Raw genomic sequence first — 261,410 nt, 5'->3', positions numbered from 1 at the left:
TTTGTATAGGTGTAGTACCAGAGTGATAAATTGGTTCTGGTGGGAAACCTAGAGGATACATAGGTTCTTGGTCGAAAGATACAGGATTTTCATGCATTTTTCCAATGATAGCCTGCTTTTTAAACATGTCTTCTATTTTCTTCATCATGCTGTCTTGTGAGTTTGCAATACTGGCTTTAATTTTCTCTAGCTTCATTCTCATCTCTTCTTGTTCTTTATTATGTGTTCCTCAATACGTTGTATTTTATCCTCCATAATTTTCTTAGTAGCTTGTCTAGTACCGTAGTGATGTTGCATTTCTCTTTTGGCCAGAATAACTGCGATTGAAAAATCTTTTGATATTATTTTTTCAAATTTTAATTAATGAATGTTATCTTAATAATAAAAATTAGACATAAAGAAAATAATGCAATGAATAATGAATGTATGCAAAATACATGTATGCAAAAGGTATTGATCCCAAAAAGTTAACTGTCATAGAACAACTTTCATCGGCATACAAAAGTTTCTTTATAATAGTTCATTACTACAGATAAGGCGTAGCTTTCCTATTAAGCTCTATAATTTCTTTCATTAGCCATGACACATTCTTTTCGAACTTAGAAACTGGATCAACGTGATGCTCAATTATTTTTGCTTCAACAGCTAGTTCCCCAACATATCTAGCAACTTCGCTCATTTGTACCATGGCCTCGAATACCATATTACTTGTTTCTTCACTTCTTTCTACATAGAAATCAGTTGATTTTTGCCATTGTTTATTAGTTCCTGCGAGAGTTTGCTCTAACTCAGTGATTCTGACTTGACAATTGTGCAGAGTTTTTTCAAGATCTCTAATGCGTCTTCGCAGTGAAGCACTTTCCTCATTACTTTCTTTAAGATCACTAGGTCCTAGACAAATCTTTTCTTGAAATAATGACTCTTCAAGTTGCAAAATATAATCATTAAACTCTGAGTTTTTGTTTCTAGACTGTTCCAGATCTTCTTCAAGTTTTGTTCGTGCTTCTTGCGTCCTTTGATTAAGCTTCTGGATTTGAACATTCTTGTTTCTGCATCTTTGCATCCAATTGCTAGCCACTTCTTGCTCTACCTCAAGTTTGGTGTTGAAATTCTTTCTTTCCAGCTCCCATTTTTCTTTTTCAACATTAAACTCTTCAATCCTTTGGCCACAGACTTCAAGTTTGACAATCAGATGGTTCATTTCAGATTCAAATCGCTTGAACATGATATTTTTCTCACCTTCAAATTTATCAAGGATGTCATTCTTCATCTCTTCTAAATCTTTAACTCGATCCCTTTCTCTTTGCATTTCATTCATGATCTCGCGGTGTTCAGCTTTGTGTTTTATAATTCGCTCTCTTCTATCAACCTCAAAATCTTCCATTTTCTGCTTTCCTTTCTCAAGGCTTTTGAGTAGACGGCTATTCTTTCCTTTCAGATCTTCAACTCGACTTTTCTCGATGTTCAATTCTCTGGTCATCTGTACTGTTGATCGGCTCGGTCCTGATGCTTTCCGGGATTTATATAACTCCTGGTAATTTTTCTTTAATGTTCTGAATTCACCATCAACTTTTTCTTTGTTTTCTCTCAACATTTCACATTGTGATGAATGAAAGTCAATGACAACACCCAACATAGCTTTATCTCGTCTCATTTGCTCTAATTCTCTCGACCAACCTTCTCTTTCTGCTTCAAACTCAGCTCTCAGGATTTCAATCTCTGATGGAACCACCTTAATGCGATATTCCATAGAGATATCCTCATTTTGGTCTAGTAGAGGGATATTTTTATTTTTCCTGACAGATCTCCATTCCTCATAATCAGGAGTTAATATTTCTTTTGCTGCTTTAGCTCGGATACAAAAAGTTGTTTTCCAAGCTGTAAAGGCCTCCATGATATTTCTTTTATAATTTTTGTTGTGAAATGCGAACTCAGACGAATGTAATCCAGCAGTGACAGGTACAAATTGACGACCTTCATACTGTCTTATGACTAGAAGTGGTGCATATCCAATTCCTCCCCACAATCCGAGCAGCATTACCCAGTTGTAATCACCACATTTATAAAAGAATTCCCTTTGGATTTGCCACGGGGCTCGCCAAACAATGTCATCGCTTTGCAGATTTCGAAAGGCATTAATCCACATATCTTTCGTAATTTCTTTCGGCCATTCTTGCTCCAGAAATTCTTTTAATGGTGAGTAGTCCGTATTAAAGCGCCGGTATGAAACCTTTTATGTCCTCCAGAAATGGCTACGGATCCAGACATATAACAATTGGGTACACCCTGAGAATCGTCCACCTCCAAGCTTTCTACAAGCGTTTAACGATCTGAAAGTCTCTGCTAGAATTGCAGATGCAGGATTAATCTTTTTTGGTAGCTGCTCAAACAAATCTACTACTGCAGCTTTAATATATCCCAATACTTTTGGGAAGATGAGCATGCCATACATACCCAGAGCAAAGAGATCGAATCGTACTTTAGTGTCTAGATGACTCTGAATAAGTTCTTTAATGTTGGTCCAAACAATGCCTTCGCTTTCACCCTTTTGTTTTGTACGGGATGCCACCCATTCCTCTCGTACTCCAGCAATCTTTGCTAATTTAACTCGAAAAGGTTGAGTTTTAATTGACCTTGAATAAATTCGATTCTCCAAAACCCCTTCTATATGTAGCAAAGTTATGTACTCTTCAATAGTAGGAACCAAGTCCTCCTTATTGAGAGTGAATCAATTATACCCTGGATTCCAGAATTGAATTAGGGCTCGAAGTAAGTCATCATCAACTTCGACATAGAGCAAATATGGGATGTTTCCGTAAGTCTGATAAAACTGCAACTTTTTGTTTGAGTCCCAACTCTCCCAAATGCCTCGCAAATCTTGCATATCATTTCTTTTTAGCGAAACTGGGGCATAACTGGCTAAGTCAGATACATAGTCATCCTGCAGACTGTCTCCTCCTTGTCTTTGTAAGTCCTCAGCCCACTGTCTTACTTATGAGTTTAGAACTATTTGATTTGAACACTTTTTATCCATGGATGAAGGTTTTCCAATGAGACAATTAAAACGAGGATCAATGCCTTTTATCCTGTATGATGCTATGCAAACAGAAGAAATAAAGAACACAAAAAAAAAAGAAATGAATTAGTTTACATAATAAAGGAAAAATAATTTGATAATAATGTCTACCTAAATATTTCTATTTAAACATGCTTTCTTCATACTTTAAATAATTTAAATTCACATGTAATTTATTCAGTAAGAAAATAAATAAATTAAAAGAAAAGTTAGAATTCATTTCTCCTGTGTGTACACCTATTTTGGACAAAATTTCGGCATGGCTTCAGATCGGAAGAGTTTCTAGGGTTTATTATATGCAGGGTTTCAGATCTAAGAATAAAGGTACCCTAATTGTCCTTGTTAGTACCCCCTTGGGCTGTTAACCCTCAATCCTAGTCCATCACAGACTAAAGTGGATCGAGTTCAATTCGAGGGGATATACTTCTCTATGCCTGACACGGAGAATAAATTCTCACGAAGACATAGAGCATATGAACCCCGAAAGTTACTTGCTAGGTCTGACACGGAGAATAAATTCTCACGAAGACGTCGCTTTCACTCTCACTTAAAAGGGACAATGTAACATCCTAAGTAACGGGTTAGTGACTAAATTGTGAAAATTCAGAATTTGGTGATTAAAGTATAATAATTATATAGTTTAAAAATAATTGCTAGTAAATATGAAATGAATTTAAGGACAAAATGGTCATTTGAAAGGAAAAATAATAATTAAATTTTTTATGGGGTTATATTATAACCCACGTGGGGCTTGAGTAGGAAACAAATGTTTCCCGATTTCTCTCTTCTCTTCTTCCAAACGTGAAGACCCAAGTTTAAGGTAAGAATCTGAACCTTGGTAGTTTCTTTGATTTTTAGCTTGGAAATTGAAGTTTGGATGTTATATAAGCTAAAGGAAAGCTTATATGGCATTAAGACAACAAGATAAGTGTTTTAGAGATAGATTTGGAAAAGGAGTTTTTAGATGAAATTTTGATATGGATGAGTTTTTGAAGTTTGAATAAGATTTTTGACTTGTCAATAAGTTAATTAAGAAGTATGAAGTGATAGAATTAAAATTAGAACAAGTTGGAATTTGAGTAAGATTCTTAAATTCTATATGGATGATTAGTTTTTTAGTTTTAGAGGTATTGAATGGATAATAATTAGTTTAAGTAAGTGTATGAAAGCTAAGAGTATTAAAGGGAGTGAAATATGAATGTTTGAGCTGAAATGAGATGATTTTCGAGCTCAAAATAGGATTTCTGGGCTAGGGGAATCGGTACCCATTCAAGGGGAATCGATACCCCCTCAACGTATATAAATTTCCAGAATGCTAGAGGGGAATCGATACCCCCAGGGGGGGAACCGATTCCCCCATATAAAAAAAAGAGAAAGACTAAACTATTAATTCCTTAAATTGGTAGGCTATTAAAGATTAATTTCAAGACATAGACATCTGATAATCATATTGAAAATTATGTTTATGTAGATACTGAGCCTACATGAGTTCGGGAACAATCTACAAGTAGGATCGATCGAGGAAAAGACAAAGAAATATAGGTGAGTGCATATGCATAGCATAATTATAGAAATATACTCAATTCTAGACTTGTGATAAGTCTAGATTTTATATCTTGGTACATGAGCATATTCTGTATTATGAGACATGACATGAGTTCATATAAAATGCACGCGGGAAAAGTTATGAGCTATGTGAAAAGGTAAGAATTTACATGTCTACACGATATAGACTACGTGAAATGTAAAAGCCCATGTTATGTAGATGAGAACTATAGGTATAGTTGGCATGCCAAGGGTAGAGGGTCTACGCGGTCCTTCGGGACAATATTCTACGCGGTCCTTCGGGATATATATATATTCTTTGGAACATGTGTGAAGTCTGGTGAGACACATATGTGATCCCTAGCATATGTATATGATTCTTAAGGAATTCTATGTGGTTCTCATGGACATTATTATATGGCACTACGGTGCAATTCTACGCGGCACTTCGGTGCATTTATACGAGCTGTGGTGACAGCATAGTGCACAACCTCACATTACTCAGATACCTTAGGTTCTCAATATGATATCATGGGCCAATAAACTTATTAATACGAATTCATGAATGTTAAAGTAATATGCTTACAGGTATGGATATTGATGATGTAGACTACATTGATTAAGTACATGCTTCCATCTCATTTCATATGATTATGACATTTTCATTACATTGCCTTGTTATTATTATTACATTGCCTCACTAAGTCGATGACTTAGCGTGTGAGTGTTTCACACGTAGGATCCGAGAAAGTAGACGAGACAGGTGAAGCAGCTTGACAGCATTACTCCTACAACCACCAGATCAAAGCAACTTAATCAGTAGGTCATTTTGTTATGTAAATGGCAGTTGGCATGTAATTAAAGGGTTAAGTTGTGTATGCTCTGAATATTTTGGTAAACTTATGTTACAATATGTATATTATCGTATTTTCTTAATATAAGTTCAAATATTTTGCTATTATTGGTTAAGAGTTGTGTTTTAAAAGTCAATGTAATATCTCTGACTCATATCCGGGTCGGGTACGGGTTGGGGGTGTTACAGACAAACTCAATTATAGAGCTTTATGTTATGCAATGCAAGTGTTGTGTGTGAGGAGAAATGTTCAAACCTCTGACAGAAAAATAAATAATGAAATAAAATACTTGCAAGTAAAATGAAATATTAATATAAATACTATAAAAATAATAAGTATATAAAAAATTTAAAAAGAAAGAATTATAAATTAAATATATGAATTTTTAATTTATAATTAATAGAGATAATTTATAATTGATTTTAAAAGTTTGACCGGTCCCCAGCAGAGTCGCCAAGCTGTCGTAACCGGTTTTTGTCCGGGCACGAAATATTTACTTGGCGGGAAAAGTGATGGGAATAAATGGTTTTTTAAAATAATTTGGGAGTCGCCATCGGCCTTTTGGGTCAGGTAGGTCGAATACCTAAAAATTATCCTTTAAAAGAGTTTTTAAGAAAACATCGATTAAAAGATAAACTGATATGCGTTTTAATCAAAAATTCTTTTCTTTTTAATAATAAAAAGGGATTCGTGGTCGGTTACGTTTAGGGAAGGATTAGCACCCCTACAACGCCCAAAATTGGCACTTTTTAATTATAAATTGTCTCTTATTATTAGAAATTTAAAAATTCAAAATATATTTAATTTATAATACTATTATTTCAAAATTATAATTATGAAAAAATATTAATTTATATATATTTATAAATAAAATATTTTTTATTTAGAAATATCAGAAAAAGACTTCTAGGTGCCTTAAGACAGCTCTTTTCTTCGATATTAAAAAATAAATAAATAATTAAAACAATTAATATATAATTTATAAAATAGGATATTTATTTATTTAAAAATATCAGAAAATGGACATCCAGTTATTTTAAGACTGCCCTTTCTTAATATTGAAAAATAAATAAATATTAAAACAGGATTAAAATAAGTTAAAAATAATTAAATAAGATTTTAATAAATAAAATAAATATTATTTATTATATATATATATATATATATTTATGGCTAAATAATAATAATAATAATAGTAATAATAATTAAAAGTAAACATATTAACATATAACTAAACAATAAATAAAATTAAAACTATATATAAAAATTGTAAAAAATAAATAAAAATTGAAATTAGTGACTAAATTATAACCTAATAGAATTAAATACCTAATTCATAATTAATTATTTAAAATTACAGGGATTAAACATGTTATTTTACTCATTTATTAATTAACGTACTAAAATAAAATTATATTAAATTCGAATGTCAAATTAAAAGAAATTAAAACATTTTATTTAGGGTTTAAAATATTAATTAATAAAGTTACGAGGACTAAATTGGTTATTTACTTAAAATATATATTATTATGCAAAGGACTAAAATAAATAAAATTAAAGCTATTAAACCGGATTAAAAGGATTATAAATTGATTTAGTGACTAAAATGTAAGGATTACAAACTAGGATGGCTGCGGAAAGGGTTTGGCCATGCACAAAATTACAGATATACCCCTCCCAAAACGGCGTCGTTTGGGAAGGGGTATTTATACCCGAAACGGCTGGCCCTTCGGGCAAGCTCTCTCATTTCTCTTCTCTCTCTAGAGAAGAGAAATATCATTTCTCTCGCTTCTCTCTAAAAATGAGAGAAGCGGTACCGGCCGGCAGCCGTTCGCCGGTGTTGACTCCGCCACCGGTGGCCGAAAATTTTTTTTATACCAAAATACAGATCGACCATCCTATTGATGGTTCCGATGACCGTTTCTCTTAAAACACTCCCGATCGGAGCAAATCTATGAAAATACCTTCGGGTTTTCGTAGGCCTTTGGTGATGTTTGGAGGCTCGATTGAACTCCGGTGACGGCGGGGCTTTGTTGGTAAGTATCCCTCGTATTTTCCTTGCTATTATGGTTGCTGAGTTGCTCTCTGTATCTTTTTTTTTTCTTTTTGCTTTCTGTTTTTCTCTTGGGTTACTGTCTTTTTGTTTGCTGGGAACCAGTGGCTTTTATAGGCCTCGTCGGAGCTTGTTTCGGACCGGTCACAAGAGCGGATTTTGGTGAGTCACCGAACTATGTGGTGACTCACCCCTAGAGCAGCAACATTGGTGGCCATCTGGGTCTTCTGGAGCCTTCGACGAGGGGCGGCTGGAATACTCTTGGAAACGGCGACGGCCGCGTGGCACAGGAGTGTCGGTAGCTGGACGTTGGACTACCTGGCAGAGGCGGCGGCTGGCCTTCTGGAATCATCAGAGGCGGCTGGAGTGCTAGGGTTTAGAAACCCTAGCTGAAACCCTAAATTAGTTTAGGGTTTCTTTTTGGGATCTGGGCCGGTTCTGGTTGGGCCTGGGATCTGGGCTTGTAATTATTTTTTAATAATAATAATATATATAATAATATATATATATATAATAATAATAATAATAATAATAATAATAATAATAATAATATAAATAATATTCAAATGAAAAAAATGAGTATCTTCAATAAGCATATCAAAACCTTATCTTATAGATAGAAATAAAAGATAGAGATAAACATCCACATAAATAAATATTCATAACAATTAAGCCTAAATATAAAAATAAAAAATTGTGTTAAATCAAGTTAAATTAAAATTGAAACTCTAATTACAATTTTTAAAAATAAATAAAACTATATTTAAATTTACACCAAGTTAGGGTTGAAGTCAAATTTTATTGAAATTTTTAATCTATGAACGGAGAATGTGATTTATGACGAATGTCGATTATTCATATCTTTTATTTGGACAGAAAATAGCTCTGGTTGTGGTGATGTGACACCCAATATGGGGTTAAATTTCTTTTAATTTAAATATGTGAAGTGATATGAAATTAGTTGTGAATTAATTATTTTATCATATCATTATTTTATTAAACAAATGAAGGATAATAGAGTAGGTAGACGTGGACAAATTATTGGGTAAGATGGGAAAGCCAAGACTGCTCGATCTCGAGAACCATTTTGCGTTTTATGGTGCATATCACAACAACCCAATTAACATTCTGATACACACTTTATTTGTGTGGCCGATATTCTTCACATCGCTTATACTTTTCTATTTCACTCCAGCGTTCTATGATCTCACTCAAGCTGGGATTATCTCTTCTGGGTTTAATCATGCTTTGGTTTTAAATTATGGGTCTGCTTTTTCCTTTCTTCCTTGGCGTGTTTTATGTAGTTTTGGATAAGAAAGTTGGGTCTTTGGCCGCTTTTGTTTGCTTAGTTTTCTGCCTTAGGGCTAGTTCTACTTCTGTAAAGCTTGGATATTCTCTAGCTTGGAAGTCACGACTTCACCAGAGGTTTCCAGGCCAAGGGAAAATGAGTGATATCCAAAAGCATTTTTAGTGGCATTTTTTTGAACAAACGCCGGTAAATACTCGTACTTTAGTGGCGTTTTTATATAAACGCCGCTAAATACTATAATTTAGTGGTGTTTTCATAGAAACGCTGCTAATTACTATAATTTAGCGCATTTTTGTACAAACGCCGCTAAAAACTCGTACTCTAGCGGCATTTTAAGCACAAATGCCGCTAAAGGCCCCTACATTAGTGGCGTTTTCATATAAACGCCGCTAATTACTATACTTTAGCAGCGTTTTTGTGCAAACGCCACTAAAAGCTCTTATTTTAGCGGCGTTTTAAGTACAAAACCTACCAATTTTCAATGAAATTATCGCATTCGCCATAAAAACTCCCCCCAAATCTCACACCTTGTCATTTTCAAAACCTACCCATTTCTCTTTAGTCTTTACTCTTACCTGTTGTGCCTTTTGCCTCTCTCTCTCTCTCGACAATGGCCGCTACCGCTACTTCTTCTCCTCGTGCCATTTTTATTTTGATTTTTTTTATTTTCTGATGTCAAACCGAAGACTCCATCGCAGGTGTAGTTCCCAGTTTTGTCTTTCCTAAAAGGTATGATCGATGTCTGTCTATTTGCAATACAAATGTCGCTCTGTTCGCTCCATTTCTTGTTTCTTTCTTAAATCTTGAATTTGATTACAAATAAGAAATAAGAAAAAATGGTTGTCATTTCGTCATTCTTCACCTTCATTCAATTTTTTTTTGATTTTTTTATTCTCAATTCGGCTTTTCTAATCTGACTTCGCTCGTTTGTTCTTAGTTCCTTTCTGGGTATTTCAGGTTTTTCTTTGTTCACTTCTGGTTTTATCCTTCAGTTTTGATTTACTTCGCAATCTAGTTTTGTGTGTTTCTTTTGGGTAAGTTTGCTTTCAACCTAATGTGCTAGTCATTTTTCCTATTTGTGTGTGTCTTATTTGTTTTGGTTTAGTTGCTTGGTATATTGACTTCACTTTTGATGTACATAATTTATGTTATGAACTATTTTAATTCGAATTCGGAACTGAACTTCTTTCCTGTTAGACGCTCAGAGATGGCATTCAACATTGGTTGAGGTCCAACTGTGGAAACCCAGGGTAAGTAATTTATGCTAATAAGTTTACTTTTTTTTAATTATTTATTTTACTTTTATAGTCAAGATCTCTTATTACATATTCATGTCTAGGGATAAATCCCCACTTGATCAACTTTATTCACTGTGCAGCAAGGTATGGCGATATAGAGAATTGAGACAGGAAACTAGTATGCCTTCGCTAATAGTTCTTCTGGTTCTTAAAGAAATAAATTTCACATTGTTGCAGTCTCATGAGCACAATTATTCTATGCCGTCTTTTACATGTTTTTTGATTTAATAGAATTTTACCCCTTGGATAGTAGTACAGACTAATCTTCCCTTAAAAGCCTTTGGTGATTATTTAGTACATAATGCATAAATATATCTATTTATGCAGAGTTGTATGTACATATGCACAACAGAAGGGATACACACACTACTATGCAGTACCTTATAAATAGAAAAGTAGTTTTTAGTTTATTTACTTTGAAGGATAATGTGATAGTTTCTATGGTGCAAGTTGATAACATTGATTTCATCTCTCTTTCCGATTTTATTGTCCACTCAAGATTATTAGAATAGGGAAAATATGTCTTCTTTCCGATTGTTGTTGCTCACTTTATTTGTTGACTTAACTTACAGGAACCTCAGTCAAACTTGGAAATAAAGTACCTAGTAATCCCAGTGTGTAATTTTGGACATTCTGAAGTTTCTTCTTCTCTGTTTTCGCTTGAGTTCTATTAACTTAAATGATTTGTTGAAAGCATTACATGTTATTTCTTCCTTCATTTTTCATTTTATGTACAATGCGTAAAAATCAAATTTTAGAGTGTGAATCTTATTCATTTGTGTCATTATAGAGCTTATATCCACACACTTTTGGTTGCCGTCTTGCAGCTACTACAAATGTAGCAGAAGAAGCTGAAGAGACTAAAACGGCTGGTTTGACTAGCCAGCTTATTCCAAATCCATCTGGGGTGAGTTCATATCTGTTCTTTTAAAACATTAATGGAAGCTATGTATGTTATGTCAAGTCATTATTGGTATCTTTTCCCACCTTTAAATTATAAAAATGTTTTGACCAGTAGATTTTGAAGTTACTGCACAGTAGCTGTTTGAAGCAACTGTGAGGAAATTATATATGGAAATTAGAAAAAGAATGTAATTGATTTTTCTTCTTTTTGATCTACTCGTAATTTACAAATATGGAATAAATATGTTAATATTTCATGTTTTGGTATTTCTTTAATAAATGAATGAAAGAACTTATACTTCGAGTTATATTTGAAAAGTTTGTTGTTTATAATCTCTAACTGCAGGTGGAATCTCTAATCAGAGATGTATGCGATACAACTTCCATTGCAGAGCTTGAACTGAAAGTAGGTAGATTTGATTATTGTGCCATAAATATCTTTAATAATGTGAATGAATTTTCTACTTGAATTGTTTTGTTTTGAATCGAAGCAATTGCAGATGTTGATATTTATTCTTACTCTTTCAGCTACCTCCGTTTTAGCTTGATGGATTTCGGCAATACATTGTGAGGGACTTAGCTGGAAAATTCTAAGGGAGGACGATGGTATGTCTTTGCCATATTTTCAATATACATTTCAACTTGCAGTATTTTACAGTGTTCCATGGTCAGTTATTCTAACTTTCTTTACTTAATACGACAGATTCCGTTGGATACGGTGATGCTCTCATCGCACTTCTACCTTCTTTTCCCGGGATAAAGAAGCTGTAGTAGATGATTCGATAATTTCGCTCGTTACCAACTGGTTTGTCGCAGATGTAAGCTTTGTGTCATTTAATACTTGAAATGTGGAACTTGTGAACATCACTGGGAATCTACCATTGAACTTGAAGCATTTTCATTCATTGCAACCATTGAACGTACATTTTATGTTATTTTGATAACTATTGAAACAATGTTGGTAACCATTAATTTATCGTTTGTAACTTTTACTACATTTTAGCTATTTTTAAATTATTTGATACATTTTAATACAATTATTTTAATATCTGCAATATATGCTTTGATTTGTAGATCTGATTATTACTGTGGGTGTAAAGAATATCTTTAATGGTGTTTTATGCAACTTATGCAACTACTCCTAATAGTGACATTTGCGGCGTTTTTAGATGAAAATGCCACTAATAATGGGCTTATTTGCGGCGTTTTTAATTACAAATGACATTACATACATAGTCAATAGCGGCGTTTGTAAAGAAAAACGCCGCTAAATACACAATCAATAGGACAAACGCCGCTAAATACACAGTCAATAGCGGCGTTTATAAAGACAAACGCCGCTAAATATACAATCAATAGCGGCGTTTGTAAAGAAAAACGCCGCTAAATGCACAATCAATAGCGGCGTTTGTAAAGACAAATACCGCTAATACATAGTCAATAGCGGCATTTATAAAGACAAACGCCGCTAAATACACAGTAAATAGCGGTGTTTATAAAGACAAACGCCGCTAAATACATAGTCAATAGCTAACAAACGCCGCTAAATACCAATACCTATTGCGGCGTTTGGGTGCCAAACGCCGCTAAATATCAATACCTATTGCGGCGTTTTTTAACAAAAAACGCCGCGAACTTTAGCGGCGCTATTTTCAACGGCGGTTTTCGCGGCGTTTGTCTTAACGCCGCATGTGTTTTTAGCGGCGCTTATAAACGCCGCTAAAGGTAAAAAAAAAGGCCGTAAAAAGCCTGTGTTTTGTTGTAGTGTCGTTACCCTCACCACTCAAAATTTCAGCCTGTACAACAACTTTATAAGCAACAACTTCATCGGGGTTAACTTGGATCCTTCTCTGCCACCTGAATCAAGATTCGAGTTTGGGTAGCGTTGATTTCATTGAAGATGAACATGTTCCACTGTCATAAGTCAAGGTTAGACAAGAATATGAGATTGTCCTCATTACCTTTACTGGGCTATACCGATATTAACTAGGGATGTGGTGGAAGTGAGCGGATTTCATAACGGGATACCAACGCTGAATTTCATATGCAGTTTTTCACCACATTATCCAAAAAAATTTACCTTATTATTGTTTTATGGGTAAAATCGACCAAATAAAGCAGTGAAAAAATTTCATATGTTGTACCCTTGTGATTGTTCTCTCAAATAATGTATCTTTAAGCAGTAACACGTGAAAGATACATGAAACAATGAGCGCCTTTTGTATGATCCAAGGAAGAAGTACATAACATAAAATCTTCTACATCATTTAAAAACGTATGAGTGCGCATTAATCATAAAATCATGGAAAAGATGATGATATTTCATGTATCTTTATGAAAACGTCGGTCGTCAAGTGATACGATGACATTTTTTTATGTTGTTCATTTTATTTTAATTATAAAAATAAATTTTCAAGTATTTATGTCGGGTCATTTTTACCATCACATTATTAACTATTTTGTCAATTTTATATTATGATTTTTAGATAAATTATTAACTTAATAGGAGAATGATAACTCTCCTTCCACTCTCTATGGCTCATAGTTTATGAGTTATGACGATTATATTTTTTTTTCATTTTAAAATAAAATATGAGTTCGATTGTACTTAAAAACTTATTTATATAAGAATTTATTAAATTAAATATATTAATACTTTATGTTTATTTTATTGTTTATATTTATTTTTTACATACTTCTTAAAACTGGAACTTAATTTTTTTTTATATTAAAAATATAGTATGCCTTGCAACTTGTCAATCATGTCTTTTGGAAGCAATGAGCATGTAAATGTGTTTAGATTAGGGACTACCTTGGGTTGGGTAGAGTTTTGGTTAATTTGAACTTATTTAATATCGGCGTGAAATTATATATGAATTTAAATTTATTTATTTATTTTAATTTTAATATAAAAATTAATTAAAAATATGAATTATTTAACACTCAAATTCGACCCGATCGAAGTCAGTGAGTTTAGATATTATACGGGGCCATCGAAGTGGCTAACCCCAAAATTTTCTCAAAACATTTCAATTCCGTAATATAAATCATCCCATAGAATACATTAAAAGTAAAATAATTAGGTTTACAAAATCGGGGAGCTCCCAAAATAAATCTCAAAGACAAGTAAAACGTCAAGAGTTATTACTTGATTTACACAAGGGACTATGAAATATATGCCCGTTAAGGAAAATCAAGACGTACTCTATAACTGTTGATATCTGAAATCCAACTGTCTGGCGACAAGCTTTCAATTCGACGCCTTTTAACCTACGAATGGAAACAATTATGAACCTACTTCAACAACTATATTTTTTACGTCAGGATACTTGGTATCGATACCCACTTCTTGATGTTGATACTAATGTTGAAGGTGAGCATTTAATGCTCAAAATTAATATTTTCAACAGCTCTAATCAACTACCAACGATTCCAAATGGCTAGGAGAGTATTATAAAATATAAAAGGGACCAAGAATCATATAAAGAACAACAACAAAAGTTATAGAAAAAAATACCAACATCAAAAGAGTTTTTAACTAAAATTGTCATATTCATTGTAGCATACTTGTGAGCTATATTATTTAATTTGTCAAGTGTAATTTAGGTGAGTGCTTATTGTTTGTAACACATTTGTCTATGTGAAGTTTTCTTTTGTTCGTTAAATTTGCAATTCTTCTTTGTGGAGAGAGGGTGTAAGCAAGATTTTAGGGTATAAACATTGCGTGTTGTTGTAAGGTTACACATTTTCTTTAAAAATTATATTTTTTGGTTGCTTCCATTATACTTTTTTAAAAGTTTTGTTCATCATCTCTTTACGTATTTCGATTGTTCGCAAGAACTAATAATTAGGGTTTAGGTGGATAAATTTTTTATTTATTTTAAATTTGATTTAATATCATCACAATAAAATTTGATAATGACCTTATTTGACTTTGATTTTTAATCTATTCTAATTTTAATTAATTTTTTATTTATTAATACAATATTTAAAAAATATTAATTTATTTTATTTAATAATATAAAACTAAAATAAAATTCAATTTACTGTCATAATTAATTAATTATAGTAATTTATATATTAATATGGCACATATATTTTTATTCAAACTTAATGAATAATACATAAATACATAAAAAATTATTTCATACGTATTTCGAGACAGATTTTTTTTACATCCGAACTTGATCAAACATTTAAATTTTATAAAAAAATTAACACTATCAAATCATGTTCAAATCACTCAAATACAAATTCTTTTACTATCCATAACTTAGAGGCAAGTTAGTCAAGAAAATCAAGTCTCGGATTGCTTTTTCCCTGCACATTGCATATTTAATCGAAAGAATGGGATTGATATCAAACAAAAACCAACTTACAAACTCCCGAATTCACTTCATTTTATTTTTTGGGTAAACTACACGGTGACCACTTAATTATTGTCCCTCTCATTTCGATCACTGATGTTAAGATTTAATCAATCAAATCACCTAATTATTTAAAATATTTCAATAAAGCTATTTACCGTAACTTTTAACGAAAGTACTTACGTGACAGTTAACAGAAATTAATACAATTACAGATTCAATCCTCGATACTTATATAATTTATCATTTTGATCCTAATTTTAATTAAATTCAATAAATTTAACTCTTCAATCAAATGATAACTCTTCAATAAATTCATTTTGATCCATTTGACTTAAGAATTTTTTTATAAGCTCAGTTTATTTAATTTAGTTATTTTTTATAATTATAATTTATTTGATTTAGTTATTGTTTAAAATATATATGAAATCTATCTAATTATTAATTAAATATAAGATTTGTTCAAATGATTTTGTGCTCCTAAATTCTTTAAATGGCCTAGGTTTGAATCTCATTCTCTCCATCTTCATTTTCCCCCTGTAATTAATTACATGTGTATATATATATATATATATATATATATATATATATACTAGGGTAAACTATGCCGATAGTCTCCTATGTTTTTGCTATGATCGACTTTGGTCACTAAAAAATTAAGGGAAAATAGTACCTAACATTATTGGTTCGTCCACATTAAATTTATAACATTATCGGTATGTCCAATTTAAGTCCACCAGTCGTTAATTTCCGTTAACTTATTAAAGAAATTATTACATGACAATTAAAAAAAAATCACGTGGTCCCAACTGTCCCTCCTCCTCCTTCTTCTCCTTGTACTTCCCCCATTAACCACCCACCATCATTTTGTTGAATATTCAACAATGGCTGGCATTGTTGAAATTGCAAATAGGGTGGTTAAATGTGGAAAACATGGGCTGTTAAATTGTTCAAAATTACGCAATCATTTTGGTTGAATTTTGTGCACGGGAGAATTGTAATTAGTCCCTACACTTTAGGGTATTTTCAAAGATTAGTTCTTAAGCTTCAACTATAAATACCCTAGCCCATTTAGCTTCAAAATTATCCCCAAATCATTCTATCTCTCTCTCAAGTGTTTCTGTAAACACCTGTAAATTTTCTCCATTTAGTAAAAGATCTGCAGCAGTCCGAAGACGTATGCATAATTGGCTGAACTTCGTTATCAATTTCGAGTTTTATTTTTCCGCTTTTATTTCGCATTCTTACTAATCTGGTTATAGGAAAATTACTCGTTTAATTCCCAACAACTGGTATCATGAGCTTTTGGTTGTGAATTTTGTCAATTTTTTGCGAGGCTACTATTCATGTGAATAGTGAAATTTGGTCTACGATACGAGCTTGTCAGAAACGATCCAAACGAAACCAGATTTGATTGGGAGCGATGGCTGCAGACGAAGAGAATGTGAAAATTAAGAAGTTGAATGGTGCGCTCAAGACCTTTTTGAAAGGACTTAGACCAGGGGCAATGCTTGGGGGAGAGCAAGGTGATGCCCAGAGACTTTCGGAGGCCATGGCTGTAATCGAAAAGCTGACTGAGCTTGTAGGTGTCAAGCCAAGTAGCAATGTGCGTCAGGCTCATGCTTAGAGATAGTGGCAATAATGGGGAAGACCGGGAAAATGTGCAGCGGGGAGATGGTAGAGGAAGCTCTTCGAATGGCCAATGTGAGCCATCGATTGTTTGTAGCCAAGGAAAGCCATCGGGAAAAAATGACAAGGCTAAGTCCGATGTGAAGAAGAAGAGGAACAAGGAAAAATTGAATTGATACTTCTGTGATGGTCCTCATTTGATTAGAGGATGTCCCGAGAAGCGTCACCTTACAACCATCATGAAGAGGATGTGAGAAGGAGAAATAGCAAAAATTGGCGTTGTTGCAAGTGTTAAAGCTGCCAAGCCAGGGAAAAGACTTGGTCTAATTGAGGGGATCAATGTGGCCAAGCAAAGAACAAGACATGGTGTAACAACAAGTTCTCAAGCAATCAATCCAAGATTGAGAAGTGATGAGACTGCGGGTATCAAAGCAGTCGAGCACAAGAAGGGACCCGATGCGATAGCGAGAGACAAAGTTGTCAAGCCGATGGTGCAAAGTAAATAGGTTCGTTCACAATATGCCAGGAATGAGGCGTGGTCCAAGTTGAGGCATATCAAGCATAAAGGGACAATTAAGGAGTATGTGAGCCGATTCAGAAAACTCATGCTCAAAGTCTCAAGTTTGACAGAAGAAGATGGGTTATTCACCTTCATGTTCGAATTGAAGCCATGGGCGATGAAAGTGTTTGAGCGAAGGGAAGTCAAGGAGCTGTCTAAAGCCTTGACAACCGCCGAGTCCATCAAAGAATTTTGAGTAAAAAAGAACAAGACTTCCAAAGCAAAGCCGAAAGCTGAGGGTAGCGGCAAGAGATTCTGTAATGAAGGCAAGTTAGAGGATGAAGAATGTTGTTCCTCGAGTGGCATAGAAAGTCCACTCAATGATGAACCAGATAGTGGATTTGGAGAAGATGTGTGCAATCTTGACACAAGTTCAAGTGTCAAAGATGCTAAGCCGAGGGTAAAAGTCGAGCAAACGAGAGGGCGCAGACTTAAGATGCCAGAAGTGTTGCAAGATTACCCGAGGGGAGCCGAGTCATCCAAGGTGATGGATGAGCCCAGGATCGAGTTGTCCAGAGAAGATGACGAACCCATGATCGAGGGGGAGTTGAGAGTTGGCTTAATACGGTTAATTTTTTCCAAGGCAAGTAGAAGCCAAGTGTAGGAGGAGTTAGCCATGTCCAAGGAGTTTGTCGAGCATGTTCGTGTAGAGAACATGGCTTCAGAGATCCTCATAAGAGAAGGGTCGAAGCAAGGGCTTGCCAAGTATGTCTAAGTGAGGAACAATCCTTCAAAGACTAGTAGACAAGAGTCGAAGGGAGCCAAAACATTAAGGGACAAGGCAACCATGGAGAAACTACCCATTTGCAAGATGGGAATTGAGCTCCAACATTCGTGTTAGAAGGAAGGAGGCAAGAAGGGGCATCAGACTTTGCTGTGAGAAAGTACCGATGCATGGTGGCGCAAAGAACTCCAATGATAAGGGTTTAATGCGAGGAGTGTCAGACTTCATGTAATAAGAAGGGCTGACGCAATTTTGAGTATGTCATGGTTTGTACTAAACCAGATGTTGCTCAAGCAGTGGAAGTTGTTAACAAAGACGATGACTACGGACAAACTGAAGTTGTGTTCAACTTTAGTTGGCATGCTAGAGTAATAAGACCAGAAATGTTGCAGCATTGATCGAGGTGTAAAGACATATTAAAATCAGTTTTCAAGTGGGAGATTGTTGAATATTCAACAATGGCCGATATTGTTGAAATTGCAAATGAGGTGGCTAAATATGGAAAACATGGGCTGCTAAATTGTTCAAAATTAGACAGCCATTTTGGTTGAATTTTGTGCATGAGAGAATTGCAATTAGTCCCTGCACTTTAGGGTATTTTCAAAGATTAGTCCTTAAGCTTCAACTATAAATACCCTAGCCCATTTAGCTTCAAAATTATCCCCAAATCATTCTATCTCTCTCTCAAGTGTTTCTGTAAACACCTGTAAATTTTCTCCCTTTAGTAAAAGATCTGCAGTAGTCCAGAGACGTATGCATAATTGGCTGAACTCTGTTATCAATTTCGGGTATTATTTTTCCGCTTTTATTTCGCATTCTCACTAATCTGGTTATAGGGAAATTACTCGTTTAATTCCCAACACATTTCAATAAAACCATGTAGGGAATTTAAATAATACACTTAACCTTCTTATTCTCCGACAAACATTGCTACACTTTTTCTAATTGAAACGTCTTTGATGGTGGTGTCGGCCAGTGAAGGATTGGGATGAATCGGGCAAGAGGTTTCCCGAAGAGAAAATAAGTTTCTCGAAGATACTTTACATTGGATTCCATTAAACTAGCAACACCTCTTCCTAGATTTCTTAATCTTACCTTCAACGGCAGTCATGAAGAACTCGAGTTTCTATCATCTACTCTTCTTGTTCTCCTTTTGTACTTGTTTATCTTATCTTTCTCGACGCCCATTGATCGGAGCAATATAATATTGTGTCTTAATAGTCATAATATCAATAATTACACTTCTTTCGATGTTCATAACCATGACTATAGTAATCTTTTCAACTTTTTGATTCAAAATATTCAATTTTTCAACGCGACAATTTCGAAGCCAGCGGTTATTATCTTGCTGGAGAATAGAGAGCAACTTATCGGCAACATAGTGGGTTTTTTTTACAAAGGTCGTGGAAGATTAGAGTGTGGTGAGGTGGCCATAGCTACGGGTTTAAGCTCAAGAAAAAGAAGAAGCACATGATTTTTTTTAAACTTTTAATTGCCATGTAATATTTCCATTAAAGGTTAATGGTAGCTAACGACCGAGAGACTAAAATCGAACGAATTGATAACATTAGATATCATTTCCCTTTAATTTTGTTTGGTGACCAAATTATGTCATAGTGAAAACATAGGGGACTATCAACATAGTTTACCCTATATACTATTGTTTAAAACATAACAAAATAGTTGAGGTTGGCAGTTGGCACAACAATTGCTGGGGCGCGTGCAAACTTCTCTTAGACCTTGGTTTTAGTCCTCCCAACCTTTTCATTTATAGCCTGCTTTTTTGATAAATTGTAACATGTGTCACCATTTAATTGGAGAATTAAATTTATTGAATTAAATTAAAATTAAGATCAAAATGATAAATTATGTAAGTATTGAGGAATGAATCTATAATTATACTAATTTTGTTAATTGTTACATCAACATCAACACTTCCGTTAGAAGATAACGATAAGTGATTTTATTAAAACACTTAAATAATTAGGTAATCTAATTGGTTAAATAAAAAATATCGGTGGTCAAAGTGAAAACTGGTAATAATTAGGTGGTCACCGTGTAGTTTACCTTTTATTTTTTTATTAGAGGACTTCACTTTATTAATTAGTCTTCTTTCTGTATTTTAATTTAATTAAAGGTCTGTTTAAAGGTCCTCAACCTTGCGTTAGTATAAGGGTTTTTTAATGAGGATTTCATTTAAAAAATAATAATAATATAATTAAAGGAAATTCATAACATACATTCATACATACATAATATGTTGAATCTTTGCATGGTATCCATCCAACCACAAACTCACAACTCTGAACCTAAATTAAAAAACCATTAAACAATGTACACAAAACTGAGGTTCCTGAGGAACATGGGAGAATCAGAAGCACCATACAACAACTTCATTCTCATTCTCATCTTGTGTGTTCATGGATACACCAACTTTGATACCGCAACTTGCATCATCCAACGAGCCACTCACGTTGTTGGCCGCATTTTCTTTAGGTTAGTTGAATATCAAGTCGATATTATCCTCGAATGCAATATCATCGAACAAGTTTGGTAGTTCCCCGGTTTCTTCAAGAGGGAAGTCCGGAGCAAAAAACGACGTCAAACCCGAATCCATACAGAAACTCCATGCTAGCTCGTTACCATCGGTCGTCTCCGTCATAACCATCGCCGCATTGTCAACACATAGAGGCAGCTGCATGTAATGGAAAAGTTGAGGTATATGAGCAGCTTCTTCCACTCTTAGTTTTTGTTCTTGTTGTGGCAGTTGTTCGACTTCTTCGGCTCCCATCGGTCGAGCTTCGGGACTTTGTTCTTGTGTTTGATCTAGAAACAAGATTCATTTCTACTTCAAACGTTCTATGTAACGGCTAACATCAAAGTTGGTGATGTCATTAGCCCCCATGTACTCCAATGTCGCCATATCATACGCCGCTTCTATTTCCTCTTGTGTGTCTTGAGCAGCTACGCTCCTCGACCGGTCCGACCAATCAGCCTGGATTACGTGTGATTCTCACGAACGGCCAAATTTGGTTTATGTAATAGCGGATTCAAAAATGTTTTTGAGGATGGGCATATATATGTTAACAATATAAATTCTTTTAATGAGGTAGACTAAAAAAAATTTCACGATGCATACCATGAACTTTTTTTATAATTTTATGAAAGTAGGAGGACCTATTCGAAAATTATGGAAAATTATGGGATCTATGTGTAATGGTTCAATAGTTGATGTACTATGCTGGAAATTAATGTTTGAGTGTTGAAATTGAAGTTAGGATATGAAATTATATTATTTTGGAAAGTTGGTAAAAGTTGAGGCTTAAATTACAAATATGGAAAAGTTGGAAGCTTAAGTGAAAATGTTACGTGAAATTTGGATTAAATGGAATTTTAATGGTAAACTGAAAGTGTTAAGGTCAACATTTATGTTGTGACATATAGTTAGTATCGAATGAGCATCGGAAGAATTTTAGGAATTTATTTTCTAATGTGTGCCTATGTTAGTAAGATTCTAACATGTGGTTTGAATTTGTATATGTTTTGTAATGGTAATCATTTAGATTGGGTGTTTGAAATCAAGATCAAACATTATTAAAGTTAATGAGAAACTTAAGGATGAAATGTGAATCTCTAAGGAAGGTTTGCAAGCTAAGTACACCAGGTGAATGCAAATTTAATTTGTACTTATGTTATCAAACAAACATTGGCTTGTGATGAGCCAGTGACGGAGTTACTATGGTAAGAAGTGACTCCTAATTGTTATGTGTCTTGTGGTTCATGCATATTTGCTCATTTGGTGAGCTAATATAAATAGTGAATAAGCTAAAAATGAAAATTGGAAAAATCTACCAAGAAATCATGTTATAAATAGTAAGTTTAGAAAATCACCATAAATTATACGAAAGTTATTACAGGATAAATCTTATACCGTTGGATTCTTATATCAATATAGTTTTGTGTAAAATAAACGGCTAATAATTTTGAAGAGTATACAAAAATATATGAATTTATAATCTAGAATAGGTCAGAAAACATGACAACAAATTCTGTTCAAAACAGATTCTGTAAGTCAACTTTGAAAATTTGCTATAAATTTTACAAATTGAACTAGAAGAAGTTCCTTATATGGTTCGCTTTTAATTCAAGTCTATTTTCCATTGGTATAAACATAATAATTTTTGAGTGAGTATATTAATACAGAATAATATTTCTTTAAAGGTAGTACAAAATGCCAGAATATGAAATTGTGATGGTCCTCTTAATAGAAGTGAATTTAAAGCATAGGATCAAGCTTAAAGCTTAGTGAGACTTATATTTTGACTTGTATAAATAGTGTTAAAGTGTGTATTTACTGTGTACTTATATGATATGAGGACGACTTGCGATAAGTTAACCTCGAGTGTTTTTACTAAACATTTTTTAACGCATTCTGAAGTATTTTCATAAAGTTTATGAAAATGATTTTATTGAAGGATTTTAGGGTATGAACTGCCCTAAAATAATTGGATGTATTTTACTCTATTTAACGTCTATTGGTGTTTCAGAATAAATGTTTAATTTGCGTTTTGGGATATAACAATCTATTGTATGTGCATTGAGAGTCATAGATGCATTTCGACATACTTTGAATATGATGATTATCGATCGATTTTTTAATGCATTATTACATTTTCATACCAGTACTTTGTGTACTATGACACTATGTGTGCAATGATGGTGTTCATAATGAGCACTTATTAATACCTTGAATAAGGTGGCTATCAATCGCTTTTGTTTAATGCATTTGTTGCATTTTAGTATTAGTACCTTTGCATACTTTTGGCACTATATGTGCATTGATGGTGTTCATAATGAGTTTGTGAATTACCATTTTGATATATTAGTATAGTGTTGTTGTTACTATGACACCTATACTTTCGTTTAGCACTTATGTGCAATTTATGTACATTGCATTCTCATATGTCATACATTTGGTTGTAAATGGATATTTTTGAATATACAGATTGATAAGTATGTTATGTATATGAAATAATGTTTCACATGTTATGTGACGAAAATTTGGCTTATCAAGTTAGTTTTATGAGTTTATATATATTTTATATGACTTGATTCGTATTTTGATCTTTTATGGCTTACTTATGCTTTAAAATGTTTTACTTACTCTTCTTATGTCTCACTAATTGTATACTTAGCGTGTGATAATTTTGAAGCGGAAGTAAATTAAAGCGGAAGGATAAGGGAGTTGAGCTTGGCATCAATCACTAAGAAATATTTACAGGTAACAGTAATGACATCCGACTGTGTTTCAAAATTTTCTAGTTGACATGTATACGTGTATGAAGTGTTTGCAAACTAGAAGTATGGTTAGTATTAAATATAATTTAGTATAAACAGATATTATGATACTAAAACATTATTTAAAATGTATTTTGAATGAGAATTTAAATTAGACAGTTTTTTTATTATATGAACAAAGCAGAACTACTTGTTATTATCTGAGATCGGATTTGAATTAGAAGTTGAAATATTATATTTTTTAATTCTTTATATTTTTTATTTTATAATAATTTTACAAATATATAATTTGTGAAAGAAACCAGATTTTATCTATTTTGGGTCAAAAAATGTTTTGAATATTTGATGTGATATCGATCGTAAGAGTACAATGTACTGGTTAAGGGTGTTACAAAAAAAATGAATTCTTACAAACATTGGATGACCAGACGCGCAATTAGCCCCTTTCTCACCCAAGTCGCACAACTATTAGAGTAAAACATCGTCGTTTTGTGATGCCTATATAAGGCTATTTTCTCCCTTTTTTATTTCACTTTATTTTCCCTTTGTTTCCTCCCTAACTCCATACTTTCTCGCTGCATCTTAGAGTCAGGCGAGTGGCCCCGTCGCCGACCATCGTATCTGGTGGCTTTTCGGGCCAAAATTTCATCAGTAGACTCGCGTTAGGGCCAAGAATATGGTTCCAGCTTCGATTTCGTCGAAAAAAGTCCCTAGCTTCACAAATCAGACAAAAACACTTCAGTTTTCATACTCTCCAATCTATTCATCTGGCTGTTGGATCGACTTCATTTTGAAGTATGTTGGTACCTTCACCCATGCACTTATCTTCACCGCTCGGATGTCCTGTCCAATCGCCGGAGTTCCATCGTCGAAGAATCGACTGTAAGCTTCTCCCTTTTTTTATCTCTCATTTTTCCCTTCTTTTTTGAATCTATCCTCTTCGATTCTATCCCTTTTTTCATTCGAATAATGCCCCCATCTCTTACTTTTTTCTTCATTTTATGGTTTTTTTTTGCTTTTCACTATAGGAGCAATGATGGTGGTCGGTGGTGGCAGTGACTTTGACTGACAGGGGACAACGACATAATAGAGGTATGACAGGGGCTAGGTTAGATTAAGGTTACGGTTAGGTTTGGGTTGCCGGGCTTGGTGTTTGTTTGGGTTTGCTTGTCTTTTGGCCCTGTAAAATAAAATGTATTAATAAGAAATAATAATAATAATAATAATAAAAGACCGGACGAAAATTGCTACATTCTGTATTTTTTCACAGTTTTCCTATTGTTATATGGTATCAGAGTCAAGTTAATTCCTTTAGCGACAACTTTGACAATGGAAACAATCCATGCTATCTGTATCAGTCTGACAATCTAGGCATGTTTTTGGTCATGCAGTTGTCGTCGAGTGATAACTTTCATAACTGAAGATAAGACAGGGCATCCGAACGATGAAGATAAGTGCATGGGTGAAGGTACCAACATACTTCAAAATGAAGTTCGATCACAATACTTGATCCTTCTTCACCAGAACTCTTCAATGCTTGTACTAAGGTGAACAATCTAGAAATTTCTTGGATCCTAAATTATATTTCCAAAGACATTGCTATGAGTTTACTATATCATAGTTTTCTTGCTGAGATATGGAAAGACCTCTTTGAGCGTTTTCAACAATCGAATGATCCTCGATTGTTTCAGTTAAAGAAAAGATTGAATGGGTTGGTGCAAGGACAAATGCGAGTGAGTACCTAATATACTCAATTGAAGATAGTTTGAGATGAACTGTTTTCAATCAAACAAGTTTGTATTTGTTCGTCTTGCACTTGTGGAGGAATTCAACGAATGCTTGAAGAACAACAATAGAAACATGTTCTTCGATTCTTAATGGGATTAAATGAACTGTTAAGATTGACAATCCAGTAACCGAAGTCACTTTTGTAGTTAAAAAGAATCATTGGCATCGCAAGAATAGTCCATAATGTAGTTATTGTAGCCTTCTTAGTCACACAAGGGATAAATGCTACAAGTTACATGGTTACCCTTCTGGTTATGGTGGTAAGAACTTGTCTTCTAGTTCTTCATGTACTAAATCTACCTCGTTGGCTCATACCAATTCGATAACTACCACTGACGATTCCTCCCAGTTGAGTTCTTCTTCTTCAGTCAATGATGCCTTGACTCGTCAACAGTGCCAAAAATTGATTTTCATGCTTACATCTCAGTTGTAAGTTTCTTCTTCTTCTTCTTCTTCTTCTTCTTCTTCTTGTGACATTCCCTCGTTTTCTATTAATATAGTCATGCAGGGTGAGATCTTGTCCCATACCAATAACTTGTCATTTGAAAATTCACACTATTAGATTTTGGATTCTGGGGCTTCCAAGCATGTTTGTTGTTCGAGGTATCTTTTTTTAAAACTCTAGTTCCCATTTTAGGAGGTTCTGTAATGCTACCGGATAAATTTGTTATTGTTTGCTTTACTGAAACAATTCAATTTTCTCCTAATTTCGTTCTGAATGATGTTTTGTTTGTACCAGAATTCTGTTTCAATATTTTATTAGTTAGGGCTTTGTCGAGTGACTCCAATTACAGTGTACTATTTTGCAAAATCAATTTTTTAATTATGGACCTACATCAGGTGATTGGGAATGGTGAGCTGCATCGAGGACTTTGCCTGCTGCGAATGGAACCTTTCTTAGCTAATGATTCTTGTAATAGCATTTCTAGTAATGTTTCCTAGCAAAACAAACTAGGACATCCTAGTTCTAAGGTTCTTCATCTTCTCAAAGATATTTTGTCATTGAAAAATATTAATGAAAACCATCTTTGTCAGATTAGCCAATTGGCTAAATAACATCGGTAATCTTTTTATGTTTCTCATACTCAAACAAAGCAAACTTTTGATTTACTTCATTGTGATATATGGGGTCCTATAAGTATGCTACACATTTGAATCTTACTCTTTTTTTTTTTTACTTTAGTTGGTGATTTTTCAAGGTCCACCAGGACTTTTTTGCTTCAACACAAGTCGGATGTTGGCACCATTATACCAGCTTATATAAACATGGTTAAGAAGCAGTTTGGTTTTGATATAAAGTACTTTAGGTCTGATAACGCTCCTGAGTTGAAGTTTACTGAATTGTTTAACAAGTTGGGCATCATACATCAATTTTCTTGTGCTGACACACCATAACATAATTTTGTTGTTGAAAGAAAACATCAATACTTGCTCTCTGTTGCTTGAGCCTTGTACTTTCAATTGCGTGTGCCTATAAGATTTTGGGATGATTATTTTCTCACCGTCACTTATTTGATCAACAATCTTCTTGCACCACGGGTGCAAAACAAGTCACCTTATTAGTTTTTATTCGGGCAACTTCATGATTATGGTAGCCAGAAGAATTATGGTTGTCTTTGTTAAGTCTCTACCCTAAGGTCGCAGTGCGATAAGTTTTTTGCACTTGCCTTACCTGTGTTCTTCATGGGTTATCTCCTAGCATTAAAGGTTCTAAAATGTTTGTTTTGCAGACTAAGAATTTTGTAATTTTAAGAGATGTGGTTTTTCATGAAAGCATATTTCCATTCCATAGTATCACCTTATCAGATCATTATATTGACGCTTTTAAAGAATATTCTTTGCCAACTGCTCTTAATGATTCTGACACAATCTTTCCACATGTTTTGCAAGAACCTGATTTGGATTTTGACTCAACAAGGATTAGTTGATCCCTTGATTAATCAACACGGAGACATGGTCGTTTCTCATGATAGTTTGATAGAGATCATCATTCCTAAGGTGTCTAAGCTCAATGCATCCAATGTTTTTGTAGATGTTCCTTGCACAGAACAGATTCATCAGGTTCATTCTCAAAGGATTTTTCTGTGTCACACAAACATTTATATCGACAACAGTATTACTGTAATCATGCTTCTTCTACACGTGCTTATCCTATTAAGGCACACATATCTTCGTCAAAGTTATCTCCTACATACAATGAGTTTATAACTAGTGTTTCATTGCTATCTGAACTAACCTTTTATCATCAAGCCATCAGTCACCTGAATGAAGACAGGACATGAATGAAGAACTTGACGCAATGAAGACTTTAGAAACCTAGTCAATGATTCGTTTGCCAGAAGGGTAGAAGTCGATAAATTATAACTGAGTTATTGGATTAAACACAATGTTGATGACTCGGTTGATCGGTATAAGGCTAGGTTACTTACTAAAGGCTTTACACATGTTGAAGGTGTAGATGCTCGTTTTTGTCCGGAAGCTTTGTGTCTAGTACACGATATAAATTTGGACCAATGGAAGCCCAAATCAGCCCAAAACAATATTGTTAATTCCAGTCCAGTCCACGTGAAGTCTTGCATGAACAGTTACAGGAAAATTAAAAACAGAAAAACGTGGATGCCATTTTGGGAGGAAACTAAAAGAGTTGGTTTTTTTTTATTGGGAATTAACTACTGAAAACTGAAAAGGGGAGGAGGCTCATCGACAAAAAGGAGAATAACCACTCATACGAGGGGGAGGACAGAGGGAAAAGGAGAGGAAAAAAAAAAGACCATCTGGTAATCAGAGAGTAAAAAAAAGCAATTCTTTCTTCGTATTACATCCATTTTTCAACAAATACAAGAGGAAAAATTTCAGAAGCAATTGAACACTATTGCGAAAACCAGTAAAAGCAATAAAATACGAGGAATTCTGAGGTATTCTTCTTGGGTGTTATTTACTGTTTATATATATGTTTTTCTTTCTATGTGTGTACATGTTATTTTGCAATCAGAGGAAATTAAGCAATGATTAAGTAACACCCTTTCAAAAAAAAAACAGAATCCATGTGAAATAGTGCGAGCATGAAAAGTTTCCAAAATTTCTTCATTTTCTTTCAAATCACAAACAGTTTTCTTTGAAACTAAAGCAATGATAGAGAATATGAGTTAGTTTATATACCTTACTCGGTCTCGTTTTTACTCGCATCGGAGGTACCTTAGGTCAGTTAGTTGGGTGCCGGCGAGTAGCGGTTTTCGTGGGTCCACCATTCTCGTAAGAGTAGAAGTGAAGTCCTGAGAGTTCTAAAAATAGAATAAAAGGTTTTAGGTTCAGTTTCCTGGGTTCGAGTTCAAGGCCGAGGTGTTGAGATTCTTCGGAATTGTAGGGTAATATTAGAGTTAAGTTTTCATTTGGAATTTTTCTTTTATGCGTAAAGAAATAAATAAAAGAAACTTAGGAGTTAGAGTAATTTCCTTACCTTGGTTATTTGAGTCCATTGCCGGAGAAATAGAGAGTCACCGTTGAGGGTGGTCATCGGAATGGTTTACTCGATCGTGAATGTTAGGGAAGTGCCAAGGTCCTCGGTTAAGAGTGGGTTTCTTTTGGGACGGAAAAAAATCACCAACAATCAAGAAATTAGCCATCAGTAGTAACGAGAGAACCCGAGAGTTGACCATTATCAACCAGAAACAACAAAACAAGAAAAAAGACAATCCTTACCTTTCCCGTCATTAGGAGTTAGCTCTGGCCACCCGAAGTCGGAACCGCCTAGAATCGCTCAAGGTATTCTCTTTTGGCCTTTGATATGTGTGTTTTAGGGATTTAGGGAGTCTCGGTGGAGTTTGGGTTTGTGAAGCTTCGGTTCGGTAACAAGGGGTAGAGCGAGGTCGTGAGGTCTTGGTTCCTCAACGGAGCTTTCGAGGGTGAGTCCGCGGTGGTCGAGAGTTCAGCAGTGAAGGTTGGGGGTTGTTTTGACCTTTGGGTTATGGTTTCTTGCTGTGAGAGATTTGAAGCTTAAGGGTTCAAGGTGATTTACGGGGTGGACTCGAGGTTGTGTGGATCCTCATCGGAGCCTTGGGCGGCGGCCATGGTGGCCACGGCCTCGTTTGGTTGCTTTGAGAGAGAATGAGAGGAGCTTTGAGAGAACGGCAGGGGAGGGGAGAATTTATTAAAGTGAGGCTGAGTTTAGAATGAAAATTAGGTTAAAACTAAGCCTAAGGTTCCTAATATATTCAGTCTCCTAAACGGCACCGTTTAGGACCTGCGCCTAGGAGAGGGTTAATCACGCAAACGTCCCCTGCAGTTCTCATATGTTTCGTTTTAGTCCTTGCTTTGGTGTTGTGTACATTTCGAATTTGGCTCTTAACCTTTATGTTTGTTATTTTAGTACGAGCCATGTTATTTTAAGTTTTGACAACTTTATGTATTCGGCTCTTAAATTTCAGAATATTTATTTTAATCCATCTCGTTAGTTAAGTCATATTTTGTGTTGTTGATATTTTTGGCCTGTTGTTTCGTGTTCTTTTATTTTAGTCCTGTAACGAGTCTTTGTGTTTTCCTAATTCTGTTCTCTTTGTTTATGCATATTCTAATTTAGTACCCAGTGTGTTACTCTTCTTTTGTTTGTTTGTCTTCGCATCTAGCTTGTAATTTTTATATATGACAATTTAGTTACTTAGTATGCTTGTTGAGTTTAGTGTTTAATTTCTATTTTGTATGCTTAGTTTTAGTTTTCTGTTATTTTGGTCCCCATGTCAGTATTGAATACGAGATTGTTGTTATTGACAATAGGTTTTTATATATATAGCAATTGATGTTATTTTAGTGTATGTGCATATTTTATTTTAGACTAAGATGGTTATTCGAATGTGTGACATTATATGATTAGTTTTTGCATGACATCCTTTTGTATAATTTGCATGTTAGCCTCATGTGTACAATTCGACATCGTTACATAATTGATTTAAGGGTAATACCCTTTTAATTTAAAATTGTTTTAAGTGGGTTGTCTTAACTGATTAGAGATCCACTTTCGACAATTTTAAATTAAAAGTGTATCCCGAAAGTGAAACCTAAAAATTGATCCATCACACTAAAATTTGGGAACAAGAGAAAAAGAAATGTTCGTTTATTTAAATATATCGAGAAAAGGTTGTTATATCTTTAAGATCTGGTCTCGATATTTGTAAATAATCGAACATTCTTTATCTTTCTAAAATGACTTGGTAATTTTAATTTAATTTGTTTAAGTGTTTTTGAATGTTTTAAATTTACATTTTATTTTATGGGATCAAAAATCAAAATAAATTCGAATTTGTAAAGTTCATTGCAAAGACGTTAATTAATCGACTAGGTACCAATTTAGGGCGTTGTGGGGGTGCTAATCCTTCCCCACACGTAACCGACTCCCGAACTCGAATTTTGGTAACACATACCTCAATTTGTTGTTTTAATTAAAATTAATTTTTATTTAAAATAACAAACAATTTTGGGTGCCCAATCACACCCTAATCAAAGATTGGTGGCGACTCTTTGAACTATATATTTTTTTCGATCGTAAAGGAAATCCAAAATTTTTCGAAACGAGAGGTTTTTAAATCGCATTTGTTTTTAAATTAAAAATCAGTTGAAAGAGATAAATTAAAAATTAATGTGGTTTTTAAAATCTCACCTTTTTTCACTTAAAAAAAAATCGTTTCGACAGCTTGGCGACTCTGCTGGGGACTTTTTTTAGAGAGTCAAGCCGATAGTCGATTAATTAATTGTCTTTGCAATTGAAAATTACAAATTCGTTTTAATTTGATTTTTGATCCCTTGTTTGGTTTTTAATAAGTTTTGTTTGTATTTTGATTTTTTTTTATTAACAATTAAATAGTTGTACTAATCTGTTTGCTAATGGTTTCAGAATAATTGTTTGTTTTAGGAATTGATTTTGAGTGTTTTTATTGTTTGTTTTTTCGCTTTTCCTCACACACTACACAGCTGCATTATCATGACATGAGCTAAAACCCCGCTCCGTCCTAATTAAGTAGGAGTGAGAGACTATGCCCTCGTGTGGTTTTCACCTCCGCATGGGATAGTGGATCACTCCTGGAGCTCACGCCTTATGGTCCTCGTGATGGTAATCACCTCCGCATGGACATAAGGAGGTGTGTTCCCTCGAAATTGAACTCGATCCCCTAAAGCCTATGATGGGCCAGGATTGAGGGTTCGGCAGCCTAAGGGGGCGCCGACAATGACAATTCGAGAACCTATTACTTTAGAACCGAACCCAGCATATAGTGAATATAGAGCCCGAACTTAGGTTGAGCCAAACCCGAACCTTAAGAATCTCGTGAGGAGGGTACACAAGGAAAAGCTTTTTTGAGTCATTTATTTTCGTTTTTTTCCGAATAAATGCATGCGAACTAGATATCATGCGGTTAGGTTTATTTTTTGAATAAGCATGCGAATTAGATATCATGAGGTTAGGATGTATTTTTGTGGATAACAAAGCATGGGGGTAGATATCATGTTGGGTAGGATTTGATAAAGTATGATGGGGTAGTCAACATATGTGAGTAGGATTTTTGAACAAATTATTATCCTGAATTAATTGCTTCATGTTTACTAACCGATCTTTTGTTGTTTTTGCCTTGTTTCTTTTCTGTTTTGCATTGCATTGTCCATTACATGGTGTTGATTTGGGATCGATGTCCATATAGAAGGCCAGTAATATGGAACGAACGGTTCAGAAAGAGGTTGAAGACAATGCAGATGTTTTGAGGTGGTCGGAACAGTCCCAACTGACCAATGGAGACAGCGTGATGCCTGGATATGTGTCAGAGTTATTTGGTTACACTCACACCAACGTACGTCAGAATGATCTGAGTGAGCTAAGAGAGATATGGGGAAGATGGGAAGCATCCGATAAGGAGATGTTTTATCAGTTGTACGGCGATATTCCTTATCTTCTGGATGTTCCTATTGACCGAAATCTGTTTAGAGCATTGGCGCAGTTCTGGAATCCGGCTTATAGCTGTTTCACATTTGGTAGAGTAGACCTGACACCAACAATAGAGGAGTATCAAGCTTTGATCTGTTGTCCGAGGTCCCAGATAGATAGAATATATACCAAGTTGCCAGTCACTCCTTCATTTAAGAAAAAATTACTATTGATGACCGGAATGAGTGAAGATTGGGTAGTCAGAAACATTAAGAAGAAGGGAGACAGTGAGTGCATCTCTTGGGCTGCTCTGAAAGAAGTAATTGCTCATCATCCTGATAAGAGAAAGAAGCTTGACTTGTTTGCTTTAGGGATTTATGGGCTTGTTATTTTTCCAAAAGTGCTAGGATATGTAGACGTATCAGTTGTTGACCTGTTTGAAAGATTAGACAAGCGCGTGGATCCTGTTCCAGCTATTCTAGCTGAGACGTTCCGGTCTTTGAGTTCTTGTAGGCGCGAGGGAGAATGACGCTTTATAGGATGTGCGCCTTTGCTGCTAGTGTGGATTCTGAGTCATTTCAAACATGTTGAAAGGGCACCAGGACGAGTATTTCTAGACGGTTTCTCACCTTTGAAGGATTTTCTTTCTAAAGAGTGGCCTGGGGGTTTTACCGAAGAAAAATGGATGGTCATCTTCAAGGATATCAGAGATGGAGATATTTTATGGCGAGCTTCGTGGAATACCTCTTCGGATATACTTTACCGATGTGGAGAGCGAGATTGGGTTCCTTTGCCAGGTATATGGGGTTCTGTTGGGTATGCACCGCTACTAGTTTCCAGACAGTATGGATCAAGGCAGTTCATTCCAGCCACATGGGACTTGGTAGGATCGGATTTTGTATTCAAAGGAGATCAGTATAAGGGTAAAGTTAAAGGGGTTGCTGAGGCCTGGAAGCAAACTCGTCGCGTGAATTTGTTCACCTATGATCTCGAGTTATCTCAAGAGTACGAGCAGTGGAGAAGCGGTCGAGTAAACGACAATATCCCGATAGTGAATCTTGAAAATATTCAACCGGTGGAGGAACAGTTAAGAGTGGTGCCATCTCCATTAAAGTTAGCCAAGCGCGAATTTGAAGCAGAACGGAGACAATGGAGAATGACTTTGCAGAAACTGGAAGATGAAGTGTATCAAAAGGGATTGGAGATTGACATTCAGAAGAGTAGAGCAGATCGAATTGAAAAAGTAGAGAATCAACTTCGGCTGGATTTTGACGATCTTCGGTCAACTTATCAGCGAATGGTAAAAGCTCAGGCAGGTTCTAGCTCGAGTAAGTCTGTCGAATTGAGGCAAGAGGTGGCAAGCCTCAAAAGAGTAGCCGAAGAGAGTCAAGAAGAGCTCAAACAAAGCAGACACCAAGTGAAGATTTTATCGAAAGAAAAGGATTCTTTAGAGCAGCGGTTACAAAAGAGTCAAGCCCATAATGAGAAGTTGAAGGAGAAAATTTCAAGTTTAGAGACTGCATTACGACGATACCGAAACAAGAAAGGTAGTTCGAGCCAGGGAGAGGTTGAAAGTCTGAAAAAACAAGTGAGTGAGCTTGAAGCCATGGTTCAAGATTTTCAGTGGCAAGCAAGTGAGTTATCGATAGTTCCTTATGAGGGGGATATACAGTGGCGTTTTCGATGGGAGCGAGCTCAGGCGAGAGTTAAGCAAATAGAGGACTTTATTGCTTGTTACCTAGACCATGCGCGGGGAATAGCTCAATATTTGGTCATTCTATCTGAGGAAGCTGCTGATGTGACTGAAGAACTAGATCCTGAGGCTGAAGAAAACTAGAAGATTGTAGAGTTACTAGCACACGTACAAAAATATGAGATGGTGCAATTTATTGTGATATGTTTCAACTTTGTAATTGAACGTCGTTCTAATATAAGAGTTGTTCTAAGGAGTCATTCCAGGACACCCTGCATTTGCATATGCATTTTTAATGCATTAATTTTGCATCGCATTTTATTCATTCATATCATATATTTCATATTCATTAATAAATATCAGCGATAACAAAATGACTCTGTGACAGAGTAATACTGGAAAATCCCAAGCATATCTACAGAACCAGGAAGAAAGTTATGGAAGACAAACTTGCCCAAATTGAGAAGGCTCAGTCGGAGTTACAAGATAATATCAAGAAAATGCAAGAAGATATGATGAATGCCCAAAAGGAGATGTTTGCTAAGTTTGCGAGTATGTTGGAAGGAAGAAATCCAGAACATGGGAAAAGCCCTATGCCAGAAGGTGTAACTGAAGACCCACTTCATCATCCAGGGTTAACCCCAGAACAATCTCAATGTTCAAGTGACCCTGTTCATGTCGGGAAGGTGCACATTAATCCAGTCGGTGCTTCTGTTAACGTACAGCCTGGATCTAGTTCGTATCAGGAAGAACATCAATATCATCAAGTTCCGGACCTTGATGAAGAAGCCAAGAAGGACCAAAACAATCCGTGGGAAGAGAAATGGAAGCAGTTAGAAAGAGAGGTCAGAGCCATGAAGGAAGATACCAGTGTCTATGGATTTGACGCAAAGGGTTAAGTAGTTCTCAATCTGGTCTTGCCTCCAAAGTTTAAAGTTCCTGACTTTGAGAAGTTTGATGGTACTAGGTGTCCCTCTGCGCATATCACAATGTTGTAAGAAGATGACCGGATACATAGGGGACGATCAATTGATACACTGCTTTCAGGAAAGCTTAACTGGCTCGGCAATCCGGTGGTATAACCAGCTGAGTAGAGCTAATATTAAATCGTGGAAAGACTTGGCTAAGTCCTTTCTGAGTAATACAAACAGTGAAAGATGTTAGGCCCAACAGGATGATGTTGCAAGGAATGGAAAAAGTCTAACGAGTTTTAGACAATATGCCAAAGATGGAGAGATGTAGCATTGCAAGTCCACCCGCCATTGGAAGAGGAGGAAACAAATATGCTTTTTGTCAACACCTTAAAGGCTCCTTTTTCTCGCATCTTATCGTAATCCTTATCGAAGTTTGGTGATGTAGTTACGGCGGGAGAAATGATTGAAATGGCGATTAAGAGTGGAAGCTCGAGGAGGAGAGTCTAGTAAGAGGCCACCAACGAGGAAAAAGGAAAGCGAAGTCAGTAATGTGAGGCAGTACGATTCTAATAACATCACTGTTTCCGTCCTCAAGGAGCAGGGTCGTCAACAAATGAATAGACAAGGGGCAAGGGACCATAGGAGAGAAATGCCTCAATTTGACCCCATCCCGATGACTTATAAGGAATTGTTTCAGATTTTGTATGATCGGCATGTGGTTTCACCATATCACGTGACACCAATACAACCTCCTTTTCCCAAATGGTATAATGCTAGTGCTCAGTGTGAGTACCATGCAGGGAACCCTGGGCATTCCATTGAGAATTGTACTGCTTTTAAGAAGGTTGTCCAAGCTTTGAGACGAGGAATGTCATCTTTGGTGACAGTGAGCAGCCAAATATAGCTCAGAATCCGTTGCCAAGCCATGCAGGGGCAGGAGTTAGCGCGATTACTGAAGAGAAAGGAAAGAGAATTGTAAAGAATGTTAGTGAGGTGGTATCACCCATGAGTTGGGTGTGGTGCCAGATGGTCAAGGTAGGATTGTTGAAGCCCAATTTGATGGGTGAACAGTTTAACAGTGGAGAGGTGTGTCAGTATCATAACAGTGAAGGACACAGTATTCAGCAATGTCCTGATTTCCTATCTTTGGTACAAGACATGATGGACAATAAAGAAATTGAGTTCTTTAGAGAGATTGTTGAAGAAGAGAAAGCGGAAGTTTGCGCTTCAGAAGGATCGTCTAAAGGGGTATACAATGCCAGTTGTCCCCTAATTATTACTCCCAAAAATCGAGTTGCTGAGAAGGTAGCCCCGAAAGTGGTTATTACACCTCCATCTCCATTCTCATATCGGGATAATAAACAAGTGCCTTGGAGATATGATTGCCAGATGGGAGATGTAACAAAAGAGAATGAGGAAGTAGATGAGGTGGGATGCTTTACTAGAAGCGGTAGGTGTTATTCTCTTAATCCACCTAAAGAGTCTGAGAAGAAGGTTGCAGTTGATAAGGGGAAAAAAGTGGATGTGCAGATTTGTTCCGAAAGAGTTGCCCATTGAAAAGTTGGATCGTTTAGTTTCCAATATACAAGCTGATAATTTTTTATCTTTTTCTGAGATGAAATCCCTTCTGGATGATGGTAGTCAGAAGGCTTTGCACATTACAGTTAAATGTAAAGGGCATGTGTTGTCCCGGTCTTGGTTGATAATGGTTCAGCTTTGAATGTGATGCCCTTAGTGACTCTAAAGAAGCTTCCATTAGATAGTACACTTAGAACCTGTCAAAGTGTGGTTCGAGCTTTCGATGGGACTAAAAGAGTATTGGGCAAGATTGATGTTCCTCTGAATATTGGTCCCCAACTTATGAAGTGGAATTTCTCGTAATGGACATTATGCCTACGTACAATTGTTTTGTTGGGAAGGCCTTGGATTCATCATGCCGATGCAGTTCCGTCCACATTGCACCAGACTGAAATTTGTATTGATGGAAGGTTAGTATGTATTCACGCTGAAGAGGACATTATTGCTTCTGTTTCTACTACTGCTCTGTATATTGAAGTTGATGAGCAAGCCGTCGAGTGTTCTTTCAGATCGTTGGAGTTTGTCAATGCTACGTTTGTAGCCGAAGGCAAGAAGATACCAAAGCCTCGATGTCAGACTGTACCAAGATGGGGCTTAAATTGACTCTTGGAAGAGGAGCGAAAGTTGGAAAGGGTTAGGTCGACAGTTGCAAGGACCGGTGAATCCAATATGCCCTGTTACTAAAGAGATCGATTTGGTTTGGGTATCAGCCAACTCCGAGGATAAGCTGAGGGGAATTAAGAAGGGTCCAGGAAATGAGAAAGGCCAGATTGGCTGGTGAAGACCTTAGCTGGGAACCCATGATCTTCCCACCGTTGAGCAGCTTTTTCATATCTGGGGGACATATGTTTCAAGGGGATTCAAGGAACACTGAGGTGATGGTTGAGGATGCCTTGGGAGATTTAGGCATTAACGTTATTGATGATGAATTTGAGGAATGAGAGTTTATGGGCATTTATCCTGCACCGCTGGGCTCGTGTTGAATAATTGGACCGCGGAGAACTGCCTGTAGTTTACAAATCTTTTACAGAGTAATGCACTGGAACTTTTCTCCCTGTTTCATACCCTGGGGGCAATAGGTGATTTTATGTAAAGGGTTAAGTTTTTTGTTTTTTCTTGCTTTCAATAAAAGATGCATTCTGTTAGTTCCAAATGGCAAACATTTTCCCATGCATTTCATTCATTCATTCTTATTGTATAGTATGTATTTATTTCTTTCTATTTATTTAATGGGAAAAGATCCTCCCATGTATATATGTATATATCTCTTCATTATTTTTCAGGAGCTCAGATATCAATAATTGAATGCCAATGACTCGACCCGGAGATTGATTTCGAGAAGCCTATATGTCAAGGAGAAATCGAGGATTGTGATGATGAGGATGTGAAACTTCTGAATTGCTGAAAATGGTGGAGAATGAAGATAAGCAGATTCTACCTCATAAGAGTCTACTGAGATTTTGAATTTGGGGACAGATGAGGATAAGAGGAAGTAAAGATTGGTACCACTCTGTCAGTTGGAGGTCGACATGATTTGATAGAATTGCTTCAAGAATACAATGATGTGTTTTCTTGGTCATACGAATATGCCGGGTTTAGATACAGAACTGGTTGTTCAAACTACCAATAAAGCCTGAATGTAAACCGGTACAACAAAAACTGAGAAGAATGAACCCGAGATGCTGCTCAAGATTAAAGAGGAAGTGAAGAAACAATTTGATGCCGGGTTTCTTAAAGTGGCCAAATATCTTGAATGGGTGCTAATATTGTTCCAGTACCGAAGAAGGATGGGAAAGTTCGAAGTGTCGACTACAGGGATCTCAACCGAGCTAGTCCAAAAGATTTTTCCTTTGCCACATATAGATACGCTAGTGGATAATACTGCTGGAAATTCTTTATTCTCTTTGGATGGTTTCTCTGGCTACAATCAAATTAAGATGAATCCTGAAGATATGGAAAAACGACGTTCGTTACCATGTGGAACGTTTTGTTATAAAGTAATGCCGTTTGGATGAAAACGTCGGGGCAACATAAAAAGGGCCATGGTGACGTTTATTTCATGACATGATGCATAAGAGATAGAAGTTTATGTCGTGATATGATTGTCAAAGCTAAACAGAGAGAACATATCGGGAATTTGAGAAAGCTTTTTAAAAACTAAGAAGATGCCAGCTAAAACCAACCCAAATAAATGTACTTTCGGGTGATATCTGGAAGTTATTGGGTTTCGTAGTAAGCCAAAAAGGAATTGAAATAGACCCAGATAAAGTAAAGGCTATTCAAGACTTGCCAGCCCACGACACAAAAGAAGTCAGAGGATTTTTGGAGACTGAATTATATAGCTCGGTTTATTTCACAGCTGACGGAAAGTGTGATCCATATTCCGCCTTCTTCGCAAGAATAACTCAGGGGAATGGAGTGAGGATTGTCAAAGTGCTTTTGAAGCAGTGAAAAGTTTGTCGAGCACTCCAATCTTAGCCACCCCATCTCAGGCAAACCCTTGATTCTTTATTTGTCATTTATGAAATTCAATGGGTGTGTGCTGGGGCAACGTGACCAAACTGAGAAAAAGAAAGGGCTATCTATTATCTCAGTAAAAAGTTCACTGAATGTGAGACAAGATATTCACCCATTGAAAAGTTGTGTTGCGCTTTAGTATGGGCTACCCGAAGGCTTAGACAATATATGTTGTATCATACTACTTGGCTTATATCCAAGCTTGATCCTTTGAAATATCTAATGGGTGTGCCTGCATTATCTGGAAGATTAGCCCGTTGGCAGATCTTATTGTCCTGACATCCAGTATGTAAACCATACGGCAATTAAAGGAAGTGCTATAGCAGAATTCATTGCAAGCAGGGCTTCGGAAGAATATGAGTCGTTGAGCTTTGATTTCCCAGATGAAGATTTAATGGCTATTTCGGTAGAAGATGCAGTTGCATCCACTAGTAAATATTGGAAGTTGAACTTTGATGGCTTCAAATGCCATGACAGAATCGGTTTTGGGTCCAACCAGAAGGAGAGCATTATCCTTTCACCAGTCGGCTTAATTTTGATTGTACAAACAATATGGCCGAGTATGAAGCTTGTGTTCTGGGTTTTAGAGCTGCTTTTGAATGCAAAGTAAAAATGCTTAAAGTATATGGAGATTCAGCTTTGGTAATATACCAACTCAGGGGAGAATGGGAGACAAAAGATCCCAAGCTTGTAGAATACCGTAAGTTAGTTATGGAACTTGTTGAAGAATTTGATGAAGTAACTTTCAATTACCTTCCCAGAGAAGAGAATCAAATGGCAGATGCCTTAGCCACACTGGCAGCAGCGTTTAAGATGAACGAGCATTCAAATATGATGCCCATTGAAATGAAGGCTTATGAGTATCCAGTCCATTGTTTTAATATTGAAGAGGAAGAAGATGGAAACCCCTGGTATTATGATATCTTGCAATATATAAGGTATCAGAGTTATCCAGAACAGGCCACTGAGAATGATAAGAGAACCATTAGAAGAATGGCATCAGGGTATGTGCTTGATGGTGAGATCCTATACAAGAAAAGTCTGGATCAGGTTTTGTTAAGATGTGTGGACGCGAAAGAAGCCAAATTGATTCTTGAAGAAGTGCATGAGGGAATATGTGGTACCCATGCTAATGGGCATGTTATGGCTAGGCAGATTATGAGATTTGGGTATTATTGGTCAACTATGGAAACAGACTGTATCAATTATGCCCGAAAATGTCACAAGTGTCAGATTTATGGAGATAGGATACATACTCCTCCTCATCCGTTGCACGTAATGACAGCTCCGTGGCCATTCTCAATGTGGGGCATGGATGTTATTGGACAAATTTCACCCAAAGCTTCAAATGGTCATCGCTTCATTCTGGTAGCCATAGATTATTTCACCAAGTGGGTAGAAGCGGCTTCTTACGCAAATGTTACTCAGTCTACAATATGCAAATTCTTAAAGAAGGAGATCATTTGCAGATATGGTTTGCCCGAGAGGATTATCTCCGATAATGCGTTGAATTTAAATAATAAGATGATGGACTCGGTCTGTAAACAGTTCAAAATAAAGCATCATAATTCCACCACTTATCGTCCAAAGATGAATGGGGCAGTAGAGGCGGCCAATAAGAACATCAAAAGGCTCATAGAGAAAATGACTGAGACCTATAAGGATTGGCATGAGAAGTTGCCCTTTGCTCTGTTTGCTTATCGAACTTCAGTACGGACTTCAACTGGGGCAACTCTGTTTTCTTTGGTTTATGGGATGGAAGCTGTCTTACCTATTGAGGTGGAAATTCCCTCACTTCGGATTTTGTCAGAGTAAAGCTTGATGAGGCAGAATGGGTCCAAGCTAGGTATGACCAGTTGAATTTGATTGAAGAAAATAGATTGAAAGCTATTTGTCATGGTCAGATGTACCAAAAACGTATGATACGGGCACATGGTAAGAAAGTTCGCCTTCGAGAATTCCATGAGGGAGATTTGGTGCTTAAAAGGATTTTGCCTATTCAGAAGGATTTTAGAGGAAAATGGATGCCCAATTGGGAAGGACCTTATGTTGTCAAGAAGACCTTTTCTGGGGGAGCTCTAGTCCTAACTGAAATGGACGGATCAGAATTACCATATCCAGTGAATTCCGACGTTGTTAAGAGATATTTCGCTTGAAGAAGAAATAAAAGGAAAAAAGAATAAATGAAAAAAGAATAAAAAAATAATAATAATAAAAATGAGAAGAAGAAAAAAGAAAAAAAATGAGAAAAAAGAAAAAATGATGGAAAAAAACGAAAAGAAAAAAAAAAGAAAAAATGGAAAATGGAAGAAAAAATGAAAAATGAAAAAAGAGAAATAAAAAGAGGGTTCAAGATGAAAACCCGAAAAGGGCGTCTTGGAACCAAAGGAGGTCTCAAGTTGAAAACCCGCAAAGGGCGACTTGAGTTGAGTTTAAAATTCAGAATTCGTGCATGGTGGAAGGTTCTGAATCAATTTTGGAAGTGGAAAGAGCTCCTGATATGGATAGTAACAATGACAGTTGGTGATCAAGGATGAGACTAAAGATTAATGAGTCTCGATGAAAACAACCAGGAGAAAAATTGAATGCATATGAGATTCGATACTAGTTTAGGGCATCCAATGATGAGATTTGGGAGTTTAGAAGTAGCTTCATACTCTTAAGCATCACAATTTTGGAGATCCTTTTGACAGAAGCTACACTCGAGATATTCTAACGGCGTGCCAGTTCAAAAGCATTTGCATTATTGATATTTGAAGACGCCTACTCTTTTGTTCTTTTACTGTTTCCAGTTAAAAGTTTGTCATTTAGTTGCCTAAAATTCTCTGTATTTATATAAATAAAGAGATATCTTTCCTTGTTCGTTTCCCTTTTGTAAGAATCTTATTTTGAAAAGTTAAAACATATAACTTAACTTGAAGTACATGAGATCACTTTGTATTATTGTGCAAAAGGTTTTGGAAAATGCAGGTATTCTGAAGTTGACAATGGTTTAAACATGTAAGCTTGTGTGGCTACGGGAAGCTAAAACCTTGGAATTCATAGAAAATCTCAGCCATGATAAGAATACCCAAAGAGATTGTCATTGGTTAAGAAGTTAGTCATGGGTACTGGCGGGTTTCAAGAAAGGAAAGAGTCAAGGTTCTGTTAAGCCGAGAGATACGAAATTGAGATTGTTAACTGGGGTGAACTGGTCAAACGTTCTGTGCCCAAGATGAAGCCGAGTTCCATCGAGATCAAAGGAGATAGAGTTCCTTCGAAGAAGAAAATGCATCAAATTGCATATTTGCATACATTTAGGCATGAATAGGATCATGGCACTCATAATTGCATGATGACTTAAGCATTTGCAGGTTTCCCAATGTTAAAGATTGAAGATATTGAAGCATCGAGATGAAGATATTTGGTTTGGAGATTTTGAAAAGAATGATGTTTATACGAAAACCGAGCTAAAGCAGATTCACGTATCCAATGGTTTCTAGACAAGTTTTCGCGATGGAGATGAATTTTCAGAAATTTTATCAATTTTTGAATATAATATTTTCAAACATACATTAATGATTGATAATGTTTGATTTTCAGGTTGGACTTTCAAAACAGGTCAATCTTAAGCCTTCATGAAAGAGCAGTGAAGCAATTCAAACTTAAGCCTTCACGGAAGAGTAGTGAAGCAAATCATCTTAAGCCTTCACGGAAGAGTAGTGAAGCAAATTCGTTTGTTGAAGATTGAGTCCTATACTCTCTGAAGGAATAGGAAGCGGACAAGTTCGTTGAAGATTGAGTCCTATACTCTCTGAAGGAATAGGGAGCGGACAAGTTCGTTGAAGATTGTTCGAGTTCTATACTCTCTGAAGGAATAGAGAGCGGACCCGTTTCATGAAGATTGCTCGAGTTCTATACTCTCTGAAGGAATAGGGAGCGAACACGTTTGTTAAAGATTGAGTCCTATACTCTCTGAAAGAATAGGGAGCGGACATGTTTATTGAAGATTTTTCGAGTTCTATACTCTCTAAAGGAATAGAGAGCGGACCCATTTTATTGAAGATTGTTCAAGTCTTATACTCTCTGAATGAATAGAGAGCAGACATATTTTATGAAGATTGTTCGAGTCTTATACTTCTTGAAGGAATAAGGAGCAGGCTCGTCATTTGAATATTTTACAAGTTTTATTTATCCTGACGTAACAGTGAGTGGTTTATCTTTTGAAGTTCTCATGACCGGACAAACTTGATCATCTTTTGATCTTTGCCCTATTCCCGTTACACGAAAATGAGCAAAGAGGGGCAGCTGTAGATGCTTGTTTTTGTCCGGAAGCTTTGTGTCTAGTACACGATATAAATTTGGACCAATGGAAGCCCAAATCAGCCCAAAACAGTACTGTTAATTACAGTCCAGTCCACGTGAAGTCTTGCATGAACAGTTACAGGAAAATTAAAAACAGAAAAACGTGGATGCCATTTTGGGAGGAAACTAAAAGAGTTGGTTTTTTTTATTGGGAATTAACTACTGAAAACTGAAAAGGGGAGGAGGCTCATCGACAAAAAGGAGAATAACAAAGAGTTGGTTTTTTTTATTGGGAATTAACTACTGAAAACTGAAAAGGGGAGGAGGCTCATCGACAAAAAGGAGAATAACCACTCATACGAGGGGGAGGATAGAGGGAAAAGGAGAGGAAAAAAAAGACCATCTGGTAATCAGAGAGTAAAAAAAAAGCAATTCCTTCTTCGTATTACATCCATTTTTCAACAAATACAAGAGGAAAAATTTCAGAAGCAATTGAACACTATTGCAAAACCAGTGAAAGCAATAAAATACGAGAAATTCCGAGGTATTCTTCTTGGGTGTTATTTACTGTTTATATATATGTTTTTCTTTCTATGTGTGTACATGTTATTTTGCAATCAGAGGAAATTAAGCAAGGATTAAGTAACACCCTTTAAAAAAACAGAATCCATGTGAAATAGTGCGAGCATGAAAAGTTTCCAAAATTTCTTCATTTTCTTTCAAATCACAAACAGTTTTCTTTGAAACTAAAGCAATGATAGAGAATATGAGTTAGTTTATAACCTTACTCGGTCTCGTTTTACTCGCATCGGAGGTACCTTAGGTCAGTTAGTTAGGGCCCGCGAGTAGCGGTTTTCGTGGGTCCACCATTCTCGTAAGAGTAGAAGTGAAGTCCTGAGAGTTTTAAAAATAGAATAAAAGGTTTTAGGTTCAGTTTCCTGGGTTCGAGTTCAAGGCCGAGGTGTTGAGATTCTTCGGAATTGTAGGGTAATATTAGAGTTAAGTTTTCATTTGGAATTTTCTTTTATGGGAAAAGAAATAAATAAAAGAAACTTAGGAGTTAGAGTAATTTCCTTACCTTGGTTATTTGAGTCCATTGCCGGAGAAATAGAGAGTCACCGTTGAGGGTGGTCATCGGAATGGTTTACTCGATCGTGAATGTTAGGGAAGTGCCAAGGTCCTCGGTTAAGAGTGGGTTTCTTTTGGGACGGAAAAAAAATCACCAACAATCAAGAAATTAGCCATCAGTAGTAACGAGAGAACCGAGAGTTGACCATATCAACCAGAAACAACAAACAAGAAAAAAGACAATCCTTACCTTTCCCGTCATTAGGAGTTAGCTCTGGCCACCCGAAGTCGGAACCGCTAGAATCGCTCAAGGTATTCTCTTTGGCCTTTGATCTGTGTGTTTTAGGGATTTAGGGAGTCTCGGTGGAGTTTGGGTTTGTGAGGCTTCGGTTCGGTAACAAGGGGTAGAGCGAGGTCGTGAGGTCTTGGTTCCTCAACGGAGCTTTCGAGGGTGAGTCCGCGGTGGTCGAGAGTTCAGCAGTGAAGGTTGGGGGTTGTTTTGACCTTTGGGTTATGTTTCTTGCTGTGAGAGATTTGAAGCTTAAGGGTTCAAGGTTATTTACGGGGTGGACTCGAGGTTGTGTGGATCCTCATCGGAGCCTTGGGCGGCGGCCATGGTGCCACGGCCTCGTTTGGTTGCTTTGAGAGAGAATGAGAGGAGCTTTGAGAGAACGGCAGGGGGGGAGAGTTATTAAAGTGAGGCTGAGTTTAGAATGAAATTAGGTTAAAACTAAGCCTAAGGTTCCTAATATATTCAGTCTCCTAAACGGCACCGTTTAGGACCTGCGCCTAGGAGAGGGTTAATCACGCAAACGTCCCCTGCAGTTCTCATATGTTTCGTTTTAGTGCTTTGGTGTTGTGTACATTTCGAATTGGCTCTTAACCTTTATGTTTGTTACATTTAGTACGAGCCATGTTATTTAAGTTTTGACAACTTTATGTATTCGGCTCTAAATTTCAGAATATTTATTTTAATCCATCTCGTTAGTTAAGTCATATTTTGTGTTGTTGATATTTTGGCCTGTTGTTTCGTGTTTTTTATTTTAGTCCTGTAACGAGTCTTTTGTGTTTTCCTAATTCTGTTCTCTTTGTTTATGCATATTCTAATTTAGTACCCAGTGTGTTACTCTTCTTTTGTTTGTTTGTCTTCGCATCTAGCTTGTAATTTTTATATATGTCATTTAGTTACTTAGTGCTTGTTGAGTTTAGTGTTTAATTTCTATTTTGTATGCTTAGTTTTAGTTTTCTGTTATTTTGGTCCCCATGTCAGTATTGAATACGAGATTGTTGTTATTGACAATAGGTTTTTATATATAGCAATTGATGTTATTTTAGTGTATGTGCATATTTTATTTTAGACTAAGATGGTTATTCGAATGTGTGACATTATATGATTAGTTTTTGCATGACATCCTTTTGTATAATTTGCATGTTAGCCTCATGTGTACAATTCGACATCGTTACATAATTGATTTAAGGGTAATACCCTTTTAATTTAAAATTGTTTTAAGTGGGTTGTCTTAACTGATTAGAGATCCACTTTCGACAATTTTAAATTAAAAGTGTATCCCGAAAGTGAAACCTAAAAATTGATCCATCACACTAAAATTTGGGAACGAGAGAAAAAGAAATGTTCGTTTATTTAAATATATCGAGAAAAGGTTGTTATATCTTTAAGATCTGGTCTCGATATTTGTAAATAATCGAACATTCTTTATTTCTAAAATGACTTGGTAATTTAATTTAATTTGTTTAAGTGTTTTGAATGTTTTAAATTTACATTTTTTTATGGGATCAAAAATCAAAATAAATTCGAATTTGTAAAGTTCATTGCAAAGACGTTAATTAATCGACTAGGTACCAATTTAGGGCGTTGTGGGGGTGCTAATCCTTCCCCACACGTAACCGACTCCCGAACTCGGATTTTGGTAACACGGACCTCAATTTGTTGTTTTAATTAAAATTAATTTTTATTTAAAATAACAAACAATTTTGGGTGCCCAATCACACCCTAATCAAAGATTGGTGGCGACTCTTTGAACTATATATTTTTTTCGATCGTAAAGGAAATCCAAAATTTTTCGAAACGAGAGGTTTTTAAATCTCATTTGTTTTTAAATTAAAAATCAGTTGAAAGAGATAAATTAAAAATTAATGTGATTTTTAAAATCTCACCTTTTTTTCACTTAAAAAAAATCGTTTCGACAGAAGGCATTGATTTTATGAACACCTTTTCACCTGTTGCTAAGAATTCAGATTATTGCTTACAATAGCAGCAGTGCATGGATGGCGTCTCGTTTAGTTTGATGTAAATAATGTTTTTTTGAATGGTAGCTTGGAGGAAGAAGTTATTATGAGGTTGGCTTTTGACTATTGAAATGATTTGAAAGGCTCAAATATGATATGCAAGTTGCATAAGTCCATATATGGCCTCAAGCAGGCTTTCAAGCAATGGTTTGCCACGATGCTTTTAAAGCATGGATTTCGACAATCTTCATTTGAATATTCCTTGTTCACGAAAGGATATGTTGATGATTTTGTGGATTTTTTAGTCTACGTGAATGACATTGTTTTAGCTGACAAAAATAAGCACTAGTTAGCTGAAACTCAAGTTTTTCTGCAAAACACTTCAAGCTGAAAATTTTAGGACCATTGTGTTATTTTTTGGATTTGAAATTGCTCCTAATGAAACTAGAATTTCTTTGTCTCAAAGAAAGTATGACTTGCAATTGTTGGAGGACACTGACTGTTTGAGCAAGAAACCTGTTGATTCACCCATGATTCATTCTTTAAAACTAAGGTTGATAGGTCGACTATTATACCTTGCGAATACAAGACCTGACATCGTCCACACAGTGCACTTATTGAGCCAGTTTGTATTTAATCCTCGACTGTCTCGTCTGTCAGTTTTAAAACATTTGCTAGCCTACATTAAACAAACACCTGGCCTTGGACTTTTCTTCCCAGCAAACTCTACTCTGCGCCTGAGATCTTTTGTTGATTTTGACTATGGGTCTTGTCCTGATACAAGACGATCCACAATAGGTTTTTGCACATATCTCGGTAACAATCTCCTCTTCTGAAAATCTAAGAAATAAGCTATTGTCAGCAGATCCTCCTGTGAAGCTGAATATCGTGCAATAGTCATTGTTATATGTGAGTTGGTTTGGTTTGCTTCGTTACTCTCATCATTCAACATTCTCATCGATCATGTAATTTTTATTGTGATAATCAAACTGCGATTCATGTTTCTAGCAATCAGGTGTTTTATGAGCATACAAAACACATCAAACTTGATTGTCATTTTGTGCAAGATAGAGTGAAAGTTGGATTCTTAAAATTGTTCCATGTTCGCTCTTCCAATCAACTTGTTGATGTTTTCACAAAAACCTTACAACCTCCTATGTACCGTTCACTTGTAGACAAATTGGGACTTCTCAACATTCATGCAGTCCCATCTTGAAGGGGGTGTTAGAGTAATTGTTTATTAGTTTGGTCAGTTATTTTGTTAGTCTTAGGGTTAGTTCAATTAGTTAAGGTATCTACCACCTTAGTTATTTTGTTTATAAGTCTTGTAGTCTCTATTTTATAAGTCTTGTAGTCTCTATTTTAGAAGATGAATGAAAACAATATTTTATCACATGCTTTATGTATTTTTTTCTTTCTTTTTACGGTCTCATAGTTTTCTTTTCATTAGTTCAAATAGATGCCAAGATTTGTTTAAGATCAAACTAAAATTAATAAACAATTTTTGTCCATATATCTGCAGTTTCTTGGGATAATCATAACAACAAATTCCCTTATTTTCTCTTGAAGTTCTTGAACACGAGTAAATGTTATAGATTAATTTTTTAATGTTAATATAAAAGTTTTCAAAAGTAAAAATCATTGTATATCCTAAACTTCAAATTCAAACTCGTCTTATACTCGTTTTTCGAATGAACTCGAAACCATATTTTACATTTGAGGAAAATAATCAATTTATTAAAATATATTGAATGAACTCAAAATCACATCTTAATAACATTTGAGAAAGAAATCTATTCATTAAAATAGATGTGACTAGTAAATTTGATGGTTTTATGAAGTAAAAAAATATTATCTACTCAAAATTTAGATTCGTTGTCCGTTTCAATGAACTCAAAGTCACATTTTCAACTATATTTGAAAAAGAAGTCTTCATTAAAACATATGTGAATAATAACTTTGATGGTTTTAAAAAGTAAAAGTTACTGTGTATTATAAAATTAAAATTTAAACTCGTCATGCATTGCATGAACCTAAAATCATATTTTCAATAATATTTGAGAAATAAGTTTATTTATTAAAATATGTGAATAGTAACTTTTGTTTGCTTATTTTCTTCTTCTTCGGCTTAAACTTCTAGGAGAGATTTTCATGTCTGTATTTTTATGCACTTTTTGCTGGTTACACGTTTCCTTATTTGGTGGCGGAAGACGGTGGGGGAAAAATAGAAGAGGTACTAAATTAATAAAATGTTAATTTTTTTTTTAAACTAGAAATAAATTAAAATAAAGTATTAATGTTAAAAACTAAAATAATTATTATTTCAACTGTAATAACTGAAATATCATCCATGGTTAAAATTTTAACAGAAAAAAGACCAATTTGTTGTTTTTATGTAAAATGATTATTTGATAATTTTTTCATAGTAAAAGAATCCAACAAAACACCCAATAATCAAAGGACTATTTGTGTTATTTTACCCTAATAAAAATGCAATATATATAACCACATAACTGTTGCAAAGATTTAATCAATATACATTTTATATGAGTACACACAAATGAATGTTGATAACAGTGAATACAAAATAAAATCAGACTATAAATTTATAGATAAAACTAAAACAACAAATGCTTCGTTAGATTTCCACTTCTGAAATCAACGCCATCACTAGATGGGTTTTCCATTAACATTATTCTCAATTTTACTCTATATCAAACACTAAAGGATTAGATTACTCATTTCCATAGTTCAAGGATTAAATTGTAACTTTAACTATATTATACAAGGACTGTCAAAATACCTTTCAAGCCTTTGTACGACAATTAGCTTAGAAATTATAGTGGTTTTTTTTTAGCATGCTTGCCTATGACAACCTAAAATTGAAGTAGATAATGGCCAGTGTCAACTATTGCTGAAACTGTTAGGGTCACATTAAAGTTCAAGCAACTGGTAGCCTGCAGGATACCAGTATGCAAAAGTATCATTTGATCTTTTCATGCAAAACCAGATTGATGCTAAGAGAGTATGCAAAAGTTTTCACACGATACATAAATCTCGAATGACCAAAATTAAATGTAGCATGAATCTCCACCCTAAGCTCAAGCCGTTCTTCCCGGTATCCTAAACAAGTATGACCGAACATTCTGGTTATACTATAGTATTATGATGCATACCAGAACATAGGGCCAAAAATGGATGCATTGTGCACACTAGAAATAGACTTCATTGCATCCTTTGCTTGGCATCACTTACATGAAACATAAGCTGCAGGTAAATGGAAATTAGTGTTCAAGCATCGAGAAAATAATGAATCCTTAATTTGGTAGGAAGGATGGAGAAAGATTCAGGATGACATTTTTTTAAACATTCTCTATTTTGTACTTCAACATTTGGATTATCCTCTTTTCCCCTTCCTTTCTCTTCTCTGTCCTTCCTATCAAATGGAGTGTAAAGGTGTCTTATGCCACTTACCTTAGTTCCCACGTAAAATGTCAGAAGCATAAAACCCAAGACGCGCAGTCCTGAAAACAGGGTATACCATTAATCAAACAACTACAAGGTAAATATGACAGATAAAGCAGGGTGATAGGTACTTCCATACCATCTTTGCTGAGGAATTGAGAAATCAACCAACTAAAGCCTGACGGGCCAATAACATAGCCAACAAGGTTAGCAACCTGCATAAAGACATATTTCATTATGATTTTTGCTTATTTTCCATAGAATAAGGTTCTATTTGGCGCTTTTGTCATTTACTTTCTGTGGTTGAAAGCATGCAAGAAAAAAAAAAGCAAAATAATTTTTTGAAGGATTATATATGAAATATGTACTTTTATCAAATGAAAAAATGCATGATACCATAATATGTAGCCTAATTATGCAATAACTGTACTGCACTTTAATTTTTTTCCGTTTCAAATCAACTAGGATATGTTTTCTTAACTTTTACATTGGCTATAAAGCAATTTATTGGATAGCATAAAGCAAAAAATCGACAAAAAGTAAATAGGAAAAACATAAATCGCGTGGAATTTTAAAATTCAATAATCCAACAAACTCATGGTCATCAATTTGACAGGTAAAATTTTCAAAGTACGTCTTTGCTTGTAAACATCAGTTAACAGAGAAAAGCTCCCATGAAAATTCATTGATTCAGGCATTCATCTGTTTAGCAAAAGGTGCATTTTTTTATAAGAAGTGGAGGCCTCGTTAAAAGGTGCATTAAGAGAAGGCTAGCAACTGTAACAATTTTTTTAGCTGAAAAAACTCCTAGACCATAAAGCAGTGAAGCACAATACATCAGATATATATAAATGCTTGCATGGAAAACTCTGGAGGCTATAAAAAGTTGCAATATTAGGTTCCTTTGTACACAATAAAACTAACCATGAGACAAGTGATTGTGATAGCACCACCAGCTGCTCTAAGCTCACGAAAAATGAATCCTTCCAAAGCACCCTTTGCCTGGGAAAAATGCATTGGAAATTGAACGAAGATATCATGAAACTTGTTAGAAAAGAAGAAAATTATCATTGCCTTACTTATAACAGCAATCCTCAAATATAGGGGTGCCATCTCAATAACTCATTGGATCTAGGATCTATACATAGAGATTGAACAAATCCTAAAAGCTCTATAATGCTTGCATAAATGCAGGAAAAATGGTTTAGCCATTAACCTCATCTACAAAATTTACATATGACATTATGTACATGCATATGAGGGTGATAAAGTTCATCAGTACACTTGCCATGCATATTACCATGGCCCATTGGTGCAGAAATACAAGTGTTGCTGAAGTTTGTTCCTTCAGTTTGACCAAATTAAGCAATATATCAACCCAAATACATGTAAAACTTACACAATCAAACAGTATATACACTTCTACCATTTCCATTATTTAGTTCTAAAAAGGGATCCCATGGTCTTCTGGTTGAACCATATTTTAAATATACACCAAGACCTGGTTACAGGGTACAACAGCAGAAAACCCACAAGATTAAAGCCACTTATGCCTTATACAACCTCTTTTTCACTTGTATGCATAATGAGAGGTCAACATTCGCAGCAAAGGATTACTTCCCGACAATGATATTAGCCAGATCAAGGTGCCTTAAGGCTAACTAAAAAGGTTCAAAAAGTTATAAAGGGTCATGCAAAAATACTAATTAGTAGAGAACATAGACTTAACCTGGAACGCATTTGCAGCTGATTTCACCAACAATTCAGGAACAAAGAATAAACATGTTAGCCATGCCCATGAAAGAAGTTTCCTATGACCAAAAGCAATGAACAGTTACATAAGGAATAGTTTACTTGTACAGAACAAAGAAAAGAACTACCCAGTAGTTAGAGATACCATTCTAAATCATGCCATACAGCAACAAATGTGAATATAACCCATATGTTGAGTAGCTTTCTTTGAGACCCACCAAGTGGAATATACAAGTACCTAAAAGTTATATTATACTGTAAGTCGGCATGTCAAATGTAAAAATTCATAACAGTGAGCTGTAGAGAGTGTCACAAATGAAAACCTCACAATCCATTTGTTGAAGGACGCATGCCAATTTTTCCAAAAGCTTTCCAAGTTATGACAATTATTGACACACTTTGGCATGTTTTCTGGAGCCTCAATTCCAGCAATCTACAATTATGAAAGTTTCAATGAATTTCTCAGTATGGGTAAAAACTCCATACTGATTATGAAAGTATTGGCACAAGTTATTACTAAACAGAGTGACGTGAACCAATGATTAAACCAACAAAGATGGAACGCAACAAGGAGGCATAAAAGGGGGAAAAGTACTAAACATCATCCTTAAAGTGAACATACCAGGGACCAAAACCGAAAATAGCGCCAGATAAGGAAAAATTTCAACCACATGAAATTTATGACCTGTACCAGTATAAGAAATTGCATCAGACTTCATTTTCATAATTTATGCATTTACACTTGGAAAACTTATGGTATATAGCAGCGTAAGACAATATAACTGACATTATCTTAGTTTGTATCATATCAAAATCTTCAATGATTCCATAAGATTCTTGTTCTCTTTGAAGATAGGACCTTAAGACCTCAGTGCTCAACAAATTTTAGGATGGTGTTTGCTAGCTTCACTAATATCTTTATTTTAACCATACATCACTTCTCACTATTGGTTAGAAAATGAAATCTTTTCTTAAACACTGGGTGCTTCAGGATCAATGTATAGTCAAGATATCTATCCTCCTTCCACGAGACCTTTCCAACAGGAACAGCTCAAATGGTACTGATTATACGAGAACCAAAGGATAATTTTGGTTTACTCGATTTTCTTTCTTTGAAAAGCAAACAGATGTTCTCGAAAGAACATAATTCCCAGTTCAATTTCCTTTTTACTAATATATTTACATAATTATCATCCAATTCTTAGGCAGGCACCTCTCTTCTGTCTTAGGGAAAACGACCAAGAGTTTTTCTATTCACATATTATACTAAATCTTAAGGCTCTTTCTTTTCCTTAACATGAGAATATGTAACCTGTCATATTTTAAGGAATTTCAAGAAAGATTTAGATAACTTTAACTCCTTACCCCGTATCCAATTATGAATATGTCCATAGGAGACAAAATTTTCCATGAAGCACTGGTCATTGCAAAAGGAAATGGTTAACATACAGTAAAATGCAGCTCTAAAAGATTCCTTAAACTAAAATGTAAGCTTCAACTACGAATATCAAGAAACTTGCCTGACAGCAAACGCATTAAAATAAAACAGATGAGTCATTAGTTCCATAAGAGACAGACCAAATACCCAGCGTAGCCCATACAAAGTCACCTCTATAATGGAGTACTGAGTTTGTGGCACATCTAGCTGCAAAAATTAGTAACAAAAACACTTCATGAAATTAGATCACTTATCACTGATAACCAGAGTATGTTTTACTGGCAGTATAAACAGTCTAAAATACACATACATGAGGAACACATTTTTTTTGGGGGGGGGGATGAAAGGTACTGTGCAATGTTTGGGAAAATTAAATTTGAGAAAATTTCAATTTGGTTCATTATAATGTTGGAATGATTGTTAAGATAACTTTGAATTTCCATTATTTAATTTAGGCATGTAATCTTCAATTACATCCCTATGTAGAGGTTATCAAATCCATGAATTTGAAAATAATCATGAAAGTCATGATTTTATGAGTTGTGTGACAAAGTTAACATTATGTTTCCTCTCTTTCAAATCCAAGTTCCCAAGTGCAACTGAGAATTTAGACCATGCACTTTAGGATATCAGACAGATCATGAGACATTTCATATGGAACAAAAATTTTAGTTTTTTACTTCTGATCCAAGAGGGATGAAGGCACATGAGTTTAATAGCTTCTGCAAAAGTGCAGGAATAGATAAGTCATTTCTACTTTCACATTCGACCTTCAAAAACACATTCAATTAAATCATTGTTTAGTAATAGCCAGGAATACATAACTACTTCATTGCTTCTCCAGTTTTTTATTAATAACTTGCAATTCCATTACAAAATGATAAAACAACACTCTGTAGTTCCACTTCAACCATAGAAGGTATCTAATGTTTAGCAACCCTCTCATAAGTCATGTTCATGGGTGATTCTGTGTACAGAAGGAGAAGCAATAGTATCCGTCTCAAAGAGACAAACCTGGGAGACAAATGAATTAAAACTCATGATTGGCCCTGCTATGTACAGTGGTGCATACACCAGATAACTAAGGTATGCAGTGAAGGTATAATCATTGAGATGGACATTTCTCTCCTGCACAGGACATGTACTTATGAGAAAATGAAAACTTTTAGGCAAGTAACAAGAAGTAGGGCTCCTATCTAGTTAGCAAGTAACCTGTAGAATTTGATAACAGTTTTTTCCTGATTTACAAACATTGCATCTTTGGATATGCTTCTGCAATTACCAAAACAGGAAATAATCTGAAAATCTGATATTCTAGTTAGACAAGATAGACAGAATTTGCATGTGTAAAGATAAACTCTGAAGCAAACATGCAAATGTGTAAACCTAGAAATCAGAAAAATTCCTAAGAGAGAAGGAAAGAAAGTGATCTTTAAACAGATAGATCCATAATGCAAGATATCTTAAAATTCTTGGTAAAGTTGTTCTTCATGACATGTTAAGGTTGGAAACACTGTTTATGCTCTTAAAACCAGTGTTTGAAGACCTGATAGCAAATGAAATGTAGGAATTATAGAAATGAGTTGTCAATCCCTTAAGTTAAGAGATTCTGTAATTATTTTCTGTTTTTCAATCTCTTATTTCAAGGGATTACATCTCCTAGGATTAGTTTCCTTTCTTAGAGTTTCCTAGTTTAGAGGCATAATTTGTATATAAATATGTAATATGTTCTACTGAATGTACACAAGAATAAAAATAACAGACTTGTCTGTTTTCTACAGTCTGTTTTCTACACAGTCTGTTTTCTACACAGTCTGTTTTCTACATGGTATCAGGTTAGAGCGATCAATCCGATTTCTGCTTCTCTTTAAATCAATTCCTATTCAACTCTATTTTTTTCATGGCTAATCCGGATCCCTCAGCATCCGAAATCACTTCCCAGACCAGATTCGGATCCTGTTGCAGCTGAAACAGAAGGTAATGATGGTTACCAAGAGGCTACTACTGTTGATCTTGATGACTTTCCTATTGCTATTAGGAAGGGGGTAAGAAAATGCACCGCTCATCCCATAAATAAGTATGTTGCATATGGGAAATTACAGTCTAATTTCAGGGCCTTCACTGCCAGCATTAACACTGTGAAAATCCCAAGAAATGTGACAGAAGCATTTCAATCTCCTGAGTGGAAAAAGGCTGTGGAAGAAGAGATAAAAGCGTTGCAAAAGAATAAGACATGGAGTTTGACAGATTTGCCAAAGGGAAGAGAGCTGTTGGATGCAGGTGGATATTCACAGTCAAATATCATTCGGATGGGAGAGTAGAAAGATACAAGGCAAGGCTGGTTGCTAAAGGTTTTTCTCAGTCCTATGGCATCGACTACCAGAAGACTTTTGCACCGGTTGCAAAATTGAATACCATCCTAATATTGTTATCAGTAGCTGTTAACATGGACTGGAAATTGCATCAGTTAGACATAAAGAATGCTTTTCTGAATGGGAACCTTGAAGAAGAGGTATACATGGAGGTCCCCCCGGATTAGAAGGAAAGGTCGCTAAGAAAACTGTGTGCAAGCTCAATAAATCCTTATATGGCTTAAAACAGTCTCCCAGGGTTTGGTTTGATCGATTTGCTAAGGCTATGACACAGAATGGTTTCAAACAAAGCCAAGCGGATCACACATTATTCAGAAAAATTACACCGAGTGGTAAGATAACCCTCCTAATTGTCTATGTAGATGATATGATTATAACTGGCAGTGATATAGAAGAAATAGAAAAGCTAAAGATGAATCTTGCAAAGGAGTTTGAAACCAAGGATATAGGGAGTATGAGGTATTTCTTGGGTATGGAAGTTGCAAGGTCCGAGGAAGGGCTGGTCATAAACCAGCGTAAGTATGTTTTGGATCTTCTTGTAGAAACTGGGATGCTCGACTGCAAACCAGTTGAAACTCCAATGGAGCCAGGCTTGAAATTTTGCAAGGAAAGGACTGGAAATCCAGTAAACAAGGAAACCTACCAAAGGTTAGTTGGGAAGTTAATCTACCTTTCACTGACCAGGCCTGATATTGCATACTCAGTGAGCATTGTCAGCCAACATATGAGTGATCCTCGAGAAGAACATTTGGAAGCTATTAACAGAATTTTAAGTTTCTTGAAATTTACCCCAGGAGCAGGACTTATATTTAGAAAAAATCAAGATAGAATAGTGAAGGTTTATACGGATGCAAGCTGGGGAGGTGAATTAACTGATAGAAGGTCAGTTAGTGGCTACTGTACCTACGTTTGGGGTAATTTGGTGACTTGGAGAAGTAAGAAACAAGCTGTTGTCTCTCGAAGTAGTGTTGAGTCAGAGTTTAGAGCAATGGCTCTCGGAATATGTGAAGGAATGTGGATTAAAAGATTGCTCACAGAACTGGACTTAGATGACAAGAAGAATTTTGAGATTTTTAGTGACAGTCAATCAGCTATGAGTATAGCAAAAAACCCAGTGCAGCATGATAGAACGAAACACATTGAGATAGACAGACATTTTATTTATGAGAAGGTCAACAATGGAGTTGCAAAACTGCAGTACATTCCGACGAAGAAACAGCTGGCAGATATCTTCACCAAAGCCCTTCCACGAGTGACTTTTGATGAGATGTCATTCAAACTGGGTATATACAACATATATACACCAGTTTGAGGGGGAGTGTAGGAATTATAGAAATGAGTTGTCAATCCCTTAAGTTAAGAGATTCTATAATTATTTTCTGTTTTTCAATCCCTTATTTCAAGGGATTACATCTCCTAGGATTAGTTTCCTTTCTTAGAGTTTCCTAGTTTAGAGGCATAATTTGTATATAAATATGTAATATGTTCTACTGAATGTACACAAGAATAAAAATAACAGACTTGTCTGTTTTCTACAGTCTGTTTTCTACACAATCTGTTTTCTACATGAAAAGACACAAGGGTGATGCTAAACTTAATTGAAATCACTGCAACAGTTTAAAGGATGCACGAGAAATGCAGAAAGGAAGCAAAGAATAACTAATGTCCTTGTACACAAACATATTCTGAAGGTGAAGTAACAATTCCTAGACTACTTATGATATGATTGTCTACTATTTAGCGACTTTGTCATTTACCTAACAGATCCAATAACACACCTCATAGTCAAACTCATATTAATTAGACCTGGCGGAAAGAAGGAATCATGCATAATGAACATACAAGAGGACAATTCCAATGGGGGAAAAAGGAAGTTCAGGAGAGTGGGAGGGAAGTTGAGCGAGAGGGAGAAAAAACAGTGGAAACTACCTCTTTATCAAAATGTGAATCTTGATGTGCCCAATGGTAATCGTAGCCAAAGCTTATCATGCGCAAAACAACTTTCAAATAAAAAACCAAAAGAAATAGTCATAAAACCTTCCAATAGATACATGTGAACCATCAAATACTAGCTTAAGAGTTAATGAATATCTTTCTTCCTTTGAAGAAGGAAGAACATTCTTCTTAGAGAACCCTAAATTTTTTTGTTATAAAGAGTCTTTTACTCAGAATTCTCTGTAGCAGAATCGGGACAGACGAGCAATAAGTAAATTTTCGTTTTTTATACACATGTACTGTCAAGTTGACCTTTGTTTGCAAAACACAATCTGCAAAGGAGATTCGTTTTAAGTGCTCGTCTTTCTCGTTCAACATTCATATATTCAAGCTACGTTATGAAAAGTTTACTTTTAGTAAAAACCCGACGGTATTAGAAAGTGATTCATGACATTAAGTAACCAATTTATGATCAACCCAAGAACCTGTTCAACAAAAGAGCAGTAGCAACATACCAGATTGGCTATTCCAGGCACAAGGGCTTACTAACTTCTGGTTTATCTATATATCATTCACTATGAAAAGTAGTACAATTCTGCTTCTCCTATTAGATAAATGTTGGTTTTTAACAAATAGTATATCATTTCCTTTGAACATTACTATAGAAGTTTTTTATCTACAAAGGATGCATTATATTCACTGAATTTTAATATCAATAAAGTGTAAATGCAAGGAACTACCAAAGTTAAAGCAAATGTGCCATCTAAATGTGCCTCGAAAATTGTCCAAATACTCCCATTGTTCCCTGCTTGCAACAAAAAACTAATAATAATAAATAAAAAGGCAATTACATTAAGAAAGAATAGTGTGCCATGTGCATATATGCCATTTATCATTCCCAACTAAATAAAAATCTTACAGCTTAGACTACTCACCCAAATTTGGAGAATGGATATCCTTCATAAATACGGTTGCAAAAAAGAAAAACTACGTTGAACATCCAAAGGAGAAAAGTGAAATACTTTGCTTGGGCAAATATCTGCAGAAACAGAAATCTAGAGATGGAATTAAAATTAAACGCATTTGCAGGCAAGAATGATGAAGGAAGGATGCAAAAACAAACTAGAAAATAGAGAACAATTATTAAGGGAAAAAAAGAGTGGAAGGAATTGAACCTTTACTAGGAGAAAGTTTGCTGTAGCAATTAAAAAGATAAAGAGGATGCTGCGGAAACAATGGGGACAGGGTGAGCTTTAAGGCAGCAAAGCAAGAAAAGAAGAGAACAAGAGCAAAATAGACAGCTAAACTAACCAAGCTCCGTGAAGATAGGAAAGGTAAATTGAGAGAAAGGAAAAGCCAAAGAGTGGACATCCCTCTGGTTTTTAAATGGAACAATTTCCTGCAGATATCAGCAAGCAAGGTAAAGATTCCAAAAACAAGGCTAAGGATGGGTAAGTTTGATCGGAAGTTTCTCCACTGGGCATCAGAAACATCCTACATTGAATATAAATACGAGAGAAATCAATCCTAATCACAAACTGAACATTCATTCATTCAAATAGTAAACAAATTATATAATAAGGCATACATTAAGGCGAGGAGGAGAGAAAAGCCATCCGTCACGCAAACCACGTAGTTCGGAGAAATGATCTGCGGCAAACAAGAGATCGAATTTACAGAATATAGTACGCCAAACATATGAAGAAGGGTCCGAATGAAATTTGAGAAAGAAAGCATCAAGTACCGCGAGAAAGGTGAAGAGAGCGGCGGATACAAAAGGCGTAGAAGCCAATTGCATAAAGTACTAGAAGAAGCAGCTCAACTTTGTTTTGCTTATGCTTTAATCTGCTCCTGCTCTTACTGTTATTTTTGTTAGTATTCATCTTCCTATTCGCTCAAGAACAACAAGATCTCTGCCCTAGCTATTGGTAATTAGTAATTAATTTCCACAATAGCGGTTCTGCTGCTTTCTTTTACCCAGCGTCGTCCTCCGCTCCTAAAGACTGTTTGGTTCAAGAAAAAAAATTGAAGAAACAGAAGGAAAAATCCTGTCAGTTTGGTTCACTTGTAAAGCAAAAACACAACGCTTTTAGATCGTTTGCCTTTCAAGTTCCAGTTTCATTCTAAATCTGCGAAAATTAATATAAATATACCTGCTTACGGTGGGTAAAGGTAGCTTGGAAGTCTCCCTATTATACCTTTGATTGCATTTTGGTCCCTTACTGGAAAATATAACAAACTAATTCATGTACATTTCAAGTAAGAGCAAATCGATTTTTGATACATCCACTTTTTATTTTAATAACCGACTGGTACTTTTAGATGATTCTTTTTCTTTTTCTTTTTTTTACATTACATCAGCCCTTAACGACAAAATGGATTGATTTTTATTTAAGGAATCATTTTATTCTTTTTAAAATGTACATGGACTAATTTTTCAATATTTCAATAGACGACTAAAATACAGTCCAAAATATAGTACACATACTGCTATGGTGTTTTTACCACTTATGATGGGTCCTAATGGCTTTCACCTCACGTTAATGTATTAATATCCATCTAATAAATTTATTTATTTGGAAATGCCATGTCCAAATATCAGCTAAATGGTCATAGAAGACCTCTTCTACATCGCCATTCATTTCAAACCAATTATGGTTGTTCTTGGAGATTTGAGCAACTTCCATGCATTTTGGGTGTCCTAAACAGCTTTGTTGAATGAAGCAGCGAGGTATTCAGCAAGACTTTGTTGAGAACTAAACTTGTTAGAAGAAGCCTCTGAAACTTTTGCCATTTTTGTGGCAATGGATTTTGGAAGCCAGGAATTTGAAGTGCCTGGAGTACTCAAACCATCCACTCCAGCTTCTTGTCTTCTCCATGGAATGGTTTTAAATGCCGCCAAGGATCTTCCAACATGGATTCATCAGAGTAACTCTCTGGCCCTAATATCCTGTTTGATGCTGAGCTATGACCACGAAAACCTTGTCCTCGTCCGGCTCTCCTTCCTAAACCAGGAGTGTTGTTCCTGATGTATCCACGACTCCTGCCTCATCCTGGACTGAAATAAGGACTACCTCTAGGTCCTCGATCGAGGATCAGACTGTTACCAAACGTTCGAGGATTGACTGTTCCATTATTGAAACCAGGGCTACCTTCTGGAGCAAAGCCAGGGCCGGGTAATTACTGTAACTTGATGTATTAGAGGGATTCTAGGCCCTAGGAGGAGTTCCAGGATGCCTATTAGGATTACCAAACATTCCTCTGGGTGTTCCATCAGAAACTATGTTATGGTTATCAGATGCTTGTGATCCATTCCAAGAATCAGATTGGCCTCGACGCATGAGTGAAGGTCTTGTTATTCTAGGGTTGTATGGACCAAGGTTGTATACGCCCTGAACAGGTGAAAAATGGGTTTGCATCTGATGGAGAGGCAAATACCTATTGAAGTCCCTGATCCCGCCGAACCAGAATAAATAGGCAAACTAATTAGAAAAACAAAAGAATATCAACTAATGCTAATTGCAAAACTAGAGATATTCCGTGCAATTGGTTTTAATCAATAACTCATTAACAAATGATCAGATATCTACATCCCTCTTTATGATCAATATAATCAAAAGTTCCTTCAAAAGATAAAGAGGGGGGAAATATGGTTAAATATGCAAAACCTATGCAGAACTTCTGAAGTCGCCCGGCAACCTAAAAAGCAGTATAATAAATCAATATCAGTAAAAACGAGTGTACCAGGCTGGAACGGTGTATGCACAGTTGGAGGTGTAAAAGGTTGTTGCCCTTCCACAGTCTGATTATGACTGTTGCCCATCTTCTTGTTAGCAGAAAATGCTGCCATAGGGTCGGTATAATAGTCAAAACGCGGAGTTCTACCAAAGTCATCCTGCAGTCTCGGTCAATGGATTCGAAACCAGGCATTGCAGAAGCCTCAACGTCATTAGACACTTCTGCTTCAATGCTCATTGCTTTCAGCCTTTCCTTTCTTTTCTCAGATTCCTCCATTTATCTAGAAGACAGAATGTGCATGAGTTCAAACTTCTCAACAATGATATATCACCTAGTAAAATATAAAAAACTAATTGTATCTTTTTGCATAACATTCCCTACCTTTTGAAAGCTGGATACAAGTTCCAGCCTCTAAGCCTTAATTACAACTCTTAACAACCTGATAAATTAAATTAGAATTTGATCCTATCTCGCCCAATTTTAAGAATGTTAAATATCACAAATCAAGTAGAAATCGATGTTCAAATTAAGTTTAGGGTTTCATATATTACCTTCCAATTTACAGCTCTATCGGAAACCTGGATCATGGAACGGAGCAGGAGGAGGAAGAGAAAGAAGAAACTGGGACGGAGCGGCGGTGAGGGGACGAGAGTAGTTCGATATCACTTCACTGTATTAAAATGTTTATAGTCCTCGTAATATCATAATAAAATATAAAATTTAATAATTATTTTGACAAAAGTAATTAAGAATATAATAAAATTTAATAATAGTTGATTCCTCTATAATCTTTAAGTACATCACGTGATAAAAAATTACTTCAAGATGTAATACTTGATTTTTCTTATTTTTTTCTATATCAAATCTTTAAATGGTAGATTTAATTAATTGTTGTCACCAATGGCATTACTCATTACCATATATCTAACGCTATAATATAATAATTTAATATGTTCCTTGTATAAAAATATTCATTTAAATCCAAAATTAAAAATCAAAACTCGAAAAATTAAATGAAAGAAACATATATCAGCAAAAATATTAACTTCCGTCATAGGAAATAGGCATTAATTAATTTATTAAGATGACAAAGCAAAATACGGATCCCTTGATTCTTATAAAGAATTATTAAAAAGTGTCTAAATATTAACTAAAAAGCACATTTAGTTCATTAGATTGATTGAATGAGCGAATTCTTGTAACCATTTTCCATTAAAATAAGGTCACATTAACATATATTTAACCACACAATCAAACTAACGATTCATAGGCTAAGAGTCAAGGACAGGTAAAAGAACTGCTAAAATATGATTTTCAGGAGGTGGGATGGGAAATTAAGTGAAATACCAAGCTCTGGAGTTTCTCTAGTAACTCCTGCTAACCTACGGAAAATCATCCCACATACGGTTTCTAACTTTCTATAACTTGTCAATTCTGCATGTGATGGCATAAGATTAACTCTAGAACAGCCTGTGAACAAAAAAATGGAAATACACTTGATTCTACAAAAAGATGATAGAGGTCCGAGACTCCGTTCAAAACGCCAAAAGTTTCGCTTGTCTTCAATAAAAATAACCTCGGCATTTCGCCGATCCACATAAGCATTTCTTTTTTCCATAGTCCGCGTTACTTTCCTTCTCATCGGAGCGCGGAATGCCGTAATCATATGTCAGCTCTGTCATGGGAGGGATGTGCCTCTTAGCAAAGAAAGCAATATGGAGAACCTCATTGTTATGTCCATACATGATTGGCTGCCAGAAAACATTTGAAGAGCAACTGTGATTCATGAACCGAGCTACATTTCCACTGTTCTTTGAACTTATGATTAGGGGAGATGGAATATCATGATCTTCGGAAGTATTGGTACTTCCTTCTCCTACTAACTCGGCTTCATAATTCCACTTGAAGGATTCATAGACTCTATTTGTATGAAAAGCATACTCGTTGCTTTCGTCATCTCCCCCATCCGGCTTTGCATCAGTGTTGTCAATAACTTCACCTGCATATTCACAAATAAAAGAACCGGCACGAATAGGGTCCCATGATCGCAGACCCCAACCCGTATCTCTTGTCTTAAAAACTTCAAAATGAACCTTAAAACCAGTCTGTGTAACTCTATTTTTGCAGTTACGAAGGCACGGGCACGAGGAACCACATTCATATATCATGGGTTTTCGGCACACTAGAATACCGTAGGAAGTGTAAGGTAAATCACCTCCATTTTTCTTAAAGCAGGTGCAGTTTGAATTTCCTGGTTGGCACACATCACAACAATTGCAGCCAAAAGAAGGTTGCAGTAATTTGAATGATTTTGGATATTTGATAGTAGACAAATACTTGAAATGAGCGGGCCCCTTTTCATCGTCAACCTCGTTCACGAGTGATACAGGTATGCTTTCCGCACCAGAAGTGAGGTCAGGAAGAATAAGTCCATCCCTTGGAGACAGACCTTCCTTCCATTTCTGAATCATTTTCCAAGATGCAAAAGCACCTTTTTGCCCGGATCCTTACCAGTTTATACTTGAACATATTACAGCCTGATTTCCCCTTCTCCATCCACGACTCTTGGACTTTGTAAATCCCATCATAAACGTAGACCTTAGACGCTTGGTGGGCAGAATCCTGAAAACCTCGAATGACTCTTACTTCATTGCTCGGTGCAAGCTCCTTTCCAAAGCAAGATTGCCCCTCACAAGCTTCTGATCAGATGCTCCTTTATCACCACTGGCATTCCCACCATGACCGGTGTATACCAAAACATCAGGATCTTCGACATCATCATCATACCCTCCAGCTGAAACGATGCTCACAGCCACTCGCTCCCCCTCTATATCACCCTTCATAGGCATGGGGTCAATCCCAGCCATGGACTGAGCATGCAACCCCACCAAGCACAACTCCAACCGGAAGAAGAAAATGTCCCCAATTTCAACACCAGGAACGACCCCGATTCTCTTAATCGCATTAGTCCGCACCCCTTTGCTCATCATTATGTTGGTAGCTTTTAAGACCGAGCGTTTAATAATCCCAGAATGAGGTTGAGTAGCATCCTCCATTTGGCTAAGCTTTCTCCTAAGCGCATCAAACCTCGAAAGCACATTTTCAACCAATTCCCTGTTACCGTCATCACGCTCAGATAAACTAATTCCAGGATTGAAATCAGTAGGAGTAACGAAAGCAAACTCAAAAACTTTCCTCTTCTTCGCTTTCTTTTTAATAGAACTCGACTCAGATGGTTTCTCTTTATGCACATTTTGGCCATTAGAATCTATTGGTTCCGCTCTAAATGACCGAATTGGCACAGCAGTTGAACAGAACTCGTGTTGGTTAAGACCAGGTGTTAACTGGGATCCTCGTGGTCCACTAAAGGAGGGAAAGGGCGAAAATCCATACGGAAAAGGGCCATTAGGAGGTGCACAAAAGAAAGGCGGACCGTTAGATGCATCTGGGAACTGGGGAACCAAAAACCGTAGCGGTTTTATATCCAAAACCCTAGATTTATCACCTAAGTTCGGTAGAACAGTGTTTATACCCGTCCCTTCTTCCATTACAAACAAAATTTGAAGCCTTTTTCAACCAAAATTTTCTCTTTGCACAAAACCCAGAGATATCCACTTCAGTTTACGCACAAACCAGAGATCCAGTGAACCAAATTACACAAAGTTCAGACTTGTTCCTTCAAAACCAGGAAATACCCACTTCATTTTTCTCCATCCTTACTTGTTTAAGCCCAAAACAATGGCCTACATGAAACCAAATTATACAAAAGCTAAATTTTTCAGAACAAAAAAATACTTTTTTTCTGAAACAATCGATACTCATTTCATTTTCTTCTACCCATGACTTTGCTATGTAGGAAAGAAAAAGTAACATATATATTAGAAATAATCTCTACACACAGTGCAAATAGACACAGAGATTAGGGTTATGTTGCATACAAGGAAAAAGAAATAAATGATTATATTTCAAATTAACCTAAAGAAAAGAGACGATTACCTGTCGAAACGAAGCTTTGAAGTTTTTGTAAAAGTGATTCCAGTTCGAAGAGGTTTTTTTTCCTTCTGTTTTTCCGCAGTTCTGTTGCCAGATTTAAGAATGTTAAATATCACATATCAAATAGAAATCGATGTTCAAATTAAGTTTAGGGTTTCGCATATTACCTTTCAATTTACAGCTCTATCGGAAACCTGGATCATGGAACGGAGCAGGAGGAGGAAGAGAAAGATGAAACTGGGACGGAGCAGCGGTGAGGGGACGAGAGTAGTTCGATATCACTTCACTGTATTAAAATGTTTATAGTCCTCGTAATATCATAATAAAATATAAAATTTAATAATTATTTTGACAAAAGTTTTTATCAATCGCTTACTTGGACATGAACTATAATTCTTCTAACACTCCACTTCCATTAATCATAGACTACCTATTTAGACAACCACTTTATAATACCATATATCTAACGCTATAATATAATAATTTAATATGTTCCTTGTATAAAAATATTCATTTAAATCCAAAATTAAAAATCAAAACTCAAAAAAAAAATGAAAGAAACATATATCAGCAAAAATATTAACTTCCGTCATAGGAAATAGGCATTAATTAATTTATTAAGATGACAAAGCAAAATACAGATCCCCTTGATTCTTATAAACAGTTATTAAGAGGTGTCTAAATATTAACTAAAAAACACATTTAGTTCATTATATTGATTGAATGAGCGAATTCTTGTAACCTTTTTCCATTAAAATAAGGTCACATTAACATATATTTAACCACACAATCAAACAACCGATTCATAGGCAAAGAGTCAAGGACAGGCAAAAGAACAACTGCTAAAAAGTGATTTTCAAAGGGGGGGGGGAATTAAGTGAAATACCAAGCATTCTGCCGTTTCTCTAGTAACTCCTGCTAACCTGCGGAAAATCATCGCACGTATGGTTTCTAACTTTCTATAACTTGTCAATTCTGCATGTAATGGCATAAGATTAACCCTACAACAGCCTGTGAACACAAAAATGGAAATACACTTGATTCTACAAAAAGATGATAGAGGTCCGAGACTCCGTTCAAAACGCCAAAAGTTTCGCTTGTCTTCAATAAAAATAACCTCGGCATTTCGCCATCCACATAAGCATTTCTTTTTTCCATAGTCCACGTTGTTACAGTCCTTCTCATCGGAGCGCGGAATGCCGTAATCATATGTCAGCTCTGTCATGGGAGGGATGTGCCTCTTAGCAAATAAAGCAAAATGGAGAACCTCATTGCTATGTCCATACATGATTGGCTGCCAGAAAACATTTGAAGAGCAACTGTGATTCATGAACCGAGCTACATTTCCACTGTTCTTTGAACTTATGATTAGGGGAGATGGAATATCATGATCTTCGGAAGTGTTGGTACTTCCTTCTCCTACTAACTCGGCTTCATAATTCCACTTGAAGGATTCATAGACTCTATTTGTATGAAAAGCATACTCGTTGCTTTCGTCATCTCCCCCATCCAGCTTTGCATCAGTGTTGTCAATAACTTCACCTGCGTATTCACAAATAAAAGAACCGGCACGAATAGGGTCCCATGATCGCAGACCCCAATAAAACTGACCATGAGACAAGTGATTATGATAGCACCACCAGCTGCTCTAAGCTCACGAAAAATGAATCCTTCCAAAGCACCCTTTGCCTGGGAAAAATGCATTGGAAATTTAACGAAGATATCATGAAACTTATTAGAAAAGAAGAAAATTATCACTGCCTTACTTATAACAGCAATCCTCAAATATAGGGGCGCCATCTCAATACCTCATTGGATCTAGGATCTATACAAGAGATTGAACAAATCCTAAAAACTCTATAATGCTTGCATAAATGCAGGAAAAATGGTTTAGCCATTAGCCTCATCTACAAAATTTACATATGGCATTATGTACATGTATACGAGGGTGATAAAGTTAATCAGTACACTTCCCATGCATATTACCATGGCCCATCGCCCATGGGTGCAGAAATACAAGTGTTGCTGAAGTTTGTTCCTTCAGTCTGACCAAATTAAGCAATATACCAACCCAAATACATGTAAAACTTACACAATCAAACAGTATATACACTTCTATCATTTTCATTATTTAGTTCTAAAAAGGGATCCCATGGTCTTCTGGTTGAACCATATTTTAAATATACACCAAGACCTGGTTACAGGCTACAACAGCAGAAAACCCACAAGATTAAAGCCACTTATGCCTTATACAACCTCTTTTTCACTTGCATGCACAATGAGAGGTCAGCATTCGCAGCAAAGGATTACTTCCCGACAATGATATTAGCCAGATCAAGGTGCCTTAAGGCTAACTAACAAGGTTCAAAAAGTTATAAAGGGTCATGCAAAAATACTAATTAGTAGAGAACATAGACTTAACCTGGAACGAATTTGCAGCTGATTTCACCAACAATTCAGGAACGAAGAATAAACATGTTAGCCATGCCCATGAAAGAAGTTTCCTATGACCAAAAGCAATAAGCAGTTACATAAGGAATAGTATACTAGTACAGAACAAAGAAAAGAACTACCCAGTAGTTAGAGATACCATTCTAAATCATGCCATACAGCAACAAATGTGAATATAACCCATATGTTGAGTAGCTTTCTATGAGACCCAACAAGTGGAATATACAAGTACCTAAAAGTTATATTATACTGTAAGTAAAGTTCTGGCTTGATATTAACTAATTCTCAAGTCCCCGCATTCTATCTACCCATCCTCATCATTAACAATTAACTAAGACTGCAAAATAAGCCAACTTATCCACCGTTCATTGTCCTCCGTCACTGTTCGTCGTCCACCGTCCTCCGCCGTCCGTCACCGCACTCCGATCTCCGTTCGACGCCGTTTTCTCAGGGAAGATCGCCTGCTTACGGAGATTCCAAATCTGGACTTAGATTTGCGATAAAGTTTTTCAATCGGCGCAGATCTTCACTTTGTTCACTGCCGATTTTCGCTGTCAACCGCCGTTGGTGTTCGACACCGCCTCACCACCAAACTATGCGTCTTTTGGCGACCAAAACCCCCTAACCTGGAGTTGAGATTCGTTGCTGTTCTCCGGGAATTCGTATTGAACTGTTCCGACATTACCAGAAACTCTACTGTTCAGCCGTTGTTTTGCGTCGATCTAGTTGTTCCGACGTTACTGGGTTCTTTGACACTGTTGTGGGTGCTACAGATTCTCCGACCTTTGCTCTCAATCTGTCTGTCTACTTCAACTTCCATTTGCATTGGATTGCATCCTTCAACATCTTCTTTTCTGATTTAGGCTTCATCTTTCGAGGTGGTTCTTTCCTTCAACGAACGATACATCTTTTGCTGCTTCGTCTCTTTTTCTATATATTTTCTCGGTATGCACTAGGAATGTTAAATTCTCAATATCGGGTTAGGGATTAAATTCTTAAATTTCATAATTTAGTGATTAAAATTGAATAATTAATAGTTTAAATACTTATATGAAAAATGTTTTATAGGATTAAATTATAAACAAAGAATAATAGAAGGCCACAAAGGTCATTTAATGATAAGATACTTTTTGGGTTATGGTATTAAATTAACTCACGTGAAAGTGAAGAAAATCAAAAACAAGTTTTCAGAGTTCTTCTCTTCCTCATCTTAATTCATACGTGAAAATCAAGTTAAATGTGAGATCTCTTGTTAGTTGATTTCTTGATGAATTTAAGGTTGATTTATGACCATTAGACGATAATTAAGCTTAAGAAAGCTTAATTTATTTTAAAACAACAAAATGAGGGGTATAGGAAGGATTAAAGAAAGGAAGTAGAAAAGTGAAATCCCGATAGGAGAGTATTAAGTACATTTCAAGCCTAAATTTGACTTGTCATTAGTGAAATTAAAAGATATGAAGTGTTAGAATTGCATTCAGAACCAGTAGAAAATGTGGTATAATTCTTGAATTTTATATGGAGGATGAGAGTTGGAAGTTAAAGAGGTGTTGAATGAGTATGAAGTGGTTTAAGTAGGTGTATGTAAGTTGGGCACAATTAAGTTAGAATGAAGTAATTTTCGTGCGTAAATTGGAATTCTATGCTAGTGTGCATCAGTACACATTCAACATGTATTGATGCATCAAGGGTAAATTTTCAGAAATTATTCAGTGTGTATCGATGCACAGGAAGTGTATCGATGCATCCCTTAAAATGAAAACATCGAATGTAATTTGTGTATCGATATAGTTAGTGTATCGATACACATGTTAAGGAATGTACCGATGCACTACAGAGTGTATCGATGCCTACCTTAAATAAAAAATGTAATCAACCTTTCTTTTAGTCTAAGGAGTGAACAATTAGAGTATATCAATTAGAATACTAATATGGATCCATGTATTATTGTGTAGATAAAACGTAATCCCGTTCCAGAACAATCGAAGAATTAGGTTCAAATCAAAGCAAGCAAGGCTAAGGTGAGTGCATAATATAGGTATAATTTAATGGAAATAAGACTTACGATAAGTCAATTTCCTAGATTAATTTCATAGTATAATAGTTATGAACATGCATACATTATAGTCTTTATTAAATATGCATAAGTCATATATATTTACATATGATTCATTACATGTCATATGACTCATATGAATGTATTTAAATACTTGTGTCATAGAATATGATATGTATGATTATATGCACATGTGAAATGTGATAGAAGAAAAAATATATGTGATTACTATGGTTTTTATAAATGTAAGTGCTTTGAAAAGTCAATGTGACACCTCAGATTCGTATCCGGGTCGGGTACGGGTTAGGAGTGTTACAATGAAGTTTGCGATAATAGTGGATAACTTTGCTGGTGATTGTTCCGTGGGTGGTGCATTTGTCTAAGTTTTGGTTGCTGAATTTTAATGAGTGAGCAGAATAGAGAAAGAGCGGTATGGCATATGAAAACTCGTTCTTCCTCTCGTGAAGAATGGACAATCTTTGTCAACAACCTTTCCAAGAGAGTGACTAGAAGAGAATTAAGGGATTTGTTCTTGTGTCATGGTATTGTTGTTGGGATATTTATTCCGAAATGTCTTGCATAAACCAAGATATAAAATTTCTACATTTGCATTAGTCCAGTTTGCAACTGAAAATGGTATGAGGAATGCCATTGAGAAAACCAATGGTACCTGGATTGATGGTTTAAGAGTTTCTGTGGGGGTCGCCAAATATCAGAGAATTAGGAAAGCGATAGAGGTTAAGAAAAACGTTCAGGAGATTACAGAGAAGACCGGTGGTGGCGCAGTAAGAAATGCGAGGAAGGTACGAGAGTAATCTGGAAGTTTCAGGGACGATAGATCGTACAAAGAGGTTTTGGTGTCGAACAAGCAAATGAGGGGAGATGGAGCTGCAAAAAAGCCTTATAATGTTTTTATTCCGGTGGAGGAGAGAAAATGGTTAAGGAGGTCGATGACATGTATTCATAAGCAATCGTACGACGTGGAATTAATACAGAGAGCATTGTACAGTGAAGGTATTGTTACTAATGTTGTGAAATGGGGGTACGCAAGGAACTCCTGCCTAGTTTCTTATGTGTCGGAGGAGGACAAGTTGAAGGCCCTGAGAGAAAAAACCTTGGAGCTTAACTACTGGTTTAACTGGTTGAGACCAGTATTATCGGAAGGGGGAGGCCCTTTGGCCTTTTGTGAAGTTTCGTTAATCGGAGTTTCTCTAATTGTTGGAATGAGGTATTCTTTTCAAGCTTAGCCTCACGGTGGGAGGGGGAGTTAGTAGAGACTAGAAAGAAAACTTTGATGAAGTTGGACTGTATAACAGCGAAGATGATGATTAGGGTGGGTAGTCCGTTTGATCTCCCGGAGTCAATTTCAATAAACACCAATGGTAGGGTATACGTGATAAAAGTCCAAGTTGAGCTGACGACTTATGGATATTCAGAGGTAAAGAATGACGAAATCGATGTTGAGAGGATTTTGAGGGACGATGTTTCCCAAGAGGTTGGATGAACAAAGCGAGTTCGGTTCCGTGTGATCCAGATTTACTGACAAGTAACGTCCTTGCTTCTGCTATCGGAATTATTGAGGAATTGGTTTCAAGAAATCTAAATTCATTGGAGGTGGATATTACTAAGCAGGACAATTGTGAAATCCTAAAGATGCAGAAACTCGGGTTCAGATAAGGAGAATAGCCTATTCGAGATAGAGATTGGGTCTATCAGACGTAATTTTCCTAAAAAATACTTCAAACTTGCGGAATGCTCCAGGATACATTGAAAAAGGTTCGACTCAGCTTGAAGATCGCAAGAAATTCAAGTTATTGGGCTCTCCTCCAAATCGTGGTCGCTCGAGAAGGAAGGCGTCAAGCACAAATCGGAGATAAATCCTACAAGAGAGTATATAGTAGAAACAGGGGAAGGAGCAATTCGAGAGAGAAAATGAAGGAAAAAGCAAAGTCTTTAGGGCATTGTTCGGATGAGGAGGAAGAAGCACGGGCTAGTTGGGAAGTATACAATTTGATGGGTGTTACGTTCCGAGGAGGAAAAAAGCTTTCATGGAAAAGGTGAAGGCAGTGTTTGAGGAAAAGACGATGGCGAATTGACTCTGATGTTCTATGGCAAGTGGGTGTTTTTTCTTTTCTTCTTATGTCAAGTTTTAGTATGATAACGTATAATGTGCAGGGGTTGGGCAGGAAAGAAAAGTCTAGGGCTGTGAGGAATGTCATCGTAGGGAAGAGGCCAACGTTAATATTCATACAAGAAACGAAGTTGGAGAGTATCACTCCTACCTTGAGGAGGAGGTTGGGTGGAAATCTTTTGAACGAGTTTGTAAAATCTCTGGCAGTCATATCATCAGGAGGATTGTTAACAATTTGGGATGAAAGTAAATTAGAGCTGGAGACTGAATATGTACAGGACAGGTTTATTGCAGTTAAAGGTAAGCTAAAAGAAATGTCTATTTCTTGTTGGTTTATTAACGTTTATGGCCCATCTGTTAATATGGAAAAAAATCTTTTTTGAGGCGTTGTTAGGCTTTGTGTGGCAATTGGAAGGTCATATTTATTTGGGAGGATATTTTAATGCATACCTCTCAGAAAGAAGAATAGGGAGAGGTTATAACAGGTTCTCGATGATAATCTTTAATGAGTTTGTACAAAGGCTCCTGAATGATCTCCCTATGTCAGGCGGTATCTTTACTTAGAGCAATAATAGGGATTGTCCAACATTTGTTAGATTGGACAAGTTTCTAGTAGATTTTAACTTATTATCGGTGTTCTCATCTGTGAATCAGATTTTGCTCATGAGATCATTATCGGAACACAATACAATTAGTTTGGAAAGTAAGGGCCTGGATTGAAGGTCGAAACCTTTCAGATTGTTCAATTACATGCTGGACGAAGATGGGTTCAAGGATTGAATGGTTGAGGAATTCCAGATCAAGGCTGGGTAGTAGAAGGAAAGAAATTTATAGTATTCTTAAAAGTTCCAAACCAGTAATGAATGGTCTAAAGTCAGTTTCAGCAGTATGCAACGATCAATTGTGGAGTTGGAAAATAATTCACGAATCGGAGCTGCAAATTCAACAAGGTTCCACTACTATTTCTATGGATCTTGGGTCCGGCTAGAAGGAAGCTTTGGCATCTATACAAAAGAAGAGGCAGTGTGGTCCCAGAAATCTAGTGTTAAGTGGTGCTTGGAGGGTGATCGCAACACTAGATTTTTCCATATATGTGCAGCAAACAAGGAAGGGTGAATGATATTAAAGTGCTGAAAATGGGGGGACATTTGATGTCAGATTTTGATGAGATTAAGCAAACGTGGTTACTTATTTAAAAGAATTGTTCAATAATAACCCTACAATGGAGGTGGAGGCGATGGAGTTTAATTTCTCCAGGATTTCAGCGGATCAGAATTCGTTTTACAGAGACCCTTCTCAGTGGAAGAAGTTTGGGATGCAATTTCATCATCGGATAGCAACAAGGCTCCGGGACGCTCTGGGACCGGACGGAGTGACAATGGGGTTCTTCAAAAAGTTTAGGCATGAATTAAAAGAGGACATCATGAAGTTTTTTTCCCTGATTTCTTTGCAGGGAAAAGTTGGGATAAATGGGTAAATCATTCATTCATTACTTTAATCCTGAAAAAATCGATTTCGGAAAACGTCAAGGATTTTAGACCAATAAGCCTTGTGGGTGGACTATATAAGATCTTATCAAAGGTGTTATCCAGAAGATTAAGTCAATGTGAGATGCAGTAGTTGGCCCTTCCCAATTTGCTTTCATCTCGGGTCGGCAAATCACAAATTGTTCCTTTATCGCGAATGAGGGGATCGACTGTTGGAGGAGGAAATGTCTTCCAGGCGTAGCATTTAAGGTTGACTTCAGAAGAGCGTATGACTCAATCGATTGGAATTTGCTATTAAAATTAGTGGATTATATGAGGTTTGGTCAGAGATGGAGATCTTGGATGAAAATGTGTGTTTCTACAGCTTCTATTTCGGTGCTGGTGAATGGTTCTCCTTCGGATGAATTTCGGATTGCAAGGGGTCTTCGTCGGGATTGCTTTCTTTCCCAGCTCCTTTTCAATTTGGTTGCCGAAATTTTGAGCTTGATGCTATCGAAAGCTGTGAGGTTAGGCTTGTTTACAGGTTTTGAGATTGGGAGTCCGAGAGATTCTTTTGAGCTCTCTCATCTTCAATTCGCAGATGATTTGTTAATTTTTTGTAATGCGTCTATTGGGGAATTGAAAAATGTGAGAAGGGTTCTTATTATTTTTGAGTTGATGTTAGGATTGAAGATTAATCTTTCAAAGAGTAGGTTATTCGGTATCAACGTGAATGACGAGATTATTTCTGAGTGGGCTGCTGCAATAGGGTGCACAGTGGGTTCTTTTCAAACGGAATACTTGGGGCTTCCTCTTGGCCCGAAGAAAAACTAAGTTTCTTTATGGGATTCGATTATTCAAAAGTTCTACAAAAAATTGACCGGGTAGAAGTTTGCCTCCATATCTATCGCTGGTAGAGTGGTGTTGATTAAGTCGGTCGTTTGCTCTTTACCAATATACTTCATGTTGATTTTTAGACTACCGAGGTGTGTTCTGAAGAGGCTTAACTCAATTATGTCAAATTTTCTTTGGGGGAAGTTTAGTATTAAAAACAAAATTCATTGGGTTAATTAGGAGATTGCCTGCAAGCCTAAGGCGTTGGGAGGGATTGAGGTTCCAAATCTTGAACTTATGAATAGAGCTTTATTAGGAAAATGGACCTGGAAGTTTGCCAACGAGAAAAACTCTTGGTGGAAAAGGATAATTTGTTGCAAAAACAATATTAATATGAATACTATGAGGGTGGATAGTTCGGCCTCTTACAAAGCTTCTTGGATATGGAAAGAGGTTGTGAAGAATTGTTGTTCCGATGACGAGTTTGGGGAATGTTTGCGAAGTAACTTTCTGCTGAAGGCGGGCAATAGGGACTTATTAAGATTCTGGCATGATGCTTGGTTGGACGAAGTTTCATTGAGGGTATGCTTTCCTCGCTTGTTCACATGATGATTGCTGATTTTAGGAAAATTAATTCGTCAGGCTGTTTCTGGGATATTGCCATGAGGAGAAATCTTGTCGATTGAGAGTTGATGTAATGGAATGAGCTTATGGCATTGTTGTATAATTTAAATCCGTCGTCATCGATGGATGATAGTCTTGTATGGGCGGGAGAAGGAGATGGGAGGTTTTCAGTGAAATCTTGTCTTGAAATTTTTCTTGGAACATCGTTCAAAAGTTTTCCCTGGGAAAGAAATGTATGGGTCAGTTTAGCTCCTCCTAGGATTGAATATTTTATTTGACAAGTGGAGCACAAGAAGGTTGCGGTCAAGGTAGAACTAATAAAACGTGGGGTGCAAGGTATAAGAGATCCTTATTGTCCGTTCTGTGGGTTGGTTCAAGAAACAGTTTCTCATCTATTCTTTTCTTGCAAAGTGTCTTGGGGGTTATGGGTTAGCTTTTTGTGCCGATGGGAGGTTTCCTTTGCAATTCCAGAGTGCCCTGCAACCTTATTTTCAGTTTGGTTTGACCTTGTGCCACGCTCTTACGTTTGGGCCTTCATCCCAGGTGCGGTTTTGTGGTCAATTTGGAAAATGAGGAATGATATTATTTTTAAAAATGGGAAATTAGATTGCACTTTATTATCTTTTATATCAAGGTACAAAGTGGCATCATGGTTTTCTTCAAAGTTTCCTAAATTGATGGTCTCTTTTGATAGTCTTGTGGGTGATTTGGTGCTACCTGATCGTGTTATGTTAGATGAAAAAAATATCACAAAAAGGTAGTTAGTTGGTCTCCTCCTCCTATTGGTTTTGTTAAAGTGAATGTAGATGGTGCTGTGGACAGGTGGTGGTCAAAATAAGGAATTGGTGGGCTTATCAGAGATGAGACAGGAGTGATGTTGGGTTCGTTCTCATAAAAAGTAGGATTTGGTCCTCCTATTATGGCAGAATTGATGGCAGTGAGGAGAGGTTTGAATCTGTTCCTGGATTCAGATTTATCGGTGAATCGAAGGCTTATTTTGGAGTCCGATAGTGCGGTGGAAGTGGAATGGATAAAAAATCCAGCTAGCTCCACTCCAATGTTTCTATTCATTGTTAAAGATATTGCAGACATTGTGGTCAATAAAGGGGTAATTGTCCGTCATGTGGCGAGAGTAGCTAATTGTGAAGCAAATGAATTTGTCAATCAAGGGATTGGTTAATTGATGTGGAATTAAATAGGTAATTAGGTTGTTGTTTTTCTATTATTGTTATATCGGGAACATTAGGGAATGATATTTGCTTGTAATTGTTTGTTTAACCTATGAGGTAGTTTTGTTGTAGGGCATAAACATTTTCTTGTAGGTAGTGTTGTTTTACATTGTGTTGAGTGGGCTGCCATTATTTTTGGGTGGTAGTGTGATCTTATTGTACTTGATTTTTATGCAATAAAATTTTTAAGGCACTCTTTTCCTCCTTCCAATGTCATGTCAAATGTAAAAATTCATAACAGTGAGATGTAGAGAAAAGAGTCACAAATGAAAAACCTCACAATCCATTTGTCGAAGGACACATGCCAATTTTTCCAAAAGCTTTCCAAGTTATGATAATTATTGACACACTTTGGCATGTTTTCTAGAGCCTCAATTCCAACAATCTACAATTATGAAAGTTTCAATGAATTTCTCCATATGGGTAAAAACACCATAGCTACAGTATTGGCACAAGTTATTACTAAACGGAGTGACGTGAACCAATGATTAAACCAACAAAGATGGAACACAACAAGGAGGCATAAAAGGGGAAAAAGTAGTAAACATCATCCTTAAAGTGAACATACCAGGGACCAAAACCGAAAATAGCGCCAAATAAGGAGAAACTTCAACCATATGAAATTTATGACTTGTACCAGTATAAGAAATATCATCAGACTTCATTTTCATAATTTATGCATTTACACTTGGAAAACTTATGATATATTAGAAATAATCTCTACACACAGTGAAAATAGACACAAAGAGATTAGGGTTATGTTGCATACAAGGAAAAAAGAGAGAAATGATTACATTTCAAATTAACCTAAATAAAATAGATGATTACCTGTCGAAACGAAGCTGTGAAGTTTTTCTAAAAGTTATTCCAGTTCTAAGAGGGTTTTTTTTCTCATTTTTTTCTGCTCTATTTATAAGACAAACTACATATATATATCAACATTAAAATAAAATATTTTAGGTTACAAATCTATTAAAAAACATATTACTATAGCAAAATAAATTTTAAAATGATAATTTAATAAATAATAGACAATTTTTTATCTTAAGATAAAATATTAGAATCAAAGTATTTTTTTATTTAATCATTGATATTTGATATATTAATATATTGATCAACTAATCCTATCGGCTATTGTAGAGGTGAGCGTAACTCCTAACTAAGTTTGCTTCATTCACAAACATCAGTGTTAGAACTAGGGGTGTGTATTATCGAATATCGGATATTATCCGATCCGAAATTTCGGATACCTAAAGTAATGATCCGTATCCGATCCGAAAAAATTGGATATCCGAATATCCAGATCCGAATCCGATTTTTTTTCTTTGCAAAAAAAAAAATCAACATAATAAAAGCATTAATTAAATAAGAAACACTTAATAACTCTTATGATTTCCCAATTTAGTAAAAATACGGTGAAACTAGAGGATGATATTAAAATATAAGCTAGAATCCATAAATCCATACTTCATTGTGTACTTTCTGTACCTAAAATCTGTTTGCGCTAGTGCATCAAGTGCCTTGCTCTTTTCCTCTTGTTCCTTGAGCGCTTTCATATCTGCTTTCATTCTTTTCTGTGATTCAAGTTCCGCAATTCTCCGAGCCGCTTCGGCCACTTCCATCGCTGCTTTCGACTTAGCTTTCTCCTGTTCGGCTATCGTTTACGCAGTTTCCTTGGCAAGCCGTGCCTCTTCAAATCTCCTTTCTTCTTCCATTTTCCACAGCTTGAGTTCTCTTGCCTGTTGTCATGTAAATGTTAGGCACAAATTCTAACTCTAGTCAAATATTTAAGCAGATTTTAGTTAACAATCTAACCCTTGTTTTTTCCGTGAGTGCTTCTTTGCAGGCATACTATACATTTCCATTGTTTGCTACAAAATTCTGTTGCATTTTTAATATGCACCATATCTTTGTATGGATTTCTCGTCCAGCTCCGCCTATTTCCCCATTGCGCAATCAAATTCTTACCAATCCAACATAAAACCTGCTCCTCCCCCTCCTATGGAGTCGCAAATCGTGTCGGCAACTGAGAAGCCGCGACCCAAACAGCCGCCTAAATCCATTGTTTAGCTCTTGAACCATATTGCTAAAAAATTCTTAAACCGGAATTGTCCAGTAAGAAGAAAATTGCAATTCTTTGCGAACTATTTTTCTTAAAGCTAATATCTTTATTGTCAATTCACTTAAATTATATATATAAGAAATCCACTGGAATTAAATAACAAGTAAAAATTCCAAATCCTGGTCCCTGAAAATTCTGAGATATATAGAACAGATGGGAAGATAGAGTGACACCGAAACACTACAAAAGAGTTGCCCTGGGAAAAGGAATTTGAAGCAATTTCATAAACCCTATTTAGAGAATAGTCGAATAGATGAAGGAGAGAATAAAAATAAATAAATGATTTCTAATGAATAAAAAGTTAGTTCAACAACAACAACAAAAAAAAGTGAAAATTTTACCTTTAGAGGCGGCGACCGAGAGAAAGGCGAAGAATTTCTAGCCAAAATTTTCAACTTGAAAGAGTCGGAAGAAATCGTAAAAGAAACTTGATTAGAGAAAGAGAAAGGAAAAATTAAAGAAAAAAGAGACTTACTACTTTGGCGCTAATAATACTCGTATTTCTTTGGGTTTGGGTTTAAAAGAATGCTTATAGCCCAAATTAACAGCCATGGGTTTGAAACATATTAAAATAGCCCAAATTATTTTCGGGTTTTCGGATAATCCGAATCTGATTTTTTATCAATCCGTATCCGATCCGAAAATCCAGAAAAAAATTCGGATACCCGATCTGAACTATCCAAAAATTGAAAAACGGATCGGATATCCGAATTTTTGGATTGGATCAATCGGATCGGATTTTTTTGTACACCCCTAATTATAACATCTTAACTTGCTTAAAGGATCTAGTGTCTAATCTCACTAGACCAATTGGTTGTTTGTGAATTAATATATATATATATATATATAATATAAAAAATTTAAAAAATTTAAAATAATTATTATAATAAATGTTGGATACTAATTTTGATATTATATCTTAAATTTATGTATTTACTGAAATTTGAATTAACTTGTAATATTATATAAAGTATGAAGACAAACTTCCAACATATTAAATTAGAGGAATTAATTTTTATTTTTATAAAGTAAAAGGATGAAAATAATAATTAGACCAACCTTATTTTATAAAAGGATAAACTACTTCAATGATCATTAATGTTTGAGTAAGTTTTCGTTTTCACCACTAATGTTTCAAAAATTATAAATCGATCATCGTTTGTTACAAATTGGTCACTCGCCGCTAACAGACGTGATGAAAAACACACGTGGCATGTTAACAGCAGTTAACAGGCTTACTTGGATGGTATAATTACACAAATAGTCTATGTTATTTATATTCTTTCAATTTGATCATAGTTTTAATAAATTAAAATATTTTTTTAATTCTTATAAATAATGATATATTTTTAAAAAAATGAATCAAAATTTAAAATTAGTTATAAAAAATAATGTTAGGTAAACTATAAAAACAAAAAGTAACCTTTTTAATAAAATTAACATTTTTTCTTCCCCAAACTTTTTAAATTTTTTTCAAAATTAATACTAATATTAAAATCTTGTCTGTGAAGAAATATTTTTCACTCGATGCATAATTTTTTTTAAAATTAATTTTATTAAGTATTACATTTTCTGAACAATCTTATAATTTAATTTATCATTACATCTTTTAAATTAAATTTTATCACAACATAAATCTTTTTGTCCATTCCCTAAACAAGCATTAGAAATCGAAGTGTTGGTTTTTAAATTAAATCTACAAGGAGTTCAAGGGCCAACTGATGCGAACTCTGCTTCAAGCCGAAGCGTCGGTTCTAAAAGTTCTAGTGGAAGCGCTATCGAGTTTCTGTAATTTTATACTATTATGATGATACTACTATTCAATGTTTACATTAATTATAGTAACATATGATCAATGTCTTCTCCTCGGTAGTTTCGAATTGTTGTCTTTGCGGAGTTTGTTAAGCATAATTCTTGGCCGTAACTTGTGCCTGAGCTGCCATCTGCTATTCAAAGCAGTAATGTCATAGGCAATGGTGCAAACATGAATGGATTATCATCAATGCCCTTACGGTTCTTCATGCCCTTGTTAGACCTTTCCAATTACTTTTTTTCCTCAAAACTATGGAAATTTAGTACATATATAATTTTATGCTTAAGGTTTCTTATCATGAGTTTCTTTATTGAAGTAAATGTGGCATAAGCTCAAAGGTAGCTTGAAGTAACATATTTTGAGTTTAAGTTATTTCTCTTTCCTTTCTTATGACAGTACTTTTTGAATCCTAAAGTTGAGTATCGCCGCAGCTGGAACTAATTGCAAAAGAAATTCTTGCACCTTTGCTGACAGTGTTGCATCATTTCGTTGAAAAGGTTGTTATTTCCAAACTCTTTTTTTTTTCCATCCTAATTCTCCAGTATCTGTTCAAGAACAGATTTCTGAATCTCCATCATAAAAGATATTTGGTCTGTAATACAGGCTACAGCTACCCATAGTAAAAAAGAGCTGGAAACTGAGAAGATCCTTCTCCTTATATGCAAATGCTTATATTTTGCAGTGAGGGGTATTTTTATCCCTCTTAACTCAGGCAACATTGGATGAATCTGATTAATGCCTTTTAAAAAAACTAGTTTCATCACTATGTGGCTATACAAACTTCAGAAGTTTAATGATCTGATTAAGAATCTGCATGCATTTTAAAACAATTTACCTGTCATGTTGTTTAGGGAATGGACAAAAAGATTTATGTTAGGATAAAATTTAATTTAAAAGACTTAATGACAAATTAAATTATAATACTGTTCAGAAAATGTAAGACTTAATAAAATTAATTTTAAAATTTTTATGCACGGAGTGAAAAAAATTTCTTCACAAATAAGATTTTAGTATTAGTATTTATTTAAAAAAAAAATAAAAGAGTTTGGGGAACAAAAAATGTTAATTTTATTAAAAACGTTAATTTTTTTGTTTTTATTAATTTACCCTAAAATTTAAAAAAAAAGTTAATTTTTTGTTTTTATAACTAATATTAAATTTTTTATTTCTTCTTTTTTAAAATATATCATTATTTATAAGAATTAAAAATAAATATATTTTAATTTATTAAAAAAATAATCAAATTGAACGAATATATAAATAACATGAACTATTTGTGTAATTATACCATCTATGTAAGTCTATTAACTGTTGTTAACAGGCCACGTGTGTTTTCCGTCATGCCTGTTAACGGCGAGTGACTAATTTGTAATAGACGATAACGTTAGTAACCAATTTGTAACTTTTGAAACATTAGTGGTAAAAACAAAAGCTTATTCAAATATTATTGACTATTGGAGTAGTTTTCCCTTATAAAATCTTTAATTACTTTCACATCCATATTAAGGAACATAAAGTTGAAAACCAAAACTGACTGCCTTTAGATCTGCCCAATTCATTTCAAAGAGGAAAAAAAGGAAAGAAAGAAAATCCTTACAACGAACAATTCCGCAACCGGTGCTCGTCCGCTTTCCAACTGGTAATCATATGTACTTTTTTTTATTAATTTCGTTTTGTGTTTCTCTATAACATTATAGTTTCTCCGTTTTCTTTGGACGGGAGATAGTAACCCTAGATCTCTTTCTCCCTGTTTTCCTTTTCTCGTGTTTCTGTTTATTTCTTTTATTCATGTTCAATGGTGGCGAAAAATGAAATGCCTGTATATGGGTTTTAATGAAAATGAATTATTTTGGTTAATTTTCTAAAAGGTTCTTATGTAATTTGGTTTCATGTAGGTCATTAACTAAGAGCGGAGAAAAACGAAGTGGCTTTTTTGCTAGTTTTGAAGATAAAAAAGGGAATATTTGTAGTTGGAAGGCCTGATTTTTGTTTGTTGTGGATAAAATTGATCCTGGTTTTAAAGAAGAAGAAGAAAGGAGAGAACATAGGCTGTTAAAGGCTTGGTTTTTTATTTGTAATGGAAGGAGGGCTTGCTGGAAACACTGCTGTGCGAAATTCATTGGATAAATCTGAAGTTTTGGATGTAAAGCCACTTCGTTCCTTGCTTCCTGTATTCCCGGGGGCAATTAATGGTCCTCCTTTCGCGACTGCACCTCCTAATGGTACCTTCCCGTCTGGGTTTTCACCGTTTCCCCCATTCAGTCAACCACAAGGATCCCCATATACACCTGTCCTTAACCAAAATTCCTTTAGTTCAACTGCTGTGCCGATTCGATCATTTAGCACAGAACTACCGCCTTCTAATGACAGAAATGTGCATAGCAGTAATAAACGCAAATTAGCTGGGTCGAGTTCTGTTAAAAAGAAAGTGAAGAGGGGCAATGAATCGGAATTGGCATTAGCTGCCCTTAGTAATTTTAAACCTGGAATCAGTGCAGCTGAAAAAGATGATGGTAATAGGGAATTGGTTGAAAATGTGCTTATGAGGTTTGATGCACTTAGAAGAAAGCTTTGCCAAATGGAGGATTCAAGGGAACCACATTCTGAAGTTTTTAAGTGTGCAAACTTGAAAGCAGGCAACATATTGTCTACAAAAGGGTGCGGACTAATGGAAGCAAGCGAATAGGGGTTGTTCCTGGTGTTGAAATTGGGGACATCTACTTCTTCCGAATGGAGTTGATTTTAGTGGGAGTGCATGCTCAGTCCATGGCTGGAATTGACTCCATGCCAATGAAGGGTAGTGATATAGAGGGAGAACGAGTGGCTGTAAGCATTGTTTCATCCGGAGGGTATGAGGATGATGCTGAAGATCCTGATGTTTTGGTATACACTGGTCAAGGTGGGAACGCCAATGCCGATAAAGAAGCATCAGATCAGAAGCTTGTGAGAGGAAATCTTGCTTTAGAAAGGAGCTTGCACCGAGCCAATGAAGTAAGAGTCATTCGAGGTTTCAAGGATCCTACCCCACAACATCTAAGGTGTATGTATACGATGGTCTTTTCAAGGTCCAAGAGTCATGGATAGAGAAGGGTAAAAATGGTTGTAATATGTTCAAAATAAATTAGTAAGGATCTCTGGGCAGAATGGTGCTTTTTCCACATGGAAATCCATTCAGAAGTGGAGAGCTGATCCATCTTCGAGGGAAGGGCTTACTCTTCCGGACCTCACCTCAGGTGCGGAAAGCACCCCCGTCACACTTGTCAATGAGGTTGATGACGAAAAGGGGCCTGCTTATTTTACATATGTCTCCACTGTTAAATATCCAAACCATCCAAATTAGTGCAACCTTCCGTTGGATGTAATTGCAGTGATGCATGCCAACCGGGAAATTCAAACTGCTCCTGCAATCAAAAGAACAGTGGTGATTTCCCTTACATTGGCAGTGGGATTCTAGTGTGTCGAAAACCTATGATTTATGAATGCGGTTCCTCATGCCCATGCAATCGTAACTGCAAAAATAGAGTTTCACAGACTGGTTTTAGAGTTCGCTTTGAAGTTTTTAAGACAAGAGATAGGGGTTGGGGTCTGCGTTCATGGGACCCTATTCGTGCAGGTACATTTCTTTGTGTATACGCAGGCGAAGCTATTGAAAACTTTGAGGGGCAGAGTGGGGAATATGGTGAAAACAATGATTTTGTTTTTCATACAAATCGAGTGTATGAATCATTCAGGTGGAATCACGAAACAGAGTCAGCAGGAGAGGGAATTTCTAACACCAGCGAAGTTTTCGATATTCGATCTCCTCTAGTCATAAGTTCAAAGAACATTGGAAACGTAGCTCGATTCTTGAATCATAGTTGCTCTCCAAATGTTTTCTGGCAGCCAATCACGTATGATCAAAATCATGAAGCTTTTCTCAATATCGCTTTCTTCACGAAGAAACACATTCCTCCGATGACAGAGCTGACATATGATTATGGTACTCCACCCCACACAGATGAGACGGGAAGTAACAATGCCGATTGTGGAAAAAAGAAGTGCTTATGCGAATCACCAAATTGCCGAGGCTATTTTTATTGAGACCTAGACTGCAAACATGTATTCTGTACACTAGGAAAACTTTTGGCTTTCTTGAACAAGGTCTGGTTTCTGGCTCATCTTTGTCTAATCATGTAATTTTATATGCATTTCGTGTTTAGGCTTTGTAGCTTATTCTTATGTCATTTACAAGCAGAACCGACAACGAATGCGAACGCAGGATGATGATGTTCTTTTGTTGTCTGTTTGGTTGGAAGTCAGATTTTTGTTTCAGTTACTTGAGATATACCAAAATGGTTGGTAATTCTCTGTTTTTTTCTTGCTAGACTAGCATTTTGAAGTTATTGTGATTTTTCCTGTCTTTGACTGTTTCCTGGTGTGAATTGGTCGTCTGTTTCTAGTTGCTGTTCTCTTAGTAAAAATAATTCTAGATGACAAATATGATCTCCAATCTTCATTTCATGCATTATAGTTGCCAGTTGAGTCTTAATTCGGTCGATATTGTTTGATGTTGCAACAACTAGAAGCTTGTTGGTTCGAGTTTACTCAAGTGTGTAATATCTTTCGATAAGGAGTTTGCGGCAGTTTATCGATTGCTTTTCCAGAGTTGAACTAAAGGGATTTTTGTTAATATGGGAATCCTTGTGCCTTGTGGTCGAATAAATGAGGGCAACGGTTTATTCGAATATGAGGGTCGGGGAAGTAATTACAATAGGGAGGGCTAATTATTAATTACATCCTCCTATTTTATAAAAACTAAAAAAATTCAAGTCAAGTAGTAATGTAAAACGAAATACATGACAAACTTGGCTTATGAACGTATATGCAAACACAAGCTGGAGTCTTAGAAAAATTTTCAAGCTCAGAACTGAAGCTCTTCCATTACTGTCAACTGGAATCCATTCTATTAGACAAATTGGCAAGAGATTAGGCACAAGGGAGACAAAATGATATGGCATACTTTGATTTGGTTCCCACAGCATCTTCCCAAGCATAGTTTAATAGGTTGGATGGCAATCTTAGATAGGCTTCCCACCAGAGACCGATTACAACGCATGTGAATCATTTTCTCTGGGACTTGTGTTCTTTGTAACGATATGCAAGAAAATCGAAATCATTGTTCTTCGACTGCCATTTTACTGCTCAATTAAGAGAGAATACCCTTCACCTTTATGGTTTGAAAAAGACATTTTGATCCTGGGAATAAATGGTTACTTGGGCAAGTAAATCATGGAAAGGCAAGTCACTCTTAACCACTATCCTCAAAATCGCTTGGAACGCCAACGTTTATGTTCTGTGGGAGAAACGGAACTGTAGAATCTTCAAAGCTTGCTCTCGAAATCCAACTGACATCTTCAGAAGCATTAAAGATATAGTAGGTATAAAGTTGAGGGGGAAAAACATCAATAGACTTGACCATGTTAATTCTAAACTTTGTATTTCTTGGGGTATAGATTAAACCGATAGATTTTTGTTTTTTGAATGTAATTATTCCAGGTGATCATATATTGATTTTTGTAGCATTTATGCTTCCTTGGGTAATAAATTTGAATTATCCAAAAAAAAATACATGAGATTTTCGGATGAGTTGTGTAATAAATAATTAAAATGGGGGAATTCTAACAATGAGGTGTCATCTCTTTTTGTTTAATCCTTGTATGTTCTTTTAAAGCTCATTTTGGAGTTTTACGGGTTTTATTAATCGAAATAAATTAATTTTTTTTTATGATGAATGTTGTTTCCACATTTTTTTATTTACTGAATTTGAAAATGAAATAAGTTGTAGATATATAAGGACTTTCTCCTTTATAATGACAAGTTTTTAGGAACCTTTTAATAGTAAAAAAAAATGAATTTATTAATTTGAACTCTTAAACAATTACAAGTATTGTCGTACTATCTGACAACGTCCATCCACTAAACAAATGCTCAAAAATTAATTCAAATGTAACTCGAGTAGTTCTGCTCAACGGCAATATTATCATTAAGAAAATATTTTATCGAAAATGTTATTATTTTTTTAATATTTTCGGTAAAATATTATTTAAAATAGTATTTTTTTTATCAAAAATATTATTTTTTTCTAACTAATTTTCGGTAAAACTTAATATTAACATTTTTTGTAGAAAAAATAATATTTTAGATAGCGCTTTATCAGAAATTTTAAACATTTAAGTGACGTCCAATATTAACATTTTTATAGAAAAATAATAATATTTTAGATATCTCTTTAGCAAAAATGTTAAAAAAATAATATTTTAGTAGTATAGCTTCTTAGCCGTATTAATTGTCATAGCTGAGACCTCCTATGTAACTCGGCTTAACTTAAATGCTTAGAACTTTGGGTAAATTACACAGTTGGTCCTTTAACTGTATAAGAGTTTCATTTCGGTCGCTTTATAAAGTATAAACGCCAAGGATTGAAAAATCATTGGCACAATATGATGCGGGGCTCTTGAAGACATCTGGCTTTGAAATGATAAATAAGATCTGAATACAACAGTAAAATCAGTTATCATCTACTATCAGACAAGGCAATGAAGTAACGAATGGTTTAATAATATGGAAAGAGGACCTACATTTTTGCTCTTCTTGACGGTGACTCGGCTAACACCTGGAATTGGTTTCATCCCGAGCTTCAACATAGCTTTGCGACTCTTCTTTTCGCTTCTGCTTTGCTTTGACCTACCAGTTCCTTCTCCATCAGGATGTCCTGACAGAACATACAATAGGATAAAAATGAACCTGTGAACTAATAGAGGTGAAGAAATATTGACAACCATCAATGCATCACTCAATTATATAAAGAACAGTTTGGTAATTTACACGCTTGTTTTTTGAACATAGTGATCCACAGAATACATATCACATTAATTGGTAAATAATAGATGTAGAAACTACAAATGAAATTGCTACACTGCACACAAAGAATGAATTAAATACTTTATGCATTGACAATTTAATCTTGTCATCGATGAACATGAGACGATATCTAAATTCACCAAAATAACGATTCATATCAGTGGCAGTTTGGAACTAATATAATATGATCCAAATGCAGAAACGTAAGTGTCGTAACCAGTTTTCGCACGGGTACAAAATTTTACTTGGCGGGAAAAATAATGTGGATAAATAAATGGGTTTTATGAAATGTTTTGGGAGTCGACATCGACCTTTTTCAGTAAGGTATGTCGAATACCTAAAAATTGTCTTTTAAAAGAGTTTTTAAGAAAATATCAGTTAAAAAATAAACTGGTATGCGTTTAACCAAAAATTCGTTCTTTTTTTAATAATAAAAAGGGAATCGTGGTCGATTACGTTTGGGGAAAGATTAGCACCCCACAACGCCCAAAATTGGTCCCTGTCGATTATAAATTGTCTCTAATAGTAGAATTTAAGAATTCAAATATAAATTTAATTTATGATCAAGTTATTTCAAATTTAATATGACATTTCTTAAGGAAAAATATTAAATATATATAAATTTAGGGTTTTGTAAATATGACATTTATTTATTTAAAAATATCAGAAAATGACATCTAGTTGCTTTCAGACTGCATTTTCTTTAATATTAATAAATAAATAAATAATAATAAGAATATAATAATTTTCCTTAAAAAATAATAAAAACTAAGTAAATATATATATATTTATAAGCAAGATATTTATTTATTTTTTAAAATATCATAATATGACCTCTAGTTACTTTAAGACAATCATTTTCTTAATATAAAAAATAAATAAATATCATTATTTAATTAATATGTGAAATTAACCAAGTTGTACTTATGAATATTTCACACACACACATATATATATTCATAGGACTAAAATGAAATGAACAAAAAATAAAACGAAATAGTTAAAAGACTAAAATTAAAGTATTGAAAAATGTAAAGCAAAAATAATTAAAAAAATAGAAAATTAAAGTAATAAAATTAAATAAATAAAAAGTAAATGACATAAATTAAAATATAAAGTAAATGACTAAATTAAAAGATTAAAATATAAAGTAAGGAACTAAAATAAAAGATATCAGAATATAATGCCCAAAATAAAATAGTTCAAAAGATTAAAATAGAGAATTAATATGACTAAAATATAATAAAGTAAATCAAAGAGATCAAAATAAAAGAAAATAAAAATATAGCAGCTAATTTTGGAATAATAAAAAAAGAAATTAGGAACTAAAATGTAAATATGCACATAAATTAGAGAGATTATTTCATGATTTTCCTTATTTTAAATGACTAAAAAGGTCATGGGACCTTATCGTGATTTACCCTTAAAATTGAATTAAAGTCTTCAATGACCAATATACGAAAATGCAACATAGATTAGAGGACTGAAGTGTAGTTTTACCCTAAAAACAGATGCCAGAATACAAAGGGGTATTAAAATGAGGGAGCCTCTACGTGAATAACCTAAATATTTTAGGCATAATGCAAACAAATACCCCTAACGTTTGGCACTATATGCATTTGTGCCCAAATCGTTTTTTTGGAGCAGTTCTATCCACAACGTTTGATTATGAGGCATAAGTACCCCCCGTTTGATGGAAATCGTCAATCAACTGACGGTCAATGGACCATCTGACGTGGCATGCATATATGGTTATTGATGATGACGTGTCGTTTCCATGTCACTATTTTTTGCTGACGTGGAATTTACACGTGGACCCAGATATTGATGTGGCATGTACAAATCATCATAGATGATGATGTGGCACTACCACGTCATATTTTTAAATAAAATTAAAATATTATTCCTAATATTTATATATTTTTATTTAATATTTTCTGTACAATAAGATGGTGACACGTGTCAACACCATATTGGTTTAACTTTAAACCAAACAAAACATACTTTTAAGGGGAATTGAACCTGGGCCAAATGTTTAAAATACCGTCACCAAACCACCAAGCCAAATCTTTCATTTGGTTATTTTTTGCATTACAAAATATTTAACATATACGTTATGTCTCTCATACATTTTATCAAACACTTGGTGAATGACATGTACCAAGCTATGACTGCTACAACATTGCAAGAGATGAGGATTGTAGATCCTTCCAGATCAGCAACTGCTTCCCTTTTGTAATTCCAGCAACCCTAAAATGTCCCCGATAGACCTACCGCTCTAATGCATCCCCAAATACTTCAACAGTCTTAGCCTTTGGTCATTTTTCAGGGTATTGTCGATAACCAACATCAATCTCAACCTCAAACTCAGCCACATATACTTCAGCAACATTTGCAACGTCAGAATTCATTTAATAACCAACAGTAACACCACCACCCTCATCATCCATTGTTTAATAATCAGCAGCCGCTATTTACTAGCCAACAACAACAATAGTCGCAGCAGTAACTGGTTAATCAGCAACAGATTTCCAACGCAATGTCGGGCATATCACAACATGCTTCAGCCTCTCAATCCCAATCATCTCCATTGCAACGCATACCTTCGCTATGCCAATAACATAGTTTTTCTGATTCCAATTGAAACCCTGTGGCCAATCCTGACGTTTCTCCTTTGTATAGTCTTTTGGGTTCCTTTCCCCAAGATGAATCTTCCAATTTGCTCAACTTGCCCCGAACCAATCCCATAATAACTTCTGCTACATGGCCAGCAGCTAAGCGGGCTGCTGTTGATGTTCTCTCATCCGGGTCTCCACAGGTGGAACAGTCGGGTCCATCCCAAACAAACATGTCTCAAAATTCAATCTTATTGCCACCTTTTCCCGGCAGGGAGTGCTCGATAGACTAAAGGGTATTGATTTTGTGGTTAATCCAATAATGACACCTTCCAGTTGCATTGATGAGTCCGGATTCTTGCAGTCTCAGGAAAACGTGGGACAAGGAAACCAACAAACTAGAAACTTTCTTAAGATTTGTTCATTTTACTTCTTTTTTTTATTTGTACGAGTTCAACTAGGTTTTTAAAGTTTGATTCGCTTCATCATGTTGCAAGCTTGATCTGTCATCAATGCTAAATTTGTTGATAATTGATGTGAATGTTTTCACCGTGAGCATGTTTATAAATCAGGGTTTGACAAAATATTTTTCTGTATGCATTCACCAAGTGTTTAATAAAATATGTGAGAGACATAACGTATATGTTAAATATTTTGTAATGCAAAAAATAACCAAATGAAAGATTTGGCTTGGTGGTTTGGTGACGGTATTTCAAATATTTGGCCCAGGTTTAATTCCCCCAAAAAACATGTTTTGTTTGGTTTAAATTTAAACCAATATGGTGTTGACACGTGTCATCATCTTATTGGACAGAAAATATTAAATAAAAATATATAAATATTAGGAATAATATTTTAATTTTATTTAAAAATATGATGTGGTAGTGCCACATCATCATCTATGATGATTATTACATGCCACATCAACATCTGGGTTCACGTGTAAATTTCACGTCAGCAAAAAATAGTGGCATAGAAATGCCACATCATCATCGATGACCACATATGCATGCCACGTCAGATGGACTCGTTGACCGTCAGTTGACTGATGGTTTCCATCCAACAGGGGGGGACTTAAGCCTCATAATCAAACGTTGTGGGTATAACTGCTCCAAAAAAATGATTTGGGCACAAATGCATATAGTGTCAAACGTTAGGGGTATTTGTTTGTATTATGCCAATATTTTATAGACTTAAAACTCATCTTCTTCCTTTCTTTTTTTTCACGCAGAAGACCATGCCAAAGCTTCCACCCAAGTTATTTGGCCGGTCATATAAAAAACCCAAGGCTCCAACGCCGACCACCACTATAGTTGCCCCCCTCGCGTTCCTACCGATGATGGAAGAGAGATCCGACCAAGGACCAATAACGAGGTAAAACCAATCCTATTTATTGTTTTTTTATATTAACTTGCTGCTCTTTTTTTATTATTAATCTCCTGCTTTAGTTCAAAAATAAAAAAACAATTGAAAAACACTATAACAGATTCAAAGAGAAAGTAAACCTTAAAAATGTACTCTCTGTTGTTGAATTGCTTTTCGAAGAAATAGAGAAAAAAATCATCTGTTACAAATTTTTTTGTTTTATTTTGAATGGGGGGCGAGAGGAAGGAGGAGGATTCATTCTTCTGTTTTGTTGGGTTTTTATAACCCATATTACATGTGTAAAAAATAAAAATCTAATATTTATTGTTGTTTTTTTATTTGCTGATGAGTATGTTGGACATGGACAATGCTCATGAGGCCACAGGTGGAGCTGCCGGAAGCTACTGGAATGTAGAGATGACGGCGGGTGCTAATTTGAGCAGGGAGCTACCTGTTATTGAAGTACTGCAGCTGCTGGAGGCTAAGGTAAAAATGGTGATTACAGATGCCCCTCTTTGCTCGTTGTTGTGGAACAGGAATGGAGCAAAGATATAAAGCACCATTTTTAGCTTGAATTGTTCAAACTTCTGAGCTACAAGTTTTGTTCTTCTTATTACGAACTCTTTCTGGAAATTTTGATGTTGATCTATTTCCTTCTGTGATAGAGTCGAGCAAAATGTTAAATAAGTTCTTCAGATTATGAACTTCCTCTTCCTCTTCAGATGAGTTCTTTTCATGACGATTCATCTCATTCTGTGATGGATTCGAATTTTTACTGAAATCCACGTTTTCAAAGATTGAAAAGTAGACTAATTCTTTGTTGAAATCTTTGCTAATCTTTGGAATTCCTGTCAAATATTCAATATCTAGATAAAAATGTGAAATGAATGCAATGAAATTTGTTCAAAGAGGAACAATTTTAGGTGAGATAAAATTTGTTTTGAGAGACGTCACTGATTCGAAATGTCGTGAATCAAGCAACGGAAATGTTAAAAATATACAGTACTGAAGGTCTTATAGACGACCCGAAGGCTTTAACATCTTGCACTAAAGGTTTTACAGATGACCGAAGGCTTTTTGAAAACATCCTGTACTGAAGGTCTTATAGATGAACCGAAGGCTTTTTGAAAACATCTTGCACTGAAGGTCTTATGAATGATCCGAAGGCTTTTTGAAAACATCCTGCACTAAAGGTCTTATGGATTACCCGAAGGCTTTTTGAAAACATCCTGCACTGAAGGTCTTATGGATGATCCGAATGCTTTTTGAAAACATCCTGCACTGAAGGTCTTATAGATGACCCGAAGGCTTTTTGAAAACATCCTGCACTGAAGGTCTTTTGGATGACCCGAAGGTTTTGATAACATCATGCACTGAAGGTCTTACAGATGACCCGAAGGTTTTGAAAACATCCTGCACTGAAGGTCTTACAGATAACCCGAAGACTTTGAAAATATCAAAAAGCTCCCGAAGGCTTTTTGAAAACATCATGCACTGAAGGGCTTACAGATGACCCGAAGGCTTTGAAAATATCAAAAAGCTCCCGAAGGTTTTTTTTAAAACATCATGCACTGAAGGGCTTATAGATGACCCGAAGGTTTTGATAACATAATGCACTGAAGGGCTTACAGATGACCCGAAGGTTTTGATAACATCAAAAATTTCCCGAAGGCTTTTTGAAAACATCCTGCACTGTAGGTCCTATGGATGACCCGAAGGTTTTGATAACATCATGCACTGAAGGGCTTACAGATGACCCGAAGGTTTTGAAAACATCATGCACTGAAGGGCTTACAGATGACCCGCATGTTTTGAAAACATCATGCACTAAAGGGCTTACAGATGTGAGAAATAGTTTACTAAGTAAGAAACTATGGAAATCATTTTCTTACTATTTAACAATTTCCTTTTTAGAAAAGATTAAATGAGAAATTTTGGAAATCGTTTTCTCATTGAAATAACTTGTTGATTGGGTAGCATGCTCCATTTTAAAATAATGCTTCTTCTGTGAATTGCGTCCATCTATTCTTCAGATGTTTGTATGATTCCTGCATTCGAGGTTTTGAATTCTACCTTATTCTTGTAAGGTATTTTTTCACCATGAATCTTCTTTTTTCATACGAATATCTATAAAACTTCATATTTAAATGCAATCAAATGTATCAATGTAATTGTGCAAATGATGTTCTTATGAATGCATGAATGTTGATGCAATCTTCATTTGACTTCAAAGTGGTAAACTTGGTCTTCCTTCACTTGATCATTTATTTCCAAGGTTACCTTTGGATATTAGTGTAGCAATCTATGCTATATTTACGAAGAATCATCTGATATTTGTGTCTTCTTTATTCAAGTCTCAGAAGAAATATTTCATTTATGGAATTCTTGCCGTAATCAAAATTATGACCTTGATGTCCCAATTTTGTCTTTGATAAAACCGGCTTTCTTCTTCTAAACTTGTGTAGAAATCTAATAAAGCTTTCATCTTTGAAGAGAGAATATATCATCTTTGAAGAGAGAATATATCATCTTTGAAGAATGTAGATGTAGATATGCCTAACTCAGCAGAGATTAATTTAGGAGAGTAGAGTCTGTTCTAATTTGACTCTTGAAACACATCACAAGGAAGATTTATCCTAATTCCTTTCATGTCTACACATCTAATCAAATCTCGTATAAGGAAAATTGGACCATATCATGTCGAGATGCTTAACAACAACCTGTCGTTCAACCTTAGTTGGATCCACTAGTTTCTTGTTGTTAAAATTTTTAGCTTCCCTTCTGTGGAAAGAAATCTTCATCATATCTCACTTCTAACCTTGGGGTTTGAAGAAGACATGCTTTATATTGCATCAATAAATGAAAACCATAAGATCACAACATTGGTTCAATATCAGAATAACTGGTTCGTAAAACATTTGACAACACATTCATCCTTTCATGTGGCTTCTGCTCAGATTTCTCAATCATTGAAGCTCTTTGCATATTGTTCAAAGCTTTTGTATGATGTCACAAGACCACTTGAAAACAAAACTCAATGGGAATACAAATGGGATGTTAGTGTGTTTAATGACCAAAAAGTTGGGCAAATTCACAAAATATGCTAGTGCTGAATTGAATAAGAGATACTAATTGATCTTGATATCATCTTGGGCAAGGGCAAAGTGTGATACCGATCACACTTTCTTCCATAATGAGTTTTGTAGGAAGTAGAAACACATTAGCTATAAGAGCCATGTACAGAAAGAGGTCCATGGAAGTCTTACTATTGTAGATGAAACACACATGATATACAAAATAGATGAATCACACATGATAAACAAAATAGATGAAAACTCAGTTCACCCTGATTGTCAATGATAACCCCAGTAACAACGGGAATAAGGTTAATATACGTAAGTCGAACTTCTTTCTTTAATGTCATCAAGTAAGCGAAAACTGTTGTGAAAAACAGCTTCGTAGCCCCAACAGTATGATTGAAACTAACTGCTAGAAATCTCAAAGAAATATGTCCAATCATTACTGACACACAAAAACCAAATTAAAAGTCGAGATCTTGAGGAACTAAACCTTGGATCAACCTTAATGTATCTTAACAAAGAACACGTTGTCATGTGACACATGGTTAAGAAGATTGGGTATTTGAAATAATACTTGTTGAATAGATATTTCTTTAACAACATGACTGTCTAATGAACGAAGCAATTATGTATAGTTAGTTTGACTATCACTGCTTCACCATTTTCATTCTTCATACCTTTCTGTCTCATTTGAAATATTTGCTCAAGTCAATGATCTTTAACACATAATGATGTGAGTCTTCAGTATGCCCCAACATTTACTGATACAGACGTTCAAAATGCACCAACATTCCTGATTCTGATTGAAATGGTATTTCAGCAGGCCCCAGCATTTGCTTCTTGCTAATATGAGCTTTCAAAAATGCCCAAATATTCATACTGATGTGGACTTTCAAAATGCCACACATGGATTATTTGAAGTGGCCTTCAAAATGCCCTAACATTATATTTCTGGTTGAAATGAGCTTTCAGCGTGCTCCAACATTTGCTGATATGCACGTTTAAAATGCATTTAAAATTGTTTTCTTGCTGATATGAGTCTTCAAGAATGCTCAAATATTCATACTGTTGTGAGCCTTAAAAATGCCCTACATGGATCATTTCTGTCTGAAATGGGCCATCAAAATTCTATTTCTGGTTCACTCTCAATGTATGTTTGACTTGAATATCATGATCCCCATGAGGTTCAATTTTGACAATGCGCTGTTGTGGGTACTTGTGGCTTTATTTGTAACATCCTCAATACCGGGTTGGTGATTAAATTGTAAAATTTTAGAATTTGGGGATAAAAGTAGGATAGTTGAGTAGTTCAATGATTTATGTGTAGATATTTTCTTAAAGTTGTTAGTAATTATTAAAGGAATTAAAGGGCAAAATGGTCATTTGACCAGAAAGATATTTTTCCCTTTAATAAATATGAATCACGTGGGGGTGGGGAAAAGAGTTATCTGAAAACTATTTCTTCTTTCTTCTTCTTCCTCTCATCCCGTGAAGGCTCTAAGGCAAAGGTGAGTTTTTTGGTTAATCAATTAATTGTTGATTTTATGAGTTAGTTTTGTTCATTAGTTGATAACTAAGCTTAAGGAAAGCTTAAGTTATCTTAAAATCAAAAGATAATTAAGTTAGAGGAGATTGAAGAATTGGAGTTTTTAAGTGAAATTTTGAATAAGAAGGTTTATATGAATTTAGAGGATGAATTTGACTTGTCATCTATGAGAATAAGAAGCTAGAAGTGTTAGAATTAAGTTTGGGTAACATGGAAAATTTGGTATGAGTATTGATTTCTATACGGAGAATAGAATTTTGAGGTTTAAGATGAAATTAATGGGTATTAATTAGTTTAAGTATGTATATTTGAGTTAAGAATATTAAAGGAAGTGAAATAGGAAGTGTGGAGCTGAAACTGAAGTGATTCTTGAGCTCAAAACATGATTTCTGGGCTAGGGGAATCGGTACCCATTCAATGGGAATCGGTACCCATTCAATGAGAATCGGTACCCATTCAAGGGGGAATCGATACCTATTCAAAGGGGAATCGATACCCCCTCAACCGAACCAGAAATTCTAGAATGCCTTTGGGGAACCGATTCCCCCACAGTAGAGAATCGATTCCCCCTAAAAGAAAAAGTGATTTTTGGTTTAATGAGTTCGGTTAAGTTTCTAGTATCAAATTACAAGGTGTAGGTATCTAATAATTGCCTTAAAATGTATAATTATGTAGATTCAGAGCCTGAACGAGTTCCGGAATCATTGTCAAGTAAGATCGATCAAAGGGAAAGATAAGAGATTTAACTTGACTAGTGGGGCCAGGTGAGTGCATATTCAATAGTATATGATGGGTGATGGGAAGAAGACTTGCGATGAGTCTATTTCCTGAAGAGTTACATATGAATTCATGATTAAAGGCATGAGTTGAATATGAGTGTATGTATGCTTGATTATATGAATTGATATGTTTTGTATGTGCTATGTGGTTTATGTACAAACACTATTAAGTGTTAATGAGAGAATATCAAATAAGTTATGAAATTATAAGAATACAGAAGATAAGTCAAGAGATATAGGGAAATGGAAATAGAGGTTTATGAAGAATCATAGGAGAATAAATATAAGTAATAAGATAATGAAATATAAGACTATGTGAATACATGGTTATGAGAATTAGTAAAATAGAGTTATTTGATTTAATGAGAATTGAGAAAACTAAATAAGATTGAATTATAGAATGGAATGGGAATAATATATCAATTAGGGAACTTGAATATAAAGTGATGATATGTATATATATAGGATAAATTATATGCTAAAGATCTATGAAGTTATATGAAAAGGTTATAAGGAATATATGAAATTGAATTATTTAAATGGATTAAAGTAATATATAAATAAAATACGATTAAGTATAATATATATGTTTAGAAATACAACATAAGTTATATAATCTAAAGGAATACAAAGAAATAAAGTATAAAGTAGACGAAATGATATAAGTTATTATATACCTATATGATATATGTTAGCAGGTAATATGAAAGGATTCAAGAAACTTATATAAGCTATGTGAAAGTGATCTAGGTGTTTATATGTGAATTATTCGGTAATAAGTTATATGAAATAAGTGTAGTGATTACCAGATCATAAGAGATAAGTAAGAGAATGTGAATAATATGACCAGAAACTATGAGCATGTGTGATGAAATGAATATATGAAAACATGACTATGAGATATGTGATAAGAAGTTGTGATTAAATGATCAAGAGATATAAGCTAAGGGATATCTGTGAATTACATGAAAATATGCTATGTGTAAGTGAATTACGTGATTATATGAATATGAAATCATATGTGAATTAACATGAACTACGTGATTACATGTATGTGTGAATGAAGCTACAAGCTTATATGAATATGTGATATGTTTACATGAATATGTGCAAGGATATAAAAGATAGTGCCCATGTTATGTGTCTTGAGAGCTTTGGGGTATAGTTGGCATGCCAAGAGTCGAGGGTTTACGTGGTCCTTCGGGATATATAAGTATCCTATGGAACATCTATGAGGTCCTTTGCGACACGTATTTGGTCATTAGCATATGTATATGATTCTTAATGAATTTTCTATGTCGTCCTTTGGGACGTATATGTATTCTTTGGAGCATGTATGAGGTCTTTTGAGGCACTTACTTGATCCTTGGTATATGTATATGGTTCTTAAGGAATTTATATGTGGTCCTTATGGACAATCTTATATGGCACTACGGTGCAAATTATACGCGGCACTTCGGTGCAATTATACGTGCTATGGTGACAACATTAGTGCACAAACCTCTATAGACTCACATACCTATAGTTCTCACATATGTCCATGGGCTAATCATGAGATAATAACAAATATATGTTTGTGATATGATAAATGTTGTAGAAATAATATGATGTTGTGTGTGTGTATATTGTTTGATTAAGGGGTTTAAGTATAAAAGTATGTGATTAAAATATAATCTGTTAATGATGCTTTATGTGTATGTAGGTATATTTTGTTAAGCAATCTGATATGATTTTGTATGTTATGATGAAATAAGGTGATTTAGTATAGCATGATAGAATGAAACATGCATGCATTGTTAAATGTTATTAAGTGCATTATAAGTTTTATTTGCCTCACTAAGTCATCGACTTAGCATGTGAGTGTTTCACACGTAGGTTTCGGAAAGCTAGAAGAAAAGCTAAGAGAGCAAGACATGTCAGCATTTCCTTTATAAATTTCAGATCAGAAAATAGATGATTTAAATGATTTTGGTTATTTTGAATATAATTGGCATGTACTAAAGGATTGAGTTAATATCCTCTGATTAATTTTAGTTATTGTGGTCAAGTTATGTAAATAAACTGCTTTTACATTAATTAAAGTTTTAAATTTGCTTTGAATTTTCTTCAAGAGTCAAAGTTTGAAAAGTCAATGTGACACCTCAGACTCGTATCTAGGTCGGGTACGGGTTGGGGGTGTTACATTATTCGTGCCCCAAATCTATTTATCTTGAATACTCTCATTCTGGTGTCACTTAAACAACATTGTTGTCAAGTAATTTGAATTCTCTTCATATTGTCACAAACTTAAGAAGTACTCAATCATTCGAACGAAAATGTCTGAGATATGTGCCTCTTCTGAATGAGGTGCCCATTTTTTTGATCTGGAGGGATCTAGTAGGACATAGTGGTATAAATCGCTTGGTAATCCATTCCAGGTCGACACAGTGGCTTATCATCTTTCAGTCTTAAGAGACATGTTCCCCAGGGGTATCAATGTTCTGTTTCTTTTCTCTGGGATCAGTGATGCAGAGATTATCTTTTACTGGCTCAACATACCTTTGAAAGCAGATGTGTAAGAACTGAATGATGATCGATTGGACCAATTGATGAGTAGATTCGACCTTGTTGTCGGTGGTATCCCGTATAACAAACTTACTAGAAGAAATAAACATCAACGTGATAGACTCGAGGATTTTTGTTGGTGTCTTTTCTTGTAATAGCTGCTATAGTGAATGCCTCTTATGCTGTTCTAAGATAAACACCACCATATCCCACTCTTCCCGAACCATGGAAAGGTTTAGTTGATGGTAAAACTGATTATCTTTACTTTTGGAATCTTGTAACCAATATTACAATATTACCCCATATGAAAGACCTACAAGTGTAGAATATGTTCCAATGTCTTATTTAAGTTCAACAATCTTCTGAAGGACATAATAGATATAATCATGATAAAGAAAATGGTCGACATGGAAGAAGCATCAATGATGTTTCAAATCTTGAGCTCGTATCACGGTATAACCAGAGTGCAGGTGGTGTACTTGTTCATTCTCATAATACATCTAATGAGACTTATAGCTCTGTGATTGAAGGATCTGTTAGGGACATGGAATGATGGCTGAAGTAACTTGTCTGGTGATGCTTATTGCCATCAGTATGAGATAAGTGTCCCTTTTAAATAGGGTAATCCTTCTTGATAAGTGGCTAATAATGTCACAGAAGATCGTTACAAGTTCAATTCTCCAGACTTTTTGGACTCTCAGACCACTTGCTTTCAAAAATGTGAAGTGCTTCCTCATTCTGGCCTCTTTTATTCTTTTTCTACAATAAAGGTAGAACATGCAACAATTTGCTTCAAGAACCTTTCTCATTTGAGATTGTCCTGTTTGAAAATGCTTTTCTCCTTTCTTTGTCAAATAATGAAAGAATTTTGTAAAATATGGCTTATTACAAGTTCACAATAGAATCAAATCATAAGCATGAATTCGATGAATATCAACTAAATCAACTACTCTTTTAAATCATTCAAAAATCATAGTCTTATGGTAAATGTCAAAATTATTGACTGATTAAGGTGTAGGTTGATTCTGGTAAAGTAAGGTCTCTTCAGGTTGGTCCAACATATATGTCTTTTTGAACTTTCTCTAACTTGAAGGAATGGTTGTTATGCTCATCTCATAGAGATACTTCTTAGTTCTAGAATCTCAAGAACACCTTTGGGATGTGTGGTGCTTCATCAAGATCTTAAGATCGTCTCTTATGTCGTTATTGCACTATTCAATATTCGAGCAACCTTTTCAGGTTTTCAACTCGATTCCTCCTTTGGTTTCAAGATGTTATTCAAAATTTACATCTTGAACCCTCTTTTATCATTTTTCTATATCATGCATTAAAGATTTAAGAAACCAATTTTTGCAAATAAAAGTCAATCCTGAGAGGCGGAATGAAATCTGAAGATAATCTCTTATAGAAATCCATGTATGATTAGAATGGACTTTTCAGGTACGTAATGTAGGACAAGGCCCATAGTTACGAAAGAAAGGGATAAAAAGGCCCAAACAAGTGTTTAAGGGTAATTGAACCAAGGATCAATTCATTCTGATGCCTTCAATCTTGCATTGCTTGACTTGGATCATTTCTTTTTCTGTGGATATTTCCATGAGATTCATTCATCTCTAGCATTTCTTGCGCTTCTTGTTGAATATGAATCTTTGAACTAATTGCGCCTCAATGAGTCACCCATCTTGATTCAATTTATTTTCTTTCTTTCTTTTTTTCTTTTCTTTTTTCTGATGAATGAGTATAGGACTTCAATTGCTTTGAGCACCTCTTTTTCCTCTTGCATTTTAAAAATTCTTTCGTTATTATTGTCTGGATTTGATCTTCAAGCACTTTGTATTTGATCTAACTTGTAGTTTAAAAACTCTCTTCATTTCATGAAGATTTGCCTTCGTAATTGACAATCTTTATTCCTGTGAGCAGATATCCTTCTTCTTGCCCCCCCAATGTGGAGGGTGATCCTTGGTTAGGGTTGAATCAGAAGAAAAATCATCCAGGCTCAAATGGAGATAACAAGGGATATATTTTTCTCCTTTTGCGAATGGATAAATGAAACAATGTCGTTCGTAATCTCATACACAGAAGCCTTTGTAAAAAGAGGTATCCCCAAGGGGATGAATATTCAAGATTAATCTTTATTTACATGAAAACAATGTAATTAATGCATGATATATTTATCTAAATCAATTATTTTTTCTTATTCTTTGAGTATGCCCCAATTACTTGAAATTATCTTTGATAAGTTGATCCATGATGCCTCATCTCATCTCTTCTTACAGGAAGATTCACAGATAATTTGAAAGTTTGGTTCTTTTGAGGTCTCTTGGTTTACGATGGTTTTGTATTTGGAAGGACAAAAATGTGACTTTCGAAGTCGTGTATATGGTAGAATGTTATAAACCAACCAACTCTACCCAAGAAGGTAAACATCTAGATTTGGTGTGTCAAAAATAGGTAGAGACATGACTTTGGAGTCTCAGATAAATGTATGGTCAAGATTTGGTTTTAGTAAAGGTCAAGTAATTGGCATGGATGGGATATGGAATGTAATTTTACCACTTGCCAAAGATCTATAATTCTGAAAAGAATATTTAATCCTTGATACTAAAAAATTTCAATATCAAAATTTAATTCCTTTCTCATAACCATAAAAGCAACAAAAATTTATTTATTGCACAAAAAGCGGGGAAATGAACAAAAAAACGTATTCAAACAAGATGCTGAAAATAGAAAGTACTATGACTGATGAAATGATATTTTCTTTAATTAGGATGCCCTTTTCTTCTTCAATGTGACAACACTTGATTTACTCATGCTTTGATGCCCTACTTGTGTTCATCATCCATTGTTCCACCAACTCTCGTGTCAATGTCTCGTTGTCAACAAGCATCTCAATTTCTTTTAACAATGGCCTACAATTGCCCGTAGAGTGCTCAGATACCCCCAAGTGGAAATCACAAACATTACCTTGATCATAGCTATGAGCAGAAGGGTTTGGTGTCAATTTCGTTGGTCTTGGTGTGATGTATTGACCTTTAACCAAATAAGGGTACAAGTCTGAAATGGAAGTTTAGAACACCTCCAAAGTATTTCTTGATCGCATGACTTTCTTTGGTCGATCCGAACAATTATTTGCTCTTTTTATTTTGCAATTGCGGGGACTCTGGATGCGACACTTATTCACATCATCAGCTTTCACTCTTTGATCCATCGGGCTCTTGGATGCGACTTTTGAGTTTCATTTGCTGATTACATTTTCAATTAATTCTCCATTTGTCACAAGATTCTCAAATTCCTTCTTCTGATTTGCCAACATTAACTCAAAGAAAGGAGCGGGAAGAGAATCACAAAACATATGTGATATCTCTTCTTCTAACATGGGAGGTTGAACTGTGCTGCAACTCCTCTCCATCTCAGGCATACTTCTGAAACCTTCATTGGTTTTCATTTACTCTTGAAGATTTATTGTTGGACCTAAGCCTTTAACATACCGATATTGTCCCAAATGCATCAGCTAAATCACCCATCTCTTAATCATCTCTTGGGTCAAATGATTGTTACTACTGCTGGTCCAATAGGCTATCATGGAAGGTGAATTAACAAATCATCATAATTTAAATCCTTCCATTTTTTTGCAAAATATTCTCAGGTGGATTAGGGACAACTGGTTCCATCATATTTCTCAAAATCTGACATTTTGAATTCATGGGGAATAATCAAGTCTGGAAACAAGTTGAGCTCTCTTGCTTCTAATTCTTTGTGGTGGGCACTAACACCTTTCATATTTCTGATTGCTTCATCTGCCCTCTTGAATCTCTCATCATATTGTGAATAATTAATGAGGTTATCCTTTGGGTTCGAGTGGGATGCCCCAGGGTATGCTATCATTCTCGAATCTTTAATTGATAGCATTGTTGCTCTTTAGCATTATCTTCTTTATCAGATACCATCTCTAAGATTCACCATCTTATGGAAATTGATGTTCTCTTTTTTGTACCCTTCAATTGTTTATATCTTTATCTTTTATAAATACTTTTTTTCATGAGATGCATAAATGAATGAATGACTGTATGTTATTGCAAAACCATTTTTTATGAATGGTATATATGAATGAATGATGTACAAAATCTATGAATTTTTATATTAATGTATATAACAATACTTAAATAAAAAATGTAATGTAAATGCGAGAATGCATAAATGCAAAAATAAGAATGCAAACTGTGCAATGCAAAAGCAAACATAAAAGTATGAATACAAAATGAAAATGCAAAGATGTGAACTGCAAACACATGTATGAAAAGGTGTTACTCAAGAGTGATCATCTTAAAAAATATTTCATTGAACACAAAAGTTTCGGTGCATCAAACAAAACTTTTACATGTAGGGGATAACTTTCACTCATAATTTCTCTATTTACCTTAAAAGCCAAATTAACTTCCACTCATGCTCAGGTGTGGAGTTATCAATCTACCTTAATTCTCTTGTGAAGCCAGCTAAGTCTACCAACTTATGAGCCACATTGTTTACTTGAGCAGCAGCTTCTTTCATGATATTGTCTTTTTCCTTCATCTTCTGTGTCAATTCTCGAAATTGTAGACAATGTTGTTCATTTTTTCTTGTGAGAGAATCTTTATGTTCAAGAAGTTCTCGTACAAGATCTCCAGAATCATCTAAACATTTCTTCAATGTTTTGTTCTTGGTCTTAGTGATTTCTAATTCAACATCGATCTCAAGCTAATGGATCTGATATGATGTTTCCATGTTGCTCATATCACTATTCAACATTTGATTTTTTGCTTGATATTTGTCCAATTCAAAGACAGACGTATTGAGTCTTTCTTCTGCAACTCGTGAATCATGATAAAACTTCTTCGCTCGACCTTCATGTATGTTACAGTTCTTTTACAGTTTGGTGACCCCTGTTATCCACTCTTCTGGGGTGTTTCCTATGCCAGCATTTTGAAAGGCTTGACTGACCTTTTTGAAATCTTCTTGTATTGTTTCCAGTTATGTGCTCAATTTCTTGTTTTCATTCTTTAAATGACGTATTTGAGCCTCAGATCTCAACAAATCTTCTTCCTTCTGGGTGCCCTTACTGATGTTCTTTCATTTGACCACTTTTGGTATTAATCTAGTAGGACCTTCAGTTAATAAACTAGGTTGATCATTTATCCTAAGCTCTAAGATTCCATGATCCAAAAGACATTGGACTCGATGTTTGAAGGCAAGGCAATTCTCAATGGTATGTCCTTGAGCTCTGACATGATATTCACAATAAGTATTGATGTCATACCAATTCGGATACGGAGGTTGAAACGGCTTCATATAATACGGAGCTGCTTCTCATGCTTCAAGTATCTTCTCGTACAACTCCTCATATGATATAGGGATAACATCAAAATGAGAACCGCCTTTTGTCTTGGATTGAACCTGAGTTTTAGACGTCGGGAGCAAATTAAACTTCGATGATTTTAGATTGCATAATTTCATCTTATCTTTAGGAGCTTTTACAGTTGTCACCATTTCCTTGGTATCTCCAAATAACTTGTGAATACGAATGATGATTGTCTGTAATTTTTCAAATTGGTTAGGATCTGAAGTCCCTTGTATATATGAGATTGCAGATTTATCTTCATTGAGCTCTCTCTCTTTTTGTGCAGAAATCTATTTTCCTTTGGCCAAAACAGATATTCTACCCATCATCTTGGACATATGCTCTCTTATTTCTCGTATCTCCTTTTGCTCTTCAATGGGTATACGATCTTTGGGTGTATAGCTTTTCTCTATCTTCAGAGTTCCCTCAGGATGTCTTTCCTTAGCTGCGTCATAGTTTGCTTGATCAAAAAACTTTTTGTCCATTTATGAATTCTTTCCAATTTGATGAATAGTCTTTCAAATAAACACCTTTTGGATTATGATATAATCATGCAATGCAAACAAAAGAAATCAATATAAACAAGTTAGAGCAAAACAAAATGTATGAAAAATAAAAATGAGAAAGGAAAAATAAATTGGTTAGTACCAATTAATGGAAAGAGAATATCCTATCTATCATGATATAAAAATCCTAACCTCATGCTTTCTAGTTTCATGCTTTGTTTGGAAAAATTAACCTAACCGCATGATTTCTAGTTCCATGCTTTGTTTAGAAAAATTGAAATCAAATAAATTAAAAGTTAGAGCTTATTTCTCCTTTGTGTACACCTACGAACAAAATTTCGGCATGGTTTCAGATCGGGAGAAGTTATAAGGTTTATTACATGTAGGGTTTCAGTTCTAAGAGTAAAGGTACTCGAATTATCCTTGTTGGTTCCCCCTTAGGCTGCCAAACCCTCAATCCTTGTCCATTACAGACTTAAGCGGATCGAGTTCAATTCGAGGAGACACATTTCTCTATGCCTGACACGGAGAATAAATTCTCACGAAGACATATAGCATATGAACCCTAAAAGTTACTTGCTAGGTCTGACACGGAGAATAAATTCTCACGAAGACGTCGCTTTCACTCCCACTTAAAAGGGAAAAGCTTGATTATAAAGCTTATGTTATGCAATGCAAGTGTTGTGTATGAGGAGAAATTTTTACACAAAAATTAATATCTAAAAATCAATTAAATACAAATAAATATACAAGGGTATAAAATAAATTAAAAGAAATGAATCATAAATTAAATAAAATTGAATTCTCAATTTCTAATTATAGGGACAATATATAATTGAATTAGGTTGACCAGGATCCCCAGCGGAGTCGCCAAGATGTCGTAACCGGCTTTCGCCCAGGCACGAAATTTTACTTGGCGGGAAAAATAATGTGGATAAATAAATGGTTTTTATGAAATGTTTTGGGAGTCACCATCGACCTTTTTGAGTAAGGTAGGTCGAATACCTAAAATTTTTCTTTTAAAAGAGTTTTTAAGAAAACATCAGTTAAAAGATAAACTGATATGCGTTTAACCAAAAATTCATTCTTTTTTTAATAATAAAAAGGGATTCGTGGTCGATTACGTTTGGGGAAGGATTAGTACCCCCACAATGCCCAAAATTGGTCCCTGTCGATTATAAATTGTCTCTAATAGTAGAATTTAAGAATTCAAATATAAATTTAATTTATGATCAGGTTATTTCAAATTTAATCATACATTTCTTAAGGGAAAAAATATATATATATATAGGGTTTTGTAAATATGACATTTATTTATTTTAAAATATCAGAAAATGATATCTAGTTGCTTTAAGACCGCCTATTCTTTAATATTAATAAATAAATAAATATTAATAAGAATATAATATTTTTCCTTAAAAAATAATAAAAACTAAGTAAATATATATATTTATAAGCAGGATATTTATTTATTTTTTAAAATATCAGAATAGGATCTCTAGTTGCTTTAAGACAATCATTTTCTTAATATAAAAAAAATAAATAAAAGAATAAATGACATAAATTAAAATATAAAGTAAATGACTAAAATAAAAGATTAAAATATAAAGTAAGAAACTAAAATAAAAGATATCAGAATATAATGCCCAAAATAAAAGAGTTCAAAAGATTAAAATAGAGAATTAATATAACTAAAATATAATAAAGTAAAGCAAAGAGATCAAAATAAAAGAAAATAAAAATATATCAGCTAATTTCGAAATAATAAAAAAAGAAATTAGGAACTAAAGTGTAAATATGCACATAAATTAGAGAGATTATTTCATGATTTTCCTTATTTTAAATGACTAAAATATAACAACACATTAAATGTCCAGGGACCTTATTGTGATTTACCTCTAAAATTGAATTAAAGTCTTCAGTGATCAATATGCGAAAATGCAACAAAGATTGGAGGACTGAAGTGTAGTTTTCCCCTAAAAACAGATGCCAGAATACAAAGGGGTATTAAAATGAGGGAGCCTCTGCGTGAATAACCCAAATATTTTATAGACTTAAAACTCATCTTCTTCCTTTCTTTTTTTTTTCACGCAGCAGACCATACCAAAGCTTTCAACCAAGTTATTTGGCCGGTCATATAAAAAACCCAAGGCTCCAACGCCGGCCACCGCTATGGTGGCCCCCCTCGCGTTCCGACCGATGAAGGAAGAGAGATCCGACCAAGGACCAACAACGAGGTAAAATCAATCCTATTTATTGCTTTTTTATATTAACTTGCTGCTCTCTTTTTTTATTAATCTCATGCTTTAGTTCGAAAATAACAAAACAATCGAAAAAAACTATAACATATTCAAAGGGAAAGTAAACCTTAAAAATGTACTCTCTGCTGTTGAATTGCTCTTCGAAGAAATAGAGAAAAAAATCCTCTGTTACAAATTTTTTCGTTCTATTTTGAATGGGGAGCGAGAGGAAGGAGGATGACTCATTCTCCTGTTTTGTTGGGTTTTTATAACCCATATTACATGTGTAAAAAATAAAAATCTGATATTTGTTGTTGTTTTCTTATTTGCTGATGAGTATGCTGGACGTGGACTGTGCTCTGGAGGCCACAGGTGGAGCTGCCCGAAGCTACTGAAATGTAAAGATGATGGCGAGTGCTAATTGGAGCTGGGAGCCACCTGTTATTGAAGTGCTGGTAGCTGCTGGAGGCTAAGGTAAAAATGGTGATTACAGTAAGCGATTAGATCCAAGTTAAAAGAGGACAAGCTTGATCTGAAACCCGAGCAAAATTCAAGATTTGATAAACTGAAACCAAATAATAAAATACCATAATTGAGCTAAATTCACTAATTGAAATACTCAGGGTCGGGGATCAACTAGACTAGGAAGTGAAGTTGGTGCACAATCCCAAAATCAAGCTCCAGTAGCTAGTCACTATAGATCAAGCATCTTATTATTATTTATTTTTTACATATCATCATATACATATATCTAACTGAAGTATATTAAAATAACAATCATGCAAACATAATTTAACCAAATAATAAACCATATATTCCACTCTAAATTAATTTTTTAAAACAAACGAACAAGAAATGTCTGATAAGAATATTCACTATCGGCATCATCTTCATCTTTTTCATCATCCTCGTCGTCGTCGTCTTCAACTTAAGGTTGTTCAGTTTGCTTGGACTATAAACATCAAAATAAATGAATAAAAAGAAAACGAGAGAAAGAGAGAGAGAGAGATAGAGAGAGAGAGAGAGAGAAAGTAACGTGAAACTTTTGTTGTTCGAGATTAGCGGCGAGGATCTGTTCAATTGCAACTTTCACACTCGGTAGTAGTGATGTTTATAGGGGATTGACATTGGTCGGGTCGGGTCTATAGTCAACTTGATTCGTTTCAAAAATTATATATTTTTCACTCGATTTGTCTTTTTGAAATAAAATCTAAATTCAGTTTGATTCACAATAATATATTAATATAAATATTTTTTTATTTAATAAAAATAGTGATTTAATTGAAAAAAATAAATATATAGGGGTCTTATTGCAATATCTAAATATATAGGATAAAATTATAATTTTGTTTGAATCGATTCAGGTCGAATATTTTCATCTTAAACCCACATCTAACCCGATTGAAACATAGTCTCTTAAAACGTAAACTCGACCCTATCCAACCCGTTTTCAATTTTTAAAAAAAAATATAATTCGATAAGGTCAGGTAGGAACTTATTGAGTTCGAGTCCCGTGACCATTTCTATTGAAAGTTATTTGACTAGGATATAAAAGTAAGGGTAAAATACACAAATGATTCCCGATTATATAGTATTTTTATTAAGTATTCTGACTATTAAAAGTTACAAAAAAGATCATTCGACTATTGATATGACACAAACTCGTCTTTTTCGTTAAAAAATTGACGGCAATCTAAGCTAAACGTTAACATGCTGATTGAGATATGATAAAATATGATATCAGAATCTCAAATTTGATCGGGATCAAATGTTATTATGTTTCAATTAGCATATTAACGTACAACTGAGATGATCATATATTCTTTAATGAAAAATAATGAGTTTAAAAAATATAAATAGTTGAATGACCATTTTATAACTTTTAATAATCGAAAGGCTTAATAAAATAATGTTTTATGGTTAGAAGATTATTTTATAACTTCTATTAACTTAAGACTCAATAAAATAATACCATATAATCCGAGATTATTTGTTTGTTATCCTAAAAATAATTCAATAATTTTTCTTTATTTTTTTTGGAGGGGACATCCAAAATGTTAATTTTTACGGGTTTATATACGGGTTATAGGCCGTAATATCTAGGTTAATAAGTACTTATGACTTGATTTTTTTAAAATTAAATTTTTAATTTTTAATTTCAAAATTATTTCATTCTAATATTTAAATATTTTAAATTTAAATTATTTCACTGTTTCATAATGTCATTAACTATTCAATAAAAATTAATTAAAATAAAATTTTAAAAAGTTTAATGATATTTTAAAACTTAAGTAATTGAAATAAGAGTGGAAAAAGATTAAATAATAAAATTTATTATTTATTTATTTGATAATTTGAGATGAATATAAGATAATATATGTTCAAAGACTCAACTATTCGATAGTGAATGTTCATATCCCTTCATATACAATACTCAAATTCGAAACCTTAAAAAATAACAACACATCGCTTAATCATTGAGATCGTTTAAATCGTTTTCTTAAAAATGTACTTTTTTTATTCTTCAAAATCTGATGTCAAATTTAATGGTGCCTATGGGATGCGATTTTTGAAAATGTGATTATAGACTATGATTGAAAAAGCGACACTACAATGTAGTTTTGAAAAGATTAAATTGATACATTTAGTTAATTAAGCACCTTATTAAAAAATTTTGATAACATTTTTTTTCTCAAGAATGTAAGGCCTTTTCAATTCCTTAAGGCTTTTTCAATTCCTTAAGGCTTATACCTAATTATTCGTTTGATAACCAGATTTAACAAATGGATAAAAGCCCAAATCTAATAAGAATCTCTTCCCAATCGGAGAAGCTCCATCTCATTTAGGGCTGGAAATATGTGATGGACTGACCCAATTTTGATTAGGTTTTTAAGTTTTATGTTTTAGAAAACTACAAAATGAATTTGCTTTCATTTCCCGCTTTCTCAATCGATTATTTTGTTCGTTCAATATGAATGGTCGGTTTCCACCAAATACGAAGAAATAAAGAATGGTTCGGCTGTCTCCCACTCTCCCCAGGCTCTGAGCTCTTGAGCTTTCAGTCAACTTTCAAAGAGAGCTGAAGAAGGAGATGTGGAGGCTTCGATGAAAAAAATGGATACACCAGATAAAACTCATATCACCCCAACTTCTAATCTTTCCAAATTTGAGGTACTATTTTTTCTCGTAATTTTTGTAAACAAATGGGTATTTTTTCTTGGTTACTTTTTAAGCCTAGAAATGAAGTTAGTACTCTTTGTTTTATGTGTAAGGTTTAATAATTATATGTTAACCAGAGTTCTTCTTTCAAGGCTTATTTTTGGTTTTCTATTACAAGTTAACTTAGTATGCTGTTTTCATGTTCTGTGTTAATTTCGGATATTTAGTTTGAATTTAGGTTGGGGCTTTGCTTCCATTCTTGTTTTTGCCCTTTACTTTGAGTTTAGGATAGATTACTGTTATAACTCTGGTGACCGGGATGGGGGGTGGACCACAAAATCCATGAAGGAAGGTGGAATTTCTACGATTTTAACCAAACGTCTTCTGTAAAATGTTAGGGAAATTACTCAGTCTCAACCATTTATCGTTTTGGCGTCAACCTGGAACTTATTCAGAGCCATAGTATCTCAATAGTCAATACTCATGGATGATTGAGATTTTTAAAATTGACTAATTTTATACGAAGGAATTGCAAGTGCCTTTCCTTTTAAAAGGTTGGGGATGTTGGTATTTAGTTGCATGGAATGATATGGAAAGGATGTATTCTTTCTAGTTTGGTTTTGATAGCTTGTTTTCTAGTTTGTTATTTTGACTCTTCATTTTTCTTGAAATTCCCATGTATGATGCATATTTAGACATAGATACAAGGGCATGATCCTGCAGTATGTGAGGGAACTTAAAAATATTTATAACACGTGATGGACACATGCCTGTATCTTGACATTCAGCCTCAGACTCATGTTCAAGTAACATAGTTTTCTAATGCTACTTGATCATTTGCTAATTAGGTTACTAAGGATTTGTGGGCTAAGTTTTTAAACTTTTATTTCTCTTTGCAGGATTCACCTGTCTTTAAATACATTGACAGTCTTTCACCTATTGAACTTGCCAAGTCCAAGCAAACAGATAATGTTTTCAGTTCACTAGCATTTTTGTCCCCTTCATCTTTATTTCCTTCCCCACAGATTAGCTGCCATAGGGAATCCAGGTTTTCGGTTAAAAGGTAAAACTAGTCGTTTCTCTGGTTAGTTCATGATTTCAAGAGTTCTAATTGAGGTTTGTTCCAGGCATCATTTCTTGTCGCCTTCAACCTCTAAAGCCCCACAGAGTGGTCATGAATCTAATGATAGTGAGGGAGCTTCAAAAGCTGGTGAACAATCTGACTTGTATGATGAACATCTGGGATCTCTCAAGAATGATTGTTCATCCAAAGGAACTAGCTGTAATCTACTTACTGACCAATCAGATTTAGAAACAGAGTTTCCAAGAACCTTGAAATACGATTGCAGGAGTCCTGATGGTAACTTTGAGCCTCGTGGTCAGATACTGAGAAACCCAAGTGGGGAGTGGTGGGAGAAGAGAAATCTCCTTTCCAACCCAATAGAGATGGATGGGAAAACAGGCAGCTTCACGAAAGAGATTTGCATAAAATATGCAGAGTTAAGCAGATTGAAGAATCAGCAGGATGCAACTGGGTAGAAGCTCTTTCTAATGTTGCTGATATGTTGACAATTAATTCATCTGTCATTCATGGAAATACTGACGGGCAGGATCAGAGAACAGCAGACTCAGGGACAACCTCTTTTATATCAACTATCATGCAGTTCCCACTAGATAATGCCAATAATTTAGGAAATGCAGAATCTGGTGATCCTAGCGGTTCTTGCGAGCAAAATGAATCAGGAAAGCCAGTAACAGACCCGGCACAAAGCATCCTTTCTACTTGTCTACTTGACAAACTAGTAGCCAGTGAGTCAGGTTTGAAAAAGGATGGTAAGGATGAGAACTGCAACCAGTCTGGCAATCAGGTTAACTAAAAAAACCTGTAATTTTTCTCATGCAAGTTCCTAATTATTGTATGTTTCTTACGGATGTTTTCTATTAGAATGTATCATCTGAAATATTTACTCTATTTATCCTTCTCAGCGCATTGACACTTTTCTATAATTGTACTTTATATTATTTTACCAGCAGGTTAATATTCGACGGCGCTGTCTGGTGTTTGAGAAGTCACCCGGTTTTGGTTTGCACTTGAATTCTCTTCCCAACATCACAAAAGGTTGGATCTCTTTAGTGGGAGACTCTAGCTTCTTAAAAGCAACTGAAATGCATTTTGGGGTCCTTGACATTTTTTTTACTTATCTTACTGCAGGTCAGAGTCCTCGTAGTAAATCAACTCTAAGTTCTATGGGCAGGGTGAGGTTCCCGATGACACAGAGAATTCTTCTGAGACACCTGGTACCCTTGGTGGCAATGAGTCTGATCACAACAGTCCCAAAAAAAGAGGCTGTATAAGATTACTACTTTCTATATTTGCATGAAAATTACCTTGATATGCAAATTGATTTGAGTTTAATTCTGGTGCAGGCAAAAGTTCAAACTTGTCGAGGAGAGTGTTACATGCAAGCGATGTAACTGTAAGAGATCAAAATGCTTGAAGCTGTAAGTCTGTCAGTTTTATTTAAACCTATATTTAGGGTCAGCGTGCATATTCTTCTAGCATTTCTCCAAGTTAAAATTGAGCTGAACCAAATTGTAACCTCATTGATGGTTCTTAAGATCTGTTAAACTTGGGTCTTACAAGCCTCTAGCTGCATACCTTTTAAGGTAATTGTTTGATTTTGTAGTATCACTGATTATAAGTGCTGAGTTGTTTGCACATATGTTGTTCATTTTCTGGAAGTATAAATGTTTGACATTTGTGTCTAACACATATTTGACATGGATACGGGAAAGATGATCCTCTAAGGACACTCTAAATACATAGAAAAAACTCAACAAAAATAAAATAAAATAAACATACCTGTGTCAGACTCAGAGACTTATATTCAGCACTCACACCCGAGTCCAAGTAAGTAAGGTTTACACCTAAAATGAAGATTCAAGATTCTCAAAACATATGACCAGGGACTATAACTGATTTATAAGGACTACAGAACATTTTGGGTTCATGGTTAAAGTTAAATAAGCAATTTTGGAGAACACAACTCAGTTTTTTTACCTTATTAATTGGGGACCTCATTCTATTGCACATGAGTTGAATTATAGAAGTGTTTCATGTTGCTTCTGATTTCTAGAATTACTTAATGAATTAATTTCCAATAGCCTTTTAAAATGAACACTTGAAGTGTGATCCGATGATAATGTTTTACCTTGTTTTGATTATTTAGATATTCACGTTTGTAATGCAGTTATTGCGACTGCTTTGCTGCTGGTCTATACTGTATTGAGCCTTGTGCATGCCAAGATTGCTTCAATAAGCCAATTCACGAAAATGTCGTTATAGAGACTCGCAGGCAGATTGTATCTCGCAATCCATTAGCATTTGCCCCCAAAGTGATTAGAAGCACAGAGGGTGTTTTGGATTCCTTGGTTAGATACTATCTTACAAATATGCTTCTTGATATTGAAGTCTATGTTTTTCCTACTTTTCATTTTTCTTAAAATACTTGCATCTGACACTTTTTCAGACAAGGGAATGGTTATTACTCCCCAAGGATCCTTCAAATACATAGATGCCAAAAAAAAAAAAGAGAGAGAAGAAGCTTAACATAGATTAGAGTAGCGTTAAAGTCATTAAGTTGCATTTTTCATCACTTATTTTGGTGCGATCTTTTTCTTGGTATGTTGAATGAGGCGACTTGAGAAAAGGGAGATGAATTAACAACTATGATACTTTTACTTTTTTTTTTTCCATGTGTTCATGTTTAATGCCTGACATGAGTATTGGTATATTTCTCATCAAATATTTTGGTGTCCGAGTTTTTTTTGGTACATTGAATAAATCCACATGAGAAAGAGGAGATCAACCTAGGATAGTGACACTCATTTGGAGGGTTAACAACATCATTGCTCCAACTTTTTTTTTTTTAAGTACTTTTTTTTATAGGAATAGAATGCCTCATTAAAAACCTCCCTCATAGTTGCCTCTTGTGTAGAGACAAATAGCGGAAGGAGGAAAAGAGTGCCTTAATATATTAATAACCCATAATTACATAAGATTACCAAACATTACATAAAATTGCCTAACATAGAAACATAACCAAAATAATACACCAGACCCACAACTCATAACAACAACCTCCTCACTCACTAACCAATTCCTGACTTAGCTAGACAATCAGCTTCCACATTAATACATCTGCTGATATGCTTAATAATAACATTAGACTGCACAACTGTCTTCTGAATTTCTGTAACCAAATCAACAAGATGAACCGGGCATAGTTCCGGGCTGTTGATCCACTTCACAGCAAAAAACGAGTCACTTTCTAAAATCAGAATTCCTTTGTCCCTCCAAACTGACTCAAAAAACACTGCTAACCCCACTTTGATAGCAAAAATCTCAGCAAGAATAGGAGAAAAAGGTCCTAATGCTCTAGAGAAGAAACCAGCTTGTTATTATCAGTATCTTTAACAACTCCACCAACCCCACTTATTCTCTAGTCAAAGTTAACAGCCCCATCAACATTCATCTTAAAATAACCTGTAGGAGGAGGGCACCATTTTAATCTTGACAGTCGAAAGTTAGAGGGGGACTTATGTATATCCGCCAAAGTAAGATCTCCCACAAGGCCGTCCACTTGAATAGACACATCCTTATTTTTAGCTAAAAACCATGACGCCACCTTATACCTCAAAAAAAAAAAACAGATTAGCTTTATCCAACTTGCCTTTCTAAAATACAATCTGATTCCTGCATAACCAGACAGACCACAAAACAACTCCTGGAATAAATCTCCAAATACCCGAGTTAGGTCTTAATTGCAACCATGAAAGCAAGAAGCCTTTCGGATTATTAGGAAGAACTGAGATAACTTACCACAGACGTAGGAGTTTGACCTAAATCTGCCAAACCTGGACGCAAGGAAAAAATAAATGACTGACCGATTCTGGTTCCACTCCACAGAACACACAAAGTGGGTTTTCGATATTTTTGACTCCTCTTCTCATTAAAACAGTTTTGACAGCTAACTTCTGATGAATAACTTGCCAAAAGAATATCTCCACTTTAGGTGAAACTAAACCCTTCCACACAATCTCCAACCATGAATTATTTGAGTCTGATAAACTAGAAAATAATCTAGAGCAAGATTGAACCGAGAACACACCATCCCCGCTACCTTTCCACGCCAAACGGTCTTCACCCTTCAACAGAAGACGAAAATTATCCAACAATACCATCATTTCCGTCCAATGTTCAAACTCACTATCCATTAAATTCCTCCTAAGTTGTAAATCCCACACCCACTCCCCATTCGACATACCCCCAGAATCAGTCACAACCCCTTTCCAACTTAGATTATTCAAAGATTCTAATTTCAAACAGTGAGTTAGATTATTTTCTAACCCACTATCCATTATTTTCTAATTTCAAACTCACTGTTTGAACAGTGCAAAGATCCTAGGAAACATATTCTTCAAGGAATAGTTAGAAATCCATGAATCATGCCAAAATCTAATTGAATCTCTTTTTCTCACTTGAAACACTAGATTATTTCGAAAGCATAACCCAAATGAGTCATTAGTCCGATAGTTATTTAAAACACCTTTCCAAATCTAAGACACATTATCATTTAAAACAATAAACCTCATTCCTACATTATACTTAGAACATATCATTGCCTTCCACCGAGAGTCCATCTCTGTACCAAACTACCATACCCATTTGCCCAATAAAGCTTTATTCTGTAGCTTAAGATCCGAAATTCCCAATCCCCCCAACTCTTTATTTTTACAAACAGTATTCCAGCTAACCCAATGAAACCTGTTCTTCTCAGCCGATGAACCCCACAAGAAGTTGGCCATAATAGATTCCAGTTTCTTCCTCACAACCACTGGCATTTTGAAAAGTGACATATAATAATTAGGGATTGTATTCAGGACTGATTTTATCAAAACTGTCCTTCCTGCTATGGATAGAGAAGATAATTTCCAGCCTGCCAATTTCTGATAGAACTTATTCACAATTGGATTCCATAGTTGAATAGAATTTCTCTTTGCTCCCAATGGTAATCCCAAATATTCTGTCGGAAACGAGTCTCTTAAACAACCAATAGATTCTGCCCACTCCCCAACAATCTGATCTTGTAAATTAATACCAAAAATTCTGCTCTTCACCAAATTCAACTGAAGCCCTGTACACATCTCAAATACAACCAAAACCCTCTTCAGATTTGCCAACTGTCCCTTGGAAGCTTTGCAAAAAATAATAAAGTCATCCGGAAATTGTAAATGAGATAACATCTAAAAAGAATTATCAGAACCTATTTGAAAACCCTCGAACAACCCCAGCACTACTGCTTTAGATAACAACAGATTCAAAAATTCCCCCACTAGATTAAATAGGAGCGGGGATAAAGAACACCCTTGTCTCAGCCCCCTAGAAATTTTAAAACTTTCAGTAGGAAAGCCATTAACAAGAACTGAAATAGAAGTTGAACTTAAGCAATTATATATCCACAACCTCCATCTTCTACTAAACCCCATACACTCCATAATTTGAATTAAAAAATTTCAATCAACAGTGTCATAAGCCCTCTTGAAATCCACTTTGAAGACGAGACATTCCCTTCCTTTCCTCATCCAAAAATCAATGGCTTCATTAGCAATTAAGGAGCAATCACAAATCTGTCTTCCCGGGATTAAAGGAAATTGAGATTGACCAATTAACCCTCCCATGCACAACCTTAGCCTTCTTGACAGAACCTTGGATAAAATTTTGTATATTCCCCCTACCAAACTGATTGGTCTGTAATCCTCAATGCCAACCGGATTCTGCTTTTTCGGAATTAGAGTAATGAAAGAATGATTGACACATTTCCCAAACTTCTTCCCTTCATAGAAATCTTCGAAAAACTTAAGAATATTTTTTCAAAACAGGCCAAAATTTCTTAAAAAATCCCATATTCAATCTGTTTAGACCCGGAGCTTTGTTACTATCCGAAGACTGTATTGCCTCCCAAACTTCCCCCTCCGAAAACTTCATCTCTAATTGTGTAACTTAATCCTCCGAAAGCCTATTGAAATTCAATTCCAGCTTCCCAACTTCGACCGTCGGAATGGCCTTGTAAGCGTTCTTGAAAAAATAAAAAATTAAAGCTTTTATCTTCATCGACTCGTCAATCAAATTACCACTCACATCCAAAGAATTAAGAGCATTAATCCTCCCTCTATTTGTAGCACATTGATGAAAATACCTTGAATTCCGATCCCCGTCCATAATCCACTGTGCCCTTGATTTTTGGAACCAAACTAATTCTTCTTTTTATACAATGACCATAGTTCACTTTTTTCTTTTGCAACATCCACCATAGAAACTAAAGAATTCCTTTGTTGTAGTTGAGCTTCTTGATTCGAGATTAGCTTCTCTTTGCTTTCAATCAAACTATGTAATTGCATTCTGCTTTCATTAGACCAATTTTTGATTTCCACCTTTGTTTCTCTAAGTAACTTCTCAATGCTCAGTTTCTTCCTACTTTTTACTTCTGAAATTTTCTTTTCCACTGCTTCCTTAAAACCCTCCTCCTCCATGATATAATTGAACAGTCTAAAGGGTTTCGGACCCCAATTTAGTTTACTAGATTCCAATGCCACAGCATTATGGTCTGAAATTGATTTAGGTAATAACAGTCGAACAACATCTGAGAATAAACCTAAAAAGTCGTCCGAAACTAGAAACCTATCCAGCCTCACAAACGTAGGATCTTCCCTATTATTACCCCAAGTGAAACTCCCTCCCACTAAAAGCAGATCCATTAAACTTGCTTGAAACAGAAACTCCCTGAACCGCCCAATTGAATTTTCATTCAGAGATTTCCCCATCTTCTCTTCCTGTGATAAGTGAGCATTAAAGTCTCCAGCTACACATAATGGGCATCCGAATGAAGAAATAAAACTGGTTAACTCCTCAAAAAACGCCTCTTTATCAGCTTCAACAGTGGGCCCGTAGACATTAATAAAACAACACACCTCTTGGTTATCCTTTACTATACCCTTCAAAGCAATAAACCTTGGTGAAATTTTCACCAAATTAGGTAAAAACCAGTTCTCATACCAAAGAGTAACCAATCCTCTTGATGCTCCCACTGCCGGGGACTCCACCACCCCACCTAGATATTTACCCCCAACTTCCTCAAACTTATATTAACCACCTCCAATTTCGTTACTTGTAGAAAAAGAAACGATGGTTTCTTATCTACAACCACCTTCCTCACTGCCCTAGCCTTTTCCTTCCTACCTAAGCCCCTAATATTTCAAGTGACACAAGATACACGAACCATAAAAAATAATTAAAAACCTTCAACCAATATTAAGGGTTAATACCCACCCTTCTCCTTCCTAGCTGAATTGGACTCCAAAAACTTCTCAGCAAAATCCTTCTTTCCCCCCTTAAAGTGAACACCCAACATTTGGCTAACCTGTCAAGTTAATTCCATTTCATCCTTATCAATCGAAAATTCAACTGCTGAAAAACCCTTCTCCGATTCACCTCTTTTATTCTTCTTAGTAGATCTGCTATAAACTCTGTCACAAAAAATGGTAACAGCATTAGGAGGACGAACTCGATTTGTTGGAGGGGAAGAAGAACACCTCCTTGTAGGAACTTTACTAACTTGTACCCCATTAGATCCAAACTGCACTGCTGCAAAATATAGCTCTGAACCCTCCAAAACATTCCGCTGAGGACCTCCACATTCCCCCCTAATATTAACTAACTCATCAGGCTTGTAACCACCTCCATTTGAACTTAGACTTCCTTGAACAGTCCCATTAACTTCTTCCCTACCCATATTACCATTAAGCCCATTCACTTGGTCAACAATATCAAGCCCCAAGGAGACCTCATCCCTGTTAACCACCCCTTCTCTCTCTTTTGTACCAGCCCCAACCTTTTTTGTTGTCCCTGGACATCACCAAGAACTGTCTCCTCTGCACATACATCAATTGCCACTAAATTTTGAAAAACCCCTTTTCCTTCCAACCTACCATCGTAAATTGTGCGTTCCCCTTGTGACGATTCCAATACCCATGCTTGTACACTGTTTTGAATATCTGACAATGCCTGCATACCCAACCTCCCTTCCTGCTCTTCGATGTCATCCCCATGGCTCTCTTCCGGCAAGATATCCTCCCCATTATTTATTGTTCCGTCATCTTCAACCATATCCTCTAACTCCGGAAAAAAATCTTCACTTCCTTCCACCTTAATCTTAATCATGAACGATCTCCCATACGTATTAATAGTGACATGGGGAGGTATATCAAAAGGACTTACCCTCAATAACATATGAGCTACTCTATAATCCACTCTTTGAGCAGTTTGTTCCTGTATCTTAACTAGTTTGCCCCATCTCGACGCCAAGCTTGTGAAAAAAGAAACTGACCAACAGTTTAGAGGAACACCAATCATAGAAACTGCACAGTAAGGTAATGGAACACCCTTTTCTTCCACAACGTGTTCCAACCTTTCGAACCAAAAGGATAAAGCCTCCCACTTGTTTTCCATCGTTGCAACTTTCTCCTCAACAGTCTGAAAAACTACCAAACATGTGTTTTTTGCATAACCCCATTTAACCTCCTTGACATTGATTCCCTCAGATCCTAACGCCCTCTGCACAAACTCAATTTCGAACAATGGCTTGCAAATACCAGTTAAAGACGTTTTCAGCCTGACCTATCCTCCATTGGAATAAAAACTTCCAACGGCTTTTTCACCTCCATCTTAGCTCCTAAACTCCCCACTTTCTGGCCCTCAACTTCTTTTGCTCCCACAACCGTATCCTTATATGACTTTCCATCGCAAAACTTATTCATCATCTCCTTCTTCCCAATACCTGCAGTTGGAGACGATGATAATTTCCTTAGCAACTCATCTACACCAGCATCTGTAGACCTCGTCACACTAGTACACTTGAAGCTCCTCGAAGTACTTTTCTTCTAATACTTAGGAATCGACACCGATATTCTCCTCCCATCGAACGAGACGTTATTCATCTTCTCAATTGTAAAATGCACAAAAGCAAATGTATTTTCCTTGTAATAAGGTCTCCTATTAACAAATGGAATGAACACCTTAATCACCTTGCCATAATGACTAAAACGATCCCATAATGCACTTCTATGCACTCGCCTACTAAGATTATCCACGAATGCAACCCACGATACTCCTCCAGACAAATATCATCTTTAAGTACTTGTGTTTGATGCATATCCATACATGGTTATGGGAATATGTTACTCCACGACCCTCCAAGTACATGAAAATCTTGAAAAACTGAACTTAAACTATGATAAAAGTGGGATTCAATAATGATTTTGCCAATTTTAAATAAAATTCTCTCTTCTTTCAGCAATTATGGTTTAATCACATAGAAAATGGCGGTTGCTCATGCAGGATGAAACTAACAAAACTCCAGCTTCAGCCAGGCATAAAAGAGGATGCAATTGTAAAAGATCAAGTTGCTTAAAGAAATACTGTGAATGTTTTCAGGTTTGTATGCTTATCTCATTCTGCATAATTTGTCTTATTCACCAATCTGATATAGTTGCTTTCATCTGTGAATCAAAGGCTGGTGTTGGATGTTCCCTCGGCTGTAGATGTGAAGGTTGTAAAAATAATTTTGGTCGGAAGGACGGTGAGTACATATATATATTAACATAAAAACTTGCAATTTTTATATCTATATTATAAACATATTTTCATCTGTTACAATCTTATTCATGATGTTATATATTTATATAAGTTTTGACAATTACTCTTTGTACGACAGGGACAATAAAATTCATGTTTTGTGTTGTATTTTATTTGTTTTTCATTTATTAATGTTTTATTTTTTTCCTCACTAGGAGGTTACGAATCTGAATACAATGGGGACACTTTAGATGCCCACGATAGAAATGCATCAGAGAAAAAGTCAGACATTGTAATCAGTAAAGGTCAAGAGCATCCAAATCTTTCAGTGCCTTCCCCTGATATGTCCAGGTATTATTATTTTGAACATATTTCAGACATGGGTATAACTTCATTCTTCTAAATATATAGAAGAACTTTAAACAATTTATAATATTCACATAAGTATGACACATTATCGAATCGGAGTAACTTAGGCATTTCCTTATATTTTGCAGGCTGCCATTTGCCTATAGAGGGAAGCTTGCAGCATTTTTTCGCCATTCTATTAAATCATCTCTTCAATTATGCTCTACTCAAGAACATGATTCATCAGACTCTTTGTCATGTCAATCCAGGTTTGATTCAGATTTTCATGGAATTCCAGAAGATGAAACTCCTGAGATTCCCAAACATAATGGTTTAATTCTTGTCTCAAAACCAACATCTCCCAAATGCAAAAGGGTTTCTTCAACTCCAAATCATTCTTGCACTTCATCCACTGAATGGCATAGTAGGAAGTTGATTCTAAGATCTGTCCCTTCTTTTCCATCACTTGCTCCACAATGAAAGCTCTTGAATTTTCATTTTCTTCATCATGCTGGTTTCCAGTTTTCTCCAGCAACTGAATTTTGGAGATAAATATTTTCCATATTTAGTAATAACGTGGACTTCCAGTAGTGTAGTGGCAGTTCATTTATTTATCATGTTTGTGCATCTTGTAGTGTTAGTCATCTTTAAAGTATTTTATTTTCAATGAATTTTGTTTTGTTAATAACTATTAGTGTATAAGATTTGAGATAACTGTGTATTTGTATTATGTTGGTATGTAGTCAAGAATCTCTTAGTGATTTTATTGGAGTTCATGATTTATACTATATGTTGTCTAAATTTTATCCTTAAAACTGATTACCAGGTTTTGCTGGCAATTTTTTATTTTGCAACATTAGGAGGCTTAGGTGGATCATCATCCATTGAATTGAAAATTTAGGCAATGTTTAGATCATTTTGGATAAATTATTGTAACTAGAGATGTGATTAAACCAAATAAAACTTGGTTCAAATACTAAGTTCAAGTTCCAGGTATTTTATTCATTCAATCGCCTTTGAGTCTTTACTGTTTGGCTCAACATTTTGAGGTATTTGTTAATTGATGAAGTTCGACAAACCCTGTTCTCATTTATGACTATCGTCTGTGAGGGTGAATGTTACATATTATTATCATTCATTTGTTTGGCTGAAGCTGTTCTCTTGCCTTTAGCTTTGAAGCTTGATGCAGGTCGTTGTTTCGGTTCGCTTTGCGACCGGACTTTGGCCCTTGAAGATTGTGTGTTAGCCACGTACTTAGGCATGCATGGATATTCATACGAACTGAAAGAGGATATTCCTGGTGTTGTTGGCTTGTACTTTAATGGAGGACAATTTCTGGGACTATTGGGTGTTGTGAAGGACAACTCTTCATTGTTTGGTTTTTCCGTTGAGGCTGAAATCTCATCAAAGAAACTTCTGGTGATTCCTTGCTTGATTCTCTTGGTTTTCGAGCGATTTGTAAAATCATTTTTGCTGTTGAAGACTCCACGTTTTTCATCCTATTTAAGTTCAGATTAAAACATAACAGTGAATTAGTTGTTGATTTTTGGATTCACAGTAGCTTATTACTTGTTTGCTTGTGAGGCAGTAGGCGTTTGGCTGATTAGAAAATGGTGGAAAATGAAAGAAAATCAAACAAGTTACATAATACTTTAGGGTATTGATCTTAATGCACTCGTGGAAAGAAACTATAATATCAAGAAAGGCTTACTTTCTGTGCTCTTTTGAATCCCATCTCCGGGGGAGCCTTCCGTGTGTTGATAATTGGCTTTTTGATGTGAGTTGTGGCTTCGAAGCCATCTGGATTCTCTGAACCCGGGCTTGGAGTTGTATTGACATTAGAGCATGCATACATTGGAGAGTTGCAGTTTGTTTTCTCACCAGGTGACCTCTAACCAGTGCTTGCAACTTAACTGGTCCCTTCAAAGCATGCAATGCTCTCCTTGCCTGCAATGATACAAAACCAAGGCATTGCAGCATTTAAGTCCAGAACTCAAGTCATCAATGGTTATAACAAAACCTGGGATCCGTAATTAAGTGCCAAATATGCTCGAAAGGAGGTTTGAATCCGCCTCGCAGCAGCATCTTCTATTGCTTTGCTCACTAAAGAAGTTTCATATACTGCCATTGAAAGAACTCTGGTGTTGTCATGTTGGTTTTCCAAGTCTAACGCAGCTTGATTCACAAGTGAACTAGCAGTAATTGTATCGAAAGACCTCGGACACTTACGAACTCAAACATCACCTGCCAACTTCCCGAAACTCTATATGCGCCTAAGAGGACTCGGAGGTGGGATCGCCATCGAACTTCCACGATCTTCGAAAGATAGAGAAACGTTCTTCCTTTTTCCTTTATCATCTTTTCTACCTAACAAGAAGTTCCTCAGCCGTTTGCTTACTTTTCCCATGTCAATCACGGTTGTAAAGATCCAATTTTTTCCCTTTGGATTACTGTGCAATTTATATTATTTTATGCAATGTCTTGCTAATGTTGTTTGACAGGGGTTTTAAATTCATGTCTGGTGGTATGGTTTTTTTTCTATGCCATTAAATTTATGTTTTTCCAATTCCATTGTTTTATATTGGTCAAAGCCTGCAACAACCTGATTAACCCACTTCCCATCACTTGACGCTGCTTTCTTAACTGCAGAAAGTTTGGTTCTTTGAAAGTTAATCCCCCGATAGAAGAAACCCCAGGCTTCATTTAGATTATACATAGTTTTTTTAAAGAACTTTGACTTATCATTAACAGCTTTTCAAGATTTTTTTATTATCAGTAATTAAATGTTTAAAAGGTCCAACTGAACAGATATTGGTTGAAGTGCAATTTTCCACTCTGTTGTTGTGCAGCAGATTTCTCGAGTCAACTCGTTGAAAATACTTTCTGCTGACTCATCGTGAATGGCACATAGTTGGTAAACTATCGCTCATTTGAGGATTATAAACAACTTCTCTGATCTTCTACCTATGTTTGTTTATTTCAGTGAAGATTATTTATTATTCGATTTCATGAAGTTTGATTAAGCAAGTTTCTTGTTGCAGGCACTCTTGATTACTCTTCTCAGCCGGCTCCTCCTCTGGTACCTCTACGAGAAGTTCCTCGTAATTCATCTTTCTTTAATAGTAATCACTCGACATCTTAGTCTACGTCAACTTTGAATGAAAAATGTCTGACACAGATATCCCGGGGGGGAAAAACACAGCCATAGTTTATAGCTCCTTGTTTCTGGTTGTTTTAACTGCTTGCTATTGGATTATGTGGAGAAGGAACCTGCAACATAACAGATACATACAATCATGCATGCGAATGCAGATCTGAGCTTTCAAATCTTCTTAACAGAACATATTTCCCTTGTTATTAACAGTCAATGTATGAAACCGAAATCGAAAACTTAGTAATTAAATTGTTGAAGTTCAAAGAAGAACAGAGACAAACAAACTGATGAAACAAACATCTCAAGAACAGGCCTTATCCGTTAACTGTCTGTGTTGAAAGTTGAAACCCCAACATCTTTCGCTGGTGTGTCTGCAAATTTCCATGAAGCTTTCCTCATGCTATCGTAGTTTCGGTCGCCTGCGACCTCTTCGATCGGGACTGCATCAGCAATTTCTTTTAAATCGTCAGCAGTGAGTTTCACTCTCAACGAGCCAATATTCTGATCCAAGTTCTTAATCTTCGTTGTTCCTATGAAAATCGGAAGCAAATGTAAAGTAACACTAATGTTCGATGCATATTTAGATATGAGTACGATAAAGAGAAAGTCTCTCACCAGGAATCGGAACAACATCATCCCCTTGTTGGAGAATCCATGCCAATGCTAGTTGAGCCGGAGTGCATCGGTGCTTCTTTGCCAGATCCTCAATTCGAGCATAAATGTTCTTGTTCTTGTCCAGGTTTTCTCCTTGAAACCGGGGATGTGAAGCCTTATAATAAAAAAAACAAAGTAATCTGTCATTAGCAGAACAAACAATTTGGCTTGCTCGAAATGAACCGGGATCGAAATATGAATACCAAGAAAGTTCCAGCAGGTAAACTCTCCACTACTGCTCTACCACCGAAGAATCCGCGACCGAGGGGACTATAAGGAACTATAGCGATACCGAGATCCCTGAAAGATACATCCATCAAAGACCGTTGTATATCTATAAGTTAACATGAAGGAGAATTAAGCAAACCTGCAAAGAGGGACAATCTCATCCTCGATATCACGAGTCCAAAGCGACCACTCCATTTGGACTGCCGTGATGGGATGAACTGCATGCGCCCTCCTTATAGTATCAGGACTGGATTCGGATAATCCAATGTACTTGATCTTTCCTTCATCAACCAGTTTCTTAAGTTCACCCATCTACATTTTTTCAAGTAAAAAAGGTGGGTTTTATACGCTCTACCAGCAAATGTAGACGAGAATAAATCAATTTCTCAACTGCGTAGCGTAAGGATGAAGAGATTCACTCACGGTTTCTTCTATAGGTACTGCAGTGTCCGCCCGATGCTGATAATAGAGATCAATGTAATCGACATCAAGACGCTTCAAGCTTGCCTCACAGCACGACCGCACATACTCGGGGCTACCTTTCACAATCATACCAGTAGATGTCATCCCCGCGATACCGAACTTAGTCGCCAATTGAATTTTCTCCCTTGGTAATTGGTTTAAGGCCTGTAAGTTAAAAAATCTTCTCTTCATTCTCTTCATTTCGCATTATGTAAACTACGTATTCTTGATTATGTTTTATCACAATTAACTAACAAGAAGAAACAAAACATGCCAAATGCAAACCGTTCTATGTTACTCTAACTCGGGTGTGAATGTCGGACATGGCTATGTTTCTAATACGGATTTTTTTTGGAGGATCCGCAGGATCACATCCGAATTTGTGTGGATCATGGGATTCGGGCAAGAATACTTCCAAGAAAAATAAAGAGTCGTAATAATATCGGAAAGGTTCACCTTGCCAACCAAAACTTCATTGGTATGAGCTCCGTAAACATCAGCAGTATCGAAGAAAGTGATTCCTTTAGAAAAGGCATAAGTAATGATTGATATAACTTCATCCTCGGGGAGAGGTGAGTTGTAGATTCCGGTTAAACCCATGCATCCGAAACCCAACTTGGAAACCTGTTTCAGGAACAGCAGAAAACTGAGATAAACATGTTCCAGTTGGTGTAAGAACATATAAGTTCGAAACTCAAAACATATTTTATATATTTTCTCTGTCTTTTCCATCCATGATCTAATTCCGTACTCCCTCAAATTTGGTAGCTTCGCAACCCTAAATTTTTAATATAATCCCCTAAGTTGGCACCCCATAAACCTTCATCCCTGCTCCTATATCCCCGAACTGCAACTTCCATTACAAAAAAGGGGGCTCTGGGGTAGTCACCTTTTGATAAAGCTAACAGATTTGAAATATTATCCGTTTGATCAAAATCTGTAATTTCTCAAATGCGACCCTAATCTCAAATCTCCATTTCAGAGTTCTACATATCTATGCTAGAAAGTTCAAAACTTTTACAAGCATTACAATAGTAATTCTTTAATCCGAATCAATTTCGATCCACGGAGAACATATATAAGATTGGGTTTCAGAGCAAGAATCCAACAAAATGGCAGCAAGATTTTCAGACAAAAACTGAAATGAGTGTCCAAAAATGAGAATAAAAAAAGTTACCTCAAGTCCTTGGGTACCCAGTTTCAATCGGGGAATTTGTACCAAGTTATCTTGTAAAGCCATGTCTGAGTAATCTATGCTCCAACTTCTGTTTTTTTCCCTGGTACCAAAGTGTTCTTAAATTGAGAATTTGTTGGGAATGGAAGTAGTTGAGATGGGTGGTAGTTGGGAAAATAACAACAGAAGCTAAAAAAGACGCACCACCCGTGAATCGAACCCTAGACTGAACCGTGGCAGGGTACTATTCTAGCCAGACGACTTGTGGTAGACGCTGCTTTTTTTCGATGAAAACTATAATATACGTTTTGTGTTTTTTAGAGAATCCTACTTGCGTTTTTGAGATTGTATTAACGTATAAAAGACTTAACTGAATGTTATTTGATTGATTACAGTATTTAATTTAAAAGATTTGATTAAAAATTATTTCAATTAACAATTTATTTTATATCGTTCTTAGAGGACCTTTTACCATTTAAATATTAAGTTTAATAGAGTACATAATTTATCTATGCAAAATGTTAAAGCAACTTAAAATGAGAGAAAAAAAAAGAAAGAACGTGGAAGATACCAATGAAAAAATACATTAAAATAATAAAGACAAATTCTTTTATATAAAATCTTAACCAGCCATTCACCAACTATAAATAAAATTATCTAGAGATTCATCAATTTTTACAGCCTCAGTAAATTAACAATACAAGCTTCAAAGTCCTTGGAATAGTGGTGGAAGCATGCAAACGGCTGAGTAACTTATTGTTAGGTTTACATCCATGCTTCTCAGCCAACTTGTCGAACTGAAAATATAACGTCTTGTTCTTCTCCAAGTTCTCACCTTGGAACCTTGGGAATAGTGGCTTTTCAAATAGTTTTATATCACAACTCTTTTCATGTACAAGATCAGCCATTATAAGATACGTGACAGATTTTCCATGCCAGAATACTGCTTCGAGGCACACCTTCCAAGGTCGCTTTGCCGCCGAAGAAACCCCGACCGAGTGGACTGTAGGCAACAATCCCTATTCCAAGTTCCCTGCATCACTTCTACTAATTTCGATTCATCTTTGAAGAATTATTTACCATGTTCCAATATGAACAAAAAGGAAATGAAGAAGAAACCTGCAAAGGGGGATTATTTCTTCCTCGATTTCAAGAGCCCAAAGCGACCACTCCATCTGAACGGCGGTTATGGGATGCACGGCGTGCGCCCTCTTTATAGTGTCGGCACTAGTTTTTAATGAACTATCTATCGAAACAGTGAACTACGGATTACCTACCTCTGAAATCAACCAAAAAAAAATTCAATATGCAAAATTAAAAAATGAAAAAGTGAAACTTTGTTGCTATAGAACAGAACATCAAAATAAATGTTATATACGTAATTGTGTTAGGCTTTGTATTTTTGTTTAAATTTTAATTTTATTAAAACATGACGTTTAATAGTTTTAACCAAATGATCTTGATTGTGAATTTTTATTTTGAGTTTTAGTTTTACTAAATTCCCGTTGTTTAATAGAAATTACTCGTGATTAATATGGTATCGAAATAAAATTGTGATCTGTTGTGAACATAAGATTTGTTTCAGGATTTTAATTATGTCGTCCGAAAGAATTTATTCTATTTATTTGTTATAATTAAAAGAGAAAATAACATCAGTGATAAAAAATACCTTATAATATATTATTTTAACCAACTTTTTTTTTTGGATTTGCCAAAATGACCAACTAAATCGCAATGCGATCGATAATTCGCAACGTGATCTCCGGTATCGCAAATCAGTTTCCAGATTCGCAACGCGATTCTGACTATCGCTTTGCGATTTCCCAAATTCGCAATGCGAATACGTAAATCGCAACGCGAATTTGGAAAATAGCAATGTGATTACGTAAATCGCAATGCGATTACGTAAATCGTAATGCGAATTTGGAAAATTGCAATGCGATTACGTAAATCGCAATGCGAATACGTAAATCGCAATGCGATTACGTAAATCGTAATGTGAATACGTAAATCGCAATGCGATTTACATATGCCATTCGTATTAACGCGTATTTTTTTTCAAATTCCAAACACGAATATATTAATATATCAGAACACTGAACCGTCTACAGTATATCCCGTAATCGCAACTCATAACCTAAAACCCTAAATCACAACTCAGTCTCATCTCCATCTCTCACTCTCTAAGGCGACATCCGTCCACATCTCCGACGAAATCAGTCCCCACGACGATAACAGTCTCCATCTCCGGCGAAATCATTCACGGTCAGAAATGGAAAATCAACCAAATCAACCACCAAGGGTTAGTTTTTTTAATTATTTTTATTTTGAAATTTTTGCATTATTATTAAGTTTTTCATATTGAAATTGATGATAAGTTTACTGGTGTTTTCAATAATAGATTAACCATTTCACTTAGATTGCTTATTATATTCATTCGATTGCTGCCAATACTGCTAAACTGTTTAGTCTTTAACCCTGTGAAGTTAGTATTTGTCTTTGTTTTGTCTTTTGGTTGAAGTAATGCAATCAATTCAAGTTTCTATCAATTTTAGTATTTGAAACCGAGAATGACTATCGCAAAGAGTGAATCGCAGCGCGAAAATGACTATCGCAATGCGAATTTGACTATCGCAACGAGAGAATCGCAATGCGATTTTCATTTCGCGTTCCGATTCTTGCGTTGCGATAGTCAAATTCGCGTTGCGATATTCATTTTCGTGTTGCGATTTTCATTTTCGTGTTGCGATTAAAAGTTTCAGAAACTATTCTTCTTCTGCAAATTGAAACTTGAATGAATTGCATTACTTAAAAAAAAAAACTAAATTCACAGTGTTGCAACTTTAAGTTTGAAGAATAAACTACTACTCTTTATTGTTCATATCTTCACAGTGTAGTTTTTGGTATATCTAAATTGGTATGTTTATTGTTTTTGCAGAACTTTTATTCGGCTCAATTGACCTTAAGAAATAAAGTAAGCCTGGCCAAAACAATTGCGTCGAAGCTTTCACCTGCACAAAGAAAAATATTTGAGGATACTTGCTTCGGGCCATGGCTGAAAGTACAACATCCGGGTGGAGATGCTATGTTGACCCATCTGTTTCTTCAAACCATGACTAGCGATCTACCAGAGACTATACAATGTCGTGATGAAGAGATATAGTTTGATTTTCCACCGGCGTATACGTGTTTTGGGCGGGAGGAGTTTTGCTTAATCACCGGTCTACGCTTCGGACACGATGATGTAGATCGGTACACTAGACATATTACCCGCCTATCATGGTTTTCCCGGGTTTTTCCTGAGCAGTCAACGGAGAAGTCGAATTTACACGTGGAAGACTTGACGAGATTATTGAATAAGAAATATGGTTTTACTCAGATGGATGACGTCGATGTTGTCCGAGTATGCCTTCTAATACTTTTGCAAGCCGGCTTTTTAGGGAGAGAGGCCCGACAACCTATTCCTAATGATCTAATTAAATTGGTAGATGACCTAAATGCATGGAACCTATTTCCGTGGGGTTTGTATCTATGGAGAGCTACATGGAATAAGTTGTCGTCTGCCTTTAATGATCGAAAAAGTTTGCGTGGCGATGGTTCCAAATACACTTTGTCAGGATTTATTTGGGCCTTTAAGGTAATAATTTTTATATAATGTTTCCAAAATTATAATTAATTCTTTAACAATTACTAATGTTTGTTATTATATTGTTTGTAGATTTGGATATTTGAGGCATTTCCCTCCATACAGACATATGCATTTAAAACTTCTAATGATATTCCTAGGGCTATTTCCTGGAAGAGGAAACGGTCCTTGCAGCAATAGGAAGATTTACTACCGTATACTACAATAAATAATGTAAGTTAACACAAATACTACCATATGTTTATAAACAAGTTATTACTAGTACATGTTTAACTTTGTTTGAGCTTTTATATTGTTAGGAGGCCAACACTCCATTACAGAGGCTGACACCCACGGAAGCTGAGCTTGCCACTGATTGGTGGCAAGCTAGTAAGCTTTTTTTTGATGGCACGGATGATGATCAACAACCACTTCGAGAGCCATCACCTCACCCAGAGCCATCACCTGATCGACCCGAATATACACCTCCACAACGAGAGTCATCACCTATTTTGTCACATCATCGAGCCTCTTCTCCACCATCACCTCATGATAGGCGACCGGCAAAGATGCCACGACGTTTATCTCCATGTTGTCCACCTCAACCTCCACCTCCACAGGATGAGTTAGGGGAGTTACGTAATGAGGTAAATGCCTTGCGTGAGGAGGTCGGTACTTTACGCGATGACAATGGTGCATGGCGTGTTGAGGTGTCTACTTTACGTGGTGAGGTAGCAGCTCTACGTGAGATTGTAGCATCATTGCAGAACGAGGTTCATACTCTACGCAACAAGGTAAGTTTAATATTTTTCATATTTAACTTAATGATAAATTTACTCGTAATTTCACTTAGATTGTTAAGTAAATTCATTCGGTTGCTGCCAATACTGTTTAACTGTTTATTCTTTAACCCTGTGAAGTTAGTATTTTGTTTTTGGTTGTCTTTTGGTTGAAGTAATGCAATCCATTCAAGTTTCAATTTGCAGAAGAAGAATAGTTTACTATCGCAATGCGAAAATGACTATCGCAACGAGAGAATCGCAATGCGAAATGACTATCGCAATGCGAAAATGACTATCGCAATGCGAAAATAACTATCACAATGCGAAAATAACTATCGCAATGCGAAAATGAATATCACAATGCGAATTTGACTATCGCAACGAAAGAATCGCAATGCGAATTGAAAATCGCATTGCGTCTCTCGTTGCGATAGTCAATTCGCATGCGATAGTCATTTTCGCATTGCGATAGTCATTTTCGCATGCGATAGTCATTTTCGCGTTGCGATTTTAAGTTTCAGATTCTATTCTTCTTCTGCAAATTGAAACTTTAATGAATTGCATTACTTCAACCAAAAGACAAATACTAACTTCACAGTGTTGAAAATTTAAGTTTCAGAATAAACTACTACTCTTTATGTTGTCATTGAACCTGCACTAAACCTATTGTTGTCATTTTAAATGTTTATAAAGTGCTTACTTCTGGAATGTTATCTGATGCATTTGGTGAACAATGATATAATAATGACTTGGGTGAATACCGTGCAAGTTTGAAATATATTTATCTTTGTTCTCACTGTCTAATATCATGTCTGTTTATTTACTAATTTATGTATTAATTTATTTTTAGCGGCCCGCTAAGGTGGATTCTCTACGTCGGGTTTTTCTTGCAAGACGGAGTTCACGCATCAGACTGCGTGCACGTGCCATTACGTCTCCGTTCACCCCAATAGTGCGAAGAATCCGTAAGAAAAAGCCCGACTCACCTCTCATCGTTCAAGAGCCTCCCTATCGTTCAAGAGGCCCCTATCCCTCAGTGTCCCCTCCCCGTTCAAGAGGCCACTGTCATCGTTGAAGAGGTCCCTCCCAACATTCTAGAGCCCGATTCACACGGCGTAATATATCGAATTATTGAGAAGCCCCCTCACGTGCCGAACATGATGGATGACTATTGGCTTTCGTATAAGTTACCGGCCAGTACCATTCCGGCAGATGAAGTGGAGAGGAAACAACTACCGGAAACAATTCGGATAATACCCTTTGGGCTAACGTAGTGATTTTATCTACATGAGCGGAGCCAAGGGTGTTACCATGACATATACAAACTCAACGATAATATGCATTTGTTGATTGAACGATCTTGGTGGAGTGTATTATTAGGGGTTGAAGACAACGGCTATTCGATGGGGGGTAAGTCTTATATTCAGTTTGATAATTTTTTTAAAATTTATGTAATTCACTAATATATGTCTTTTTTAAAACAGCATATTGATGCATCGGTGACACGTCTTCTAATTGTAAGGAATTGAGAAAAATATTAAAAAAATGCGATATACAATTATGCCGACGTCTTTCACGTAGTTCACTTGAAGAATCACAACAAAATCATGTGTTGGCTAATGGACAAGCTAAACTTTATCTTGCTGGTGGGGTCGATAAGGTTAGTATTTTGTTTAAATATTTTAAAGGTGTTCAAAATAAGTGCGCAATTGAATTATTACATTTCGATACAGGTGTTATCCCTGTTTTGGACCGTACTCATTGGCTTCTCGTCGAGCTTCAGCTCCCATCCCTAAAGACAATAGTATATGACATCATGATAAATTACTATCATTGTCTGATTGAGAGATATGATTAAGGGATGGAGCTCTCATTTGGCTAAATTCTTGGATGCAATTGATTATGGACTAAGTCTGGAAACAAGAAGCCAAGAAGTTCAATGTTACAGTTATCAGAGACGACTGCGCCACAAAACGAATGAAGCCAGAGGGGATTGTGGTCCTCGTATGCATGTACTTGGAGCGTTTGACGACAGGAAGTACACATTTTCTACCTCCCACCGATAGAGATAGAGGTGCAGTAGGCTTATGGTTTTGGCATTTTATGGCTAGAGCGATATATGTGAGACGCTGCCTACCTGCATCCGCGTATGAAAGTGTCCATAAACAATTTGTAAGTCAAATGCAAGTGTTGTTAAACATATTACTCTTTTTGGTTGAAATGTTTGGTTAAGTAGCTAGAATTCAATAATTTGCTGTTTGTAGGTTTAGATGTAGAAAGTGTTGTTGATTCAATGTTTGGTTTGCAGGTTAATCCTGAGTGAGCTGCGTGAAATGGATGTAGGGTGCAAAGTTGATTTATATTATTTTTTGATTGTTTAATTGATTTTTAAAGATGATTTGTAAATGTTGATTTGTTTAATTGATTGTACATAATATTTGTGCTTGTTTTATTGATTGAAATGTAATAGTTGATTTATTGATTTCAATATGCATTATGTTGAATGCAAAACAGACTATCGCAACGCGGAAATGACTATCGCAATGAGAGAATCGTAATGCGAAATGAAAATCGCAACGAGTGAATCGCAATGCGAAAATGAAAATCGCAACGCGAAACTAATTTTGCATTGCGATTTTCATTTCGCATTGCGATTCTCTCATTGCGATAGTCATTTTCGCGTTGCGATAGTCAATTCCGCATTGCGATAGTCATTTCCGTGTTGCGATAGTCATATTCGCGTTGCGATTTCTGCGTTACGATAGTCAAATGAATGTCTAATAAGTGATAACTGAACTATCATAGCAATGTTAAACTCAAGTTACTAATATATGCCTAACTGAAAATGTTAAAAGTTCACACATAATATACACTAATACAACGTTTGCATTTAAAAATCACTAAGTTAACACTCCCAAAAGGTGAAGCCGGTTGTGATTGGGATTTTGATGAGGATCCATATTTTGGTAGAGGAAAAGATGATTGTGATGGCACTGGTGATCCACATGTCAACCTTGTATGACCTTTCCTGCACCGACTACATGTCGATCTCTTCTTCTCTTCACCCTTAGACGGTATACGATCGTGACTTTTGGTCGGCCAGGTAGCCTTCTGTCCATGGCTGGTGGCAAAATGTTTGTAAGTCATCTGGTATGTCCCACTCAGAAGGATGTGGAATAGGGTAAACATCTCGCTATAAGTCTGTCGATATACTTATGTAGTGTAGCAATCCATAGCGTATGCGCTTGAATCATCTTGGTTTAGAGAAGAAAACTTTTATAACATGGCTACACGGATAACCAGATGTTTGCCATTTCATACAACTACACGTCTTTGCATTTAGATCGACAAGCCCATTTAGTTATTATCAGTACTTCAAAAAAGTGTTGAACATGGTTCAAATCTCCATGACGTTGACTTCACAACACGTTTCGTTATCTTTTTTTGTCCATGGTGTAACACGATGTTCCAATGTTCCTGTAAATTTAAATAAATAATACTAGTAAAAACATATATAGTTACGAATTTAAAGAAATAATACCTGCATGGTTTCTTTTCTTATAGTACCACTGTTGAAGAGAGGCTCGAAAAACTCCATTAACATAGTAATGGGTAATTTCCGGGAATGACGACTTAGAGCGTTGATTGATTCTGCATATTAGACGTCATGAAACCATATCTTGCTCCAAGTTGATGTACTCTTGACCATCTTTCAAACATTTATAGTGTTTGAGCACATGAGGCAAAACACGTCTTAAACATTTATATGCTTATTAAAATCACTTCTTGATAAGCTTTACAGCCTTCCAGTATGTCCATTTGTGATTTTTATACAGACCTTGATTTTAGATTTCTATACAATGAACACCACAAAGTCCATGAAAAGCATCTGGGAAACACCTTCTAACAGCGTTGTCAATTGAGTTTGCCCTATCGGATATGATTGTCAGATTGCTAATAGGACCTAGCAATCCCTAAGATACCCCATAAACCATGTCCATGAATCAGAGGTTTAGATTTGCCAACCCCGTAAGCTATTGGCAGTATCCCATTGTTAGCATCCATGGCTATTGCTAATAAGTTTACCAAGGTATCGACCTTTAAATGTGCTCCGTCAACTATAATAACTGGGCACATGCAATTAAAACGAACGAATCCACAAAATCATACACAAGAAATATAATCATTTAAATGTGAAATGCATGTAACTAACAAAAATGAGTCAACAAAATTATATGATTACTAACCGCAGCACCAATGGCGATAAACAACTCAAAGCGTCCATCTCTATCTGTTTTGATATGAGTTACCGACCCAGGATTTTCAGCTTTAAATTGTGACAATAAGCGACAGTTGGGCAAACGATGCTTCTGGCGACCCCTCAACAATTCCAAGGCATAATATTGGCTCTCCAGCTTAAGAATATGAGATACTAATCTTGAACCGAGCATTCATGTCAGTCATAATTTCATGTCCCCGATATACCCTACCATTCAAAAACATTAACTCAGCCAAAAAACCACCAACACTTTTTGTTTGCCTGTCTATGGTGAGGAAAAACTTGGGTTCTAGAACATGTATGTTATCAAAAAAGTCCAAACTTGAAACATTTCACAATCTTTTATCCTCTTGCAATCATACACCACATACAGTTCAATCATACACCTTGTTTCGAAACGATCTTTGCTTGATTAACTTTTAGTTGATAGCCATCTTCCACATTCGTATACAAAGTTATCTTCAGTCTTCTTTATCAAAACATCATCTTTCTTGATACGAATAATTTTGTGTACAATCAACTGCTATCTTTACCACTCTTCTTCCGGTATCTGAAGTAATCTGACATATACAGTTATACTCCCGTGGCATTTTCTTCGGGGACTTGGGGATTTCTTCTTCTTTTTTTCTTCTTCAGTGTTATATGAATTACAGAATGGATGTTCAACATGTTCATTGTAACTTCCTCCATTATCATCACAACATCTTCCTCGGCAACGGCTGTTTCATCATCAAAATTCGGGTATGACCAATATCAAAATCATTACACGCAGGGTCTGTTTCTTCTTCGAAAAATCATCAAAATCCGAGTAGACCAATATCAAAGTCCGGGTATTGACCAAGATCAAATTTCGAATACTGACTAGTACTCACAATTTTTTCTGTTGGCTCTCATCGTCTAACCGGTCATACGAAAACTGGAATTTGGTGCTGAAAGTTGATGAGATTTGGATAAGGAAATGTTGGGTTTGAGATTCTGTTTGGTATTGGAAATGTGGTGAAACAATATTGCTTGGTGATGAAATTGTGGTGAACCATTAAATTTGAGCACCATAAACTGGGGTTGAAAACTAGTTGATTACTACTGCTACTGACCCAACTTCACTACTTCTAGGTTCAACAACATATAATGTAACATCATCACTTGAAACACTAATGTAAGCAATGAACGTTCAACATCTTCATTGTCGGTTAACAAATAAACTTTACCATTTCTCTGATAAGATATCCTAATCCACTTAGGGGCTAAATTCAATTATTTGCAACACGTAATTAGAGTTTCATAATTAACTTTTTAATGATAGTTGAAGATTCATGGTAAAGGCATATATTGTAAAACACCATGAACTTCTCTCATGACCCTCCAAAACACAAATCTATCCAAACATGATCAACATTAGATGATTCATTATTGTAAATTAATTTACTAAGCAAACGAGCTGCGAAACTAAAACCTGTTGCCGGATGGGAATGATGTCGTTGGATATAGGAACGGATGTCGCCGGAGAGAGTGATAGATGGAGATGGAAGAGTTGCGATTTAGGGATTTAGGTTATGAGTTGTTTCTGCTGCGTAGTTATACCCAAAACATTTGTGTTGCGAAATTAAAACTTGTTGCGAATTCAGAAATCGAGTTGCGAATTTGAAATTCAGTATTGCGATAGTCAGAATCTCGTTGCGATTTACATATTCACATTGCGATTTACGTAATTGCATTGTGATTTTCCAAATTCGCGTTGCGATTTACGTATTCGCATTGCGAATTAGGAAAATCGCAACGCGAATTTGGGAAATCGCAATGCGATAGTCATAATCGCGTTGCGAATCTGGAAACTGATTTGTGATACCGAAGATCGCGTTGCGAATTATCGATCGCATTGCAATTTAGTTGGTCATTTTGGCAAATCCAAAAAGTTGTTAAAACGTATATTATAAGGCATTTTTGGTCACTGAGGTAATTTTCTCTAATTAAAATCGTTTGAAAGTAACAACATTGTTGTTTAACAAAACCGGATGCTAAAGTAAATTGAATTAATGTTCAATTTATTGTTGTAATTCCTCTGTGGAACGCGTGTTTGATGATCGATATCCCGACATCATCGGGGATAGGGTCGTATATCTCGGTGAACCTAAAACTGAAACCAACTCGAACCTATACGATTGTTAGTTGGATTTAAATATGGTTAAAATGTTTTTAAGGAATAGTCATGAGGTATTCTCAATTTCGTTTGAAAAGTAACAACATTGTTGTTTAACAAAAACCGGATGCTAAAGTAAATTGAATTAATGTTCAATTTATTGTTGTAATCCTCTGGTCTCTCTTTTTTTTTTTTCTTTTTTTTCTTTCATTTACTGAGGCTTGTGTTGTTGGTGCTCCTCAGCCATTAGTCATAATCTTGATGTTAGTGCATTATCACATGGTCTTCAGTTAGACACGTCATAACCAGAAAGATCACTACTTCGTTGGAAAGACTAAGATGGTAATCTAACCTCAAACTGACAGGTTTCAACTTAATCCGATCTGATAGGGTTAGATTTAAAAAAATCATATTCGAGTTAAGTTGGGTTCAGGTGAAGGATGAAAAATTCCAACTTGACCTGGGGATAACAAGATAATTTCTTTTAAAAAATATTATTATTTTAATTAAATCATTATCTTGCAGCTAGTCAAGGTTGACCAAAAATCGAGTAGAAGATATATATATTTTTCAGGTCGAATCGTGTTAAGATGGAGGATATATATTTTCGGATTGGGTCAGTTGACCAAAAACCCAATCCAACCCTACTCATTGTCATCTTAGGAAAGACTATTAGAGGTTATTGTCCAAAAACTGATAACAAGGTGCTAAAGAGTGTTGGTACAAGTGGTTGGAGTTTAAGAATATGAGCTTGTAAGGTCAAGTTTGAATCTTACCACCGTCACTCTTGATAAGGCAATATGTAAATTCATATATAAATCTTAAATGGGTCTTAGGTATGTCCTGACCCTAGAATAGGGGAACCACCCTTGATCTAAATTTTTTATAATAGGAAAAAAACTGATAACAAGGTAAACTGTAAGCATAACCACTTAATTATTGAACCATTTTAATTTAACCCCCGATCTATTAATTTTGTCAGTTATATCATTTAATTATCAAAATGATATCAATTACATATATGATCCTTGTTATTATATCTAATTTTGATATTATTTTAATTTATTTAATAAATTTTATTATCTAATTATATGATAACGTATGTTAATCGAAAATTTTTGAATTCGAATCGTGTTAAGATGGAGGATATATATTTTCGGATTGGGTCAGTTGACCAAAAACCCAATCCAACCCTACTCATTGTCATCTTAGGAAAGACTATTAGAGGTTATTGTCCAAAAACTGATAATAAGGTGCTAAAGAGTGTTGGTACAAGTGGTTGGAGTTTAAGAATATGAGCTTTAAGGTCAGTTTGAATCTTACCACCGTCACTCTGATAAGAATATGTAAATTCTATATAAATCTTAATGGTCTTAGGTATGTCCTGACCCTAGAATAGGGGAACCACCCTTGATCTAAATTTTTTATAATAAGAAAAAAACTGATAACAAGGTAAACTGTAAGCATAACCACTTAATTATTGAATCATTTTAATTTAACCATATCTATTATTTTGTCAGTTAATCATTTTTATCAAAATGATATCAATTACATATGATCATTGTTATTATATATCTAATTATTTTGATATTAATTTTAATTTAATTTAATAAATTTTATTATCTAATTATATGATAACGTATGTTAATCGAAATTTTTTGAATCCCCTTAGCTGCTGCTTGATCTAAAATCAGCTTCTTGGATCAACCTTCATTCATTTTCAGCCGTTAGATGAGATTAGAGCCATATGAACCATTGAAACATACATCAGCTTCCCCTCCATTGCTGTCCGAAACCCTAAACACATTTCCCTCGAAATGAAACCCCTTTTTCACTAAAACCTATTGCCAAGGGCAGTAGGTAATGATTAGTTCACATTATTAGTATAAGATAAAGAAAGAAGATTTAAAATTATAGCCTAGTTAATGGGTTTGAGTTGGTGTGATGATTCCCCCACCATTTACATATTCATGTGTGAATCTATCTACATAACATAATCACCATATTTTAAAACCAACACAAAGTCGAACTTTCATCCATCAAAAACTAATTATTTTTATTAAAAGCTACATTAGTTTGATAAAAAGAAGTTGGGGTGATTCTCTCATTTAGAACCACACTTTCAACTAGCCCTCTGGTTTTATTGTATAAAAGAAGTTGTAACTTAGGGATAAAGGAAGTCTCCCTGTTTGTATTTATATCCTCATCTCACCTTCTTATCAAACGAGCCTCCAAGGCAGCATACTTACGCAAAAGAAAAGGGTTCATGCACCATTGATAGCCGAAGCTGCCAGCATGATCTAGTCAGCGAGTGATCTCCATTTTTAAACCTTCAACGGAGAGACTAGATCATATGGCACCTTCATCTGTCCGTGGCAACATGAACAAAACCCTAATTAATAATTTTTTTAAAAGAAAACCCTTTCTATTTTCCTGAATACTTATCGTGTTAAGTTTTGTTCTTTTTAGAAGATTTGATTAAGGGTATGTTTCTATCTATGTGGGTAATTTCAGCTTTTACATTCGCGTGCTTCATCTATAGCATTTGTTAATATATATTAGGATTTTTTTAGAATAGAGTTTTAGCGGCGTTTTTAAGCGCCGCTAGAAAAAACACCGTAAGAAGCGCAGACAATACCAGCGCCGATAAAATTAACGGCGCTAAATTTCTGTGTCTTAATGCAGGTTTTTTCTTGTAGTTTTTTATGCTTTCAAGGTCATCCTTCCACTCACATCTGGCTCTTATCTTGAAAATAGACTTGTTATATTAAGCTGCACGATGGACGAAAATTTAAAATTATTATATATTTTAGAAGTTTTTTATGTAATTTTTGAATATCTGTTTTCACTTTGAAATTTTATAAGTTTAAATTCATCCCTTAAAATTTTAAAAATTCAACTTCGTCTCTCTAAATTCAAGTTCACCCCTTTAATATAAAATAATGTGTCCGTCTCTTATTATGCTCTTATGCTATTATGAGGCTTTGTCGAGCTCCCCAAAGTTCCGCTAATAAGCTGTTGGTGTTACCAATTTGTATGGTGAATCCACGTATCCATTCCCCTTCATCGCGGACCAGTCCTCCAGCCGAAGAAATATATATACTATATATGTATGTAAATCGTGGAAATGAATTGGTCCATAAGTGGCAATAGAATTTATGATCATCGAATATGCCAGTTCGATGAAACGGTAAGGTCTCGTTCTATATTCCCCATGAATAAGCTTAAAAAGATTTTTTTTTCCGTTCTTAATTGGATTAAGAAATATATGAGATTGAGATTAATATAATATATTTTTTATTAAAGGGTAATTATGTTCTCATAGTCGCTGCAAATCACTAATGTTGTTCCTTATTTTTAATTGTATCTATTTAGTCTTTGAACTTTTTAAATTGTATCAACGTTACCTTTTGATCCACATAAATCGTAGTTGATTATTACAGTACTAACATGACAATTATTTGTGATCACCTGGTAGTTAATTGTGTTAATGCGACAATTCAGGTACGCCTTCTACTGTTAATGGTAGGTCGGGATTTGTTTTGCCTTATCTGTTGGTATGATGATCCTTGCTGGTATTAGAGTCTCGTTTTGAGCGAGTTTACTATGCAATTTTTGACAAACAATGGGTGGTTGAAAAGATGTTGCATTTAAGCTTATTGGAAGGTCTTAGAATATCCATATAAATTTTGTACTATGATAGATGATCTATGGGATCCTCAGAGTTATTACATACATCTTTCGACGGTTCAAAGTTAACGAGGGTATAGTGCAGTTAATAATTGAAGGATTAAAAGGCTCTTCTCCTTTAGGATCAAATTGACAATCGAGTCTTGGACAGTTTATCACTCATTTAATTCATTCATTATCATTTTAGATTTTCGTTGTCATGTACCTTAGTTTAAGTGCCACATGTTATGGGGGATAATGACTTTAATTTTCTTGTGGGCCCTGATATTTTACATGTTGGTTTTGGGATTGAACCCCAGGTTGAGGGAAGATGTTGGTAGCAGTCATGGCTCTGCAGTTACGAGATTCACTTCTTTCCTCTTAGTAAACTTAAAGTTTGAAGAAGGAAAAACAAAGCATTTTACAGCAAAAAAAAATGGTGATGAGATTCCGGTGGAAAATTTTTGGGTTATAATTTCGAAGTCCAAAATTGCATAGGTTAGTATTGTTACCGACGTTTTCTATGAGACTGTCCTCGATTTCTTTTACGAGTGGAAGTAGGGATCCGAAATCCAGTGTGAATCAAAATTTAAATGACGATTCTTATTAATTTGTAATTTGTAACTTTTGATAATAGCCGCAAAATTAGGACATAGACACATGAGCAACTTTTTTAAGTTGTTTGAACATGTGCATGTACAACTTTCAAAAGAGAGTGGGTGAGTTTCCTTTTAGTCATAACTAATTAAATTAGACTTGATTAATTAAGAGTTGAATTTGGGAGCACAAAAGCCAGTGGTTTGATGGCAGCATTGGGGCTTGACGTCCGAGATTAGAGGCTCAAGTAGAAGATGTGGTTTGTTTATTGGTTCATGGGCCTTTTCGTTAAAAGATGTATCGACTTGGAGATTGCTGGCTCGAACTGGGTTAAAAGGGTCAATCCTTTTGTATTCATCGGTCTCTAATCACAAATATATTAATATAAACATGTTTAAACTTTGTAACTCATTTTCACCCCTAATATGAACATAAAAAAATATCAACTGAATTTTAGTGTCACAATAAAATAACTTTTAATTTGTTATACAATAATTTTTATCATATTAATTACTTTTAATATTTTATGTTACAGTAATATATTTACCTTCACCGGAAACTTTCAAATAATTTGCCATACATCATCTTGAACAACATACGACCTGCTAATCCGAAGGGGTAATTAATTCAATGAAAAATGTTTACACCAACGTTCACGTTTGAAAGTTCATGAGAAACATGTGCGGAACCAAGGGGAGTGTAAGAGGATCCTGGGCCCGTCAATTATATTTTTAATTATTAATTATATATATATATATTAAAAATAAAGAAAGAAAAATTTATTAGGTCTCTCTCAATTATAAAAAAAATTGTATTTATAAAAAATAAAAAATTATTTTAGCCCGGCTATAATAATTTCTAGTTCTGGCCCTAATGAGAAATTTCTGCCTAAAAGCTGGTATACCCATTCTTTCTCTTTACCCCAGGATTTTAAATAACGGTATGTGACAGCGATAGCGTCGAAATAGTGGTAGGACTGCTTTACGATATACTCGCAATAACGTCCGCTATGGCTACAATCGTGATAAACGTGACCGCGACCGCAATTTGAATCTATTTCTTTACCCTCTTTCCACTGGAAATTACAACAAACTACACTTTATTATTTAGATTGTTATTTTCACATAAAAGGAACTTAAGAGCCACCTTATAAATTTTGGCGTCCATTAACACCTAAATTTATTTAATATACTTTTATAATATTTTATGTAAAAAATTGAAAATTAAATTGAATTATTTAAAAAATATCAGTGTTGTTTTAAAATAATTAATATAGTAATATAAAGATTAAATTAGAACAGAGAAAACATAAATAAATATACTTGTTCACAGCTTAGATATCTATTGCATTTATTTTTTATAACTTAGTTTAATAAAACATTTTCATACTTTACTTCACTAAATTTAAGATAATACTTTGTAACTTTTTTCAACTGATACAAATTCAATTATCCTAATTAAATAATAAAATGAAGTTTATTCAAAATAATTTTTTTAATTAATCTAATGATCAAAGATAGACTTAAGTATAAAATAAATTTCCAAATTATACTTTTTTTTAATAGGTGTCTATATTATTTTCTGGCCTATCTAAATGCCTAAAGTTATAAACGTTACTATTTTATGTGTTTGACGTTACATACATTATTATTTTAGGTGTCTTGATTCTAACAGCAGTTAAAAAGGTATGTCAAGTGACATGTGTCACAACCTGGAATTTTGAAATGTTTTATTTTTTAAAATAATATTATTAAAAAAACCCTGCACAGTTGTGCTTCCCCTGCCCTCCCTCCCCACTCCTGAATTCGTCATTTTAATTTTAGGGTTTTGATCGTTTGGGCAAATGACCGGCCGATCAAATGACCAAGGGACCGATTTCCACATTCAATTATCACGATGGATCAAATGAATTTAAGGATTGAGTTTAGGATGATATTAAGAGTTGTAACTGTTTAGTGGGTGGTCAGCGACGTATGGGTAGCCCACCACCTGTGAATGGGTGGCTGGAGATGATCAACAATTAGAGTTAGAGTAAATGTGTCTAAAATAAGATATTTTAAAAGTATAAGTTTTTATGGTATTTTAGAGAAAAAAATTGGGTTTTTTAAAAAATAAGATATTTTTAAGTTTTTTTTTAAATAAAATTTTAAAATTATCAGATTGTGACACGTATCACTTAACAAGATTTTTTTAACGGTCGTTAGCACCGAGGCACCTAAATAATAATGTTTCTAACGTCAAGGGTCTAAAGTGGTTACGTTTCTAACTTTAGGTGTCTAAAGTGGTTACGTTTATAACTTTAGGCACCTGAATAATCAAAAAATAATTTAGGCACTTATTAGAAAAAAGAGGTATAATTCGAACATTTATTTTATACTCAAGCCTAAAAGATAATATCTATTCAAAAAGACTTTTAACCCATTTAATAATGAAATCAAACACACCTAATATACATTATGTTCAAACTTAAAAATCTTTAAAGATAACAATCATACTTTTAATTAGCAAGGTTGCTTGATTTATACTATCTAAAAGACTTAATAGAAAAATAAGTATCTAAACTATATTACTTTTCTTGAATACGAGCCTAAGTATTTTTTTAAGTCATTATGGTGCCTAACGTTACAAACGTCATCACTTTAGGTGTTCGGATCGTCAACGGTTTTAATTTCTCCCGTTAAGTGACACATGTCACTATCTGATAATTTTAAATTTTTTATTTAAAATTAAAAAGATTAAATTATATATTTTTAAAAAGAAAACACAAAATTTAAAATAACCCTAAAACTTTAAAAACCTTCATTTCAACCCCTAAACCCACGCCGACCACCACCTTTTACCGTTGACAAAGCTCCACCCGACCTCATCTCCCCTAGCTACAAAAACCCTATAAAATCGTGATCAATAAAAAGTCGATCAACGATGAATCAATGTTTTATATCTCGCGAACTCTAGGATGAAAATTGCGATCGCACGCGATTCTGTCGATCAATCAGCAACAACTAGGACGACGTATGACTAGGGATTTTGGGACTTTTTATAATTTAAGAGATATTAGATTTTTTTATAAATATAATAATATATTTAATATTTTTTTAAAAATAAATTTTAAAATCATCAGATTGTGACACATATCACTTAACGAAAAAAATTAAAGCCGTTGATGGTCCGAACACCTAAATTGATAACGTTTGTAATGTTAGACACCTGATTATATAAAAAATATTTTAGACATTAATTAAAAATAATATAATTTAAACACTTATATTGATAAGCTAATTATGATAAAAACTTTCAAAAGTAAACATCAATTGAATAATCGGATATGGCATTTATGATATTTTTAGCAAAACACAAATCCTAAACTATAATCACAAACTCGAACTATGTAACAAAACGTCTTTACATTGTCCGAAACTGAATCTTCCCAAGCTCTTTTCTCTTTCTTACGATGTCGGAAACAGGTTTAATGGTGCTTTGACGGAACCCATCTCCAGTCACTCATTCCCTCTTTACCTGAGCTTAACGGCGCCGTCAGTGGATCTCACCTCCTTGAAATCGCTGACTCCAAAGCCTCCAGCTCTCTCTTTGGCCTCTCATTGCCTCAAAACCTTAAAGCTTCCGCTCTTTCTCGTGTCATCGCCGGATCCGATGATCACGATGACGACGTCACGTTCCGGCAAGAAGAGTTCGAAAAAGATAAAGCGTCCAAGTTTCTCTCCGATTACATCTCTGCCATTGCTGATGAGATGAAAGGTAAGTGGTGATCAAGTCAACTTTGTAGTTAAGATATTTATATGTATAAAAGTTCAACCTTTTAGAAAAAAACTTTAAACTGGTTTTGATTTGAGTTTTTTTCAACCTTTTAGAAAAAAAAATTATGATCTGTTTTTTTTTCCTGTTCTTTCATGTTATTTTGATTTGAATTATTGAAACTGGTTTTAGTTGATTTGTTTAGATGATCCATTAGTGGTGTCAATATTGGATGGGAAAACTTTGAAGATGATTATGGAGGACGAAGATGATTATGCTATGTTGGCAGAGAATTTGTTTACTGATATGGATATTGAAGATAAAGGGAAGATTTGCAAGAGTGAAATAAGAAATGCACTTGTTCATATGGGCGTTGAAATGGGAATTCCTCCATTTTCAGGTTACTCTTTTCATTTCCACATTATTTTCTTATGTTGATTTTAATGTGAAGTCGTTGCGGATCGGTAAGGTCTTCGGTTGACATGTCGTCGTTTTAGATGACATGTTTGACATCGTAAGTTTAACACCAAAATGAGATGCTATGTGATAAGTGAACTTCTTACATCAGATGAAGTGTTTATGTATCAAAAAGTTGAACATTGTATTCGTGAATCTAACTTGGTTCGAGCGTATGAGGAGAATCGTTTCGGAATCAATTAAGATCTTTGATCTATTCCCCTGTGTCTATTTTGTACTCTTCTCCCCGTCATTCTAAATGGCATGTTTGATACCGTAACTTGAACACCAGAATGACAATTGCTATGTGAGAACTGAGAAATTGATGTTTTACACCGTAACTCGAATATATTCATTGATATAACTCGGTTCGGACATTCGAGTTAATGACTAAAAGTTCAGACGTGAAAGGCTCTTGTTTCCATTCTGTTCCATTACTTTGGTAGTGTATTGCCTCTGCAATTAGGCAAAAAAGTTTTTAAATAAATAGTGCATTTCCCTGTTCCGTGGGTGACTCTCGTAGTATTGGAATCTAATCTTTGTGTTGGTTCCCAATGTTTAAACAGAATTTCCTATGTTGAATGACATCTTGAAAAAGCATGGTGACGAGGGGGAAGAAGAACTGGGCCAAGCACAATTCGCCGAATTACTTCAGCTAATTCTGCAGCAAACAGCTGATGCATTGTCTGAAAAGCATGTTGTTGTCATACATAACATCAAGGTTGTCAATGGTTCTAAGCTCAGAAAGGTACATCACAAACGATATATTTTGCTTCTTATATTTGTAGTAATATGAAGATAGAAGATCATATGTTTTTGGAATTTCAGCATGTAATCGCTACTTAAAGTTTCTAATCATTCGTGAAAAGAAAGGGAGACGGTTTGCATCCATCCAAATGGCTTAACCTCAAATTTCATTTCGCATGGGATAAGCGGAAGCTATGTTGCTCCGACCCTTCTTTTTTTTCTTAAAGTACTCATATTTGATGCATATCTGTACACGGATGTGGAAATACATGGGAGAACATATCTTTGTCGGATTCATACTCTTATCCGGTACTCACTCCAAGTACGAGTAACATAGAGTGGAAAAACTTGAATATTTAACATGGTTGATCCAAAATAGTAGGGGAATTAGTTTTTCATTGTTGAGAATTATGGAACTTTTGAACTCAAGGATGAATTCTGAAGTCTACATCTTTAAACATTGCAGCTGTTGGGAGACGAAAAGCAATTCAATGATGTCGTAGAGAGGGTTTCGTTGGAAACAAAGAGTGAAAAAGATGAGCTACATAAGACAAAGCTAGTCAGGAGTTACTTGGAGAAACATGGAGATGATATCGGCTTGCCACCATCAGAATCCAACGAAGCTGTTATTCTTCTCTACAATTCGGTATTTTCCGAAATAGAGAATGAGAAGAGTGGAGGGCGAGGAATTCAGAGAATTCGTGAAAGACATCCTCGAGAAGTTTGCCGAACAGCTCGAAGCTAATCCCATCTTTTGTGAGCTTGAGAACTAAGGGAGCCCGGCTCTTCGAGTGATGGAGTCTGTTCACATTTTGTTCTCTCCATCTGCCCATCTATATTGTATACATGTTGATGAGGTATATGCTGCATCTTTGATTCAGAAACTAGTTTTATCACCATTACTGCCACATACTTTTAAACCACACTACAGCAGTATATCTAATGATTTTATGGCTCTTTTGGATTTACATATTGCTTTGTAGGATTATACAAATTTTTTGACTAAATTGAAGGGGAAAAAACATTTATCAAATTCAAAGGTTAATATTGATTGATCCCATTTCTCCTCATAAATGAAAATTAAGTATTATGAATTATTTTTCACAATTTAAAACACAGTATTTCTTTTATGTTATAAATTAAACAAAAAAATGATTTGATTCAGATAATTGCAACTTTTTGACTTGCACTTGCAAAACAAAATGCTAGTAATGATTAAATAAACAAAACACAAGAAATAAAATAAGTTATTAATATTTTTAATTTCGTAAGATTAATATAATCGTAATATATTTTATTCGTACATCCAAATGAGTATTGTAATCAATGTATTTGTAATATATATATATATATATATATATTATATATTATCTTGATCATAGTATAAATTTAAAAATTGTATTTAAATGTATAAGAAATGGTATTAACTAATTCATCACTTGTAAAGGTATATGCTAAGGCAAATAAATTTGTGCAGTGTACACTTTCGATGCAAATAATATAGTAGTGAGTTGAGTATCGTCTCTACAGGGATTTGTGGGCTTTTAAAAGATGTTATAGCTAGGAATGGATGTCACTAACTAATCCTAAGTATCTAAGTCTAATGAATAAAGAAAATATGCAGTGGCCAATGGTATGAACTGATAAAAAACAAGTATGGTCGAAGCGAGAAAAATTGTAAGTGAATTGAGTAGAAAAGTTTTGTCTAGACAAGAAAAATATGCAAAGGTAAACAAATAAAGTTGCCAAGGCTAAGTTGTCAAAACTCTAGAAATAAACTCGTAACCTCACACAATCAACTTCTAACGGAGCACTGGGTTGTATTTGCTACTACGAGAAATTATTCTATGTTTAGGATGATTTAGTATGTTATGTCTATGTTGCCCGACAGGATGTACTTAAGTGTTCCTAAGAGTATCTCTAACACGGAACCTGACAAACTATTGCTACGACAATACTACTCAGCGTAAACTACAACCATTGGTTGTCAAACTGTTGTGGCAATACTCAGCGTAAACTGTAGCGCTAGCCTATACTCAAGCATTTATCTTTTTTAGTCGAATGAAACTCTCTTTTATCTCTAAGGCGGATTAGAACCTTATCATCCCGGATTAGTCTCGTTGTTCACGTAAATCTTCCCTAACTCTCTCGAATTTAGGCATCTATTCCTAAAAGAATGACAATCTCTCGAAAGCTCTCTACAAAATCTAAGAGTGTTTTGTCTAGGCACTTGTCAATCTTCGAAGCTCTTATAGTGTCAAGGCAAATATTAAAACAATGAACAAATAATACTTAGCATAAACAAACTTATTTCATTAACAATTGAATAAAGTATCATTAAGCACATCCAACATCAAAAAACAGTCGTGGTGTGGTAGATATCATCCCAAAATCAATCTTTAAGTACAAACCCTTAAAAAATAATAAAATAAAGAACAAGAGGAAGAAAAACTCCTAGAACAGAGCTTTGTCGTGACATCACCACCACCATGACTGCTCCAGCGCACCATCCTCTCGAGGGCCTGGCTGCCGCCCGACGAAGCTTGGCTATGGAGGGCACCAAGGATGACGAGTGGAAACAGTGGAAAAGAGTAAGTCGCTACCGCCTTTTTCCAAGCATAAGGTATTTCTCTCTATGATTCTGAACACTTTATGAAGAGTTATAATGAGATATTTATATTGAGAATTTTTAGGGTTTAGTGCCCTTGAAAATTTCTTAAATACCCTTGAAGTTAAACTCTTTTTGTGAATAACATAGCAATTTGCGATGGTCTCAAATTCCTTGATGAGAACATGATTGCACATGAGGTAGGTTGGACAACTGGCCATGTGACGTCAACAATTTTATCCCGTACAACGTCAGATTGGCGAGATTAAAACTCGCCTTGGCAAGAAAATTTGTTCTTCACTGTCGTCGTCTTTTGTTTCACTGGCCCTAGCAAATTAATTTGTCTCGGCAAATAAATTTTTCATCAGTCATTTACTGTATCATCACAATCAACAAACAACCTTTCTCATCAGCAGCATCAGTTTAATCAAATAAACTTTGCCTCGGCAAAACTTATCCACCACATTAAAATATGTTCTAAATGCAACTAAAATATTATTTCAATGGCTTTTAGACACTCAATAACTTAAGTAAAAAGACCTAAAATATAGTCTTTTTAAGAAGTTATCAATAATATAAAATTCTGCTTTGCATTAGCACGATATGAAAGGAAAATTAACTCTACAGAAGTAATAATGGAGCTAAAACCAATCCAGATGTATAAAAAGGAATCCAATATTATGGTTGGAATTAGTGTTTGGTTGTGAGTACTTTTCTCGTCTCAAGTCGTACATATGAGCGGAGAATTCAGATATGCAGGCCAATGGTGGCCTGCTGGGGCTGAGCTAAAAGCCAATGGATCTATGTTGTGTCATTTTCTGGGGTGGTCTGGAAAGAAAAGAAGAGGCCCATGCTAATGCTACCACATAAAACAAGATGGCCTACGTTTCAGCTTTTGTTGTGAAGTTGAGCTCTTTCAATTTAGCACGTCTGCTATTTTATCCTCAGGCTCACCAACATGGATTTGATTCCCCATGGTTTCAATCTCACCATTCATTTCAGCCCCAGGTATGCCCCCTAAAAGGTCGAAAATGTTGCTCAAAATACTGCAAGCCATAGCATGAAACATTCAAGGGCACCACCGATGAAAGCCAAAAAAAAAAAACCCTGCAACTTGCACTGCGTTTAGATAGCGAATGGACTTCGAAACAACCGTGTATCACTCGTGTCCATTGATAATGTGCTTCGTAAGTGCGAATCCATTCCGGATATACTCAAACAGAGAAATGATATTTTATTTGAAGGCTAAAAAAGCCTTGGATATCATCTTACAACAGTGGGGTAACCATGGAAAAGCTAAATTTGAATACAGTGGGAAAGCTTAAACGCTTTCCCCTTCAACAAATTGACAATAGTACACAAACTTCAACACAAAAAATAAATAGTAAAAACCGGATTATGCGTTCCCACATTCAGTGCCAACAAAACTCGGCTTTAAAGCAACTATACGAGCTTTATTTCTTCATTCTTTGCCATCGGCTGCACTGGTGAGCCCAGCTGGACGGGAGCTTGAGTTCCCACAACCTTAGATGACCCATAGACTGACAGGTCAATGCCTAGCGCCTTCTCTTTCTCGATTTGTTCCTTGATCCAGAAGTAGGTGATTCTCAGCCCATCCTACAAAACAGTACAGTGAAAAATATGCCATGGGCAAAACAACCACAACATTTGCTGGAGTTGAAGGCCAGGAGAAATATTTGTAAACAAATGTAATTCAGTTACCTTCAACCTCATCGTAGGAGCCCAACCAAGTTTTCTTTGATCAATGTGTTGTCTGAATTACGACCACGGACACCCTCTGGACCAGGTATGTGATGGATTGGAAGCTTTCTATCCTCAAAACTAAGAACAATCTCAGCCATCTCATTCATGCTAACCATCTCATCACTCCCGATGTTCACAGGTTCATGGAAATCCGACTTGGTCAATCTAAAGACATCAGTTTTAAAAAGTTTAGTCAGTAAGAAGATATTTTCCCTCTAAATGTTTCCTTAAGAATTGAGTTTTGGCTGAAGCAAATATAAAAAATGCAAAATTTTACCTAAGTACACCTTCAACGCATTCATCAATGAAGGTGAAAGATCGGGTTTTAAGACCATCTCCCCACATCTCAAACTTGTCGATGGAAGTAATAGCCTTTCTACAAAATGCAGCTGGAGCCTTCTCCCTTCCACCTATAAGACCGATAGAAGAATTTAGTAAGTTCCAAAAGCAGTAACATACATAAGCACTCACCAAAGGTAAAGAGTTTACCTTTCCATGTTCCAAAAGGGCCATAAATGTTGTGAAACCTTCCAATACGGCACTCAATTCCAAAATCTTTGGTGTAGTGCTTGCACAACTCCTCAGTTGCAAGCTTTTCCAAGCCATAAGCATCTTGAGGCTAAAACCGACGTTTAAGAAGTGAAAATGTATCACAATGATCAATCAAACATAAGATTACCAGATAATAGTAGTTAATGACCACAAGTCACAAATCTCAGAAGGCCAGGCATCCGATTCTTTCAAGCTCACGTTAGTTTCCAACTGCTTAAATTCAGGGTAGATACAAGCACTAGAGGCATAGAAGAACCTATACAGACCAAGATATCAAGTTTAAACCAACCGTAAACTTGAAATGGAATTGCAATGAATAAAATGCAAACACAACAACAAACCTCTTAACTCCACTGATCCTAGCAGCCTCTAGCATGTTGAAACTGATCATGGTGTTGTTGTACATAATGACAGAGTGGTTTGACTGAATGAAACCCATACCGCCCATATCGGCAGCAAGGTTGAAAACGTGATCCACTCCCTTGGTAACCTTCAAGCAATTCTCCATGACTCGGAGATCGACAAGGTGGAATTCATGACAAAACATGTCTTCTGTCATGTCTTCGTTCTTCTTCTAGTCAGAAGCAATGATGTAATGGCCTTCACTCTTGAGACGTCGAGCAATGTGGGAAGCAATGAACCCACCAGCACCACTGATGGAAATGCGGAGTTTCTCCGAGGGCCAGTAAGGCTCCCTCTCCAGGGCATCATAGGTGTAAGCACCATATTTGGTCGCATCAGCACTTCCCAACCTGCACATACTCAATTATTAAACCTCCATTAGTTACAAACCTACAATTTATATGTTTCAAACTAATGAACATATTCATGTTATATAGTCATGTATGACCATTCAAGAATGACAACAAATATAAAAAAAAAAGATAAAATAACAAGTTGAAAAATGCAACAAATTTACAATTTAAAGGTGTAAAGAATCTCCAAGTATTAAAAGACAGAAGATAAGTAATCAAAGTGAAGTTTAAGAATATAAAAATTCAAGCTTTCACATAGAGAAGTCCTAAATGCGTTCCTTTAGATAGTAATCCAAATCTGATGAAGAATTTTATATTATCAAGCCTAATTTTTACATTTTTCGAAGAGACTGGACAAACATATCTTAAAGCAATAAGAGTTGCAGCTAAAATCAGATAATTTTCTCAAATTCTAAATTATGCATAAAGGGGGTAAATCAAGAACAAATTTTCAGAAGAATATGAATGAATCTCTTTAGCCTCAAATAATGGCAGTAGAGAATCCAAAAAATGCGAATCAGAGGGTCAATTAAACATGAAATTTAAAACAAACCCAGAAAATTTTAAGCCATGAATAATGACAACAAACATTTATAAACAACAAACAATACATGGATAAAAAGAGAGAAGGAAAACTTCAGAAACAGAGCACTGAAACAGGGAATGTGAGAGAAACCCACAGCGAAATTTACCTGAAAGTTGAGAACTTTGAAGAGAAAAGATATCGGAAAAGCAGTTTGAGGGTGGAAGATGAAAGGGTATGGATCGTGAAGCCTGAAATACTCTGCTTTCTATATAGAGTGAACCATGGGGGAGGGGGTGAAGCTCTATTTATTTTTATTTTATTATTTTTCCCAATAATTATTTTATTTGTTTTCCAACAAGTTTTAGAAAGATTTGGCAACAAAAAATCGATTATTTTTAGGTTTTTGGAATTAGCAACAAAGAAGAGAGGAACGCTGTTTTTGTTATATAAAATAAAAGTTAATGTCATATGTATGAACAATGTCGAAAAATCAAGATTTTATCTTTAATATTATTATACCTACTCAAATTAATAAAAAAATCAATATTTAGATTTTTTATATATTTTGATGAAGTTTAAATTATGAAACTAGTTGATGAATCATGAAACAAATAGATTATGACGATTTATTTTTTTAGTTTGGATAAAAAATCAATATTTAGATTTATTTTATATATTTTGATGAAGTTTAAATTATGAAATTAGTTGATGAATCATGAAACAAATAGATTATGACGATTTATTTTTTTAGTTTGGATAAAAAAATCAATATTTAGATTTATTTTATATATTTTGATGAAGTTTAAATTATGAAATTAGTTGATGAATCATGAAACAAATAGATGATGATTTATTTTTTTAGTTTGGATAGAGAATTATAATCGTTAAAAATTAATATTGATTGATATTAATGTTCTCTGTCTCCTTGAGGAGAAAGTAAAGTAGTGAGTGAGGAGAGGTAATTTTATCCCTTCTCTCTATCTTATTCCTAAAATTTTATAATGAATCTTGAAATTGTTCCAAACATAAATATCATAATGAAATTCTATAAGTATCGTAATGAAATTAAAAGCGGAACTTTTTTTTTATATACAAATTCATAACCTCTTATTATTTTTTTTTGAAGGCAATATTTTTAAAAAATAATTTTTTAAAGAGTTTTGTTATGTCAAACGGGATATTGTTGAATTAATGTTTCGATGTACCAATAAATTGTAAAATTGATTTTAGATTTAATTAAATTTGTCAATAAATTATCAAAAATATTTCAAAGTCAAAATTAACTTGAAAATATATTTTAAATGTTTTCTAATTTAGTCGAACTTTTTCAAAAACTTACTCGATCATTTTCATGTTTTAAAGTCGAGTTTCCAATGATTTTTGGCTCAAAAGATTGATCTCTTAGCAAAAAGATTGACCATTTTGACCAAATGATCGATCCCTTGGATTTTAGTAAGTTTTGGATCGATCTCTTCACTAAAAGGATCGATCATTCAATGAAAAAGATTGATCCCATCCTTTAATGGATCAATCCATTTCTTGTAACGGTCAAATTATTTGAAAACAAATTGATTCATTTCACAAAAAAAATCGATCTCTTATGCATTAAATGTTGTTTTTTGTTGTAGGGACCGACTATAATGATCCTCAATGACTTCAAACAACAAGAATTAATTGATGAAGTATAAATTAGAGGTCAAATCATCCTAAGGTCAACAAGAACCATATTGAACCAACCTACCAACATCAAAGTCTTCTTTTGTGAGCTACCTTGTTTATTTTACTCAAGTGTGATTTGGAAGAGAGTTTATTGTTTCCAAACTTATTTGCCTTTGTGAGGTTTTCTTTTGTTAGCTTTGGTTTCTTTGGGAGAGTATTATTCAAGGTTTTGAGGTATAAATCTTCAAAGTGTTTGTAGAGATTTGAGAAATTTTTAGTGGATTCTAAGATAGTGGATGTAGACTTTGGTTGATAATATTAGATCACTCTAAATCGTTGTACAATTTTTTCTATTTTTCGATTGTTTCCACACAAAAATTTAAAAGACCAATACACTATCTCTTAACTTTTTCGATTGTTCATAAGAATTAATATTTTTTAAAGCCCAATAAATGTTAGACCTTTGAGGTCCTTCATTCAAAGATGTTCTCTTTGTATATTTTTGGAATTATCGAGACTTCAAAGATGAAAAATACATTTGAATCCTCCAAAAATCTTTAAATAAGAGTTGATATATGAAAAATATTTAACAGAAATATGATAAAAACTTTATTTATTATATTAATCTTTTAATGTTATTAAATATACCTAAAGAAATAATATATGATAATCCGGATGATTTTGGCACGTTCGACGAGCACCAATAAACACCATTAACGATGAGTTTCATTAATTTAATTTATAAAACTTTAAAATTATAATGTTTTATAAATTATCAAAAGAATCGATCATTTTCAGAGTAAAAAAAATTAGGTTTTTTAATTCAGGGGTTAATATTTGATCTAATTATTATTTTTTATAATCTTATTTTAAATAATAATTAGATCAAATATTAAACCATCAATTAAAAAAACTCTAATTCTTTTTTTTTACTTTGAAGCCACCGTTGTCGCTACCACCGCCATTGTCACTGTTGCTACCATCATTGTTATTATTGTCGTTGTTGGTGTTGTCGTCGTTATCGTTGTTGTTGTCGCCACTACTACTACTATCGTCACTGATGTCGTTGCCGCCATCACTATTGTTGCTACTATCTTCGGTGTTGTCGTTACCGTTGTTGCTACTATCTTTGGTGTTGTCGTTACCGTTGCTGCTACTATTACTATCGCCGATGTTATCGTTGCGTCAAAACAAGAAAAATTTTAAACTTTTTTAATTTAATAGTTAATATTTGATCAAATTATTATTTAAAATAAGATTATAAAAAAGTATAATTAATATTTTATTTTAAATAATTTACATATAGATTTCTAACTAATTTATAATTACACGTTGACTATTTTATAATTTTAAAATTTTACAGATTAAGTTAATGGTGGTTATCGTTAATGGTGTCTACCTATACTCATAGAACGTCATAGGATATTTTTGATAATCCTCCTTCTATAAAAACAAAATTAAATTTTATTAATATTTTATATTATAAAAATAGGAAACCGTATCATTTCAAGTTAAGCAAAATATTATTTCCTTGAATGGTAATGAACTTGCGCTGCATAGAATGGATTAGAGAGATGCATTTTAAATTTCATAATTCCTGATATTTTCTTATCTTTATAATATTATAAGACAATCCAAATTGCTGGTTTATTTGGAAACAAAAAAAAAAATCTTCAAAGGAAAAACATTTAGTTTTCTTCCTTATATGGATAAATATCCAGTTTTGGCAAGAATATACTTCTTTATCCTCTAATTTTAATTTTAGAAATTGATTTTTTTAATTTTATAAAACAATATTTACGAAACAAAATCGTGTAAAAAATTGACTTCATATTTAGATTGTAAAATTTTGAGCCATTAAATTAAGATAAAATAACCTCAGTGATCGAAAATGCCTTGTAATATACGATTTTGATCAATTTTTTTTGGATTTGTCAAAATGACCAAATAAATCGTAATGCGATCGATAATTCGCAACGCGATAGTCGAAGTTCGCATTACGATTTATTCCAAATTCGTTGCGATAGGCGAAGTTCGCGTTGCAATTCATTCCAAATCGTTGCGATAGTCGAAGTTCGCGTTGCGATTCATTCCAAATCGTTGCGATAGGCGAAGTTCGCGTTGCGATTCATTCCAATTCGTTGCGATAGGCGAAGTTCGCGTTGCGATTCATTCCAAATTCGTTACGATAGGCGAAGTTCACGTTGCGATTCATTTCAAATTCGTTGCGATAGGCGAAGTTCGCGTTGCGATTCATTCCAAATTCGTTGCGATAGTCCAAATATTGTATTTGTTTCTTAAAAATTTTCTCTAAAAAGATAGAATTCGCGCGGACGTGTCGAAGACACGTATTACCACGACCACGACCACGACAACGACCACGATCACGACCATGACCCGACTCGACCCGAGAAATCGTATATTATAAGATATTTTCGGCCACTGAGATTATTTTTTCTTAAATTAATTGTGGGGAAGTAATGGCCACAAACCTACCGGGTCCTTTCATATGAAGAAAAATCCTAGAAAGCGGCTGGGGGTAGGCATTTTTTTTATGAAATTACTTGGAAAGTGTTTTGGTTTTTTACGAGTATTTTTTATATTATATTTAAATTTTTAAAACTGTATTTTTAATTCTAAAAGATCATTTTAACTTTTATAGATTATTTTAAAAATTTATTTTCATATGTATATTTTTAATTTTATATTAATAGGATCGATATTGATTCAATCACCAAAAACTTTTAATTTTATAGAGTTAATTTTTTTTTATTTTTTTATCCATTTATATTTCTTAAAGAAATAGAAAACATAATAAATTGTTTTCATGCTTAAATTCATAAAGAGATTTGAATGATTTGATCATTCTTAAATTCAAAAAGAGATTTTCATACTTTATATTAGTCGAACTTCATTACACGTTTGATGGTACATAATAAATTATAATAATCCCATCTAACTTTACCATAACAAGCATTAAGATAAACGTGATAATTTGTGTATTTGCATTAAGTCAGTGTGTTTGTGTAATGTTTGCACTTTTTGTTGACTACTTTGCGCAAAATTGATTTTTTTTCTTCTACAGGATGAAAATGCGTCTAATTGAGTTTGAGTATTTTTTTAGTTCGATTCGATAGAAAAGTTTGTGAGTTTGAAATTATTAAGTTTGAATCGAATTCAAAATCAAAAATTAAAAGTTTGACTCGAGTTCAAAAAGATTTGAACTTGAAACATTATCAAACTTAGCTTCATTGAAACTCGGGCTCGATTCTAGTGCGAACTCATACCTAAACATGAACCTTAAGTACATAAAAACCTTATATTAAATTTTCTATAAAAGATTACGGGTCCGTTTGGTAAAGTTTTCTAAAACCACTCGTAGTTAAAAAATCCATTTTGACCACAAAATCAATGTCAAACGGGTAAAAAATTTACGGTGAAAACAGAGGTTTCAAACCAACCACAAAAGCTAGAATTTCTAGCTTTTTAATTTTCAACTTTACATTTGAAAGCAAATTGTAATTTTAATCTTACTAATGAACAGGCTCCGCTCCATTTAATTATGTATTTACATTTTATTTTAATAACTTAATATTAACATCCTTAAAAAATAATTTATTTTAATCATTTGAAAATAAATAAAATTTATGATTTATATATTAAAATTTAATAGTGAATTATATAAATATATTATAATTATAATTATATTTTTATTTTCATATGTTATATTTTTATTATAGTTTAAATTGTATAATTCATTTTAGTACTATGTTGTTAAAATCTTAAAACATTTAGTACTTAAATTATTAATTTTTTCTTGTTTTAATACTTAAATTTTTAAAATTTTTAAAACTTAACGTTAACTTTTTTAACGGATATATTAAAATGAAACAAAAATTAAACGTTAAATATGATTTTATACAAATTTGAGTACCGAAACATAGCGTATAAGTGTAACATTCATGATTAGCTCTTGAATTCGTGGATGTCAACTTTGTTGTGAACTTGATGTTTCTATCAGATGTTTGTGAAATTTGAATTCATGTCCTTTTACTTTTAAAATATATATAAGAAATCGAGTCTCAAATAATTTTATACAAATTTGAGTACTGAAACATAGCGTATAGTTAATTGGCTAGAAACTGTGGTTGCATGGTGAATGATTTGATCTGTTGAAAGAAAAATCGAAACTGCCCCTTCTCATTGATTAGCCTTAAACTTTGACTTCGACTCTCCTGTTTCTTAAACTAGATGGTTATCATGCTGCAGAACTTGAAACTTGATACGTTGTTAGATTTTTGTTGCACCTGACCAAACCGCAAGTGTTGTCATCGTTTTAGAAACTGTTCAGAGTCATTAAAACTGATGTTTTAACCCCATTGAAATGTGGGTACATTCTTATGTGATTTGTGATTACATTTTCTGACATTAGTTTTCTTTCTTTTCTTTTGTTTTTCTCATGAGGCTATCGATAACCTGGAGGATGCCAGTAATGAGTTGATTCTAACCGATGAGGAAGTAGTACGGTTCCAAATTGGAGAAGTCTTTGCTCATGTCCCCAAGCAGGATGTGGAGACCAGGATAGAAGAGATGAGGGAAGTGAGCAGTAAGAACTTAGAAAAACTCGAGGAGGAAAAAGAATCAGTAGCAGCACAAATGGCCGAGTTGAAGAAGGTTTTGTACGGGAAGTTCAAGAACTCCATCAACCTAGAAGAGGATTAATACCCTTGGTTTATTCTCTTCTTTCCCTCCAGTTTTGTACTGAAACATAGCGTATAAGTGTAACATTCATGATTAGCTCTTGAATTCGTGGATGTCAACTTTGTTGTGAACTTGATGTTTCTATCAGATGTTTGTGAAATTTGAATTCATGTCCTTTTACTTTTAAAATATATATAAGAAATCGAGTCTCAAATAATTTTATACAAATTTGAGTACTGAAACATAGCGTATAGTTAATTGGCTAGAAACTGTGGTTGCATGGTGAATGATTTGATCTGTTGAAAGAAAAATCGAAACTGCCCCTTCTCATTGATTAGCCTTAAACTTTGACTTCGACTCTCCTGTTTCTTAAACTAGATGGTTATCATGCTGCAGAACTTGAAACTTGATACGTTGTTAGATTTTTGTTGCACCTGACCAAACCGCAAGTGTTGTCATCGTTTTAGAAACTGTTCAGAGTCATTAAAACTGCTGTTTTAACCCCATTGAAATGTGGGTACATTCTTATGTGATTTGTGATTACATTTTCTGACATTAGTTTTCTTTCTTTTCTTTTGTTTTTCTCATGAGGCTATCGATAACCTGGAGGATGCCAGTAATGAGTTGATTCTAACCGATGAGGAAGTAGTACGGTTCCAAATTGGAGAAGTCTTTGCTCATGTCCCCAAGCAGGATGTGGAGACCAGGATAGAAGAGATGAGGGAAGTGAGCAGTAAGAACTTAGAAAAACTCGAGGAGGAAAAGAATCAGTAGCAGCACAAATGGCCGAGTTGAAGAAGGTTTTGTACGGGAAGTTCAAGAACTCCATCAACCTAGAAGAGGATTAATACCCTTGGTTTATTCTCTTCTTTCCCTCCAAGTTTTGTACTGAAACATAGCGTATAAGTGTAACATTCATGATTAGCTCTTGAATTCGTGGATGTCAACTTTGTTGTGAACTTGATGTTTCTATCAGATGTTTGTGAAATTTGAATTCATGTCCTTTTACTTTAAATATATAAGAAATCGAGTCTCAAATAATTTATACAAATTTGAGTACTGAAACATAGCGTATAGTTAATTGGCTAGAAACTGTGGTTGCATGGTGAATGATTTGATCTGTTGAAAGAAAAATCGAAACTGCCCCTTCTCATTGATTAGCCTTAAACTTTGACTTCGACTCTCCTGTTTCTTAAACTAGATGGTTATGTCATGCTGCAGAACTTGAAACTTGATACGTTGTTAGATTTTTGTTGCACCTGACCAAACCGCAAGTGTTGTCATCGTCTTAGAAACTGTTCAGAGTCATTAAAACGGCTGTTTTAACTTCATTGAAATGTGGGTACATTCTTATGTGATTTGTGATTACATTTTCTGACATTAGTTTTCTTTCTTTTCTTTTGTTTTTCTGAGGAGGCTATCGATTATGTTGCACGGGGACGGCAGAGGAAATGTGTTTTAAGTATCCGAAACGTCCCTGACACAGGACGGTACGAGGACGACTGATGTACGTACTGGGGACGTGCCATGGTGACAGGGTACGATCGAACGATACGGGGATGTTTTCGTGCTCGTTGGGAACGTTTCGGGGACGGAATGTGACTAGCACATGCATCCCCAGGGGCAATTTTGCCATTTTGCATTAAAAAATTAAAAAAAATAGAGTAAGCTAAATGGGGAAGACCTACCTTGCGCTTGGGTATGTCGGGCTCGGAGACGCGGCGTTTGAAGGTCTCGATCTCGCCGAGAACAATTCGGTCTTCTTCGGCCTTGGATCGATCCTCGCCGATGGACTTGACCAGATCCAGAAATTCTTTGGATTGGTAGAATCCGCCTTGGGAGCCCATAGCGAGCTCCCTACCAATCGTCTTCAATTGCTCCATCTCAGCTTCACTTTTCCCTTCGGCGTTGAGATTAGATCTACACCCAGAAATCGGATAATTTCGAGGAATGGTTTCTCTTGCGTTTTTACAGCCCAGAGAGGACCTAAAGAGGAAAAGAGAAACGGGTTATCTTAGTAACATTATATTTAGTATGATACTTATTATAAAATACCACCACAACAACAAAAGATAATTATGTATCTTTAAAGTGTAAATATCGGTCACTAAATTATTTATTATTTATTTCAAATTATTTGATGATAATACTTCTTAATATTTATATATTATACTCAATTTAATATGATTTTATAAATTATTAATATTTATTGTGAGATGTTGGAAGTTGGTGGAGATGCTTTTGATTCATTGGGAGATGTTGGATATTTAGAGTTTGCCGAACTCTCACTTTATGAGGCGGATTTAGAGAGCGGGTTAATCTCGGAAGATGTTAACAGTGTTTGATTTGTGTTGTTTAATATTTTTCTAGACTTAATATTATGGTTTTATTCTTAAGATTTGACACTTTAATATTGTTTGATTATGAATTTTATTATTCTAGAGTTAATATTGTGGTTTGAATCTTGAGATTTGACATTTTAATATTATGATTTGTTTATGAATTTTATTATTCTAGGATTCGAATATTTGCATTTGTGACACTTCTCTCATGTCCTTGTACATTACATATCTTGGATGAAGAGGTTTGAAACAGGAATGGTGCAAAAACAATGAAATCATATATTGAAAAGTTGCATAAACAAGTAATTATAGAGAACAAATCTAAATGTCTTATATATCACTTCATCTAAATCATTATGTTGAACCACTTCAACTAAAATCATTTAATGGAGGAAATTAAACAGTGCATTTCCACAGCTCAAATTTCCCAGGCCAAAAATGCATAGAGCTGGTGTTTACATCAGAGAAAATACAAAAAACAAGATTTGGTCATAAATCTTAGGGTATAACCAAACTTTTCTTCACATCCAAATGTTAAAAATGCCCCCTTCTACTTGATGCCACAGTTCTTTTATTCTTTCTTAAAAGAATATTAATCAAAGAAAGAACCTAAAATAATTAAGTCAAATTCTCTCTCTTTCCTGGCTTTTTTCTTCTTCTTTTTGCATTTTTTTTTCTGAGTCTAGACCTGTACAAAGCCAACCCCATTACTTCAAGACGACTGCATCACGGAGCATGCCACTGCTTGCGCCCAATGCCTTAGCTTTGTCTTCACTTGCTGTGGATCTTCCCCTGGAACATGGAAATTGTACCATTTATCAAACATTGCATGAATCGACCGAGTTATTTTATGTTAACCAAGGGAGGTCGTAGTTCGGAAATTTATGGATGTAGTTATTAATGTTAAGGATTCAAATATCATCGTTTTAAAGATGATTGCATTAACCGAAGTTAAAGCTGTGGCTCGCCCATGACAATGCTTTGCTTTTATATTTCATTTGGTTTAGGTGTGTATTTAGACATTGAAACATTTACCTGGGCTACAAATTTTCCAATCTTGATCACTCTTAGGACTTCCGAAAGACGATGACCTTAGAGATGATATCGACGACGATCGTATGCTGTGAGGTGTCGAATCCGGGCTAGGGGAAAGCTGACGATTTACAGCGAAATAGAGGTCTAAAGCAGGCAATGTATTGCAAAGCTGTTGGCCAGCTTCCTCATTGAATCCGAATCCGAGCTCGATGCAACCTTTTAGTTCATTCAAGTCTTCGTCGGTTATTCCGTTCGCTTCCGGGATACCATTTTTCCCTCTTTCCTGACGAAGGATCTGGCGCCGCCTTCTCTCCCAAGCAATGTCCCTGGATGTCTCCAACATCGATAATTGCTTCGACAGATACCTCCTGTTTTTCATCAATGATGGCAACGCCGTCATCCTTAGCGGTTCCTCGGTGTTCCTGCTTCTTTCCTGACGAAGGATGCGGTTCCTTCTCTCCCAATCGATGCTTCGGGACGTCTCGCACATCGATAATTGCTTTGATAAACATATGTTGCTTTTCATCACTGGGTTCAAGGGCATATGCTGAAGTTCTTCGGTGTCGGATTCATATACGATGTCGACGATGAAGATGATAAAGACGATACGTCCACCATTTTTTTTTCTCTCGTCACTAAATAATTTTCTTAACCTATATAATCAATGGAAGAAAAATAGTAAAATGAAAACCCCAAAATAAAAAAGGAAACAAAAACAAAGCAATAAGCTCCTATGCCTCGTATCTTGTCCCTAATAAATGGAACAAAAAGAGAAGCTTATTGTCTCTTGGCGGCCACGGTTATCAACTGAAAAAAAACAGCCGACGAAAAATAAGGGATCGGGGTGGGTTTCTGAATGAATATAAAAGAGCTATATATTGCAATTTTCGGGGGTTTTTTTTTAATTTTTAATGTTTATTTTTTTCTCCTTGATGACTTTCGATTTGGTTAATGAAACCACACCAGCCGAACCAGTTAATCTGGTTAGGATTTCGGAGAAGTTTAATGGCAAAACAACATCTGTTAAAGATTTGGTTCGTCATTCGACCATTCATTTATAATTGTCGGTTTTGTAAATCCTACAACAATGTGTTTATATTTGGAGAGTTCAGAAACGCCATTTTTGGACATTGGAATATTTTGGTAGAGGGGATGACGGCTGCCCTACATTCTTGTTGGATTCTCCTTTTTTGATAGGCTCATCTGCTTATCGTATATACTGTTTTTGCAGTGCACACCAGCTTTTTCGGATGGTTTAAGGAACGAAAAGAAACCCTAAAATTATCATAAGACAAAAACACGTGTTTAATTCTTTGACTTTTGCCAAGATTTTATCTCCGCTTATCAAGGGAGTTTCCACATGCTTATTGTATGCCATGAAATATATATATTTTATTATATCTATATTAGTCACTCATTAACTAACATGAATAATATTCTATATCATCTATATTTCATTATCTTTCTATATATATATAAATATTTCAATATGAGATATATTTAGATAATTAAATTAAATATAAAATATCGGATAAAATTCTTAATGTAAAAATATAATCTTTGAAATACATATAAAAATTTAACCTAAAAAAATTTAGTCATATCTATTCATCATACATGTAAGTATAACATAGGTTGTTTCAAATGCATAATATTATATTTAAACACATTGCCATTTGATTCGATTCTCACTCTCATTCACCAGTTCCCAACTAATTTTGTCAACAACCAATCATCTTTTTTTGAACAAGTAACCAAAAATGGAAAACAAATTGAAGAAAAACAATAAAAAAATGAAACAATAATACAAATGATAATATCGCTTTCCTTTGTTTTCCTGTTCGCCTCCTTCGAAGGTTTCTTGACTTTAATTTTTCTGAGATTTTGATTCTCACCATGAAAAACATGAACCATTTTTTGATTTCCATTGTTGGGTTTTCTTTCATTTTCAATGTTGTTCTTGTTTCGAGCCAAGAATATTTGGTTACTGATTAGATGTCACTTTCACGCCTTCGGCTAACTATTCCAACACGTTTGCTTTCATCAACAGGATCGAATTGATCGCGATGCCAAACTTATTCGGAACGACGTCCATTACCGGTTACAACGACATGGTTTCCGAGAACAATGTCGACGTTCCGGGTGAGAATTCGGAGACGATGTTGGTGGACAATCCATTCCTCCAGGGAAAGACGTTGGTAGCCTTTTGACAAATTGGTACAATAATGATCCTTATGTTTTATAGTTCTCCCGTGGGATTCCTGATCAAAATGTTACAATTCATTACAATAATATCTCGGGAATCCAAGCCTGAGAACGATTATGTCGTAGCCGGAGCAACCGCCGGAGTGCCAGCGGCTTTTGGGGAGCACATTTACGACAACAAGAAATCGAAATTTGTCATGGAAACAGAGGCAGGAAATTTATATCGGAGCAGCCAGGAGATCATCAAACCGGTCCTGACATGAACGAACCATGTGAGCTCGATGATGAAAAGAAGATTCGGCGACAACAAACATTTAATGTTGTGGGATGCGCTAAACTATTCATAAACAAGATGTGTACCTTAATTTGCATAATGATGTAAATATTATCTATAAGTTGAAGTTAATAAATACAATTAAACATAAGAATGAATGTATTAAAATGACCATGAATTCATTATACAAGTTGCTATTAATTCCTTAATGACCGATGTTCATGTAATGTAAGTTGGTGCATTAAGCATACAAATTTGAGAAATGTAGGCACACTTTCAAGGATTATAAGATTCCGATCTTAAATTGAAGACGCATATGTATCCGACCCCTGAAATTTTATCTCAGTTACTTTTACTACAACAATCACTACTGTGGTCACAGTTGCTGAGATCTTGAAGAACAACGGACTGGCAATTGAGAAGAGTGAGATCAATCTCCATCCCCTAACCCTATACTGTTTTATAATCCTTGACCAACACATGCATGCATGATTTGGTTCTCATTGTTCATCAAAAATGGCACAAGTCTCTACAGAAAGACTAGAACAAGTTTCCAAGGTGAGTTAATATCGGGCATTAACATAAGATTTTGTTAACCGTACAAACTAAAAAATTTATATTAGAAATCTAAATAAATACCTAAATTATAAAAAAAAATTGAAATTTCAAAGGAACACGACTACTTCAACTCTCCCACCTCTCCCGGAGTCTAAATTTAAACATAATATAATAATAGAAGAGTAAAAATCTCTAATTTTGGTCTTATTTTCCCCATGGCTAGCTTTTGTAGATTGTAATTATGTTGGGAAAGTCCCACAAGTTGGACCTGATGATGAATGCGAACAATGTGTCACAAGAGACGGCTCCCAAAAAGAAGGAATGAATATAGAGTGAAGCAAACATTGATGGATGAATATTTTTGATTTTAATATTTTCGGTAGAAAAAATAATATTTTAGGTAGCGTCCGATATTAAAATTTTTAGTAAAAAAAAATAACATTTTAGGTAGCGCTCTATCGAAAATGTTAAAAAAATATTGACATTTCTGGTAGCGCATTTTCTTAGCTTTATATTAGGCTGTCTTTCCTTAGCATCCCCCAATCGGGTAGTTCTGCTGTACGACAACCTAATATAAGGCTAAGAAAATGCGCTACCAGAAATGTTAGTATTTTTTTAACATTTATGGTAGAGCGTTTTCTAAAATGTTATTTTTCTACCGGAAATGTTAATTTCGCTACCTAAAATAAATATTTCCGATTTTAATATTTTCGGTAGAAAAAAATAACATTCTAGGTAGTAGGCCTGAAAATGAACTGAACGTTCAGCGAACCGTTCATGAACCATGCGGCGGGAAGTTCGTTTATGTTCGTTTATTTATTAAATGAACAAGATTTTTGCATTCGTTTAATTAAATGAACGAACATGAACAAAGGGCTCGTTCGTTCATTTACGTTCGTGAACATTTGATTATATGTTCGTTCATTTATGTTAGAACATAGGGCAAGTTGAATATGTTATGAAGATTATTAAAATTTTTTGGATTTCAAGAAGATTGTTTTGTTGAACAAATTAACTTTAAGACTTTATTATATAACTTATTTATGATTTATGTATGTTTTTTTCGTATTCAAACAAATTAACTCTAAAATTGCAGGTTATATTAATGAATTTTAAGTTGTTATTCTTGTTGTTAACTTTTTTTACATTCATTTGTTGTGTTAGAATAAGTTTGTTTTTAGTGTTTGTGTTGTTCGTTTATGTTCATTTATTATGTTCGTTTATGTTTGTTCGTTTACGTTCGTGCATGTTCGTTTATCATTTAAATGAACGAATATGAACAAGTTATATTCCTTAACGAACGGACATGAACAAAAAATTTGTTCGTTTATGTTCGTATTCGTTTATGTTCGTTTATTTATTAAATGAATGAACATGAACATACATCCGTTCGTGTGCGTTTGGTTCGTTTACAGGCCTACTAGGTAGCGTCCGATATTAATATTTTCGGTAGAAAAAATAACATTTTAGGTAGCGTTCTACCGCAAATGTTAAAAAAATATTAATATTTCCGGTAGCTTCTTTTCTTAGCCTTATATAAGACTGTCTTTCCTTAGACATCCCCCGATCGGGTAATTATGCTGTACGATAGTCTAATATAAGGCTAAGGAAAGGCGCTACCGAAAATGTTAATTTTTTTTTAATATTTTCGGTAGAGCGCTACCTAAAATGTTATTTTTTTTTTCTACCAGAAATGTTAATTTCGTTATCTAAAATGAATATTTATGATATTAACATTTACGGTAAAAAAATAACATTTTAAATAAAACCTAATAATATTTCCAGCCCCATTGGTCACATGTTTATCAACATGCATTCTAATACTAGTTTGATCATCTGGTTCATTGATAGTTCCAGATACGAATAGGGTACTATCAGTCACCCATGAAAACATAAGAATTTAATTATTCGAGATGATCGATCGATCTTAAGGTTGATTATAACTTGCAGTTATGTGCAACATGGATGACTATTTGATTGAGTCGAGTCAAAAATTTTCGCTGGCGAGTTATATTTTACAATTCAAATTTTATTTGAAAACTTTTTGAATTAAATCAAATTATTCGATTTTTTGTTTAAATTTAATTATAAATATTTATAGTACTAATTAATTACAATTTAAATGATTTTTATAACAATATGCTATATATATATATATATTATACCAAATTGAGAGACTCAACTCAAATTTCTTTTGAATAAAAATTAATCAATGATTAAAATATTTGAGTTGCCTAGAATTTAGGCTTTGTTTAAAGAGATTCAAATAAAATATTTTATAAAATTATAAATTAAATCAATTCGAGATAAATTTTGTAACATTGAACCAAATAAAAAATCAATTTTGTCGAACGGAATCAAATTGCCCTTGGATTAAAAAAGAGTTAATTCCAAAAAAGCCCAAAAAAAAAAAAAGGGCAACCCAAAGTTGAAGATATTTGGACAAAAATACCCTTGGTCGCAGTTTAAACAAACACAAAAGTCCGAACACTCGAACGCTGGCATCGACGCTCCGTCTTGTGCCCCTGTAAATTTCCCAATCTCCCCTTTGCCCTTCCTTTCCTTCGATCCTTTTCTTCCTAATTCCCAATTTTCTCCCGGAAAATTGAAAACCCCTTTCTTACCCTTTTAACAATTATTACCCGCCAAAAACAATCAAGTCCCCAACGTTCTAAAATGTTCTTCCCCATTTCTCTGCACAACTCCAATCCAATTGTGTTACCAAAAATCCTAGTTTCTTCCTCCATTCTAGGGTCTCTCTCGCTTCAACGCTTTGTTTCTTGTGTTCTGTTGCAATATCCACCTCGTTTTTAGGCTTCCTGAAGCTTATTGTTTGCGTCATTTTATGGGGTTCATTTTAGTTTTCTGCTAGGGTTTCCAGTTCCAGGTATTTTGACCTTCGTTTTCGCGGATTTCCCTTTTTTTATTGTTTTGATTTGTAATTGATGGGTGTTCTTTATTTTTGCTAATTTAGTGACCCCCCTTAAATTTTAGTGTGGATGAAGTGCTTCAAAGTTATTAAGACTTTAAAGTAAGCTGCTTAAATCTTTTGTTTTGTTTTGGGAATTTTTTGGGCTGTTTTTTTATGTTTTATTGATGGGTATTCTTTATTCTTGTTAAATTTGTTATTTTATTGAGTTAGTTAAGTTTCAGGGTGTTAAATTTTATATCTTTGACGAGTTTCCTAGTAGTAGCTGCTTAAAAAATTGTGAAGAATGTATGAAATGGGAACTTATTTTTGTTCACATAGAAACTTAGGGAGTAGGAAAGTGAAATGTTAGCTATTTTTGTGGATTTTGAACATATTTGGTCAAGAAATACTTGACACCAAGCTTAATTGCTTTGTTTGGAATATTAGAGAAGTCTAATTGGTTTTGAATTTATGTGTTCGTTATGTCCTTTTCCTTGGCATTTGGATTTCCTTGTCATTAGTTATGTATATTGATTTGTTTCCTATATTGGTTAATGTAGAAGTAGTTGTCGAAACTCAAAACTAAATGTTTTCTTCGGCAATATGGATGTTGCTGACTTCACTTCTTTCCGTTCAAGTGAAAGGCTTGCTGCTTACAGTGGATTATTCCATACGTTGTGCCCATATTTCCTTTTCATGATTAAGATGATAGTGTTGATAAAACAAAATTGATCTTTTGTCAAAAAAAAAAAAAAAAAAACTTTTGGGCTGCATTTGAAATATTGCGAAATAGGTTGGATACATTGCTTCATGTTTTTCTCTCTGTATGTTAATAACTTGTCTATTTGTCATGCTTTCCCGTCATATGGTCATTCCTTTTTCTTCTCATTGTGTTTCGGGAATTTCATTTGGCAGGTATGTCTTATCAGTTTGTAAATTTGGGTTGTGCTTGGGGTCTGAGTTAATTTGTGGCTCCTAGACTGGTTTGTTTTATTCAATGGCAAACAATGATCTGATACTTGGACAAAGTCACAGTTTAGCATTGGGGCAGAATCAGACACTGGTGTTAGGCCATAATCATAATTTGGGCCTCTCCCAGAACCATGAATTGGATTTAGGAACTGGCCATGATCATCATTTAGGCTTGGGACAGGCTTATGATCATGACCTAGGTTTAGGTCATTCTCATGACCATGAATTAGATTTAGGACTGAGCCATGATCAAGAAGGGGATGTGGGTCACAGTTACAGGCATGGTAACAACTTAACTACTGATCGAAAACCTGACCATGAGTTGACTTTATCAGAGAATAATGATTTGGTTGTTTCTGAAAGCCAAGAGCTTGATGATAATCTGGAACTGGCTGTGGTTGATAACCAAGAGATGGGAATTGACCCTGCCCGAGATCTGCAGCAATCCCAGGTTTTAGTCAGTCTCCCTCCTGTCCTCCAGGTTCGGAATTCTAATCCGAGTTATGAATTGGCAGTTGGGCAGGAGTTCCCTGATGTCAAAAGCTGCCGCCGGGCATTGAGGGATACATCTATTGCTCTTCACTTTGAAATACAGACCATAAAATCTGACAAGACTCGTTTCACAGCCAAATGTGCGAGTGAGGGATGTCCGTGGCGTATACATGCAGCAAAGCTTCCTGGTGTTCCAACATTCACAATCAGAACCATCCATGAGACCCATACATGTGGAGGACTCTATCATCTCGGGCATCAACAAGCCTCTGTGCAGTGGGTGGCACACTCTGTGGAGCAGCGATTAAGGGAGAATCCGAATTACAAGCCAAAAGAGATATTGGAAGACATTCATAGGGTTCATGGAATAACCTTATCTTACAAGCAAGCTTGGCGAGGCAAGGAACGTATCATGGCTGCTATGCGTGGATCTTTTGAGGAAGGGTATCGCTTACTCCCTCAGTATTGTGAACAGATTAAGCGGACAAATCCGGGGAGCATTGCAACTGTTTATGGAAATCCAACAGATAGCATTTTCAGCGTCTCTTCATATCATTTCAGGCCTCTATTTTGGTTTTTCTGAATGCTTGTCGACCACTTCTTGGGCTAGATAGAACATTTTTGAAAAGTAAATATCTTGGAACTTTGCTTCTTGCTACTGGTTTTGACGGTGATGGTGCTTTGTTTCCTCTGGCATTTGGCGTCGTCGATGAGGAGACTGATGAAAACTGGATGTGGTTTCTCTCTGAACTTCACACTCTGCTTGAAATTTATACGGAAAACATGCCAAGGCTTACAATTTTATCTGATAGACAGAAGGGCATTGTGGATGGTGTTGAAGCAAATTTTCCTACTGCTTTTCATGGATTTTGCATGCGTCATTTGAGTGAAAGTTTTCGGAAGGAGTTTAATAATACTATGCTTGTCAACCTTCTATGGGATGCTGCTCATGCCCTGACTGTTATTGAATTTGAAGCAAAGATTCTTGAGATTGAAGAGATATCACAAGATGCTGCGTATTGGATCCGACGAATCCCACCTCGATTGTGGGCGACAGCTTATTTCGAAGGCACACGTTTTGGGCATCTAACAGCAAACATAGTTGAATCCCTGAATTCTTGGCTTTTAGAATCTTCAGGTCTTCCAATAATTCAGATGATGGAATGCATTAGGAGACAGCTTATGACTTGGTTCAATGAACGGCGAGAGACAAGCATTCAATGGACATCAATACTTGTGCCTTCTGCTGAAAGATGCGTTGCAGAGGCCCTTGAATGTGCACGTACATATCAAGTGCTTCGTGCTAATGAAGCTGAATTCGAAGTTATATCTCAGGAAGGAACAAATATAGTGGACATTCGAAACCGCTGCTGCCTTTGTCGTGGCTGGCAGTTGTATGGTTTGCCCTGTGCACACGCTGTGGCTGCACTTCTTTCTTGCAGGCAGAATGTTCATCGATTCACCGAGAGCTGTTTCACCGTTGCAACATACCGGAAGGCATATTCTCAAACTATTCATCCCATTCCGGATAGAAGTCTATGGAAAGAGCTGTCTGACGGTGATCCAAATGCCAACAAAGCCCTTGAAGTTATCATCAACCCACCCAAATCACTTAAGCCACCCGGTCGACCACGGAAGAAGCGAGTTCGAGCTGAAGATCGTGGCCGTGCGAAGAGGGTTGTGCATTGCAGCCGTTGTAATCAGACAGGCCATTTTAGAACAACATGTGCAGCGCCCATTTAAGTTGTGATTTTCAGGAAGCTGAGTTTGCTGCATTAGTATGCCCCATCTCTACAAAAGGATTCTTGTATTTTTGTTAGTTTATTGTTCATTAGATTTGCAAGTCATTGCTTTATTGTATTTGTGTCATGTATGTGAATTATGCCTAGTATCAGCTATACACTTGTCCCCCTTCAATAATTATAGAGTATTTATCTCATAATTCTAGTCCTTCTGGAGTACTATTTTCTCAGCTTCTATTCAGGTTTTTTTCCCTTTCAATTTTTTAAAATTATACTCTTTATCTGTTTCCAAATATGCATTGGGCATGCATTCTTAAACAAGTTGAAAACTCAGGTACATAGATTCTCAGGTCGCCAATCCAAATATTCAAGTAGTTCAAAGTTCTTGAGAATTTCAAGTGAGCTTTAAAAAATTTTCTCAAAAGAAATCTTTTTATGCTCATATTTTTGTTTACGATTTTTAAAATTCTCATCAAAATTTTTAAATAGTTTAGTTAAACCTCTAGTAGAAAACAAATCTCAATAAACCCCTCAAGATCTGTGGAAACTATAATTTGATCTATAAATCTTCTAAAAAACTTGATTCAAGTGAGAGAGTTTATACCTTTAAATCTTAAATCCTAACACATTATAAGATCATTTTGAAATCTTAAAATAAAGAGCTTTAATGTATGGACAATGTATAGTTCTATATACCATCAGATGATAATATATCTTTACAAAAGAATTTTCACTCAAATTTTTAATTAAATTGGGATGCTGACTGTAAATGATCCCGCTCCCAGCCAGCTCTCTCTAGTTAGAGTAATTGCAGAATTGCATCGGAGGCACAATTGCAATGGATGTCAAGGTCTGGGAGTAGAGTGGTCGATAGTATTGCCAAGCTTGCCTCGTTCCACCATACAACATGATTCTCCCCCGTGGAAGTTGTGAATTTACTCCCTTAGACGCTGTCTCAATGTTAGGGGCCATTCAAGAATATTTATGGAACTATTTTTGGCACAAAATTCTTTTTGAAACGTAAAACTATTTTCAAATAATTTGTTTTCAATCAAAAATTTACATTTTAAAATGTGTTGTCGGCTCAAATAAAGAAACTAAAAAAGGCATTCAAAAATCTCATTTGGAAAAACACTTTCAAACGAAGTCTAATAAGTCACTGATTTACAGCGTTAGCATGTCTTAGGGTCTTCTTACTTCAAAAAACAAAAAATAGTGTCATAAATTAATTAGATATCGAACCAACTAGATATTGGTCAAGATGATGTTAAAACAAATATGTAATCAATGATTTTTTGAAAAATAAATTGTAATATTCAAATATTATGGATTGGATTTAAGAACCAAATAAAGAAGACGAGTGAGAACTCAAGTTGTAAAACACAAGTAGGCTGTATCTGTAAACCCTAAAAACCCAATATCTCAGCTAAAACCCTAAAAACATGCCCATCCATTTCTATATAAGTTCACCTAAAACCCCAATCGCTGCCATCTCCAAGCTCCAACTCCATCACCTCTCCCAAGGTATTTCATTTCCTCTCCCAAAGGTATTTCATTGCGTCATTACTTGCTTGATCCTTTTTATGTTTACATTAGCACACATCGAAGGCTCGCAGGTGATTATTTTACTGAAAATCTGTGAGCTCAATAGTTGTGCAATATCACGAGTATCATCCCCTTCAAAAATTTCTCCTTTTGATAAATACCCATTATTTATCTTGAGGTTTAAATGGTTGGTGATTACATTTTCTTAATACCCATCTTTTTGCAGATGCAGAGAGTTGCGTTCTTTTGTATAAAATATTTGAATTTGAAGAGAGTACTGAACATTTTGATTTTTGTTCACAGGTGTGTTACCTAGGTTAGCATATTGTCAAACCCCAAAGTATTTTTGTTTTGACATTTTGATTGGAAAAGCTAAAGCTGGTCGAATTGTAATGGAGCTATTTGCTGATGTTGTACCTAAAACTGCAGAAAAATTCCGTGCCCTCTGTACCGGGGAGAAAGGTATTGGGAATGTCTAGGAAGCCATTGCACTATAAAGGCTCGGCATTTCATCGAACCATCCCGAGCTTCATGTGTCAAGGCGGAGATTTCACAAAGGGGAATGGCACTGGTGTAGAATCAATCTATGGCATGAATTTTGCTGATGAGAACTTCAAGCTTAAACACACTGGCCCTGGTTGCTTGTCGATGGCAAATGCTGGTGCAAACACCAATGGTTCTCAGTTCTTTATATGCAGCAAGAAGCAACCGTGGCTTGACGGAAAACATGTTGTCTTTGGTAAAGTAGTGGATGGTTATAGTGTTAAGGAAATGGAGAAAATAGGGTCAGATAGTGGGAGGACTTCACAACCTGTGGTGATCGAAGACTGTGATAAGATAAAAGAGAAGTGATGCAGAAGCCTGTACTGTGTTTTTTAATCACCAAGTACTGCTCTAGAGTGATTACATAAATAGTAAATGGATAACACAATTTGTAATTTGTTGAAGTTGAAATTTTTTAACCCTTTTTGATGATCCAGTCCCGAGTGAAAGACTGAAATACTGAAGAGAAACGTCGATCCAACACCAAAATAAGTTCCACAGATTCATACACTGTCTAACAGATAATGAGATATAAGTGCCATATAAGGGAACACTGCATTGCTTGAAATGTTTATTCCTAACTAACTTAATATTTAGGAGGCTGAAATTGATGGAATGCATATGAATTCTAGGCACCCTTGCGAAACCGAATATTGAATAGGACGATTCAACATTTGTAGTTCAATCAATTTATGCATTACATGATATGAAGCAAACAATGCAACAAAGTATTATACTTACGTTCATTCGTTAAAACCGAAGCCATCATTTGGCAGTGGATAGAATGTTGCAGAAATCTAGCTACGGGGGCATTGATGGCCTGCAGTAATATCTCTATTTGCTATCAGGATTAAAACAAAACCACCCACTTTCCAAGTTTCGATTCTTTTCATTCCCAATCTTCATCACTCAATTGATCACTAGTATCATATTTAGGTGGCCTAACCACCAATACCACAGTTCCTATACACTCCTTCACACCCATTTCCTTCAATTCCGATCCTCTATCCACTTTCAACGCACCATCAACCATCGCCAAGTAAAATGCATCGTCCAATTCAACCTCTTTTCTACTCCGATCTGTAACCACCAGAATAGCCTCTTCCATATGCCACTTATTCGCCTTCCACGGTATAACTCTTGCGTCATTGAATGCCCCGCAATGCCTCCATCGTTTAACCCGGCTAGCGGATGCCAACCGGGCAAAACCACCCCACCTCTTCCACTCTTTCTCAGCCTCCACCACACCGAAATCCCCTCCACTCCTACATTCAAAAGGCGCTTCCAAAATCAGCTCGACACCCTCCTCCGCTTTACAACAGGCAAAAACACCACACTAGAAGCCTCGGCAACTTCACCCAACTTCATCCTAACTACAGGAACCCGAACCCGAGCTCCCAAATCACCCCCCTTCTCTTCTGTTTCATCTTTCCCACCCTCCAACTCTCTTAAAACCTCATTTCTAGCACTCTCGGACACAGCCAATTCCAATGCTTGGGTCAAAGAATCAGTTCTTTCTTCAGAAGGATTCCTATGTTCCCTACCTTGCCTATAATACATAAACGACAAACAATCCCCAGGAAGTCCATAATCAAAACTACTCCAACCTTTATCCATTTGCCTTCTCGGGAAATCCTTAATAGCTCTAGCCAAAACCTGTGCACCTTTAGCATCAAGCAGGTTTTCGACTATATATCGAACGGCTTCAGCTCTTTGAGAAACACTCAAAAGCCTAATCTCATAAAGCAATTCAGCACCACCGGTATCAAAAAAAGATAGAAGCTCTTCATCAGTATTGGATTGAACAAGTGAGTCTCTTACCTGGGAAGCAACTATCAGTCTGTTCTGCTCAACCCCAGAAATCCCAGTGATTTCCTCTATAGAAGGAGGCGTAAAGCCTTCCTTGAAAAGAGAAGGGATGAGTGGAGCATACTCGAACCAAAGGCCAAGCCGGTTTGTCAACACCTCTAAGCGACCTGGAGTGTCGAGTGACCGGAATTTAGGAGGGAGCGGCGATGAAGGTGGCCGGAAAGGTTGGTAAAGCTGTTGCTGTTGAGGTGGGGGATTGGCGGGGATAAGGGTGGCTGAGATGCGTTTAAAGGAGGGAGGTTTTGGAGGTGAAAAGGGGAGATGGGAAGATAAAAGAGACGGGGTTTGGATTAAAAATGGAGAAAAGAAGGGAACTTTGGGATTTATGAATGGTTTGAGAGAGGTTGAAGAAAGCATGGTTCAGAGAGTAAAAGATAAGAATATTTGCAGAGAGGAGTGGCGAAAATGGAGGTCACCTATGGAGTCCAAGTTTGCCTTATCTGATCCAACTACTTTAAATATCTATGGGAGGAATTAGATTATGGGTTTAGGCTTGTTAAAGCTTCACATAGCCCATTTGTTTGGTTGTGGATATTTTCATGGATCAGGTTAAGCCTGCATTTAAATAAAATTTTATTATAAAATAAGAGAATTAGTATTTTTATTAATAATTTAGAACTAATTTCATAATCATTATAATTACTACTTTTCGTTAATGTTATATAATAATCTTTCAAATGTGTAACTAGAACCTGTTTGTTTTGCTCTCTTCGATAACAAATTTCTTCGATCAAAAAAATAATAAAACCATCAATTGTATGCCCCAATTAGAAAGATGGATTATCTCTTTTTATTAGAATAGTAGGGAGTTAATATTGTCAAACGACAACTATCCATTCCAACCACTTCTTAAATATAAGCCACTATATTAAAATTAGTGAGAGTTATCTATATTTAGAGAGTGGTTGGAATGAGTAATTTTAATTCGACAATTTCAGTGTTCTATTATTACTATAAAAGGATACCCAATTGAGACATAAAATTTTAAAAAATTTAATGATTTTAAACATATTAACCACGTGGGCATAATACACCAAACTTTATAAAAAGAAAAAGATATTTGCACTATTCATGATATTTTCCTAGACATTGCATGAACAACAATGTCAACTAAATCAATACGTCGAAAATAAAATAACCATGGGTTTAAATATGCTAAGGGTGCTTGTACAATTTTAATATCTAAAATTTAATATTAATATTTTAATTTTAAGACATTGAGTAATGACAATATTTGATTTGAAAATACTGATCCTTTCCTTGGCATTCTTTGAATTTTACGGTTATAAAAACGAAAAAAAATAAAATTTACGGAAAACTACTTTATATATCACCAAAAACGCTGATTCAATTTTATCATCAAACTTATAATTTTGTTAATTCTAATACCAATGTTTGTTTGTAGTGTAATTATGTCAATCCTTCGTTAATGACTTAACGGGACGATGATATGTCAACTGTACACTGTGATATTACTGACGTGTTGTCTCATCAAAATAATGTCGTTTTGATACGACTGTTTTGATTCCTAAAAGTCCAATACAACGTCGTTTTGCTTGAGAATATTTTAAAGACATTATAGGGACTAAACCTAAATTTCCAATTATATTTTCATCTCTTCTTCCGTTGATCTCCTTATACATAACCATTTTTTATGTAAAGGAAGAGCAGAGTGGCGATGATCTCAGTTATCAAAGCCCATTGGCATCGATCAATGGAGCCGCGGGGGAAATCACGTAATTCTTGCTGTTAAATGAACTGTGCTCGCCTCCTTCATTCATCACGGATGATTAATGAATTAGCTTCGACAACAATAGAAACAATGAATTTGCAGATGAAATATGTATGGTCGGTTTGTGAATGAAATAGTGCCAATGACAGCCAAAAAGAAAAGCAACCGACATTGTCGTCACCGTTTTTCGTTCGGGTGGGAAAAAATTAGTTCGACTTAAGAGTTTTTTTTTTGAAAAGATTTTGAAGTGTGAGGAGTCGCCACCAATCATTTAAGGTGCGATTGGAACACCATAAAAATCATGTAATTTTAATAAAATATTTTTATTTTAGAAAAATACCGAGTTTGGGGTTTGCAAAAACTAGAAATCAAATTCGGTAGTCGGTTACGTATGGGGAATGATTAACACCCCACAGTGCCCAAAAATTGGTACCTAATTGATTATCCTATATTTAAAAATCAGAAATTTTGAGTTCGACATTTATTTAACTTTAAAAATCATTGTGGATGCTTATTTTGAAAAGAATGTTCGTTTGTTTAAGTCAATAATGTTCGTCCCCTAGCATAAATGCGGAAGATCAATTATTATGCTCAATAATCGAACATTGTCTTCGAATTTTAAAAACACGACTTGGCTTTTGAAAAGGATGTCGACTCATTATGAGAATCACTGGTAGTCGTTCCCTGAGCATAATAGCGGGAAATATACCATTGATACCCTAAATGAATGAACATTACCTTGTTTTTTTAAATGCAATTAAACAATTGATTTAAGAAAACCTAATTTTACTAAATGAGTAAATCAAGAGGTATCCTACCTAAAGTTGTCAAATTATGTAATTAAAGAACCTAAATGATTAACCTAAGGTGAAGTCCTAAATAATTATCCTACTGTTTTATTAATCAATTTTAAATGGATGATTGATTTGAACAATCAGGCATTTTCATGATTTATCCAAACTAAGCCACCCTCTAATATTAAAGATACTAAATATGAAACTAAATGTAGGTTCTAAGTATCCTAATTAGATCATATTTTAATTCAATTAATAGTTCAAGGACTAAATGCTGAAAATTCTAAAGTTACAAATTAAGGCTCTAATAACCTATTTAATTACTAAAAATGGGCTTTAAAATTAATCAATAATTAACCAATTATTTGATTTGAACAAATGACTCGAAATAATCGAGCATTGAAGCGAAAATTCGAATCAAATTGCTCTTTAATAATTAGGTGAAAACCTAGATATCTAACCACATTATTTATTTTTAAAGTGAACTATCTATCTAAAGGGTGAATCCTCAACTAAAACAAGACAAAATTAACTACATAAAATGCAAACATAGATAACAAGTAGAAAATTTAAAACCGTTAACTAACCAAAATAGCTAATAAATAAAAGGGTAAAGTATAGTAATGGTCACTGAACTTTTTTGACACTTGCATTTAGGTCCCCCAACTTTTAAAACTTGCAATACAATCCTCAAACATTTAGTTCGTTTATAATATGGTCCCTGATGTAACCGGCCGTTTGACGTTGTTACACTGTCGTTAGAAGAAGATGACATGGCAGTCCTCTAACATTTAGTCCGTTTGCAATATGGTCATTGAATTTTTCAGGCGCTTGCATTTAGATTCCCTAACTTTTAAAACTTGCAAAAAAGTCTGTAATTTCATTCTAAACCCCAAATTCCAAAAATAATTCAATTACATTTTAAACCTCAAATTCTAAAATACTTCAATTTAGAGTTTAGAATGTAATTAAAGTATTTTAAAATTTGGGGTTTAGAATGAAATTAAAGTGTTTTGGAATTTTGAACATGAATTTGCTATTTGGCAGCGTTTACTTCAATATAAATTTGAGGTTTATTGCATACACATCCAATGGTTGCCGCACTTTGAACATGAAAAGTGCACCTATCATGTTGTTTATTGCATAAACCGTTGAAATAAAAGTAACAAGGCCAATTTGTCTTGTTCGCAGCTGCCACACTTTGGTATGACAATCCAATAGGTTTGGATAGAACTTGAGCATGCACATCCAACGGCTGCAAAAATAGTAAACAGTTTTAGTTCATAGGTCTACAACATACAACCAAACAATAACTAAAATAAAAGAATATCAATTAATACTCATTCAAAAGGAAGACTTAATAAATAAAGGGAAAGAGGTTCGGTCATAGTCACTCCAAAAGCTAAGGTGTCAAATGGGTTGTTTAAGATAGACATTAGATGCCAAATACAACATTACCAATTGTGAATGCATTAATGGCCTACCCTTTTAACATATAATTGCTTCTAATGCTCCATGTTTAATGTTCCTTAATAGCCAAACATGATGAGAATCTAAAACAGATAGCGGAACTAAAATCATAGGACCCCATAAATTGTAAATTCATGGCATGCAGCAATAAAAGATATTGTAAACATAAAAGACACTGCAACAAACATATATATGCAGAAATGAAGGTGAAAATGTGCAATGACAGAGCAGCATATCAAGTAGTTACTCCAAATATACTACCCTATCATGATGTCTTTCGAGTTACGTGCATGCAAAATTTTCTTCTAAAACTATAATTCAATACAAATTCAACTGTAAAATTTCCAAAACATGTAAAAAAAATCCAGCCGATTCACGATATTTCAATCCCATAATCAACATGAACTTATTAAAAAGATACGAGCTCATATGATGCAGAAAACCACAGGTCAGATCAATACAATTCCCAACAAACTAGTACCAACAGTCTCTCGGATTGAGCCTGACGATTTCACTATGTCGATACTCATAACCAATTCCCTGATTTAAAGTAAAACCAAACAAGAAGATAAAAAAATTAGCCTAGGACCATTTTTCACTTGTATTATGATGGACTGGATATATTTCATAAGGAGTACTAAAAGTTTTGATTAAGAAGAAAGAAATAAAATTAGATGGTTTTGGTTCAAAACTAACATTGAATATCCAGATCCTTGACATGTAGTTCCAGAAACATAAAAATTTCAACAAAGAGGAAAAGCCTACTTACGGAGAGCCCAAAAGAAAAAATAAATACCTTCTTGCAAGTAAGGGGAGATACTAAGAAATAAACGAAATCGATGTTGCATTTCAGCAATTTTCCTCCATTTTTTCTTTGTAAATAAAAACTGAAAGACCACTAAGAAATAAAAAAACTTTTTCTTTGTAATAAATACATTCTTGCAAGTGAGGGGAGAGGCTAAGAAATAAACGCAATTGGTGTTGCGTTTCAGCAATTCTTCCTCTATTTTTTCTTTGTAAATAAAAAGCTGAAAGATAGAGCACTGCTTGGGTTTACAATTTTACATGGCGGAAAACTGAAGAACAAAATCCAAACAAGAGTGCATGTGAGCGAAAGAGACATAGAGGTGAATGCACTTATTGGGATTTCATTATATTTGATCATCTATTGAAAATCTTTAACCACAAGATAAACAAAGAAATTATTATATCCATTTATACAAAATAATTCCAGCTTTGTTGGTGACTTTCAACAATGATACTTAGTTCATCTTAGTAGTATTTGTCAACTCTGCATTTCTAACCCCATTTTTTCTCACAAGCATTTCATCGAACATCTATGTTTCACCTAAGATGACCTGTATCTAACATTACACCTTGAATCGTTGATGTCCCGATAGTCCATTGGTCGGTTCTTCTCTCAATGGACACTTATTCAAGTCAGCACCTTCACATAATTCAAAGTTAGATTATAATTTCTCATGCATCCCCGACTGAAAAGTTGTGCTGGAAATGAGAAAAGATGCGAAAAAGTAAATTCAAGATCGAAAAGGAATTTAGGGTTTAGAATGAAATTATGGATTGTGTTGCATGTTTTAAAAATTAGGGGACCTAAATGAAAGTGCCTGAAAAGTTTAGTGACCATATTGCAAACGGACTAAATGTTGGAGGACTGCCACATCATCTTCTTCTAACGACATTAAACGACCGGTTACGCCGGGGATCATATTATAAACGGACTAAATATTAGAGGATTGTATTGTAAGTTTTAAAAGTTGGGGACCTAAATGCAAATTTTAGAAAAGTTCAATGACCATTACTATACTTTACCCTAGTTTTAATCATATAAGGACTGAAGTATATATTTTCATAATAGAGGGACTAATATGATACAAGACTAGAGTACAAGAACCTTGGAGGTAGTTTAACCATTTTTTTATTCTGAAGAGATGATTATCTCCTTATTAATGATCTAAATGACACATTCAGTGCAACGAGGGATAGTTAAAGAGCCAATGTATCGATAATAAGAGCGGACAGTGGGTTCGATAACGCTTGGATCTATTACTCCCATTGGATTTTGTTGGATAAGATCATTCATTGTCGTAATGTTGTTTATAAGCTGAAAATAAATAAATAAAACATTTCTTAATCGAATTAATGATTTTTTATTCGAATTTAAAGGCTACAGTGTGATATTTCTCTTACCAAGGAGAGGAAAGCATTTGGCGCTCCACTTAAAAGTAGTCCAACAATACTATGTTGTTCTTTACGTTAGGGTCCTCACATTGGTGCACCATATGTAGCTCCAACCCATACCTATTTTATATATATATATATATATATGATAAGTGATATGAGCTTGGGTATAAGATGAAACAAATAGGGGTGTAAATGAACTGAGTTTGAACAAATAAAGTTATATTCATGTTCGTTTGCTTATTTTAAAGGGCTTATATTGGTTCATGTTATTTAGGTTTCAGTATCGTGTTTATTTATTACTTTTGAAGGTGTTCATGTTCTCTTCGTTTAATGTTCAGAACATGTTCGACAACCACACTCTCATTTTACCATTTCATTCAAAGCAAAAGAAAATGGTAAATTACACCACTATCCTTAATTTCCTTCAGCTTCATAGTTTGAACTCCAAAGTTCTATTATGTTCAATTTAGTCATTCTTCACCAATATTAAAATGCAAAAAAAGAGGAAAAAGAAAAGGAGAACTGAGTAAACAATCCAATAAACTAATGATAAGTGAACCTATAAACGAGTTTGTTCGTGAATATAAACGAACTGAATACACCTATGTTTGTGTTGTTCGTTTATTAATATACATAAATTTTTTGATTATACTCATTTATTTAGTTTAATAAACCAATGTAAACAAACTTTATACGACGTTTCACGAACAGTTCGTCAAATACTTTGTTCACTTACACCTCCAGAAATGAATTTGAAAAAGCACCTTGTTTCATTAAGGTATGTTAGAAAGTGAGTACAATGAACTTGATGAAGATGGTATTCGGAGCCATTGATTTTGATAGAACCCGCATCGTTGTTAGCTGCATCATACATGTTTAAGTATATTAAATCTCACGTCATCTTATATATATATGTGATAGGTATGGCTCATAAATATACCAGTAAAGAGGACAGGGGATGGAGCGGAGTGAGCAAAGCGAACATCAACTGTCCTTACAAAGAAGTCTCGTACAGGGGGTTACGATTATGGGGTGGGGTGTGGGGGCGCCCCGCGGGTACAAGGTTAATTATATAATTATGTACCAGTTTTTTTTATTAAATAGAGATGTAACCTAAATGAGACATTGAATAAAACTTCTAGCGCCGCCTAGGCACCGAGGACGTAAGAACATTGTCAAACCTCGTTAAAAATTTTTTGTTTTCATTACTTTGTCCGATTCTTCAACAATTGGTATCATGTCAGGAAAAAATTAATGTTGCGAAATTGATGGTCAGGAACTTCGGATTATGGCAAACGAGGGTGAAGGATCTACGCAGCAGGGGATCCTGAAGGCTTTGCGACCTACAAACCGGTGTCGATGGAGAGGACGATTGGGAATAATTGCAACAGCGAGCGGTAGGAACCATACGATTATGCTTGGCGGACGAGGTTATGTATCACGTATGTATCTGTCGTCCCAGACGAAATTTGGAGGAAGTTAGAAAGTCAGTTTATGTCCAAATCCTTAACGACAAAATATATCTAAAGCAGCGATGTATGGGCTGAAGATGCAGGACGATCACAGAGCGTTGATTCTGTTGTGTTCGTTGCCTCTCTCTTACGAATACATGGTGACTACTCTTACATATGGGAAAGAGACTATCAACGTTGAGGAGATTACTGCAGCCTTGTTGGCTCATAACTAGCGGAAGCAGAATACAAGGGAAAGCTCTCAAGCCGATAGCTTATATGTCAAGGGTAATCGAGATCGTGGACAGAAGCTAGAGAAGGCAGGGTCTGGTAAGCGAAAATTTAAATCCAAATCTAGTGATAAGAAGACAATTCACTGTTACAAGTGCAAGGAGGCGGGACATATGAAGCGAGACTGTCCGAAGTTGAAAAAGCAGACTGATGAGAAGCGTGATGTTTCATCTAAGTCTGTGAACGTGGTCGAGGATGACAATTCTGATTGCAGTGAGGGTGATATGCTTTCTATTTCAACGACTCAATTGACGGATGCGTGGATTCTTGATTCTGGTTGTTCTTATCACATCATGCCAAATAGAGAATGGTTTTTGGCATATCCCAGATTTGAAGAAGAATTTGATTTCTTTGGGCACTTTGTACAAGAATGATTTTATCCCTAAGGCTGATGAGGATAGGGAAACCATTCAGATTGTTAAAGGAGCTTTGACTGTGATGAAAAAAAAGATGATTGCAGGGAATATTTACTGACTGTTAGGGAGTACCGTTGTAGGTGTAGTTCATTCTGTTGAGTCCTGTGATAATGCAACCAAACTGTGGCATATGCGTCTTGCTAATCTTAGTGAACGTGGTATGACTGAATTACATAAAAGAAATATGTTGCATGGTGTTAAAAGTTGTAAGCTCGACTTTTGCAAGTATTGTGTTCTTGGTAAACAGACTAAAGTTTGTTTCAAGACTGCGAAGCACACAACTGAAGGGATTCTTGATTATGTGCATTCGAATGTATGATGGCCTTTCACGACATCGTCTTTGGGTGGATCTAGGTATTATGTTACCTTTATTGATAATTTTTCACGGAAAGTTTGGGTGTATTTTTTGAAACATAAGTCTGATGTTTTTGAGAAGTTCAAACTGTGGAAAGCTAAGGTAGAAAACTAAATAGGATGAAAAATTAAGTGTTTGAGGTCTGACAATGGTACAAAGTACACAAATTCACAGTTTCTACAGTTCTGTAAGAGCATGGGATTAAGAGGCATTTTACAGTGCGCAAGACACCACAACAGAATGGTGTTGCGGAACGGATGAATAGGTCGTTGAATGAAAGAGCCAGATGTTTGCGGTTGAACACGGGGCTTCCCAAACACTTCTAGGCCTAGGCTGTTAACATGGCGTGTTATCTTATCAACAGATCGCCAAGGCCATCATTGGATGGGAAAGTTACAGAAGAGGTATGGACTGGTCATGATGTTAGTTTTGATAACTTATGGATTTTTTGTTGTCCTGCTTATGTGTATGTACCTGCTGATGAGAGATCCAAACTTGATGCAAAATCGAATGAGTGCATTTTTATGGGTTACAAGAAAGGTTTCAAAGGATTCAAGTTCTGGGATCTAGTTGCGAAGAAAATTGTGATCAGTAGAGATGTTGTTTTTGATGAACAATCCATGTTGCAGCAGAAGAAAGACACGACAGTGGTGGATTTCGAGCAGTTTCCAATTGAGAAACAAGAAACTTCTCAACCGACTTCTGGTGGTTCCGCTACGGATGATTTGCAGCATTATAGTCTCGCCAGAGACAGGGTGAGACGGACTAATATAAAGCCCCTAGCAGATTGGGTTTTTGAAGACTTGGTCTCTTTTGCACTTATTGTTAGCAGTGATGATTCGATTACTTTTCATGATTCCGTTACTAGTCAGGAAAATGACAAGTGGATGGCTACCATGGTTGAGGAGATGGAGTCTTTGAATCACAATTGTACATGAGAGTTAGTTCCCCTTCCTGAGGGTAAGAAGCTGATTGGTTCCAAATGGGTGTATAAGAAGAAACCAGCAGTAACAGAAAAAGAGGGGGAGAAGTTCAAGGCTCGCTTGGTAGCAAAGGGTTTTTCACAGAAAAAATGAGTTGATTATGATGAAATCTTTTCCCTGTGGTCAGGCACACTTCAATTCGAGCAGTACTTGCATTGGTGGCTAGTTGGGATTTGCATTTAGAGCAGATGGATGTTAAAACTGCTTTTTTGCATGGTGATTTAGAGGAGTAGATCTACATGCGACAACCTGAAGGTTTCACTCAACTTGGAAACGATCATTTAGTTTGCAGATTGAAGAAATCTTTGTACGGGTTGAAACAGTCTCCGAGACAGTGGTATAAACAGTTTGACTCCTATATGATCAAGATTGACTACAACCGATGTGAGTATGATTGTTGTGTCTATGTTAAGAGCCTTGATGATGGTTCATTTATTTTTCTATTACTGTATGTTGATGATATGTTGATTGCTGCGAAGAACATGGATGATGTTATTGGTTTGAAAACCTTATTGAATCAAGAATTTGATATGAAAGATTTAGGTGCTATAAAGAAAATTCTTGGAATGGAAATTTGTAGGGACAGAGATTCAAGGAAACTGTGGCTATCTCAACGAGGTTATGTTGAGAAAATGCTAGAAAGGTTTGCGATGAGCAACACAAAACCAGTTAGCACTCCATTGGCGAATCACTTTAAGCTCTCATCAGAACAGTGTCCGAAGACAGATAAGGAAGCTGAAGATATGGCAAAGGTTCCGTATTCTAATGTTGTTGGCTGCTTGATGTATGCAATGGTATGTACTCGTCCTGATTTAGATCATGTTGTTAGTCAAGTTTGTAAGTACATGTCTAAACCTGGTAAGCAACATTAGGAAGCAGTCAAGTGGATTTTTCGGTACTTAAAGGGTATTGTGGAACATAGAATTGTTTTTGGTAGTCAGCGGGATAATCCTTTGGTTGTAGGATATGTGGATTCAGACTATGCAGGTGACTTGGATAATAGAAGATCTACGACAGGGTATGTGTTTACTCTTGGTGGAGGGCCCATTTGTTGGAAGTCTACTGTTCAATCTGTTGTGGCACTATCTACAACTGAAGCTGAATACATGGCAGCAGCTAAAGCTGCAAAAGAAACTTTATGGCTTAGTGAAGGAGTTGGGTGTTCAACAAGGTGGAGTTCAATTGCTTTGTGATAATCAAAGTACTATTCACTTGGCTAAGAATCAGGTCTATCGTGCTAGAACTAAACATATTGATGTAAGGTTCCACAAGATCAGAGAGTTGGTTGCATCTGGAGAGGTTTTGTTTCAGAATGTACATACTGATGATAATGCCCCTGATATGTTCACCAAGCCAATTACGACAGACAATCAAGCATTGCTTGGACTTGTTGAATGTTTTGAGTTGTTAAAGAAGTAAGGTAACCCAACCCACATTGAAGTTTCCAAGGGGCAGGATATTCACCAAGGTGGAGATTTGATAGGTATGGCTCATAAATATACCAGTAAAGAGGACAGGGGATGGAGCGGAGTGAGTGAAGCGAACATCAAACTGTCCTTACAAAGAAAGTCTCGTAGAGGGGGTTACGATTATGTGGGTTGGGGGTGCGGGGGCATAGCCCCGCGGTACAGTACAAGGTTAATTATGCAATTATGTACCAGGTTTTTTATTATAAATAGAGATGTAACCTAAACCTATGAGACATTGAATAAAACTTCTAGCACCGCCTAGGCACTGAGGACGTAAGAACATTGCCGAACCTCGTTAAAAATTCTTGTGTTCTCTCGTTATCTTTGTCCGATTCTTCAACAATATGGTATTTGAATTCTTACTGCAATATCGTGGCCTCTATTCTTGATGATAGACTGAGCAGGCTTGTACATGAGCTTTACCTCTCCGGATTTCTAGATAACCTTCACCCTATCATTTGTCATGTAGATTGGGGACTGGTAATGTCCAGTTTTACAAGCTCCCCAGTCTTTCTTAAGTTCTCCCCAATGAAGTGGTCATTTCTCACTCTTCACTGAGTAATCAAATTCTCTCTCATCCTCTGCATATTCATATATATCAATCAATAGTGTATGCAACTCCAATAAAGAATGAGGTAACTTACATATTTTTTAATGGTAGGTAATTGAAACGGAATCAAAATGTAATGTATGATTTTAGAATAAAAAAAAGTTGAGTGACCAAAACGAAATTACGGGAACAGGTGGTTGAATAAATACATAGTTTACCCTAAAAATATTTATCTATTTTTGACATTATCAACTTCTTGCGCTGAAACTGAAGAAAGAAACACAGCTAAAGTGATGAGAAATGCTGAAAACAAAACTGGACATTCTTTGGTACTTCATGTTTTGTCCAATGATTCCCATGGAAATATTGATATATGATATGAGGAGAAAGCTTGTTGAGGATATTTACAAATTTCAGGCAAAAACAAGTGAATTTTTCTCTTCCTACGAGTTTTATGGGTAACCAAGCTTTATTACTAATTTCAGGAGGGGGTGAGAAAACCAACAAGCGTTGGCATTGGTTAACAGAATCCATATTTTTGCCTTAAAAATAGGGTTATTGTACTTATAACAGACCACATTGAGAGATAATCTGCTTTGAATAAGGTCTAGGGTTAGTCTCATTTTGTTTAGCTATAACATCACTAAAACACCTTTTAACAAAATTGATATATAATTGTTTTACGGGGTTAATCCCATTTTATTTTTTTATTACACACACTCACATATATAAATGTTTAAATTCAAGATTTTTAAAAAGAACAATATTCCTTTTAATCATTTGTTTTAACCATTTGTTGGTGATTAAGCTTAAAACCTCTAATGAATAATAATTATTTCTTTAATTATTGAGATAATTTGGTCCAGATGCATGTACTTAAATTATCTATGTATTATATATAATGACTAGCTTCATAATTAGTTATAAAGATTCTTCATTTTTTAACTTTTTTTTTGATAAAACTAAAACTGCAAAGTTTAAGGGTTTTCAAATTCCAATAGTCTTCAAGGAGACAATGACAGCCACTAGAGGTGGTTGAGTATAAATTCTTTAGCTAATGGAGCGCCCCTGAGCCAATTTTGTAAACTTATCAGCCATCGAATTAGCTTCCCTCTCAATTAGCAATATTCGAGTCCACAAGTGTATTCTTCATGTCTATTCTTGATGCCGGAGATAGTAATTTAAACACTTGGACGTTGTCTGTTTCAACCATTACCTTACGAAAAGTCAAAAACCCAATCTCCATGCATGCACAAGAACATCGTGGAAAGCCCAAAATTTTGCAAACAATACCGGAAAATTACTAATACTTTTAGAAAAGTCAAATAACCAATTTCCTTGTCTAGCTACATTGAAGAACACCCCTGCAGTTGCTGCCATGTCATTGCACATCGCAGCTCCGTCTGCATTAGCTTTAATTCACCCCTCGTGTGAGAAAGCATCCATTGAGGCCGAAAGTGACAATGGCCGGTGCCCGGAGTTGATGAATTTGGAAGGAAATAACAAGAGATACGACAGAAATATATTAAAAAGTAGTTTACTAAGAAAGAATTCAACTTTGTATTCAATAGTTTAATGGGAATGACCCCATTACATCATATTTATAGTCCATTACAAGTCTGACTAATTGATTAACAAACTAACCAACCCAACAACTTTTAATAATAGAATTCAACCTAATATATTTTCTAACATTCACCCTGCTTTTTTCACCTTCTTTATTTTGCTTCAAATCATTGATCCTTGAGTAAGAATTACAACTATGATGACTTGATGTAAATATAAACACTTGATATTCAAGTTCAAATTGTGACCCGAACAAGACGTAACCAACTTCTAAAAGAAAACATTCTTTCTAGACAACTTTTTCCTTGTTCCTCATATCCATTCATTCATCGGTCTTTTCTAACCTTTTCCCATTTCATCCTCATTGTCTTCATTCTTCAACACTTATTCGGATTTCCTTTTTGATGGAAGCAAGGCGGTCAAGCTGTCTCACCACAAAACGACCAGAAAATCACCGTCTTATGCTTTGTTTCCCTGACTTTTTTTTCTTCTATTTCATACAATTTGGATAGTGTGGATGACGAAAACGACCAAAAAATCATCGTCGGAAACCTTAAATTCCCTCTCAAAACAGCCAGCTGTCTCACCACAAAACGGCGGAGCACCACCCAACATAACAAAAAACCAACGCCAGCAGTCCAAACATCAACCTTCTCGTTGTAAGCTCTCCCCATAACAACTTCTGGAACAATATAATACGGTGTCCCGACCGACCCATCGAGCATTCCAGCTTCCCCTAACAATGTAGCAGAACCGAACCTGTGACAATGAACTAAGCCAGACGTAATCGGTTGCATGTAAGAAGCAGCTCTGGGTTCAGACATGTTGTGAATAATGTGTCGTAAAGAGTTGGGTTTGCAAAGTTGGAGGGTGAGTTGAAGTGTATCTTCGGATTCGATCATGTCGTGGATTTGTACGATGTGGGAGTTGGAGACAAAAAGGTCATGATTTTGAGTTCGTTTTGCAGACGTTGTTGATCGATTGCGTCTTTTAAGGAGGCGTTTGTTGACGGATTTGCAGGCAAATGAGGCTTTGGTTATGGGACAAATCACTCTAGTTATTTGTCCCAAAACGATCTCTTCCTACATCTTTACAAACATCATATTTATTCCTCACAAATAACTAACATTAATTTCGGTAGAAAAACATAATTTATATCAACTTAATATGTTTATTACTTCATCAGTTATTTCATTTTTATATAAATAAATAAAAATTAAATCCCTGTAATGAGAGTTGTAATGATATTCTAGCTCTTTATTTCTTTAGGTACATGCAATCTAAAATTAAGAGACCAAAGCGTGTCTTTGTAATGAAGTAGAAGATTTTAACTCTGCAAGTGGTAACTATAAACAATAATTATCCAGATGATAATGACCATTGCTATGAAGGTTCCTAATTTTTGTTGCTATTCATTGTTTACCCTAATTAATACCAATTTTAATCACTCTTTCTTGGTTTTTTATTTTTTTTATAAATAGATAAATGAAATTCGTTGAATACCAATAAATAATAAAAATAAATAGTTCTGAACACAGATGGAAAGATGAATGTCATTAACTAAAACATGAAAAATGTAAGATCCGAAGATAATGACTCAATCGACAACAACTTAAGCTTGTACTTTCTACATTAAAAGAAGTTGTACTTGTTTTTTTTATGAAGGGAAAAAAAAGGTGAATATCAAAATTGGGAGCCTTTCCTTTAAGAGCTTATCCTACAAGCCTTTTGGTGAAATGGATAGGAACGTGAGCAAGTGAGCAATTGCTGTGAAGGTTCCTATTAAAACTACATCACACTTCTGAAATATATATATTATTTTTTATTAATTACAACTATTTACGATATATTATATATTTAAAATTTTCTTGGTAAATTATGTATACGCTTTGTAAATATAATTGTTAAACTCAAATATTTTAATAAGAACAATCTTATTTTTATTACTAAAGATCTATATATACATATGGTATCCATCCACTCTTCATAATTTCTAAGAATAATTATATTAATTAAATTATTTTGAGTATATTTAAGGTAACTTATATAATTACATTGGAGTAGTGGACTGCACCCATTGTTATTAGTATTTAAAACTATAGGCTTTTCACTCTCTCTATGAGAGATTTTCTTCTCTTCTCTTTCGACTCTCTCACTACTCTTACTTTATCAACAATTTTCTTTTCTTAGCTCTTTTTCTGGGGAAAATCTGATGATCTATGAAGCCTCAAATGTGATATTTTTCTTGATTTCTTTAATCATATTTTTCATAATCATATTCATACACTAACTAACTGCAGTCTTTCGAAGAATTTATTGCAGTGTTCAACTCCAAACCAAGATATTAGGGTGCCTTCTATACACACACACACACACTTTGATTCAATCAAAATTTTCCAAAATTTTCATTCTCATTTTTGCTTATTCTCTAATCATTGGAAGCCATGCAAATATTGCTAAAGTGAAACCCTAGAAAAAGATCATCAAACAAGCAGCAAAGACACCATCTTTATCACCATCATCAACAAGCTGTCTGAAAATGGAGATGATTTCCACAGAAAACAACCCGAACATTATCTACCCGAGCCTCATAGTTACCAACAACATCAGCAGCAGCACCGCAACGGCGCCTCCGACGAGCGCTCCGAGTCGCTACGAGAACCAAAGCGAAGAGATTGGAACACATTTTGCCAATACCTGAGAAACCATAGGCCCCACTGTCACTCTCACGTGTAACGGAGCTCATGTCCTGGAGTTCCTTAGGTACCTGGATCAATTCGGCAAGACCAAAGTCCATAACCAGACCTGCCCTTTCTTCGGCCACTCGAACCCTCCCGGTCCTTGCCCTTGTCCCCTCAGACAAGCCTGGGGCAGCCTAGATGCGCTCATCGGTCGACTCCGGGCTGCTTATGAGGAGCATGGAGGTGTGCCTGAAGGAACCCTTTCGAGCTCGAGCTGTTAGGGTTTTCTTAAGGGAGGTCAAGGAGTTTCAGGCCAAAGCAAGAGGAGTTAGCTATGAGAAGAAGAGGAAGAGAGGTAAGCAGAATGTTGCGCATTGCCGTCAGCTCCTCCGCCAGCGACGCTTGCCGACGATAAGTAGCAAACTAAAGAAATTTAATACTATATCTTAATTAAAATCAACCAAATATATTTACACAATCCAACATCCTAGTTTTCGTGTAACTTGGTCTGTATGGGATTTGGAATTTGGGTATTAATTACTACTTAGGACATTATACTGTTTTTCCAATTAAGTTTGGGTTGTACACTGTGATTTTGCTTTGGCTTCAAAATAAGACAGTCTGCTTTGCTTTGATAAGTGGGCGCAGTGCACTGCCTACCCTTCAAATTCATCTTTTAGGGGACAGTTTGAAATGGCTGTCACATTGCATGATGAAATATAATTTCATTTTAATAGCAAAATAATCATTTTTTTTAATAGTCTGTGTTATTATAAAATAATATAATACATGTTCAAAAGACTATCAACCATTAAAAAAATGAACGGCTAAATCACTCCTCAAAACTCTTGTTACCAAATATTGCATTCTCTTAATACTAAAATTCATAGTGAAGCACGAACTTGAGTGTTCAAAATGGGACATGAGAATGAAATGATACCTGAAACAGGGCTTTATTTGATCATAAGATGTTATAAATTGAGTGTTCAAAATGGGACAGGAGAAGTGAAATCAGTGGTTAAAGGAGACTAGTGTGGTCATGGTTCCCAAAAAAATATGAAAAATTAGAGTTTAGACTTTTAAAATTGTTAAAATATCTAATTTGGTCTTCACACAATTTTTAGAAATATATATTAATTTTTGAACTTTTGTATATTCTCAATTAAATATACATCCCATAATTTTTAAAAATTCTCATTAAATTTTTTAAAATTTAAATTTTTTTAATTATACCCCGATTTTTTTAAAAAAAATGTAAATTTAAAACCTTCAAAATTTTTAAAAATTTTAATTTAAAATTCTAATTTAAAAAAAATTAAATTGGTCCTACAAGCTCTTCCACCGAGTGAAATAGTAGAAATTTCTCTGAGTTGAAATATTAAAATATCAAATTGATTCCACCGCCAATACATTCCAAATTCCAAGCATTATTTTTAGAGAAAAAAGCGTCAGTGACCGAAAATGTCTTATAATATACGATTGTAATCAACTTTTTTTTGATTTGCCAAAATGACTAACAAAATCGCAACGCGATCTTCCAAGAATCGCAATGCGATTCACGACCACGACCACGACCACGACCCGACCCGACCCGACCCGACCCGAGACGGCGGCGGCGGCGGCGCGCGAGAGTCCCCCTTGTTCTCTTTCACTCAACAAGGAAATGGGAAATCCAAGCCTTAAATACACTTCCCAATAGTGTTTCCAATACTATGTGGATTGAGCATTACTCAACACTTCAAAGAAATATAGCATTTTTGTAGCATGTTTCCCGCTTAATCCATATTAAAAATTTAAAACATTTTATCATATTAAAACTATATGTATAAGTTTGAATTGAAATGTAGATATCTACAACTCTTTTAATTCTCTTGATAAAATGTTTTAATATTTTTAGATATGGATTAAGTGGGAAAATACTACAAAAATTGCTATATTTTCTTTGAAGTGTTGAGTAATGCTCAATCCCACATAGTATTGGAAACACTATTGGGAAGTGTATTTAAGGCTTGGATTTCCCATTTCCTTGTTGAGTGAAAGAGAACAAGGGGGGACTCTCGCGCGCCGCCGCCGCCGTCTCGTCTCGTGGTCGTGGTAATAGTCGTGGTCGTGGTAATACGTGTCTTCGACACGTCCGCGCGGATACTATATTTTTAGAGAAAATTCTTAAGAAAGAAACAAATGCAACAGCTTTTGAAAGAATTTACTCATTTTCTGAATCGCATTGCGATTTTCTTAATCGCGTTTCGATTCTTGGAATCGCGTTGCGATTTTCTTAATCGCGTTGCGTTTCTTGGAATCGCGTTGCGATTTTCTTAATCGCATTGCGATTCTTGGAAGATCGCGTTGCGATTCTCTTAATCGCATTGCGATTCTTGGAATATCGTGTTGCGATTTTCTTTTGACCGTTGCGATTTTCTTTTCAACGTTGCGATTTTCTAAATCGCGTTGCGATTTTGTTGGTCATTTTCGCAAATCACAAAAAAATTAGTTAAAATCGTATATTATAAGTCATTTTCGATCACTGACGCTTTTTATGTGAAATGATAAGTAAAAGAAAATGCCCAGTTATGTGTCTTGAGAGCTAGGGGTATAGTTGGCATGCCAAGAGTTGAGGGTCTACGCGGTCCTTCGGGACATATATGTATTCTTTGGAACATGTGTGAAGTCTGGTGAGACACATACTTGATCCTTGGCATATGTATATGATTCTTAAGGAATGATATGTGTTTCCTTCGGGACATATATGTATTTTGGAACATGTGTGAAGTCTGGTGGACACATACTTGATCCCTAGTATATGTATATGATTCTTAGGAATGATGTAGTCCTATGGACATTATATATGGCACTACGGTGCAATTCTACGGGCACTCGGTGCATCTACGGGCACTTCGGTTACAATTATATGAGCTGGTGGTGACAGCATAGTGCACAACCTCTATAGACTCACATATAGTTCTCACATGTGTACATGGGCTTTGAAAGGAGAACATAATTTGATATAATGATATGTGTTTGAAAGGAGAACATAATTTGATATAATGATATGTGTATTTCTGTGACATGGTAGAAGGCATATATGATTTCTCGTGACATGGTAGAAGTGCATATATGTCTTGGTGATATGAGAACAATGTAGTGATATATGTACATGATTTGTGATATGATGTGTGCATGATATGATATATGTATGATAGGGGTTTTGGTATCTGTTACATAATATACATGAATATATGTTGATGTATGTAAATGAGTTGCTATAATTTGATAGCATAAAAGAGTCATGCATGATTAGTGGGTCTGAATTCCATTAGGTGTGTTTTCTTAGCATCACTAAGTCATCGATTAGCATGTGAGTGTTTCACACGCAGGTTACAGAAAGTGAATATGGAAGCTGAGAGGAGTATATAGGTCAGCATCTCCTTATAAGATTTCAGATCAGAAAATAGATGAGTTAATGATTTTTGTTATTTTGATATAGTTGGCATGTATAATTGATGAGTTAAATATGCTCTGATCGATTTTGGTTATTGTGGTCAAATTACGTAACTATGCTTTTACTCTAAGGAAAGTTTTAAATTTTCTTTGAATTTTGTCAAGAGTCAAGTTTGAAAAGTCATGTGACACCTCGAACTCGTATCCGGGTCGGTAGGGTTGGGGGGTTACACAAACGACGGTGAGTAACTTTCTAAAAATTAAACTATTATATTTGAATTATTAATATATATATATATATCAAACATATATATATTAAATCAAAGAAATTTTAAAAGTAAAATTTACAATACTAAATCAACATATAATCAATCACTAAATCAAATTTATATTTGATAATATTAATAATAAATACATTTCAAAAATTAAAATAATATATTAAATCAATCGATTATTAAAAATCTATAAATACTTTGAATGATTAATAAAAATATTAATATTATAGATCACAACCTATTTTTTAGTGAATCATGACATTCTTGCGCAACCGTATTTCTTATATATATTCATAACATTTTTAGTTTTTAATTATTTTCTTGTCGTGAGAATGTTTAAGGCCCCACGGCTTAAACTTTGGTAAACTTTTAGGTGAAACTTAAATGTTAACAATATCCGTAACATTATCGATTATAACTCATTTCTTACCATGTATAAATTTTAGTGCAACCGTTATGTTACTTCGACTATAACTTTTTCGTTCTAATTTATAACATTTTGTGCTCCGCTTTTAACCTATTCATTTTTACCGGTCACACCTTTTATTAACCTTATTTTAAGTGCCTCCCAACAGAACTTTCTGTTATGGGCAACTTGTTTTGTACAAGTCATCTCCAGCCAGTTCTGAATACATTACAGGGTCGATATTGTTGCCTCATTCGACTGGAGAAACAGGAGAAGAAACTCATTCGTAAATGTATCCCATTGGTGATTTCTTCTCTCCATCAACCATTCTCAAAACCTTCACAAGAGATCTCGTTAGCTTAAGCACGTAGAGTACATTACTCCAAAAGGTGTCTTGTAGAATGTAGGATGCCACATTTTTTACTCCTACTTCCTTTGGCCACTTAGATTCACTCCATTCTTGAGAAGTAATCATCTTTTTCAAGTTATTTCTTTGCTTATGGAATGGGGCAAGCGTGATGAAAGATGTTGTAAATCTAATGATTGTCGGCCTATGCAAATTTCTCTTATTTGTGAACCTCCTCATCATGTTCACAAGAGAAATGTGATTATATATATAGTCATTCATGAACATGCACTTCTTTAGTGCATTTTTCACCTTTGGAATACCTCCAATATCCTCCAACATTAAATTGATGCAATGTACCGTGCATGGAGTCCAATAAAGATTTAGTCTTGTGATCATTAACAATTTTCCTAAGTTAATAAAATAATAATCAAGTAACTGAATAAAACAAAAAAAAATAAAGGAAAACAAGTAAATAATTTAAATTTCTTACCAACTTTGACATAATTAGATGCATTATTCGTTATCATTTGGACCATATTTTTCTATCCTACTTCCTCCACCATGTCATCAAGCACTTTAAACAAAATGTTGACATCCTTCACAATCTCTGAAACATCCATAGATTTAATGAATATCTATCCCTTTGGAGAGTTACAAGAAAGTTCACAATAACTTTTTAGGCCACCGAATCACCATCCGTCCGAATAAAATTGAACACCTTTTAGCGCTCATTCTTTTTTTGTGATCCTTCATAATCTTTTGAGTGTCATCCACTTCTTTCTTAAGGAGGGGAACTCTAAGCTCGTGCACTTAAAGCTAGGATAATATGCCGCATTGAATGCAATTCTGACATCATAAAATAACCTAGCAATCGCATACAATTTTCTCCCTTAATTGCTTAGACAAGTTGCATGCAAGCCTCCCTCTTTATTAGGATTAGCTCTAGGAGATGAAACAAACAAATCCATTGGACCCTTAAGGCTTGGATTTTTGGATAATTATTTTCCACTCTTTTGACTCGAATTACCGCCACTTGTGTTCAATATCTCAATCTCTTCTTCTTCTCTATCATAATCATCAACATCATGTAGAGATTCTTGAGACATCATCAAATTTGAGGCCTTTGTCTCAGTCTTCTTCATCATAAAATTCTTCACTTCTTCCCTCACATGTTTAGGACATTTAAGGCATCTGGTACATTTGAATCCTCCAACTAAATATTGTTTCATTCGTTGTGCCACTCCTTTAGTAACCTTTCTACAAAACTCGCATGTAAAATGTTATTGTTTGTAGGATCTGATTTCCATATTTCTTTTCGAATCTAAATTATCGTTGATTCCGTAGAACTAGAAGCTGACCCCGATTTCATTTTTCAACAAACTGAAATTTAATAAAATATAAATAAAATTCAATAAATATAAATAACAATCCAACAAGTTATCTCGAAACCATTATTCAACAAGCTGCTCATAACTTCTTCGCAAGCTGTCTTGATTTTAGTGTTTTTCCATATTGGTTGATTTACTTTATTTAATAAAATTATCTTTTATGAGTTTAATGAAGAAATCTATTATTATTAATCAACAAATGTCTCGAACCCATTAATTCAACAAGCTGTCCCGAACCCATTCAACAAGCTGTCTTGATTTTTAGTGTTTTTCCATATTGTCATAACACATAACGTGAGCTAATGAATGCAATTAATGTTAATTTATAAATGGTAACTAATAATTTTTTAAGTAAATAAAAATAGCTAATAGTTTTTATAAAATATTAACCGGTGGAAAGGTTCAATCATTCATTAATTTTAGCAGGAGAAGAAAATGCATTTTCAACCATTAGGAAAAGCATGATCTTGCAGGTTGCTACTCCCTTTGTCGATCTCTGCCTTGTAATCAAGAATTTGAGATTCACAAACTGTTAAATACAGAATATGATTCATTTAAATTCCTTTTTGCAATTTCTTTCATGTATTTGAATCCTCACTTTATCCATTATGATGACCGACTGTTCTAGACTTTTCTTGTTTTTTGATCTCAAGGGGACTAGAATCATTAGATCATGCATTTGAATCCTCAGTTTAATTATGCATTATGATGAAACTATTTTCTAGAGTTTCTCTTGCTTTTAGATCATGAATGGAATAATGGATTTGTATCTGTTCTTTTCTTTTGGGGGGGGGGGGGCTATACCACGATAAAGCTTTTATTTATTATAATTTTGTTTCCTGATTAAGTGTCCTGATCACTTTATGCATTATTTTGCATTGGATGGTAGATGAGAGTGAACTTCGTGTTATTCACTATACTCTTGGCCCTCTTAAACCTTGGGATTGGTGGACATCTTGGCTCTTAAAACCAGTTGATGTCTGGCAGGTATTATCGGACTTCTTCACAATTTATATGAAAAGCTCCAGTGTTATTCCTAGTCGCCTTTTCACAAATGGGTATAAATGTCAAATAATTGTTTGCAATGCTGCAGAATGTTAGGGAACAGCTTGAAGAATCGCTTCCTGGAACGGTGGTGGCAAAAATCCGCATGACGAGCTTCTGGTCAAACTCCTCTTTGTTTTACCTTTCTGGTTCTACTTTTTTGTTACTATCATTCTTTCCTTCTTAAGGTTAGTGACTGTAGATGTTGCATTTTCTCAATTCAATTCCTACTATATAATTGCTGTCCACTCCCAAACCATATTTTTTCCGGTTCAGACAGGTTTTCAATTTGCAGAAAACTTCATTAGGCAATCAGATCAGACACTTCTACTACATAGTTAGGTCAAGAAGAATAAGCTTACACAGGTGTTTCTTCATCTTCCACCATTAATGCAAACACCAAGTTAGATCCTTTCTTTATCTTTTAAGCTGAATTGTTTTGGGTCTGATTATATTGTTACCAATCTATTGATATTCGATGTGAACTTATTAATATACTCACCTCTATTATTGATTTTGGTGTGATCCAGTTTCCTAACAGTGGAGAGACCAAGTTGCCACCTACCTTGGTGGGATCTCAATATTCATTGTTTTATGGCTGCTGTGTTGTCCCTTGGAATTGGTATAGCAATTGTGCCTCGACAAGTGATGCCGTGGACTGGTTTACTCTTGATGTATGAGTGGACGTTTACGATCTTCTTTCTTTTGTTCGGAGCTTTTATTCATTTGATTTATAAGTGGGGAAGGAGAACTGCCACTCGATTAGGATCAGTTTCCTCTTATACTGATTCTTTTGATTCTGATTCTCAAAAAGGTTATCAACTTAGATCAAATACATAAATTATTGTGCATGATCATGATAAAGACGACGTTAGTTCCCTTTTCTCTTTAATGTAATATTGATGATAATTTTGTATGTTCTTTTCAGGTCATCAGCCGCATGCATCCTTTGTGATGTTGCTACTTGGTACTACCGGTTCGGGATGGCATTTTTGGCTATCGCCGCCCCATCTTTACCATGTATTTTTGGGTTCACTGCTCTGTTCTTAAGGTATATTGACATGTTCTTGTTTTGTCATGCCTTTATGAAAGAAAACATTTTCAAGCGTTGTCTCTTATATTTTTGTCATCTATGTTGCTTGGGACTCAATTGCAAGTGTCAGGTATGGATATATAATCCAATTCGAGGATTTTTTTGTCATATCTCTATATCCATGACGGATACGCGTTAGATACAGATACTGATCAGAATGAGTACTGCAAGAAAAATGAAAACTACGCCCAAAACTATCTACTTTTTAGCACTAAAATTGTAAGGTATAAGATTGAGTGACAATAATGTAATTTTTCCTCGAAAATTTTATATATATGCACATTAATTAAGAGTATTGTTAAATATTTATTTATGCGGTGGATGTTTATTATGATTGTGAAAACTTTGATGTGCTTTGTTATTAGAACTTTAATATCCATCAAGATTTAAAGTATATTTATTTCTTATGTTTGTAAATATAAAGGTTAAAGAAAATATCGAATATAATTCATATTAAGAAACCTAGCTATTCCCTAGCATTAACTTAAAACTTTAAATTCTAATTTTTAAATTCTAAACCTTAAACAACAGTTCTTTAACCTCTAAACCCTAAACACCAAATCTTAAATCTTAACTTAAAACTCCAAACAATAATAAATATTTTAAACATTGACGCGATTGAGCAACTTCGAGGGTTAAACTGATGCGAAAATACGATATGGACAAAATAATAAATTTGAATCTATTACAAGAGGCATAAATGATCCTTAACCCTATTTTATTTTAGGTGTGAAATTAAAAAATTCATTTAATTTAAATTAATAGTTAATTGTTTTACCATCAACCTCTTTCAGCTTCTTATTTACATCTTTCATCGCACAAGTAATTATAAAATTCTTCGTTGATATTTGTTTTTCATTTCCCTTAATTTCATACTTCCCTGCAAACATGCAAGTGTCGTGAATAGGTCAATAAGTTCAATAAAAGCTTGGATAATTTAAATATGTACTAGTGAAACATTAAAACAAAAAGAACGTGAAATTCTGGTGGAGTTAATTGTTCTTTTTTCAATATGGCAAGGGGAGAGCTTCAATTGTTGATTGTTTTCATAAAAAAAATCATTAAATTTTAGATGATAGATTATCAATAAAAGATACAAAGAAAATACTTAAATTATTCCAACTATTTTCTCTCTCAGTCCATCTATGATCTTAGGCCGCGCTTATCATTGATGAGCCACACGAGATTGACAGCAAGTATCGTATACACAATTTCATATCATTGAAAAGCCTACTCTGGTCGGAGTAACCTTTACAGACAGATTTATCGAGAAATACTGCAACACTAGGCAATAATTTTCCTAGTAAATGTGGCAAAGGTTGGTACAAATTATGTTCAACTACAAAAACAGCTTCCCTTTTGCTTTCTTATCTTCTCTTTAATTCAATGGTGGCTGAAATTCCAGCTCTATAAAAAGCAACCCCATTCTTTTCTTATTCCCATACAAGTCTTGTTTGGTTTTCTTACGATACTATCAATGGCTTCTTCAGCTTCGTCGATGGTCTTGGCTTTGTCAATGGCGGCCTTGGGGTGCATTGCCGCCCTCGCCGAGGCTCGAGCTTTCTTTATTTTCGGGGATTCGCTTGTCGACAGCGGCAACAATAACTACCTCGAAACCACGGCTCGTGCGGATTCGCCACCTTACGGCATAGATTATCCGACGGGAAGACCCACCGGGCGTTTCTCTAATGGCCTTAACATCCCAGACCTGATGGTTAAGTTTCTAATATTTGTTTCTCTTGTTTTTGTTTATAAATGTGTTTATTTATGTCATTTAAATGGTTTGCAGGTAAGCAAATTGGTTTATCAGAATCACCATTGCCATATTTGAGCCCAGATTTTGATGGGAAAAAGCTGCTTGTTGGTGCCAACTTTGCTTCAGCTGGTGTTGGAATCCTTAATGACACTGGAGTCCAATTTGTAAGTAAATATATTATATAGATGACATGTTTGAAGAAGAAATGGTGTCCTAAAATGTTGGAATTGCAGGTAAACATACTGAGAATGTACAGACAATTGGAGTTATTCCAAGAATACCAGCGAAGATTATCGGCTCTGGTCGGATCGAAGCAAGCTCATCGACTCGTAAGCCAAGCACTCATCCTGATCACCGTCGGTGGTAACGATTTCGTCAATAACTATTACTTGGTCCCCTTCTCCGCAAGATCCAGACAATACAGTTTGCCTGATTATGTCAAGTTTATCATTTCCGAGTATCAAAACCTCTTGATGGTAAGGATATTAGCTATTATGTCACTCGAATTTAGGTGTGAATGTCATAATGTACTGATCTTTACTTGGTTTCATGTTCAATTGCAGAAACTATACAAACTGGGAGCACGAAGGGTACTCGTGACGGGCACCGGACCACTGGGATGTGTCCCGGCAGAACTCGCGATGAGGGGCAACAACGGTGGATGCTCGCAAGAACTGCAACGAGCTGCTGCCTTGTACAATCCACAGCTTGTTGAAATGATAAATGGACTCAATGCTGATATTGGCAGAGATGTCTTCATTAGTGCAAATACTCAAAGAATGCACAATGACTTCGTCTCGGACCCCCAAGCCTTCGGTACGTTCTCTTCTAACTTCCCTATACTCGAATAAAAATCGAAATAAATACTCTGTCTAACACACACTCGTGTCGGAATAAATTTGAACTTCGGAACAGGATTTACGACATCGGAAATAGCATGTTGTGGGCAAGGACCATACAATGGACTAGGTTTATGTACTCAGTTATCGAACTTATGTCCGAACAGAGATGAGTATGCGTTTTGGGATCCGTTTCATCCAACGGAGAAGGCTAACAGATTGATTGTGGAGCAGATAATGAACGGCTCTAATCATTACATGCATCCCATGAATCTCAGCACTGTCATGTCCTTTGATTCCAGGACATAAGGCCATTAATGTGTAATGTCTCATTTAGTCCTTCAATAATCTGTTCCTTTTTTTCCTAGAAAATGTTTAGGGTGTTCTTCAATATTTGTTTCTTTAACTGTCTTGTGTTTCAACTTGTTTTGCCTTTTGTCTTGAAGTGATGGAATTTAGTGGATGTGATGTTCGAATTAGACGTACCTTTGTAATGAATTGATGGTTGAAAATACACATTAATGGGTAATATCTCATTTAGTCCTTCAATTATAACTAAATTTTTAGTTTGATATTTCTATAATGTTTTTAAATAGTAATTTGAATATATATATATATGAAAAAATAAAATTTATTTTAAAATTATATGGTATAACTTTTAATTTTCATTAATTCTACTCATTTTATATTGAATATATAATTGTAAGTTCAATTTATTTATCAACCAAGTAATCCGTGAAACGGATCAATATTATTAATCATAATCATATTTTCATCGTACTCATAATCTTTAATGATACAATAATTATATACATATATGAAATGACTTCTGTATCGTAAACATATTTGAATAAAATTCATATAAAAATATTATTAATCAATAATCATATTTTCATCATACTCATAATCTTTAATGATATTTGAATAAAATTCATATAAAAATATTATTATTTCTTAATAATTTTATATCCAGTATTAAAAATTATTGATAATATATTTTTATTAATAAAATATTTCATTTATAAAAATATTATTAATAAGTTATCTTAAAATATTTTTTTTATTTTTACTATAGTTTAAGTTGATATATTTTATTTATCATAGACTTAATAAGTATATATAATTTAAATTTTATATTAATTTACAATATAACATATAATGGACTTTTTTTCAAATTCACTTTTTAACAAAAATATCAAACAATTAAATTTTAAATTACACTTTTAAACATCATTTTCAAAAATTCTTTTCCACTGCATTTTTAAAAGTCATTTTTAAATGCTTTGTCAAACTGACCCTTACTTTATATATTAACTTTATTCATCCAAAATATTCAAAATTATCTTTATTTAGCATCATTTTGTGTAATTTTAATTCATCACCATAAAAATTTATACATTTAGGCCCCATTTGGCGTGGTTTTCTAACAGCGGTTTTAGCTAAAAAATCGTTTCGATTGCAAATTAAAATGTCAAATGGATAAAAAATTAAAAACTTACGATGAAAATAATAATTTCAAACTAACCGTAAAAATTAAGATTTGTATCATTTTCATTTTCAATTGTATCATTTTCTTTCAACTTATTTTTGAAGTTTACCCTCACTATTTAAATTATATATTTTTAATTTATAACATATTGTCTATCATGAACATTTTTTCTTTTCATACTCACTTTTTAATACAATCTCAAACAATTAAATTTTAAAAATCACTTTTAAACAACACTTTTAAAAGTTTTTTTCTACGACACTTTTAAATGTCATTTTTCAAACCCTACCAAACTGGCCCTTACTCTACATTAAATTAGTTAAACAATTCTATGTAACAGTTACTTTTCATCGATAGATTATCACAATTTCTAAGGTCAAGGTAACGGTGGTGGCTTTTCACAACCATTTTTCATGTCATTTTTTTCTTCTTCTTTTTTTCAAATTAATTATTAATTAGTTTCAGTTATATTTTAACATATTTTATAATAATTTTACTGATGTTTTTGGACTTTCGTTACGGATATATGTGTCAGATTTGATTACAGTTAAGGGATATTAATTTTTCATTCATCACTATGGTATTTTTCATGTTTTTCTCCTCTATGTTTGGTGTGTTTAGGGACGTTGGAGTGATTCTTTTCTATGTGTGTTGCATCAACCGTTCAATTTTTGCTTATCAACTATCCTAAACCTGTTATATTTTACTTATGATATTCATAAATGATTTTTTTAATATGTATTTGACAAGGCGTTGTTAATGATGATTTCATCGCAATGAATATATTATAGGTTCTATTTTAAAATAAAGAAAAATTATCAAATAAAATTTTGATTAAACTACGCGTTTAGTATCTTACTATTAATTTTTATCTGTTTTAGTACTTAACTTTCGATTTTTTAAAAATCATACCTAACATTTAATTTTTGCTTCATTTTAGTACCCTTAAAAACTTAACGTAAGTTTTGAAGAATTGAAAGTTTGGTACTAAAACAAACCAAAACTGATAATTTAGTACAAACGTGTTAGGTTTTAATGGTTGCGCACTAAATAAAACAAAAGTAAATCTTAAGTATGATTTTGAAAAAAATAAAAACATATCAAAATTGATAGTTTAGATACTAAATAGAAAATGGATAATTTAGATACTAAACGTGTAATTTATCCTAAAATATTTATCGTTGTTAATTAAACCACCAAAACGATATAGCATGGCCTTCAACATTTCACTTTAATATGCTAATGCAACGCTTATTATGAATATGTATCAAAATTTATAATTAAAAAGATACATTATTTTTTTAACCCTTGCAACCAAGACCATTGTTTTTCTTAGACATCAATACATTAGTTATGCGTACAATTTATCCATAAGGTAAACTTAATAACTCAATTAAGGTGATTAGAGGTAATTTTATTCTAAATTTTTTAACCATATCATTTGACCTTGCTAGAGTTGAGTATTGAGATTTTTTTTTGATAACGTAGGATCTCCCAACGTCAGGCTAAAGAATCCGACCCTACAAGGCTTGTAACCTCATGAGGAGTTCAAAGAACCCACCACACTGTCTCCCGCTTTTTTCTAGGATTCTCAACCAGCGCGGTTCGAAATTAGGACATGAGACCAACTCATTATCTCAAGAGCCCTTGCTTTGAGATTTATGATCTCTATAAACAACAATTTCTTTAACCATTAAAATAAGTTTATTCGTTATATATATATATATATAAAAGTTAAACCGTCGAAATCTATTGCATTAGTCTTATTGGATGCCAATTGTAGTTAGTATATAAAAGTTTTGACAAACCGTATCACCTTCATGGAAGAGCTTATGCAAAGAGCCAGGTCCCGAGACACTTTCGGTGTGTCAGATGTCATTTACGACATGATCGCTGCCGGCCTCACTCCCGGCCCCAGGTCGTTCCATGGCCTTGTCGTTGCTCACGTTCTCAACGTCGATGTTGAAGGTGCGGTAAATGTCCTAATTTTTCCTGTTTTTTGGATTCTTTTGTTGAAATGAACCCGTTTCTCTTTTTCTTTCACTGAAATTGTCTTATTTTTTTTTATATTAAAAACTCAATTTTTTAGTGGGAATGAATGAATTTGGTTTACTTGGATTAAGAAACTCAACTTTTTTAAGTGGAAATGAATGAATTTTGTTTATTTAGATTAAACACTGAAATGGGTTCCAGTTTTTATTTATAATATCTTGTGCAAAAATTTCTGAAATTTGGAATTTAGCTGCAAGCATTGAGAAGGGAATTGTGTGGGTGTTCGTCCTCTCCATGAAACGCTTGTTTCAATGATTCACCTATATGGGTCGAAAGGCCTTGCAACCAGAGGCTTGGAAGTCCTTGCAGCAATGGAAAAGTTAAACTATGACATTCGTCAAGCTTGATATTTCTTGTTGGTACAATGCTTAAAAGAACTCAATGCGTTTTTATTTATCATTTTATGTGTCTTATATATGTGGATAGTGATAAATTTTATTCTAAAATGTTGAAATTTGTCTGGACAGAGGAGCTTGTAAGGGGCAGATATCTGGAAGATGCCAATGCGGTGTTTCTGAAGGGTGCTAAAGGTGGGCTTAGAGCTACAAATGAGCTGTATGATTTAATGATTGAGGAGGACTGTAAAGCTGGTGACCATTCAAATGCACTAGAAATTGCCTATGAAATGGAAGCTGCAGGACGGATGGCAACAACTTTCATTCAATTGTCTCCTTAGCGTGCAAGTGAGTTTTCTGATACTGTGTTCAGCATTTCAACCTTCTTTGTTGACTTTTGATGGAGTTCGATAATTTGCAATTCAATGCTCTTAATAATTAGTAAAGATTCATTTGCATTTGGTTGAGTTTGGAGCTTGCATTCATCTTTCAAACTTTATGGATTCTGACATTCTGTCACCGTGCGTTTTGGTTGATGCATGTAATTGCAATGTTTGTTGTTGCCGACTGTTTGGAAATGAGATGATGGTGTTTTCTTGTAGTGAATTTGTAGATTTTATCCTTTAAAGGAATTGTGATGTCTCGTTAAGAATGGAAGAGATATTTTTATGGCGTCTTTGACGGTATTTGAAGTACTTGATGGGTTTATTTGCCTCTGTTAGAATCATTTTCCCATTGTTTGTTATATACTGCTGCTCATTTCATCTGTTTCTTTGTTTAGGCAACATGTGGGATTCCTGAAATAGCTTTTGCAACATTTGAAAACATGAAATATGGAGAAGGTTTGCATTTATTTTGCTTCTTTTTGTTGCTTCGTCAACATTAATAACATAAATAATAAAATGCTAAAAACTTTCAGGGTTTCTATAACATGATTTGTATTTGTATAACAGAATATATGAAACCTAACACAGAAACATATAATTGGGTGATCCAAGCATATACTAGAGCTGAATCTTATGACAGGTGACTTATGCACATCACTTATCATCAATTTTCTTTATTTGGGCCATTGTTTCTTCAGTCGGACATGGAATTTTTCTGTTTATTTATTTGGCAGTGATGCTGTCTGGTCTGTTTATTTATTTGGCAGTGATGCTGTCTGGTATGAGGCTATAAGCATGAAATAGTAAATTTCATCTTGAAACTTGAGTGACATAGAATTGGTTCTTGAGCCCATAAGGAACCCTTATTAATTTAAGCCCTCAAATGAAATTCAAAAAATTACCAAGTTGTACGTTTATTAACTGTATATGCTCTAAAAGAAGTGATGGATCTTTAGAAACCAATTTGGGGGGCTAAATTAAAATTTTCAAAAGTTTTGAAGGCCTAATAATTTTTTAAAGAAATTTAAGGCAAAATTTTCAAAAAATAAATTGAGGGTCTAATTAATTTCTTAAAAAAAAAATTGGGAGGAAACTTTTGGTGGGACACTAAAAACTATTTGAAAATTTTAAAGATTAATAAGAATTTCTAAAAAAAAATTTTTTTTTTGGGGGGGTGCAATTAAGATTATTTAAAATTTTGAGGGGCTAAAAACAATTTTTCCAAAATCTTGGGTGAATTTGCCCTCCAGGTCCTAACTACCGTCTGTCCCTGTCTAAGAGACCTTCCATAACTCCGTATGTTGGATTTTGATATGATTGCAGGGTGCAAGATGTGGCTGAGTTACTTGGGATGATGGTCGAAGACCACAAGCGTTTGCAGCCTAACATTAAAACCTATGCGTAAGCAAAAGTTTTTCTAACGTGAAAGCATTTTTTCTTGGTGGATATGCTTTATTTTTTATTATTTCCTATTTAAAAGTTAGGGAAGTAACATTATTTTATCTTCAAACCGTTGCCGCTAATATTCTAAGTTAATTGGATTTCTTTGCTTGTTTATTATTTTCATGTATATTGTGCTCAAACAATGTATTATTTGTCTTGCTCGAAGAGCTTTCTTGGTAGTTTCTGAAATTCAAATGTTTATTCACTTAGCTTGTTTAATTTGGAAAATATATTCGACGTGAAACCAGCTGTGATTTGTCAGAAAATAGATTCCTAAATTACAAAGATTATGTGTAGTTAGATAGGATTATGTGAATATCTTTAGTAGTTATAATCCCTAGAATTAATTACTTTCCTAGCTTAAGAGTTTCCTAAAGTTAAGATTACAGCTTGTACATAGAACTGTAACCTTTCTACAACAAATATATCATTGAGAATTAGAGAATTATTCTAATTTTAACATGTTATCAGAGCTTTTTTAGCTCATTTCTGGGTCATGTTAACCTCGGTTTAACAACCTCTTTTTACTCTTAATTCCCCTCCTTAAGTGTGTAGTGTTACCCCAACAAAAAAAATGATTGAAGTGGTTGACACCGGCAGTTTTGAGACTGTTCAGGGAGTCACAATGAGTGAAGAGAGTTACTCTAATCCAACGGGTGACTTACAGAATATACAAGCTATCTATAGATTGAATGGGAAGAATTACCTTAAATGGTCCCAATTAGTTCATACATTCCTAAAGGGAAGGGGTAAATTAAGTCATCTTCTTGGGAATGGATCTAAGAAGGGAGATCCTAGGTTTGATGCTTGGGATGAACAGGATTCGTGAGTAATGTACTGGTTATGGAATTCCATGGTGCTAGAGATTAGTGATACGTGCATGTTCCTCAATTCAGCCCAAGAAATATGGGAAGCTGTAAAACAAACTTATTCAAAGGTTAGGGATGCCGCCCTGATCTATGAAATCAAGACCAAGATTTCATCCACCAAGCAGGGAAGCAGGTCAATCACAGAATACTCTAACTTACTACAGAATCTGTGGTAAGAGATGGATCACCAGTGTATCCAAATGAGATGTAGTGAAGATGCAGCAATCTTAAAAAGGTTTGTTGAAAAAGACATAATTTATGATTTTCTTGTTGGACTAAATATTGAATTCGATGCAGTAAGAGTCCAGATTCTTGGAAAGGAATATCTGCCCTCACTAAATGAAGCAATTGCAATTATTCGTGTTGAGGAAGGAAGAAGGGGAGTTATGATTGAAAGTAGTCAAGTGGAGAGTTCAGCCTTGGTAATTAGATTTGTAACTGAGAGAAGAATTGGTCTGGAACAGCTGGTTACTGAAGATAATAGGCAACCAAAAGTAGCAAAAATAACTAACAAGGATTCCTTGTGGTGCATCTACTGCAAAAAATCTCGCCACACAAAAGAAAAGTGTTGGAAGCTTCATAGGAAGCCTTAAACAACAAATAAGAGTTTTTCAGATAAAGGAGGATCATCAAAAGGGCAAGGAAGAACATATACAACAAAACAGAAGGTTGAAGACTCTCAAGAACTGCTTGTTGAGTTCAACAAAGAAGAAATTGAAAAACTGAAAAGCTTGTTGGGGTCTCTAGAAAAGCCCTTCTCAACTGGTACTTGTAGTCTGATTTTCTTAGGTATATCCTTTTCTCAGGACTTTAAATTCTCGGATTTATCTACCCAAAGCTCCTGGGTAACTGACTCATGGACTACATACCACATGATAAATTTTTCATTCAGATTTATCACCTATACACCTTGCAATAAAAAGATAACAATAGCAGAAAATACTGTGATAACAGTGGCTAGTCAAGGGGATATTGTTATAAGTGAAACTCTTACATTAAAAAATGTCCTTCATGTACCCAAACTATTTACTAATCTTATTTCAATCTAAAAAATTACCAAAGACACTAACTGCAGTGTTCGCTTCCATCCCACTCAATGTATTTTTCAGGAACGAGAAACGAGGAGGATGATTAGACATGCTAAAGAAGTGAATGACCTATATTACCCTTAAGATCCCAGTGGATAAGTCAATGCCCATATTTCCTCACCATTATCCCTTTTATCAGAATCTAAAATCAATAAAGATCAAGTTTTGGCTTCACACCTTCACCTTGGTCATCCATTCTTTAAATTATAAAACTTATGTTTCCTTTTTTGTTCAAATCCTTAAATGTTGAAGAGTTTCACTGTGACATCTGTGAACTTGCAAAACATAAACGCACTTCTTTTCCAGTGAACAATAAAAGAGCATCCAACCATTTTAGTCTTATTCATAATAATGTTTGGGGGTCATCCACTATTCCACATATAATTGGGGCCCAATGGTTTGTTTTCTTCATAGATGATTGAATTCGAGTATTGTGGGTATTTCTTCTAAAACATAAATCAGATGTAAGCTCTACCTTTAAGACCTTTTATACCATGATTAAGACTCAATTTGGGGGGTAGACATAAAACGATTTCGATCAAATAATGTCAAGGACTATTTCAACCAATTCCTATCAGCCTATTTTCAAGAGAAAGGCATCATACATGAGTCTTCTTTTGTTAATACCCCTCAATAGAATGGTGTGACATAAAGAAAGAATGACCACATCCTTGCCATAACAAGAACCCTTTTGTTTCAAAAAATATACCTAAACAGTATGGGGGGAAGCTATGTTAACTGGCACCTATATGATAAACAAGCTACCTACTAAAGTCCTTGAGTCCCAAAGCCCTATCCAAGTCCTAACCTGTTTCTTCCCAAATTTCAGTCCTTTACTTAACCTTAAGCCCAAGATATTTGGTTGTATTGCCTTTGTTCATATACACTCTCAAAATATGGGTAAGCTTGATCCAAGGGCATTGAAATATATCTTTGTTGGCTACTCTTCTACTCAAAAGGGGTACAAGTGTTGTCATCCACCTATAAGGAAACATTTTGTTTCTTTTGATGTCACCTTTGCAGAAAAGGAAAATTATTTTACTTGTCTTTATCTTTTGGGGGAGATTTCATTCAGGGAAGATAAGGACATAAATTGTTTCCTACTTTAGCCACTTCTTGACTTTCCTGTCTACCAGCCTGTTCAACAGCCTGTCCAATAACTTGATTCAGACCAATCTACCTCCTTACAATAAGATTCTAATACACCTAAGTCAAAGGCTCAAGACATTACTCGTCCTCTATTGGTTTATTCAATGAGGAAGGCACCAGTGCAGGTTTAATCATCCTCTTCCTCTCCTATACAACCTGAGGTAACTACTGAACATGTTTCTGATCAAAACCATTGTCATTCCTAAAACTGTATTTGAGGCATTAGAAAATTCTTTCTTGAGGGTGCCTATTGTCATTAGCTGCCAATCAAGGGTGGAAATTACAACAGTTTGACATTAAGAATGCCTACATGCATGGGTGGAAATTACAACAGTTTGACATTAAGAATGCCTTCATGCATGGGGATTGTCGTAACCGGTTTTCGTCCGGGCACGAAATATTATACTTGGCGGGAAAAGTAATGTGAATAAATGGTTTTTAAAATAATTTAGGAGTCGCCATCGGCCTTTTGGGTCAGGTAGGTCGAATACCTAAAAAAAATATCTTTTAAAAGAGTTTTTAAGAAAACATCAATTAAAAGATAAACTGATCTGCGTTTTAACCAAAAATTTGTCTTTTTAATAATAAAAAGGGATTCGTTGTCGGTTACGTTTAGGGAAGGATTAGCACCCCTACAACGCCCAAAATTGGTACTTTTTAATTATAAATTGTCTCTATTATTAAAAATTAAAAAAAATTAAAAATATATTTAATTTAAATTTATATTATTTCAAAATTAAAAAATATTTAAAAATATCGGAAAAGAACTTCTAGGTGCCTTAAGACAGCTCTTTTCTTCAATATTAAAAAATAAATAAATGACAAACATTTTTTATGACAAAAATTTATTTTAATATAGTAAGATATTTATTTATTCAAAAATATCAGAAAATGGCTTCTAGGTATCTTAAGACAGCTCTCTTCTTTGATAAAAATAAAAATATATTAAAATTTTAATATTTTAAATAAAACTAAATTATAATTTTTATAATATTTAATTATTTAAAATACCAGAATAGGACATTCAGTTATATTAGGACTGCTTTTTTTGATATCGAAAATAATAAACATTATTATTTAAAAAATATATATATATATTTATATGACTAAGATAATAATAATTAAAGCAATAATTAAAATATAAAGTAATAACAAAATAATATTGTAATTAAATAATGATCAAAATAAAAGAAATTCAAAAATTATAAAACTAATATAAAGTATTAAAAATAAAGATAATAATTCGAAATATTATGAAAGATAATGATTAATAGTGTAATTTAACCTAATTAATTAATACGTGATTAAAATAATAATTAATAAACTATGAGGGACTAAATTTGATATTTTCCTAAATATATAAATACAGTTAATGGTTAAAATATAATAAATTAAATTTAAACACTAAATTAAAATGATTAAAAGTCAATTTCAGTGACTAAATTGCAAAGTTACAAAACTATAAGGGTTACGGAAAGGGTTTACCCTTTCTTAAATTACACAGATACCCTCCCCAGAACGACGTCGTTTGGGGAGGGTTTTAAAATAATAATAAACTATGAGGGACAATTTGATATTTTCCTAAAATATATATAAATACAGTTAATGGTTAAAATATAATAAATTAAATTTAAACACTAAATTAAAATGATTAAAAGTCAATTTCAGTGACTAAATTGCAAAGTTACAAAACTATAAGGGTTACGGAAAGGGTTACCCTTTCTAAATTACACAGATACCCTCCCCAGAACGACGTCGTTTGGGGAGGGTTTTAAATACCTAAACGCCTGGCCCGAAGGGCCAAGCTTCTCATTTGCCTCTTTCCTTTCTCTCTCAAACGAGAGAACCAGAGTTCTCTCTGGTTTCTCTCTAGTTTCCCTCGCCGGAGGGAAACCGGCAGCCATAGGCCACCGTACTCCGCCGCCGGCCACCGCCGCCGCCGCCCGTAACGGTGGTCGGAATTCACCAAAACACCCCCAAAGCGTAGATCTAAACCCCTAAGACCGATTCCGGTCTTTGTTTTCCCTAAAAGACTCCTAATCGGAGTAAATCTACGAAAACCTTTGGTATTTCTGTTCTCCGGCGATGTTTAGTGCTTCCGACGGTGGTCAAGGCTCCAAGGTAAGTTTCTTTCTTCTTTCTTCGTTTTCTGTTTTGGTTTATGTTGGTTGTGGGTTCGTCTCTGTTCGGTTCTTTCCTCTCTGTTTTTTTTCGTTCTGTTTTTTTTTGTCGTTCTCATGCCGTTCTCCTCTTCTTGCAGGTGTGGTGGCTTTATAGCCACCACTGAGGCTCTCGTCGGACCGGTTCCAGTGGGGACTTCTGGTGAGTCACCATAGCTTGCGGTGACTCACCATAGGGCTCGCTGTGGGTAGCTTCGTGGCGTTGGAGACTTCTTCATGGGAGTCGTGGTAGCAGGGGATCGGCAGCATATGGTTGGGTCACCTGGCAGTGGGAGTGTCCGGCAGAGGCGGCGGCTGGGCTTCTGGAAGCATCAGAGGCGGCTGGAGGGGCTAGGGTTTAGAAACCCTAGCTGAAACCCCAAATGTTTAGGGTTTCTTTGGTCTGGGCTGGTTCTGGTTTGTTTGTAACTGGGCCGGTCCAGTTTGTAATTATTTATTAAATATAAATATATAATATTAATATAATAAATAATAAATAATAAAATAATAAATTATATAATAATAATAATATATAATAATAATAATAATTTTAATAATAATAATAAATTTAATGAAAAATGATGTCTACAGCTGCCCCTCTTGCTCATCCTGGTGTTAACAAGAATAGAGCAAAGACGAAAAAGACATAATTTTTTCATTTGGCTTTTTGAGCAGGATGGAAATGTTTGAAACATCATGCACTGAAGGGCTTACAGATGACCCGAAGGCTTTGAAAACATCAAAAAGCTCCGAAGGCTTTTTGGAAACATCATGCACTGAAGGGCTTACAGATGACCGAAGGCTTTGAAAACATCAAAAAGCTCCCGAAGGCTTTTTGGAAACATCATGCACTGAAGGACTTACAGATGACCCGAAGGCTTTGAAAACATCAAAAAGCTCCCGAAGGCTTTTTGGAAACATCATGCACTGAAGGACTTACAGATGACCCGAAGGCTTTGAAAACATCAAAAAGCCCGAAGGCTTTTTGGAAACATCATGCACTGAAGGACTTACAGATGACCCGAAGGCTTTGAAAACATCAAAAAGCTCCCGAAGGCTTTTTGGAAACATCATGCACTGAGGACTTACAGATGACCCGAAGGCTTTGAAAACATCAAAAGCTCCCGAAGGCTTTTTGGAAACATCATGCACTGAATGACTTACAGATGACCCGAAGGCTTTGAAAACATCAAAAGCTCCCGAAGGCTTTTTGGAAACATCATGCACTGAAGGACTTACAGATGACCCGAAGGTTTTGAAAACATCAAAAAGCTCCCGAAGGCTTTTTGGAAACATCATGCACTGAAGGACTTACAGATGTGGGAAATATCAAAAAGCTCCCGAAGGCTTTTTGGAAACATCATGCACTGAAAGACTTACAGGTGTGGGAAATAGTTTACTAAGTAAGAAACTATGGAAATTGTTTTCTTACTATTCAACAATTTCATTTTCATAAAAGATTGAATGAGAACTATGGAAATCGTTTTCTCATTATTTTTCAAGATAACATGTTGATTGGGTACATGCCCCAATCTCCAGATAAGGTTGTTGGAAATAGTTTAACAAGTAAAAACTAAGAAAATCGTTCTTACTTTTTAACAATTCATTTTAAAAGATAAATGAGAAACTATGGAAATCGTTTTCTCATTATGTTTTTGAAATAACATGTTGATTGCTTGTTCTTCCGAAGATCTGTAAAACTTCATGTTCGAATGCACTCAGATGTATCAATGTAATGCATTGTCTATTGTGTAAATGATTTTTATGAATGCATGAATGTTGATGCAATCTTTATTTGTCTTCAAAGTGGTGAACTTGGTCTTCCTCTAGTTCATCATTATTGTCAGGGTTACCTCTGGATATCAGTGTAGCAATTTATGCTATCAAGCTTACATTTCTGTAGAATCATCTGATCAATTGTATTTGCTGTCTTCTTTGCTTCATGAAAGTCTCAGAAGAAATGTTTCATTTGCGGAACTTTGCTGTAGTCAGAACTATGACCTTGATGTCCCATTTGTCTTGGATAAAACCAATTTCTTTGCTTGGACTGTGTAGAAATTCCATAAAGCTTTCATCTTGAAAAGAGAATCTATCATCTTTAAAAAGAAAATTTGTCATCTTTGAAGAGTGTAGATGTAGATATGCCTGACTCAGCAGGGATTAATTAGGAGAGTAGAGTCTGATCTGATTTGACTCTTGAAACATATCACAAGGAGGATTTATTTCAATTCCTTTCATGTCTCCACATCTAATTGGATCTCGAACAAAACAACTCAAACCATATCATGTAAAGATGTTTAACAACAACCTATTGTTGATCTTAGTTGGCTCCACTAGTTTCTTGTTGTCAAAATTTTCAGCTTTCCTTGGAAAGAAATCTTCATTATATCTCACTTTTAATCTTGGGGTTGAAGAAGACAAACTTCATCTTGGATCAATAAATGGAAACCATATGATCGTAACATTGGTTCAGCATCAGAATAGCAGGGTTGTAAAACATTTAACAGTGCATTCATCCTTGCCTGTGGCCTCTGCTCGATGTTCGTAAAACATTTGACAAACACATTCATCCTTTCCTGTGGTTTCTGTTCAGATGTTCGTAAAACATTTGACAACACATTCATTTTTTTGTGGCTTCTGCTCAGATGTTCTCAAACATTGAACTTTGCCTAGTGTCCAAAGCTTTTGAATAATGTCACAAGACCATTTGAGAACAAAAACTCAGTGGGGATTCAAGTGTAATGTTGGTATGACCAAAAAGTTGGTCAAATTCACAAGATATGCTGGTGTCGATTGAATAGGAGACACTAACTGATCTTGATATCATCTTGGGTAAAGACAAATGTGATACTGATCACATTTTCTTCTATAATGATCTTTGTAGGAAAGTAGCAACACATCAACTGTAGGATCAATGTACAGAAAGATATCCGTGGAATCTTTGCAGCTAGGGATGAATACAAATGATAAAATCAAAATAGATGAAAACTCAATTCATCTTGGCTAGCAATGATGATCCCAAATAACAACGGGAATAACAGTAATATAAGTGAGAGTCGAGTCTCCCTTTTCAATGTCATCAAGAAGCAAAAACTGATGTGAAAAACAGCTTCATAATCTCAATAGTATGGTTGAAACTATTGCTAGGAATCTTAAAGAAATATATTTCAGTTATTAGCGACACACAGAAGGCCAAATTCAATGCTGAGATCTTAAGGAACTGAACCCTGGATCAGTAGTCTACCTGGGGATCATCTTTATTCATGCAACCGTAATGTAGTTTATCAAAGAACACACTGTCATGTGACATACGGTTAGAAGATTAGGTATTTGAAAACATACTTGCTGAGTAGATTTTGTTCAACAACATGATCATAATATAAACTGCCTGATGAACGAAGCAATTATGTATAGTCAGTTCGACTGTCACTGTTTCACCATTTTCATTCTTCATATCTTTCTATCTCATGGAATATTTTTCAAGTCAATGATCTTGACACAGGATATTGTGGGCCTTCAGCATGCCCCAACATTGGCTAATACAAGCGTGCATAATGCATGACATTCTTGATCTGATTGAAATGGGCTTTCAGCATGCCCCCAACATTGCTTTTTGTTAATCTGAGCCTTCAAAATGCCCCACATGGATCCGTCTGAAGGAACCTTTAAAATGCCCCAACATTTGCTGATACAGATGCCAAAAGTATATTCAACATTACTTTTGTTGAGATGAGCCTCAAGAATGCTCAAATATTCATATTGTTGTGAGCCTTCAAAATGCCCCAATATCTATTTCTGGTGGAAATTAGCCCTCAAGATGTCCCACATGAAACATTTCTATCTGAAATGGGCTTCGAGATGCCCCAAATATTCTGCTTCTGATTTACTCTTAAGTTTGTTTGACTGGAATATCATGATCCTCTTGAGGTCTAATTTTGACAATGCACTGTTGTAGGTACTTGTGGATTATTCGTGCCCCAAATCTGTTTATCTTGAATGCTCTCATATGGTGTCAATAAACAGCAGTGTTGTCAAGTAACTGGAGGAATTCTCTTCATGTTGTCACAAAACCTAAGAAGTACTCAATCATTCTGACGAAATGTCTGAGATATGTGTCTCTGAATGAGGTGATATTTTCTGAATCTAGAGGGATTTAATCAGACAGAGTAGAAAATAGCTTGGTAATCCGTTCCAGGCTGACACAGTGGCTTATCATCTTTCAGTGAAGCCATCTCTGAAATATACTTTTCTGGAGAGAAACAATGCGAGTAGTAATCTGATGCAATGCAAGATTACATATACAGTGGTACAGGCTCATCAAAATCTGTACCCATGCAACATGTTGATTCTGAAACAACTCATCTGATTATGAAGTGATTTTTCAGGATGATTTCACAGATATTGATAGTTATTTTGATACCGAGGAAATCCTGTATTCTGATTCTGATGAGGAGAGTAAAACTGTTATACTTGACAAAAATGGGTTCTCAGAGGCTGAAGCTTCAATAACCATGGAGAGATGTGGTTCAGATCATCAATTGCAGAATTGACAGATTTTATAGTGTGATCAAATGGCTAGGTTACTGTTGAAACATTTTAATATTCGATTATAACAAATTAAGTTAAATGGATTTTAAGATTTTCCAAATGATTCTAAGTATATTCGATAACTATTCGAATATCAAACATTACTCCAAATATTTCAAAAATCATTTTTTTGATCCATACTTAAGTGTAAAAATTAAGTTTTAATCATAAAACAATTTGCAAATATTTTACAAAGTATTTCGAACCAATTCAAAGCCAAAAATTCCAGAATACTCAGAGGGGAAACCGATTCCCCCCATAGGAGGAACCGATTCCCCCTGAATGGTTTGGCTCCGAGATTTCCAGAATGCTCGGAGGGAACCGATTCCCCCCAAGGGGGTACCGATTCCCCCCCTGTTCAACGGTCGAAATATTTGAATTTTACACTTAGGGAACCGATTCCCTATGATAGGGAAACCGATTCCCCCCACTGTCCAAGCTGTTTTATTAAATGTTTTCACACTAAAACGGCTATAATATCTCTCTAATTATCCCCAACGTTCAGAAGTGATTCAAGGTGTTTAAGCAAGCTTAGAAGCCATTGATCAAAAACAAGAAACATCAAGCAACTAGAATCAAGAGAGAATCAAAGAGGAAAGCATCAAACCTCAAGTTTGAGCATTTCAAGCCCATTTTCATTCAATATTCATTTTTGCTTTCAAGAACACTTTTGTGCTCAATTGTATTCATCTTTGAGTGTTCTTTTCTTTGTTCTAGAATTGTGCAAACATCTTACCTTGTGAGGTTTTCTTGTAAGTTTGCAAATTTGTAATCTTCTCTTTGAGAAAAGAGTGTTTCAAGAGTTGGGGTATACTCTGAGGGAATTGTAAGGTTATCTCTTTGGCCTCAAAGAAAGAACAAATTAGTGAATTTGTTGGAAAATCCTTAGTGTGGATAGCTAAGGTAGTGGACGTAGACTTTGTTTGAAAGTCGAACCACTGTAAATCGCTGTGCAATTGCTTTCAATTTTTGCAAAAGCTTCCACAAAATTTTTATTGCCAATTCACCCCCTCTTGCCAATTTCGTCATCGATTAACTCAACAATTGGCATCAGAGCCTAATCATTTGAAGGTTTAATCGCCTCTTGAGTCGATCCGGGAAGAGTTACATCGATTACAAAGTCATCAATGGCCTCCACTTCAAACTTCGACCGGTCTTGATTCGATGCCCGTCAACAAGCTCCTTTCTTCAATGGAGCTAACTATGCATATTGGGAAGAATAGAATGATGTACTTCATTCAAGCAAGTGACATGGGAGCATGGAATGCTGTAGAAGAAGGATACATCAAACCTCACTCATCCAGGTGTGGAGTGAAGGAGAGACAAGAATGTTCCAGCTCAACTCCAAAGCCATCCATATTATTTTTTGTGCTTGGACCAGATGAATACGGAAGAGTTTCATCGTGTACAACCGCCAAAGAAATATGGGACAAACTTCAAGTCACACATGAAGGTACAGATGAGGTAAAGAAATCAAAAATTAGTATTCTAGGCATAGCTATGAAAATTCAGGATGAAACCAAATGAAGACATCAAAGCTATGACGGATAGATTTTCAACGATTGTCAATGGTCTCAAATCATATGGAGAGATCATCTCAAATGAAAAGCTTGTGAGGAAGTTAGTCTACTCCCTCCCAAAATCATGGCAATCAAAGAAGACGGCAATCATCGAGTCTAAGGACCTATCGTCCTTAACTCTTGAAGAACTTATCGTTCACTCCTCACTCATGAGATGATGCTTGAAGATGAGGGGACCTTGATAAAGTTGAAGAGACACCAAAGGAGAAGGAGAAGAAGAAAAAACATTGGAGTTGCTCTCAAATCCACAAAGATGAGAGTGATTCTAATGATGATGATGACGAGGAAATGGCATTGTTTGCCAAACGGTTCAGAAAAATGATGAGACCTTACCAAGGAAGAAAATTCAACGAAACGAAGGCCTCAAAAATGAACCAAAAGAGAAGGACCCAATCATTTGCTATGAATGCAAAAAGCCGGGGCATGTCAAATATGATTGCCCACAATTGAAGAAAAAGGGTCAATCAAAGAATAAGCACAAGGCTCATGTGGCTACATGGAGCGATGAAGAAGGTTCCGATGAAGAGGAACAAGAAGTAGCAAACTTGTGCTTGATGGCATTCGGGGAAGATTCTAAGGTAAACCTCTAACTATCTGATTTTGATGATTTATTATGATGAGCTATTAGAGGATATAAGGGTTGGCTTCGGATTTGAGAAATTATTTTTAAAATATAAAATGATGTTTCAAAATTGAAAAATGAAATAAACTCTATCCAAAACCAACAATGATCTTGAAAGTAAAATTAAAGATTTGCAAATCAAACTAGAAGAGTTTGAAAAGAAAAATTTAGATTTGCAAAATTACTTTCAAAGGTCAATGATCATCAAAAGAAAATTGATGATCTTAAAATCTCTTTGAAAAAGTTGGAACAAACGTTTGAAAAAGGGGAAAATTCAAATCCAACTTTGTTAGAAAAGATTTTAGAAACTACAATCATAGAAATCCTCAACGAACCTTAAATGGTAAATATTTAGAAGTATATGGGTTCCTAAAGGACTCATTACTACTAAAGATAAAGATATCCTACAAAAATGGATACCTAAGGGAACTAGGATTTTGGAAACTAATGAATATGGACCCAAAAGAATTTGGGTACAAAAATCAAAAATTAATCTATGTTTGTAGGGAAAGGAGCATTGCTACAAGGCACGGGAAACAAATTCAAATCATGGTACCTTGAGTGGATGCTCAAGACATATGACCGGAGACAAAAACCGGTTCATTGAGCTTAACGCCAAAAATGGAGGGAAGAAGTGACTTTTGGAGACAATTCAAAAGGTCACATTTGAAGGTATTGATACAATAGGTAATACCTCTTCCATACAAATTAAAAATGTTTTATATGTGAATGGATTAAAGCATAATCTATTGAGTATTAGTCAATTATGCGATAAAGGATTCAATGTCTTATTTGAAATTAATGGTTGTAAAGTCATTGACATTGCATCTAATCGGATTATGCTTGTTGGTCATAGAATAGGAAACATTTACATGGGCATTAGATTCTATTGATATGACTAATTTATGCCTAGTTGCTAAGGATGAGCATGATAGTGGTATGGCATAGGAGACTAGGTCATGCTAGTATGAGTGTTTTGCAACGGCTAATTCAAGGTGATTTAGTTCGAGGGTGCCAAGCTTAAATTGATAATGATAAAATCTGTGATGCTTGTGCTAAAGGAAAACAAAAACGAGTTTCTTTTAAATCTATTAATGATGTATCAACTAGTAGAGTATTACAATTGATCCATTTAGATCTTTTTGGGCCAACTAGAACTACTAGTTGGGAGGAAAAACAATATGCCATTTGTCTTGGTAGATGACTATTCTAGATACACTTGGGTTCTTTCTTAAGTACTAAGATGAAGCATTAGAAAATTTCATCACATTTTCCAAAATAATCCAAAATGAAAAGGTACTCTATCATAGTGTTAGAAGTGATCATGGAACTGAATTTGAAAATCTTGGATTATTGAGTTTTGTAATTCTAACGGTATTAGCCACAATTTTTCAGCACCTAGAAACCCCTCAACAAAATGGAGTGTTGAGGAAAAATCGAACTTTAGAAGAAATGGCTAGAACCATGCTTGTGAAATAATTTGCCAAATATTTTTGGGCGGAAGCCACAAATACCGCTTGTTATGTTGTAAATCGAGTAATGATTAGGCCAATTTTAAAGAAAACTCATATGAAATTCTCAAAATAAAAAGCCTAACATTAGCTATTTTCATCCTTTTGGATGTAAATGTTTGTTTAAACAACGGTAAAGAAAATCTTGGTAAATTTGATGCTATAAAAGTGATGAAGGAATTTCTGGGTTATTCCTTAAATTCTAAAGCTTATCGTGTATTTAATAAAGAACTTTAGTGTAGAAGAGTCTATACATGTTGTTTCGATGATAATCCCCTTCCGAGGAAGGATTCTTCTGTTAATGATGATGTAGGTATTGTACAAGCAAATGACGTTAGACATTACGTTGGAGAATCATCATCAAAGGAAGAAACAAAAGATGAGGAAACTCATGATCCCCTCGAGAATCCAACCATGAAGAAAGGGAAATATTTTCCAAGAGAGTACAACTATGTCAAGGATGGTGAAATTATAGGTGATCTATCAAAAGGGGTAACTACTCGATCTTCTCTTAGAAATATCTGTAATTATGTTGCATTATTTCATGCATAGAGCCTAAGAACATCAAAGAAGCATTAAAGATGAACATTGGATTATGGCTATGCAGAAGAATAAATCAATTTGAGAGAAGTAAGTATGGACATTAGTTGAAAGGCCTAGTGATAAATCTACTGTAGGTACTAGATGGTTTTTAGAAATAAACTTGATGAAAGTGGTAATATAGTGAGGAACAAGCTAGACTTGTTGCTCAAGGCTATACTCAAGAAGAGGCATAGACTATGATGAAACATACGCTCCCGTAGCTAGGATGGAAGCAATTAGAATGTTATTAGCATTGCATGTTTCAATGAATTTAAATTATATCAATGGATGTTAAAAGTGCATTTTTAAATGGTTTTATAAAAGAAGAAGTGTACGTGGAACAACCTCCAGGTTTTGAAGATTCAAATTTTCCGGATCATGTTTTAAAATTGACAAAAGCTCTTTATGGTTTAAAACAAGCTCCTAGAGCTTGGTATGAAAGATTGTCAAATTTTTTAATTGAAAAAGGTTTTTTAAAAGGAAAGGTTGACACTACATTGTTTTAAAGAGAAAAGGTAAAGATTATTAGTAGTTCAAATTTATGTTGATGATATAATATTTGGTTCTACTAATGACGTTCTTTTCAAGAATTTTCTAAGCTAATGCAAAGTGAATTTGAGATGAGCATGATGGGGGAGCTCTCATTTTTCTTGGGACTCCAAATCAAGCAAAGAAAAGATGGCATCTTCATTAATCAGCTAAGTACGTCAAAGATATGCTCAAGAAGTTTGGACTGGAAAATGGGAAACCTCATAACACTCCAATGAGCTCTTCAACAAAGCTTGACTTAGATGAAGGAGGTAATGTGTAGATGTTAAATTATATAGGTCAATGATTGGCTCTTGCTTTATCTAACTGCAAGTAGACCGGACTTATGTTTAGTGTTTGCTTATGTGCTAGATTTCAATCATGTCCTAAGGAATCACATTTACTAGCTGTAAGAGAATCTTTAGATACCTTAAGGACACTCATAGTTTAGGACTTTGGTATCTAGAGACTCTAGTTTTAGCTTGCATGCTTTTTCTGATGCGGATTATGGAGGATGCAAATTAGATAGGAAAGCACCTCCGGTACTTGCCAATTCCTTGGAAATATGTTGATTTCTTGGTTTTCAAAGAAACAAAATTGTGTTGCATTATCTACCACTGAAGCTGAATACATTTCAGCTGGTAGTTGTTGTGCACAGTTTATGGATGAAACAACAACTTTTTGATTATGGAATTGAAGTAGGTACTATTCCTATCAGTGTGACATACTAGTGCTATTTGTCTCACTAAAAATCCCATCCAACACTCTAGAACTAAGCACATTGAAATAAGACATCACTTCATTAGAGACCATGTCACTAAGGAAGATGTAGTTCTAGAATTTGTTGATACTTTGCACCAATTAGCGGATATCTTTACAAAACCCTTAGACAAGGAAAGATTTTGGACACTTAGGAGAGAATTAGGTTTAACTGACCTATCTTCACTTAGTGTTTAAAATATTTTAGCACTTTAATAAATACTGAAAAATGCTTACTATATAATTTTTGATTGCATTCTTTCTATTAATTAGGGGGAGTTTGTGATTCTTAGTGAAAATTAATTTTATGTTCAAAAATCGATTAAAGATTAATTTAATTGTTGAACATAATTAATTTTTGATATATGAGTTGTCAATACCACTAGAAAAGATTAATTTAGCATTTTGTGCTTAAAAAAAAATCGGATTTTAGCATTTTGGTGCAGAGGGAATCGATTCCCCCCCTGAGGGAACCGATTCCTCCTTTGAAGGGGAACCGATTCCCCCCACAGGGGAATCGATACCCCCCTGGGGTTCTGTTAAATCGAACAGAAAACCCCAAAATCCCAAACCCTCATTTTATTATTTCTTCCGCCGTTTTCACCCTCTAAACCCCTCAAATCTCCATTTTTTACCTCAATCAACGATATTAATCGGAATTTGCTTCATAAATCATCTTCCAAACCTGTTGGAATCATTAAAATCGTGCAAACATCAACTAAATCCCCTCATTCTTCATATTTCAAGGTAAATTTTTCTAAACTCTTTATTTCATTATTTTTGAACATAGGATTAGTTTCAATTAGTTCTAGGTTGAAATAGTGATCGGGCATTGATTATTTAGTGATTAGAAACTAGATGTTACAACTAATTTCATCAAAAACACAAGAATTTTTCAATTTTTTTAAATTTTCGAAATAAAAAAAAAATATATATATATTATTTTTCAATTATTGGTGTTTTGATCAAATTATATTGTATTATGAAAAACTATACATATATTGTTTCTCAAAACCTATTTTTCAAAAGTTTTTCAAAAACTTTGCCCATTAGGATTGTTTTAGAGAATCTTGAAATATTGAGGACTCATTTGAGTTTTGGGATTAATTGAATTGCATACACTTGTTTTAAAATTGCAGGTTATTATATCTATTCCGATTTCCTTCACCATGTCAAATCCTAAACGTCCTAGGTCTTCATCTAGTCGTTCTAGTCGTCAACCAAATCCACCTCAAAATCCTCCTTCTATTCCAATTTCTAATCCCAATCCCACTGATCCTAACTTGACTATCCAAAATTCGTGTTTCAATCATCCTGGGTCTAGAAATCACCGATATTGGTATTATCAATATTTCGATTCTTACAAAATCCGGGAAGAACGTATTCCTTCTCGTCAAGCTATGTTAGCTATCGATTTTAAATATCTTCCCATTTACAAGAATGGAAATTTGATAAACTATTTGATCTTGAACCCATCGTTTACCATCAACTTGTTCGTATATTCTACTCTAATGCTGTATGTGTTAAAAACCAAGCTGAAACAGAAACTATAGGAATTCGTTCCTACCTCCTAGGACAATTCTTATATTGACCCGGCATATATAGCCAATACATTTGGATTAGATAATGATGGTATCTCGAACATTTGGATTAGATAATGATGGTATCTCGAATGAAAAACAATTTTAGGTTCTCGTTACAAAAGAAAGATAGTGCGAGTGTCTTAGACCTACATGAGCGTTTTCTTCATCTAATGATTTTCTTGGTGGTTTCGACCATCCGGAGGTCGTTATTCTACTCTAGAGCTTTGGATCTTTGGTGGTTACATTGTTTCGAAAACCGTATTAAATTAACCTACCTCAGATTATTTTTGCTGAAATTGTTGAAACCGTAAATCTTGTTCCTAACAAGAAACACTGTTCATCTCTAGTTTACGGTTGCTTTTTGAGTAATCTGTTTTCCAAAGCTGGGCTTAGAGTAAGTCTAGATGCCGTTTTTTCTTAAGAAAACAATAAATCTTCTTTCCTTAACGAAGCGGGATGGGTAAGGACAAAGAAACCTGAATGAGTTCGTCTTCTACTCCGGGAGCTAGTTCTTCACAAGCTCCACCCGAAGCTGACGAAGATCCCGAGTTTGAACAATTAATGAGGGATATTGATGAAGTTGAAGAAGAACCTGATCATCCCGAAGAGCAGCCCGAGGAGCAAGCACAACAAACGCATCAAATGCCTCCATATTTTCAATCCTTTATGGAGACATCGATTACCGATACGCTACCATGGACTCGCGTTTTTCCTCTATAGGTCTCATTTATCCACAAGGGAGCTCAACAATTAGAGATTCTTCGGGAGATGCGTGCAAACAATGAATCAACCAACGCTCGTATAAATGAACTCACACACGAGATGGCCGCCCATGCGAGCCCGTTTCCTCCTACCGATCCGGATGCTTGATTTATGTTTAGCTTTAATACTTTGAACAAAATGAATATTGTTTCAACATTTTGATATGTTTGATTTTGTGGATTGTTGGATTTTGGATATATGAATGGTGTGAACTTATATGTTTGTGTTTTTATTCATTTTTGCATCATTTACATTATCATTAGCAATATGACCAATTTTGCCATATCACATTATTTATGAATATTGAATTATGAAACTAATGGCTAACCTCTCTTTGATTATGATCTTAGCAGCTTAAGCTTATAATTAATAAATCAATTGGCTACATGATTTACAAAACCTTGTTTTACAATGTCTTTTTGATTTAACAAAAAGGGGGAGAAGAATAAGTGTTAAAGTAAGGGGAGTAATTTCTAATTTTAATTTTCTAATTTCAAAACTTGATTTCAAAAATCTAAAATTACTAAAATGTTTTGTTATATCAAAAGGGGAGATTGTTGAAACATTTTAATATTTCTATAAACAAATTAAGTTAAATGGATTTTAAGATTTTCCAAATGATTTTCTAAGTATATTCGATAACTATTCGATATCAAACATTACTCCAAATATTTCAAAATCATTTTTTTGATCCATACTTAAGGTAAAATTATTTTAATCATAAACAATTTCAAAATATTTTACAAAGTATTTCGAACCAATTCAAAGCCAAAAATTCCAGAATACTCAGGGAACCGATTCCCCCCCATAGGAGGAACCGATTCCCCCCTGAATGGTTTGGCTCCGAGATTTCCAGAATGCTCGGAGGGAACCGATTCCCCCCAAGGGGGTACCGATTCCCCCCCTGTTCAACGGTCGAAATATTTGAATTTTACACTTAGGGAACCGATTCCCTATGATAGGAACCGATTCCCCCCACTGTCCAAGCTGTTTTATTAAATGTTTCACACTAAAACGGCTATAATATCTTCTCTAATTATCCCCAACGTTCAGAAGTGATTCAAGGTGTATTTAAGCAGCTTAGAAGCCATTGATCAAAAACAAAAACATCAAGCAACTAGAATCAAGAGAGAATCAAAGAGAAAGCATCAAACCTCAAGTTTGAGCATTTCAAGCCCATTTTCATTCAATATTCATTTTGCTTTCAAGAACACTTTTTGTGCTCAATTGTATTCATCTTTGAGTGTTCTTTTCTTTGTTCTAGAATTGTGCAAACATCTTACCTTGTGAGGTTTTCTTGTAAGTTTGCAAATTTGTAATCTTCTCTTTGAGAAAAGAGTGTTCTCAAGAGTTGGGGTATACTCTTGAGGGAATTGTAAGGTTATCTCTTTGGCCTCAAAAGAAAGAACAAATTAGGAATTTGTTGGAAAATCCTTAGTGTGGATAGCTAGGTAGTGGACGTAGACTTTGTTTGAGAAAGTTTTGAGAAAGTCGAACCACTGTAAATCGCTGTGCAATTGCTTTCAATTTTCTGCAAAAGCTTCCACAAAATTTTTATTGCCAATTCACCCCCCTCTTGGCCAATTTCGTCATTCGATTAACTCAACAGTTACTGACGCACTTCTTATGGTAGAAGATAGGAATTCATTATACAATGACCCCAATTACAAGCAAAGGCGAAACTTGGGCCATTATTTATGGAAAAGGAAGAAGCAGAGGAAGCTTGAAAAGAAGTTTCTTAATGAAAATGATCATGCAGTTCATCTTTCAATTCCATGATCGGTTCTGTGTTCATACCAAACCAGAGAACTCAAAGAACACTTCCAGAAGATGCTATTGGGTCTCCTTATTTCTACTATGAGCACATGGCACTTGCTCCAGTTAATGTTTGGACTGGAATATCACAGTACTTATTCGATGTAGAGCCAGAATTTGTAGATTCGAAACATTTTCATGCTACTACAGTGACAAGGGCTATATTCATAATTCTGCCAATTGAGAAGAATGAGTAATTGCCATTCTCCGACCCTTACTGCCCAACCTGAGAGCGGACAGCTAATGCATTCCACTTATTGAACAGGGTTCTATGGTCGGTCCCATGGCACTTGCTCCAGTTAATTTTGGACTGGAATATCACAGTACTTATTCGATGTAGAGCCAGAATTTGTAGATTCGAACATTTTCATGCTACTACAGTGACAAGGGCTATATTCATAATTCTGCCAATTGAGAAGAATGAGTAATTGCCATCCCGACCCTTACTGCCCAACCTGAGAGCGGACAGCTAATGCATTCCACTTATTGAACAGGGTTCTATGGTCGGTCCGCGACCCCTGGATACCGAAGGCGTCCTTGGGGTGATCTCGTAGTTCCTACGGGGTGGAGACGATGGGGTTGGTCCATGGATTTTCCTTCCTTTTGCCGCATTTCGCTCAAAGGGTTGAAGGGAGATAGTGCATCAAGCTGTTCGCAAGGGCCGACTTGATCCTCTTCCCCAGGGATCCCAGATAGGGAAACCTAGGGGAGCCGCCGACTCCAACTGAACAGATTTTTTCTTATTCTGCTTCCTCCATGTACTGATGCTTTTCCATTGACAAAGAAATGATGGCCTTCCTGGGATCCAAGAACAAAGTTGAACTGTTATAAACATGTACAGGAAGTGCCAAATTGACAGAAAGGATCTGTAAGGCTCTTGAAGCTTATGACAATGAGCCACTTTCAAGTGTCCAGAAGTATGTTCTTGATGAGTGCTGAAAATGGAAGAAAATAAACATCATCATGATGAACTAGAAGATTTTTGTTAGTGCATTTTCTTGCAATGACTGCCACAGTGACTGTCTATTCTGCTGCTCCAAAATACACACTGCCATATCCCACTCTTCCCTAACCATGGAAAGGTTTAGTTGATGGTAAAACTGGTTATCTCAACTTTTAGAATCCTGTACGGCATACAAATGTAGAATTTGTTCCAACTTCTTATTTTGTGCCATAAGTCCTCAAATTCAACAATCTTCTGAAGGACATAATGAATATCATCTTGACAAAGAAAATGATCAGCATAGAAGAAGTAGCAATAATGTATCAAGACTTGAGCCAACATCAGAGTGCAGGTAATGATTTGTTCATGGCTTTATGATGTAATCTTTTAGAGAACATGAATTGATGGTTGGGGAAAATAATCTTTCTGGTGATGCTTATCGCCCTCAGCATGAGATAAACGATAATCTTTCTTGATGAATGCTAATGTCATAGGAGAGTGTCACAAGTTCAATTCTCCAGACTTTCTGGCTTCTTGGACCACTTGCCTTCAAAAATGTGAAGCGCTTCATTCTTCTGGCTTCATTCATTCTTTTTCTACAACAGAGGTAGAATAAGCAACAATGCTTTAAGGACCTTCCACATTTGAGATTGTACTGTTTGAAAATGTTTTTTTCTCCTTTCTTTATTGAAGAATGAAAGAATTTTGCAAAGTATTACCCCTTTCAGGTTCACAATATAATCGAATCATAACAATGAATTTAATGAATATCAAATAAATCAACTACACTTTTAAATCATTCAAAAATCATAATCCTATGGAAAGTGTCAAAATTATTGACTGATTTGAGGTGTAGGTTGATTTTGGTAAAGTAGGTTCTTTCAAGTTGGTTCAGTATGTCGCTTCGGGCTTCCACTAACTTGAAGAAATGGTTGTTATGCTCATCTTGTAGAGATGCTTCTCGTTTCCAGAATCTCAGGAACGTTTTTTTGAGATGTGTGGTGCTTCATTAAGAGATTAAGATCGTCTCTTATGTCGTTGTTGCACCATTCAATATTCGAGCCGCCTTTTCAGGTTTTCAACTCAAATCCTCCTTTGGTTCTAAGATGTTATTTAAAAATTTACATCTTGAACCCCCCTTTTATCATTTTTCATATCATGCATTAAAGATTTTAAAAACCAATTTTTGTAAATAAAAATCAATCTTGAGATGCGGAATGAATTCTGAAGATATTCTCTTTTACTTAGAAATCCATGTACGATTAAAATGGACTTTTCAGGTACGTAACGTAGGCCATGGCTTATGGTTATGAAAAAAAGGATAAAAAGGCCCAACTAAGTGTTTAAGGGTCATCAAACCAAGGATCAATTCATTCTGATGCCATCAATCTTGTTTTGTTTGACTTGGATCTGTCTTGCTGGGGAATTTTCAATCAACTGGATCCCTCTAGACTGCCAAATTTTGGATTCATTTCCATTTTCTCATATCTTCAACATTTCTTGCTTTTCTTGTTTGTACTTGATCAACCTTGTAACTTGAGGCTCACCCATCTTGATTCAAATTTTTTTTTTTGGATGAGTATAATACTTCAATTGCTTTGAGCAACTCCTTTTCCTTTTGCATTTTAGAGGTTTTCCCTTATTCTTGATTGGATTGATCTTCAAGCACTCTGTATTTGACATACTTTGTAGTTCAAAACTTTCATGACTTCATGGAAACTTGTATTCGTAATAAAACTGTATTGACAATCTTTATTCTTATGAGCCAATATCCTTTACCTTGCCCCCCAATGTAGAGGGTGATCCTTGGTTAGGGTTGAATTAGAAGAACATTATTCAGGCTCAAATGGGGACAACAAAGGATATATATATATATATATATATATATATATATATATATATATATATATATATATAATATATATATATATTAAAGGATAAAAAATGCCGTTCATCATCTCATACACAGAAACCTTTGTAAAAGAGGTATCCACAGAGGGATGAATATTCAAGATTAACTTTATTTACATGAAAAAAATGTAATTAATGCTGATATTTATTTCAATCAATCACTTTCCCCTTCTTCTTTGAGTATGCCCTAATCACTCGAAATTATCATCAATGAGTTGGTCCATGATGCCTCATCTCGTCTCTTCTTGCAGTAAAATTCACGAATAGTTGAAAGTTTGGTTCTTTTGAGGTCTTTTGGTTTATGATAGTTTTGTGTTTGAAAAGACAAATGTGTGACTTTTGAAGTCATGTATATGGTGGAATGTAGTATCATCAATCAACTATATCCGAAAAGGTAAACATCTGGAGTAGGTGTAAAAACAGGTGGAGATATTTCTTCAGAATCTTTGTAGTGTCAGGATTTGGTTTGAGTAATTGGCATTGGATGGGATATTGAAGATATAATTTTACCACTTGCCAATAGATCTATAACTCTTGAAAAATTAAAAGAATATCTAATCTACTTTGTTGAGTTAATCGAATGACGAAATTGGCCAAGAGGGGGGTGAATTGGCAATAAAAATTTTGTGGAAGCTTTTGCAGAAAATTGAAAGTAATTGCACAGCGATTTACAGTGGTTCGACTTTCTCAAACAAAGTCTACGTCCACTACCTTAGCTATCCACACTAAGGATTTTCCAACAAATTCACTAATTTGTTCTTTCTTTTGAGGCCAAAGAGATAACCTTACAATTCCCTCAAGAGTATACCCCAACTCTTGAGAACACTCTTTTCTCAAAGAGAAGATTACAAATTTGCAAACTTACAAAAACCTCACAAGGTAAGATGTTTGCACAATTCTAGAACAAAGAAAAGAACACTCAAAGATGAATACAATTGAGCACAAAAGTGTTCTTGAAAGCAAAATGAATATTGAATGAAAATGGGCTTGAAATGCTCAAACTTGAGGTTTGATGCTTTCTCTTTGATTCTCTCTTGATTCTAGTTGCTTGATGTTTCTTGTTATTGATCAATGGCTTCTAAGCTTGCTTAAATACACCTTGGATCACTTCTGAACGTTGGGGATAATTAGAGAAGATATTATAGCCGTTTAGTGTGAAAACATTTAATAAAACAGCTTGGACAGTGGGGGAATCGGTTCCCTATCATAGGGAATCGGTTCCCTAAGTGTAAAATTCAAATATTTCGACCGTTGAACAGGGGGGGAATCGGTACCCCCTTGGGGGAATCGGTTCCCTCCGAGCATTCTGGAAATCTCGGAGCCAAACCATTCAGGGGGAATCGGTTCCTCCTATGGGGGGGAATCGGTTCCCTCTGAGTATTCTGGAATTTTGGCTTTGAATTGGTTCGAAATACTTTGTAAAATATTTGAATTTGTTTTATGATTAAAACTTAATTTTACACTTAAGTAAGGATCAAAAATGATTTTTGAAATATTTGGAGTAAGTTTTGATATTCGAATAGTTATATCGAATATACTTAGAAAATCATTTGGAAAATCTTAAAATCCATTAACTTAATTTGTTATATCGAAATATTAAAATGTTTCAACAATCTCCCCCTTTTTTGATATACAAAACATTTAGTAATTTTAAGATTTTTGAAATCAAGTTTTGAAATTAGAAAATGAAATTAGAAATTACTTAGAAATTACTCCCCCTTACTTTAACACTTATTCTTCTCCCCCCTTTTGTTAAATCAAAAAGACATTGTAAAACAGGTTTTGTAAATCATTTAGCCAATTGATTTATTAATTATAAGCTTTAGCTGCTAAGATCATAATCAAAGAGAGGTTAGCCATTAGTTTCATAAATCAATATTCATAAATAATGTGATATGACAAATTGGTCATATTGCTAATGATAATGTAAATGATGCAAAAATGAATAAAACAAACCAACATATAAGTTCACACCATTCATATATCCAAAATCCAACAATCCACAAAATCAAACATATCAAAATGTTGAAACAATATTCATTTTGTTCAAGTTTTAAAGCTAAACATAAAATCAAGCATCCGGATCGGTAGGAGGAAAACGGGCTCGCATAGCGGCCATCTCGTGTGTGAGTTCATTGATACGAGCGTTGGTTGATTCATTGTTTGCACGCATCTCCCGAAGAATCTCTAATTGTTGAGCTCCCATTGTGGATAAATGAGACTCTATAGAGGAAAAACGCGAGTCCATGGTAGCGTATCGGAAATCGAATGTCTCCATAAAGGATTGAAAATATGGAGGCATTTGATGCGTTTGTTGTGCTTGCTCCTCGGGTTGCTCTTCGGGCTGATCAGGTTCTTCTTCAACTTCATCAATATCCCTCATTAATTGTTCAAACTCGGGATCTTCGTCAGCTTCGGGTGGAGCTTGTGAAGAACTAGCTCCCGGAGTAGAAGAACGAACCCATTCACCGGTTTCTTTGTCCTTTACCCATCCCGCTCTCGTTAAGGAAAGAAGATTTATTTGTTTCTTAAGAGGAAAAACGGCATCTAGACTGACTCTAAGCCCAGCTTTGGAAAACAGATACTCAAAAAGCAACCGTAAACTAGAGATGAACAGTGTTTCTTGTTAGGAACAAGATTTACGGTTTCAACAATTTCAGCAAAAATAATCTGAGGTAGGTTAATTTTAATACGGTTTTCGAAACAATGTAACCACCAAAGATCCAAAGCTCTAAGAGTAGAATAACGACCTCCGGATGGTCGAAACCACCAAGAAATCATTAGATGAAGAAAACGCTCATGTAGGTCTAAGACACTCGCACTATCTCTTCTTTTGTAACGAGAACCTAAAATTGTTTTTCATTCGAGATACCATCATTATCTAATCCAAATGTATTGGCTATATATGCCGGGTCAATATATAAGAATTGTCCTAGGAGGTAGGAACGAATTCCTATGGTTTCTGTTTCAGCTTGGTTTTTAACACATACAGCATTAGAGTAGAATATACGAACAAGTTGATGGTAAACGATGGGTTCAAGATCAAATAGTTTATCAAATTTCCATTCTTGTAAAATGGGAAGATATTTAAAATCGATAGCTAACATAGCTTGACGAGAAGGAATACGTTCTTCCCGGATTTTGTAAGAATCGAAATATTGATAATACCAATATCGGTGATTTCTAGACCCAGGATGATTGAAACACGAATTTTGGATGGTCAAGTTAGGATCAGTGGGATTGGGATTAGAAATTGGAATAGAATGAGGATTTGGAGGTGGATTTGGTTGACGACTGGAACGACTAGATGAAGACCTAGGACGTTTAGGATTTGACATGGTGAAGGAAATCGGAATAGATATAATAACCTGCAATTTTAAAACAAGTGTATGCAATTCAATTAATCCCAAAACTCAAATGAGTCCTCAATATTTCAAGATTCTCTAAAACAATCCTAATGGGCAAAGTTTTTGAAAAACTTTTGAAAAATATGGTTTTGAGAAACAATATATGTATAGTTTTTCATAATAACAATATAATTTGATCAAAACACAATAATTTGAAAAATAACATTTTTTTTTATTTCGAAAATTTTTTAAAAAAATTTGAAAAATTCTTGTGTTTTTGATGAAATTAGTTGTAACATCTAGTTTCTAATCACTAAATAATCAATGCCCGATCACTATTTCAACCTAGAACTAATTGAAACTATCCTATGTTCAAAAATAATGAAATAAAGAGTTTAGAAAAAATTACCTTGAAATATGAAGATTGAGGGATTTAGATGTTGTTTGCACGATTTTAATGATTCCAACAGGTTTGGAAGATGATTTATGAAGCAAATTCCGATTAATATCGTTGATTTGAGGCAAAAATGGAGATTTGAGGGGTTTAGAGGGTGAGAACGGCGGAGAGAGAGAGGAAGAGGGTTTTGGAGAGTTTGGGGTTATTCTGCCCGATTTTAGCAGAACCCCAGGGGGGTATCGATTCCCCTGTGGGGGGAATCGGTTCCCCTTCAAAGGGGGAATCGGTTCCCTCAGGGGGGGGATCGATTCCCTCTGCACCAAAATGCTAAAATCCGAATTTTTTAAGCACAAAATGCTAAATTAATCTTTTCTAGTGGTATTGGCAACTCATATATCAAACATTAATTATGTTCAAATAATTAAATTAATCTTTAATTGATTTTTGAACATAAAATTAATTTTCATTAAGAATCACAAACTCCCCCTAACTAATAGCAAGAATGCAATCAAAAAATATAAGCATTTTCAAGATTTATTAAAAGTGCTAAAATTATTTTAAACACTAAGTGAAGATAGATTGGTCAAACCTAATTCTCCTAAGTGTCCAAAATCTTTCCTTGTCTAAGGGTTTTGTAAAGATATCCGCTAATTGGTGCAAAGTATCAACAAATTCTAGAACTACATCTTCCTTAGTGACATGGTCTCTAATGAAGTGATGTCTTATTTCAATGTGCTTAGTTCTAGAGTGTTGGATGGGATTTTTAGTGAGACAAATAGCACTAGTATTGTCACACTTGATAGGAATAGTACCTACTTCAATTCCATAATCAAAAAGTTGTTGTTTCATCCATAAAACTTGTGCACAACAACTACCAGCTGAAATGTATTCAGCTTCAGTGGTAGATAAAGCAACACAATTTTGTTTCTTTGAAAACCAAGAAATCAGCATATTTCCAAGGAATTGGCAAGTACCGGAGGTGCTTTTCCTATCTAATTTGCATCCTCCATAATCCGCATCAGAAAAAGCATGCAAGCTAAAACTAGAGTCTCTAGGATACCAAAGTCCTAAATTAGGAGTGTCCTTAAGGTATCTAAAGATTCTCTTAACAGCTAGTAAATGTGATTCCTTAGGACATGATTGAAATCTAGCACATAAGCAAACACTAAACATAATGTCCGGTCTACTTGCAGTTAGATAAAGCAAAGAGCCAATCATTGACCTATATAATTTAACATCTACACATTTACCTCCTTCATCTAAGTCAAGCTTTGTTGAAGAGCTCATTGGAGTGTTATGAGGTTTCCCATTTTCCAGTCCAAACTTCTTGAGCATATCTTTGACGTACTTAGCTTGATTAATGAAGATGCCATCTTTTCTTTGCTTGATTTGGAGTCCCAAGAAAAATGAGAGCTCCCCCATCATGCTCATCTCAAATTCACTTTGCATTAGCTTAGAAAATTCTTGACAAAGAACATCATTAGTAGAACCAAATATTATATCATCAACATAAATTTGAACTACTAATAAATTTACCTTTTCTCTTTAAAAACAATGTAGTGTCAACCTTTCCTTTTAAAAAACCTTTTTCAATTAAAAAATTTGACAATCTTTCATACCAAGCTCTAGGAGCTTGTTTTAAACCATAAAGAGCTTTTGTCAATTTTAAAACATGATCCGGAAAATTTGAATCTTCAAAACCTGGAGGTTGTTCCACGTACACTTCTTCTTTATAAAACCATTTAAAATGCACTTTTAACATCCATTTGATATAATATAAATTCATTGAAACATGCAAATGCTAATAACATTCTAATTGCTTCCATCCTAGCTACGGGAGCGTATGTTTCATCATAGTCTATGCCTTCTTCTTGAGTATAGCCTTGAGCAACAAGTCTAGCCTTGTTCCTCACTATATTACCACTTTCATCAAGTTTATTTCTAAAAACCCATCTAGTACCTACAGTAGATTTATCACTAGGCCTTTCAACTAATGTCCATACTTTACTTCTCTCAAATTGATTTAATTCTTCTTGCATAGCCATAATCCAATGTTCATCTTTTAATGCTTCTTTGATGTTCTTAGGCTCTATGCATGAAATAAATGCAACATAATTACAGATATTTCTAAGAGAAGATCGAGTAGTTACCCCTTTTGATAGATCACCTATAATTTCACCATCCTTGACATAGTTGTACTCTCTTGGAAAAGATACTTCCCTTTCTTCAATGGTTGGATTCTCGAGGGGATCATGAGTTTCCTCATCTTTTGTTTCTTCCTTTGATGATGATTCTCCAACGTAATGTCTAACGTCATTTGCTTGTACAATACCTACATCATCATTAACAGAAGAATCCTTCCTCGGAAGGGGATTATCATCGAAAACAACATGTATAGACTCTTCTACAACTAAAGTTCTTTTATTAAATACACGATAAGCTTTAGAATTTAAGGAGTAACCCAGAAAAATTCCTTCATCACTTTTAGCATCAAATTTACCAAGATTTTCTTTACCGTTGTTTAAAACAAACATTTACATCCAAAAGGATGAAAATAGCTAATGTTAGGCTTTTTATTTTTGAGAATTTCATATGGAGTTTTCTTTAAAATTGGCCTAATCATTACTCGATTTACAACATAACAAGCGGTATTTGTGGCTTCCGCCCAAAAATATTTGGCAAATTATTTCACAAAGCATGGTTCTAGCCATTTCTTCTAAAGTTCGATTTTTCCTCTCAACAACTCCATTTTGTTGAGGGGTTCTAGGTGCTGAAAAATTGTGGCTAATACCGTTAGAATTACAAAACTCAATAAATCCAAGATTTTCAAATTCAGTTCCATGATCACTTCTAACACTAGTGATAGAGTAACCTTTTTCATTTTGGATTATTTTTGAAAATGTGATGAAATTTTCTAATGCTTCATCTTTAGTACTTAAGAATAGAACCCAAGTGTATCTAGAATAGTCATCTACCAAGACAAATGCATATTGTTTTCCTCCCAAGCTAGTAGTTCTAGTTGGCCCAAAAAGATCTAAATGGATCAATTGTAATACTCTACTAGTTGATACATCATTAATAGATTTAAAAGAAACTCGTTTTTGTTTTCCTTTAGCACAAGCATCACAGATTTTATCATTATCAAATTTAAGCTTAGGCAACCCTCGAACTAAATCACCTTGAATTAGCCGTTGCAAAACACTCATGCTAGCATGACCTAGTCTCCTATGCCATAACCAACTATCATGCTCATCCTTAGCAACCAGGCATAAATTAGTCATATCAATAGAATCTAAATGCACCATGTAAATGTTTCCTATTCTATGACCAACAAGCATAATCCGATTAGATGCAATGTCAATGACTTTACAACCATTAATTTCAAATAAGACATTGAATCCTTTATCGCATAATTGACTAATACTCAATAGATTATGCTTTAATCCATTCACATATAAAACATTTTTAATTTGTATGGAAGAGGTATTACCTATTGTACCAATACCTTCAATGTGACCTTTTGAATTGTCTCCAAAAGTCACTTCTCCTCCATTTTTGGTGTTAAGCTCAATGAACCGGCTTTTGTCTCCGGTCATATGTCTTGAGCATCCACTATCAAGGTACCATGAGTTTGAATTTGTTTCCCGTGCCTTGTAGCAATGCTCCTTTCCCTACAAACATAGATTAATTTTTGATTTTTGGTACCCAAATTCTTTTGGGTCCATATTCATTAGTTTCCAAAATCCTAGTCCCTTTAGGTATCCATTTGTGTAGGATATTTTTATCTTTAGTAGTAATGAGTTCTTTAGGAACCCACACACTTCTAATGATTTTTCCATTTGAGGTTCTTTGGGGACCTCTATGATTGTAGTTTCTAAAACTTTTTCTAACAAAGTTGGATTTTGAATTTTCACCTTTTTCAAAAAGTTTTGTTCCAACTTTATCAAAAGAAGTTTTAAGATCATCAATTTTCTTTTGATGATCATCATTGATCTTTGAAAGTAAATTTTGCAAATCTAAATTTTTCTTTTCAAACTCTTCTAGTTTGATTTGCAAATTTTTGATTTTACTTTCAAGATCGTTGTTGGTTTTGGATATGAGTTTGTTTTCATTTTTCAATTTTGAAACATCACTTTTATATTTTAAAAACAATTTCTCATAATCCGAAGCCAACCCATTGTACTCCTCAAATAACTCATCATAAGATAAATCATCAAAATCAGATGAGTTAGAGGTTACCTTAGAATCTTCCCCGAATGCCATCAAGCACAAGTTTGCTACTTCTTGTTCCTCTTCATCGGAACCTTCTTCATCGCTCCATGTAGCCACATGAGCCTTGTGCTTATTCTTTGATTGACCCTGTTTCTTCAATTGTGGGCAATCATATTTGACATGCCCCGGCTTTTTGCATTCATAGCAAATGATTGGGTCCTTCTCTTTTGGTTCATTTTTGAGGCCTTCGTTTCGTTTGAATTTTCTTCCTTGGTAAGGTCTCATCATTTTTCTGAACCGTTTGGCAAACAATGCCATTTCCTCGTCATCATCATCATTAGAATCACTCTCATCTTTTGTGGATTTGAGAGCAACTCCAATGTTTTTCTTCTTCTCCTTCTCCTTTGGTGTCTCTTCAACTTTATCAAGGTCCACCTCATCTTCAAGCATCATCTCATGAGTGAGGAGTGAACCGATAAGTTCTTCAAGAGTTAAGGACGATAGGTCCTTAGACTCGATGATTGCCGTCTTCTTTGATTGCCATGATTTTGGGAGGGAGTAGACTAACTTCCTCACAAGCTTTTCATTTGAGATGATCTCTCCATATGATTTGAGACCATTGACAATCGTTGAAAATCTATCCGTCATAGCTTTGATGTCTTCATTTGGTTTCATCCTGAAATTTTCATAGCTATGCGTTAGAATACTAATTTTTGATTTCTTTACCTCATCTGTACCTTCATGTGTGACTTGAAGTTTGTCCCATATTTCTTTGGCGGTTGTACACGATGAAACTCTTCCGTATTCATCTGGTCCAAGAGCACAAAAATAATATGGATGGCTTTGGAGTTGAGCTGGAACATTCTTGTCTCTCCTTCACTCCACAACCTTGGATGAGTGAGAGGTTTGATGTATCCTTCTTCTACAGCATTCCATGCTCCCATGTCACTTGCTTGAATGAAGTACATCATTCTATTCTTCCAATAGGCATAGTTAGCTCCATTGAAGAAAGGAGGCTTGTTGACGGGCATCGAATCAAGACCGGAGTCGAAGTTTGAAGTGGAGGCCATTGATGACTTTGTAATCGATGTAACTCTTCCCGGATCGACTCAAGAGGCGATTAAACCTTCAAATGAGTTAGGCTCTGATACCAATTGTTGAGTTAATCGAATGACGAAATTGGCCAAGAGGGGGGTGAATTGGCAATAAAAATTTTGTGGAAGCTTTTGCAGAAAATTGAAAGTAATTGCACAGCGATTTACAGTGGTTCGACTTTCTCAAACAAAGTCTACGTCCACTACCTTAGCTATCCACACTAAGGATTTTCCAACAAATTCACTAATTTGTTCTTTCTTTTGAGGCCAAAGAGATAACCTTACAATTCCCTCAAGAGTATACCCCAACTCTTGAGAACACTCTTTTCTCAAAGAGAAGATTACAAATTTGCAAACTTACAAGAAAACCTCACAAGGTAAGATGTTTGCACAATTCTAGAACAAAGAAAAGAACACTCAAAGATGAATACAATTGAGCACAAAAGTGTTCTTGAAAGCAAAATGAATATTGAATGAAAATGGGCTTGAAATGCTCAAACTTGAGGTTTGATGCTTTCTCTTTGATTCTCTCTTGATTCTAGTTGCTTGATGTTTCTTGTTATTGATCAATGGCTTCTAAGCTTGCTTAAATACACCTTGGATCACTTCTGAACGTTGGGGATAATTAGAGAAGATATTATAGCCGTTTTAGTGTGAAAACATTTAATAAAACAGCTTGGACAGTGGGGGGAATCGGTTCCCTATCATAGGGAATCGGTTCCCTAAGTGTAAAATTCAAATATTTCGACCGTTGAACAGGGGGGGAATCGGTACCCCCTTGGGGGGAATCGGTTCCCTCCGAGCATTCTGGAAATCTCGGAGCCAAACCATTCAGGGGGGAATCGGTTCCTCCTATGGGGGGGAATCGGTTCCCTCTGAGTATTCTGGAATTTTTGGCTTTGAATTGGTTCGAAATACTTTGTAAAATATTTTGAATTTGTTTTATGATTAAAACTTAATTTTACACTTAAGTAAGGATCAAAAATGATTTTTGAAATATTTGGAGTAATGTTTTGATATTCGAATAGTTATATCGAATATACTTAGAAAATCATTTGGAAAATCTTAAAATCCATTTAACTTAATTTGTTATATCGAAATATTAAAATGTTTCAACATACTTGATACTCAATAATTTCAAGATTAAAATTTGATTCCTTGCTCATAACCATAAAAGCAATACATATTTATTTATTGCACAAAAGGTGAAGGAAGTAAAAAACAAGTTCAAACAAGATGCTGAAAGTAGAAAAGTACTACAGTGGTAGATAACACTTCCACTTGTTTATTTTATTATGCCTTATTACTCCTATAATGGTATGTAATAGGATCATGATTCTTTTCTTCATTTGCCCCCTATTTCTTGATCATTTCTTGTGTCAAAACCCCTTTGTCAACAAGCATCTCAATTTCTTTTAACAGTGGCCTACAATCGCCTGTAGAATGCCCCTTTACCCCCAAGTGGAAATTACAAACACTATCTTGATCATAGCTATGAGCAGAAGGGTTTGATATCACTTTAGTTGGTCTTGGTGTGATGTATTGACCTTTAACCAAATGAGGATACAAATCTGAAATGGAAGTTTGGAACACTTCCAAAGTTTTTCTTGATCGCATGACTTTCTTTGGTCGATCCGAACAGTTACTTTCTCTTTTTCTTTTGCAGTTGCAGGGATTTTGGATGCGACATACATTTACATCATCAGCTTTTGTTTTCTGATCAGTTGGGCTCTTGGATATGACTTTTGAGTTTTCTTCATTGATTACATTCTCAATTAAATCTCCAGTTGTTACAAGATTCTCGAATTCCTTTGTCGGATTTGCATGCATCAACTCGCGGAAAGGAGCGGGAAGGGAATCACGAAACATACGTGATATCTCTTCTTCTAACATGGGAGGTTGAACTTGTGCTGCCACTCCTCTCCATCTTAGGGCATATTCTTGAAATCTTTCATTGGTTTTCTTCTTTACTCTTCGAAGATCCATACGTGTTGGAGCTAAGCCTTTAACATATCGATATTGTCTCAAAAATGCATCAGCTAGATCTACCCATCTCTTGATCTGTTCTTGGGTCAACTGATTGTACCATACTACTGTTGGGCCAACAAGACTATCATGGAAAGAGTGAATTAATAAATCATTAGAACTCAAATATCCTTCCATTTTTCTGCAAAACATTCTCAAATGGATTAAGGGACAACTGGTGCCATCATATTTCTCAAAATCAGGCATTTTGAATTCATGGGGAATAATCAAATCTGGAATCAAGCTGAGCTCTCTTGCTTCTAATTCTTTGTGGTAGGCACTAACATCTTTCATGTTTCTGATTGCTTTCTCTGTTCTCTTGACTTTCTCCTCATATTGTGAATAATTAATGAGGCTATTCTTTGAGTTTGAGTGGGATGCCCCAGGGTATGTTATCTTTCTCGACTCTTCAATCTGATAGCACGATTTCTCTATAGCAGTTGTATCTTCTTTATCAGATTCCATTCCCTGGATAATTTGATCTGATCCATCTGGTACTAAATCTGAAACTTCTTTCCTTGTATTCCGAGGTAACCCTGTCAATGGTTCTGGCCAATGGTCATGTAGTCCCTCATAAGATTGCTCCATTGTTTTCATGATGATGGTATAGTAAAATAAATGAATGATCTTGGTTTTACTGTTACAAAACCTTTCATTAATTACTTACATGTTTTTATATTTAATGTATATAACAGTAAAGAAATGTAATGTAAATGCGAAAATGCATAAATTCCAAAAATAAAAATGCAAACTGTGCAATTCAAAGGCAAACATAAAAGTATGAATGCAAAATGGAAATGCAAAGATGTAAAAAGTAAGAATAAGAATGTAAATGCATTTATGAAAAGGTGTTACTCAAGAGTGATCATCTTAGAACAGATTTCATTGAACACAAAAGCTTCAGTACATTAAACAAAACTTTTACATGTAGGGGACAACCTTCAGTCCTAACTTCAACAAAACTTTACATATAGGGAATAACTTTCCCATTTTCTTCTCTAAAACCAAGTTAGATTATCAGCTTATGGGCCATATTGCTTGTCTGGACTGCAGCTTCTTCCTTGACATTCTGGGATTCTTTCATCTCCTATGTTAATTCTTGGAATTGATCATTTTCCTTTGTGAGAGAACATTTGTGTTCAAAAAGTTTTTGGAGAAGATCTTCATGTATGTTGCAACTCTTTTTCAATTTGGTGACCCTTGATATCCACTCTTCTGGGGTGTTCCCTATGCCAGTATTTTGAAAGGCTTGACTGACCTTCTGGAAATCTTCATGTATGGTTTCCATTTTAGTGCTCAATTTATCGTTTTCAATCTTCAAATGATGTATTTGAGCTTCAAACCTCAGCAAATCTTCTTCTCTCTGGGCGCTCCTACTGATATTCTTACTTTTGAAGACTTTTGGTATTAATCTATCAGGACCCTTGGTTACCAAATTAGGTCGATCATTTACCATAAATTGTAAGGTTCCATGATCCAAAAGACTTTGGACTCGACGTTTGAAGGCAAGACAATTCTCGATTGTATGTCCTTGAGCTCTGGCATGATATTCACAATGAACGTTGATGTCATACCAATTTGGATACGGAGGTTGGAACGGTTTTATGTAATATGGAGCTATTTCTCGTGCTTCAAGTAACTTTTCATACAAATCTTTATATGATATAGGTATAGCATCAATATGAGAACCGTCTTTTGTCTTGAATTGAACCTGAGTTTTAGATATCGGGAGCATACTAAACTTCGATGATTTCAGATTACATGATTTCTTCTCTTCTCTGGGACCTTTTACAGTGGTCACCATTTCTTTGGTATTTCCAGACGATTTGTGAATACGAATGATGACTGTCTGTAATTTCTCAAGTTGGTTAGGATCAGAATTCCCTTGCATATCTGAAATTGCAGGATTATCTTTATTAAGCTTTCTCTCTTTCTGTGCAGGAATCTCTTCTCTTTTGGCCAAAACAGATATTCTTTCCATCATCTTGGACATCTGCTCTCTTATCTCACGTATCTCCTTTTGATCTTTAATGGGCATACAATCTTTGGGTGCATAGCTCTCCTCTATCCTTGGAGTTCCTTGAGGATGTCTTTTCTTGGCCGCATCATATTTTGTTTGATCATAGAACTTTTTGTCCATTTATGATTTCTTTCTAATTTGATGAACAGTCTTTTCAGTTAACACCTTTTGTTCATGATCATGCAATGCAAACAAAAGAAAACAATATAAACAAATTAGAACAAAAATAACATGCATATGAAAATAAGAAAAAATAAAATGGTTAACCAACTAATTGAAAGAAAAAATTTATTTATCATGGTATATAATAAATCCTAACCTCATGCTTTCTAATTCCATGCTTTATTTGGAAAAATTAACCTAACTGCATGATTTCTAGTTCGCATGTATTTATTCAGGGAGAGAAAAAAAATAATAATAAATTAAATAAATTAAAAGCTATAGCTTATTTCTCCTTTGTGTACACCTATGAACAGAGGTTCAGTACTGTCTTAGATTAGGAGAAGTTCTAAGGTTTATTATATGCAGAGTTTCAATTCTAGGAGTAAAGGTACTCGAATTGTCCTAGTTGATGCTCCCTTGGGCTGTCAACCCTCAATCCTAGTCCATTACAGACTTAAACGGATCGAGTTCAATTCGAGGGAATACATTTCTCTATACCTGACACGGAGAATAAATTCTCACGAAGACATAGAGCATATGAACCCCGAAAGTTACTTGCTAGGTCTGACACGGAGAATAAATTCTCACGAAGACGTCGCTTTCACTCCCACTTAAAAGGGACAAATCTCAATTATAGAGCTTTATGTTATGCAATGTTGTGTGTGAGGAGAAATATTCAAACCTATAACAGATAAATAAAATAATTAATACCTGAATAAATAAAAAATATTAATATAAAAATAAAAATTTGAAAGAAAAGAATTAAAAATTAAATAAATGAATTTTTAATTTCTAATTAATAGAGACAATTTATAATTGATTTTAAAGTTTGACGGTCCCCAGCGGAGTCGCCAAGCTGTCGTAACCGGTTTTCGTCCGGGCACGAAATATTATACTTGGCGGGAAAAGTAATGTGAATAAATGGTTTTTAAAATAATTTAGGAGTCGCCATCGGCCTTTTGGGTCAGGTAGGTCGAATACCTAAAAAAATATCTTTTAAAAGAGTTTTTAAGAAAACATCAATTAAAAGATAAACTGATATGCGTTTTAACCAAAAATTTGTCTTTTTAATAATAAAAAGGGATTCGTTGTCGGTTACGTTTAGGGAAGGATTAGCACCCCTACAACGCCCAAAATTGGTACTTTTTAATTATAAATTGTCTCTATTATTAAAAATTAAAAAAAATTAAAAATATATTTAATTTAAATTTATATTATTTCAAAATTAAAAAATATTTAAAAATATCGGAAAAGAACTTCTAGGTGCCTTAAGACAGCTCTTTTCTTCAATATTAAAAAATAAATAAATGACAAACATTTTTTATGACAAAAATTTATTTTAATATAGTAAGATATTTATTTATTCAAAAATATCAGAAAATGGCTTCTAGGTATCTTAAGACAGCTCTCTTCTTTGATATTAATAAATAAAAATATATTAAAATTTTAATATTTTAAATAAAACTAAATTATAATTTTTATAATATTTAATTATTTAAAATACCAGAATAGGACATTCAGTTATATTAGGACTGCTCTTTTCTTTGATATCGAAAATAAATAAACATTATTATTTAAAATATATATATATATATATTTATATGACTAAGATAATAATAATAATTAAAGCAATAATTAAAATATAAAAGTAATAACAAAATAATATTGTAATTAAATAATGATCAAAATAAAAGAAATTCAAAAATTATAAAACTAAATATAAAGTATTAAAAATAAAGATAATAATTCGAAATATTATGAAAGATAATGATTAATAGTGTAATTTAACCTAATTAATTAATACGTGATTAAAATAATAATTAATAAACTATGAGGGACTAAATTTGATATTTTCCTAAATATATATAAATACAGTTAATGGTTAAAATATAATAAATTAAAATTTAAACACTAAATTAAAATGATTAAAAGTCAATTTCAGTGACTAAATTGCAAAGTTATAAAACTATAAGGGTTACGGAAAGGGTTTACCCTTTCTTAAATTACACAGATACCCTCCCCAGAACGACGTCGTTTGGGGAGGGTTTTAAATACCCTAAACGCCTGGCCCGAAGGGCCAAGCTTCTCATTTGCCTCTTTCCTTTCTCTCTCAAAACGAGAGAACCAGAGTTCTCTCTGGTTTTTCTCTAGTTTCCATCGCCGGAGGGAAACCGGCAGCCATAGGCCACCGTACTCCGCCGCCGGCCACCGCCGCCGGCCACCGTAACGGTGGTCGGAATTCACCAAAAACACCCCCAAAGCGTAGATCTAAACGCCCTAAGACCGATTACGGTCTTTGTTTTCCCTAAAAGACTCCTAATCGGAGTAAATCTACGAAAATACCTTTGGTATTTTCTGTTCTCCGGCGATGTTTAGTGCTTCCGACGGTGGTCAAGGCTCCAAGGGTAAGTTTCTTTCTTCTTTCTTCGTTTTCTGTTTTGGTTTTATGTTGGTTGTGGGTTCGTCTCTGTTCGGTTCTTTCCTCTCTGTTTTTTTTTCGTTCTGTTTTTTTTTTGTCGTTCTCTGCCGTTCTCCTCTTTCTTGCAGGTGTGGTGGCTTTTATAGCCACCACTGAGGCTCTCGTCGGACCGGTTCCAGTGGGGACTTCTGGTGAGTCACCATAGCTATTGCGGTGACTCACCATAGGGCTCGCTGTGGGTAGCTTCGTGGCGTTCTGGAGACTTCTTCATGGGAGTCGTGGTAGCAGGGGATCGTCGGCAGCATATGGTTGGGTCACCTGGCAGTGGGAGTGTCGGCAGAGGCGGCGGCTGGGCTTCTGGAAGCATCAGAGGCGGCTGGAGGGGCTAGGGTTTAGAAACCCTAGCTGAAACCCCAAATGTTTAGGGTTTCTGGTTGGTCTGGGCTGGTTCTGGTTTGTTTGTAACTGGGCCGGTCCAGTTTTGTAATTATTTATTAAATAATAATAATATATAATATTAATAATAATAATAATAATAATAATTATAATAATACTACTAATAATAATAATAATTTTAATAATAATAATAAATTTAAATGAAAAAATGATGTCTACAGGGATCTTGAGGAGGAAGTATACATAAACATCCCTCCAGGATTTGGTCCAAGCACTGGGCAGACAGTCTGCAGGTTAAAAAAGGCTTTATATGAGCTAAAGCAGTCCCCAAGAGCCTGGTTTGGGAGATTTTCCAAAGTGATGCTAAGGCTAGGCTATAGACAGAGTCATGGTGATCGTACTTTGTTTGTGAAACATTCGCCTTCAGGGGGAGTAATTGCTTTATTGGTTTATGTAGATGATATCATAGTTACGGGGATGATTTAGAAGGAATTGATGATCTAAAGAAGTGTTTAGTGAAAGAGTATGAAGTCAAGGAACTTGGACAACTAAAATACTTCCTTGGTATTGAAGTGGCACATTCACAACAAGGAATTTTCATATCTCAACAAAAATACACTCTAGACTTGTTGACAAAAACTGGAAAATTGGGGTGCAGACCAGCAGAAACACCAATAGAAGTCAATCACAAGCTTGGAGATTTAACAGAAGATGTAGCAGTTGATAGAAGCTCATATAAAAGGCTTGTGGGAAGACTCATTTAATTGTCACACACCAGACAATACATTGCCTATGCAGTTGGAGTTGTGAGTCAATTCATGCATAATCCTAAAAAATCACACGGGTCGTGACTCAAATTTTATAATATTTGAAGGGCATACCAGGCAGAGGAATTTTATTTAAAAAGGGAGGTAGTTTGACTTTGGAAGTGTATACAGATGTAAACTATGCAAGGTCCATAGTTGATAGAAGATCAACCTCATGGTACTGTACCTTTCTAGGAGGAAACCTAGAAACTTGGAGGAGCAAAAAGCAGAATGTTGTGGCCAGGTCCAGTGTAGAAGCTGAATTTAGGGCGATGACACTTGGGATTTGTGAATTATTGTGGTTGAAGATTATTTTGGAAAATTTGAAAATCAAATGGGACGGTCCAATGAAGTTGTACTGTAATAATAAATCAGCAATCAACATTGCTCATAATCCAGTTCAACATGACAGGACAAAACATCTTGAAGTAGATAGACATTTCATAAAGGAGTAATTTGATAGTGGCCTAATTTGTACTCCCTATGTGTCCACTGGAGATCAAGTTGCATATATACTTACCAAAGAGCTACTTGGAAAGTATTTTTAGAAGCTAGCTAGCAAGCTGAGGATAGAGGATATCCGTTCCCCAGCTTGAGGGGGAGTGTCAGAAAATAGATTCCTAAATTAGAAAGATTATGTGTAGTTAGATAAGATTCGGTGAATATCTTTTAGTAGTTATAATCCCAACTTTAAGGGATTATATCTTTTCCTAGGATTAATTACTTTCCTAGCTTAAGAGTTTCTTAAAGTTAAAATTATAGCTTGTATATATAACTGTAACCCTTCTACAGCAAATATATAATTGAGAATTAGAGAATTACTCTAATTTTAACATGATTTGTCTGTTAAAATTAACTAATGATATGTGTACCTGAATGCTATGTGTGTATGCTTTTACATCTTCATCAATTGGCAACTGTCATAGTGTGCTGCCTCCTTTTTTGTTCCTGCTATTTGTTTTTTTTAGTGATGACTGATTGTCATTCTCCATATGTCAGGCTGTTAGTGGAGTGTTTTACCAAGTACTTTGTTGTAAGGGAAGCTATTCGTCATTTTCGTGCACTAAAGAACTATGAAGGGGGAACAATAGTGTTGCATAATGAAGGAAACTTTGGCGATCCACTTTCTTTGTATCTTCGAGCATTATGTCGAGAAGGTATCTTGAAATTTGTTCTGTATAATCATTATTTCTCTTGGGTTTAGATTTAATTTAATTATCGTGTACTCATGATTGGATCAGGAAGAATTGTTGAATTGCTAGAAGCTCTAGAAGCTATGTCCAAAGATAACCAACCTATTCCACCAAGAGCTATGATTCTAAGCAGAAAATATCGAACACTAGTTAGCTCTTGGATTGAACCTCTACAAGAGGAAGCTGAACTTGGTTATGAGATCGCTTACATTGCGAGGTGTGCCTTTTGATCAACAGTCGATTCTGGTTCTCGTACTTTATTCATAGTCCTCCAATCATTAATAATGATATCATCCCAAGCTGTGCTTTTGATGGTATTGATTTGATTTCTAAGCAATTTACTATCTTTAAAATCCAGGTACATTGAGGAGGGTGGACTTACAGTTGAACGCAAGCGATGGGTGCCTCGAAGAGGAAAAACACCTCTAGATCCGGATGCTGCTGGATTTTTATATTCAAACCCTTTGGAAACCTCCTTCAAGCAAAGATGTCTAGAGGAGTGGAAGATGCACAATCGGAAGCTTTTGAAAACCTTGCAGAATGAAGGACTTGCAGCCTTGGGTGATACATCGAAATCTGATTATATAAGAGTTGTTGAGAGGTTGAAGAAAATAATAAAAGGTCCTGACCAGAATGTTTTAAAACCCAAGGCTGCGAGTAAGATGGTTGTATCTGAACTAAAGGAAGAACTTGAAGCACAAGGTCTACCAGTCGATGGAACGAGAAATGTTCTTTACCAGCGTGTCCAAAAAGCATGGAGAATAAATCGTTCACATGGTCGGCCTCTTTGGGTTCCACCTGTGGAGGAGGAGAAAGAAGAGGTTATATTTTATTAATATATTTCTTCTTTATCCATACTGTTTGCATATGAATACATTTATGAATATATTTTTGGTTTGGTTATGCATCTCTTGCAGGATGATGAGGAATTAGATGAACTAATATCTCGGATTAAGCTGGAAGAAGGAAATACAGAGTTCTGGAAACGCCGGTTTCTTGGAGAATGCTTTCAGGTTGATCAGGTGAAGCCGATAGAAGAGGGTGAATCAGAAGTTGCAGAAGATGAGCTGGATGAGAGTGATGTTGTAGAAGATGCTGCGAAGGATATTGAAGAGGATGAAGGAGAAGGAGAAGGAGAAGGTGAAGGTGAAGAAGAGGAGGAAGTAGAACAAACTGAAAGCCAAGAAGTAGAAAGGATTAAGGATAAGAAAGTTGAAGCTAAAAAGCCTCTCCAAATGATTGGGGTTCAATTGTTGAAGGACTCTGACCAAATAACTACTAGATCCAAAAAATCAAGACGAAGGTCTTCTCGAGTATCTGTTGAGGTAATAAAGATACCGTTTGATATATTACAGCTCATAGAAGTGCCCGAGATTCTGTATATTTCAAAAGTCCATTTCATTCCTATCACATAAACTCAAGAGGTTTTCGGTCAAAATCCGTTTTTATTTAGAACTTGGGACATTGATGATGAAGATTGGTTTCCTGAGGATATTTTTGAAGCATTTCAAGAGTTGAGAAATAGAAAGGTGTTTGATGTTGAAGACATGTACACTATAGCAGATGTTTGGGGTTGGACATGGGAGTGACAACTTTAAAATAAACCTCCTCGACGGTGGTCACAGGAATGGGAAGTTGAGTTGGCAATTCAAGTAATGAAAAAGGCATGTTCTTATTTTCTGCTTATGTATTCAATAGTGATATCTTACATCTTATATTTTCTTCGTTCGTATTCACTTTTCATCTCCATATCTATTTTGTAATCCAAAATTATTAGTTTGGTGGGATATTCTATCACATTATAAACTTCTTCTATGCTTAATGTTATTGCTTTCTAGATCAGGTAGCTCTTGCAATTGCATTGATATGCTTCGTTTTTTACCCAAGCTGGATCATTTCCATGTTACTCAAATTTAATTGATATTTATGTGTCCAACACGGGTATCTTCAGTTTCTTTTTCCCAAGTTTTCCATGTATTTGGAGGATCCCTTAAGAGGGTTAGATCTCAAATCCCATGTTTGAATATGTGTTGGACATAAGTGTCAGATTAGTCAGAGCAACAAAGGATCATTTTCATTTCCCTCGAGTTTTGGCATTTGTTTATCACATTAACTGATGAAATTTCTTAACTTTTTATTCAGGTTATTGAATTGGGTGGAACACCCACGATTGGGGATTGCGCTATGATACTGCAAGCAGCCATTAAGGCTCCTATGCCTTCGGCCTTCTAGAAGATCTTGCAGAAGACACACAGTATTGGTTATGTCTTTGGGAGGTATGTCATGTTCCTCTATCTCATAAATTAAGATGCTGGTTTGAAGTATACATCAATTTTTTAAAAGGATTTATGTTTAACACCTTTGTCTGATGCATAACCGGGTATGGATTTGAGTCCTCTAAGGGCTCTCCAGATACTTGGAAATCTCAGAAAAAATTGAATACCCATGTCAAATATCAGTAACTCTCCATATAATTCTGTTTCTTATGTTACAGTCCCCCCTATGATGAAGTAATTTCATTATGTATTGACCTCGGAGAACTAGACGCTGCCATTGCCATTGTTGCAGACCTTGAGACTACAGGAATTGCGGTCCCTGATCAAACCCTTGACAGGGTTATTTCTGCCAGACAAACGAACGACACTTCTGGGAACGATGCATCATCAACATCATCTTCATCACCATCATTATAGCAGGTGTATAATCCTATCTTCTTCTTGTATAGTAGAGATTTATGTTAACCAGAGTTGGGTTTGTGATGGATATGGATGTATGTAGGATACGAATATGTTCATTTTTTGCTGAATTTTTCTTATATTAATAGAGGATAGTGTTCAATAGGTGTAACTGAATCGATCGAGGCTCAAATAACTTCGACTCAACTTGAAACTTGGTTCGAGCGTAGACGAATTTTATTTTTGAAACTCGAACTTTATTGAAGATAAAAAACCTTTTGTTTTTTCATATTCTGTTGATATATGTATATTCCCAGACTAAATTTGACACCAAGCAAATATTGAAATCGTGGTCTCAGGTAACTTTGAAGTCAAACAAGCTGTTCCTAATATTTTGCTTTGATTTTTCTTGGTGGAAATAAGGTTTCAGAAATGCTTGACCTCTAAGCTACCTCTCTCTCTCTCTCTCTCTCTCTCTCTCTCTCTCTCTCTCTCTCTCTACAATTGTTTCAAATACTTAAATAAGAGAAAAAAGAAGAAAGGAAACACAACCATTTATAAATTTATCAAAAATTATATTTATATAATACGGATTATTAATGTGTTAAAAATAAAATAATATAACATTGATGTAAATAAAAGGATTTAAACTCAAGTTTAAAAATATTATATTACATAATATTAAAATAAAATGATGGATTTCATTTTCATTTTAAATATTATATCATAATGTTAACCAACTCAAGACTTCATTTAATAACCCTAATTATTCATTAAGAAAGTTCATACTTAAGATTAAATTCATTTTTTCAGAAAATGTAAAAAAAACATTCTTTAAAAAAAAGAAATTCGTTTGCTTTAAAAAATATATCATTAATATTCTTTTAAAATAGGGACACATAATAATAAATATATCATTAATATTCTTTTAAAATAGGGGCACATAACAATAAATATATCATTAATATTCTTTTAAAATAGGGGCACAAAATTTAAATCTATATCATAATCAAATGCATAACTTTTTGTTATATTTATGATGTTAATTATAAATAATACTTTATCTAAAGTAAAAAAATAAATTAATATTTTACTGAAAAATAAAAAATCAAATTAAAGATTAATCTATTTTGTTAACGTGCCACATTATCAAACTAATAGATTAAATATTCAAAATACCTAATAAATTAATAACTGGGCGTTCAAAATGTAATTACGGTAATATGGATTATCAAAATTTAATAAATCAATAACATTAGTGATTAAAATATATTTTTTAAAATTTAATGATTAAAAATATATATATCAATCCAGTAGTTTACAAAAAATAAATAAATCATAGAGTTACCACCTCTATTTAGCACGTTCAAAGATCGAGTCATCTACTCACTGTTCGACGCCCTTTCCTGATTCCGACTTATTGGGGATCGAACGTTCCCAAATTTACAGCCTTATTAAAATTTAAAGAATTTACTTAAAAAAATGTTGTTGTTATAAAATAGGCAAGATAAGCTTAAATAGTTGAACGTATTTTTGGGAAATTTTGAAGAAAAAAAAATCTTTGATAATGGCAGCTGTTCCAGTTGAAGAAGCCATTACAGCTTTGTCGACATTCTCCCTAGAGGTAAATAGTTTCTTAAACATTATTTTATATTTTTTTTTTTCTTTCATTAATTTGGTTTCAAAAAAGTTGATTTAATTTCTAAAACTTTATTTCCAAAATGGGTTCTTCTGTTTGATTTGATAAACTCTTCCCCTTATAATTCCTTATATTTTCCCTTTTCAAATTAAATAACCTAATCACCAAAACCCTGCACCAAATTAAACTCCTACCCTACCCCACATGAATCACTTAAAACTCTCACCTTTATCTTTTCTTCATTGGTTAAACCTTCACATCTCCCTTCACATCTCTTCTTTCACAATACAAAACAAGAACCAAACCACCACCATAGTCGTCGCCTCACCTCACCGTCGTTAACCTTGCATCACCGTGTACTCACCGTTCCACTGACGTCGAACACGCCGTTCCACTCTTGTTGTTTCTTTTCTTCTTTAGTCGATCAAGAAACATGGTGAGAACAAGAAACCAATCGGGCAATCCATCTCGCCCATTGGTCACTTTTGGTGGTGGGCGTTGTTGATTTGTCATGCCCCTGGTGATCGACATTCTGAGTGGTTTAGACTCACTGCCACAGCCCGCTTCCATTCCTCAACAGCCGAGCGCTCGCTCGCCCACACCCAACCCGATGTCGTCCACCTTTGTTCATTATTCTTCGACTGATTTTATGGTGCCACTACAAGGTTCTGCTGGTCCATCTGCACCATGGCAGAACCGATAATCCTCTTTGGTCACTCCGATCCATGTCGCAATCTCAATTGATGTCGGATACCTCTCATTCAGCACAATCGAAAAATACCTGAACAAGCCGGACAACCCGAGGTAAATTCTACTCCTGTCGATATTGAACTATTATTAATGTGACATCCTGTTTATGGTTTTTCAGATGACTTTGCTTTCGGATTTCCGAATCCGCCACCACAACCAATTCCTGAGCTGACATATTCCTCTAGTCGAAACCGTGTACAACAACCATAATAACCATTATTTGTCGTGAGTTACGACGAAACACCACCTCACGATGGACATGCACCTGATCATAGTCATTATCGCGAGTGTCATTGGAGAGGGCACACCTTTTCTGTACTCGCTGAGAAAGTACTTCAAGGTTACCTAGACTTTGACGATGAAGTGGCTTGGCGATTCGACAGCATCCGGCACCGTAAGTTCCAAGTTTGTAAATATATTCCTGATCACACCCTTGATTCCTTGTATTTGCGTGATTCTGTCATGAACTATTTTGATGCAATTGGTTGGCGTTCTTATTCTGAAATTCGATATGCTACCTATTACGAATTGGTTTTTGAGTTTTATATGGTCATGATGAATGTCAAAGACCATGATTTTTTAACCGCTTTACTTGAGATTTCGCGGGACTTCAACACGGATGTAGCATTCGAAGGACTTATCGGTTCACCCAGTGCTACATACAATGCGCGCAACACCAAAGGATGGCATATTCACAATCCTGCTCTTCGTTGCATACACTGGTTCTTTGCATATAATTATTTCAGATGTAACGAAACTACGTCCTCGTTAAGTAAGGTTGAACTATTTTTCCTATGGTGTATGTAAACCGTTGTGAAGGTAAATTTGGGTTTTTGGTTCGTGCGCGCCTTTGAGCTTGTTCTGTGTTCCAATTGCCCACTAATTCTTGAACCTTACATTACTCGCCTTGCATTTCATTTATTTTCGTTAACATTTGGTTTTAATCAATTTACTTATGTTTTTTCAATGGACCCTTTAGATGCTAGGTGTTTGGACTCGATGAGACTCGTCGCTGAAACTCCCAATACACCACACATTGTCCCTTCCAGCATAGTTACCTCGCGCAATGAGCGTGTATTTCTTCAGAGGACTACACAACCCGCGGCATCAGAAGAGCATCCACCCTCGGATGTACATAGCGAAATCCATGAGGTGCATAGGCTGCTAGACTCCATCGAGACCAACATTGCCGAGATTCTTTCATACCTTAGCCTGGGCCCTTCAAAACATGGCCACGGTCGAGACCAACATTGATCGAGGAGTATTTTCACCCTCTTTCATACCAAAACGTGGCCCTTCAAAACATGGCCACGGTCGAGACCAACATTGATCGAGGAGTATTTTCACCCTCTCTCTTTTGTAATTTAATTATTGTTCATATTGAGGCAATATGATTTTAAGTGGGGTGAAATTAGAAATCAAGATAATTATTGCTTATTCTTTGATATTGAAATTGAGTTATTTCTTGATTTGATTAGTTGATGATCTTAGTTGCCGATCTTTAATTTAATCCAATTTCTTTGTGTTTCTTTGTGAATTCAAAGCATGTTCTTGTTGAGTTCAGGTTTCAAGAAAGCATGTCATGATTAGTTGATGTAAATTTTTCGTGGTAATTTCATGAATTCATTTATTGAATTGGATGCATGACTTAGTTCAATAAACCATTTTATGTGAGTTTTGAGCCTTTCATGAGCATATTTTTTTATTCTTGTTGTTCATTTCAATTGAGTGTGTCGAACTAATCGATTGTATTCTAGAACTTGTAACTCGATGCTTGTTAAGACTACACATTTTTTATTATGATGCTTTGATGTGATAGAGGCATTAGGATTAAACTCATTTATCATCCCAAACAAAATAGTCTACCTTTTATTCATTTTCCCCTAGAGAACCATTTTGAGCCTTATATCTTTTTCTTTGATTCCCCACATTTTTAAATCTGAGTCGATTTTGTTTTCCCCTCTCTTTTTTTTACCCTTTTTCCAAACAAGGTGAGATTATTTTTGAAAAAAAATTAGAAAAAAAATTAGGAAAAAATACAATGCAAAATCAAACAAAATAGTACATAAATTTACTCTCTTCGATTAGCAGAAACAAACCAGATCAATTTGGTTCGAATAGTGAAGAAATTCAGTGCAGAAAAATTCAAACAGTGTATTTTTTATTCGAGTGAGTAGAAAATTCATTGCAATTTTTTTTGGTTCGACCAGAAAAAAAGGATTGAATAAAGCTTAAACCATTGACCCTAGACCCAAAAGTCAGACCCTAGATACTTGACCCCAGATCCGAAAGCTAGACCCTAGACTCGAAAGTCAAACCCTAGATACTTAACCCCAGATCCAAAAGCCAAACCCTAGATACTTGACCCCGGACCTCAGACCCCATACCATTAACCTTGACCATCAAACCCAAACCACTAACATCGAATGTCAGATCTTGAATCCCTAACCTTAAACCCTAAACTACTAACCCCAAACACTAGACCACTACCCTTAAACCCAAACATCGGACCCTAGAGCCAAAATAATAAACCCTTAACCCTAGAGTACTACCTTAAAATATTAACCCTAAAACCTTAAGCTTAGACCTTAAACCCTAAACTACTAACCCTAAACCTCATACCACTAACCCTTGACCAAAGATCATTAACCCTAAAACTCAAACCACTAATTCCAAACCCTTAACCACTGACCTTAAACTTCTAACCCTAAATATTAACCCTAAACATCATATCCCAAACCTTTAACTCAGATCACTAACCTTTAACCCACGATAATTAATCCTTAACATAAAACCCCTAACCCTAGATATTGAACCCCAAACCCTAAACCCTTAACCCCATACCACTTACCCTAAACTATTAACCCCAAAACCTAAACCCTAGACTCTTGACCTAAAACCCCTGACCATTGACCTCAGACCTTAGACCACTAGCCTCGGACCCGAAACCACTGACCTCAAACCCCTAACCCCTAACCTCGGACCTTAGACCTCAGACCCTTAACCTTAAACCATTGACCCCGACCACTGGCCTTGGACTTTAGACCTCAGACCATCATCTCTAAACCATTGACCCTAAACTTTTAACCCTAAATCTCAAACCCCAAGCCATTAACCCCTTACCCTATACCTCTGACCCCAAACCATTAACCTCGAACAACTTATCCTAGACCATTGACCCTGGATGAATGACCCTTGATCTTAAACCCTGAGCTAGTAACTCTATATTTTAAACCCTAACTAATAACACTAGATGTCAGACCCTTGACCTCTAACCTTGTATCACTGACTCCTAACCTTAAATATCATTGATTTTAAACCTTGAACCATTAACCCCATACCCATGACTAAGAAAATTGAACCCTAGACCAACGACCACTGACCCCATACCACTAATATCAAACCTTAAATCCTATACCCCAAACCACTGACCCTATAATCTTAGTACGTTATTTATGTAGTTCATTTTAGAATAATTTATTTAATTAAATTACTTGATGTAGACACTAATTTAGATCGATCTACTACTCGAGTTGGTCGTTGTAGAGGTTATTATCGACGTTAACTTTTGTCAAGGTGTGTATCTTTACTAGGTGTTATATTACTTGTGTGGTTGTTATTTGTTTGGTTGGTTGGAATTATGATTCAAAGCATGTATAACTGTCAGTTTATCTGTGATAAATAAAATTCAAAAAATATTGCCATGTGATGCATGTTCATCTATCGAAAACGGAATGTATTTGTGTGTATGTAATATATGAAGGTGCTATTTTTCTTGGAATATATGCTTCATAATATATACTTCATATATTTTTTCATGAAATATTGTTATTCGGATCGGAATGGAAATCAAATTTGTATGTCATACTACATATCATTAGGACGATTATTGATAGAGAAAGTTCAGTGCATTCACTCGACAGGGTGAATGTCACTTTTTCAAATTCAATGGCCTCTGCCTTTGTGGTTGACCCCACTTATATGATGTGTGGGTTGGAATTAGTGTGGTTTTGGGGAACCCACTCTTCGAGTGTGACAAGAGTACGGGCGAGTACATGAGCACTTACATATCATTTACATTGTAATTAACAATGATGATTTGACGTATAAATATTATTACTTATTTTGGATTATGTTGTGACTTGTGTTTGTTGCACTTTAGAGACACACTATACCTTGTAACTTACTCCCTCTTAAATTCTTCTTTCAAATTACCGAGCTAGGTGAACCGATACTTGAAGTTCAACATTATTTCGCATTCATTATTTTTATAGTTTGACATTTATTCGGACTTCCTATTTATTATTTTATTAATATTATATTTGAATAATATTTACTATGTTTCAATATTTTTTGGGACATTGTATATAAACTTTGTTTTGGACTTTGGAATTGAATTTGAATTTTATAAATGTTTAATTAATGTTTAATTATTGTTAATTTAGTTCAGTTACTTTAAGTATTTGAAATCAGTAAATGCGGGGTAAATTTTAAAGTATTTAAAATAATGTTGGGATCTTTTTTAGTGTTTGACAAATGGAAAACCCTAAAGTCAACCCTCTTCCTCAACTACGCAATGATGAGAACCAACCGCCACCTATGTTGTTGACTCAGGCACTCCCCAAGAACGGTGGTAAACCTACTGAATTCTTTGACGGGCCTGAAGTCTTGTGTTCCTCGCAACTTGAACGACCGAGCTCCTCTTTCCCAGATGAAGATCAACGTGTGACAAAGAAAGTGAGAAATAAGGAAGATGAAGATGGTCATATGGAGGAAGCCCAGGAGGGAATAGAAGCACGGATGAATAAGACTAACACTGGAGAAGATGCTGATAAACAGGAGAAGTTGTCCTACACTGGGGCAGTTACGGGTCAATCACCATGAATTGAGGATGTAGTTTCGCTTCAGGCCATGGACGAGGTGGTGGTGCTCGATGGCGAGTGTATCGTGGACAACAATGGTCCGTATCCGGTGATCCAATTTGCGGATCAACTGCATGACAGAATCGACTATAGTATGAGGCGTTTGGTCATCGTTCGACTTCTCGGACGTGCCATTGGTTATAAAACTCTGTTGAATCGTATTGGTATCTTATGGCAACTTCAAGGTCAATACCAGGTTATTGATTTAGAGAACGATTATTTTCTAGTAAAGTTTGAAAGTGAGCAGGATTACATTCATGTTTTGACGGAGGGACCATGGACAATTTTTGGAAGCTATCTCACGCTCCAACCATAGAGTCGATCGTTCTCAACAATGGAAAGACATCTATCGCAGGTCATTGTTTGGGTACGATTACCGGGTCTTCCTTACAGATATTATTCCAAAACGATATTTCGTCGTATCGCTATGGTTATCGGACAGGTTGTGAAGATTGTTTTTGCACGAATTCGGGGGAAAGAGGTAGATTTGCTCGCTTGGCGGTTTTGGTGAATCTTAATAAACCATTAATTTCTTGCATCAAGATTGATGGATTCTGGAAAAAGATTGAGTATGAAGGTTTACAGCAGATATGTTTTCACTGCGGTGTCTATGGGCATTCAAAAGAAAGTTGTGGACACGTAGAAGGTAATACAAGCAAGGGCGAGATAGCGAATGTTACAAGTGTCAATATGGAGAAAGAGTTTGATGGAGAGGAGGCTGGATACGGACCATGGATGATAGCGGAGACCCGTAGGAGGCGCACTAGGAGAAATCCAGATTCTCATCCTAAAGTCAGCGGTGATAACGTGCGAGGCTCTCAGTTTGCTATTTTGAACAATAGCGAAAGCAATCTTGTTGTGAATAATACAGCTCCTACGGTAATAACAGAGGCAGAAATCAGCAAGAGTAATGATCCGGTGAATACTCCTCGGATGGAGAATCGGGGGAAAGGAAAAGACAAAACAGTTCTTGGTTCAAGGGGGATTGGGAATAGCAGACTGGAAAACTCGAACAGCAAGGTGATTACTGGAGATAGTTGAACTTTACAGCAGATCAATGTGATTGAAACGGAGGTTGGGGCGATCCCTCAAGGTATGAAAACTAAGAAAATTACAGCGATAGAAAACCATTCGACAATTGTTATTTCAGAAAATAATAGAAATAGCCTTGGAAGTAGAGGGGTTCGTGGTAAGTTTATCGGAAAAAAGATGGGGGAGAAGAACAAGGGACTTAAAGTGAGGAGAAATAAGGACTTTAGATTTTCACCGGCAATGGTTACGGATTGGATGAGGAATATTAATCTTAGTCCGCAAGTTGATAAAGTAATATTGCATGGAGAGAGTTCCTCATTCCCATATGAAAAAGAAAGGGAGGAAGCTCTACCGCATACAACGAATGAGAGTACTTCTGCTTCGGAAGAAATTCACGTTCTGGATGGCGAGAATGCCAACCCAAATCTACCTCTGGGAGGGGGCACCTCTTGCAATTTTGTTTGATGGTTAATTTTCTTTTTTGGAATTGTCAAGGTGCTAGGAGCCCTAAATTTAGACGATACCTTCAGGAACATTGTTGGTATAATCGAACTGACATTGTTGCTTTGCTGGAAACTCAGATTAGTGGTATTGTTGCCGATAAAGTCATCCGGACCTTGGGATATCCATATTCTTTTAGTGTTGAAGCCCATGTGTTTAGTGGTGGGATTTGGATACTTTGGGATGACGGATTAAATGTTGAGATTTTAACCATTTCGAACCAGTTTATTCATGGGAGGTGCTAGTCGGAAAATGATGCTCGCTGGCTTTACTTTACGGTTGTTTATGCAAATCCTAAAGTGGAGAAGCAGAAGCTAATTTGGAATCATCTAATGAATCTTGCTCCAAGCGATACTGAAGCGTGGATACTGGGAGGTGATTTCAACTCCATACTTCGGCCAGAAGAGAATGAAGGTGGTGTAATTCATGGATCGGGGATTAGTGCATTGTTCGCTGATTTTATTTTTGATATGGGTTTATTTGAAGTTGTTTACCGAGGATCAAAGTTTACATGGAGGAGAGGGAATCTTTGTAAACGGTTAGATCGATGCCTCATCAATAATTGTTGGGCTAATGTCTTCCCTAATACTATGGTGTTGCATCTTGATAGAGTGGGCTCGGATCATTGTCTACTTCTAGTTCAAATTCAGAGTGTTCAGAGATCTCAAATGATTAAACCTTTTCGATTCATTGCTGCATGGCAGGATCACCCTCAGTTTAAGAGTTTTTTTATTGAAAGCTTGGAACAACGATTTGGATATGCTAACCAATGTCAATTCTTTCCAAACTAAAGCGAAAGATTGGAATTTAAAGGTGTTTGGTCATATAGGGAGGAAAAAAAAGAATTATTGGCACGTTTACGAGGTATTGATAAAGCGCTCCTTACTCGCTATACTCAGATATTAGTGGAGTTACAACATCGTTTATCTTATGAACTTGAAGAGGTTCTGCAACAGGAGGAGAGCTTGTGGTTATAGAAGTCGAGGAATCAATGAGTTCTTCATGGAGACAAGAATACAAAATATTTCTACACGTGCACGATGCGGAGGCGTCGACACAATTTCATTGATGCTCTTAAATCACCAAATGACAGTTGGGTGTCAGACTAAGAAGCTCTTTGCTCGATGGTAGTTAACTTCTATAAGAATTTATTCACAAGCAGTAATATTGATG

General features: G+C 35.0%; 7 protein-coding genes, 5 long non-coding RNA genes and 11 pseudogenes across 13 annotated transcripts; 11 read left to right on the top strand and 12 right to left on the bottom strand.

The window, feature by feature from the left end:
* Nucleotides 1–49,517: 49,517 nt before the first annotated feature.
* Nucleotides 49,518–59,686, bottom strand: LOC120128947 (annotated as a pseudogene).
* A 407-nt stretch (nucleotides 59,687–60,093) lies between these two features.
* Nucleotides 60,094–61,950, bottom strand: LOC120128609 (protein SICKLE-like). Its single transcript, XM_039146273.1, has 5 exons — nucleotides 61,860–61,950; nucleotides 61,279–61,588; nucleotides 60,821–61,052; nucleotides 60,645–60,725; nucleotides 60,094–60,492 (listed from the first exon to the last, which is right to left on the bottom strand). The coding sequence occupies exons 2-5, from the start codon at nucleotides 61,582–61,584 to the stop codon at nucleotides 60,272–60,274; spliced, it is 840 nt and encodes a 279-aa protein (XP_039002204.1). The 5' UTR covers nucleotides 61,585–61,588; nucleotides 61,860–61,950; the 3' UTR covers nucleotides 60,094–60,271.
* Nucleotides 61,951–62,559: 609 nt separating this feature from the next.
* Nucleotides 62,560–65,569, bottom strand: LOC120128946 (annotated as a pseudogene).
* Nucleotides 65,570–66,176: 607 nt separating this feature from the next.
* LOC120128607 (membrane-bound O-acyltransferase GUP1-like) lies at nucleotides 66,177–68,434 on the bottom strand. The gene is made up of 4 exons (XM_039146272.1): nucleotides 68,379–68,434; nucleotides 67,892–67,984; nucleotides 67,724–67,805; nucleotides 66,177–66,990 (listed from the first exon to the last, which is right to left on the bottom strand). The coding sequence occupies exons 1-4, from the start codon at nucleotides 68,432–68,434 to the stop codon at nucleotides 66,724–66,726; spliced, it is 498 nt and encodes a 165-aa protein (XP_039002203.1). The 3' UTR covers nucleotides 66,177–66,723.
* Nucleotides 68,435–77,801: 9,367 nt separating this feature from the next.
* Nucleotides 77,802–78,661, bottom strand: LOC120129024. 2 transcript variants are annotated; one of them, XR_005516688.1, is made up of 3 exons: nucleotides 78,556–78,661; nucleotides 77,908–78,410; nucleotides 77,802–77,831 (listed from the first exon to the last, which is right to left on the bottom strand). It is a non-coding gene; the product is annotated as an uncharacterized LOC120129024 (long non-coding RNA). The 2 variants fall into 2 exon arrangements; XR_005516687.1 differs by having other exon boundaries at nucleotides 77,908–78,145.
* Nucleotides 78,662–81,571: 2,910 nt separating this feature from the next.
* Nucleotides 81,572–84,426, top strand: LOC120129022 (annotated as a pseudogene).
* Nucleotides 84,427–86,506: 2,080 nt separating this feature from the next.
* On the bottom strand, nucleotides 86,507–107,902 carry LOC120129023. The gene is made up of 3 exons (XR_005516686.1): nucleotides 107,853–107,902; nucleotides 86,645–86,778; nucleotides 86,507–86,555 (listed from the first exon to the last, which is right to left on the bottom strand). It is a non-coding gene; the product is annotated as an uncharacterized LOC120129023 (long non-coding RNA).
* A 2,045-nt stretch (nucleotides 107,903–109,947) lies between these two features.
* LOC120128940 lies at nucleotides 109,948–121,807 on the top strand (annotated as a pseudogene).
* Nucleotides 121,808–122,883: 1,076 nt separating this feature from the next.
* LOC120128606 lies at nucleotides 122,884–123,892 on the bottom strand. The gene is made up of 3 exons (XM_039146271.1): nucleotides 123,779–123,892; nucleotides 123,197–123,400; nucleotides 122,884–123,123 (listed from the first exon to the last, which is right to left on the bottom strand). Exons 1-3 carry the CDS (start codon nucleotides 123,890–123,892, stop codon nucleotides 122,884–122,886), a joined length of 558 nt encoding a protein of 185 aa, XP_039002202.1.
* A 647-nt stretch (nucleotides 123,893–124,539) lies between these two features.
* LOC120128785 (probable aldo-keto reductase 1) lies at nucleotides 124,540–127,016 on the bottom strand. Its single transcript, XM_039146416.1, has 7 exons — nucleotides 126,852–127,016; nucleotides 126,131–126,298; nucleotides 125,636–125,839; nucleotides 125,352–125,524; nucleotides 125,188–125,284; nucleotides 124,946–125,099; nucleotides 124,540–124,860 (listed from the first exon to the last, which is right to left on the bottom strand). The coding sequence occupies exons 1-7, from the start codon at nucleotides 126,912–126,914 to the stop codon at nucleotides 124,652–124,654; spliced, it is 1,068 nt and encodes a 355-aa protein (XP_039002347.1). The 5' UTR covers nucleotides 126,915–127,016; the 3' UTR covers nucleotides 124,540–124,651.
* Nucleotides 127,017–145,388: 18,372 nt separating this feature from the next.
* LOC120128711 lies at nucleotides 145,389–147,859 on the top strand (annotated as a pseudogene).
* Nucleotides 147,860–150,715: 2,856 nt separating this feature from the next.
* On the bottom strand, nucleotides 150,716–172,321 carry LOC120128846 (annotated as a pseudogene).
* On the bottom strand, nucleotides 162,513–163,254 carry LOC120128845. The gene is made up of 2 exons (XM_039146466.1): nucleotides 162,836–163,254; nucleotides 162,513–162,592 (listed from the first exon to the last, which is right to left on the bottom strand). Exons 1-2 carry the CDS (start codon nucleotides 163,233–163,235, stop codon nucleotides 162,513–162,515), a joined length of 480 nt encoding a protein of 159 aa, XP_039002397.1. The 5' UTR covers nucleotides 163,236–163,254.
* LOC120128843 lies at nucleotides 168,379–172,208 on the top strand (annotated as a pseudogene).
* A 1,110-nt stretch (nucleotides 172,322–173,431) lies between the features above and the next one.
* LOC120128605 lies at nucleotides 173,432–174,389 on the top strand (annotated as a pseudogene).
* A 341-nt stretch (nucleotides 174,390–174,730) lies between these two features.
* On the bottom strand, nucleotides 174,731–176,364 carry LOC120128844 (annotated as a pseudogene).
* A 13,280-nt stretch (nucleotides 176,365–189,644) lies between these two features.
* On the bottom strand, nucleotides 189,645–191,303 carry LOC120128604 (annotated as a pseudogene).
* Nucleotides 191,304–191,378: 75 nt separating this feature from the next.
* On the top strand, nucleotides 191,379–192,357 carry LOC120128839 (annotated as a pseudogene).
* A 6,725-nt stretch (nucleotides 192,358–199,082) lies between these two features.
* LOC120128802 lies at nucleotides 199,083–199,859 on the top strand. The gene is made up of 3 exons (XR_005516665.1): nucleotides 199,083–199,209; nucleotides 199,337–199,620; nucleotides 199,735–199,859. It is a non-coding gene; the product is annotated as an uncharacterized LOC120128802 (long non-coding RNA).
* A 1,368-nt stretch (nucleotides 199,860–201,227) lies between these two features.
* Nucleotides 201,228–202,803, top strand: LOC120128746 (GDSL esterase/lipase At5g33370-like). The gene is made up of 5 exons (XM_039146375.1): nucleotides 201,228–201,613; nucleotides 201,694–201,819; nucleotides 201,889–202,131; nucleotides 202,219–202,471; nucleotides 202,571–202,803. The coding sequence occupies exons 1-5, from the start codon at nucleotides 201,377–201,379 to the stop codon at nucleotides 202,801–202,803; spliced, it is 1,092 nt and encodes a 363-aa protein (XP_039002306.1). The 5' UTR covers nucleotides 201,228–201,376.
* Nucleotides 202,804–205,798: 2,995 nt separating this feature from the next.
* LOC120128597 lies at nucleotides 205,799–206,516 on the top strand. Its single transcript, XR_005516649.1, has 3 exons — nucleotides 205,799–205,956; nucleotides 206,226–206,394; nucleotides 206,503–206,516. It is a non-coding gene; the product is annotated as an uncharacterized LOC120128597 (long non-coding RNA).
* Nucleotides 206,517–207,174: 658 nt separating this feature from the next.
* Nucleotides 207,175–208,142, top strand: LOC120128596. Its single transcript, XR_005516648.1, has 3 exons — nucleotides 207,175–207,212; nucleotides 207,324–207,396; nucleotides 208,080–208,142. It is a non-coding gene; the product is annotated as an uncharacterized LOC120128596 (long non-coding RNA).
* A 40,353-nt stretch (nucleotides 208,143–248,495) lies between these two features.
* LOC120128603 lies at nucleotides 248,496–250,307 on the top strand. Its single transcript, XM_039146270.1, has 5 exons — nucleotides 248,496–248,682; nucleotides 248,767–248,935; nucleotides 249,077–249,539; nucleotides 249,636–250,043; nucleotides 250,143–250,307. The coding sequence occupies exons 1-5, from the start codon at nucleotides 248,496–248,498 to the stop codon at nucleotides 250,305–250,307; spliced, it is 1,392 nt and encodes a 463-aa protein (XP_039002201.1).
* The last annotated feature ends 11,103 nt before the right edge of the window (nucleotides 250,308–261,410 follow it).

This window comes from Hibiscus syriacus, unplaced genomic scaffold (assembly GCF_006381635.1).
Source record: "Hibiscus syriacus cultivar Baekdansim isolate YM2019G1 unplaced genomic scaffold, ASM638163v2 tig00110482_pilon, whole genome shotgun sequence".
In the NCBI taxonomy this organism is placed as follows: Eukaryota; Viridiplantae; Streptophyta; class Magnoliopsida; order Malvales; family Malvaceae; genus Hibiscus; species Hibiscus syriacus.
Note: the sequence above shows the minus strand (reverse complement) of the source record. Positions and strands in the feature narration are given on the sequence as shown.

What these genes read in the sequence shown, in the direction of transcription:
- LOC120128609 (XM_039146273.1), bottom strand. Translation starts at nt 61,584, where the DNA reads ATGGAGGAATCTGAGAAAAGAAAGGAAAGGCTGAAAGCAATGAGCATT. An exon ending in AACACCCAGAGGAATGTTTG is followed by an intron (nt 60,726 to 60,820) that starts GTAATCCTAATA and finishes GCTTTGCTCCAG; the next exon opens with AAGGTAGCCCTGGTTTCAAT. An exon ending in CCTCGATCGAGGACCTAGAG is followed by an intron (nt 60,493 to 60,644) that starts GTAGTCCTTATT and finishes AGTTACTCTGAT; the next exon opens with GAATCCATGTTGGAAGATCC.
- LOC120128845 (XM_039146466.1), bottom strand. Translation starts at nt 163,235, where the DNA reads ATGACGGCGTTGCCATCATTGATGAAAAACAGGAGGTATCTGTCGAAG. An exon ending in TTGGAAAATTTGTAGCCCAG is followed by an intron (nt 162,593 to 162,835) that starts GTAAATGTTTCA and finishes TCCATGTTCCAG; the next exon opens with GGGAAGATCCACAGCAAGTG.
- LOC120128606 (XM_039146271.1), bottom strand. Translation starts at nt 123,892, where the DNA reads ATGTATAATCTAAATGAAGCCTGGGGTTTCTTCTATCGGGGGATTAAC. An exon ending in ATGGGAAGTGGGTTAATCAG is followed by an intron (nt 123,401 to 123,778) that starts GTTGTTGCAGGC and finishes TGAGTTCGTAAG; the next exon opens with TGTCCGAGGTCTTTCGATAC. An exon ending in CACTTAATTACGGATCCCAG is followed by an intron (nt 123,124 to 123,196) that starts GTTTTGTTATAA and finishes GTATCATTGCAG; the next exon opens with GCAAGGAGAGCATTGCATGC.
- LOC120128785 (XM_039146416.1), bottom strand. Translation starts at nt 126,914, where the DNA reads ATGGCTTTACAAGATAACTTGGTACAAATTCCCCGATTGAAACTGGGT. An exon ending in TACCTGCTGGAACTTTCTTG is followed by an intron (nt 125,100 to 125,187) that starts GTATTCATATTT and finishes TTTTATTATAAG; the next exon opens with GCTTCACATCCCCGGTTTCA. An exon ending in TGATGTTGTTCCGATTCCTG is followed by an intron (nt 124,861 to 124,945) that starts GTGAGAGACTTT and finishes CGATTTTCATAG; the next exon opens with GAACAACGAAGATTAAGAAC.
- LOC120128607 (XM_039146272.1), bottom strand. Translation starts at nt 68,434, where the DNA reads ATGTCGGAACAGTTCAATACGAATTCCCGGAGAACAGCAACGAATCTC. An exon ending in GTATGGCATGATTTAGAATG is followed by an intron (nt 67,806 to 67,891) that starts GTATCTCTAACT and finishes TTTTGGTCATAG; the next exon opens with GAAACTTCTTTCATGGGCAT. An exon ending in CAGCTGCAAATTCGTTCCAG is followed by an intron (nt 66,991 to 67,723) that starts GTTAAGTCTATG and finishes CATTTTTCCCAG; the next exon opens with GCAAAGGGTGCTTTGGAAGG.
- LOC120128746 (XM_039146375.1), top strand. Translation starts at nt 201,377, where the DNA reads ATGGCTTCTTCAGCTTCGTCGATGGTCTTGGCTTTGTCAATGGCGGCC. An exon ending in TTAACATCCCAGACCTGATG is followed by an intron (nt 201,614 to 201,693) that starts GTTAAGTTTCTA and finishes TTTGCAGGTAAG; the next exon opens with CAAATTGGTTTATCAGAATC. An exon ending in ATGACACTGGAGTCCAATTT is followed by an intron (nt 201,820 to 201,888) that starts GTAAGTAAATAT and finishes TTGGAATTGCAG; the next exon opens with GTAAACATACTGAGAATGTA.
- LOC120128603 (XM_039146270.1), top strand. Translation starts at nt 248,496, where the DNA reads ATGACTGATTGTCATTCTCCATATGTCAGGCTGTTAGTGGAGTGTTTT. An exon ending in TGGAGGAGGAGAAAGAAGAG is followed by an intron (nt 249,540 to 249,635) that starts GTTATATTTTAT and finishes CATCTCTTGCAG; the next exon opens with GATGATGAGGAATTAGATGA. An exon ending in CTTCTCGAGTATCTGTTGAG is followed by an intron (nt 250,044 to 250,142) that starts GTAATAAAGATA and finishes TAAACTCAAGAG; the next exon opens with GTTTTCGGTCAAAATCCGTT.